Genomic DNA, 222,670 nt, shown 5'->3' with positions numbered 1-222,670 from the left:
GAGCACTCAGGGAAGGTGCAAGGTGTTTCCCTGAAGCCAGTCTCCACCAATCTGCAGAGTGAGAAATGACTGAAACAACGTGTGCTCTGGAAGCATATGCTAGATAGCAAATACCATCTGGGGTATCCAGTTCAGGTCTCATCTCTCCACAGGTTTGGGAGAGCCTCATGCAGTGCCCTGGGGAAGGAACGAACGTGCCAGGGTCCGCTCCTTTCTTGCAGCATAGCTTCTGGCAGTGGCACAGGGCTGGAGAGCTGCTGCTTGACCAGGGGGACCAGTTGGTATTGGTAGCTGGGTTCCAGCCCAGGTACCCTCCTCAGAGCCCTTTTACCACTTCTGATGTTCCAGAGAGTTTTTTTCACTTTTTCTCCTATGTGAGGCTGGGCACTGTGCAAGTGAGCGAGACTGCTCTCCTGTTGGCATCTGCCATTGTCTCTGCAGGCTGACAAATTCTCTCTGTAATGAGTCATCTTCTATATTTAAAACTAAAATTAAAAATTACTTTTAGTTTTCATTTAAAACTTGAGTTGTCTCTGCTCTGGATCAGGGGAAAATTATGTCCCCATACCAGTTATGTGCCCATTTTCTACCCTTCCTGTTTCAATGGTTAAGAAAAGATGGGAGTCAAATAACAACAAATTCTAATTTAGAAGGTGAAATCAGGCCAGATCTGACATGGTATTGTCCTAACAATATGTGCCTCATCCGCTCTTCTATCATCACAGGTGGACTTCACCATTGTAAGGTGATGTTAATGAGCTGTGGTAATACATCTGCTGCCCTCTTCTCCCCTGGGGAAGATTAACTTTGTCTCCTGCTGCTGGGAACGAAGCTATTTAAATGATATAGTTCACAATGCATGAACCTGCCTCACCCCCCTCCCATTCCCAAAGCGGCTCCCAAGGAATTAAAATTCAGATGTAATTGCACATTCTGATTTCTTTTTTTCAGGGGGGAGGACGTTTTCCTCATGAGTGGGTGAACAGAGAAAGATGCGGAGGACAGGGTGAATCTCATTTGTATGTTGAGTGGCATCTCAACTAATGCTAGTCCTCGAAACCTTAACTGTCTGTGGTGAGGAGTTAGCTAGCTGTCCTCTACAAATACCTGCCTTAGGTGAGAGGAACTGCCTTAAGAAGTCCTGTCTTGATCCACAGACTTGAGATAAAGTGACATCTTAAAGTATGTATTAGCCTAGAATATTTGCTGATTTTCTCTACTGTATGCTTTTAAGTAGAGGTTACCACACTACTGTACTAGTGTCAGCAAGCACAGGACTATTCTTTGCTGACACTGACTTGATTCTATTTAATTTAAAAAACCTGCATAACAAAACCCATCAAATCCATCTCCCCAGTTTTCTTACAGGAGCTGACAAACTGATGACAAGGTAAGCTCTGACATAAAACTCAGCAGATCACAGCAAGTCCAGGAGTCACCATATAGGAAATGCTGTATACAATACAGCATTTTATGTATACCACACAGCATTTGCTATTCATGCTTGAGGTCACTGGCAGCCCCAGCACTGGGTTCCTCCTGCACCCACGCTGTTATCAGCAGTGTTAAAGATCTGAGGTTTCAGTACATTTTCTGACTTAATTTTTTTTTGAGGTGTCAATGTGGATAGAGGTGCAAGGTTATAATTTTGTTGACAAGCAGACCTTTGCAAGTGCATCCATCTGAGATATATATCTGGTTTCTCTTTCTTTTTTGATCAGCCCATCAATTCCTGCACCTGAGACCTAGATCTCAGAGCCAAAATCCCTCATTAAACACTGAAAATCTTAGCGACTGGTAAAATGACTCCAAATCTCCAGTGGAGAAAATGAGGCCAGAATTTAGTCCCCTTCCCATTGAAAGCTGGCATGACTGCTGAGCAGAAGCATACATCAAGGACGATGCCTGACTTATCCTCCGTGCCCTCCTGAAGGCTCTCCTCTGTAATGTGGGTTGCCATGGTGAGCCCGAGTGCTCAGGGACATCTTTGGCCAAGCGCTAGTGGAAAGCTCCCAGCGCTAATAAGGTTGATGTGGTCCTCTTTGGGAAAACGCGAGGGTAACAGATTGATGTGGTCTGACCTTGCTGTGATGGGTGCAATTGGAAAGGGACAGAACAAACTCAGAAGTTGTTCAGCTGTTGATTCAGAAGTGTTTGTTTACAGCCAAGGAAAACAGAAAAGTTAAATTAAAAAGTTGTCTCTGGAAGTGCTCTGGTGGTTTAAAAAAAAAAAAAAAAAAAAAAAAAAGCAATCTCTTCAGCATTGTTTTTGTACAAGGTATTCAGTGTCCAAGGTATATTCAGTTATCTCCCTAGCTGTCAAAACAATTTTCTCCTTTTTGTATGCATTTTCCTCTTGTTTTTCTTTAAAATTCACGTTTACTTTCCTCTTCATTAGGAACTGTACCTTAGGCTCCTCTTGGGCAGCCACAGCCTCATGTAGATCATACTTATGGCTGGTAAAGACCAAGAAATTCTCCATGCAGTTTATTTTGCCCATGTTAGCTTATGTGTCCTTTGTTGTACTGATGGCTCTCTGCCTCTCTCAGTGTGTATTGAACACATAAAGGCAGAGCAGTAGCATCCACCTGTTAGCACTTCAACCTTGCTCTATTGTGGCAGAGCTTCATGTCCTGCCTGTTCCTAGATCACCATGAACAATGAAGTCCCAGGTCCCTGCTGGTTTCAGGTCTCTTCCTCTGGATTCTGCCTTCCAGTCTTGCATGGATTGCAATGCCCAGGTAAGGTTTAGTATATACACCATAGCTCTCACACAGTGGGGAAACTGAGTCCTCTGAAATGTTGGCTGGCAAGGAGGTGTGGGTTAGCTCCAACAAGCAGCTAAGTACCATGAAGCTGCTCGCTCACTTCCCCCCAGTGGGATGGGGGAGAGAATTGGTAGGGTAGAGGTGAGAAAACCCATAGGTTGAGTTAAAAAGTTTACTAGGTAAAGTAAAAGCTGCATGCGCAAGCAAAGCAAAACAAGGAATTTGTTCACTACTTCCCATTGGCAGGTAGATCTTCAGCCACTTCCAGAAAAGCAGAGTTCCATCATGCCTAACAATTACTTGGAAAGGCAAAATGTCATCACTCTGAACACTGTCTCCCTCTTCTTTTCCCCAGTTGTTATTGCTGAACATGACACCATATGGGGCAGTGTGAAAAACAAAGAAGGCCTTGATGCTGTGCAAGCACTGCTGATCAATAGCTAAAATGTTGTTTAGTTATCAGCACTGTTTTGGTCACAAATCCACAGCACCATATGTGATGCACTGAAGAAAATTAACTCCATCCCAGCCCAAACCAGTACACACAGAAATAATATTTATGTTTGTAGTGCTATTTATAGGTGATCATTCATACTTCTATTACCATCACCCAGCACAAATCATCAAAGTGGTCCATTGCATCCTAAAGTTGTATACCTGTGGTTTCCTGTACTAGACAAGCAATGAGATTGCTCCATTGGCTGCTGCCTCTTCCAAAACTAGTTGATGACAATATCATTAGACATTCTGCTTGATCTGAAAATTTAGTGTAGGCACTTTGAACTTAACAAGGCCACATCTTCCTACATTGATTGTTCTGAAGGGTCATAAGAGGTAAAGAAGCAGGTAGGTCCAGATTTGGTAACTAAAAAGGCCATTTTGGCTAACATTGCTTTTCTCAGCAGTGTAGGAGGCTTTGCTGATACAATAAAGCAAACTAGCCAGGAGGCATTTAGCCTGGTCTGGTAGGAAGCATAAATTACCCTGAAAGCTCTAGGCAGACAGAGTTGTTATAAGGTCATGCAATCTTGAATCTGCCTGCCATCAGGGGAAATTCATAAGGGCTTTCTGGAAACAAAGTTCATATTGTACATCCCTTCTCAGAGCCAGACAGGTATTTATGCCTTTGCAGCCCCATCCACACTGTTGGTAATGGGTGGCAGGTGATGGCTGGTGCCCCATGGGTGAGGAGCAGGGAGCGGGCAGTAGCTCAGCAAATGCACTCCCAATCCAGCTGCGTTCCTAACAGAGCCCTTGCTGGCAAGTGAGCAGCGTTGCTCTGTCATGAGCACACAGACAGCATACTGCGAGTTTCCCCGAGTACCAGATGGAGGCTTGAGCTGGTGTCAATCAAGTGTTTTCAGTTGGAATACTTGGAAGTTGAGCCCGGGCCATTTTACTGCCAGTTGGTTACTGACAAAAGAGCTAAACAAACATCAGGGAAACAGAAGAGAAAATTATGGTAATTACACAGCTTTTGAGAGCTCCTCACAAAATATAATATTCTATAAAAGCCATGATGCAGGGAGGTGACTCTCTGGGAAAGCACCACTGTAGATGGCAAAGTTCATTAAAAGAATTAAAATAGTTTAATTTCTGCTTAGGCAGCATTTTCTGTGTTTGGTGTTGAAATCATTCCATTAAACTGTTTCTTTTTGGCAAAAGGCTTTGTTTGCTAAATGTGAAAGCTACCCAGCTTATCCTGTATACATTCCACAACCGCCATCCCCAAAAGCCAACACAATAACAGGCAGTATGGCCCGAGGAGCCTAAGAGCCCCCTCTACCAGAGAAACCAGTTGGCTGATGGCCTCAGTCCCCCTACACTTCACCGACACTTTGATTCCATCAGCTGTAACGCAGCTGACATACTTAGCTCACACACATGCATGTATATAGGTATCTAGGTTTGTATCTGTATAAATCTCTCACCAAGTCCCAAATCCCCAAAGGACTATGTGGTCAAAGCCAACAAATCCACTGGCTTCCAGCTTATCTACAGGGCTATGTATGAATGTGGGAGAGAATACTAGAACAGCCTGACTGAATGCCATGCTAAAGGATGGGGAAACTGTTTTTTGGAGCTGTAAAGGCTCCCTTATTTTCCCTCCAACCAAAAGTCAATAAAAGCAGTTTTTTTCTGCATTGAGGACATCTCCTAGAGGACTACGTCACATGCTTTCTCTGTTGCATAGGATATAGGATACGCCAGATCATGATTGCTTCATCTGTCACTGGGATATCATGAAATACCACATTAGTGCTGCACAATGCATGCTAACCCACTTCCAGATGGTGCACGATGGTCAGAGGATAACGGTTTGAGCTCTCTTTGGCTGGCCTTGGTGATGCTCCTGCATTCACGTGGCAAATCTGCAATTTGTTTCTTCATGGAAGAGCTGCAGTGAAAAAGGAGACCAAGGCAGGCTGCCAGCCCAAGGAGATGCCAGCATGGCCAGAACTCAGTTGCCAACTGAGTGTAAGTGATCCCAGCTGCAAAATACACTGGAAATCTCCTATGGCACCAAATGCTCAACAAACAACAAGGCTGGATTCAGAAATGCTGTACAGGGCTAAAGGGACCAAGAGGGAGCCCTCAGGGATGATGTACTTTGGCCTCAAAGTACATTGTGATCATGCAAGCTGTTAAATCTTCATTTTAAAGTAGCTCCCAGAGATAGAAAATTCCATTTCCTCTTTGAAATATTTTCTTTGCTACCAGTAAGATGGAGCCAGACTAGTTAGATTTTCCTGTTGACAGTCTGTGCCTTTTCCTGCATTGCTTAAAGCACAAATACTTCATCTTAAATGTTTGCTCCTAAAAATGGTGCATGTCTATACAAGTGGAAAGCAGGTGACTAAATGTTCTAGGACATGTGGCATGGTGACAGTGTAAACCAGACGCTGTAATCCCCAATTTGCTTATCCTCATGGGTATTTAATATAAGCAATTTGAGATCCTGAAATGTGCCAGCTGTAAGCATGAGTCCCTTACGGCTCTAAAATGCGGATTTATGATGCTTTTGTGTTTTCTTCCTGTATTATACCACCCAGGTGTATAAATGCTGTCCTTGCTGGCTGCTCTTTCAGTATGCTGATATTGTTAACCTGTTTGCTCTTTGGCTGAAGATAAACCACAGCAGACAAGTATGATTATACGTATGTGTTTGGATTCCTGAGCACGTGAAATTGGTGATAAATTGCACCCAGCCTGCACAGAGGCACAGCTACAGCACAGCACGGCACATCCATTTCACAGCAGGCTTGAGGGTGCCAAAATCCTGCCTCCCACAGGGACGAGACCAAAACCATCCTGCAGCTCTGCACCTCTCAAACCTTCTGGAGAAATCAGGGGTCAAAACTGCACGTTGAGAAAATATCTTGGTTAGAAAAGGAGAAATAAAATGGTGCTAAAAACATGATGCTCTGGTTTTCAGCTAGTTACAGGAAAACCTGTCCTTCCTGAACCTGCTTGATCTCAGAGTCAGTGTTGTAGTTACTACTTTGTTTTAACGTTATTGTTATTTAACTGCATATTAACTAAACACATCTGATTATTCCAGTTAGTTAACTATATGTTTCTTATAGACGGTGGATTTATTGTCAGCTGCTGCTAGTCCTGACTTATTGGTGGTTCCCTTTTGCTCTGGCTAAGAAATGAAAATTGGCATTTACTGCTGTATTTGTGGGTACTCTCAAGCTTGCTTGCTACATCTTAGTGTTGAATATATTTAATGAAGGTCTTCAAAATGAGAAGAATTTTAGGATAATTAAAAACTGCAGAGTAATGAAATTTATCAATGCAATCACAAACATTTGGATCAGACTGGCTAGACAGAGAGTAATGCTTGCACAGGGCTGTGTATGCCACCCAGTGTATGAAACTTGTACTTGGCATGAAAGTCAACATCTGAGCATTTGAGTCCTTTCTGAAGCATCAATATAATATTCTGAAGGTCAAATATTGGAAAATAAGCAGCAATCTTGCAAATCATGAGAATGCATGCTAAATATTGTGGTTGAGGATTTTTGAAAATAGTTTCAGCTAAGATTTTTAAAATAAAGCAGAACAAAAATGTTGAGTTTGCCCCTTGTCTCTAGTAAATGAGTCCTTAGAATACAAAAGATTAAAAGAACCCTAAAAAGCTTGTGGTAGTTAATAGTGTGCAGGTAGGATACCACAAAACCAATCACCCACAGTCATAGTAACTTATCAGGCTGAGAAAAGTGCCGTCTTGGCAAGGTAAGAAATTAAAATAAATTGTGCAAAGTAGTTTCAAATCTTTTAAGCTGCCATACCAGTTCCAGTATCCCACACATCTCTTCCCCATCAGCCTTTCACTGCCCTCAGACACTTCACTCCCATACTTCTCCTGGCTGTCCATTTATTACATATTTGCCATAGAAATTTATACTGAAATACCAGTTTTTGAGGGGCTGGGGACTGAGTTTCACCCCTGTCCTGCAGTGACCCAGTAGCCCCCATAGGTACTTCCCAGGAGGCTGGCTGCCAAGTATTTTGTGGAGGCAAACCTGCTTGGTATCTCCCTCCTGGAAGTTTTCTTCTGGTCAGCAGTGTAAAGAAAAGCCCTGCTAGCATCATTCCAGCTGGCACATAATTTATGTATCAGCTGAACAGAGTCTTAATGCTCAAAGTGCCTTTTAGGTGTATTTTGAGATATGTGGGCAGGGAAGAGGAGCTCCCTTCTCCAGGCTTTTGCATCCTGAAATGGTAACAGCGGCAAGTCCACTCCATTGTACATGCGGCAGCCTGTGTGAGGGTGGTGTGCTGATAGCTTAGACTGTTATTAAAGTCAAGCTCCCAGAACACTTCAGCTGCTAGATCTGACCCAATTTTCTTTTAAGAAACAGCAGAAGGGACACTCTGAAGACATGGTTGCATTAGGCCTGCCATTTACTTACTGGCTATGTGGGGAGATCTGCCTACCTCTGAAATCTTCCTGGTGGATATTTATAAGTGAATGCCAGTAGTGGGACACAAGCAATGGCAAGGGTTTTTAGAGAGTGTCTGAACATCCTGCTTCATCCTTCAAGATAGTTTGTGCCCCTCACACAGTCTCTGTTCTGCAGCAGGCTCCTTCCTTAGAATTACTCCTTCCTAAGTATTACTCCTTCCTTAGGACTATACACAATGGTATGAACATACCCATAGCTCTGTGACCTGTCTTTACCACAAGCCTTGGGATTGAGCTGTGTGCCTTCCAGCACACATATGAGAGCATCTCAGCTTTCACCTTTTAAAAATTTACTGCGGTTGTGAAGACATGAAAGTATGTTGCAAGAACAGTCTGTAGATTTAAATCTGAAAATACATATCATGACTTCATCATGAAAGGAATAGGTTGGTTCATTTTGATTTTTGTTAATGAGACAGCTTGGAAGCAGCCACATTTCCAGCTTTGCAGTAGCTGGGTGGGAAAGCCTCTGCTGCCAGAGGGATGTCAGATGAACAGTGAGGCTTGTAAATCTTTCATGTTTTCTCTAAGTGGTTGCCTTTCTGTGGCAAATGCCATTCTGAATTCTGTTTTCTTTCAGTGAGAAACAACTGACTATTGTCTTTTCCTTGCTGGCATCTTATTTTACTTTTTTTTTTTTTTTTTTTTTTTTTTTTTTTTTTTTGATCAGCAGCTCTGTTTATAGCATTCATTGTACTGCATGTAGTACATGAAGTGTACTACTTCTACTACTACTTCTACTACTACTACTTCTACTACTACTTCTGAGCCAGACAAAGACAATTATTAAAGAGAATACAGAGCATGAAGCCTATTTCTCTTGGCACTGCTGTCAAAATTGAGTGACTTTATTTTATTCTCTTTGATGTACTGATTGAAACATGAAATTGTGTTAGTACTTGGCTCTCTCTTGCCTGTTTAATAGGGTTCATTTGTCCATTCAGGCAGGTGATGGCTCATATAAAATCGTAGAATCATTAAGGTTGGAAAAGACATCCAGGATCATGCAGTCCAACTGCCCCCCTATATTAGCCACTAAAACATGTTCCTAAGTACCACATCCAACCTCTCCTTTCCTCAAACACCCCTAGGGACAGTGACTCCACCACCTCCCTGGTCAACCCGTATCTAATGCTGAATCCTCTCTTGCTTCATACAAGTTCCTCCTTTGTCAAAGTGAGCTTTTTTACCCTTGGAAATTATTTTTAGAACTGAAGTAAAGTGGTGCAGAACAATGAAAAAGCTGATTAAGCTAATTAAATACTATGATTAGATTAATGTGTTAGCCTGAGTGCAGGAGACCATCATGACTGTGACATCTTGACTCTTGCACAGCTTCTGGGTCCCATTTTTCAAATTGCTGAGTTCGTTTTGTGCTAAATAATCCGTTTAACACTGACGTGGACATGAGAAGCTGCCTGGGCATGTTATGTTCACTACAAGAGGGTCAAGAGCTTATGCCAAGGGACAAAGAGGTGTACCAGAGGTATAAATAGGAAAGAAGGTGACTGACTTTCTAGCTGGACCCCTTCAGCTACAGAGCGTGAAAGCTTCTTAGGACATTACAGTGGAGTATCTGCTGGTTTAGCCTCTGCCAGGGCTGGGAAGCTGGCAGGGGACACACATCTGCCCCCTCCTCTGAGTTGAAATGAAGCAGAAAGTTGAGGTCATTATTTTGAAAATTACCCAACTAGCCAAGAAGACCTCAGTTGGCCTGTCCCCACAGCTGGGACACATCATCAAGATTTCCAGAGCCCTGCCAAGGGGAAGTTGCCCTGGGTGGCTCAGGGAGAGCTGCTTTCTCTGCAGCTGGGCTCAGCGGGCGTATGATGGGGGCACAGACCCTGGTGGGAGGAGATAGCATCAGGTCAACCCTACAGTCTATTCTGCTGCCTGAAAGGATGACCACTGACCACACTGTGTCAGCAGCTAACAGCAAAGACTGCACAGAGGTGATTTCATGGTCCACATTTGTACTTTTGAAGTGAAAGTGCTCCTGTATGTTTTCAGCTACAGCTGGGAAAAAGCTGTGCCCTTTGCTGGGCTTGCAGAGATCTGGTGGCTTCCAGAACAGCACTAAAAGGCTAAGCACACAAAAGGGCACCACCAATTTCTATTTGCTGTGGACATCAAAGCAACTGGCTGTGTCCATCAAGGCTCCAAAGCCAGCTTCTGTGAAATTTCAGCAGTGTGAAATAACAGTGTGTGTAACAGCAGTATTTGCTTTAGGAACACAGCCTGCCCCAGAACTGCACATCCCAGCTACCTCAGCACTGCTCTTCCCTGGCCTATGTCCCTGAATGCAGAGATGGAGTTTCTAAGTAATGTTTTGTCACCAAAGGTCACCTTGACTGCATTAAACTGAAGATGATGGGTTATTTCTAAAAATGTCTGTGCACATACAGATGCTTGTGATGCTTGGAGCTGATCTGGGTGCAGCTTTGCCTTACCCTGTACTTACATCTATTACTTTTAGAAAGTTATTTTGCTTTCTCAGTGACTGATTTTGAGGTGGATTGTCTTCGTTTCCACGATGACTATCATCAACTGTTTGTGTACTGCTGTATCCCATTTCCAACACAGGACTCAATTATATTTATGAAAACGAGTGTGTCAGAAAGTGCCAGCAAATTATACCAAAGAAATCTCAAGACAGTTTCACAAGTCATCATTATCATCATATGAGGTCAGGAGAAAACTGGTTTGTTTAGTGACACATTGTTTGATTTAGCAGCTGTGTGACTCACATCAAATTGAAGATTTGTTGCTACATTGAATGCTTAATTGCAAAGACAAGCCGCTCTGTTACTTCATAGATAGTGTGTAGGCTGGGACAAGCAGATGCCAAAATCATGAGGACGATTAGTGAAGTTTAAATTATAAAGCCTGAATTGAAAGCTGTGACTAAATACAGACTGTCCTTCATTAATCACTATTTATGCTTTTCCTTCTGGGTTTCATTCTTCATTTTGACAGAAGCAACCCTATAGGGCTGTGAAACACTTCTGTAAGGATCTGAAGCAGAGCTAAATACTGGTGTCCAATATGAATCTTGTTTACAGGAATCCTCTGTTTGCAGGCACCACTTATTAACATCAATGTATTTTCCCAGGTACAGAAGGAATTGGAATTTGAGGCTTATCTGAGATGTCTGAGATGTGTCTGAGATGGGATGACAGCACTCACACCTATCCTAGCACCTGCTGGCCCTGTGCTTGTTCAAAAGGCAATGTATGGAAGCCTCGTGTAAACTCTTCCATGTAATTACCAGTGCTCACTTGCTTACTTGCCCGTCTCGGTGCAAACAAGAGTGTGTTGGCTGTGTGCCTGGTGTGAGCACAGGCTCAGTGGTGGCAGAGGGTCAGTGGGGCCCAAGGACAGCAGTGCAGAGCAGTGAATGCAGCTGGAGCCCCTCTCCCTGGGGCTGTAAGAGTCACTTTTGTGTCCAAGCAGCCAGTTGTAAAAATGTTGGCACTGGCGCTACTGGTTTCCTGACTGAGGAACCTTAACCCGGTGCTCAGGTATGCCTCAGGACCTTGGAGAGGAGGCATTGTACATGGAGCTTTCTCTGAGTAGAGAATCAACTGTGTGCATCCAGTTTTTACCTGAAAAATCCTCACTTTTCCTTGCTGGAAACTCCTTTGCTCATGTCACCAGCAGATGGTGCAGTCTCTAGCACCATCAGCTGCTCAAGGCATAAAAAAGCTTCCTTTTCCCTTCATGCACACACAAATACACGTTTAATTACTCCCAAAACTGCAATGTGTTTGATAACTCCTGCTCATCCAAGCAGTGCCCTGCTCACCAGCGTCATTTTCTGTGCCCATGCTCGGGGCACGACATCCAGCACATGGCAGCGGCTCCCTCACACCGGCCTCCTCAGGGGGCAGCAAGAAAACCTGTCCTGTATGCAGCTGATGTGGCTGCTGGTGCTGCCCACTTGGGTTATAGTGTGTTTGGTGGCTTGGAAGTGCCCTCTGGGCCTTCCCCATCCCAGTGGGCTGGGTACGAGCTCATAACTGCTGTGGTTTTCCAGGGAGCTGGGTCAGGTCTGCCTGGTGCCTTAAGGCCAAGCATACATTTGCTGGGGGGGAAGCTAAAGGTTGTCTTTGCACTGGGTGAGCACACAATGAAAGCTATGAGCAGAAACAATCAATAGAAGAAACCACAAAAGCTGTTGGCTGAAATTTCACAATTCCTTGCGGTAACAACAAATCCAAATGTGCATGCAGGCAGTCATCTTTTCCCACTGAACGACGAAAATGAAATCATGACCTCTGTGTCTATGGAGGTAAAGAAGCAAAGCAACAACTGATTGGGTTGATTCAGAAATCACAGTTTGGGGGGCAAGAGATTCACAAAGAAATGGTTTTTGGCTTACTTTTTTTTTTTTTTTTTCCATCATCTGACAGAGCGGTACAACTGCACCAGCTGAATCATCACTCACAGGGGGGCAATGCATGGGTGGAAGCCTTCCCACCGTGCTGCGAAAGCAGTCTGCACCCAGTTGTTCCTGTGGAATAACAATGCTGGCCGTGGGGCCTGCTCTCCCTTGCAAGCAGATGAGGCTGCTGCCTCTTAAGCTCTTTGCTGATACTGCCCCTCAGCCCGCAGGATTACCTTATCAGCAGCAAACAGATGGAGTGTATCAGGGCCATGCCAGTCATCCCACACCTGTTGATCCTGCACAGCAGCCAAAAAATTAATTGCTTTAGAAATGTAAAAGCCAAAGCCTGAAATCATGAAAAAAAAAAAAAAAAAAAAAAAAAAAAAAAAAAAGATAAAAGGGAAAAAGCGGTGAGGGCTGGGAGCTTTTTGCCTGATATTGGTATCAGTGTCAGCATATTTTGGAGGATGACTTATGCGGCATCTGATGCAGTTTGCAAACGCAAGAGAGGTGGAGACCCCAGAGAGCAGATATTCTTGGCAAGAATTACCTATTTAGCAGCTACCAGTCAAGTTTAATTTGCATACATTTAACTCGCGGAGATAAGAGCAAATGCAAAAAGCTTTCTGAAAGGATGCTGCACTGTGATGCTGTTATCTCGCTGCTCGGGCTGTCACTGCCTCCCCAAAGTGCTTCCAGCATGACTGGGGTGCCCCAGCACGTGGCATGGGGTGGGCTGTGCTGTTCTCCGAGCCTCCCTGTGCCATGGAACATGAATGAAAAATGTTTTCCAGCTCCTTGCCATGGTGATCTCCAAGTGCCTGAGCCATGAGCATGAGTTAGGCCACTCTCCTCAGCCACCAGAGGGACACATGCCATGAAAGAGCTCAGAAAGCAAGCAGACATAATTTTCCCACGCAGGCCTACCCCATCTTCTATAAATCACCAGTCACATTTTGGGTAATGGGAATAAAGGCAGCAAATCAGGGGAAAAAATACTTATAAAGGTCCATTTGCAGAAATGGACATTTTTAGCCTTGCGTGCTGCTCAGAGCAGTCCCAGGAGGGAGTGATGTTACTCAGGTCCATGGACCTGTGGAGTCTGGTGCAAGCACCCCAGCACTGGAAGAGGCAGAGGTCTGTAATTTCATCCTTCCCCACACCTGACAGCATCCCTCTGAGCACTCTCTGTTTTTTTGCCCACAGCTGATGGGCAGCTTTGCCCTGGCTGGGCAGGCAGCACAGCAGCCTCTTACCATTTGGAAAAGCCCAGGCAGGTGACTAGGGTGGGCTGGGAGGTGTGGTGGAGTGTGCTTGGCTGCCCATGGGCTGAAGAGAACACTGGCAGGCACAAACCTACCGACAGCAAAGAAATAAGAGCCAGAAGATGCAAATGGGGTGTCTGTGCATGTACCAGGGAGGCAAGTTTCATTCCTCCATCCCTGTAGGTATCAATAGCCCAAAGACTCAGGCAATGGTAGAGGTTTCTGCTGGGGAAAAATGTGGAAATGGGCTGTCATGTCCCTGAGGAGCCCTGCTCCAGGTGGTTGCTCCTAGAAGCCTTCCTTTGGGAAACTCATTCTGATTCCCTGAAACTAACTGGGTGATTCACACACTTGACTGTGCCATGTTAAATGACGGTTGTCCCATACCAGTCCTTCTACAACCTTTATTTGTGGGTACAAAATGAAAAGAGCACTGCTAAAAATAGCAGGGACTGAAGAGTGTTTCTATTCATTATGCACAGCTAGCATTATTCCACTTAGTGGTTTTGCCATCATTTTTAATTGAAATCGGCAAATCTCTCAGGCCATGTGTTCATGACTTTTAGTCCCAAATTTGTTAACTTCCTGTGGGAATAATTACATTTTAATTCTCCAGATCCACCTCTTCTTTTAGTTCTCTCCCATGAAGTGATTCAGGCAACTATGGGAAATTTCTTGTTCTCCTTATTTATGCTGTTCAGACTTGCTTGACTTCTGAAGAGGACCTGGACTTGTCACTGTGCCTCTGTACAGAGCTCCACCTCTGCCAGTTCATGACATGGACCATTCGTGTTGGGTTGGGTAACTAACACCCAACTGGATTTTATGTACCTGATAGCAAAAGGAAATATTTTCTTAAACATAGGCTGCAGCACTGGTAAGTAAGTGGTGATGGAAACCTTGCTGGGCATGGGAATGTGACTGCCCATGCTACTGAAATATCAGATCAGCTCTTGGTCTGTTTTCTGTAGGGCATACTGAGGGCTCTCTCAAACCATTCCCCATCCTGGAAGGTGTAGTAATCTGGCTAGAAGATGTTTAATAGCAGAGAGAGGTTTATTTTGGAAAGATCTAGACACTGCTTCCAAGAAAACCCTGCTGCAGAGGTCCCAGCATCAAGTAAAATGGGTGGGATTCATCTCATCTGATTTTCTGCCCTTCAGTTGGTCACCCAAGGCTCCTGCAGGGTCAGTGGGGAGAAACCGCAGCCTGCAAGACTTCACCTATCTGAGCCATGTGCTACAATTTTCATTAAGGTGGGATGAATCACTTTCCTGGAATTGCCTGTTCCTCTCTACTGACTTTAAAGAGAGTGACGTGTATTCATTTAGCCAGCTGAATAACACCTCAAGCTACTTGAAAGGGAACACACACACACACACACACACACACAAAAAAAAAAAAAAAAAAAAAAGGCTTTGGGACTGCAGAAAGAAGCCTTTTATGGAAAAGATGCCTGAAAAGTACCCATAACTGCAATCACTGCAAAACATCCATCAGAAATGAGTGTGGGAGGCAGGGGGTTTGCCCGGTCTTTCTGTAATTTCCATCCTTGTGCAGAACAGTTGTGCGGAAGGGGATATAAATACGTCTACGTTTGTTTACTCAGCGTCAGCTGTCAAAGGGCTGTCAGCAAGATTTTGTCTTCCACGAAGCAACAGTGACATCCAGCGGTGCTGCGGGAGCCGCCGGGGGAAGGCAGAGCCCTCCCCGGGACACCTCCCGGCACGGCCACCCGCAGCCTGCCGGCATCAACGAGCCTGGGGAAAAAGAGGGGAAAAAAAATGCATTTTCTTCTGAGCATGTAGTGGGAGCACATGCATTTCAGAGGTTTTGCGAGTGCACATGCATTGGGAAAAAAAAAAAAAAAAAATCAGCCTGTTTTCTAAAAAGTAACATCTGCACGTCAATCAGTCTATTTCCATGTAAAGAAATTCATGGTATAAAAATGATTCCTAAGCAATTAAATACTTAATTTCACTCACTGTAAGGCATAAATAAAATTGCCTTTTTCTTTTACTTTTTCCCCCATTTTCTGTTTTGTATGCTGACTTATACCTGTCTCAAAAAAATAAAAAAATAAAAAATAAAATCCTTTGACATTTTCCCTAATCTCTTCCAATTTCCACTTGCCTTTGTCTATCATTTAGTTTTGCATTGACTCACTTTATTTTTCTTTTCTACATCTGACCTGTTCCCTGGAATCGGCTGTCAAAGGGTGCCTGTCTCAGAAGCTCTTGGTTTGGCTCCCTTATTGCTTTGCATTGATTTTCTTCGCAGGACTTCATTTTAATCCAATTTACAGTGCTGGTAATCTGGGTCTCTTCTTTCAGTCACCTTTAGGTTCCAACCCATTTGCTTCCCACTGACAACTGACCGACTTTCTCTGCTGAAATCGCCGTGCTTGCTGTCTCTCCGCTGGGCTGTTCCCTTTCTGGCTGCCTCTTGCTGGCGGCTGGAAGCGAGGGGCTGGGAGATCGGCGGCACCAGCAGAGTAGGGGGGACAGGGTCTGCCTCCAATCCCCCTCCCCAGGAACAGGGGCAGTGGTCGGGCTCCATCAACACACCTGAAGAAGCACAAACTAACAGGGTGATGCCAGCACACAGTGGTTAAAAAGGTTTTAAACCGCCCTCATCTCACCCTTCAAACAGAGGTAGTGAGCGCTCTGCTTTCTGAAGTGATATGGTCGAAAGGGCTTGCCTTTGTCAGGCGTGAAGCTACTGTGAGATGGGAATGCTCTTCTTTCCAGGGTATCTCTGAGAGGTATCTATAGATATGTGATGATCTTCTCTCTCTCTCTCTCTTTTTCTTTTTTTTTAATTGTCTTACTACTTTTCTTTTCTTGCATGATTCACATGTCCCTTTTTTTTTTTTCTTTGAAATGTAAATGAAAAAGCTGCTTCATCAGATCTATATAGAATGTTCTTGAATCTAATATGATAAGAAAATCAGAATATAATCATATGGTGTGTTTTTTTGTTGGTGGTAGTGTTTGCTTGTTTTTTAATGGGGGGGGGGTGGGGGAGAGAGGAGGCAGACACACTGTTACTTGACTAGAATTTCTCTCAGAAATGTTTAGCTCTGTAATATTTAATTAAAGATGGAAAAAAGATCCTTCCATTCATTTTCTGATAAAAAATAAATTTCTTCCATTTCTTCTGTAGGACTCGTGGACACACTCTTAAAAATGCAGTAAGTAGCTGTGCTTAATGGGGAAGGAGCAGCACGCTGCAGTATTTTCTGCTGCTGACACTGAACCACAACAACATCAGCTCTGCATCTATCAGGGACCATTACACTGCTCTTTCCCTAGTGTACATCCCTCTTTTGTCCACTTGCCAACTGGCTTAACCTTTCATCAACAAATAATTTTCACTTAATGAGAATTTACTCTGGAGTGCATTTTCCCTCAGGAGCACAGGTTCCCCCTTTGTCCAGCAGGAGCCTCGCCATGCAGGTCGTAGCAGTTATTGGGGCTCGATGAGCCTCAGTGCAGGTATTGATTTGTCTCAGGCTGCTGTCTAGACCACTATTTGCATTGAGCCATTACACACACAGGTACACAAAGATCTGCCTTCATTTTTCAGTGGCTGCTTGCTTCCTATATTGGGGCATGGACAGGCTCATGGAGCCTGGTCTGCTGGGTGCAGCCTCTGAAGCTGTGCCACTGCTAACACATGGGGACGCAGCCAGCTGGGGAAAGGAGAGGGCTGTAATGGGCTGTCACATCCCACAGGCTGTGAAGGCTTATTTTTAGATCAGTGCATCAGGCTCATGTTTGAGTGGTGGGAACTTGCTCACAGCTGCTCCTTTTTGAAGAGACTTTCGGCAGATCTGTGTGGCCTGCTATGGGGATGTGGTGCCCAGAAGGCAGGAGAGGGAAGGATGCCTGAGCACTGCAGGAGGAAAGGAGGGTAGGGCAAGGGGGGTCCTGAAGACATCAGGGATAGAAATGACATATGTTTATGACCAGTCACCTGGCCATAAACATGGGCAGGGCTGAAAAGCCCAAGTAGCTCTAATAAGAAAAAGTCACTTAAATCTACAGTGACTAAGAAAAGGAGGATGGTCAAGCAAGGGAATGTTGTTTACTGAATGAGACCTTAAGGGATCAAAGCTCTCCTCTGCCCTGCTCCTTCCCTCTCTTTACAATCATTCAGTCCTGTGGTATTTCTTCCTCTTGCTCATGGCAGCAGGAGGGGCCTGGTATAAGCTTCCATACAAAGGATTTGCTCTTCTGCCACCCTCCCATAAGCACTCAAACATCGTGGCATTGCTTTCCTTATCAGATTTTTTTTCTTTTTAATTAAAAAATATTAAACAAATAAACAACCAACCAACCAACCTTACTTGTGAATCCAACATTGTGAATTCAACATCAAGGTGTTTTTTTGTTTGGTTAGGTTTTGTTTTTTTTTTTTTTTGACATAACCATTTTCTATTCTGCTTAGGTCAATCTTCAATTGCCCTTCTTAATTAATTCTGAAAGAGGTGAACAATTCTGTAGCTCTGGGAAGCCTTTTTTTTTTTTTTTTTCCAGATCATGTAACTTTACTGAAGTGCTTGATGAGCTTAATTTTGAAGCTCCCAATACCTTCTTAATTTGGCTTTAATTTTCAGAGATTTGCCTTTTATAAAGTTATTCATCCATGTTGTTAACATGCAAGCTTTTTATGGGGAATTTCTAAGGAATTAATTCATTTAAATAATTCAGATGCTCTCTATATGGTTGAAGTTAGCCATCTGCACTGAAGGACAACCCCACCGTGCAATTCTACTTCACCTCACTCCTGATATTTTTGAGTGGCAGGCATTTTCTTGCATAGCCAGAAATAAGCATTAGTGCCAATCCTCCTAAGATTGCTCAAGGGATGACACTTGGAATGACAGAGGAGGCATGAGCTGTTCTGGTTTGAGTTTTAATGGGCAAGATCTTCATGCTTCTGACTTTTTTACAGTCACGTTGGAATTAATGCTTCCCTCTTGAGGGAAACGTTTCTGGGAAAACAGCTGCATGTCCCCTGTCATGCTGAGTGCTCCTAGAGATGAAAGTTCCTTGCAGTAGAGCACTGCTTGTTCTTCAATTCATGTTGGTTTTTCTTAAGAAAATCCCACAGTCATCTGAGGATTTCAAATGCTGGAAAATCATTAAAAAATCTTCAAGATGCCATATAATTTTTTTATTTTTTTTTCTACATGGGCCCGATTGTTGCTGCACTACTAGTACTTGCTCAGGTTTTGGCAAATGAAAAGTCCCACCAGAGTCTTTGAGATGAACTTTTGATCTATAATGACACAAAAACAGTTGAAGGAGTTTTCATGAGCAATGTTCTATTATTGTCTTGCACCTCTGCATTGTTACCCACTATGTTGCTGATTTAATGTGTAAACCTTTTCACTAGAACCATACTTTATGTCTGAGGAGAAAGCTGCCTTGCATGCAGGCCTAGCCAGAACCTCTGAAGTATCAGCTTGCAAACAGAAAATAGATTAATTTTCTTTAAAAAACTTATCAGAAAAAAAAAAAATAATAATCTCAAATTAATCTCACTTCTTAGCTGTCTCTATTATTATGCTAGAGATGGGTTTCACATGCTTAAGAGTGTTGTTCCATCGATTCAATATTTATGTCTTCAGTTTTTTAAGGGCATTAGTTTTATTTGCACTGTCTGCATTTGGCTTCCTCTTTTAAAGAGCACAAATAAAAATGAACAGCAAAATCATTATCTTGTCTGGCAGTAGATGAAAGAAGGCGTTCTCTAGAGTAATTTTAAAATCATTAGGTTGTAAGGTTCATTTTAACAAGGTGTGTTAAAGCAGCAATAAAGTCATGCTTTATCTCCTGCTCACCATTGTTGTGGTTGCCACTGGAGTCCTAGGCTGCATGGGACTTTGAGTGAAACCAGAGCAAAACAGCCCAGAAATAGGCCCCCAGGCAACCCCTTCAGACAGCAGACAGAGCCAGCCGTCCTCCTCCATGGCCCTCTATATGGAGCTGGAGGACCAGTGCAGTGAGGTATGCTGGTCTCAAGCTCCAGCACCTTACTCCACGGGGATACAGAAGTCAGGACAAGTTGGCCAAACCCCCACTAAAATTCTGGGGACTTGGTCCCCAAATTACATTCCTAAAGCAAAGGCTAAATCTACTGCACACTTACCCTAGAAATACTGAGCTGCCAGATACACTTCCTCTTCTCTGCTGTGATCCACTTATCGAGTTATGACATTAAATATAATTAGCCACGCTGTTGCATTTGCAATCAATTTAAAATTAGCAACCTTGGTTTGTTTGGTTCTTTGTTTTCAGTAAAACTAACCCAGGGTGTGAAAGTACCTAAAGATTGAGAAATAAATTAAGAGATTTATAGTTCAAGTCAGGCAACCTCCTTAAGGATTTGGGGACTGTTCTGAAGATATCTGTTCTCAGTCACAACCAGCCCTTGAACCCACTAGCACTTCCACACATGAAGTCAGCAGCTTTCATTTTCAGAAATGAGTGGTGATCATTGAATATTAATTGTAAGGAATTGCTTTCTTGACTCTGCACCCCCAGTATGGTGCTTGAATTCGGTCCTTAGAAATGCAGATTTGGTTAATGCAGGCCAATGTGCATGTGTTTTTCAGATTCAATCTTTAGCATATATTTTGTGCCTTACATTTCATAAACTATTTGCAAAGCACAGAGATAGGAATGTGAGTAAAATATGCAACTGAAGCAGAAGAAGCTGTCTTGGCAACCAACCCTGAATGAATGAAGCCCTTTCAAATAAGTTAATTCAATATATGTCATTTGTATGCTCATTCCCTTGAATATTTTAATTTGAAGGGAAATATCTGGGGAAGACTTGTCCCTCGTTGACACAGCAAGAAAGGGAGTGATTTCGTGACCCTTGAAAACATGGGTCCATTGAAATCATCCAGTTCCCCAGGGAACTGGATGGGAACAGAGCTGGCGTTTCACTCCTCTCACGTCAGTGCTGCTCATATAGGCGCACCACTCAGTTACCATCAGAGCTCCTCTTGCAGCACGTTTCCCATCATGTGCTGGTGAAGATGTTTTTTCTTAAGTCCAAGAATCTATAACAAGTAATGTGTTAATGAAATGTCTCAAAAAGAAAAAATATACTCAGTTATTTTTATATTGTAATAAGGATAATGAATCTGCAAGTTTCCCTTTGATTTCTCTGCTTCATACATTTCAAGATCTTGAATTGTCATCTTCTATCAACATACTATAATTTCCATGCTGGAATGCAAATTTGCCATGAACTACAGAATGTGGATGAGAGAATAAACGTGTGTCCTCTATCTTAGCACAGTGCTCTGGATTTCCTTTCTTATTACATGTGTGATAGACGCTGTACAAACAGATGGATGGTAAGGGAAAATCCTGTCCAGTCTTGGTTCAAGACCCAACTAAACAAATAAAGCAAAGAAGGAATGGCAGTATGGAAATAATAGCTCTTTGTATTTTCAGTCTATGGCCTGGAGTTTGGAAATTCAGGTACTTTTATGTGTGGTGTAAATTAGGAGCCTCATCACCCCAGGATCCTTCAGTCCTCCTAAAGAAATAAGCACCCTTTGGAGCACTTTTGATCCTATTGCTCCAAGAAAAAAAAAAAACAGGTTAAGTTTGTATCTCTAGATCCAGGATGTGGTTAATTATTTAAAAACATCAAAATTTGATTTTTTTTTTCTCTCTGTCAAAGTACTTTTGACTAAACCTATAATTTTTTACTGGCTTCCCTGCTCTAGTAAAACAGTGTGCTCTCATTAACTGATGGGAAGGTCTACCACTGCTGTCTTCTTATAAATCTAGTTCCTTTTAATCAAAGAAGGAAGCTTTGTATTGTATCAGACAGCTTATAAAGTGGCTTTTACTGGGCTGAGCCACTTATTTGTAAGCCTCCCTATTAGGGAGCTGCAGATAAGCCATTCCTGAACTGAGCAAGGGCTGAGGGCTGCAGACCAGACACTGGTGTGGCTCTGCAGCAGTGTCCCAAAGGTGACAGATGTAAAATCTGGAAAGCACTCAAACCACACTGCCATCCACCCAATGCGTTTCTTCTCTATAACTCCCTTCTTTTACTGAAAAATATTGAAATACTTCAATTAGAGGCAGACGGGAGAGCTCCTTTGTTTTCCAGCACCCTTTTAATCTTGCGGCAGGATTAAAATGCTTTTCGGTTTAATGCTAATCATATGCCCTCTGATTTTAGAGTGGCCTGGAGTTCCTCTAAATTGTCAGCATGACGTGATGAGGTTGCTTCTGAGAGGATTAGAGAACTGTGCATGTCATTTAAGGTCAAAAAGGCCTCCCATTCCTTTTCAAAATACCAAATTTTCTTAAAAATTTGTTTTCCACGCCAGTGCAAGTATATGTGTAACACTGAAAATGAAGTTATCCTTAGTCCACTTCAGAGGATGGCCTGGTAAGGGACTTACCCAGTGCGTGATCGGCAGTGACTGCCTCAAGCTCCTACTTCCAGAGGGGTGTCCTGAGGTGCCCCCAGCCCTCAGCTCCTGAGTTCAAGGCCCTTGGCAGCCTGGTCCCACAGCAAGGATCCTGCATGGGCTGGGTGCAGCTGCAGCAGGGCTGGAGATGCTTTGCAGCATTACTCTGCCACTGCCCTGAGCTATGGCACAGCAGTTAATGGGAGAACCCAAACTCCTTAACCCTTCTTTCCCCTCTTTCCTTAAACTCCATGCTCTCCAGATGGTTCTTTCTTCAGTTTAAGCTGACATTTTAGCATTTTTTTGTCACAAGCATTAACTGTGATAACAATTTGGCTGCAGTGAACCCTTGTGCAAAAAAATCCTGTAATACTTGAAGGCTTTCCCAGTCCATTAAGCAGCAGATTGACCTCTTCAGTGGTATTCATCTGACCACGAATCTACTTACTGAATGGGTCCTGTCACTCTCCATGTCCCCTCTTAATTGCATCACATTTTCACCTCCTAACCACCCAATGTTTCTGCTTGCTCCTGCCCTGCCAGTTGTGTCCTCAGTTTCCAGTCCTTGTTTGCCTCCCAGCTGTGTTTGAGCAAAAGGAATGGAACATGATTTGGTCTGTTAGTTTCTTACCAGACTTCCTCTCTGTCTTCCACTGCTGTTCTTTGCAGTATTACTATTTCCTTTACCCCATGTGTCCCTCATACAAGGACCATGGGACAGCTGTGTTTGGACTTGATGACCTTATTGGTCTTTCTCAACATAAATGATTCTATGATCCTATAGGTCTTGGGTCTCAGATTGCCCCAGCATGGATTAAACTCTCATTAATGGTCAAAACATCTGTCTGATATTTTTGCATAGTGAAAAGAGCTATCACAATTATGTAGCCTGCCAAATTCTGAGGCATGGTGGTAAGGGGCAGAAAGACTCAGTCACTTTGAAGAATTAAATGACTTTCTTATAAATTAACCATTGACAGTTTTCTTTTCAATTGATTTATCAAAGTTTTGCTGTATCTCATCCTAACCCTCTTTTATGTTTATGTGCAGATTTTCAGTTCCTGCAAGAGCGTGATGCAGGCCATTTGAAGGTTTGGGGTCCTTATCAAGAGAATACATGTAGATTGGCAACCTGGGTCAAAAAAAATAAATAAATAATAATTGTAGTGGGAAATACATACAATAAATTAATTTTTTATTGCATTCAAATGATTTTGGGGAAGGAATTTTCTATGCTAGCTTAAACTCCTTCTCCCTTTCTTCCTGCTTCCTCTCACCTCTCCCACATACTTGGGTGGTTCTTGCTGATATTTGTACTACTTCCTTACAGCAATATATATATTTTCAAATCTCTGTGTGCTTTAAGTTTGTTTCAAGAGTAAAAGATAAAATAGTGAAAATAATCTGACTCATCTCAGTACTATCTGAGCTGTTCTCCACCTTCAAATAGCTATTCTTCTTAGGGATATTAGCTTTATTTTTAAAACATTTCATTAAGTTGCTTGATTTGCAAATCAGTTACTTAATATTCAAATCTTGTCTAAGGGAATACATTCCATATAATATCAGCTTAAAAAAAAATTGACTTGGGAAATAGAGGCTTATAGAGTAGTATAGAGAAGGTGAAAACTAAGTGACTGTTTCTCACCATGCAGAAACTTAAAGGGCATTAAATGACATTTCCAGCAAGTCTAAAAGAATGAAGCATTTGACATAAAGTGCTTAATTAAACTGTGGAACTCAGTTGCTGCCACAAAATGCCAAATGTGAATGTCCATGCAGTGCTGGGCACTGGGGATAAGATAATGAGCTGCTCTGAGCTTTTATCTGGCTCAGCCTGTTGGTTCTCACACTCTCAGATTCTTGGTATATTTCTTACTCTGCATCTAGAAAATTTAGAATTTCATCTAGTTTCAGAATACTAGATAACAATTAAGTCCATGCTAAAACATTAATGTAGTGGGGATTCTTACCATATATCCTAAAGGCTTAACTCCCTCACCCCCTGGGCCAGGGCTCACATGGTTTGGGAGGACTCCCCAGCCCTGTCCTCCTGCAATGTATCTATCAGTGCATGGAACAGATGCACCATTCTGTTTCACAGCCTTCAAGGAGACTGATCCCATTCAGAAGGTAGTGGCTTTTTGAAAATAAGAGAACAGAATTTGAATAGACATGACAAGCTGTGACACACTGACATTTTGGCAGGGAAAAATGTTTCATTTCTGTGCCAGTCCTTTATTGTCCTCTCAGGTAAACACATTTCCTGCCAAGGAGATCTGCTGTTAACATGTACACAGATATGCAAATCCTCAGCATTGTGTTTCAGGGAAGGCAATAAATAAGAGGCAGTTTCGACACAAAACATCTAAACATGGCCAGACTTCAGCTCCATGTCTCCTTCTCTCTTTTTGACAAAGAAGAATATAACTGGGTTGCTTGGAAAGTTCTACCTGAAAGTTGCTGGCAACAAATTGCTGCATCCATCCATCCATCACCATGAGCAAACCAAAAGTTCAATGAGGGTAGGGTTGTGCAGTCCTTGGGCATGGCTCAGCACTGAACTGCAGCTTGGCGCTGCTCCTCTCCAGTCTCTGCTCTCCAGGGATAGGGATGTCCTTACAACTGACAACAATGGCCGGCACTTTTTGGAAGAACTTGAATGCTATTAAATAAATGCTGCCCATTCTTGGGAGTCCTCTATCAAAGGCATCTCAGAAGGCTCTGTAATGTATTGCATAACCTATGTCTTGTTTTTCTTTTGTGAGCTGTGCACCTCTGGGTTAGCTAAACTGAGGATGGATATCTTGACCTGAACTCAGTGGTTAAACCAGGTTAGCAAATATGCATGGCATTCTCTGTAAAAAGAGGGACATTATGTCATTTGGTGACTTGTTTTAAGAAAAAGAGAAGTTTGATCTAAATCTTCCAGACCTTGTGCTCTGATGACCTACTTTCTTTGGAGTTAGATTGTTCTGTGATCCTCCTTCCTAATTACAACAGAGATTAAAAATGTATTGATATATATTTTGGATCTATAGCTTATTTGTGCATGTGTGGTTTTTTTGTTTGTTTATTTGTTTGTTTTGTTTTGTTTTGTGTTTTTTTTTTCAAGTTTGGAAGTGCATTTGAGATCGGTGAGGTGAGGATATGTTCACAGGCTGATGCACCACAGTCACTGCCCATGCTTGTCCATGTTTTCGGTACCCATTTTTACAGCAAGTGGGCAGAATCTCCTGTAGAGAAGGTCAGAAGACATATGTAGATGTTCCATAGCATTTCTCCAACTCTTCAGCATTTAGGACTGAATCTGTACTAATAAATAGCACTAAGGTAGCTCTGTGGTGACGCTTTCTGTGGTAGCCCTGTACTGGCCTCCGTCTTTTCAGGTCCAGTGGCTTTACCTCTTGCAATGCCAGGTTGTGGCGATGGTTGCCAAAAGTGGACACACAGTTGCCCGGACATCCTGAAGGATCTGTGACACTGGTGAAGATACAGTCCCCCTGAGTGGTCACTGTGATGTTATTAGTTAAACCAGCTTTCTTGGGCTGGTGTGGTATTTCACAATCATGCAGCTTCACACATTAGCTCCTTTGCTACTTCTGCTGGAGTTTTTCATTTCCTCCCTCCCTGCATGGAGATCAGCCCCTTTTAATTAGAAATAAAGGCAAAGGAGGTCAGCACGGAAAATCTCCACCCTTTAAGAGGAGCAGAAGGAGCTGATAATCAGCTGCCATGTGCATGAACACTCTGCAAGGGCTTTTCTCAGACTCAGCACGCAAAATGAAATTCACGCTGTAATCAGCGTGACTCTCTCTAGCTCCTAAAAAAGGGCAAATAGACTTAAACATCCAAATTAAAGCATGGAGCTGAATGGGCCATAAAATACAGTATCTACAAAACCAGTCTTCTTTGAACAGTGCTCTTCACCTTGCACTGAATGTAGCCCCTGTGTAGTAATAGTTGTGGGGAGAAAAGGAAGAAAACGAAAGACATCTGTGCAAAATAAATATTGCTTTGCTTCTGTTTTAAGCACAAAATATCTCCAAGCTCATCAGGGTTTGTAATAGAGGGGTATTATTTTTTGTAAATGAAAATGTCAGAAGTCCAATGTACAGGTTTGTGAATTTAATAGAAATTGTCTCTGTTGTAAAGCATGCTTTATATTCCAGTCACGATGCATCAGCAGTTTATTCTGGAGTTCATTCTGAGGAGGTAATGACTAGGAAAATGACAAAGAAAACTGTTACTGACCATTAGTGAGCAATCACTCTGTCATATTACCAAGATAATTTAGATAAATGTGGGGTTTAGCTGTCTCCAAGGGAGACAGGATGCTGATATCTTAGATAGTGCAGCTTTTTAAAGCTTTTCCATTTGATGAATATATATTTTTGCCTCAAAGATACAGAACAGTTCCCCATATCTTCCTGATGGAAATAGTAATAGCTCATTTCAGTGCTGTCATTTTTGCCCAGTTGTTTAGAGGATGAAGCCACAGAGTTTTGCAGCAAATATGGAAAGATCTGTTTGGAAACATAAGGTATTTAATAAATGAATGTAGAACATGCCATGTTTTTCTTCAATTGGATTCCATTATTTTAGCAGCTGCTAATTATGCAGTGTTGATATTTAGAGAAAGAGTAACAGATTTATCTGTTCCATCTGGATAATCAGGCTTTTAGAGCATGTCCTTCTACCAACATTGGACTTAACACTTCCTGTGTTTTTTGTTGTTCTTGTTGTTTTTCTTTTCTTTTTTTCCTGAGGCCATAGCAGGTTAAATTAAAAGGTGCACAATTACAGTTGAGAAGTTGAAATAACTAAACAATTTTGTTCTGGTTTATAAAAGCAGTATCACTGCAGTCATTGTTAGCATGAAGTGGCTTACAAGAAGCTGGATCTGCTTGGTGTTAAGGTGTGAATTCACAACATACAGGCTTACAAGATCCACCTGCCAACACTAGACTTAAGCATCTTCTATAATATGGGCTTTTATATGTTGTACATCATATCCCACATTCTCCTCCAAAAAAGTGAGAGACATAGCTTTGCTGGAAGGTTTTGCAGCAGTCGGATGATTGTCCAGATCTAAAACCAGGTATCCAGGTACAGGGTACACAATATCTCTGTATATTTGTGAACACCCCTAGAATGGGTGCACATCTGGTCATCTTACTTGGCAGGAGCCACTCAGCTGTCATTCAACAACCTGAGTTTTCATCTTTAGATTGACTCTACTTTCTTGAGCATTACCAAAGTGTAATTACCAAAGTGGTGAGATCCATCTGAAACAAGATATCCTGAATGAGAACCACAGAGGTGCAAGTCACCCTGCCTCACCACTAAGGCTGTCGACACTCCAGGCACAATTTTTGCCTTGCATGTCCAGTTTCAGTAATCACCTAGGGATCCAACTAAGCAAAAGGAGGACTATTACACTCCCAAGAACTGATGTAGTGATGATAGGATTAGACCTTGTTACTCCTGATATTATGTTAATTTTTGCAGTACAGAGTGATGTTTTTGCCTCAATTTAAGTGAATTAGATAGTCAATATATAATAGAAATGAATATATTAGATGGCCAAAATGAAGCAAACAGTTGGGGTGTGGGGGAGCTGAAAGGACAAAACTAGTGTTTGGGGGCTTGTCTGACAGGCAGGTTGGTGATCCAGGCTACTGCATCCTGGATTTTGATGGGATAGAAATGATACCTGGACAGTCTATCTGGATTTATTTGGGATGTAGAATAAACTGCCATAGGATTTCTGTGGGGCTGTGAGACTGTGGGGCCCCACCAGAACTGGCAGCACTAACTGCAGCACCTCCACACACACACTCCCCTTGGAGCAGGTTGCTTTCTACCTCTGAAAACTCTTAACTTTTGCAAAGCTAGGTCATGCTTTCTGGACCTATGGAGTCAGCACTGCTGAGTGAGAACAGATACAAACACCCCAACCAAACATATGCAGCAAAACAGAAAACTCATTTGGGGCACTTGGGTGCAAGCAATTCCTCTCCCTACCAACCCTGCCTGGGGCAAGGGGTCACTCTGTCTGCAGGTAAAAAGAGCCAGTGCAAGCATTATTAATAAAGACTAGATTTTCACAATTAATTAATTGTTTATATAGTTTACCCCACTGATTTGCTCTGTTGATTTATTTTACTCATGTGCTTTACTCATGTGTTGTTTTTTATTTATTTACTAGTTTGTTTTGTTTTTCCTTCCATCCTGGTCTTTAAGGCAGCACAAGTCATCTAATTGAAGATGCGACCACACACTTATTTCCATAGCAACAGGCTCTTCTAAGTCTTGATTAGGGTTTCTTGGCACTGCTATTTTCTCAATGCCTAGTTTATGAAGGAGAAAGCTTCAGTCAAAACCTTTAAAGAAGACGTATATAGAGAAAACAACTAGTAAAGGAAGATACTTATTTTATGATACTTATTTTATTTTACTTGTCAGAATTTATTAGGATACATTTCTGTAGGGTTCTTGAACCTATAAAAATTGTGAGATGAGATTTAAGCTAAATATATCACATGGTGTGTATCGCCAAAAGATGAGCAAAAATAGCAGCCCTGGGAGAACTGTTGTTTCTTATTCATATCTAAAACACACATGTTCCCTGAAACGGCTTGTTGTAACACCTCTTTTCTTTTTGTACAACAGATTTTCCCAGTGTGGAAGTTCCTCTTGATGTCAGATTGCATTATTACCAGTGTTGCACTTTAACTGCTGAACAAAGAGAGGTTGTAGCTCCTGAAGTTGTCACTTAACAGATACTGAATTTTGTTTGTTTTCTTTCTTCCCTTAACACAGCTCTACTTTTCTGAACTTTTCAGTGCTGTGTTGAACTCACTGAAAGTGCAGTTCCTGTAGGGGAAAGTGAAAGGATATATACTTGTTATGCAGTCAGAGAACCTGGACTAAAGATGCTGATGAACTCAAATAATCCCTCTAATGCTATGTAAAGGTTTCAAGAGCTTTCTGATTAATCTCAATCAATCCTAAGAAATAACAGAAGAACAACAAAGTCCCAGCATACTTTCTGTAAACAGTAGCATAAAGGCCAGCAATGATTTAATTTGGTCATTTTATATGAGCAAAAAAATTGTATTTATCCTAGCTGGCAAATTAATATGAGCACAGTCATCTTCTGGCCTCTAATCAATTCCATGCTGGCCATACAGATTCAGGGGTCTGGGTCATTTATAACATCTCCGTTTTGACTCCTTTGCCAGCCTAAACAGTGCAGGCTTACTCTAAAATCCCCTGGTTTTTTCACTATGATCACAGGTCAAAATGTTCAAGCCTACCACAGATGGGCAAAACATATAGAAATGCATGGAAAAGTGTTGCTCAGACACCAGCAAGATATTAAATACCATGGGATCCACTACTGCATTGTAAAAGGTTTGTCAGTTTGGATTTGTTCTCTATTCCTTTCTTAATAACTCCTAATGTTTGGCGTATATATTTTTAACTCTGAGATGATAGTTTTAATGGTATACTTATAGCACAAGCATTTCAGGCAGTTCAAACTCTTTATGCTTTGCATTTGTATGTATCTACATACAACTTCATTTCCTTTATTTTTTTTTTTCCCAGCTCCTCAGTACTTGCAGGGCTCTTCCGCTGCTCTTTACAAGCAGCCCTTGTCCTTTTCTCCCTGAATAACTCTGAGTCACCAGCAGGCCATGCCACCTCTCTGCTCTCCCATTTTCAGATCATCTGTGACCGTGCTGCAACACTCAAACCCCACTGGTAACCACATCTATTGCTAACACTGATTACTTATTCTTATCCTCTTTTTCCTGTCTTTTATCCAATTAGTTTATTCAGGCCAGGGCCGTCTCTCTTCCTTTCTGGCAGCAAAACTAGGTGAAAAGCCCCTTGATAAGGGAATTTGTCAAGTAACTTTTGGAAATCTAAGTACATGACACCAGCTGGAGCTCTCAGACACTGGTTTGCTGACTCCTTCAAATGAAGGGCAGTAAGTTAACAAAGAACAACTTGTTTAATTAAAAGCTGTCTTGGTTATTCTTATCCTAACACAATTACGTCTCCTCCGATATATCATTTGCTAATTCTATTCTTCATGGCAGTGTCTAATAGTGTGAGCATTACAGGTGGCAGAGCTACTGGTCAATAGCTCTGTGGCTCATTCTGGACCCTTTTTATTTATTGTTATTCTTTTTAAAATTAGCATCACATTGGTCTTCTAGCCCATTAGTACTAGTCTGATTTTAAGTGGTAGGCTGCTCACTCCACTTGGTAGCTCATCCATTTCATTCTTGAGCATCTGGCTGGAAATCATCTGGTCAAGCAAGTTGTTGCGAATTGATTTGCTCCAAATCCTTATTTGCTCCATAACTTTTGCCATTGGCCCTTCAGGTTGGACAAATCCTCTGGTGAGTCTGTTCCTGGGAAGGAACTGATCCAAATTCCTCCTTAGTGAACAGGGAAACAACTTTTATTTTCACAGTCCTGTTATCTAACAGCAGCTTACATTGATTTTATATCTTATGTGCTTTACATGTATGTATTTATTTTTTCTCCCTCAGTACCCTCACTTCTTGTTGTATTTGGTACTGGATTCCTGACCAGCACCTGGAGCACAGCCTGTACATGGCTCATGCTGCCCAGTACCCCTGAAGGTAGAACAGCCTGAGCAGTACCAGTGCTTGCGTTTCACATCTTCTCACATCTTGAAGTAATTAAAATATTTTTTCTTTCATGCACAGTATAAATACACTCCCTCACACTCCATTGTTCTTTGTAACAATTTGATGTGGTACTTAATGAATATAGTAAATGTCATTTGGAAAAAGAGAAACAGTGTGAGGAAAGTGGTACAAATCCTCCTGTCCCCCTTAGAACAGAGGAGAAAATGGTCCAACAATTCGGTACATCTGCTGATACCACACATGAATAAGTCAGTTTGGCAGAACATTTTGGGGATGGAAAAACCATTCAGAAACTGTGAAGTGCCAAAAGTGAGGTTGTGTCACTCATGTGTCCCCTGGGCAGGAAAAGGGAAAATACAGACCACGATGCCAAAGCTGCCAGTCAAATAGCTTTACAGGATGCTATGTTTGCCTGAAGCCATGATGCTCTTTCACAGGCTAAGGAGATTTTAAAATTGCTGTTCCCACAATGCCATCATTCAGGGTGTGGGTCCCTGATCATTTGCAAGGATGCAAACTGTTCTTCTGACAGGTGTAGGTGAATTTCTTGCCTGCAGCTGGGGGGAGATGAAAGCCAGTCTTACAAGACAAAAACTAGATTTTATTTTTTTTTAATATATTTTCACAATGAAAATTATTCGGTATTAATTGTAATAACACAAATTATTACTACAGTAAATATTACAGTACAATACTTTTTTTTTTTCTGTCAGTGCACCTCCCCCCACAAAATCTCAATTTTCCAAAAAGCGGAGAGAAAAAAAAAAAAAAAAAAAAAACAGCTTTCTGCTGTCATTTTCTAACATTCTGCAGCCAGTTGCTGGAGGACACCATTACATGCCAGCCTTTGTTTGAGCAGGGGTTTCAGTATGCTGTAGCAAGGGGCTGTACGCTTGATGTAGTCAATCTGGGGATAGAAAATCCACCTAAGATATATGAAGCAAAAGGATCTGTGGGAAGTACAAGTTCCCGTCCTTGTTGGATCTCACATAAAAGGTCACAGCAAGACAAAATGGTCACTTTCAGATAAAGTCTAATTAATAATATCAGCAAACAGTTTCTTTGATTGAAGATAACTTCAGAGGAAGTACGTGATGTTATGAAAGTGAGTTCCAAATATAGTTGCAAGATAACCTTTACTGCACTGCCTTTATGGCTATCAATTAAGATACAGATTCCCATGAGATTTAACCTGTCAGTTATAATAGCTTTGTAAATCTTAATGTTCTTCCACATGTAGTTGGAGAGGTAAATTCATGGCATGGAAAGAGGACATATTTTTCCCTTCAAATACCTGGTACTCCACAGCCATGCCTGGTACAAATACATATAAATTCTTACATACTCTCTGTATGTATATGATGCATAAGTATGAAAGTAAGTTATTTGAGACCTTTTATTTCTTGTAAACATGTTGCATCTCAAATGTTCTATGTTGAAATAGGCAATTAATTTCCTTATTTTGGGAATGTGGCTTCAACATTGATCACATTTTCCTTCAGCCACTATTGATAAAAATCAAATAATTCAGTATAAACTAGACAGACATGAATTCCTGAAGTTCAGTCAGCTGGAAACAAGACAGACAAATGAATAAAGAAATAGATATCACTATTTGCTTATGTTTAGTCTCAGGCAGCGGAGTCATGAGCCAACAAATGATTATTTTCATAGTTATACTCAGGGCCCAGCAAGTTTTTGAGGTTTTTGGTCTCTAATTTCCTTTGGTTTGCCTAAGGCATTTCAACTGCTATAGGCTAAGCGTGTTGATCAGGCTAGCCTACATCTACATTGGTCAGAGCTGCTTTTGTCAACTGAAGTCATTCACAAGCATGTAGGGTGAAAGAGTGGTACATCCTGAGATGTCTTTGTAATTTTTCTATCTCACACCGCCCCAGGGAGTCACCATCAGTTTTTCCAAGTTAACAAAAGATAATCCTAAAAAGTACCTCACTGACAAAGTTTGAGGAAAATTCAGCATCCTATAGAATATGTTATTGACAAGACAAACACAATGTAACATGCTTAGATGCATTGTTTTGTTCTCCAATAGATTTCTTTTTATATTGCACTACAGTAACCTGTATGGTACTACACATCCCCTTGATGCTTAATGCATCAGTTACATGCAAGTAACTAACTTTGCTTTTGAAATACTGATGGAACATTCTTTCTGCAAGAGCTGTGCCTTGGACATGGCACAGCATTGATTACAGCAAGAAATATTATTTAAGCATAATCGAACATGCTTTAGGTTTGGTGAGTTGCTGAACATCATAACCATAAATTCTATGTAAACGTTTCTCCAAAATAATTCAGATACCTCAGGTAAATGCTGTCACTGTTATTACAGAGCCTTTTATATACATGCAGGCTTAACAGATTTATTAAGTCTTCTTCCCTAAAATGTCCTCAGTCTGCTGTAGATGACAGGTATAAACTCAGAAGACTGACACCGCACCCCACCCCCCAAATGCCAAGCAAATATTAAAAAATTGCAGTGCATTTTACAAACACATCAGTCACTCATTTCTCAACACATCAGTTGCTCGTCTCCCAAGGCTGCAGTTTTCTGAGCTGAGTGAGTCATTGCAGCCTATCTTACTTCCAGTTCTCTGTGTCCTCTGTCAGGTTCAGGATTGTGGTGAAGTGTCAAATTGTGAATAAGCATGGCAGCTTTTCTCCTTCCTCCTCCAAAAAATCAGCTGGTTTAGTCCCAAAAGAAAAAGAGTATCAAGAGACGTCCTGGTGCTGGCCACTAGACCTCTCAGGAGGCAATAGTGAAATGAGGGTTAGTGAGGTTTTGGTTGTTGGTGGTGATGGATATATATATATTTTTTGGTGGTTTTATTTTATTTTATTTTATTTTATTTTATTTTATTTTATTTTATTTTATTTTATTTTATTTTATTTTATTTTATTTTATTTTATTTTATTTTTTACATTTTTCTTGCTATCCTCAGGCCCCAGGTGCTTTCACTTGGGTGCCTGATTTTCAGAGTATTCCCTCCCATTGTAAGAACTTAATTTCTACTAAAACAAAATCTCAGCAAATGATGTCATGCCTCTGCTTCCATAGGATACCCCGATTTAGCAAAACGTTCACACCAAAGTATCCTACTAGTCATAAAGCTTGTCCCCTTCAGTGGAAGAAATGTAAAGAGTTGATGGGACATGTTTAAGAATAAAACAGGGTACAAATCTATCTGTTCAGTGTCATATTTGATTCTTGTATCCTGATCTCTCAGATGACATTGATGACTTTGCATCCAGCAATTTAGTATCAATCTTTCTGACATTCTGGGGTCTTCATAGATATATAGATCTTGATGCTTTAATTTATTAGACTGACATTTTATTCTGCTATTAAACAAGAAGAAAAAGAAGAGTTGAATGCCAGGGTTCATCAGAGCAGTCATTTCTGATTCAGCCATTGACTATCTGGAGCATAAATAGGGTTATTTAATGTAGGAGCAAGATGTATTGCTTTTAGTTTTGCATTTAGGGAACAGATCATTCACTTCTCATTGCCTTTAATTTTACCATAGGGAAAAACTTAATGTGACTTATGAATAAAATCATTATAATCATGATTATTGAGCAAAATGGGAAAAAAAGTTTGCCAGGAACTGAGCAATTTCTGTTCCTTGGCTTCATGTTCTATTTACTGAATAACAATGTCATTTGGAAAACAAATGAAGACTAATATTAGTGTTGCTAAAGAGAAGACGAGAACTGCTAATGGGCAACATTTTCTCTAGGTTGTTAGAAATAATGTTCCATATGTTTCAGCATTTCTAGTTTTGATGATGTAAATATTTTTCTTCGTACATAAGTGATTTTAACCATATGTCCTGAAGATCCAAAACTATACTTCTGTCATTTGAATAGCCAGATTCTGCTACCTTGTCAAGGCTGATTAAACCCAGTCCATATTAAAGTGTTACACTATTGGCCACAGGAATCGTGAATTGTGATGTTTCCTGTTTCTTGAGGACCCAGAGCAGATGACTGTCATAAGTAAGGTTTTTCCTTGACTGGGACATTTCAAAGCCATGGTAGCAGCCATGTGTCCACATCATCGCTGTGGTTCTGATCAGAAGAGCACAGTTTAAGCAAACCATCACCATTTATCACACGGAGTAGTCTGAGAGCATGCAAATTGGTTTCTTTTTGGGTGAAGCTGAGCAGACTCTGTGGGCACACTTTGGGTGCTCCCGTCAGCTCTGGGTGTTTGGAGGTGGCCCAAGACAGCCCCCAGCTGCAGGCAGCGTGGACAGCTGGTCCTCAGCACCAACTGCTTCACTCTGCAAGAATGCTGCTGCTGTGCCTCTTTTCCTGCTATCACAGACCTGGTTATGCACTCATGCCTTGTGTCAGGAAGAATGATGTCGGATGAGCAAGTGGCAGCCCTGTATTAGATGTGGTTGGTAACCGATGGCTGTTATGGGATTGACAAATCAGTATATATAATGTAAGGGCAGAAGGAGGCTGCTCCGCTCACTTGTGTGTGACTGTAGCTATTCCAAAGGACAAAGATTGCTGTGGGGACACTGTGGTGCCACATCCCTGTCCCACCACAGCCCTGTCCAGTTCCTGCCAGCAGCCCCCAGCCCTGGCTGCATGGCTCACCCAGGGGCCATTGCTGTAACTCCAGCCTTTGCTGCCCCTGCCACACACAACACGTGAGGTTTTGGGGGAGGAAGTAGAAAGCCTGAAGAGAAAGCTCCTTTCCCAGGGCACTGCAGGAAGAAAGAAGGCAATGCATATCTCCACAGGTGATGAGATGGTTTCCTGGTTTGTTTGCCAGTGGGGCATGCCTGTGCCACCAGCTGGCTGGATGCCCAGAGTAAAGCAACGTGAGTAGTCAAGAATGTGGTTTCTAGGTACTGCCACCATGCTTTGACACATGTAGCCACAGACTTGTCTCTCACTCTTTGAGCCAGGGACTGCCTGTGTGAGGAGCTGCTCACACGTAATTAATCGCTCTGGACATTCGCAGCAGCATCCACACCTATCTCTAGCATAAAGCAGATGCCAGTTGTAAACTTAAGAAATAATGAAAAGAAAGAAAACAAGAAGTTAGCCAATTATGATGTGTCACACTCTTTTTTATTTAAAAAAAAAAAAAAAGTTTCTAAAAGTCTTTTTTTTTTTTTTTTTTTTTTTTCCCCAGGGACGAGTGGGGAAAATGCCTTTCTTCTGCATGCTTAAAAAATTTGTATCCAGCTAATGTGAAATTTAATAATCTCACCCAGGGCAATTACTCGAATTCTAATAACACATGTAAATATAGTAAAGATTAAAATCCTCCTGTCAATAAAGAGCTTGAATCTTTAAAAGTTCACACTAAACCAGAGGGAATGTCTCCTGACAAAGGCCCTTCAAATAAGCAGGATGTCGTGACTGAGGCTTTGCAGTAAAAGGCTCTGCCAAGAAGCAAATGGCTGCTCTGCTGTTCCCCCTCCATCCTCCCAGGCACACAGTAATGTCAATGAGCTGAAGGGCTTGCGTGGCTATCACTGGTTGTATGTCCTCATCTCAGTTCTGCGGGCACATCTGGCAGTGTCACGCTCTGCTAACACTGAGCAGTAGCATATAAACGGGTGAAAAACAAATGGAGAATATTATTAACCAACAAGAAACTCCATCAGTCATGTTAAGATAGTTTTAAAGTAATAGCTCTTGCCATTTTAATTAGAAGAAAATACATGCCATTATTAGCATGTAGCAGAAAGCTGCAAATCCGTCATCACCAGGAATATGCTATGCCTATTGATTTTATATAAATTCAGTGAATGAAGTTGTTAGTCTGAACTGTTTTAACAAGACATAACCCCATTTTTGTAAGGTATTTGCTTCCAAGAGGTGTCTTTAAACCTTTTCACACATTTGGAGAATGTGGGATATTTTACTTTCTTTAGTTCACGTGTGTGTCACTAAAACTAAATATATGTATTTTTACAAACAGCATAATTGCTGGACAAGGGCTCTGTGAAACCATCCAGTATATAGCATCCATTTTATCTCTTTTATCACCCTAGCCTATTCATAGCAGAAGCTTTGCAAAATGCAAAGCTCATAAGCCTCTGTGTCCAGTAGCTGCTGCCTGATTGCATTGTCTCTAGAACATACACGTGCAAGGAGGGTTTTCCATGAAAGTAAGTTTCCTACCAAGTCCAATATAAGATTAGTGCCACTTAGATGCTAGCAAAGCAGAAACTGTGCAGTTTCATTGGGATTGATAAATTTAAACTTTATGAACAGTTGTATTTTAGTAAATGCTAACTAAGCTATTTAAGGAGAATTTTGTCAGTGTCAAGGTTTTGGTTGGGACAGAGTTAATTTTCTATATAGACACTCACACAATGCTCTCGTTTGGATTTTTTGATGAAAATCATGGTAACCACACATGGGTGTTCAGCTGCTGCCGAGCAGTGCTCTCACAGAGCCAAGGCCTCTCCAGTTTCTCATGTTGCCCGGCCAGTGAGGAGCTGGGGGTGTGCCAGGAGGGGACACAGCCGGGACAGGTGACCCAGGCTGCCCAAAGGGATGTCCCACACCATGCGGTGACATGCTTGACAGTAACAGCTGGGGGAAAGGAGGAAGAATGGGAGGCACATTTGGGGTGGTGGTGTTTGTCTTCCCAAGGAACTGCAACACATAAAGGGCCCAGCTCTGCTGGGAGCAGCTGACACTTGCCTGCCTGTGGGAGCAGCAACTGGATTCCTTCTGCTCTGCTCGTGTGCGGCTTTTGCTTTACCAGGTGAACTGTCCTTGTCTCAACCCATGATTCTGATTCTCTATATCTAGTCTGAAGTGGCTGTTTCACTACTAAAGAGAATAACACAGAAGTATAATGACTACTTCTAGTAAGGTACAATTGACACTTTTTACCCTTAAAGTATTGGCAAAGATTAACTAAATCATCTCCGGAACTTCCAATCACGCATAGCCAAAGTAATTTCAAAAGTTTCCCAGACATTCAAGCCAGAATTTTCTTGTATTTTGGCAAGACTTCAAGATCTCTGCAAGCAGCTCAGACAGATTTTTAGTAAATGCTATACCAAGGCAAGGGATTCAGCTGCTTTTCCTAAACCGTCAGTGGTACAATATTCTGAAGCAATGGTATTCTGGCTGTATTCTGGAGCAATGAGGGCAATGAGATATGGATCACACATTTGTGTTTCATTTCTTTGTTTTCAACTATATATTTTTAATGTAATCTGAAATGGAGAAAGCCTTTTGCAAAAAATGGAGCCATTCAGTTCCCAAAGTGCTCCCAAATTGCTCAGCTGTATCCCACAGTGGCTCCAAGTTTGGAGGGGCGAGAAGGACTATGTGCAAGCAGCTCATGTCTAGGAAGGTATTTGCACTGAGCTGGAGTGACCCATTTCCCATGAAATGAGAAAGGACAGACAGCACATTACCCAGAGAGGCTGAAGCATGGGATAATTCTGGGAAATTCCCCCAAAATCTGGAGATATTTTAAATCAGAGGCCAAATGCAGGTGCCTTGTGCAGTGGCTGTGATACCTCGACAGCAAGTGAGGTATCACTTCTCTATAGCTAGCCGTGAAACCAAGGTAAACACCTTTTCACTCAGAGATGTACCTATTTAACAGCATCATTCAAGAGACTAAATTTCTGCAGTGTGAATGCAGCTAAGCCTGTTCAAGCATGCTGAAAAGGGGACTGCCCTGTGCCAGTGTACCTGCACCAGATGTTAGACCCACACCCTTACTGGGAGTTTGGCCTGTCCTGAAAAAATTACATCTGCCTGGCTGCTAGATCTTGTCTCTGGTTCACAGTGAAATCACCTTGTATGGGCACATACTGAAAAGAAAAAAAAAAGAAAAAAAAAAAAAAAAAAAAAAAAAAGGAAGAGCAGCCGGCCAGAGCAGCAGAAGGAAGGTGTGACATCCTGCTTGGTGATTAGGAGAATGAATGCGTGGTGGAGGTAGGGTCTGATGCTCCTCTCTGTGCAGATTCAGGACTGGAACATCTCTCAGGAGACTGTTGCCTAAAGTATTTATCACTACGGAAGGAGTCATGGCAGGAAACAATTCTTACAGATTTTTTTAACATTTACATCTCTTTGAGCCCACACATAAATGGAGTGAGAATGATGCTCTCACCTACTGAACCATAAACCATTTTCACTCATTTGGTCTTTGTCTCAGTGAATCTTCAAGTATTTTAAACAGCAAGGAGGACAAAAGCACCTTTCTCAAGGATAATTACATAATGCACCTGCATCAGAAGTGGGACTCATATTTAATTGGTTTAAAGAAGAAAAAGAAGGCAGTGGCAAACAATGGAATTATAAATCTATTATTTGGGATCATTCTCTGACAATAAATCAATGACTGCATCCCTTAGTTCCATTTTCAGCCTCTCTAAACTTCTTGGTACCCCTTAATTGGTTTGATTCTCCTATTGATTTCTACAGCTTGCAGGGGTCAGAAGGGTTACCAAGCTGTCTCTCTCCTTAGCCCATTCAGTGTTCACACCCACTATATAATAAGCCTCCTGGTTTTAAAATGTTAACTTACTCTCTTTCAATATTTGAAAGAAGGCACCAAAATCAGCACTGATTATATAAGGAACCCCTTGTCTGTAAAAAAGCTAGATTTTAACCTAGCTTTTAGTATTGCAAAATACTGGAGGACTCTATTAGAGGCATTTGGGCATGGCTGAGTTTTACTTACACATTTCAATATTTATGTCTGGAGGAGAGAAGAAGAAAAAAAAAGGGGGGTAGGAGGGGAAATAGAACAATTATTCAGTACTTAGTTGCCTGAATTTCGGATGACAGTAGATATATGATGGTGTCCCTCCCCTCCATCATTGCCGTCACCCACAAGGGTTGCTGATAGACATTAGGAGGTTCTCTCAACTATAGCAGTGCTAATGGATGCCATTTTAACGCTGTCCATCACAACAAATTATAATAATTTACAGCTCATCCATGGAGAAGTAGGGACAAAGCAGAGATTAGTAATCGAAATAGTGCAGTGGCAATTAAAACACTTGTGGTTAGCAGCTGCTGTAAATTGTTTGAAATCGGTATTTACATAAACAAGGGCTTTCCTGTAAGGAAAGGGGCCTGTGTGCTGTGCAGGTTTTGTTGTGTTCATTTCTGGTTTCTAGGTATCCACAAATGGAGACTTTCAGCTGCATGATAATATTTACTGCTTCTTCCCATGAAGATCTGCTTTATAGTGTTTGCATGACTGGGTCTCCCCGTATAACAAAGGAACTAAACTACCCTGGGGAATAAACTGCATTTAAAACTTGTAATTCAAGTACAGACATTCAATTTCTCATACACTTTTTGAAAAGTCTTCCTTAGGTATTCTGAGATTCATTCTGATATTGTCTCCTAAAGAAATCTGTTTGGCCTTCAGACCTTCAAGGTAATTCCTGCCTGAAGGATAGGATTTGTCTGAAATCCCCCTGTATCAAATTGCCTTCCATCCCTGAGGACAAGCAGAGGGCTAGCCTTGCCAGATAAGGGCTTATCACTGGCAGATTTCCTTTTCTGATTGCTCTTGGTATTTTCAATACATAAATAAATAAAAAAATAAAAAAAAAAAAAAAAAAAAAAAAAAAAAAAACAAAGAGAGAATAAATATTATTTTAAGTATGTCTTTACCTACTACTAATTAATCAGTTTCCTTGCCAGTTCCATACCCAGTATTCTCAAGAAAGATCTGAGTACCAAGAGTGGGGCCAGGGCTGGGAGCTGGGCAGCTGGAGGTGCCAGGCACTGGGAGATGGACAAGACAGTGGGAAGAGGAAGGGTGATATGGTCTGTGGAGGAAGGGATGTTTCGGCACCTGGGTACCAGTGTGAGGGTGCCATGGCAGGGCAGGTGTGTTTGAGAGGCATGCCATGCGAGACAAGGTAGGCAGGGGAAGCTGATATGGGTTCCTCCATCTAGTGGATGTGACAATTTGAGGAGAAGAGGATGTTTCTAGGAAAAGCAGAGAGTAGTATTAGAGAACATATTAATTCACTTCATAAAGACATCCTCACCCCCTTTACCCGCTCTGCATTAACCATATTCTTATAACATATATCCTACGTAGGATGGCTTTACTACTGCTCTGTAGTAGACTGAGAAAGACTGAGAAACAAATATAAATTTCTTGACAAAAGCCAGTTTTCAGTGCCTGCTGACATTGAAAGACAAGGCAAGACAATGCACTAATAATATATCTTTACTTCTTTTTTCTATAGGAAAATTCTGCATCGGAAGCAAACCAGAGAACTTTCATATAAGGGAAAGAAGAAACGAGAGAAGGAAGCTATGAACTGAACACTGCCAATTAAGTTATCAGATACAACTACGTAGACCAGTAACATATTAGAAATACTTTTGGTTACCTTTTGTAGAGCAATGACTGTGACTTGACTGCTCTCTGTAAGTATCTGGAGAGAATGAAGCCTCCTCGGAGCGCAAGGTTCATTTTTTTCAGTAAATTAAGGCATTTAATCTAAATGTCATATTACAGACAGGCAATAAAATCTACCAGGGAGAAATTAAAACTGAACAATGCAACTCGATAAAGCGTGTATCTTTCATGTTATTTTGCAGTTAATGATTCAAAATAATACATTAGAAATGTACTACTTTCTCTATCATTTGCATTTTTAAGATTGCATGTTTTTCTTAAAAAAAAAAAAAATCTCTTGAAGGAAAGTTTACAACTATGTTGTACAGGATGTCATAACCAAAGGAACACAATGGTCCCTCTCTGCCTTTAAAATGCATAATTCTATTACCAATTTGCCATCTAGCCAGAAATATCAATTTGTTGGAAACTTCTTCACAGTTGCCTGGGGGATTCTGACACATACCTTTCATCCATTTTAATTCCCTTGGACAACTTTGCAAAGCTTGACTAATATATTTTTTTCTTGAAATGCTTATCTTCTGAGCCACACATCATTTGGTTTGATCTCTAGGCTGGCAATGACTGCACTATGGAAAATATACAACAACAGTTACTATTATGGATTTCCATATCACAGTCTGCCTTGTGTGGAATGGTCTCATATTGTATCCAAGTTGGAACGGACCCACAAGGATCATCGAGTCCAACTGCTGGGTCCCCAAAGGACCACCAAAAAATAAAAAAATAAAAAAAAATCAGAGAATGTGTCTGAGAGAATTGCCCAAACTCTTCCTGAATTCTGCAAGCTCGGTGCCGTGACCACTGCCCTGGGCAGCCTGTCCCTGTGCCCGACCACCCTCTGGGTGCAGAACCTTTCCCTAACCCCCAGCCTGACCCTCCCCCCTGTCCCAGCTCCATGCCATCCCCTCAGGTCCTGTCGCTGTCCCCAGAGGGCAGAGCTCAGCTTGTGAGGGAGCTGCAGGCCGCCATAAGGCCTCCCCTCAGCCTGCTCTGCTCTGGGCTGAGCAAACCCAGGGCCCTCAGCCACTCCTTGCCCTCCAGATCCTTTGCCATCTTTGTGGCCCTCCTTTGGACACTCCCTAAATCTTTCTTTTGCTGTGGCACCAAAAACTGCACATAGTTCTTGAGGTGAGGCTGCACCAGCGCAGAGCAGAGTGGGACAATCTCTTCCCTCACCCATCTAGCAATACCGTGCTTGATGCACCCCAGTGTACAGCTGGCCCTCCTGGCTGCCAGGGCACACCGCTGGCTCATGTTCAGCTTGCTGTTGATCAAAACCCCCAGACCCCTTCCTACAGGGCTGCTTTCTAGCATCTGTCCCCCAGTCTGTACATATAACCAGGGTTGCCCCTTCCCAGGTGCAGAGTACTACACCGCTGCCAACAGCTTTCCACTGTTGCTCACACAGCAACCTGAAGCATCATCAGACAGGTGTAATAGCTCTGTTTCCCTGTTGCAAGAGCAGCTCTTTTTCCATCCTCACAGCTTGTGACAGAGGGAGTCCACTGTCCTGATATGGTCTTTTCATTTGATTTTCTTTTCCTGTTCAGTGATATACCAGACTTATGTGATAAAGTGTCAAAGTCATTGCTCTGTGCTTTTTGATTCCTTATCATTGATTAATGGTTCTCATAGACTTTTGCCTTTTTCTTCTTTTTTCTTTTTCTTTTTCTTTTTTTTCCCCATTCTTTGTATTTTCTGATTCATTCAGATGTGTGTGATAAAGACTCAAAAATGTCAGCATTGCTCTACATCTATTACTTTCCCAAAGATCTTGCTTTCATGCTGGATCTCTATTTGTCCCTTTCAGAGATCCTGGACTTGGGTTGTCTCTCTTACTGATGCCTTGCATTATGTTGGCCATAATTTCTGTAGCTAAAAAGTTTAAATCCTAGCATTCCCAAATCAAAGACAAAGCAATGTCTCCTTATAGCTGACAGCATTTAGGTTTGGTAAATCTCAGCAGGCAAAAGTTCTCAATAACTTTGGTACTGAAATGCATAAATCCTCACTGCATTTATATCCTGATGATCTACTGGTATTTATGGTTTCATCACTAAAAGATATGAGGGCTGATTGGAGATATCTCAGACTTTAGTCAAGTGTACAATACCTGCACCTCGGTCACTGGTAGCTTATGGCAGCTGCTTTTCTAACTGGCTTTGTGCATTGTGTCTACCAGCCTTATAGTTTTCTCTGTCCATTTCCTCCGTTTTATGGATGGAAGCTGAAAGTTCCTTCTTCTCAGTTATGGTCTCCTCCATTTTGTGACTTCCCTCTGCTGCCAGTTTTGCTCATTCAGACCTACTCTGTACCATCACCATAACAGCAGCTTTTACTGTGCCTGTGAGGCAGTGTCTGATTGTCCCACTTCTGAGACCTCAAAGCAAGTTGGGCACCAGACAGATGGGACATAAGATCTCCCAGGCCTCCCCAGCCCCTTGCTGGCCTTCTCACAAGTGTTCTGAATGAGCATATGCCCAGGGTTATCCCTGCCTACAGCAGCCCCAGACTGCTGCTATAACCACAAATCAATGCAGCCTTGCTGCTGTCCTTTTTATCAAACTAGTGTAATGCTTGCTTGATGTTGTGTGATGGCAGCTGGGACCAGTGCTGGGGTGAGTTTTGTTCATTATCTTCATCAATCACAGTGAAATCTCCAGGTTTGCAGATGGTACCAAGCTTTAACAGAAAATAATAAAATTTAAACCGTGCCAGATGCTGGTGAGTGGAACTGACAGGTCCAAGACAGGAAGACCTTGGATCTTCAGGTGCTCTGAAATCATTGACTCAATGTGCAGAAGTAAGCATAAAAGCTGACAAAATGTGCATCATCAGGAATTATATGGAGTAAAAGACAGAGTTTTACTGCTAGGTTGTTGGTGGATATGAGGAAAAGTGTTTCTAGTTTTCTGTTAGTTCTCACAGTTCTAGTCCACTAGTGATAGGTGGTGAATTTTATTAACTTGCCTATGCTGAGTCTATTTTGCTGTGATGATAATTGGTGAGTGATCTCCCTGTCCTTACCTCAACTCTTGAACCCTTTTATCAAATTTTCTCCCCTATTTTTTTTTCCTTTGAAGTGGGGAATTGAAAGAGCAGTTGTGGTGGAGTTCAGCTGCATAGGCGGGTAAAACCGCCACATTCCTCTTTTTTTTTTTTTTTTTTTTTAAAACAGCCAGGGCCTGTCTGGCACAGCTAGAGCATGGTCTCATTTAGCAGACCTTCTGGATTCAGCCTAATTCTTGCCAAGCAACTCCAGTATCTCTGCACTGTACTTCCCAAGGCCTCACCTCTGTTTATTCATATTTTCTATAATGAAGAGTTAAGAGTACAAAAATTTCCCCTGAGGTTAATGTTCCAGTTTCTGTGAGGCTGAGATCTGGCAGATTCTGTTTAATGTAAAAAGAAACAAATAAAATAGTGAAAGATTTTGCTCTGTCTTTATCACTTTAAAGCAGTAGAAACATTAAAGAATGGAGAAGTAAATCTCAAGGTCAAAAACACTATCGTCATTATATGGACAATGTTATATTCATTCACAATGTTTCTAGCAAGAATGTGCTTGACATAATACTGCAGGAGTGATGTAGATGTTCTTAATACCCTTGGAAATCAAGCCCTGCACTGCTTGGAACAGCATCAGGTATCCTACTGTCAGATCCCCTGTACAGGATGGAGTCAGGAACCTCATCAGAGTCAGGACATGTCTCAGGAAGCAGAGCTGGATTATTTCACTAGGAGCGATGTGCCAAAGCCTTTCAGAAGTCATGCTGGAAGAATGATATAAGATTTATTATTATTATTATTATTATTATTATTATTATTATTATTATTATTATTATTATTATTATTATTATTATTATTATTATTATTATTTTTAATAGTCTGGGGAAGGCATTCTGAGCCCAGATGGCTAAGGGAAAAGAAATGACCTTGTGTAATAAAGTCCAAGGTTTTGGTATTTAGACACATGTGGCTTCAGGAAGGAAGATCTCAATTCCGATTTTGCTCTTGGAGGTTCCAGACTTTCTCCTATATCTCAAAAGGTACATTTTTAAACCTGTTGGAAAACAAAACAACCAACAAGAAAAAACAATTTACACAGTAGCATGGGACAAGAGCCTAAAGGACAAAAAAAAAAAAGTGAATTGAATGTTTCTGATCTGGAAGTAAATTGACACAGGCAGGAAGACTGCTGTCTGCCATATCTACACAAGAGAAAGCAAAGAACAACATTTAATCAGAGGACAGATACCTTGATTCTTCTATATAATGTCCCCAGGGATCATTTGTGGTACTTGGAATTACCTATTCATTTACAGACCACAATACAACAGCTGTGATATGTAACTGTCGCTTTTATGTTTCCCAAGTGCCAATCAGGGAAATCTTGGGATTCACAGGACTCTGGGGAATAACCACTTCTCATACTGTGAGACAGAGTGGATTGATTGTAACTTGATTTCTTCTCTGTTTCTGTCACTGCAGCTGAAGATTAGATAGGGAAATCTGAAATTCATGATTGAGCAGTGCCCTAAAGTTCAAAAAAGCCAAAAATGCAAAATCACTGGCACTGCTTCTGCTTAAACCCAGGCAGACTGCCAGTTCCTACAGAAAAGGAGATTAAGAGATGTAAGAATTACCAAGTTCAAAGGTAGAATTCAACCACAAAGCACTGAGCCCAATTCACTGCATGTGGGTAGGTCCTGTGGGAAAAAAGGGGAGTCAACTAGCTCAAGGAAAAGACATTGTACAAAACCAACACAGGTTTCTGCCTAAACTTTTCTGTGCTTGGTTCAGTGTACTTCAGTAACTGTTCCCAGGCTCAGCAGCAGTATGAAATGCCTGCATGTTTCCTTCCAATGAATAGAGATGCTCATTTAGCTGAAGGGTTTAAGAAGGTGGTGTCATCCCAAAAACACATTCACCATCTGATTCAAAGCACTGAACTGCTTTGTCTGCCCAAAGCAGCAAATATATATATATATATATAATAACATATATATAATGTAGCACCTTTCTGCATTATGTGGGAAAGATAATGTTTTCATTTATGCCATTTTACTTGTCATTTTGGCCCCTCCTTTCTCCCTGAAATGGCTCTAGCTGTCCATTCCTGGCTGTCCCCGTTCTCCTTTTTGAGCAGGCTTTATACTGCCCATCTTTACCAGGTTTGGATTTTTCCTCCTCGATGCCAGCTACTTTTATCCCAGTACAGATGACCTCAAACCATGGCATGTGTCCATTGTTCAGCCAGGGACTGGCCTGAAGGAAGAGCTAGCCCATGCAGAAGAGGCAGTCACTGTTCCCATTGGATGTGGTCCCAGCTGAACTGAGGTGGAAGGCCTGACCTGCCTGGATTTTGAGGAGATACATCAATCAGAGGAGCTCATACTTCAAAATTAGATTGTAACTCATGTTCAAGAGCTCAATGCATCCACCACATCTGTGTTTTGAGCAGGGCATAGATGACTTGAGGGCAAAGAATTTCCCTGAGCCTAGCATGACAAGACCACTTGATTGTGATTAATATGAAAGGGCTGAGATGCCTCAGGAAACAAGAGAATTAAAAACACACTGGCCTGGGGAAATGTCATTTCACCAGGAGGAGGGGACACACAGGCTTTTTTCAAGTCTTCACCTATGCAGTAGTATCAGAAAAAAATATATATATATTTACACAGTTCTAATACTAACATTTGATTTGTAACCGCAACTCCAAGAGCAGAAATAATCCACTTCTGAGTCTGAAGTTCTCTGTGAATATTCACATCATGGCATTTCCAATAATATGCTTCTGATCTGTTCTTCCAATCCTTTTCATTTCAATGACAAAATTACAGTATTTTCCCTAGTAGAGCATGAAAGAAAATACCAAAATATTAGTATATATTTCCATGATTGTATATGTGGCCAAGACATTTTCTTGCTACTTTAGCAAAAGTCATTGTATGTAGCAAAACAGCCTACACACCGTATAACTGCAAATGGTTTGAAATTACATGCTTGTACTGTATTCATATTTCAAAAAATATGCATTCATTTCATTGTATCATTCTCAACATCATTTTTTGTTGTTGTGTCCCATCTCCTAACTAAGAGAAAGCCAAGTGATGACACAGTAACATGAAGCAAAAAATGTTTCACGGATTTAACAAATTGTGATAAAGTTTTAAAATGTTTAATAATTACTTTCTGGAATAAAAGTTACCATGCAAGTTTTCAAAACCAAGCTTCCTGTGTTTGATTAACGTAAAAGCGTTAATACTGATTTCTGTTATTTTAGTAGAAAATTGATATTCTTGGTCTACTAATTAATTCAGTAACCAACTAATATCAAATATTAGCAACTCTAATTGCTAATTAGTTGCTAACTCTAGCAACTAATTCCTTTCTTGCAGGGTTTATGAAATGGCCTGATGGCTCGATGACCTGATATGATTCTCTGCCTCACATTGGGCTGACTGCAAAATGAAAGAGTATTGCTGGACGAGTCAGTAAAGTACCTAATCCTGAACTCCCTTTTCAGCAATTCTTTAATATCATTGGTGCTTGAAGTGACTGTGCACTGATGAACAGAGGTAGGACAAAATGCACTTGGATATTTAGGGAAGTGGTATCAAATATATATATTTTTTCATTTATTTAGTTACTTGCTTATATACACATACATTTATAGAAATGTTGGGATGAATCATTACTTAACACTTCCATTTTAGTAGATTTGCTTCTAAAATGAAGTGGAGAGAAGGATGTAGCAATTGCACTCCTTCCTTGTTGGCTCTTGTGAATCCTAACTTGCCACTGCAGGTCAGAGAGAAAATACCACACAATGTACCACAAAGAACATTGAATATTCCCTCCTGACTCCATTGGTGCTGCAGGAGAAGTGATGGGATGTGTGACAATAACAAGGCATCATAGGCAGTCGCTTCCTTCTCACAAAGAACACATGACATCACTAGAGGAGACCCTTGTCCTAATACTGAATGGTGCTTCCTAGAATCATTTCTGCCTTGCCCAGCCTGCCTTCCTGTAGCAGCATTTAAGGAACAGTACACAAGTCTGTGTTGCTGTTAATCACCTTTGGCTGGCCAGAAGACTGCAGACCTTACAGCATTCATCCATGACTCTGTCTCTGCCAGGTTTGTCTAGGTAGTGTAACTATTTTAAGTCGTTTGCTGAGCAGCGCTGCTGATGGAGGGAACATCAAATGCCTTGTTGCAAGATTACCTCAAATAGGTATGATTTTTTCTTTCATTTATTTGTTTTGTATACTTATACTACAAAGAACAATTAATTTCCTTTCTACATAGAAAAGTGAGGTAGTGAGATCTGGTATTTCATTATTTCTGTGCTATCTCTGCCTTTCAGTGCTAATCAACTGCCTTTCAGTGCTAATCAACAGCATAGAATAACAAACAAACAAATACCTACATAGATGAGCATGAGTTTGCATACATTCCATTGAGTTATAGACAAAAAGAGCTTATGACTAACTAATATGCTTTATGGTAAGAACGTTTGCTGATTCCAGCATACACTGGAAATGTACGCTCGGTGTACTCAGAAGCTTAGAAATGAGTCACTTCTTTTAGAAGAGGAAATAAGCACCCAGCAATTGTCAGGCTAACAAGCTGTTCTGATTTTCTTTTACTTGTGAAGACTCTTCCAGGCAGGCCTGGAAAAGATTTGAAGCCATCCAAGTAAGGTGTGCAAAGACAGAGGCATTAACAAGGTTTAACTTACTGTCCTCCCAGGATGAGTCTTTCCATATCTCCATGTCTGCAGAATCTAGCTGTTCTTCAAGACTCTTCTTTCCAGCAGGTCTTGACCCCTTCAGCTCTCCTAACCCCCACAAACCTTTGAAAGGAACCCCTGGAAATGGCACAAAGCTCCTGAGGACACAAGCTGACCCAAATGGGTAGAAAGAAGGCTATTCCCCACGTTCCTTGCTCCCACCCAACACCTATGCACAGGGATGGTGCAGGCAACAGAGTCAGGGAGGTGCAAGCAGACTGGTGGCTGTGACTATTACATTTTAAACCTTTCCCTTTCCCAGGGGAACTGAACCCCAGCACCAGCACTGATTTCCTGAGCTTTTGCTGGTGTTGCCCTCTGCTGGGCCAGCGTGAGCTCGGCTCCCATAGCCATCCTGCGGGCATCAACTAAATGACAAAATCACTGTTACCAACACTGTTGCCTGTTACCTCCCTCTCTGCCTCGATGGTTCCTCTCTGAAAAGTGACTACTAATGGTAACAGTGATTTTGAAATCAGGACTGTCTTTCTCTGCAGGAGAGACTCTTTAGGTCTTTGCTCTTCTCTCTGCCAGTCCCACCTTACAATAACAAGGACGGGCACACATTCAGAAACTCCAGCTTGAAAGGGAGAATGGATGGCAGAGCTCTTTTAAGGTGCTTCACTGGTTATCATGTGTTTGTATGGAACATACAGGTGCCATTGAAGACTTTGCATAAATAACAATGCTATTATTTATGAACTGTGTGGCATGCTGGATCTCCAGACCTGTCTGCACAGGCTGTGACTCTATCAGGTAACATAAATATAGGCAGGCTGGGTTAGGGATTGAGAGGAGGACATCTGGATCCTGAAGAGAGGCAGCAGATAGCGTTCTTCCTTCTGAGTCCGTCTGATGTTAAATCTCAGAATGGTTTAGGAATATTAGGTTATGGTCCCCTTAGTTTTATTAAACAAGATGTCTGGGCTCTCTCCATGCACCTGGGAGAGCACAGGAAAATCCCAAGTAAACTCTAGCTTTGCTGGTCTATGATTTCCTACTACATATACATTTGCCATAATAAAGGATTAATAGGCTTGACTCTTGCTCCCTCCCCCCCCTCCACCTTTTTATTAATATTTATGTATGTCCTATTGTTGTGAAGTGCCCTCTGCAATTTCAGCTGCCCATCATAAAGCTCTGTGTATCTTGGTGTGAACTGTAAGAGGTGGGGTGTATTACTAATCAGCTGCCAGCAATTACAGTAGCAAACTATTTCATACATAGCTAAAGTGATTTTTCTTGCACATATGTTTCTGGCAGCGTGCAACTCATCTGCAACATTTAGACTTGACTCATCTGCAACATTTAGGCTTTTAAAGTATTTCACAAACGTCAATTGCAACTATCAGCTCATTCAATACTTCCCTTCAAAAAATGTTGCAGGTGGCTAGGAGTAATTTCTTGGAATCCAAGACACATGCTAGCTTATGATCATTACAGTTTTCCTGCCTGTTTTGCATCATTTGCCACGTGTTAGCTGTAACCGGTCCCTAATGCAGGGCATTTTACCGGAGTGGTTTAGTGCATACAGCTTCACAGCTAAGTGCCTTGGGACACTTCTCAAATGTTTGTGCAGTGGGCAATCTGATAGAGCTGATCAGACTGTTTGCAGTTCTGTTTTGTTTTGTTATTGACTAGAATTTCAAGCTGAGTCTTAATAGGGGAAAATTAGTGACTGAACAAGTGTGTACACTCCCCCAGATATGAACCACAAAACTCCAGGTAGCCAAGCAATGTCCAAACCAACCCAGTGACTTCTGATTTTGAAGGACAACCTGCCTAAAAATCATAAAACATCTGTATTTATATATGCAGATATTAGTTGGAAAACTGCATCTCTTACTCATAGGAGAATTATTGTCTTATTTACAAGCAGTAGTTAAAAAGAAGTTTTGATTGTCTTACCAAATTTCTTAAGGCTGCAGACTTTTGATTTCAGGGTGAGATCAGAGCAGACTGAAGTAATGCTTCAAAGAAAGGTACTTAGAGGAAGGGCAGAGCTAAAAGACCCCTCTGGACGTCTTTCTTTCATATCGTAACACTACTAATGACAAGCTAAGTATGACAGGAACCAAGGGACAGATTGGTCTCCTATATGTGATCGTTTATCCTTATGCCCAATTACCATACCCTTTCACATAGCCTCTTCTCATAAATTACTTTCTGCAAGATTTGCAGGACAAAGCCTGTTGAGAATTTGATTCCAAAATGAAGGAATTAGGATTTGGTGAGACAGATTCAGCATGCTGTATGCAGACCTTTTATTGATGTATTTATCTTGATTCTTCAAGCCCAGAAACCTGAATAAGTGTTTTAGCAGTGTGTTAACAACTCACATTTATCTTGGCTCATAAAAATGCAGCCAGAAGAAATACAGAAAACAATTTTCTTTAAGGAGGAGAAGCATTTACAGGTTAGATTTGTTCAGTGGGTATTTAATGCAAGCAGAAAAGACGATTCAGCAAGACAGGAGTGAGATAAAACCTGTTTTGGTTCCTCTTGGATAAAGAGACATGCTAGCAGTGGTCAGACCTTTGAAAACATACTAATTAATTGTTGGATAGCTGTTTTTTTGGCTTTTTCTGATCTTTGATTATCCCAGAGAGCCCTGGCTTGCTCAAAGCACCCCATGGTACTCTTGTACAGTGGAGTATTTCTTCTTAGGGAACCACTATGTCTGATTTTTCCTGAACAGAAGGTACTGCTTTGGCTCATGATATCCAAAGTTATAAACCACCTCCTAGCACCTACAGTATATGTAAATGTGTGTGCATTTAAATGCGAAGTTTGATTAAAAGAAAAAAAAAAGTGTATTTTTATGTTTGGTAAGTTAAAATAATAATATATGGAATCCTGCCTGAAGAGGAGGCACAATGCACATAGAAGTGCTGGTAAACTCTCAAGTTTTGTTTGTTAGCTATTTAGGTAGAGGGATGTGGGAATGGACACCACCTGTGTCTGGGTGGAACTGGCTCTAACATAGGGCAGTTCCTGGGCTCTGCTCACAGAGGTCTGCTCTGCAGCTCCTCTACTACCAAAACCTTGCCATGTAAACTCAATACATCTGCTTATGTAGGTAAGAGACTGTTCCATATTTTTATTTAAAGTCTATTAGTAGTGTGGCCATTCATTGACTTGTGATGCATTAACACAGATCTTCAAAATTAAAAAAAAAAAAAAAAAAAAGTCTGAAAATCATTTACCCTGTCCTCTAAGAATTCAACAGCACAGAGTGAAAGCATGAAAGCGGGTACACTGAGCATATTAGGTACTTACACTAGATCTCAAGTTCAGTTTTAAGCGTTTTTTTTTTATTATTATTATTATTATTCACAAACTGGAAAGCCCAAAGAGCTCAATCTGCCACTCAGGTGCCTGTTTCACAGCCATAGACTAGCTGCTGAGTCTGCACTACTCTTGTGAGCATCCAGGCATTGCCAGATAGGATCAGGCAGCTGAGCAGCTATTTTCTGTTTCTTCCATAGGCCCAGTCTGTAGCATAGGAGCAGCTCTCCCTCTTCTCTCCAAAGCCCAGCTTTCTTTCCCATTTGCATCAGGATGTCTGATAGGACATCAGCCCCATAGCAGTCCTTGCTCTCAGTCTCCTGATTATTTCCTGGCTCTTTTTAAATACCCCAGGGCCTACTCTCTCTCTCGCTTAAAAAGCAGGGGAAAGTTTGACCTTTTGCCTGTGAGTTTGTGGGCAAACAATTTCAATTAAAAAATACAATATGTATTTATGAAAGTGCTCAATATATGGATCACTTGAATTTGTTGGTCTGCTTTGATTGCTGAATATTCTTTACAGCTGCAGTTTTGACTTTCTGCAGTCCTATATGAGGGTAGGCTTAGATATATGTTTTCAGCTGAGGTAGCAAAGGATATTGTTGTAATGAGGAGGCCTGGCCGTTACATGGTGTTCATTGATCTGAAAAGCCATGCTGAGTGAGCACGCGGTGGTTCAGGCTCCATCACAGCATTGTCTGTGGTGTGTGATTGCCCCAAACCATGTGATTGGCTTAGCTTTTACTCATAATAATTTCTGGTAATTCAAACAGAGATGTAAGTGTGTTTGGATGATTCTTATACACATTGCATTCTGTATTTATTCTGGATTTGATTCATGGACATCCTCACCTCCAGCAGCTACATCTCTCAGCTGCTCATACACACGTGCCGTGAATGTTCCAGGCTCAAAGCTCTGGGCCATCTCCCTGGCTGCAACACTGTGCTGCCTTTGGGACTCCCAAGCATGACATTTTTCACACAGAATATCACCATTTCCATTAGTTTTGTTTTGGTATTCTTAAGTGGAGAAGCTGCTACTTCCTTTTAGTCCAGTGTTGACCAGAGCTCTCCACAGGATATTGTTGAAGATAGCTGTGGCCATGGGGCCTGACAGGGCAGGGGTTGAACTTCGGCCAAGTGCATCTTCCCATGCTTTGCTGTTTTCAACCTAGCTGACTCACTTCATACTCAAGAAAGAGTGCCAAAACCAGGGCAGCAGGATAAACTGGGAGGTTGGTCTCACAGGGAAGTTTAGGCCCAAGGCTAATGTGGTAGAGCTGATTTATCTGAGATTACATTCTGCAGTTTGAAAGAAATGATCTTAGCAGCTCATACTGACAGAGTGCAGCTCTGAGGCTGAAGTTAGGAAGCAAAGTTTCTTACCTAAATTGTGCTCAAGATCCTGACCTTCTATAGGGCACAGATTAAAAAGTGAGATAATAAATTGCAGAACTTCAAGCCTGAGTGACAGATGAAGCACTTAGCTGAAGCCTCTAGCTAGCTGCAAATGCCTTTATTTTCTGTACACTTGAAACAAACTTAGGCCTTTAAAAGGGAAAGTTATTAAGGCAAACCTGACATGTAGCTAAACTGCAGACATGGTATTGAATCCACAGACATGAGGAGCCTTTTTTTTTTAGTTGAAAAAATGACTGTGGGGCATCAGATAAGCTTCAGCTGGAAAGGAAGCCGTTGCTGGGTAGCTTTATGTAGCCAAAATCAAGAGGTGCCGTTTTGGATCTTTCAAACCAAGAAAGTAGTCAATTAATTTTTGCCCCAGAAGCTGCCTTGCTCCTGGCTCTACAATGGGAGAGCACAGCAGAATTATGGTAAGACACAAAACCCCTGACATTTTAGTTTGCCAGAAAGAGAAAGATTAAGGTCTAGCAAAAAAACCAACCAAACAAAAAAAACCCTGCATGACAGATGCTGCTTGAATTACTGAACTGCTAGCTGGATGACAACTGGAAACAAATAGTATTTATTGGCAAGAAGCTATGAAATGACACTTTAAAACCAGAAATAGCCGAAGAGTAACTTCTGTGCTGTAAATAAGCATGCACGTGTTATGATGGGAATCATAACTTTAATCATACTTTAAATAAAGAGTAAACAAGTAAATATAAAAAAAATACTTGTTTTACCAAAGCAAATGTAATCAATGTTTTTTCTTGATTTTTTTTTTTTTTTAATACTGTCTTTTTTCAGTTCTGCCCTTGCAACGTGTATTTCAGGCTATATGTTTGTGTTACTCATTCCCACATTTTCTTAGAAGCTGGAATAATGCTGTTGTAATTTACCAATGTGATTCTACAAAGGAAAATTCCAGCAGAGGTAGAAGAGAGGGGATACACAGCAGTATCTTTATACCTGTACTGATTTTAGACTGCATGGTACTAGCAAGCTGAAAGTATTATTCTACTGGTTGTTGGTGTTGTTGCATAGTCCAGGTATCTGTAATGACTCAAACATTGACAATATTTTTTTCTGCAACTGAAAAGATCTATTCTCTCATCTTAGATGAGAGATAGGCTTGTCACATTCCTATTAGCATTAGTAGGAGCTACTTGCTAAAATGTTTTGATAATTATGAGCCAGGTCACTCATTAGCAATGCAGACCTAATGCTGCACAGGAGACAGTTGTATGCTGCCTACAGACCTGTGTGAAATGTATAAAGATGGTGCTATGCACAGTGTCTTGTGTTGGACTCTTTGCAAGTTAACCTCTTGAAGAACTGATTGTAAAGGTACCTTGGCATTGAGGAGTACTTCCTAAAATAATGAGTCTAAAATTTTGTCTTCCACATTTTTGTCCTAGTTCTATTGGTTCTAAATCTAGAAAAATGAAAATATGGAAAAATAGTAAATATGGAGGAAATAGTAAATAAAAATGTTCTGTTACCACTTTAGTGAAACGTTCCTCTTTGAGAAAAAGGCATATTTTGTTCAATAGAGCACAAAAGCACAGGCCCTGATTCTGTTAGGAGTCTGTGAGGTGCTGGTGAGGAAATCCAAAACAAGCAACCTGAACTATAACAAGCCTGAGCTTCTGGCCCAGGGTGAGAAATGTGAAAGAGACTCAGAGAAGACTGACAGAATTTGGAAGGAATTTATCAAGCAGTTCCCATGTGAAATTTAAGAAAGCCCCACAGATGGGGCTTTCCTGGAAATCACATGAATCACTTTGATTTCTCCAAAGCTTTAAAGGCTGGAGATCAGACATAATTTTGATTTGTCACTGCTTCTTTTACTGTAGGCACTTTGGTATGTGTTAGGAGGCTTCACCCGTAGGTGCTTCTGCATTGAAGTTTTTACAGACTGTCACATTATCCACTTTCCAAACTAAACAGATGTGGTTTAGTTCTCAGTTTTCCTTAGAATGAATTACACATATCTCATCTCAGATGATACAGCTTCCTCTCTGTGAAAGAAAGCACAAGGACTTCAAATAAAATAAAACAAAGAGTGTGACTGCAGTTTGATTTGAACCTTTCAATCCTGAATCACATGATAAAATTGGGATTGAACCTCAGCACTTGGTGAAACAATCTTTAAAGATTGGGAGTATATCACTAAAGTAGTGAAGACAGAGCTGTCAATTTCTAAAAGAGTTGAAGAGAGATAATGCATATACTCAGAAGAGGCAGGACTCTGGTTTATTGCTGTAACTGATCAAAACTCCCCTGCTTCTCTGACAAATCCATCCTAGTAGGCCTGCACAGGAAGACTCAGGTCAAGAAACTCATGAACCTCCAAGCTTCAATACAGGCTTTCCAATAGACAGGCTCTATAATGATGGTATAAACTAGAACTACTTGTTGGTTTGTTTTTTTTTTGGTTTGGTTTGGTTTTGTGTGCGTTTTTTATTGCCGTTGTTGTTTTGTTTTTTAAAAAATATTAACTCAACATTGTTTCATTCTGAAATGTTCTTTTTCAGAAAAACACAAGGGTTTTTAGAGCAGCCACTACCTTAGTGAACAAAGGCCTCTGTCTCTATGTGAATAAATATGACCCTTTGTCTTAGTTAACTGCACCTGGCATCAGAGCAAACCTTGTAAGATGGTACTGCCATCTTCATGAATAAAGAACATTTGATTTATTTATTAGTTTGAAAGTGAGAAGATTCTTGGAATTTGCTGTGAAGCCAAAAGACTTTCTATTGTATCACTTGTTCTTCCAATTTGTATTAATGAAGCTGCAGAGAGAAAGAAACTAAGAGTTAGAGTCTTTCATGAGTTATTTCCTCAGTTATTTTCCAAGCTGCCTAAGTGATCAGACTAAGTGATGGAGCCCTCTATATTCATATTCCTTAGCTAGTAGCTTACAACCTAAGTCACTCCAGGTTGTCACCTAGGTCCTAGGACATAGTCCTATGTAACATATGGCTAGCAAATGAAAATTTCAGGTTACGTATGTGACAAACCTCATCAGTGTCAGCTAGAAAGTGATTGAAAAGTTATTTCCTACCTTTTTTTCTAGTCACTATAAAGAAACAGAGGGGTAAGAAAAAAGCAAATACTCATCTCATGTACATTGTTGTTTATCATTTTGTCCATGAGGGTGTACAGTTTAATGGTAAGGTAGGACATTCACACAAATAATCCATCCGAGAGGCTCTATATGGAAGGCCTGCATCAGTGAACAATACTTTGCCATTCTGAAAGATGAGTTTTTTTGTTTTGGTTTGGTTTGTTTTTTCCCCCATCATATCAGAAACTGTAGACCTCCTGCATGCTGATGAAATACTTTTTATAGTCCCATGGGCCTAGCTGTTCAATAAATTAAGAGGAGGAAATCCAAGACTTGTTATCTCTTCTCTCTAACACTACCTGAATTAATTGGCAAATTGTTCTCTGTTGCATAACAGGTGCAAAACACATCATATCCTGCACTTTGCTCCTTCTGAGACAGGTAGATGAGGTGCCCTGTTGCGTTCTGTGCAGAGGGTCTTATATATTAGATTTCAAAATTGAAATCTTGCCTACTGTGTGTGAGCATGGAGATCTCTTCTGCCTAGTGCAATGTCTGGCAACAGGTTGATGATGATGTGTGTAGGCTGTGACACATTCAGAAATCCTATGAATAAAAAATGCCCCAAACTGTAAAGTATTGCTCCTTAATGTCATCATGTAGCTAAATGGGCAGCACATGACATAACTGCATTTCATTCAGTGATTTGTAACATCTTGTTTCTCAAGAGTCAGTCTCTAGCCCATTCCCAACCTGTCCAAATCGACACTGTCACCTTGAATGAGATCAGAATAAGGAATGTAAATCCTAATGGGTGCATCTGATCATCAGATACCCAAATCTGCTCCTCAACTAGAAAAAAGTACCATACTGAACTCCCTCATTCAAAGACAAATATAGTAACTAGCTGTTTGTTCCTTGCATGCAGTAGTGTTCTGAACAATAAGCCAAATGAGATTTCACATAATGCATTGTGGAGCTCCTTCTCAAGTCAGACAGGTACTTGTAGCAGAGAATCAGGCTCACTGTCCTTTGAACACTCACAAACAGAGCAGTCAGGAGGTTTGCACTGCATGGCAAGATACAGAAAAATATTTTGAATCTGTCCTAACCTGCAGTCCATTTATAAAAACTATTTTCTTTTCATATTTGCAGAAAGTTTGTAGGCAATTTTCTGCTTGCTGCACACAGATCCTTTGATTCAAGCAGAACTGAAGGTATAAATCCGAGCTCAATTGTCAGATGTAAGCAGGGGAGGACGTGGGTGGCCCTGCTCTTTGATGTGTGTTTGTGGTGAGTGCTGGCCTCCCCCCGCTGTTCTGATTTCTCTTTCCCTCTGTGTCCTGTGGTGTCTGCTAAGTAAGGCAGTTGCCGTAATCAAAGCTAGAACCTCAGGACACAAAACCGTCTCCAGGAAAACAGCCTCTCCTGAACTAGGAGAGGTGATTGAGGATGGCAGTGCACACAAGATAGCAGCAGCAGCCCTGACCTCCATATGGCTTGGCAAAACAATCAAAAATTGCATTGTTGCCTCAATTGTATGTGAAAGCAATGATTAACTAGGGTGATTTAGCAAAAAGGGAACAAAGTAGACACCCTCAGCTTGTGCTGAGGATGTTCTCCCAAGACGAATGTGGCAGGCAACAACAGGACAGGAAAGGGCACAAGTGGCAGCAGTGGGAAGATGGGATTTCAGCATCTATGAACCAGACCTGTGGGCTATCCACTGCAGCACCTGATCTAGAGCAGCGAGCAATTATAGCTTCAACAAAGGAAGGTACACAAAGTATTGTAATAAGTAAAGATAGGATAGTCCAACCCAATATAAAATACCTCAGCCCAACTTTTAATTGGGCAGTGGCTTAACATCTGAAATGAGAATTTATCTGGTCTTTCCATACAGTGTGCACGTGGGTTCACAGTTGTGTGAGGTTAGGTGAGGGAGGTGGAAATAGCATTAGTTATTATAAATGATTATTTACTGCACATAGCTTACAGGAAGAGAACATTATTATGGTTGCAAAGCGAAGAACAGTCATTAGGACCAGCTGTGCTTAAGACTGCCATAGCACGAGGCCAGGTCATCTCAGGAAAAGCTGTTCTCAGCGCCCAGCTTCAGAGCAACAGATGCAATAGCCCTACCTCTACTTCCAGCAATGCATTTCTACCACCACTTTCTCAACTCTGGAGTCACAGTGGTGTGATGTGAAAGTTCAAAGTCCAGTTCAGTCAGGGATCTGCAAGGGAAAACCCATCACCTACATGAAGCTCATAATTTAAGGTGGATTGAAATTACATTTTACTTTAAAAGATCAGACTCTTCCTTGGTATTACATGTAGCAGCTGTAAAGGCTGCAAACTTTGAGCAGCAAAATTTATTCTACGGAACCTTTAACTCTGAACACCTTCATAAAGATGTTTTCATCTCTAAGACTGGAAACTTCCAGTTTTGGGCACATATAGATCCATTATTGCTCCTCTAGTTTTTGTTTAGCAATCCTTTAAAAAAAAAAAAAAAAATTAAAGGCAAACTAAAGATCTAATTCTGGCACTGAATAGCAGCTAGACACAGTAACTGCTGGACCATTATACTAATTGCAACTTAAATGTTTTAAAGAACAGCCAGATAAGTTTACCTCAGCTTTGCAAAGGTATATTATTTAACAAACACACACAGTATAGTCTTCTTTGCCATCTATATAATGTAATGGAGGAAACAGGATTTTTTTTTTTTTTGACTGTTGGTTTTGTGTTTTTGATTGTTGGCTTTCTGATTTAATTTAAATTTTGTTTATTGAAATCTGCAGGCCTTATCCAATCATTTTCTTTCTTGAGAACAATGTGCATTCCCATGTTGTTATGACAAAAAGTGATGGTTACATGGAATATAACGTAATGAAAATTTGGCCCTAAAGAAAATGTCACTGCAGAAATGCTGGAAACACTCTCCAGAAGCAGAGAAGAATTGCTTCAGTTACAGAATCATAGAATTATTAAGGTTGGAAAAGATCTACAATATCATCTGCTCCAACCATTCCCCTAGCTCCAATGTGACCCACTAAACCATGTCCCTAAGCACCACGTCCAACCTTTCCTTGGACACCCCCAGGGACGGTGATGCCACCACCTCCCTCGGCAACCCATTCCAATGCCTGACTACTCTTTCTGAGAAGGAATTTCTCCTGATTTCCAACCTAAATCTCCCCTGGTGCAACTTGAGGCCATTCCCTCTAGTCCTATCACTGGTTATCTGTGAGAAGAGGCCAACCCCCAGCTCCCCACAGCTTCCTTTGAGGGAGCTGTAGAGAGCAATAAGGTCTCCCCTGAGCCTCCTCTTCCCCAGACTAAACACCTCCAGTTCCCTCAGCCACTCCTCACAGGACTTGTGCTCCAGGCCCTTCACCAGCTTTGTAGCCCTTCTCTGGACACGCTCCAGGGCCTCAATGTCCAAATCATTCCTGCAGTTCCTGCTCTCAGCTGAGATGACAAGGCCTTCTGGTTGTTCAGGAAGTGGAAGTGTTGGAAATGCTGCATACAGTTAACTGGTAGAGCACTAGGACACAAACACAGCTAAAACAAAACAAAACAAAATAGGAATCAGGATGGCACAGTGCTTTCTACCTTTTTTTTTTTTTTTTCCCCCCCTATATCTGCATTTTTTTCCAAAATAAATAGGATTTTTGCAAATGTGTTTACAATCAACCAGAAAAGAGAAATCAGAAAGAGAGCAAATTGCAAAGCAGGAAATAGGAGCTGCAAATGTTTGTGTTCCATTCGTATAATTAGGCATGGGCCCCTTCAAAATGTAATCATGTTTGTGTCACTGTTTACTACACCCCCTAACAGGATTAAAAAGAAAAAGAAGACAAATCCAAATCCTCTGAAGGCTATCTTTGGAACATCCTCAGAGATTAATGACAGACTCACAAAGAGAAAACTGTTTATATGCATCATTTGTGATGTGCCTCTGGATTAAGAAGCTGAGGAATTCCTAATAGTACCTCAGAATAATGTAGAAAAACTTCAAAACAAACTTTTCAGGTTATTCTTAGATTATGTTGTTGTTCTTCATTCGGGACTGGTGTGATACAACCAAGAAAGTCTCTTTCTTATAGTGCCTGAAAATTGTCAAAGGTTTATTTATTTATTTGTTATGTATTTGTTATTTTGTAAATGTTTGGGACCAACATGGTGTGGATTTGTGGTGTAAGTCTAGCAATGTGCTTGTTACCTTTGGCACCCCAGAGAGGAAGATCTAGATTGACAGAAAGTTCCTGCTACATCCAAAAATGTGTAAAATGGGGGAAAAAATTAGTAAAACAAAGAATGTTTGAGACTTTCTGTGCATCCACTGGAAGTATCTACTATATTATGTATAATTTGAGTACTTCCATCCTCAAATTTGCAAACCTCACAAGTCAGAACCCTTCAAAATCATGGTGTTGGCTTTAAAAACTATGATATTAAAAATGAAGACATGCAAAAGAAAACTCATGAAATTTTTCATGCTATCTTTCTTTTCTATCTTATTCCTGAACATTCAGATTATGTTTTCCAGGTTTCTTACATATTATGAGGATCAGAAGCTTATTTTTTCCAAATGGAAACCTCAATGCCTGCTTAATCCACAGATTAAAGAACTGGTTTCCTGTGACTCTTGCCAAAGCTACAGGAACTGATTCAGTCTTGAGGAAATCTGGCCTTTTGTAAGAAATCTAACTTTGAGTGTTGTGATGGGTATTGCTGTGAATTTTGAACATACAGAATTTTCTGTCACTAGATGATGCTAATTGAAATAAAAAATCATATCAGGTAGAAGAGGAGTGGGCAAGGGATTTGGAGATCTACTGCTTATGTGGATCCCAAGTGGAACTTCCTGTACATGTGCTCTGGCTACTGGTCAAAACTGAATTTCTCTCCTTTACACACATATGAAAATGATACCATGCTATGGAGTTAGAAAAGAAGTCACATTTGCTCAGTACTGAGCCTCATTTTATAATCCAATATGAAAAAATATTTATTCACTCCATTAATATAAATGGTTAAATGGTAGCACATGGTACACGACAAACTCAAGAGACTGAATTTTAGATGCTGTACAGGTATATATTAAGTAGGAGCCTCTATTCTGAAGAACCTTACAGTTTTAGGTCTTATTTTAATTTGTGGGAAAAGTATAAATAATCTTCTAAGAAGATCGTGCTCTTTTTGTTTTTTTGTTTTTTAGCTAAAGGTCTATTCAACTCTCCTGTAAGTACATACCAGAACAGCTCAGAAGATGTATATACCAAACACTAATTTAATTGCTTGAGTTATCAGTACATCGATGTTGACTTATACTTCATTATTTTCCTGTCCTATTTATGTAGCAAAGTGTGTTTTTGTTTAATACTGCAAATGATGATATTTGTTTCATGGATATTTTCTTAATCTCAGGCTGCTGATTACCTTGATCCTCAGGGGCTATGGAGAAGGACAGCTGTAAGGAAATACAGTTTCATATTATATATTTTTGTTTACTCGGATTGTGCATAACATGGGTGCTGCTAAACCAGGATATAAAGGATAGAACTTGGATGTCTGAGCACTGAGGCCCATTGTACAACTGATTCAAAAATATTTTGCAAAAATTATAAAACACCAAGCCTAAAATCTCTAAGCAGTTAATATGGGAACTGCTGTATTAACAACACAACCCACATGACCACTATTACCACATGACTGGTGCTTATTGCCTAGTTTAGTTTTTTAATCCTGTAATTTTCAAGCCAGCTTTATGACTCTGAGGAATCTGTTGTTTGCACACTTGGAAATGGCAGTATTATAACTGCAAATCCTAACTTTTTACTGTTTCCAAGATCGGCATTTCACATTACATGCAGATATCCAGAAAGAAGCAATCCTCAAATGTCCTGCTTTCTTCTTACTAGCTCACATCACCATACGTAATCAAAATCCTTTAAGGTTATTTTGGTGATCAGTGAGCTCCAAGGAAGGGATAAGTGTACTCAGTAAGTAACTGCTGATATTAGAAGCCATTTTGTAGCATAAATCCTCTCTGCAGTTATCACTTGTCCTCTTTATCTCCTGTGATTTCAGAACAAGTATGGAAGGTTTTATATTCCAAAATTTCCAATACCTTTTTCATGATATTTGATTTATAAAAAATAAAAATAAAATTAAGAGCATTTTTGAAAATGAGTTTCAGATATGAGTTTAAATTGGATTTGACTTAGAACATTCTTAGATCAAAAACAGTATCTGCAAAATGCTAAAACTTTGTTACTTCAAACCCTGAGCAATAGAACGAGCTGTGAAATTTCAGCAAAATACTTTACATATGTTTTTTTTGCATTCCCCACCACCTCCAGTGGACGTGGATCAATAAATGTGAGTTAAGCTATTACCATTCAAAGGCAATATGTCTGTGCTAGGCATGCAGCTCCTGGATCTAATGACAGAGGCTGATACAGGGAAATTTCAGTGAGGAACTGTCAGTTTCCTAAATCACTTCTACTCTTCAGCAATGCCTGCTTTTTGATTACTCTAACATTTACCTGTGCTTGTTTATATTGTGGGGATAGTTTTGGAGTGACAAATTTGAAAATTCTTTTGATTGCAGTTTTAATTGGATTCATTAATTACCACTGAGCTTTTAATTATTTTAATTATTTTCCTGTTTGCCAAATCTTCTGTATTACAAATGCAGTTAAAAAAGCTGTAAACTTAAATAAACACAGGCATTTTTCCACTAGGAACCAGGCTAACTCACAGGATGCATAAGAGCTGTTACATAGTCACAACTTTTCATCTTTGCTGATCTGGGTTGGATGAGAAAGGTTTTGTATCCTATTAACAATCTCCTGAGATAACCAGCCCTTCAAATGTGATTACAAGGATCACGCATCTTAAGACCTTCAAAAGAGGTTACAGAGCTCTTTTGATAAACTACAGAAAATATCTGGAAAGCTTAGGGTTACTTCAGAGAAAATTATGCATTCAATAATAACTGACACTTTTGGGCATGCTTGGTAATTCACTGTTGTGGTTGGTATTTATGATCAAAGGGATAATAAGCAATATATAGACAGACAATGTAGTGGTTTTCCTAGAGGACATTTACTCAGGTGTCACAAGAAGTATTGTTTCTCTGTAATAAACACCAAAAGGGGAGGAGTTCCTCATATTTACTCCAGACTGTGCTCAGTTAAGCAGCCAGAGAGGTCAAAAAGCAGTTCCCCAGAGAGGTAAGTTCTTTAATTCTTGTAATGGCAGTCTCTCGTCTGCTAGCTAAACATGCTTGTTTATTTTCTTAAATTATCGTTTATGTATCTGCTGCTCTTTTTGTGTGTCACTTGTTATTTGCATATGTATGTAATTAGGCATCAAAAGACCTCCTCAGGGGTAGAACAGTATTAGAGGCTCAGTTATAAAGAAAAGAAAATAGATGGAAAGAGGGAACATGCTTTAAGTCACACAAGCCTTCCACGGCTGAGCTCTGCCCAGAACTCGGAGCCCAACGGCAGGAGGACCTCCTTTTGCAGGTGGTCCACAGTGCCCAGCATAGCATCCTGTATGCATTCCAGCATGTGTAGCAAGGGCTTTTTTTAAACTTGTCCTTGTGTAACAAGAAACCTTTCTCTCTCTCTTCATTAGAAGCTTCTAGGAGCCTGAAAGTCTGAGTTAACAGTTCTGAATTTAGAAAGGTCCACTTTACTAAATTATGCTTTTGGTCCGTTGTATTACAACAAATTGTAAGACGTAGTCTGTAAGCAACTGTTTAGTGTGATGCGCTCTGAAAGGGCATCTGTTCATATTGTTTTTACATTGTTCTCAAGCTAATTTAAAAATGGATTTCAGACTTACACCTGCAATATTTCTTATGCAGTTGCAAACTATGTTGAAAGACAAGGAGAGTCTGAAACCAAGCTAACTATGATGTATTAAAAAGATAGCGTAGTATGGGTGCTTTCTCACAGCATTAAACACAACTTAATGTCACACTGAGTACAGCTGGAGATTATCACATTTAATCTATCTTCCAATACATAATTAGATATTGCCAGTATACAATACAATACTTGCCCTTCATTATTTAAAATTTATTTCATGGGACAGAGACCACATACCCATATTCACTCGGTACTCTGAAGACTCATCCAGAAGTCTTAGAGAAAAGCAAATACATAAATTATGGGGAAAAAGACGGGTAAAAACCAAGGCATATTGAGATGAAGAAAGAAGAACTATAAAGGGAAAGGAGAAATGTCAATGGGTTGCATGACACTGAGCATCACTTAATCGATTCATGCCTATGTTTTCAAGTACAAACAATGGCTGCTCCACATGTACGTTGTCATTCACTAAGAGCTGAAACTCCCTGTTTGTTTGGACTGTGTCTACCTGTATAGGCCTCAGAGGTTGTTTGTGACTTTTACTGGTTTAAACTAGCACTCTTTCTGCAGCAATGGGCTGCCATTATTTATATTTAGGATCATCAGATGAAATATACACTAGTTTGGGGAAGTTTCACAGAACACTTCACCTGAGCAGTTAGTCAGTGCAGAAGACCAAAATGTGTGCGACACTTCAGTCAGAATGGACTTGGTTATCTAAGTCATTTGATGCATTTTTGAATTTTAGGCCCTTTTGTCAGAAGAGGGAATGTTCATAGGGAATTTCAAGTTTTCATAGCTAGGAGAAAGTAACATCAGCGCATGGATATTGAGAAGCAGACAAGGCTTACTATGAGCAATTTTTGTTTTTAGCCAGCATTGTTAGAAGTGGAAGAAGATGTATGAATTGATCACTGAAGTTATTTTCTTTTCTGGCTCCTAAAGCTGTGTTTAAGCACTTCTCAGCTCCTAGCTCCAGACCTCTGGATGCATAGAGAGGTGTGAGCATGCACCATCCTTTCTTTTGTGCCTGGGTTTCCATTGAGAGGATTTTGGCTTTATTCACTTATTGATTTATTGGTGCACTCAGATCAAGCTTCTGCATGATGAGAGGATTAGACAGTCCTGCATGTGACCTGCCATCCCACCAGACACACAGCTCAAAAGCAGTGGGTGCTAGCTACTCACAATCACAACTAAAATAAATGAGAGCATTGCTTGGGAGGGGAAGAAGAGTCGGAAAAAAAGGCTTTGTATAAATGCTGTTCACGTAGTAATCCTAAAAGATATGGATGTTTTTACAACTGAGGCCCTACTCTGCTTGTGATTCCAACCCCAATCAGTAAAACGACATTATAAAACCAGGAAATTCACATTGTATTTTTATAGCCTTAACTGAGGGAGGAGGTAAGTTTGTGGAGGGATTGAGCAGCCAGCAATGAAAGGCATTAATAAAGACAATGGCACCTTAAACTTTCCCTCATAAATTTCTGCCTGCATAATGCTGAACACAGGCTAAAAATTATATTATTTTTTATGCAATATAGTAAAGAAGAAGTAGTGCTTTGATGAAGGCAGTTAAGGACCACTCCTCTTGTCCTTACAGATATGTCTCGTGGTTGGTTAGCTCTGGGGTTTAAGAATACAGATGTTTCTGTTGATGGTTTTCCTAGAGTAAGGAATTTATAAGGTTGTTTTTTCATGTGGCTTCTTTGATGTCTGGGATGGGATGAGCAGCCTTTCCCATAACGGATGTATTCATGTGGAAAGGCCATCCATGAACTACATTGTCTCTGCTTTGCTTTCATGAAAGACTGAGAAGCTTGATAGCTCTGAAACAACTTCACCACTGTCAGAACTATCTGAAAACAACCAACCAGTTAAAATTTTATTAGAAAAATGGAAGGAGATAAATTAATTATGACAGCACAAGTCTCCTATGGAGTCACGTATTCCCTAGTGCTAATATAAAGGGAAGTAGAAGACAGCCTGCTGAGCTGGTGAGTTTGGCTTCTTTGCAGTGGATGTTGCAGGGGTTCTCCAAAGAAAATAAGCACAGCATAATTAAAGACTGCCTCATAAGAGCTGTACTGATAAAATTTCAGTCATTTCCTAACTTTCAAGTGCTTGGTCTAGCAACTTCATGCTGCTCTCACTTATGAATGCAGCACTGCTATTGTGTATTCACCTCTGTGCAACAGTTGATAAGATGTACCTAGTGCACACACCTGACCTCAGTTATTTTAGTGGACCACTAAAGCCATTACGTTCACACCGGACAGCAAGACTGTCAACAGACCCAGTACTGGAATTTTCAGTGCACTCATACCAAATCTGCAAACTTTATCGACGTTTTGTGGCTGTCAGGTGCAGCCCGTTAAGTAGATCAGGCTGTGACCCCAACGTGGACGCGGGCCAGCCCCACTCGGGGCGACCCCTGTGAGGGGAGCCGAGCCGAGCCGAGCCGCCCCTGCGCCCCCCGCCTCTCCCTGCCCGGGGCGGGCCGAGCCTCCCCGGCTTTGCCTGCGGGGATTACCGGGGCAAACCGCTCATCCGCCGCTGACCCCGCAGCGGGGCCGGGGCGGCCAGAAGGAGAGCGAAGCCGAGGCAGGGCCGGCGGAGGCGGCGCGGCCCCAGCCCCCTCAGCGGGGCTGGCTCGGCGGGGAACGGAGGCTTCGCTGCGGGTAACCCCAGCCCCTCGGCTCGGGAGCGGCGGGCGGAGAGCAGCGGGGGCACGGGGCTGCCGGGGAACTGGGCTGCGGCACCGCCGCCCTACACGACCTCGGGCAGGGGAGGGCCCCGGGGCGGGTCCATAGGTCGGTGTATGTGTGGAGGTGTGCGCTGCTTTGCCGCTGTTAGGAGTTTTGGGGAAATAGTGAGCGTGATCACGCCGTATTTTTTTTATTATTATTATTTTTTTTTTACGGCCTTATAAAGTTTTACTGCTTTAAAAGAGGAAAATTAAGTGGTGCTTTAGCTCCGGAAGCTGAGCTCTCTGCTAATATATTAATATATTGATCGAGTGTGGAGTCATTGAAAAACTGTTCTCTTCTGGAGCTGCAAAATGAACTGGGCGCGATTCAGCTCGTGGATCGCCAGTGTCAGCTCATTACTTCTGGTGGCACAAGGTCCAAAAACAATCTGGTAATGACACTGTTCCCCCTTCTGTTATTAATCTTGTCTTCATAGTTGTAATGCCCCTGGATAAACATATTCTGTTGGATGACAATTGCCATGAAAATCTTTAGCTCTCATTCCTTTTCAAAATAACAGCTTTTAAAATTGACTTCATAATACAATCATTAAATTTAGCACTTTGTTTCCCTGTTCTTTTCAAACCCACTTTTGTAACTGGTGGTTGGTTTCAAAATGCTGGAAACCTTTACAGCCTGCCTGTTTGAGCTCTGAAGGATTGTCACCCAGTGGGCAGCCCTAGGCAGGAAGGTAGAATTGAGTGCTTATAGCCCATGTTGATTTTACATCCTGTTGCTTCAAAAAACCTCTTCTGATGGACCTTCCTGAGAACTGTAAGCCTCAGCACACAGTTGGACCATTACTGTCAGCGGTAGCAGGAGAATGGAGGAAAAACAATGTGGAACATGATGGAGATGTCTTCCAGCAGCACTCTTTGAGAGCATTCAGAGAGTGAAGAGGTGGAGCCACCTGCGAGCAGGGCTGGCCAGTTCAGTCTGCTGCAAGCCAAATGTCAAGATCAGCTGAATAATAATCAGCAGATGAAATGTCAGTGTGGACACCCAATATGCATTTATCAATAGGAGATCAGGTACCAATACCACCCAGAGCTGTTCCTCTGTTGTGTGTAGAAGTTTTACCAAGGTCAAGGAGTACAGAGGCATCAAGTTTCTCTGAAGGCTGTCTTGTTTAGATGGGAAAAGGTGTTGCTGGATAACAGTCAGAAGAGGAAAAAGTGTTTATTAGAAACAGAAGGAGCAGTTACTTGGCTTTTCAGAGAATGAGCACTAAAAGGTGCCCCCTGAAGTGCATCAAATTCTTCCTTGAGCATCCCTAAGATTAACATGTATACTTTGAATTGTGCTCAGGAAATACATTGCCTGAGATTAAGCTTAATTTATCATCCTCCTTGTCTCCAGATTCTGTAAAGTAACCATTCATTTCTGCATTTACATTAATTTGTTGTTCAGTTGTTGGGTTCAAAGTTTGCTTGATTCTGTGCATCATCAAACAATGTCTAAGACTGGCAGCTTTCAGGTGATGAGACATGGCTGGCTTGCAGCTTCCCTGACTGTAACATAGAGCTGATAATCTTATCAGTTCTCTTCGTTTCCAGCAGTTAAGTAGGATAGGATTCATCTTGCCTAACATCTACATCTGGAACTAGATAACTGGGTTTCTCCTGTAGTCAACGAAGATGTAGTCAGCATAATCAATGGAATCTGGAGAGTGAATCTTCTTATGCTGAGGTAGATGCCAACCTCATCTGGTGAATCGTTTTTTGATTGTTTTGGCTGGGTCTCAAATGAGGTTATAGTATCTACTTTAGGTTCCAACAGGTTTATTGTACACATACCAAGTTAGGTAAATCCCAGCTATCCTGTTGTACTTGTGTGAGCACAAAACAGTGAAAGAAGTGGACTTATAGAGAATGTTGCTGATTTGTATTCCTCATCTACTGTAGCTGGGGCTAATGACTGCTGCAAAGTATCTAGCTTTCTTATCTGTAAGAACAAAGATAAAAAGCCTCTCATCACAAATGTGTCACATCTCAGTATGATGTTTTTAGATATCACTCAGTTGAAAAGACGGATGTTACATTTATTTTTCCAAATAATGAATAACTAAAAACAACACTTTTATCTCTAAATAGTAGAGTAAAAACTGTGATGAAAAACTTTTGAATATAGTTCTGTGCTCTCATAGGCTGCATTATTCTGGACAACAGGCGTAATGTCTGAAAAAGTAAACCTGATCTCATACACCCTGAATTGATTTGAAGGTGATAGTTGATCTTAAATTTTCATTATGGAAATGAATTTAAAGTTGAGATCTTACTGTCAGCCTTCTCTAGGCTTAATGTGATTTATAGGGCTTTTATTTGGTCAAAACCACAAAGTGATGGTATGGCCTAACTAAAGCAGCAGTCAAAGCTTTCTTGCTACTACTGCAGTGTCTGTAAATAGCTTGCTGTTTGTTGTTGGGTTGTTATTCCCTCTGGAAAGTTTCTTGTAGGTGGCAAAGACAATTGTTCAGTTCTGAAAAAACACAAGGAGTTGTATAGAGCAGAAAGTAGTAAGCAAACTGGTGCACAGTCAAAGAGAACAATGTGGGTAGATATATGGATAGTACAAAACTTAGGTAATAATGCAAAAAATTGTAAAGGTCTTTAGTTTCAAAATTAAGTTAGTGTTAAGTGTACTCAGTTTTTGACAAATGAGGTAAAAAAAAAAAAAAAAAGCTCACATTAAGCTTAGATTTGTATTGGTTTTATCATTAGCAAAATTGGAAACCAAGTATCTTTCTGAATTAAGTGGAGAAGGTATTGGACTTTCAGGAGCAAAATGTACTCTTTGAATGTTGGATGAGATAGTAGGCTGTGTAAGTGGTTCATTACAGCTAGGTTTATACTAGTTCAGGATCTGAGCTGCAATCTACGTTCATGGATGAACAGTCAAATTCCTTGGATATTTATCCAGAAAATATTAGGTGTTGTTTTGATGAATGGCATATGCACCTTCTCATGCACTTGGATCATCTGAGGAATACCATGCAGCAACCATTAACTTTCTTATTAAAAATGTATTGTCAGTGTATGCACAAACTCATGAACCAAGAGAAAATGTTGTGTGAAGTTATCATGCTATTGCATCAAGTATTTCAAGGCCCCACTGTGTGTGGTGCTCAGTACCAGACCAAAAACTTTATAAAGTAAATATCAAATTAATGCATCAGGTGGAGAAAAGGTGAAGTGGGAAGATTCATTTTCTTTGATGTAACAAGCCTTAGCAGCCTGTACATGAACACTGCCTGGCATTTCTTCTCTCTCTCTCTTTGTGAGTGTGTGTGGTTGTTTTGCTTTTTAAAATAATTTTCTAGCATCTGGTAGGCAAGAGATTTGAATTTCAGATTCAGAGTGCTGTGAAGACTGCAAGTATCACCTCTGCGTGGGGAAACAGACCCGATGGGCAACGTAAGCTAGTGTTGTTTGCTCCTGACATCTACATCCTGTGAGAAATGTGAATCTGTTTGGCAGATTACAGGATAGGGTCACCGTATGTGCAGGAGCTGTCTGGTTAAACACATGCAGTGCTTGCAATGGGAGAGGGGAGTGATGTGGACAAATAAAATGAGAGATCAAAGACTATTTCAGTAGCTGTGTTTTCAACTGAATCTCTGAGGTTGTGGTTCTAATTTTCAAGACCACTAAACAGAAGATTTTGGTAGCCTGGAGACAAGATGCTGGTGGGAAACTTAAGGTTGGCTTCATTCTAGTCACAAATGAATAGATACCTGCTTTATTAATCATCTGGGCTCCCTTTATGGAGAGGGATGAGAAGAGGAGCCCCACTTGTTTTATCAGCTTCTTATTGAGCAAATTGATATGCTTTCATCTAAGTGAGATGGAGATCCAGTCAGAAACTGTTTGGGGGATGGAGGAAAGAAGTTGCAAACTTTCATGGTCTTAAACAGTGACAAACTTATGAGGGCTGAAATACAGATTATTTTTTTAATAGTAAAAATATTGGGCTGAGTTGTAGCATTCTTTATGAAATTCAGGCTCTGTTGTGCTTTCAGCTCAGGTTGCAGAAGCAAAAACTATTGCTTATTCCCACTTGACACCGTCATCTGTAATGCTCTGTGGCCTTGACCATAAAGCCCTCGGTAGTGTAATTGGTAAGTGTCTCAAGTTTCAGGTGTGATGAATGTGCTCCACTGAATTTCCATTGCAGTGATCTGATGGCCTACAGGAGACACACTGCGTTCTTCATGGGGCTGCTACTTCCCCTTCTCTCTCCAAACCAGCTAGATATTGAAAATGATGGAGAATTCAGTGATCTGCATGCATCGATACCAAGTGGGGCATTTCTGGGTGTCTCTAACTTGTTGCCTGAGGTCTGCTGAGTAGAGTGTGTATGTCTGATATCATCTACAAAGCTAAAAATCATATAAAGCTGGCTTATCTGAAAAAAATCTCTCCCAATTTATTGTTACAACTGTGATCACTGACACCACATCCCACCCTTATCAAAACAAACAAAAAGCCCACAAGCAATCAAAAAAAATATATTGCCTTCTTATCCAGGACTTCCCCAAACTATTGTTTTTCTTTCTGAAAGCCCTAAATTTAGTAATTTTTTGAGCACACCAGAGGTATTTTAAGGAGTTTTTATAGAGGTTTGAGGGTACATTCCTAGCTCAGAAGCTTGAATCAAGCCATAGGCTGTTTTTAAAGAAAATTTTTAATAGTGAGGGGTATGATAAATTACCCAGTTATTGGAGCAACCAGACGTATTCCAGAGACAGTCCTATTTATTGCTGAAATATGAGGTTATATCATTATCAGCTGTCTCAACTTCACTGAGATGCAATAAAACATTGTTCATAGCTCAGAACAGAACACTTGAAATCATTCGGTTTAATATATTGCTAATAACAGAATTGGAAGCTAAACAATTTATCTGCAGAGGCTTGTTCTTAAACATGGTGGAAGTGAGGAAATATGTTCAATATAACTTATTCAAGTCGTGATTTTGAAGCTGCAAATCAAGACAAAGGATTAGAGTAAATCTTTCAGGAACAGTAGCTTTAAATTATTCAACTAAGCATGGCAGCTATTGAATGTGTTATTGGTAAGTATGTGGTGATTTCAGACACAAAAAAGTGTAACTGGTCTGCTTTGCAGAGGAAAAAGTAAGTATATGACAGTGTTTGTAGCACTGATTTCTGGTAGCCAATAACACCTGCAGGAGCATGTTTCCTCAGTCCTTTCACAGTTCTCCTTGCACTAGTCTCTGCAGACAAATGTGCAAGTGATCCAGGGAGTAAATTAATTTCAGCTGCATTCTGTTAATCTGTAGGAAATTAATGGAACCTGAGAAGCTGGCTGAAGCAGCTGTTTTTGATGGGTGTTTCTTAGAATATACTCTTTGCTGTGAAACCTCTGCATGGCAGGGTGGACCTTTGATTAAGGATGTATGTTGAGGTTCAGGGTATTAGAGTTCCCTGTGTGGGTCTGGCATGGGATATGTATTGGAATCTTTGAATCCCTCCTTCATCTTTGGTACTCATTTTTGAAAGGAAAGAAATTTTTTCTTTTAGAACTTCTGCATATCTCCTATAAGTTGCTTGGGTCAGGGATGTTTGCTGCATGTCCTTGCAGTGTGAGACCTAGCAGGACCTAGATTTGGGTGGAAAACTTCTGTAGAAAATATATTAGAGTATGTCTACATGTAAAATGATTTGGGCATCTTGGTTTTATGAAGGTGGCCATTGATTGCTCTCCACCTTTTTTTCTAGAAAATCATCCATTATGTATTGAGTAAATCTTTAAGCAAACAGCTGGCTTCTGTTCTAAAAACTTAGGCTCAGACAGAAATTTCATCATTGCCATGTCTCCCAAAACAAAAGTTTGGGATTATGAATCCAATCTCACTGTCATCCCCCAAATAAATTGTTTATCATCTTGTGTAGTCACAATTAAGAGCTATCTATAAAGCATTTACATGTACCTATAGAGTGGTCTTTTGTATTTGTTTATTTGCTTCTTTGTTTTTAAGAAAATATAAACATTATGTTTTTATTTGAGCGCTGTTCTATAGGTAAAAGGGAGGGGGGGGGGGGGGGAAGAAATCCTTGACCAAAATGTTATAAATTGTTTGTGTTCACTTTCTGGGAAAGAGGAGGCCTTTCCTGGAAACAGTAAAGCTCTCGAGGCATGGATAAATAGTAGGCACGAGGTGGAAAGGTAATGCAATCAGTCTCCTGACTGGGTTGTGCTCATAGGAATCCAAGCGGGAGAGGTGGACAGGAGGAAAGAGGAGATTTTGAATCTGTAATAGGAGTTTGGGGATTTATGTATTAAGTCTCCACGTCTTGATCTCCTGCCATTGCTTTGACCTTAACTTGGATTTGTGTTAAGGGAGATTTGATTATGACAGGTGAAACTGGTTCATTTTGCTCCTACAGGCGTTGAAGTCAAGGTGATGGGCCATGGTCACAGTGCTCAGTGGGCAACAGACTTCTGTGGGTTTCTTGATGCTAAGAGGGTATTACTCTGCTGTGCGAGCTGGTGTACAAGCTGGTAATAGTCACGTGTGTATTTAAAAATAAGAAAAAAAGGGGAGAAGAAAACCTTGTTTTCTCAGTGATGAGTGAGTTAATTAACCAAAAGCAGAGCAATGGGAAGAATTCTGAACCTCAAGTTCCCCAGGAGAGCTAGAAAACTTGTCTGAATATGTACAATGTACCAATGTGCATATTGAATAATTTAAAGAGCTGATACAACAAATGTTTGTGTAGCAGTCCATTTCAGCTGCTTCTAAGAGGTGTACATACTGCATCTATAGTGTGGTTATATGAATAAACAGATGAATAAAGAAAGTATGATGAGTATGCTGGAAGCCAAAAATGAAGCTGAAATTGAAGGTATTCTGTATGTTATCAGAAAAGCGCAGTATAATGCTATTTCTGTAACTGGCATATCATGATATAAATTGCTTTGCGTATGGATGTATGCTGTTGAAAATGAAAAATCCCAAAATAATTAAATTGATACAGTACTCTTAAACCAGGCTACAAAACTTAAAAAATGAATATATGGAAGTGACTCTCCAAAGCTCACTTATTTGTCATGCCCTTAATAAGGGTTTGAGGCTGCGCTGTTGTCTGCCCCTTTCATTTTTCAGTCTTGGCTCTGCACTTTGGAATACAAGAACATAATTTTTTAACACCCCTCTACCAGGTTTTTGCCTGTTCTTAAAAAATGGTAAAGGTGGGTGTTTCTGGTTTGTTTGTGTCTTGTTTTTTAACACTGTAGGTGCTGGATAGTTGGTATAAAAGCATGTGCTAGTGAGTTGTATCCATCACTGACCAGGGCATAGGTGCAGGGTTTCCTGTACAGTATGTAAAATAGGTGCATTAGTGAAAGTACACCAGTAAACACGTTTTCCATGACTGAATGCTTACTTGTCAGAAGACCATAATATTGTAAAAAGATCTACCACTTCAATCTGCTTGGCTCAATTCTATATAAAAATTCAAATGCTGATAATAGGATTCCTCTGGATTTTATGTAACAGTAGTCTCTGAGCTTGGCTCCCATTGCCCTGCCCCTTTAAAAAAAATAATAATAATAAAAATAAAAATCCCAGAGTTGCATTTTAGTTCCATTATGGGAAAGCTTCTACTCACTTCACTCAAGCCAGAAATTAAGGGAAATTCAAATAATCATTTGTACTAATTTGATACTGTGTTGACCATGTTAAGTACCTATATTAAGTGCAAACTTATTCTTTGTTATGCTTTCCTACACTACATGGAAGCAAAAAACAAACAAACAAAAACAAACAAACAAAAAAAAAACACATCATTTTTAGTGTTAGAGATTGGAATACATATTTGTTTTCATATATGTAGGAAACCAATTGTGAATAATCATTTGTTCACTGAATGCTGAAATTTTTAATTTTTCCTAGGAGCCATCATTTGAGATGCTTCCGTTGACTGGGAAAACAATCATATTTGATAGCTTTCCTGACCCCTCAGATACCTGGGAAATAATTGAGACTATTGGCAAAGGAACATATGGAAAAGTTTTCAAGGTATTAAATAAGAAAAATGGCAGCAAAGCAGCAGTCAAAATCTTGGATCCTGTTCATGTAAGCTACTTAAATTACTGTTGTTTGTACTTATTTAATTGTAACTGAATGCATTATGTATTATTTTTTCTTTTTCTTAAAATCTCAGTAGGTCATTTACATTAGAATCAATAGCTCCAACCTGCCAAGTAAAATATATTTTCTAGCTATCACTGCATTTTTTCAGTATCATGAGTGATCTCGGAAGTGGTCGCATATGGTAGAAGTCAGAAATAGACCTAAACTCTATTCTACTTTTGGTTCCGCCTTGCTTATCTTTTATTTTCAACTATAGACCTGCTTATTTTCCTTTTAAATACATGTACCAGCGTCCTAGTTTCTTATATTTTTAATGTTGTTCCTTTTTTGACATGCTAGCCAGTAAGGAAGCTATGCATTTTTAAGTGTCTTAAATGTCCCTTCAAGCATCTATTTTGAGTATGTGCTTTTAGCTGGGTTAAGTGCTATGAGTGACACTTTAAAAATAAAACAACATACTTTCTTTTTGTTATTATTGGTTCTGAATTTTCAGAATGTGCCAAAACACTTAGAGATCCATCTTTTCAAATGGAAAATACAAAGGCAGTAACTCCTACACACAAAGCACCAGGTGATGGGGATGTGGAATTATGTAGTAGAGGGCTTTTGTACTCAAAAACTGACAGTTGTTGGGAGGCAGATTAATGCTCAAAGAGTAAGGAAGAATGTTAGTTTGGTTCATAAGGTGAACTCCATTGACTTCGGTGATGGCTACGTGTGGTGTGAGATTGTTCTTGAGAACAGTAACCTGCTAAGCATAGACAAGGAGCTATTCCTTTTTTTGAAGTGGCCCCTTTGAGCTCACCTTTTGCACTCTCAGCACAGTGTTACAATTTCTGTTGGGCTCATAGGTCTTGTGGAGCAGATGCTGCTGTGTGTGAGCATAAGCTGGACTCATGGACTGCATAGCAGCAAGGACACTGTAGTGGCAAGAGGAGGTGTTTCCAGTCTGGCTCTGTGACCCTGCTACAATCATATGCTTTGATGTGAGGCATGTGCTTCCAATGCACAATTCTCTGGGCAGCTGGAAAAAAGCACACTGTGTTGTGTGAACCACTGTGTGTCACACCATGTCTCATTATGTTCCCGTGGCCTTTATGTCCACAAAATGTGAAAACATTCTGTCTTGCATTTTATTTGCTGTTTCCTGTTACTCTGTTTTTCATTTCAGTATACTTTCAAAACAACAAAAGGAGGCTAACCTCAATGCAGTATCACATACCTTTCCCGAAGTAAATGTGGTTTGCAGCTGAGCAATAAGGCTCTTGGTGAATTCAGATGCCTTGGAAACTGTTTGGACTCTATTGCTTTCTGTAAACTAAGTTTGCACGTTTACAATGAATAGAGGACTTTCTTGCAGTTGGTGTTCATATAATGCCAGTATGTCAGGAAATGTTTCTGCTTTAATCTGTTTTACAAGTGTTCAGGAATGGTTCTTAACAGGCAACTGGTTCTGAAGGACTCGGGTCAAGTTTCAACATTCTGTACATTTTAGAGGCTATAAGAAAAGGGTAGAAGATAAATACAGAGAGAAAGAAGAGGAAGTAAAGATGATGCTAAAAGAAAGAGAAACAGATTAAATAGGAGATAAAGAAGTAGCATATGAAGAAGCCAGAAGAAATAAAAACAGTGGATACAGAAGAAAGAAAAAAATATTAAGGTATAACAGATTCCCAATTTTAATGAAATAGTTTACTTAAAAGTCCTTTTTTTTTTTTTTTTTTTTCTTGATTCTTTGTAAAAGCATGCAGTTTAAAATTTTCTTCTTGGTCAGTTGAGACTCTTAAACTTCTGTTCATCTCAGCTGCTGAAAACCCTGTAAGTTGTCACCCAGAATTTCCATGAACTGAGAATATTGAACTGGAAGCACTGAAAATTTTCTTTTTCAGCATACCCCAATATTATTCAAAAAAGGCATCTACTTATATTAAAATTCTAGTTTTGTTTTAAAACTAGATTTTTCTTCTGACAAATATTCACATGGATTTTTTTTATTGCCTATATTAAAGGTGTTTTTTTCAGTGCACAAACAAGTGAGCCAAGGATACTGATATGTAGTGGAAAGTCAATAATTCAGTCAACATCAGAGCACAAGACTTGAATTCTTAACTGAACATATTCTCCTTTTCTTTCTGACACCATTCTTCTTTTCCCCCTCCTATTCACAGGAGTTCTAAAGTAGCAGCTGTATCTCCATGTTGGTAATAAAATGGCAATCCCATATTAGAAATAGAGTGAAAGTTATAAAACCAGACCTTTTTGTTTAAACTGAAAGTATTATTAATGGCTGCAGAGGGAGCCATTGCAATGATGAAAAAGGTAGTTTATATGTTTTCTTTGAATTTTACTATTTTTTTCTTTAAAGATGGTTTCAGAAATGAGCAACGTGTAAGAGGTGGACTGAAGAATAGAGCAGAAACATGCTTTTACATTACTTAATTCAATCTGGAAATACCAATTTAAGAAACTACATTATCAGGGGTGATACAAAACTGAAATAAGCATTTCACATTAAATCTCTTTAGGCCTTTTAGATTCTTTATGTTAAATAACACCTCAGATTTTTGCAACTGAAACAAGAAAGCGAAGGTGTTGAAATGACTATGTATGAAGATGGAACTGAAAACATCTTAGTCTTGTCCTTAGGGCTATAAGTAAGCACCATTGTACTTTAAGACTCTTAGCCAAGATACCTTATATCTAAGTTCACGTGAAAATATTCCGTCTACTGTTTCTGGAAGAGGCTCTCCCTTTAGCTATGTTTTATGCAGGTAAATATATTAAATTCAACCAAATATATCAAGTTGTCTTTTTTCATAAAATGCAAAGGAAGATTTTTTTTAGTATGTATAGAATAAATATTCTATTCATTTCATATCCCTCTTTTCATTTCTCCTCATATTGGTAAAAATTTCAAAATCTGAGTACCCCTCAGGAGACAGAAATATCTATTACATCACAGTGGGACAGTGGATAATTCTCTTCCAATTTCCCCAAGGCAGCTAGGGTTATTGTATGCTTTGTGTGTATTTTGGTTTTGACTTGATTTCTTTTCAGTTTGTCCTTTTGTTTTTACCAGATGCTCTCTCTCTCTCTCATTCCCTCTTATCTTTGTCTCTTTCCATTTTTGTCCTTCTGTTCCCTCCAGTACCTTGGTTGGTTGTTCCTTCCTTCTTGTTATTTTTTTGGCTCTGTTCTGCGTTGTGCTTGTGGGAAAATTCACTTATAGTGAATTCCTTCTTTTTTGACATAGAGGAAAACTTCCGCTGTTTTTTCCTCCTCTCCCCTGCTCTACCCTGCTTCCTTCTCTCTCCCCCTCCCCAAAAAAAAATAAAAATAAAAATAAAATCTCTAAAGCTCTTTTTTGTAAGAAGACTTATTCACATAAGCTCAATGTGAAATTTTAACAACCCAATTCCTGAAGATACTGGTGACAAGGGAAGTTCTTTGAGGTCAGTCCAAAAAAAAAAATAGCCCAAGCTAACGTGAGGAGCTTTACTTGGATTTAGTGTTGGAGAGACCTGCATAGGAAACAGGTGTCCTCTTAGGCACAGGTGTCTTATGTTGTGAAAAAAAAAATAGGATTATCATTCATTAGGACTACAAAGCAACCCTTTTCACCCCTGTAGTCACTTCCATTCGGTGGTGGTGAGGCATGTGATAAAGGTTTTCAGCACTGAGTAGGTGCCTTTCATTGGTATGAAATCCATTCATATGGATAGTGCACTTCATGAGTAGCCTCCCTCTACAAGTGATTTGTCTATTTATTTTTTTTTTTGTCTGTAAATAGCAAATTGTATTAAAAGCACTTTAAATTTGGTAACAGGTTTGCTATCCATGCTTTTTCAAGATCTAAAAAATGCAGGGAAAATGACTACAGCTATTCTGCCTCTACATGGCAGAACATGACCTAGATGGACTGAATGTTTTCTCAGTATGATGAAAACAGTCTAAAAACATCCCTCAATGAGCTCTTTTAGTGCATAGGTGAAAGGGGTTACCTGACTTGTCTGGTGCCCACAGTTGCTAGCATCTGTACGTGTATTTGGCCTGAAGAGCCTTGCACAGTTCCTGGTGCATGTGATGACAATCAGTTGTCAAGTCTTGCCTCCAAATGGACTTGCCTCATTATGTAAGAAACATGAGGTCTGTTTAAAAAACAAACAAAACAATAAAACATACTGACCAAAATGCCAGTATTCAGCTTAGTGGAAAAACTGGAGAAATCATGGATATCACCAATTTCTATGATAGCAGAAAATGAGAAGAATTCACAGATGATTCCAGAAAGTGGAATGATAAATGAGTAAGATGTGGCTGCAGTCATACTTGTTTGTGAACAGAGTGGTAGCAAGGTAGTTCCAGCTGCACCTTCTCTGGCTGGAGATAGCCTTGAGACTGGAGAAGTAACTGTTGACTTCCCAAGGCATCTGCATGCAGTTCCCAAAAACTCATCAGTCTGCAGCTATACACTTGTGGATTGCACAGGCTTCAACTTGAAATGTTCTTTGCCCATTCTTCTGAGAGCTCCTCTGCCATACCCTGTGCATTTGTTAGTTGAAATAGGCAGAAGACCAAGGAAAAGAAAACACGACTTTCATTAAGTAAACAAAACCAAGCTTTGTAGCTCTGCAAATGGCACATTAATACTTGGATTTATTTGTTTTATTATTTTTTTTCTCTTTGCATTATTTCAAACTAGATTTGAATAGCCTGAGAACTTTTTTTTTTTTTTTAATTGCTTTTATTATTTATTAACTCCTATGTATTTCTCATTTGTGATCCCAGGATATTGATGAAGAAATTGAAGCTGAATACAACATTTTGAAAGCTCTCTCTGATCATCCCAATGTAGTCAAATTCTATGGCATGTACTATAAGAAAGATGTGAAAAACGGAGACCAGCTTTGGCTTGTTCTTGAGGTAAATAATTTGGAAAAAAAAAAATCTTCAAGTCAGCATTCTTATGTTGAGTATGAACACAATGAATGAGATGCAAGTTTTCTGTTTGATGGCTTCCTTCGGAGTGGTTGCATGTGAAGTGATAAATACTGTTTAGTTTTGTCAGTGTTTTGAATTAATGTTCTGATCTGATTTCAGTATTCTTGTTAGGTGTTTTATACGGCTAATACTGTGCCTTCAGAATTAGGATGTAAATGCTAATAGGACTTGATAGGATTTGCCACTTTAGATCTTTCTTTGAGAAAAAGTGTGTCATGGGAATCTTCCTTCTGTAGTATTTGTTTAAATATGACTAAGATATGATATAACAGGTAAAGGAACTGCTATGGTGATTTTTTTCAAAAATAAATGGTAGAAATGAGTTATGTTTTTTTTATGCACATAAATATACAAATAAGACAAATGAACAAGGGTAGAAGCCTGTTCTACTTGCCAAATACTGTTGAAAGCAACAGGATTTCCCCAAATGGCATGAGAGCAAGGTAAGACCTGTAATTTATGTATTTCAGTCTTTAATTTTGACTAATCTAGAAGCAAAGAACTTGATTACTACTATTTTCGTAGGTTTCCTATAATCTGTTCTGCAAAAACTTCCTTGATGATGTTTGATCGTTGTTTGATAAGGTTGAGATTGAAGAATTAGTTGTGTTTTATAATGCCAGCTACACAAATGTAATCCTTCTGCCAAATATCTCAGATAAGTGTTATCTAATCCTGAAAACAAGTTCTAAAAACAAACAAACAAAAAAACTTCTAAAGCTTTTCCAAATTCTGAATTGCATTGGGAATATGTTTTAGGATAGTTTGCACTGGAATTGATAATAAATTGTTAGGTTAGACTGACATCAAAAGATGTCAGCCTTTTGTGTAGTAAGCATCTTTGTAAAATCTAACTTCTGTTGTGTCTGCTGGGCATTTGAGACTCCATCTGTGAAACTTCTGGCCTGTAAAGGATGAGTGCCAAAGAGCTAGGATAGAACAGACTGTGAGGAACAGTCAAGAGTTTATATTTTAACTTATATATTTTGCTTGGAGTTATTTTATTGATGTGAAGAACACAAGCTACATATAGCATACAAGTTTTATATTTACTCTTCACATGCTATGCTGCACATGTGCAAGTGCCACTGTGGGTTGGGTGGAATAGTCTTGGATGCTTTCTGTCGCTGCACATGCAGATCCATGAGTACAAAGAATTTCAGTTGGTGTGTGTATGTGTACGTATACATGAGTAGAAAAATAAATTTCTAGCAGTGACTTTAGTGAATCTATACTTCTAATACAAAGATCTGTGAAAGAAACCTGTTATGGCATAGGTTCCTCCGGTGTATCACCTTCCTTTCAGCTTGTATGCAGCTTTACAGGGCCATTGCAGATTGTTTTTTCACAGTAGCTATATAGGTGTCTTAAAATTTATGAGTGTTTTTTTTTTTATATAGTTATTTTGTTTTGTGTGTTGTTTGTTGGTATTGGTTTTGGTTTTGTTTGTTTTTGTTTAACTAATATCTGTATAAATTCATAACGGCAGCAATTAGTTTTTACTTTAGTTTATAGAGACTTATTGCTTTGGAGTCTGTTGTGTTTTGTGGTTTTTTTTTTTGGTTTGGTTTGGATTTGTGGTGTGGTTTTTTGTTTGTTTGTTTTTGTTTGTTTGCTGGTTTTGGAGTATTTGACTCTATGTAGATGTGATGAAATATTTTTTTTCCTGAAGAGGGAAATCCTCAGTTCTCAAAGGCACGTCCCACACTACATAACAATAAGCTCATCTGGGAAGATAGTTTTCAGAATTCTTTTTTCTTAATTCTGTTTTAGACATTATTTACATGAATTGTACTGTGAAATTCTTATACATTTCTAGTATAACAGTCATGTAAAACTATCACTGTTGCATGTGAATGCAACAGAGTATGGCTGTTCCTGTGCCCATATTTGTCTTAATGGGATGAAGGTCCATCTAGCCTGTATCCTGTGTCTGACTGGGGTCAGCTGTAGATATCTGTGGAATACTATGGGACAAAGCAAATCAGTAACATGTTAACATGCTTATGAAGCATGGGAGAATTCTGTAAAATGCTCTCCTAGCAGTTCAGCAACTGAGAGAGAGTTTAGAGATTTTTCTGAACCAGAAGTGGTACCTCTGTTATGAGAGGAAGGTAACTGTAGAGAAAGGTGATTACATATAGGCATCTGTATGGCCATTTCTGAGGCTCAAATAACTAGCCTAATCCTTCTGCCAAGGATTAAATAGTTCTGGTATGGTTAAATGGAAATGAGGTAGTACAGCAATGTGCAAAACCACTGTGATCATGGACATCGGATTGATCACCATGAAATTCATCTGAAGACTACAGTATGATGATTTTTGATGTACCCTATAGTTCTGTGTTGCTGTTTTATATTGGACTTGATCATGTTTGGTTTTGGGGGAGGAAGAAGTTACTAACTGGATTTGTACTAAGCTATGGCAAGTGGCTGTGAGGTCCAGTTTTGAAGCCAGAACTGGCCAAGTAGCCAAAAAGATTGCCTGTAGTGTTGTAAAGGATTCTTGTGAGTTTTTTTTAGTCCCAAATATCTGAATTATCATAAAATTGTCATGTTAGTTGTAAGTTATTAGATATTCTGGACACTGAAAATGACCTTGGATGGGTTTATGATGAGGTTATTCATGTCTTGGTGTAAAATAGTCCACCCCACTTTTTATCTCTGTTTTCCAGGATTAATCTATCCTTACTTGACTTGTTACCTATTGAACCTGTACTCTCAAATTCCAGGACAAGATAGCTGTACATTCAATTTTTATCTAAAATTACCATTTTTATTTGCTGCTCCCTGTAAGGCCGTTTGGTGAAGATCTCAACAATGAGGCACTGGATTCACAATTCAGGTTGAAGATACTTCTGAATAGAAATCATTAAAACAGATGACTATCAAGAATTATTTACCTACAATTAAATGGTATTAGAATCTGACCTATTGGTTTAGGTCATCTGACGGTTTGTATCTGTAGGTGACAAAACCAGTTGCTTCAAAATGATGGGAAAGATCTGTTGCAGGGTAAACATAACATTTTTTCCTAATCTCTTCACTTATGAATTGCCTAATAGCATGTATCTTTATAGAAAATATTTTTCTAATTTGAAGTGAAATTCCTAGTTTTCTATTGAATATTTGAGTTTCATTTTCTTTGTTGTATTGTTCTGTCTCTGTGCTGATGTGTGGATTACCTAAATGATCTTGTAAAGCATTTTGAAGTTGCAGTGCTGTGAGCTGGAAATGTGCTTCTGGGAGAGCAGGAGCTATTGCTCATTTAAAAAAAAAAAATGTTAAAAGAAACAATTAAAAAACAATTACTTTCTTGATGTAATAAAGTATCAAGAGAGATGTAGTCAATCTCATGCTTTGATTTAGCCTTTAAGTGTAAGTCTAATCAGTTAAAAAACTTGCATAACGATTACATGGAAAAATAAAGTTGAACAACCTTTTCTCATAACACTTTTTCTGTATTTGACATTCTAGTAGTGTATTTGTAGGAAAATAAAGTTACCAAATAGTGTTTATCTTAATATGAGGACCTAAATTTGAGACTGGTATAGAATAAGAATTAAGTAAATAAACTAAAAGAAAGCAATACAAGAGCTTTTTATGTAATTAAGTTACTTTATTACAAAAAATAAATTAAAAAAAAACTTGCTCAATTCACTGTTTTTAAGGAAACCACCTACAGGAATGAATGTTAAGTAAAAAATACATCTATATGGTATAACAGTAGTTTTGACTAAGTTCAGTAATGCCTTTCTTTCTGTAGGCTGCACTTAGGCTGAACATCTGCCCCTGTGTGGATGCTGTTCGAATCATATTTATTATAAAGAATACTGCTAGAGAGGATTCTTGCCAGGATTTTTTTTTATTTTTTTTTAAGCCTTGTCATGTGTTTCCAGAGATGTAGGCAGAAGAAATTGGCCTATTGAGTCTGTGTTGAAAAGAAACCACTTAAGTATTATACTTGGGATGAATCAGCCTAGCAGTTTTGTGTCAGCAGGCATCAGCATGATGGCACGGCTAAGGCAGAGTGTGCTATAACCCATTTGTTTCAGCTGTGGCTGTTAATTAGGAAGAGAATAGATCTAAGGTAATTGGAAATTAGCTGATGGAAGATGGAGCAGAGAGGCACATCATATTGGATCTTACAGGTAAAGTGTGCAGGTTAAGGGCAGGTGGGGAGAACAAGTATCACAGCCCTTGCCTGAAACATGCTGCAAAGAACTACCAAGACTGAAGGCTGAAAGTACAACAGCAAGGTAAATAGGAGGTATTATACAGCTTTTACTGTTGTCAGCCCGAGGCTAAGGATCATAATGCAACTTATTTTTATAGTTCATTTCCTACACAGATCGGGTAGAACTTTAAGAATCATCTCAATCTGTCTCCAAAAGACACACAGTTATGCTTGTCATATTTGGGATATGCTTGGGTTTCTGAGTCACATAAGTGATCTAGTTTGTTTTATCATTCTCAATATCTTTTTGTGCTTAGGAAATAGGAAAAACATCCATTATTTTTATTTTTATAGTAAGATATTTCTGTTTTGTTTTGAGTTAGAACAGCCTGGTAGAGGAAGACATTCAGATGGAGCAACTTCCCATCCAAACATTCAATTTTGTAATATCAAAATATTTTGTAGGAACCTCTGGAGTTCTTGTTCTAGTGTGATCTTTGGCAGGGAAATCATGTGAAAATGTAGAACGGTTTGTGCTTGGAATCTGCTTCTCTAAAAACAGTTAGCCTTTTCTATTCCCTCAACCTTTTAAGGTGGGAAAATAAAAGCATAAAAAATGATTGCTGGAGATGGAGGAAATTGCCAAGAAGTTATAGAAATAAATACCTTTGTGCTGAACTTCAAGAAGACTGTCAAAGCATCTTTTTTAGGTGTTTCAGTCTTCCATGTGTGTATGTGAACATTTTAAGAATATTTGCAGTGCCCTACTGAGTTAGACCAATGGTCCATGTAGCACAGCGTGAGTCTGTCCAATTTCTGCAGTCCATTTCCCTCATGCTGTCCAGCAAACGGGTTGTATTAAGTGTCCCTGCCTATTCTGTTTATTGTCCGTATATGCTCACACTAAACCTGATGATATACTGTCATGCTCTGCAGTTTCCTCCTAGAGCATGCAATTTTAATTTTGTCATTATTACATAATTATTACTGTGTATAATATTCCACATACTAGAAAACACTGTTCTCAATGCTATGAAAGCATTTCCAAAACAAAATATTTTTGAATTTATGGTAAGAAGTTTTGAACCCTGTTCATTTGAGAAGGAAAATATGTTAAACTTTCCATTTGACTGCATGCTCTGTTTTCTGACCAGCTCTAATATTAAAAAGTACCTTCACAAACAATACTTGAGAAGTGCAACAGCACTTGAGGTAGTGCAATCTGTATGGGTATCAATTATGCACATTCCAGATTGAAATCAACCTGATTAATTTTTGTTCTCATGTAGAACCTTTTCTTGTTTCAGTGTAATCTTTAGTGGAGTAATCATGTGAAAATGTAGAATAGCTTGTGCTTTGTAACCTGCTTCTCTGAAGTGACATTAGCCTTCTCCACTCCTTCAACCTTTTAAGGTGGGAAAATAAAAGGATTAAAGAAATAGAGAAACAAAACGATAATTTGTATCATTCTACATTGTTACATGACAATTGGTAGACTTTTTTGATCTTCTATGTGTTTCTTGATGTTAATTGAACCTGCTGATCAGATGCTGATAACTCAAAAGAATTACAGAAGGATTATTGCTATCCAGTTGGCAGCTGTATTTGCAGATTTAAAATCTGCATGAAGTAATTCAAAACTGTTACTTTGATCTTTTAAAGTTAACTTGAGAAGGAAACTTTTAAAATGTATAAATATTTAAATTATCTTTTTAAGTCCATGGGACACTTCTATTTGTGTTTCTTTTTCTAAGGAAGAACAGAATCATTAAACCCAGTAAATAGAACCCCTAAGAGCCTGAATTAAACTGAACACAGAAAATTGTAGTGCTCCAGTTCATATGGCAGTCTTTTCCCAACCACAGACCAGTACAAATCCATTGTGTGGATACCATTTAACCTCTACTCTAACAATTGTCTAAGTAGTCTCATATGGAAAAAAATGAATAAAATGCCAGCATACCAAACTGACAGCCTGCTGTACCAGGGTAACAGGTCCATTGCAACTAGATTGTTCCTAGTGGCTTGCCTGAGCTACAATCTAGCTAAAATGCTAGTAACTGTGAGAAAACCTATCTAACGAAACATGACTCTCAAAGGAAATCTGTATGGTAAGCAGAGAGCAGCAAGCCTGGGGAGAAGAATTTCCACTCGTGAATTTGCCAAGAGTTGGAGAGTCCAGCAGGATGTGTAAAATATCAGTTACTTTCTCCATTCCAATACTAAAAATCAGTTTTCGTTGCAGGGGGGGCTACATCAAAGTTTAAAACAAGAAATGGACTTTGAAATGGAGAACCAAGGGGATAACAGAAGTCAGTTGTGATCTCAAGCATCTGCAAGCATTTGTCAGCATTGCAGCAGAGTTATTAAGAAGGATTTGAAGGATAGTGGTGAGGTTTTCTTTTTGTTTTGGCTGCTCCTTCAAAGCAGAAAAGAAAGCATGCCACGTTGACAATTAGCCAGTGATGGATACCAGCATTGTAAAGATAGGAGTAGATGTGCTACTACCTAAGGAAAGGTATTAGGACTGCCATGGGTCTTGACAGTAAAAGCAGCTAGCTCATGTCTGGTGTAAGTGAGAAGTGGCAGCCAGCATGAGGATTTGAGGGAAGAATGCATGGTCAAAGGTGGCTAGTTAGGGGTAAGCAGTCTCCAAGACCTTCAAGAAAGTATTGCAATAACTCCTGGATAAAGAAATGAAAGATGAGCAGTATACCTGCTGCTATGCATGTGGCCTTGAGTGAATTTCTGTGCTGTTGCACTCTTGCATTTGGAAAGAGGAGTTTAGCAAATCAGATGCTTCCAAATGTTTGCAAATGCTGACTGTAGTCCCAGACAGAGCCCTAGTATTCATGAAATATGTATAAATTTTCCTCACAGATCCATAAATGAACAGTGACAGCATGATTTACATACGTGTCAGACTGAGAAAAATGAGAGTAATTAATGGCCAAATCTAGTGTGGCTAATAATTTTGGATCCTTCACTGACCTACTTTACATGGAAGTCTCTCATGTTGCCTTTTAGACACCATGTTTAATTCTAATATATGGTGAAACTCACTGAAGTGTGTCCTTATTCAAAATAAAAAACAAATCCTCTGTTTTGTCATATACTGTCCTGTGTGTGGAGTAAGGTTATGCATCTAAAGAAGTGAATCCCAGCAGGTCTAGGTACTGCATTGCATTGGGGAAGGGAGCTGTTTTGTAACTAGAGAGCGAGGTACTGAGTGCATAGAAATCACAGAATCATTAAGCTTGGAAAGCACCTCCTGAATCATCTAGTCCAACTGTCCCCCTACCACCAATATTGCCCACTAAACCATGTCCCTAAAATTCAAGGTTGCAGTGAGGTTTGCTACAAAAGAGAAGCAACCACCATCCAAAGCAAGATCGGTGTATCAGTGTGTGTATGTGTTGGCTGAAATTGCCAGAAGCACAGTAAGAACTTCTAGGATCAGGACAACTGTAACAATGTCATGAAACTCAGGTCTCTTTCCTACCTTGAGATACATGTACATTAAGAAGGATAGAGACATATCATTCAAGTATTTCTGTCACTGTTGTATGGCTTAACGTGGATGAGACTTCAGCTGTTTGATGGAGGGCAGACCGGGTGGTGTAAAACTTGAAGAGACAAGAAACTGGAAAAGAAACTGTCTACTTTTACGCTCGCCTGAAATTTTGCAGTGGGTAACAGTGTATTTACTTCTGACTCACTAATTGTGATTTTATGAGCTCTTTAGGGGTATTAATAAGCTCTGTGCTAGGTAAGCAGATCAATATGTTTTAAAAGCTGTTTATCTGAATAATCCTTGACCAGGAATGCAATGCCTTTACCTCAGTCCTATATCCTGCCCTAGTCTGAAAGGGCATGGGGACCTGTCATAGGTTTGGAGCAAGGGAAGGGTGTGATTCGTGAAGCTGCTGAACTTCATCAGGTGAAGATTTTGTCTTAAAATAACAATACTTGTAAGGAACAGGTAGGAATATGGAAACTGGAGGCCTCTGTGAGTATTACACCACATCTGGAGTGACTCAGGAGTCTGAGGGAATGCACAGAAAGGTGCTGGTGGTCTCATTTTGGCTTTCAAAGAGATGAGCCTATCTAGCAACAATAAAGACATTACTGTATAGAATACTTCTCTTTTATGTTAAATAGTGGATCTTCTGATTTGTACAGAGGCGTAATTTATTTGGGATTTTCCTTTTGAGAGCTTGCAGTATGTCTTTGTTAGATACCACAGTTGCTGTACACAGAGGTGTTACTATCCGAGACAATAAAGGCAGGTTTATGGAGGTGTGAAAACGTGGTGGAGTTTTGAAAACACACTGGATGGAAGTTGGTCTGTCTAATAAAATGCTATAATAGCAGGTATGCTTTTTTTTTTTTTTTTTTTTTAGATGGGAGATTTAGTTTAAAACAATCATCTTTCAGAAAGTAAGCGTAGTGGAAAATAAAGTTCTTTTTTCAGTGGGGGAGTGTTGGAGGGGAAGGGAGTTGTGATTTGTCTAACATCAGGTATTTCCAAATGACACATATAGAAGAAAAATTAAACAATTGAAAATTGCTTTTTCATATTATTCAATGTGGATCATTTTTCAGCAATGTCTGTGGTTATAATTGCTCCACTCTGACCAACATTGAATAATTTGATCCATTACACATCTGAATCAGCCTTGATTTCTCCATTTCTAATGTGTACCTCTTTGCTTCCCAATTATAGCAATTTTTCACTCTTGAATTATATCCCATTTTCCCAAGATCAAAGTTGTATGGCTACAACTATTATTTTGTGCTTCAAAGTTTTAGTAAATACTGGTATTTTTTTTCTGCAAGATGAGTATTTTATATTACATTGTGGTTTGCAGGGTCCACATCTTTTAGGCAGCCATTGAGCATATATTACGGCCCACATTGCTGAAGAATATAGAAAATGCAAAAAGCTTGGTATGATAAATCTCTAACAACTTTGCCACCAGAAGGGGAGACAGAGAAAAAGGAAATTTTTATTATTCCACTATGTAGTTAAGTAGCATGTGAATACTATGCTCTCTATTCTAATATTTAACATTACTTTGCCTTCTATATTTTTTATTACAACTTTATTAAAGATATGAGGTTATTTTTAATCAGAAATGAATTTGTGCAGCTATAGGTTAAATCCTACATCAGCAAGCTTTCTTTAGCTTTAGCTGGGGATAGCATCAATCAAAAGAATTCTTGGGGTGGGGTTTTTCTCTTTTTGATTTAGACACCTGAAGGTTAAATGCTTAAATTCAAATGGGATATTTTTGCTGTCTTTGTTCTCAGTTTATACATGTATGTTGGGTTCCTTTATAAAAGGTGTGTCTGGAGCAAGTGGACTTGTCTGCAGGGAGGGAGATTCTTCCTCCTTGTTCTTTGTCAGGCAGAGAGGTTGGAGGCTGCAAAATTTGGGAGAAGAGCACTACAGCAATGAACCAGAAGCTGCAACGTGCAGGAAGCAGACAGGTGTCAGCACTGCCAAAAAGAAAATTTTCCTGGTGTCCAGAAAGTCAGTTTGTTGCAGCTCAGAAAGATGTTGGCTTAGCTGGAGTCAGACCCTGAAAGCAAAGACCTGTCTTGCATGCACGCTGTGAGGAGGGGGAGGTCGATTTACAGAGCACTTTGATTTCAACTGTTTGAGCTAATCTCTCTGAGTTAAGTATTCTAGTAGCTCATTTAAAACAAAACGAAACACTTCTGATTTCAGAGTCCTTTTGGTTCTTACAAAATTTTCTGTATGTTTTGGTATGTACCTCTCAATATTCTTGCAGGTTTAGGATCCCGTCACAGTTACTGAGTCACCATAGCTGCTTTTGCAGTCACCAGAGAGAGGCAGGGAACTCCAGAGAGTGGTTAAATTGACCTGTCCTGCACTCTGCTGAGTGGAGAGGAATTGCCTTTAGGATAAGTCTGTTTCAGCTTTACTCCTTTTGTAAAAAGAGCCTGGAGACAAGGCCCATTGTTTCGATCCGTGCTTTCCCAGCCATGCTTTCAGACTCAATAGGGATGATTTTGATTGCAGTCATTTAAATTACAGTGAATTATACTAAATTATTGTCTTCATCTAAGAACACAGACATAAAATGAATTATGTGTAGTGTGGACATGATAGTGCTTGGAACTACTGTCTGAACCTTGATTCATATAGAAATGAGGCTACAAAAGAGGAAGATGCTTTGAAACATTTTGTAATTGGTAAGGACTGAACAAGGGCAACGTGCTTCTGAGCAGGCAATAGAAGCTGTGAAGTGCTTGCTGTTACTCAGCCCACCTTACTGCTAGGCTTCTTGTGTTTTCCGGAGCCTTAGCTAAGCTTGCAGCAGACAGTAGAAATGTTTCTTTTGATGTTACTGATCTCTAACTTAGGCTCCTATTTTTCTCCCTACCTAAATGAGTGTTTTTGCATTCTGAAAGTTATTTTTACCATTGCTCCTTATGTAAAATAATAAATGAAAATAAACTGTTGATTTGCACTAAGGTTTTTGTATCAAAATGTTCCATCTTGGTAAACTGTCTCTTGTGCTTGTTCAGAAAGTCCTGGACTCTTTACTGACCAGTGTCTTTTGGTTTTGTAGTAGCTAGGTCTGATTTTGCAAAATGATCCTTGAACGGAAATGTAGTGGGAAATAAGTTTCTTGTATACACTAAGGCCCTAGAGTTATCTTTGGATGACTTTATACAGTCCAAAAGTACAAACAGGCTTTGGAAACCATCACTAAAATAAGAAGCTTCCCTTTTGGTGTTTCCACAGCTCAAAAAATATTATCATAAAATGCTGCATTTTAAAAGCTGCAAGCTTTTGTATGTAGGGAAAAACAATATCGGCATAGATGTGATCTTTTCTATTTTGGCCACAGAGTGAGGTGGAGACTTCTGTGTTCTGACTGAGAAAAAGAAGAGACTGAAGGACACTGTTTCTTGAGAAGGAACAGGCAAACTTTTCCTCTGGGTGCTTGTGTTGTCACTGCATGAACTTGACAAGGAAAATGAGAAGTTAAAAGCCAAACTGAAAGCGGAGATATCAGAAGCAACAAACAAACAGCCGTGAGGCAGTGACTAACAGCCCTGAAGGTGCTAGATGATGTAAAAGAGCAAAACTACAAATAGCACATGGACTGTGATCACTGAAGCTAAATAACAACTCAGGAAAGATGTCTTTCAGAGACATGTCTCGTTCATGCTAAATTGAAAGCAATCAGCTTTACCTAAAAGCCAAGAGCATTGGTATAGTTTCTTTTGATTATAGGTTGTCTTGTACTATTGTTAGAAAAAAAATAGGAGTCACAATGCACATCTTTCCTCTGTTTGATGTGGAATTAAAAATATGCTGTACAGTCAAGAGCTGCATGTTGAACCACTTGGCCCATCGAAGAAACTGATGTGGTTCTCCAAGTCAAGGACCCATGGTATCTGTGGTTGGTATGAGACGTCAGTGGAAAGTGTTCTTTGGCTGTAGACAGCTGTAGAGACATGACACTGTGCAGGCAAAGAACAGGAATTAATCTGGTCACAACTGACTGTGACAGCCAGTGTGGTGAGAAATGGAGTCCATCAAGTTCTTGGAGACAGAAGGCAAAGGAAATGACTCTGGAAATGGCCATATGAGGTTGGTTCTGCTCTAAATGACAAGTTCTGTTTTGAAAAGTTGAAGATGGAAGGATATTTGAGTGTAAGAGATCCCAAGATAATTGCATTCATTTTCCTGAGGAAAGGAAGGTTGGTGGAGCAGTGGAGTAGGAGTAATTGGCCTTCAAAAAGATTGCTTCACCTAGCTTGGAAAACTGGTAGGTAACTGTGCTTAGCGAAATAGCATAAAAAATGTAGGAAAGTGGGATAGTTGGGCAGGTACTGAAAGAAACAGGATAACTGGTGTTGTAAGGGGAAAGCAATAGATGGCATCATGCCTTTTGTAAGGATTTGTTGTGTTTCCATGTGACATCCTTGTGAGGAAAACATTTATGTGAAGTTTCTGCAACTTCCACAATAAAAAAATCTAATTTTTGTAAAACTTTACTCAAAGAACAGTGGTAAGTAATTCACTTTCAGGCAGGGAAAACCACAAGTGGGCATCAGCTTTTGGCCTGTTTCTGTTCATTAATAACCTAGGTGAGGAAACAAATTCTGCATAAAAAGTCCAAAATGGACACCTAGCTGAATTACAGACACGTTGGAGAATAGCTTCGTATTCCCTGTTGTGACACACTGAGGAACTTCTTGGAATCACGGTATAAATGCAGTAGACACATGTAAAGTACTGCTCCCTATAGGAGGAAGAAGTGGGATATGTCTGACTAGGCCATGGGATTGCAGAAATGGGATCTGCAAAGTGCAGATGTTTCTCTCTCTTTTGTTTTCTCTCCAGTTTTTCCCAGCTGAGACTCCCAAAGGAATACCATATTCAGTCTTGTGCAAAATATTTCACAAACATCAGTGGCAAATTGTACACAGTCTGTGTTTAGAAAAAGTATATTATGTCAAAAGGTTATAGCAACTAACTTTTTTTTCAGCCCACAAAAGAGGAAAATAGCATGTCATGCTATTATATAGCATATATAACATCTTCTATAGTCAGAGAAGATGTTAAATAGAGAAAAACAACCATTTATTTTTAAAAGCTATAGGGAAGGGTAAAAGTAAAGCAGTTTTATTGTCAGCAAGGAATATTTGGGTTGGATGGTAGGAAATATGCCCTGACTACAGGGCAAGTGAAACCCACCAGCTGCTTAAATGGGAATCTTCCTCACTGGGAGATTTTTAGGAGTAGGTTAGTCCAGGTGTCTGTCAAGAACCACTTGAAGGTACTAGATCTCTACACAATGAAAATACAGTGGGTTAAATTACTTTTCATTCCTGTTTATACATGTTTCTGTAGTTTTGTGACCAAAAAGCAGCAGCAGATCAGATCTTTTTTTTTCTTAAGAAAGCCAGGACCAAAAGGAAGGTACAGCCAGCTCAGGGGCTGGCAGCACTGTCATACTGCCTGCTCAGGGAAACAGCTGAAATGTATTGATCTATCAAAGAATAGGAGAGAAAAAAAAAACTAGTGCCTGAGATGCTTCTAGGATTCTTGTGTGTGAAGACATAAAGCAAGATGGGACAAAGCTACTTTTTCATAACTATTACTTGTGTATGCCTCAAGTTGTGCATGTGTGAGGTGTTACCCAACCAATTCTGTCCATGCAGCCTGTAAGGATGGGGCAAGTAGTAACTGTAGTAGTTGTTACTATAGCTGTTCGAATCCAAGCTGCTGAAATAAGATGAAAGTGCCTTGACAACTGCAGGATGCAAGCAAATTTCACCTGACAGCTCAGCACAGATGCATAAATTAGGAGCAGCTGGATGATTAAAGGCTGTAATAGTCCTAACAAAAGTGCAACTGATAGTTCTCTTAAAAGTGAAGCTGATGCTTGAATTGTTATTCAGTGGGCTTCAGAAACCAGAAGAGCTGAGCACAGAGAAAAGTATCAGCTGGGTCAGGTGAAGAGTGAGTAAGACCTACTCAGAGAAAAGAACAACTGCACGACTGTGATGTGGTGACAATTTTAACTGACATTTCATGTTAGAATCGTGCTATTTTATCAATCTATTGCAGGAGAGAGCTTTGCATTCTAATAGCTCAATTATAGCAGCACAAGGTTGTGGCAGATGGGTGGGTGGAGGACTGTGTGTCATCCTGGTGTGAGTCTTTGCCTTTTGAGTGCCAGAAAATCATAAGGGAGGAGCTCTTTGTCACCGCTCTAGAAGTCATAAGCACATTTTCAGATGGATCAAGTCTTCTATCAAGTTCTGAGTATGCAAGAATTCCTTAGTCCTTTTCTCCTGTCTGTCTGAATGTCCAGACTAGGGACTGAGTATTTTTAAATCCAAATATTATTAACCATATAAAAATACAGCTTGACAAGCACCTTCAGAGGTTATTGGGTCCATCCCTCTGCTCAAAGATGATTAACTTCAAAGTTACAGTTTTGTACCAGGTCTTTTCCGTCTCTGGTTTTGGTATCTTCAAGGATGTAGATATTGCATTCTTGCTGAGTGATGTCTTCCAGATCTTAAGGACTCTCAGTGGGAAAATGCTTTCATGGTGTCCAGTAGGAATCTACCATCTTGCAGCTGGTAGCTGTTGCCTCTCATCCTTTTGCTGAGTGCCTCTGGGAATCATTTGTCTCTGTCTTCTGCACCTTCTTTTATGTAGTCCAAAGACTTCCATTTACCCCTTCAAGTTGGCACAATGGGTGGCTTGCAACAAAATAATAGCTACCAACACCTCTATTCTCTAGATGATCACTGGAAAGAAGAAAGTTTTTGTTTGTTTGTTTGTTTTTGTTTTGTTTTTTGTTTTGTTTTGTTTTAATGTATTTTTGTTGCCTTCATGATTTGTTGTTGTACAAGCATTGCAGTTAGCTACACTCATACACAGTAACTTTGGTAGGAGGTTGCACAGGTTTTACTGTCGACAATGTACTACTAAGAAGCTGCAGAGATCATAAATGCAAGCTGCAATATTTATCAGCACCTCAGGAAACTTCCAGTCTGGCAGTACTACTAAGTAATATTAATCCAATAATCTCATTGAAGGACTGCATGATTTAAGAAAATGTGATTTTAAAATATTTATTTAAGTTTTTATGGCTCTGTCCAGATTTTAGTCAACATTCCCAAGGATACTTTATCTCCTTGCCTACTCAGATTCCCATTTGCAGCAGTCAGTTTTGGTAAAGAAAAAAAAATCAAAACATAGCAACAACAAAATAGGAGCTTCTACAGGCATGGTCCAGAAGTGCATCAGGCAGTAGTATTGTAGTTTTCTGTAGCCTGTAGTTTTGAGGGGGAAGAGCAGTAACTGGCTTATAATGAGAGACACTTTTGCTATTTTTATGATAAGCTTGTATTGAAAACATATGTAATTTTATGGTCTTAGGAAAAAGAGTCACTGTTTGAACTTCAGTTATAGGGACATGTGGCAGCTTCAACTGCAAAAATAAATAGTAGGAATAAGAAATGAGACCAGAGGCAATGGTTTACCCACAAGGATTTGTGTGGCCTGCAGAAAAATAGAACAAGGTTAATGCTAACCTGTGTCATCTTTGTCGTCATCGTTCCTCCCCTCCCCGCCCCACGCATCTCAGAGCACACAGATACAGTGTCTGCCATAATCTGCTTTTCTAATTGTGGTTTGTATTCTCATAATCCCTTTTCCTTCAGTTAGCTGCTTCCATTCTATTACCTAGCTTTATTTCGCCTCATCCTCCTGTGGCGGTGGTCAGAAAAAATACGAATCATCTGCTATAAGTAGAAGTACATCTTTTAGAGACAGAAGGAGCAAAAGAAAAATTGCCCTGTGCATGCAAGAGCCTCTATCTATGAGATCCTCAGCTGACCTCTACCTAACTGCTGCTCTGCTTGGGATTCACTGTAGATGTGATCGCCCCCGGTGATATGGGTGACTTTTGTTATTCTGCTCAAGACCTGCTCAGCTGAGCTTTTACATACCTACTTTCAGTTTTGGTTTGATGTGAAATTACTGTTTTTAGTACCTTACTTCACCTGGTATTTTATGTAATTTCTATCTAATAATACAGATAGTTATAACAGGTGCTTATATTTTACAAGATTGGTAGAAAAATTAGTTAAAGCAACATGTTAAAGCGAAAATAAACACTGTTTTCCCAGGCGATTAAATTCAGTGTTGGCTTTACTACCTACATATTGAAGAAGGTGATTTCTGGAGTATTGTTCCTTCTCCCATCTACAGAAAGAATATATCACTTCTGTGTTAGTCCTCTTTGCCTCGCACAGAAAGCCTAACAGATATCCAGATCTGTAACCAAAATAGAAGACCAATCTATAAAAAGCAAAATTTTAATGTTAGATTAGATAAGAAAAGTATTTTACAGATTATATTTATGCGATTTATTTCACAGCTGTTTTGCCAGTTCTCAGACAGTGCCCTGCAATGCGAGTGCATTAATTGAACTGGACTTGTCATCATCCATTGGGTATGATTAAATATGTCGCTGATGTGGCAAAGCTAAAACAGCTGAGATTCTGGAAGGTGAATGGCATTGTAGAAAATGTAAGTAGAAAAAGGCAATGGAGAAGGCAGACCAGTATGCCTAAAGACAGTAAATTCAATCCTGCTTCGGAATCTGACCCTGATCCCACAAAGCACTTAATCTCATCATTTACGCACATGAGTTTTTCCCTTCTCTAAGCATACATATTGTCCCACTGAAGTTAGAGGGTGAGACTAAGCAAGTACCAAGACTGCTGCCATACATCTCAGCATTTATCAGACCAGAGCCTTCACTGACCTGACAGGGGGAAATATCTTACCACAGCACTTATTTATTGAATGATATTTGTGTAGGCATTCACGCAGTGCAAGTTCAGTGCAACCCAGGGTTCCTACAGTAGTCAGAAAATTGTTGTTTTGTTTGGGTACAAAGGGATGTAAAGTGTTTTTGCTGTAAGGTGCATGTCTTTTCTGTAGTTGCTGCACAGTAAAGAAAAAAAAAAAGTAGGGGTATATAAGAACAGATTTAAAAAAAAAAAAATCAAATATAAAAGTGTCCAATGTCTGGAGTTCTACCGTTGAAAGATTTTATTGATAAATTATGCCATCATGAATAAGCTACCCTATTTGCAGTCAGAAGGATTTGCAATTTTGTGCTACTTTGATAAAATGTCTTATGTGGGTATTTATTTTGGTATAAAAAGCTACTAGATGTTACAGTGTAAAGCTTAAAGATTATTTCATTGTTTTATTAGAAGCAGCTACTCCTTTAAAGAGGCAATGGCTCTCTAATCAATGAGTTTTTTTAGGCGCTGCAGAGTAGGTATCATTAGGGATAGTTTAAGACTCAAGTACTGATTTCATCTTTGCAGGTACAGAACTGCTACAGACTTAAATTGTTGCTTCTTCCTCCTGAAAATGTTAAGTGGTAAAAGAATAAACATATGAAATGTTGCAGTTCTAAGCTAAATTGCTGGTAATCTTTAGAGCACAAGGTCAAACCTGTGCTTCTTGTGTATACAGAAGCAAAGGGACAGGTCTTGCTGGAGTCTGTCTGCAACTGAGGCAGGAGAAAGTGTAGGTTGTGGCTGTCTGCATCTGAACGAGGAGCTGAGAGGGCTGATTCCACAAGGGCTATAATTTATCCTACATCCATGACCCACCTGGTTTTGGTGATAAACGTGACGTCTCTTTCCACTGTGCTTTCATCGCCATCCATGAAGCCCATCTCTTGTGTATAACGTCCTTCTGCACAACAAATTACATACTGCTTGGCAAAGAAGGTAACTTTTCCCTTGGAAAATATTCCTGTTGGGGGAGTTTCTCTGCCACCTGCCTTCTGATGCCTGAAATCCATTTTACATTGTATGTAGCTTTTGTACCTGAGAATTGATGCTGTAATAATCCGCATTGCTGGTGAGTTGCACATGATGAATATAAGAAGCAATTAGCGTGCCCCACAGAACATGCTTTCACAGCAAATTTATTGCTTTATAAGCTACTTCCATTTCAGTGAAAGGCAATTGCTTATATAGGAAAACAAAAAAATAGACTGCTGTATTTGCATTTGGGCAAGCAGAATTAAATGCAGAAAGTGGTTAAAGGAGTTGGCATAAGTTGCTGTTTTTGTTGTTTGCATTAATGGTAGATGCAAGAACAAATTTGTGGTTTGCCAGTTTAATAAGGAGTTCATGCAAGCACAAATATAAAAACTACTGTAAAATAAAACCAGGTGGCTGCTCCAACATTTCTTAATTCCTTTTTATATTCCAATTTTATTTTGCAGCTGTGCAATGGTGGATCTGTGACTGATCTTGTGAAAGGGTTTCTGAAGAGAGGTGAAAGGATGAATGAACTTATAATTGCTTACATTTTACGTGAAGCTCTGATGGTAAGATAAGCTCTCAGTGAAAAGACAGTCAATATTCAGTAAATGTTTTTTTTCTTTGAATGAAGGTCATGTCCCCATTAACACAGCCTTTATAGCAGTGTTTAGTGAAATCAAGGTAAAGTGTAATGCCATCTATTGACAGATAGAAGCAGGATCACATTCACAATCCCTGGTATTCATGGGGGATTTCAACCCTAATATCTGTTGTGGGGACAGCACAGCAGGACATAGGCAATCCAGGAGGTTCCTGGAATGCATTGACGGTAACTTCCTTTTCCAAGTGAGAGAAGAGACAGTGAGGAGAGGTGACCTCCTCAGCAGTGACCATGAAATGGTGCAGTTTGGGATCCTGAGAGCAGTGAGGAAGGAGCACAGCAAGCTCGCTACCCTGGATTTTGAGAGAGCAGACTTTGGCCTCTTAAGGGATCTGCTTGGTAGAGTACAATGTGACAAAGCCCTGGAGGGAAGAGGGGCCCAATAATGCTGGTTAATATTCAATGATCACCCCCCATTCAAGCTCAGGAACAATGCAATCCAACAAAGAAGAAGTTTGGCAAAAACACCAGGAGGCCTGCATGGGTGAACAGATCACCTGGGAGGGATACAGAGAAACCATCCGAGCAGCTAGGGTTAACAAAGCTAAAGCCCTGCGAGAATTAAATCTGGCCACAAAGATGATCAGAGAGCTGAAGTGCCTCTCCTATGAAGACAGGCTGAGGGAGCTGGGACCGTTCAGCCTGGAGAAGATTCCAGGAAGACCTTATGGCAACCTTCCAGTACTCAAGGAGGTCTACAGGAAACCTGTGAAAGGACTCTTTGTCCCAGAGTGTAGTGATAGGACAAGAAATAATGGTTTTAAACTTAATTAAAAAAAAAAAAAAAAAAAAAAAAAAAAAAAGTAGATTTAGGTTGGAAGTTACAAGAAGATTCTTCACTCAAAGAGTGGTAAGGCCCTGGCCCAGGCTGCCCAGAGAAGCTGTGGAAGCCCCATCCCTGGAGGTGTTCAGGGCCTGGCTGGGGCTTTGGGCAACCTGGTTTGGTGAGAGGTGTCCCTGCCCATGGCAGGAGGGTTGGGACTGGGTGATCTTTAAGATCTCTTCCAGTCCAAGCTATTCTATGATTCTATGTAATTCAGGCAAGGTAAGTTAAGGTAAATTCATCAGTTTGTTTCATTTTTAATGGAATGGAAATTGATTTCTGACTGATTTATTTTCTAAATAACTATAGTTCTGCATGAAAATTGTTTTTATTTTGAGAAATTGCAGAAATATACCCAGAATGCTGTTCAATTTATGTCTGGCTCCAAGATATTTTTTTAATAGCAAAATGATCATTGGTCCTAGTGAATTCAAATGCCTCCACAAGAAAAAAAAAAAACAAAACAGCTGATCAAGTGTCTTTCTTTCTCATTGTCTTTTAATCAGAATTTGACTTCCTGCATTGGAATTGCTGATAGGCTTTAGCAGTTTTCTTTAAGTTTATACTCTAAAGATGTAATAAATAGCATATATTCATAGTTCTTTTTTTCTGCTATTATCTTAAAATTTCTATTTGACAGAAAGTTAAGCAATTAAAAATATCTATTACTCATGGTATGCCAAGAGTTTTTCCTGTAAGAATGACATCTCTGTGGTTTTGGATTATATATATTATATATATTATACATATATATTTGGATTATGTATTTTTTTTTCTCATAATTATCTGCTACTTTTAGTTTCTGCAAATGTAATATAGAGGTCAGAGCTGTTAGTAAAAATATCATGTTTACATCTCACATTCCAGGGACTTCAGCATTTGCATGAAAACAAAACTATCCACCGTGATATTAAAGGAAATAATATCCTTTTGACCACTGAAGGAGGAGTCAAGCTCGTGGATTTTGGTATGTTACATTATTTATATATACGACCAATGTTGTACATTTGAAGCATGGAAAACAGAATAGAGGAAACAAAACAGAAAAGATGAGTTATATTAGCTTTTATTAAGACTTTGAATTCTTTTTTAAAAATCACTTGGATAGCGAGTCAGTTTTGACTGGATAGAAATAAATTATTTACAGACAGTGTTTTTAGAACTTTGGCTTTTCCAGCCATTTTACTAATGCCATTTAAAAAGCATGGGTAAAGAGTAAGTTATAATACATTGTTAGTAAGTGCCAAGTGCTTCAGGGCAGGCATAGTAAGTAAAGTGACAAAACAAGTTAACAGGGCTCAAAATAAGGTTGGTGTTTAGATCCTCGAGGACCATGTGCTGATTCAGTGAGTTTAGAAACTGATAGCCAAAAGCCTTACTTTTAACTGAGAGGACTTAGAACTTAACAGAAATTGTGAAGAATGGGACAGTTCCACCTCAGTCATGTATACTTAATTTGTTTGATTTGAAATGAAACAAGGGATGCCACCTGAATGCAGCAAAAGGACATATATTATGTAGGTAATTCCCACTTTCCAAATCCTGTGAAGAGTAATGGATTAATGTTTGCAAGTCTGAACCTAAAACATTATATAAAAGGCTCTGCTCAAGTCTGTTAGATCTTAAATGATTCTTGAATGCTGTCATCTGGTTTCACCACCAGAAGGCAAGAAGCGGTGACACAGGTAAATGATGCTACCAACTATTTCTCAGACATAACACAGTGGTTTGCCTTAAAAGTTTGACTGTTGTTTTATTTAAGGGGATTATGAATTTTTTTCAGTACTTCTTATTATGAACTGTTATTCTATGGTAGTGCACTGTCTTCGAATGATTTAATTTAATTTATAGGTCACTACTTCATAGTACAGCAGCCCACTGTAAATATCATGATTCCATTCAGAAGATGGAAAATCTTCATTTTCCATTACCCTCCTATCTTGTTAATGAGATTTATTTAATTGATACATAACAATTGTTTAAACTAATCATGGGATTTTAACTCCCATTAATCTAGTGTCTTCCTGCCAGTAGATTGTATTTGTACAAACCTCCTACTTCACACACAAAATCTGCACAACTATTAGGGTTACTAATTCTGAAAATGTAGGTTTTTATGTTCATTGTTATTACTCAGATAAAATTTTCAGTTGCGAAGCCTCAAGATCTCATAAATTATTTGCCATACAGTTACTAGTATTTTCTGATTGTCTGGAAGTTTAATGTGAGGTAAAATCAATGTTTTTGCCCACAGGTTTTTAATGTGTCACAAATGCTATTTTTTAAGGTGCTGAAGGCAATTAGAGCTGTGGAGGATCAATACTTTTGAAAATTAAATCACTTATGCAAATGTCAAAATGTACAAGCTTTAGGGGTGAGGACCTCAATTCTTTGTTTGTCAGTTACTGAAATCTACTGCTAAGTCTGTAATTAAAAAATAATTTTAAAATCTTGTGGGAAAAGAATTGCGATGCTAAAGCATAGAGGAGAATGTGTAATAAACATGCATATGTGCACACACATTTACGTCGGTTGAATAAGGGCCAGTAGTCCTTCTAAAGGAAGCAAAATAAGTTCCTTCTAAAGGAACTGCACCCTACTTTAGGAATAAATAGAAACTTTATCTAGTTTTGTTTGTTTGTTTGTTTGTTTTGTTTGTTTGTTTTTTCCCTAAAGCCAATCTCAAGCCAATAATGAGTATTTTCAAATGGGAAAAACTTATGCAGTCTTTGCAAAACCATCAGGGAAGACCATTCACCCTTCAGGCTGATGTTTAAGGTATTCAGCTGGGATTTGGGAGATTTGTGTCCTCTACTTAAGAGGATTTAAAACCACATTAATCAGATTTCAAGAGTATTTTTTAGCCAGGAATGTGATTTGATTAAAATCTCTCACGTTGACACAGCTACAGACTGTTGCATATAAGCGTTTATTAGATCAGGGACTGAAACTCATTGCCACTTCTTTTTTTTTTTTTTTTTTTTTTAACACTAAATAAACCTGTGGCTTATAATGATACAGGCTACATAATGATATAGATGCATGGACACAATCTCTTTCTACGTCTCCCAGTAGGTACTTAGTGGAAACAACATTTTTTGTTTTAGGTTAACCAATTATTACGTAGGGCGAAACAGACAAAAAACCATGAAACAACACCACAAATAATCACACAGCCCTTTCTAAGCCTGCAGCTTTTCCATTATGTAGAGGGAAATGAAGACAGTGGATTCAGGGCTCCTTTAACCAGGAAAAACTTGACAGCAGAAGTGAGCCCTTCCCAAGATAATTCTGGTTGCACTGTTCTCCTACATGCTGGTTGATGATTAGATGATCCTGAAGAACCCTTTGCTCTCCTCCCTTGATACTGCTTATGCTGGTTTGTATTTAAAGAGGTACATAAAACCCATATCTGAAAAATTGACCTGTGAAGCTTTATGGAGCACAATAAAAAAAAAAAACGCATGTTCTTCATCTGTATGTGTTGAGTGGTCATATTGAACTTGCATTGTTGTGTCACTTTTTTGCTCTGAAGTACTATTAGGAGCTTCTAAGAGTCACAAGTAAAAAACAAACAAACAGTTAACCTTCAATGAAACAAGTCAACTTTGACTTTTCTTTTCTTTGTTCTTTTTCTACTCACTGAACTTTAGTTATGAAATGTACCACCACTGTGAGTCCTTTCTTGTGCAGCAGCACTGACTTTTTAGAAGCTTTATTTTGTGACACAATTCATACACATTGCCTTATGGTTGTTGCGTCCTAGGCATTTATGTATGCTGTGACCATGGTTTCTGAACACTGCACAGTCTGCAATAGATGACCTTCACAATGCTATACAAGGAGTTAGATTACTATAATTTCCAGCTACAGACTGCGGATCCAAAACCCTAAGAGAGACTGAGTTGCCTGATGTAATACAGAAAGTCTATGCAAAAGCTCTCCCAAAATCTTAACAACAAACTTAAAACAGTCTTAACCGTTAGCCTTTCATAGGCATATTGATAGTTGATGAGATAAGAAAGACTTTGAAAGAATACCATGGCATTGCCTCACCCAGATTGTTTTGAAGAGTGAAATTTTTGCTTTCGCTCGAAGGTCTGCTGCAATATTGCTTAATCTGTATAGAACTCATCCCAGTATTATTCTCAGGTCTCATAAACACCTTAATCCCAATAGAGGAATTAATGATCAGAACACGGTAAGTGAGTTTATAGTATCTACATACCAATGCTTCTGGAGATAAATTGCTAATCGAGGAGTTAGCAGATAGGTGTTTTAATTTAAATTGTCCAATCTAGACGTTTGGAATACTGTTACCAGGGAAGCATCCTCTCTCCTCACTTCCATCCAGTGTGATAACTTGGATCAACAGAGATAAACAAAATCATTCTTTTTGACTACACATAATGAGAAGTACCCAAGGGGATCAACACTACAGTTTCAGTCCCTAAATTCATTAAACTTCTAGATACATTACAAAATTTGTATTTTCCTCTGTGAGAAAAGAAGGTTGACTGAAGGCAATTTAACTACCTGAATATATGTGGGAATTAGCTGTTTAGCTGTTCTGGAGGAAAACCTTTAGGGAAGGATGTTACACCTGAGAATCTCAACAATTATGCTTCAAGTTTCCCTCTGCTGTGTCAAAACAAATAATAAATAACTGAACTTTTTTTCAAGTGTAACTGCCATGTTTTCGGTATAGGATAGAGACTTCATAGAAAAATAAACATTAAGATAAAAATAAATGTCCTGCAGCCCTTTAAAGGATGACAGCTATATAGTATTAAATAAAGAGTTGGAGACAGACAAGGTGTGAAGCAAATCCCCTTTTTATAAATATTCTTAATTACATTCACAGCTGCTCACTAGTTTTCCATGAAGGGAATGTTTTTGTTCTCACTTTTTAGAAGTCCTTTGTATATGTTTCTCAGATTTCTGGTTGCTTGCAGTTGATTCTTTATTGTTAAAGAGGCAGTTTAAAAAAAAATAAAATAAAATTACCCACTAAAGATGCAGATAAGCACTTAATAAATTTTTTAGAAACTTCTATGACATAAATCCAAATGAATTAAATCTTAGATAACTTCTGAAAGTCTTGTGACCACTCTATCTGCAGTTTGTTCTGCCTAAATATCTTTCAGTGTCTGACCTTGTTTCATCAGTTTAAAAAGACACTTGCCTGAAGTTACTTGCATGCATAGCATACCTCATCTGTAATGAAAATTCATATATTCATCTGCATCTTACAATGTGTGACCAATTTCATAGAGAGCTGGGTGTATAACATCTGCTTATGCTGACAAATACTTGCTTCTTTGAATAGTCCCTCTCAATTCAACTTCATTTCTTGAAATCAGGATGCTTGAAATTTCTTGAAATCAATCAGGGTTTTTCATGTATTAAATACAGTTATTCTAAGACAGAATTCCCATTCCTTTGGAAATTCTGAAATGTCAAAAAATGTGCTGTTCCAAAATTGAGAGAAAATAAACTTAGCTGTATTATTATTAGTGTTTAATTTTGTTCTGACAAAGACCAGTTTCATTTCCAAAGATTTGATGTATTTCTTAAATCCCCTGCCCTTCCAGTGAGTCTGGGAGTTTGTAAGTCAGAGACTTTCATGCTTATATGTTTTTGAAAGAAGACGATCCTAGAGGTCAGCAAGCTAGACAGGTTGATGATGTGTGGAGAATCACGTGTGAGGAAAGAACCGTTCCTATCCCAAAAGTTTTGAAACATCTAAGTCATGGGGCAAGTGATTTTTTTAGCTAAAAAGAGGAGAGTGTAATACTGATGGAAAATTCCTCTTCAGCTGTGTTTTTGAGGGTTGACCTTGCAGGATGAGAGTCTTGAACAAGAGCAGAAGTAGCTTATACTTCTCTGGGACTGCTGAAGCCTGCTGTCACAGACTAGAAGAATCTCAGGATGAGCAGCTGTTGCCTTGGAAATGGCCAGAAAAGAACATATAAATTGTACTCTACCACTTAGATTTTCAGTACCACTGTTCCTTGCTGAAGATCATGCTTGCCCATGCATCAGATGAAAATTCATACCACGTGTAATTGAAGTTACCCCATGTTGAAGTTACTACCATGAAAGGTCGTTGAAAAAACAGCTGAGAAAGTTGAGGGGAAAAAAAAAAAGACAGAGGTTAAACCTTCTTCTCTGGAATTATTTAAGCCTGTTTCTAACCACAAGAGATCCCATGACTCCCCCAGTTCACCTGGTATTGTCACTGGGAGAAAGGGAATCTCAGAAAGGACTGGTAATATCCATTTTCAGTTTCACTAATGTTATCTAAAAATCTCTATGGAAGTCTGTGGCTGAGCAATACATAGGAAGTTTCCAAGTTTGCTATGGGTAAAGCAGGTTCCAGTGGAAGACATGGAAAGAAGGTAATGCATTCTCACTGCTGCTGGCAGATGGTGGAAAATTACAAACTGTTCTGCACGCAGTTAATAGAATAATGACTTCAAGGGTTTCTTTAGCACTGTGGATAAAGAGATCACAATTTGCATAATTAAAACATGTATTGCAACATTAATAAAGTATATTTATAATGAAGATATTTTTTTTTTGTATTTCAGACATGCTTAGTTCGTATTTTTCTGCTTTTTCTTCAGAAGAAGTTTTGCACTTAAAAGTTGTGCGTGAATATTGTCTTGGCATTCCAAATGCAGTTTCGGATATCCTACTGTGCATGTAGCTGACACGATTTTAGCATGGATGTATAGTAGCCTAACAGATTAGCCTAACAGCAGGTTTAACTGGAGTATGACTCATTGGGGAAAAAGTAGATTAGGAAAGAGAATACTGCATTACTTTTAGACATATTGGAAAGTGGCATTACTTTGATTAATACTTGAACTATTTCTTCTGTGTAGAATGAAAGCTCAGATAAACAGAGGTCAGCTTTTGTGTGAACTATTTCTTCCACATAGTTTGGAAACTGCAGATAAATGGAGGTCAGCTTTGTTTGAAATGTAATAGGGTTTTTATTTTGCCATGGAGAAAATGATCACTCTTCTTTTAAAGCCATTTGAAGTCATCCAAAGTTAAGAGCCAACAAAATCTGAAGTTTACATTTCTGGATGGCTTTCTTACTATTCAAAATTACAATTCTGTGAAACAAGCCAAATGTAGGACATGGACTTTTTGGTAGTGTATTTTTAATGAATTAATTTCTGCTTTAAAATGCATATATAATTTCATTTAGGTAATACTAAATGAAGGTATTCAGTTCATTTCATAATTCAGTTTAGTTCATAAATTAAATTTCTTGGTTATTTCCCATCCCAAAAGAATTTGTAGTAATTCTGTCAGCATTCTCTGTTATGATTCCGTAGTGGTATGCTACTGCTTTTCTTGCAGATTATGAAATATTGATACTGCTTTACTATGATTAGTGATCAGAAACAGCTGGTCACTATAAGTCAGGTTGCATGGGTGTTTTTTTATGTTTTGTTGCATGATATTTATGCCTATTCTGATGTAGAAATATAGCCAAAATCTCTAAAATTCACTGACTATATTAAACAGGTTAAGTGTTTTTGAAGTGTAGATGAGCCAGCATTTGCTATAATGAAAAACCAAGAATAATAAAATCAGCATGTCCAAAATATTAGGGCCAATCTCAAAGTAATTAATAAGCCCATGGTAAGACTTCAGTTTAATAGATCTGCTTAATTACTCACTTCTTCTGGTTTACTGATGCATGAAGGAGGTTTCTGTTGGTCCTGTGGGGAAAGTATCTAAAATCATGGGTCAGAGGTTGGAGAGGGAACCACAGCACTGAGTCTTTCATCGTGACACCTCACCAGCTCTCATGTTCCCTTGCTGTGACACAGTGCTGTGTCACTCAGAGCCCAGTACCTCTCCCTGCCGTGACCACGCTTGGTAGTTTGTTGACTGATCACAGATCAGTCTAGCAAGCCTTGTGTGACACATGGCATTGCAGAGGGACAAAAGGCTTACAGCACTGTACTGCAAATGCTTGCAGTGTGGGTTAGGCTGCATGGATTGCAAGTTGAGAGCCACCTTGTGTGCTCTCATACCATTGGGATAGGTTGGAAAGTCAATTATGAGTGATCGAAGCTGGAGTACTGAGGCATTTTGGGAAAGGTTGCTTTAATCTCTGTCCTTTTTAATATATTATAATGATTTCCAGCTTTGCATGTCCTGCTGACATTGAAGAGGTACGCAGCATGACCTTGAGTAGTTTTCCAAACTTCTGTAGATTGCTTGTCCTAGAGTAGTCAGAATACCCTATTGTGTTTCCTTCTTCTTGCCCTGCATTAGCTATAAATGCTGTATGAATCATTCTGCAAAAAATGAAACAATTAATTAAAATAATTTCATTTGAATGTATTCAAAAATAAAAATCTTTCTGCCTTTAGCTTACTTTAAGCAATGAGTCATAGCAAGACTTGTATTTGCCTTAGTCATTCTAGCATGCATCCATAATAGAGCTGTCTGCTTCACTGGTTCAGATCAAAAACGAGCTATTATTGTGTTGTCATTTCTGCATACCATATAGCATGACACTCACATGTTACTTTTAAAAAGCATTTACTAGACATCTTCTATGATGTCTCAAAAGTTTAAAAAAAAAATAAATAAATAAAAAAAATGAAGAAAGCTTTCTTCATGAGCAGATTGTCAAAGTGCTTTGAACCCAATCAAAGTAGTAATTCCAAATTTTTCACACCAGGGTCAGCAGGGATAAGATGGATTGCATTGACGTGAGCTGTGGAATATTTTCTTTGTTGAATGTTTAATTCTTTGTCAAAGGCTTAGTCTTTACAAACTTATTTTATGGGCCATGGGTGAATGAAAACCTTTGTGCTGTCCAGTAAAAACAAAAATAAATCACGTGGCCAAATACTGTACCCAGAATAAGCTGTTCACTCGGTCTTTTGTGTTTTTTTTCCCTACTAATTCACATAAAGTTGTCACTTTTAAACATTCAAGAAGCTTGACATAGAATGCTGGTGTCAAATGTCACAGAAGAATGAAGAAAAAAAATATCCCTTTCTGGCCAGCAAAGACTTCTTGGTTTTCACCAGGGTCACAAAATACACATCTCTTGAGCCCTTTTCTTAGTCAGCCCAGACTGTTTTGTGTCTGAGTATGGCAAGAATGAAGAAAGCCTTTCTTTTATGAAGAAAGGCTGAGAGACCTGGGTCTGTTCAGCCTGGAGAAGAGAAGACTGAGAGGGGATCTCCTCAGTGTATATAAATATCTGAGGGGTGGGGGACAGAAGGATGTAGCCAACCTCTTCTCAGTGGTTTGTGGGGATAGAACAAGGGGCAATGGCTGCAAGTTAGAGGGCAGGAACTTCCGCGCTGACATGAGAAAGAACTTCTTCATGGTGAGGGTGACGGAGCACTGGAACAGGCTGCCCAGGAAATTTGTGGAGTCTCCTTCCCTGGAGATATTCAAGGCCTGTCTGGATGCCTACCTGGGCAGCCAGCTCTGAGGAACCTGCTTTGGCAGGGGGGTTGGACCCGATGATCTTTCAAGGTCCCTTCCAACCCCTACAGTTCTGTGATTCTGTGAAGAAGGACCATCTGGAAAGTATGCTGCAATGTTCTTTTTTTTTTTTTTTTTTTTTTTAGGTGATTAGGTGAGGTAGTTCTAGAATTCGTTGAAAGTCTCAATTTGAACTGACGTATTTTTGTCCTTAGGTGTTTTAAATATTCTGTCACATCAGCATGGGTATTGCTAGTAACCCAGATAATCTTAGCAGGTAAACTATGTCATTCATATAAGGAGAAAATCTCCTGCGTTTTTTTTGTTTTATTTTTTTCTTCTCCATTCATAGAGCAAAAATCCCTTTTGGGTCTCAAAAGTGGCAGTCAGCTTGAATCCAAATATGTAAGGAAGGCAACATCTAAGAAGGAGGACTTTTCTCACCAGCATACTGCACCAGATTGTGTCTAGCTGCACAAATCCCTAAGGCTCCAGAGAAGACCAGTTCTCCTGATGAAATCCACCTGGCCAATTGTGCATCAGGAAAACAAATGTTCCTGTGCATCTCTTTCAGGAAACCAGCTGAAGCCCTGAAGCATGAGATTTGATTAGAATCATTAGCCTTGTGCTGAATTGAACTGTCAGGAGCATGCGGAGGGCAGCCCATGATCACCTGCTCTATCTAGGGACTTGGAGAACTGGTGCAGTCAGAATTGTAGGCTTAGGGATGTTCAAATATGCCACCACACCATCCTGCCCAGTCTCCTGTAATACAAAAGTCCTCATATTTCTTAAAGAAGCTGTATTAAAACTTTTCATTTATAAAAGATTACTTTTGTCACAGGTGTAGTGAATGTTGTGCTTTTTTTTTTAGGTCACTGATTGCTGTTTTATCATCTGTATGTACCCTATAATGATTCTGTATCTGATTTAGGATTTTCATTTTGTTCTCTATACTTAAAAGTGCCTTTTCTTCATCTTTAATCCATGTGGTGAATTTACTGGGAAAGCCACTGGACTTTGATTTCTTTAGTTCTCTGTGTACATGACCTATATTTTTATATTATATATTCATTGTTTTTTATCCCCCATTTACTCCATGTCTCTTAGTATTATGTTAAACACCATGGATTTTTCAACTCCTATGCAGTTCATGTACATGGTCTTCCTGGATGCTAAGCTTTTGATCTTTCTGGATTTGTAAAGGGCTGTTTGGTTAGCTTTTGGACATGCCCTATTTTAGTTAAAGATTTGCATCTGTAATGTGTGTTTTCCTGAGTGTTTGGGAAGGTCTAGTTTTCCAGTTTCCTTGTCTTCGTAATCTATTTCATCATTAAAACATCACTTGCATTAAGGCAATATATAAAGGCAGGGGATGTGGTTACAAAGGACATGGAAAATGCTGAGGCACTCAGTGTGATCTTTACCACAGTCTTTACTTGTGAAACTTATCTTTGGAAATTCCAGGTCTCTGCCACCAGTGGGAAAGTCTTGAGCAAGGAAAAACCTTTGGTAGAGGAGGATCGGGTTAGTGAGCATTTAAACAAAGTAGATGTACACAAGTCCATGGGACCTGGTGGGATGGACCCGTGAATGCTGAGGGAGCTGGTCAATGCCATTGCAAGGCCACTCTTGATAATCTTTGAAAGATCTTACAAATCAGGGAAAGTTCCTGAAGACTGGAAGAAAGCTATTGTCACTCCTGTCTTCAAGAAGGGCAAGATGGAGGGTTTGGTTCACAGTCCTTTTTAGGAGGAAAAGTCACACAAAGGGGATTCTTTGTTAAGGGAATGGACACTGAAGGCACAAATGAAAGCGGGTTGTGGAAGAAGTAGCCAAATGCAGTGAGATACATAGTGTGTAGGCCCTTTGAGGTGGCTTGTGTGTTTTTATTTACAGATGTAGTGGCTAGAGTGCAAGAAATGCAGTCTCCCTGCTGTGTGCAAAATGTCAATTTAGCAGAATTTGCTGGGGCTCTCAGTTCCCCCATTAACATCAACCAGTACAACGTGCATACTTCTGTCACAGAGCATAATCATAAAACGGTGTTGTACAGCCTCCCAATTTAGATCGGAACAGTGTCTGCTCAGATCGGGTGCAAATATGAGACAAGTCTTTCCTAATAATAGGGAGATCATTTCTGCCCTATTTTTCCTTTGTTGAATGCTAAGGTCATAAGTAGGTGGCTTTACTTTTGGTTTTATTCCAATATGCCAGTTTTTGTAATGAAAAGCTTATCTAATACTCGTTGTGTAAATTTGTTATTTTTCTTTTCTTTTTTTTTTTTAAATTAGTAAACTAATGTCTGAAATAAGCAAGTAAAGTAAAAAGTATACTTTTTCCAAACATATGCACATTACTTTCTTTTGGACATTAGAAAAGATACTGTAGTGTGCATTGATGCTATTAATGCATTTATTTATTAAGCCATTCGTTTTCATAAGATTTACAATTTCTGTGTAATAAAATATTGCTTTGTGATGTATTTTTAAATCTCCATAGAAGAATATCTGACTCCTTTTGCAACAAAGCAGTAGTAAAGGAGATGGAGGAGGAGCAAGATGTTATTGTTAGAAAATGTACAAGTTAAAAAAAGCTGGCCAGCTATATGCTTGACTGGTTACTGAAATGCTAGAAGAAATGTTACTAAGTGTGGAATTACATCATCTTCTCCCCATACAGAGAAAAAGCCCAAGGAAATATCATTTTTCATAAGACCTACACTCCATAATCTGAAATGCCACTTTAGTGCTAAGAGCAATAGGATAAAAACAAACAAACAAAGCCCACCAAAAAAAAAAAAAAAAAAAAAAAAAAAAAAAAAAAGCCTAAATAAAGTAGTACTGAACAATTCAAATTCAATCAGCTTTTTACTGAAGTAAAAAAATGGGGAGGGGGGGAGGGTTCAGAAAGGAAAAAATCCTTCAGTTTATTTAATACTTACAGTTCAGAGAGAATAAATGTGCATAGACAGAGAAGATTGTGCACATTAATGTTCTTTTTATATTTGGCTCCTTATCTCCACTGGAAGTTATGACACTGGAATAATAAAAATTCAGTTAGTTCCTGCCTTTGCCTGCAGATCTAAATCCCAGCTCCTGTTCCAAGACTACAAAAAAAAGAGCTTAGCATAGGAGACTCCCACAACATCTAAAAAGAGACAGTAGCCTCCTTTCCCTCTAAAAGCAAGAGTCACGTAATGATGTCCTTTTGTATCACTACGATGGTGACAGACCCGTGGTGATGTGTGCTTACTCCTTGCTTTCTGAATGATGTGTTTTGCTGGAGGCTGGGAATAGCCAGAGACTCTGTGAGCCAGAAGCCGGACGTCAGACAACTCTTCAATGTAGCAAAAACAAAGCCCCTGCTCAGCTGAGCTTGAGGCAGGGTTGATGGACTTTGGGCTTAACCTCAGATTTTCCTGATTTCCTTGGTGCAAACACTGTTTTGGAATTTCTGCAGGCATGCAGAGAGGAAGAGATTCAATTGTGTCAAGCCTGGAGTAAAATAAAAGGAGGCAGCCCCAAAGGCAACAGTTGTGTTTCTCTCAAAGGAAGAGGCTGACTTAGAAATCAAGATCTTGTTGCCTTATTTTGGGCTGTTATATATGTTTCTGTGTAGACAAATGTAGAAAATTTGTTGACCAGGGCTGAACTTTAAAGCTGAGCTTTAGAGCAAAAAGCAGATCGAGCCCTCTATGGTTTCTTGACTTCCAATTGAAAACAAATAAAACAAACAACAACAAAACAAAAACACGCTTCTATCCAGATAGAGTTTAGTGAGAGTGTTTCCACTGGACAGTTGATGTGAGTTGCTCCTATTATAAAACCATGGGGTTTTCAGGAAAGTAAAGTCAAGCATACTGAAATGAGAAAATGCAACGTGTTAAAACTGGCCAGTGGTGCTCAGTGAAGCTTCACATTTCAGAAAACAAAATGGTACTCACAGAGTGAAACTGAAGATTTTTGTTTTCTGAAAAAGAAAATGAGCTTATGAAGGCAAAATAAATGAGCTTCAATGTCAATCAGAGTAAGGTTGGAAAAATGAGTAGAAAACAGCACCTTTCATCCCATCCTTGATATTGGCACTTCAGAATATGATTTTGGTGGACTTCATAGTCGGCTATGACTCATAAATTAACATAACAGTTCAGGCCTCGCTAGCTGAAGGGCTGGTTTTCTCCACATTGTATTCACCCCTTTGCACACACTAGAGGTATTTCCAACCCTTACGTCCATGCCACTTATATTTAAGGCAGGAAATGGGTGGCAGGCAGATCAGAAGTTCACTGTAGTTCACTAGAATTTCGAATATTTCAGTGTCTCTTTTAATCTAAAACCAAAAAGAATCTTTTGATTTCAGAATTCACTTTCCAACTCATGGCCTGAAATAGTTAATTCCTTAAACTACAGCTCAGGTTGCAAAGCTGATTTGCAGGCATTTGATGGTGCTTTGAGAATGGGGAGACTTCTGTTTTTGTAAGAATTTTGATGTTTCACCATTTTGTTGTTTTTCCTTTATGGTAGAACAGCTAAAAGATGCAGATAAGGATCTATAGTGCTTAACCTGAAATATATAAATAATGAAACCAAGGTCTAGTGTCAGTAATGAGCTTTAAAAGTAAAAAAGAAATAGTGGGATGTAGATTTTTTAACCTCATGAAATGCTTTACTACTCTCCTAAAACAGGATATAGAAAAACAGTAATTAGCCAGTCAAAATATATGGAGTCAGATTGCTAATGAAACTTGCACTTGGGACTAAATCTCAGTCCTGCTGAAGTTGCTGGAATCAAAGGATGTGCAGAACCTGAGCTCTGTACTTTTGAGCGTTTGGCCTATAGCAGAGAACTGGAAAGATAACATTGAAATTCATCTGCAAAGAAGGTCACAGCATGACAAGACAAGTCAAGGATGGTACCATTCAGAAGAATTGTCTTGGATGGAAATAGCAGTTGCTCTGATGATAGCTTCCCTTCGTTCTTCCAGGTGTGTCTGCTCAGCTGACCAGCACTCGTCTCCGCCGGAACACCTCCGTGGGTACCCCGTTCTGGATGGCTCCAGAGGTTAGATTCAAGTTTCAAAACATTTTGTCAGTGGCATTCAAGCTGCCACATTCTGCATTTCTGCTCTGTCTCTATCTTTCTTCCTGACTACTGCACCTTTCAAAAGATATTGCTATTTCTTTTGGTGAAAATGTGTTTTTAAGCTATATTCTTAAATGTTTGCACGGATTAAGTTAAAAGGGTCTTTATTTTGAAATTAAAAAGTTAAAGTGAGGGAGTGAGAAGTTGAATTGTTTACTAAAATGTTAAAGGGGAAAGAGTACTACCCTTAATCCTTTCCAACTTCTCAAACTATGCCAGGGATCTCATCTTCACTTGGAAGGAAGGAGCCTAGGGTGGTACTGCGATATGTTATAACTTATACTTTTAAATTTCTACACCTGGGCAGTTTTTAACACAACCTATTCATAGCTGACAGCAAGAAATGAAAGATGTTATTTTGAATAAATAAGATGCATTGTGCATCTTTGGCAATTTTTCCAGCCTGAAACTGAAAAATATAAATACACATTTTAAGATAAGGCAGGACAAATTTTAGTTATTAATAAGCCTATGTACTTAGTCTCTTTGCGTGCACACAAACACATGTACGCACACATACATATACATCCATTTATAATACATGAAATTACTCTGTCTATATGCATGTATTCTTATAAACATGCTCTATTTATACACATTTGCCTAGACCTGTAGGTAATTCAGCTGGCATTGTGAATGAAACAAAATGTATATGAAATTAAATATATTTGCTGTAATATCTGGTAGCAACTACATTCTTGATAAATTAGTTTCATCTTTAAATTGTCTGAATTGGCTGAATAAGAACCCAAAGGGAAATAATGAAATCAACTCCTGCCTTCCTTCTTGTTTCACTTTATACAGGGAGCAACATAACTTCATTAGTTCTTTTTCAAGAATAATCCACAGATAAGAGGTTTATGTTTGCTGAGTTTCCTTTTTCTTCCCTCAGCCATGGGTGCAATTTTCCACCTTCAACTAAATAAGCTGAGGATTTACACCCTTTTGTCAGATCAGGGGACATCTGACTAGATAACAGGCTGGTGCTCACAAAACACCAACTTTCTGTAGTTTTAACCTTGCTTTTTCAGCAGCAGGGTTTTTTAACTTCCTAAACGTGTGCAGTTCTGATTATTTCACCCACTATCTCCATCCTGTAAGAGATTCCCTCAGCTGTGGGCATGCTGTTAAATTCAGATGTCTGACTTTACAGTGACAGACCAAGTCTTTTCCTCTAACAGGTGATTGCCTGTGAGCAGCAGCTAGATAGCTCCTATGATGCCAGATGTGATGCATGGTCCCTGGGTATTACTGCAATAGAGTTGGGAGATGGAGATCCACCCCTTGCTGATTTGCACCCTATGAGGGCACTCTTCAAAATACCAAGGTAATATCTTGATGTGTTTATTTCTTGCCTGGTTAGGATGAACTTTAGCAGGTACTTTCTTCAAACTTAGACTATTTAAGTATGTACAATTTCTTTACATTGTTTATACTAGAAGGTTAGAAATACTTTGTCCAGATACATTTTCTGAAGGCTCAGATTCAACCATGTGCACCCATTGAGAAGTTCAGAGATGATTTGGCTACGTTTGAGACAAAGGCATAGTTTTTTGCTCTGTGGACTGTTACCCAATGTGCACAAGAAGAAGACTCAGCTGAGTCCCATATTCCCTGTTCACACATATTCTCATTCTGCAGATGTGTTGTGATAGGAACGTAGAGACTTAGTGGGCCAGTGTGGAAAACAGGCCCCACAGCTGTCCTTAAAAGTTATCACATGTCCTTTGAAGCAAGGTGTTCCACCACTCACATAAATGTAGTCCCCTACCTTTCATTAGCTTGTGCTGCTCCTGCCAGCTTCAGTGTTGCTGTCCTCAGGCAGTGTATCTACCAACTTGTTTTGCACTTTCTTTGAAGCTGGAGATAAAAGTACTCAAAGTACCACTTACAGTGTTTCAAACAACATCAGTCTCAAAAGACTATAGGGGATGATCATACAGCAGCTAGTGGACTTTACTCTAACAGCTGAAGTAATACTACAACATTTGAGACCATGTTGCATATATGTGTTTCAAGTCCTTTTCAGCAAAGTCACCTAAATTGGTTTAAATTACCTTCAGTTTTAAGAAATCTTGGCTGACTTGGCACTGAAGCAGAACATGAATGCTCTTCTCACCTCTATTTTCTACTGAAAAAGCAGTAAAAACTTTTGTGGCCGGTAATTTTAGCTAGACCTTAAAAAAAAACATCAAGCTTATACCCTTAGAAATACTGTGAGCCTACCCTTTCTTCCTGGAGCAAATAAAAGACCAACACCTTTTAAACTAGTTAAGAAAAATGTGGAAGTGCTAGAGTTAACATCAAGCAGCACTTGAAGAAAGCAGTTACGATGACTAACCAAAAATAGACAGAAAAGGAGTCACCTCATATGTAGTTGATTCCTTTGGTCCAAGTGACTACACTCAGTAGAAATGGCTTTTCGGAATTGAAGAAGACTGTTAAAACAATCAGAACCACATTAACACCTAGAATAAACAGTTTTAACTCAACAGCCAAGAAAAAAGTATTTATCTACAGTATATCTGTATCTAGTCCTTCAGCTGACTTCTGATTATCTTCTGATGAATCAGAAATAGTTAATAAAGAGTTACCTTCTTCTGACACTTTGTTCAGCAATCTGATTAAATCAGTCCTTCTGGGAAAACTTAAAATAGATTTTCTTTTAAAAATTCTCTTAAGAAAGTATATTGTTTCAGGCTCAAAAAGAGAAACTTGCCATTATAAGTGAATAGTGATTAATGGTTTCTTATTTGCATTTCTGTTTATTGATTAATTGAAAAAATACAGTAATTCTTAGCTACGCTTGGTAGATCATCTCCTTGCTATTTCTTCTTCTTAGTTATGTAAAGCAGGAGAACCACCAAGGTATTGTGTCATCTGCCCATGCTCCTTTTACCAGTGGAAATCAATATCTTTTTTTTAGTGGCCTTCTAAAACTCATTACTCAGCCTGCCTCCACACATTGTTTTTGTCAACTGAGTAGCTTATTAACTTATTGTCACACTGACCTTTGCAGGAATCCTCCTCCAACACTACAGCAGCCTGAACTGTGGTCATCCGAATTCAATGACTTCATTAACAAGTGCGTAACAACTGAGGCCACTGTAACTGAATATGGAATGTGTAAATGTCAGGTGTAAAATATCATTGTACTCTCTGTGGAAATGCGTTGCTGCTAATATTTTTCTTACTCTGCTTCCTTAAATTGTAAAAAGGAGGAAAGTTTTGGGTGGGTGTTCTTTGTAGATAGATATGTAACATTTTTCATGTTAAGCTTTTGCAAAAAAATGAGCTCTAGACTAAGTGTCTCAGATTAGCCTGGACACTTTAGTACATGAATGTAAGAGTTTTACCTAAGGAGTAATCAACATATGCACTCCTAGATTGCAATTGTAGTTTTACTTTGTCTTTCAAATGAGGCTCCAGGTTTGAAATGTGAAATAACATGCTAACACACTTGATATTTATGTTTTTCTTGCAATTTCTTAATTTGAAGAATATTTAGTTTCAAAACGTAGTGATTTAACTTCTTAGCCATATCAATTCTGTGAAAACTTCAAGTTTCCAGTATACATCTGTTATGATTTAGATGGATGTATTTATTATGAAGGTATGAGTGAACTACAGACAGGCACTTCAAAACTTATCAGTGAGCCCTGAATGATCATACATTTTTTCTGTCAGCACAGGTGCTTGACTAAAGATTATGAGAAGCGCCCAACGGTATCTAGTCTTTTGCAGCATGATTTTATTAAGCAAATTGAAGGAAAGGAAAACGTGCTACAAAGACAACTCATGGAATTTATCGATGTTCATCAACAAATGGGAGTCACTGAAAAGGCAAGGTAAAAATAGCTAAAAAGTAGAACAGTTGTGCAGCCTCTATACTTTCACTGTTTCCAAATGGCTAGTGCTCAGAGAAAAAATCACCTCTTATAACTTCAGCTGACTGAAAAATAAGGTGTTTAATTTGGGGGACCCCCTGTAGAGCCAATGCAAAGCAAGGGACATCATGATTCACATGTGGGACGAGACAATCTTTAGAAGTGCTCCCCTTTTTCCTGTGACTCTTAGCAGTCTTAGCAGATTAGCTATCAGAATGCTAAGGTTAGGTGAGATGAATGTTTTGAGTTCTCTCACATTTCCATGGTTAATGTTTTGTCTCAGTATGCTAAAAGTAAGTAATCAAGTTCTTGCAAGAATCAGATGCTACAGACTGAGACCACTAATAGTGGTACCAGGATTTGATTTCCAAATTTAAAAATATTTTATAAAATGCTTATGTCTTATTGAGTAGACGTTTTCTTTCTTCTACTAGCGTTTAGTAGTATCAATTCTGCATAAATCACTTGGCGCCTTGTGGCTTTTACTTCAAACAACTGAAAATGTCTTGGTTCAATATTGCAATTAATTAAAAAAAAAAAATCCACTACACTAACATAGTGTGTCAAATGTGAAATGCAGTAGAAGATTAGTATTGATATACTGCTGGTGTGATGTCTGCTGTGCTTCAAGGTAAATGATGATAGATGTTTTTAAAATGGAACATGAAATCTAAAAGTCATTTTGACATTATGATCTATATGGAAAAAAAATATTACTAAAATCTGCCACATTTACTTTTACACATATTTATAGTAACAATATATAAGACAGTCTTCAGTTCTGATCTTGGAGAATTTTATGATATACTCTGTCATTTGAGGATAATAATAATAATAAATATATTTCTAAATAATTTTTCATGTTCAGGCTTTTTCAGACTCAGTGGAAGTGGATGTGAAATGAGCAGTAGTTTCTCTTTTCTGGCATTTCTATGAAAACCTATGCAATTGACTTTAAATTTAAGTCTCAGACTGGATTTGTATGTTCTGTATGGTGCATACTTGACATTTGCTTAATCCAGAAAGATTCTGAAACTGAAATAAGCTCGTTAGATAGTGCTGAGCACTCAAACAATGCCCCAAACGTAATAAATATTTGTATATTTATAAAACCTGGGACAATTAAATGTGGTAAAATAAATCCAAAACCCTAAGCAATATGAACTTAAATCCTGATTACACTTGTGAGACTCATCCTTTCAATGCCTAAGTAATTTTTGAAAATCAAGCTTCTAAGACAGTTAAGTATTTTGAGCTTTTTTACACATTTTATAAAACTTATGTTTTCTATCAAGTCCTATTCTGTTTGCTTGTTCTTTCTTTTCCCTAAAATTCTTCATTTTTCATCAGTCAAATTACATGAGTTTTCTTTTCCTGTGCAATCCAAGCATAAAGAAAGTGTCCCAATTTGCTTGTGCATAGAGCAGTCAAATGGCAGGGGAACAGAACAATCTGTTGGCACTTCTCTCTCCTTTTTAGACTGTGCTTTTCTAACTGACTACTCTTCATATGAAACAGAGTTTAAGGAAGTATATTGCTATAAATTTCATTTGCATTGATTTAACTAAATCTTTTCCTACCTGAGATCTAGGTACTATGTTTCAAGGTACTATGAAAGACTGCAAGTTAAAGTCACATTTTACAGTCACTGTACATTTAGTCACTTCAGCTTTAATATGTTTATTGAGTACATTTGTAGGAAGATTGCCTTTTGCAAGCAGTGAATGTATAAAAAGATTAACTATCTCCCAGAAACAGCAAGAATACCCATTTTAATATCTATTGTTATCCCTGTATAAGCAAGAACAGCAGTAATTGTTTTCCAGTCACTGCAATTGTAGTAAGTATAACATTTCACTTTAGAAGAAACTAGAATCCCAGGCCTGTAAAGGATGTTAATATAGAACAGCATTTTTTTTCTTCTGTTGAACAGTAAAAGATTGTACAATGATCTCTTAATTCAGTCATTGTACTTTTCTAAAGGTCTTTAAATCCAAATTTGACATATCTTCTGACCTTTAATCTGCACAGAGCAAATGGTGTAAGCAGAAGTCTGTACAGAAGTGTCAAGTGAATCTCATTCAGAGTCAAGACACAGGCTGTGTAGTGACTAGTCACAGGGCTTTGTTTTAAAATCTCCTGGCTTTCTTTTCTTGATTAGTCTGTACTGGGACTGTTTATACACTGCTGTGTTAGGGCCCTACTGTGGAATTCTTGAACTTTCACCAGTTGCTGGCAACTTTCCTTGTAATGCTCCATCCTGATCTCCATCTGTCTCTCTCAGTCCCTAATTTGAAGGCAGAGTTCTCCTGCTGGCTGTCACTGGGAGGCAGGTAGTTAAAGGGACTAAAGAACCCTTCCTTCCACTGAGGGGAGAAATCCTCTTGCTTGTGTAGTGTTATGTAAATGGGCACAGTGTATAAACTCAAGAAATTTGGCTGATTTTTTAGTTCTGTGGTTCTAAGAAACTCGGTAGGGTTGGCTTAAAGTTGAAAGTAAGGAATCCAGTTATTTTCTCAGTATGTGTTTCCTCTCCTCTTCAAATTGCACTTTATTAATACTTTTCTTTTTTAGTTAAAAAAAAAAAAAAAGAGTAAAACACTTGAAAATTAACAGCTGAGGTCCACCCACTGGGTCTTCCCATGTTCACTATTCTTGTTTTCACTCAGTATCTCATCAATCACCCTTCTTGACCAGTGTGCCTAAGTGTAATTTGGCTCTGATTGCCCCCTGCAGTGGCAGTTTGTTGTGGTTGTGATATTGTCTTGTTGCTTGCTAAATGTGTGGTTGGTACAGTTCAGAGAGAAGAGATCACGCTAGGTTACGTCACATTCTCAGAGGGTGTTTTTGTTTGTTTGTTTGTTTGTTTGTTTTTTTGCAGAAGGCCAGATCCTCAGATAAAATATTTGTGTACTATGTCTGCTCAGGACGGGTTTGTAATCTCTAGTCAAGGTGAAGTCACCTTATAGTTATTCCCATTAGCATCATTGTTCCTGAAGTATTTTCTAGCATTTACCATTCTTTGAGTTATTAGGGCATTGCACCAGGCTGTTTTACCAAAGGTGAACCTGGTTTTAGATAATTGTGCTGCATCCTTTCCAAACACCTAGCAAGAGAAACAGATCACAGAAAATAAGACAAATTCTACCATGAAGAAACAGTAACCTCATTTGAGCCTTAACATTCACTTTTGGGCACTGCTTAAGTTTCCCCTTGATTTTAGCCAATCCCTCAATCACATACTTATATTTTTCTAAGTCACATGTATAGCCACTAAAAGTTATAATTACTGATCAAAATAATTATTAGAAATGAGTGCTGCAGCATATACCCAAAAGCTGTTCTAAAAATACACTTCTCACCAGGCCAATTGAGGGGAAAAAAAACTGCATTGTAAAGAGTTTTACTGTGCAACAGAAATAGCTGTCTTTGAAATGGCCTTCAAGAAGTGTCGCATTTACACCTGACAGTCAGGCTTGCAATACTTTCATCTTGAGTTGTTTGGCTCTCTTAATCTTGACTGCTTTTACAATAATCTCTGCAGAAATATGCAATGATTAGTATAACGTGTATTTCCTGGGAATTATGACTCATTCCAGAATGAGCTGTATATGGGAGGGATATGCACTGCACCTAGATTTCAGCAATCAAGTAGACCCCAATTATCTTTATATGCCCTCTAAATAAATGTGGGAAAGAGGCTGGTTCTGCTGCAGAGTGATTCACAGCAAGGACTTTTGGCTGAGCTGAATTACTCTCCTAAGAGTTTGTCCTGCTGTGTTGACCATGTAGGGATGAAAATTCAAAAGTACAGCTAAACAGTTTAACTGTCTATTTAACTTTTTAACTCACTCTGTTTAACTCTTTGGAAACTTCAGGGAGGTAACTTCATAGAAATTCACATACAAGAGCTCAAAGAGGCTTGTCATTTTATTCACCAGTATTAAAAGCAGAGTGCCATATCATTTTCTTCCATGACTTTCCTTGAGTGACTGCCCAGACTAGTGTGTCACTTATTTCTTGGGGGTTCCCTTGCTCTTTCTCTCTTTGACTCATCCTGCCAGTTGAAGCAACTGATAACAACCCTCAAAGCTAAATTGTGCAGGGCAAAATGTAGCGGAGAGTAGAAGGTCGCCACACTAGCTTGAGGAAGGTAGTATGAGGAGCAGAGTAAGACAGCTCACACAGAGTCTAGTACTGACTCGGTCAAATCTGTAGCAGAGTAAGGGATAAAACCTCAGGCTTTGGAGTTTCAGACTAATCCTGGACCACTTCAAGCCACTTCTTCCTCTCCTGTGGTTCAGAATGGGTTTTGTTGTACCAGCAGGGTGTGTATTACTGCAGTGAGGATGCTCTTGTGTAGATAGCTATGCTGTAAACTGCTCTCAGGCAATAAAGAGTTTCTGGCAACACAGGCCTTTGAATAAGCAGATCACCAGTCCTGTGTGCTTCCAGGTAATACCCATCTCCAGAGCAGAATAGGAATGTGGTTCCAGTCTCCTTCCATACAATACAATGGACAGCAGTAATGCCTAAATGGAGAATAATTTAACTCCTGATGCAAAACAGGAGAAGAGAATTCCTCCTGCTTTTAGGAGGCTCCCTTAGAGTAATTCACAGTTGCATCAGTCCACTTGCTCAGCAACTCATTCCTCCTGCAGGTGGGATACCTCACCAGGCATTGCTCATTTTTGAAGCTTCCCCATTGCCCTCTCAGCATAGTTCTGAATGTCAAACATGGGCCCAACTCATGAGGGCAATAAAGAACCGATCCAAAACAGATATTATAGATATCTTATTTACTTTGTTAAGAACACACATTTTTTCCTGAAATTTGCCAGGGATACAGCCATTCATTGAGCCTACTACAAAGGGCCAGTAATCTACATGTTTGCAGGGCATGGTAAACCAGCAAAGACTCTGGCAAACTTTGTACTGAGCCAAACATGACCTATCTGGCTGGACATGGGCCACCTCTGAATCAAAAGTCCTGTAGCTCTGCTTAGCAGCAGTGTGTTCTCAGCAAGATTGCATAAGTCTGAGCACAGCTCCGAGTGGAGCTGGTGCTGTGCAGTCACTTAGACACAGAGGGAGCACAGGTCTGTCTGCAAATCATTGTGCACATGGAGTTGGAGTTTATCAGTACATTCTTCTAAATTCAGATTTTGCATAGATGTAAGACTGTAGTTTTATTTGAGTGTATTTCACCAGATACATCCATTGCAGACATAATTTTGATTTTAAATCTGAATTAACGTTGCTCTTCACAGGCTCTACAGAAACAGAATCACCAGCAATTACAGATCCTATACAGATTTCTCTGTGTTGCTTCTTTTTTGTTTGACACTTGTAATATTTGTAACAGCTGGGAGGTGTACAGCTGTTACTACCTTCCTGTTACAGAAAACTTGATTATTTTTAGTTTCTTCTTTACACCCAGACTAAGGCCAGCCCTTTTCTTGTCACTTCTTAGACTGTAGATGATTCTCCAACCAGTTTCGGCAGAGAGTTCAACAGGGCATCATGAGTCACACTTCCCTTTTCATGGTATTTTTGGAACTATCAGAAATCTCTTAAATGCATTCTGACAATGCGAAGAAGAAAAAGCTGCAGTTCCCTCACTTTGATTTAACTGAATCTTGAAAGACAAGAATGGGGGAATGTGGAGGACACACAGGAACAATGCTGCCTAGACTCATTTTCTTGTTCATGCTGGGTTGATGTTTCTGGTCTTTAGCTGCTTCAATTGCTTGCTGAGCACGGCTGTGAGATCTAATGCCTCCAACAAATACATTCTGATCAGAACAGAGAAAAGTGCTTATTTTGGTTCATAATGTCGATGTGCATGATGGTAATGAAATTTCAGCGTAGATGTCAACAGCACTGATGCAGGGTTTTTTGAGTGGTTGCAGTTTTAGCAAGTGAAGCAGTATAACTGCCCTTGAGGGGTCTGTGTCCTTTGACAACAAAACAGAAAAATATTGTGTTCTGCAAATCTGCTGCTCTGCTGTACTCCGAGAATGGGAAATATAATCTGGTTTAACAAGCACTACTGTTCTCATAATGTCAGATGAAGAGGATTACATGAGAATCGATTTTATGTAATTAAACTCCTCTGGCATAAATAAAAATTGTTTTCTTAAAAGAAAAAAGAAAAAAAAAAAGTTAGGAAAAGAAAAGGCTCCATGAGTACAGCATTCCCCTCTCCCTTCTTGCAGAGCAGTTGTTAACCTCCTACATTAAATGAAAAAGGTAATTGAAACAAATCTTGGGAACTATCACACTCCCACTGGTGCACAGTAACATCTTCCTGTATTCAGTGTTTAAGAAGTCCACCAGAAATGGAAAACATAAGTTAATAGATGTCTTGTTTTGGGTTGTTCTTTGGCGATGGATAAAACAGAACAGCAGAGCTTGACACAGTACTGCAGTTCCCACACCTTTCCCTTGTGCAAGTTGATAAGTCTTTCTCAAAGCCATGGTGATATTAGATGCATCTTCTGGACATAAAATGACCTTCTTGCAGGAACAAAGGAGAAATTGCTTCAGCTGCCCAAACTTAAATTATCAAATGAAGAGGATAAACAAGAGGAAGTATAAATAGAAGAAGCCTGGGTTACAAAGGAAAGAGGTTTCTGTTGAGGGGATAGGATTTTGCCTGCAACTCTGGCTTTGAATGCAGTGATATTCTTTAATGGTAAATGGAAATCAAGCAGTGGCAAGCCATGCAGGGCTGAAGAGTCAATTTAAAGTTTAATATTACCACAGTCTTTTTAATATAACTTGCGGCTACGTAAAACCAAAAGTTGTCTCACGGTGCTATTGCAAGGATACATGTACAGTACTAACAGGACAGCTCTTGCAGTACAGATGGGTTCCAAAGGAAATGGAAGTAAAGACCAGATCCAGAAGACATTTAATTGCTTTACATCAGGTCCATCCCTTTCAATGCTGCTTGCTTGTGTGTTTTCTGCTTCAAGATATTTGAATACATGCAAAATTAGAGCCCAGTTATGGATTCATTGCAGCAAAAGTTGCTTTTGTGTCTCCCAGAGATACACTCTCTTCTTGACTCTCTCTGTTTATTTGCACTGCTTATGTGGAAATAGGCACATGCATTGCATGTCACATGTTGCATGGTAGTAATAAGGCTCTGTTACTGGACTGTGTAGTAGTCCCATTGCTTTTTCACCTCTGTGTAATTCAGCTTCACAATCATCATTACAGCTGAGTCTCCAAACAGTCTTTTTGGCCTGTAGTAAATACTAAAGGAAAGAAAGCATTTGGAAGGGGATTGCTTTCCTGCACAAGTCCAGGGTCCTAATGACAGTATGAGAGTAGTCTGCAAAATATCCAGGAATAAAACTGGCAAAATTTGCCTCCTCTCCTCCATCAGTGCAGTGCAGATTCTGTTTATCCATGTTGTTCATTGTACTTTCTGGACACTGAGCCTCCTACCCACAGCCTTGGGTACTGGGCTGTGATACTGGGACAAAGACCATGAAACTGTGCTGGCTCTTGCAATGAAGTCTGACATGTTAGTGTCTGAATCTTAAGGTTGCAGCATTAGTCATCTGTAGTGGCTGGGAAACTCCTGTCTTTGTGCTACAGACAAAGGAAAGGCTCCAGTGATAGCTGACACCTGCCTGAGAGAGGAGGAAACTGCACTATTACTGGCACCTGGGTAAGGACAGGCCGCTCTTTCACCCTCAGAGAGCGATCATTACAGACAAGAGAAGCTGAAAAAAATGCTAGATGAAGTGCACTCGTGCCTGCACTTCCATCACTCAGATCTTGATTACACTCACAGTTTGGGAGGGCATCATTTGCCCATTTTTTCCAGCCCATCTTCTGGCCTGGCAATCAACAAATAATGCCAACTGGTGCCTGCTTCACTTTCTGCACCTGCAGCCCCGTCAGCAGACAGCCTGCCTGAACTGAACTAGCACCCATGAAGTAGGTGATGTGGATGTCGTCTGTTACCTGCAGTAAATCTTACTGTGAGAGTTCAGAAGATTCTTAGCTTCTGTCAGCATCATGTTTATTCATTCTAGTTTTCAATATCAGTATCATTGCCTCTTTCTCCTGTCCACTGCTACATATATTAAAGGTCTTGTCTGGGTAGAAAACATCTGTCTGCTTTTACTTGTGCCAAATGTCAAAATTAAGGGATTACCCTGACCTTGTCTGGAGTTGAGGTAAAAAGTGATTGTGTTTCATACAACACAGTTCCTCTGCTGTCTCAGTTTACCAAAATATATACTCAAGGGGAGTGAGATCATATCAGGAGATTCAATTTACTTAGTAGTCTTCTGTCATATTGCACATCTTTGATTTTGTTTTTGAACTCTCCTGTTACTTACCCAGTGTCCCTTTCCTGATTTTCCTCCATGTCATAGAGCAAGTATAATTGACATAAATTGTAAATCTATTTATTGCTGTTTTCACTGAGTTTAGCAATGTCTTTTCTTTTGGGTAGACAACAATCCAACTTGGGGGGAATGTTCTTGCAAATTTCTGTAAGACTACATAATTTATTATTATTATTATTATTATTATTATTATTATTATTATTATTATTATTATTATTATTATTATTGAAAGGGAGAAGAAATTTTATTTTAAAATAAACTTTATTGAAGTTTAATCCTGATAAAGAGATTTGAAGTTTTGAAATGCTTCTTTATTGTGTACACTTTCTTTCCTGTGGAGTCCAAGTAAATTATTCTGGGTCAGGATGTATTTCACATATTCCAGTGTTTCTGTAGCACTTTTCTCAACAGTGCGACCATCTCAACCAGGCTTTAGGGCACTGTCATTACTAAGCTAGATATGTTATCATCCTGAATGCTTTTTCTGCATAATTTTTACCACGTTATTTCATCATACACCCCTGTTTTTGTCCTATCCATAATGTTTATGTGGGTCATTTTTCTTTTTAAAGACAAGTGCTAGAGTTTGACTGTTATATCCTTTATAAATATATTATTATTTTTTTATTTTTTTCTGTACTTCATAGCTCCAGTCCTGCATCTGATGTAGGCATATGATCAAGTAGGGGATAGTACAATGAAAAAGTGCTTAATGGTATCAGTTGTGGGATCAGAATAGAAATTTTTAATTCTCAAATACAGATGTGTGTTGTATCAAAGAAAAAAAAAAAAGTCCTGCTTTTCAAACATCCATGTTTTTGAGTTTGGAGCAATGGAAAGGTGGAATATTTTAGCTGAATTGCAGTCAAGATGGTTACAGATGCAAGATCTACTCTGTGTTTCCTTTCATCAAAAAATTGTATGTCTCTCTTTTCTAGGTTTGAACGTATTCATACAAAGAAAGGGAACTACACTAAGTCACTAGTTTCAAACCAAGAAGAGGTAGATGATTTAGCTACCCTGGAGGTACTGGATGAGGTAAGAACATCCTTTTTCATGTTTCCTGAAGAAGTGTAATCAGGTATTAAATCACAGTGATGAGCTTGATATTCAAGTTCATATATACATGTATTACCACATTTCAATGTGTAAGTGTACAATAGCCATTTACTTGCTTATGCCAAACATCTTAAATGAGATTTTCTGTGTCCAGAGTGGTTCTAACTCCATACTAAAACTTTCCCTGCAGTCAAAGCCTCAGACTGAGCAGTATAGTAGCACCATTTGATTGACTCGATCTGTATCACTGGATTTTATTCCAGGAACAAGCACGTTCTCATCTGTTGCTTAGACATCTAGTGTTGTCCTAGCTAACTGTGGCTGTTTCCTAGGCTGGGTTCCCACTGACTTATTTTGGTGTGGAGATGCACTGACATCAATTTATGTCAGCTGAGTCTCTGACCTGTCAATGCTTTCTGTTGAACTTTTGACTTGGTGGTTGATAGGAATCTCACTTGTTTGTCAAAGGTCAGAAGTGACTCCACTATGTTCAGGGAAGCACATGTAAGAAAGGAGGGAAATCTGTTGTGTTTATAGCGTAAGTTTCAAAACCCCAGAGAAGAATCAGGCCACAGCACATTATCTGCAGGTCATAGAGGCCATCAGTAGTTGTAAACAAACTGTCATTTTTCCTTTACCAGGCTGTTCATAGGCTGGTGCATACTATAATTCACATCCTCCTTTCCATAAGATTTCTCTGGTACATTGTATCTTTGTCAGTCCAGAATACTAAATGTGGCTCTTGAGCTGGTAAGTTACCTAAAGTGAACAGCCCATGGAACTTCTTCCATCATCCAAGAGTTTAGTAATAGTAGCTTAATGTTTAGTTAATGTAATTGAGCTAATCCAGGTTTCATCTGCTTCACAAAGCTCAGTTTTAAGCATTTTTGTATTAGGTATAATCATATCCTATCAATACTGCTCTTTGTCTTTGGCAATGAAGTGTATAAAAAGTCTAAGCAAAAGAGAAAACAAAACAAAACAAAAATAAAAAAAAAACCAACAGACAAGCTGAAAGTGTATCCTATCACCTCAGAGGTGAAACATTCTCAAGAAAGTCCTCAGGAAATCACCACCTAAAGGCATCATTTGACTATGTGGTATTTTACACAATCCGATCCAGTTTATAACCTCTTTCATACATGAACAACAGCTTCATAGAACTTCTCAAACCTCCTCAAAAATAACGGAATAAGGTCTTAATATTTTCATATATAACTCAGTATAGTCTCGAGGTTGGTTTGAATTTCTTCAGCCAGATGTATGTTCTGTTTTGATTGGAAATCTAACTAGGCCCTTTACATGCTCAGCTATGTATGTAGACTGTTCAGGGTAAGTTTGTCAATGGAATGGTTATGCCAATAGGGGGGCTTTTTTTTTGTTTTTTTTTTTTTGTTTTTTTTTTCTTGTTTCAGAAAGAATTGTCTTTGCAGGAATAGAGACTGATTGTTAATAATAGGTAGTCAAATCACAGTAGAGACTGGTTGTTAATATAGGTGGATAACTGATTGCTTTCATTAACAGCATCCAAACAGTTGAATAACTGTGTCCTATCCTAACTGGCAGTAATGTTAGGGCAGCTCTAAAGGCAGTTATGAACTCAAGCATAAGGCTTTTGCTCAATGAGTTACATGAAGCTGTAGTGTTAGAAATTAACATGGGATTGTCACATGATAAGCTTTGATTAATGGAATTAAAGCACTAATTATTAACTAATTTTTCTACAGCCATTTGGGGATCTGTAAATGTGTATTGTTCAAAGAGAGATTGAACACAAGAAATTATGAATGCCAGGGTGTTTGAAAGTATCAGAAAGATCACTTCTGATCAAGATCATTTGTATTCCTTACCATTAATGCCTTCCATCTCTTTTCTACTCACTCATTGTAACTACATAAATGTTTTGTACATTTTCCTAATATTCCTAATATTTTTTTTCTTTTTTTTTTCTTTTTTTTTTTCTTTTTTTTTCCTGTGAGTCAATGTTCCTATTCTTTCTCCATCAGAATACAGTAACAGAGCAGTTGCAGAAAGGTTATGCCAAGGATCAAATCTACACATATGTTGGGGACATTCTCATCGCTGTCAATCCATTTCGGAATGTAGACATTTATTCTTCACAGGTGTGAAAATCTAGGTTTGGTTCTTTTTTACTCACACTGATTTCCATTAAAATATGAATGTTCGTGTTAAATATAAAGTAAGACCATTCTTGAGATTTGTTTCAGTTTGCTCTGAAAAACAGAATTAGCAATACAATAGTTCCTTCAACTGCATGTTGACACACGTCCCTATCATGTTGAATTTCAGCATAGAAATGAGAAACTCGAAAAAAAAAAAAATTATCTCAGGTATCTTTATGTCTATAGTGTAGATCATGTCTATATCATATTTTAAGTGTAGATAGCTACATCCAAGCAAGTCACACATTTTAATCACTGAATGGAAATGAGATTTTTAGGTCATTGTTCTTTTAATGACTTTCAATGTTAATTCTAGGATGAAATAGATTAAACGCAAATTCATGAGATTTGTTGACTGGACCACCACTGAGTGTAGAAACTGCCATGGACAGTTAGTTTAGAAGTAGTATTTGTACAGATACGTTCATTAATATGGCTAAATCTTACCCCTTTTGTAGAGGAGAACATTCCTCCTCCTCCAGTTCCTGTGGAGAACTTCTTTACCTAGGTAAATGGTTGGCAGTAGGAGCTGTGGACATTTCCTCCCAAGACAGCTGGGGAAGCCATAGCTATTTTATTGATCATACAGTTCATAAAGCAACAGAGTAAAATTTTAATTTTTGTGAATTTGCCGCCCTGCTATACAAAGTGAACAGACATGAAATCTGGGTAACACAATAATTTGTTGTTAATAATTATCAGTTACTGCAGGTACAGGAACAATCTTCACTTAGGTTTAACCATCAATATCATGCAGAAGAACAAAGAGGATGTAAAGTGTAATTTCATTCTAAATTAAATAAATAAGTAGGTGCTTTATATTTGGCAACCCTAAATTTATTCTAATAATTTGAGTTTTACAGCATAGGGCTGACATCATGCAAAATTGTACTTCATCTTTTTTAGTAGTTCTTATAGTTCTAAATACAGGTTCATGGTATAGCGAGTGCAGTAACAACTCACTCAGAAAGCTTCGCTGCTGGTAACCTCAGCATGGTGTCTACTAATTTGAGAATAGAACTAAACTCCGGTAAGCGCAAAAAGAGATGTTAATGGGACACAGTTAATGTTTTCATTTTTCTTACACTTAGCATTCCAAACTGTATATTGGAGCTAAACGGACTGCCAACCCTCCTCATATTTTTGCTGTTGCTGATATTGGTTATCAGTCCATGGTGACATACAACTCTGATCAGGTAAAGATGAGATAATTTACTTACATCTTCTGCTAGGCTGAGAGATATGTAATGCACTAACACTCATGCTCTTGTTCTCTGCAGTGTATTGTAATTTCTGGAGAAAGTGGAGCCGGCAAGACACAAAGTGCCCACCTTCTAGTTCAACAGCTCACTGTCCTAGGAAAGGTATGTTTTAAAGGGGATGTCTCTAAGGCTTTGATATCTTAGGCCTAATAGAATGACTGAACCTGGTGGCAGGGCACTGGTGGGGGGCCAATACTATAATAGATTTTCCAAAGAACTCCTGTAAGGCCAGACTGGAACCTGGTGCTGATCTGTCTAGCCCTTTTTCTCTCCTGAAGTAGGTCACATGGAAATATTTTCTGCAAGGAAGTGCTCCCTGCAGTGAGGGCTTGTCCTTGTTTAACTGGGTGTCTTTGAATCACCTAAACTGCATTACATGAAGTGATCTATCCTTTCACTTCCAGCCACAACCAGTTTGCTGTCAGTGGGATATAGTCATTCAGGGAACTGACCACTCTAATTGTACAAATAGAATGTCATTTTTGCATTTCCCAAGTGCAAAAACAAGCAAAACAAACTAATCTATTGGTGTGGTGCAGTGCAGCAGTAGGCAGATGGCAGTAGCAGTAGGCAACGATCATACAGACAGAAGGTAGACTAGTCATCTCAGAATGATGGACCACAGAAATGGATAAGCTCTGTTGTCATTATTATGATCATATATATACATATATATGATAGATGATACATATGATTGTGTGTTATCACTTCCAGCCAGACATTAGTTCTGCAGAATGCTGTATTGTGACAGGTTTCACACTATACACCTGCCTTTTTTTTTTCCATACAATTTACATAGGATTGGCTGTTCTGACAATGCGTCTACTTCTTCACAAGTGTAGTGGACAGCCAAGTATGTGTCAGCTTGTGAAAGTCTGGTGTATCAAATGCTAGCTGTATGTGTGTGATGGCACACTCAATTTGAGAAGTAAAGCCTTCATCTACTGATTCCATTGCATTTTGTTGCCTTCTTAAGTTGGCAGACCTATGTTTCTTTGAGATCCATGGTAAGGCAGGGGCCTATGCACCTGATGAGGAAAATTAATTGGTCAGTGTGATTGATGAAAACTCGAAGACTGTTTTTGTCCATACTAGGTGAAATTTTGTTCACTCTGAAATCATTTACATTCCTACTCCTATGAACCCCCTCAATAGAGGTATGCCTACATGTTTAAATTGAGGTTTGTGCTCAGGTGGTCATGTGCGAGCTAGCTTTAATGTCGTTCATACAGTTGCAGTTGGAGTGAGAATGAGGAGGACATGGTTCAACACTTATATAGATATAATCTGTAGTTGCTAGCCTGTACCACAACACCTTCACTGCTGTTGTCACGTACACTAATGAGTCAAGATAACACAGGTGTGAGATGTGCCTAACCTTGTTACAGATACAGTTTGAGCTGTTCATTCACTGTAACAAAGCTGCAAGAAGATCAGATAGGTGGCTGAATAAATGACATATAACACCCCTATTTTGTCATTCTTGTGCAGAAGTTTATACCCAGGCTTGTAGTATTGAAGTAGCCTCCTTGAGATCATGTGCATGAATCTAGGCCTATGTGTAAGGGTTGTTTTGTATTGCGTTCACTCAATGACACAGGAAAAAAGGAGGAACTGTCTTCAGTCCTTCCTTTCTCAGGCCCATATGCAACAGTCTGAAGTACACAAAAGTCACACTTCATGGTGCCAACTAGATGAGGAAAGAAGCATTTAAGAAGGAATGTATTTGAATGATTATCATTAACTTTAAGCAATATCTTTTCGTATCTAGGCTAATAACAGGACTCTACAGGAGAAGATCCTCCAGGTGAATAACCTTGTAGAAGCATTTGGAAATGCAGGCACTATCATCAATGATAACTCCAGCAGATTTGGAAAATACTTGGAAATGAAATTCACTTGTGGTGGCACTGTAGTAGGAGCTCAGATTTCAGAGTACCTCCTTGAAAAATCCAGGGTTGTCCACCAGGCAGTGTAAGTATAAAAATTATATTTGACCTAACTGGGGTTTAGAGAGAAGGCCTACGATACTGAAAATTTTTTCAGGACAAAACACAAAGAAGAATAAGGTACTGTGTAGTTTTCATTGTTATTGTTTTGTGTATTTGTTTTTATATATAAATATATATATATATGTATATGTGTGTGTGTGTCTTTTATATATTTATATACATATAAATGATATATGAATAACTTATAGATCTGTAAGTTAATTGAAAACTACTTCCAGTATTTGTTTCATTATTTCTTGGGTTATTTAAACAAATCCCATAAAGATCCATAAGTGATATATAAACAGAATGTTAGAATAGCTAAAGAATTAAAAGCTTTCTAGTGGTTCTGTTATACATTTCTTTGTGGAAGTTTGAAGTAAATGGTTAGTATTGTACTAAGTACATGACTTCAGTTTAATTCCTCTAAGTTTCTTCTTGTCTCGTAGATATTTTTTCTGAAAAATGTTCATGCATCTAGTAGGCTCTGGCTTATACAGGGTCATAGACCAAATACAGTACAGATCCAACTATATTGTGTGTGTATCTTATAATATAAAATAACAGAAAAACTAAATGTTCTTTGCATTGAATTAAAATCATTGAAATTTATTTCCTGTCCCAATATGTAACGCATTCAGGTAAAAAATATTTGCCAACTCTATTTCTGTCATAACAACAGAAAAGACAGAGTTTGAGACAAGGAATCTTGTCACTGTTGTAAATTTTTCTCCTTACTGATCTTGTCTCATTTCTACTTTTTTTGTAGTTCTGCATGACCTTGTTGTCTGTTGTATATTGTGATATGAAGGACTTCTAAGTCCCACTGGCAATGTTTTAATAAATAATTTAAAGTTAGAGGCAATTTTATGAAATGCTGTTTTCTTTCCCCAGCTGAGCATAGACACAGAAACCACTTTTTCAGAATAAAATTTGCTTTTCCCTAAAATACCACTTTTTTTTTTTTTTCAAAGTGTTATTTATTTATTTATTTATTTTCTGTCACTGCCCGTTGGTATTTATATTTAGCCACATGCTGAGACAGCAAGTCAGCAAACCATTTAGGTGCCTCGAATGCACTTTAGGTATCTGTGTAGTTATCTGAATTCACAGGAGAATGCCACTGAACTTAGCATGAAAACCACTGTAGGAGGTTAATGCTTGAAGCACCAGCTTCCAAGGGTGCCTGAAGCTGTTTGTGTTGAGCAGAGCTTTCCCCGTTGCTGAGCTGTCTGTGTGGCTGGTCCATATGGCCATGCCAGCACAGAGAACTAGAATTCTGGTACCTGCATTGCATGGGCAGTCTGTTCTGCTCTTCTAGGAGAGCATGACACAAATGTGGAGGGAGATCTCGGAATGATTTTTTGCAGAAAGACCATTAATTACCAAAAAAATGGGATACCCAAACTCCAGACCCACTTTAAATCCAGAGATTTTGGATCTGTGTCTCCCACAAAAGAATACGCAAACCATCAGGACATGCTGAGGTTTCACAGAATGTTCCAAGTGTGGCTGTGCAACCCAATGGTCAAGGCACTGAGAGGGAAGATACAAGGATCTGCTCATGCTCCTTGAATCGATTTATTTTTTTTTTCCTACTAATGACAGTCCACAGTAAAATACACCAAAGTTGGCACCAAGCTTGATTTAGGCACCTCTATGCAAGAGCAGTGAACTGGGCTCTGAATCCATGTCACAGAAGCATGTAGTGATACTCCTGAGACACAAGTCTCAGCTCATGCAGAAACCAGAGGTTTGAATACAATTCCTTTTTGCTCTTTCATAATGAGTGACTTGGCCATCTCAGAGGTCAGTGGTGGCTGTGAATTTCCACATAAGCATCGATTTCCTGCTCAGAAAATGCACAGGAATCTTGTCTGCGCAAATAAGCCTTCTGTCCTGGGTTTGGGCACCTAACTTATAGGCAAAACATTCCAAGTCATAAGGTTTTTTACTGAATGTATCCTTATGGGCTTTCTTGGTTCATGGCTAAAGGACTCAAAATATATTGGATTAAGTTAATCAGGAGTATACAGCTCTCCCATGGTCAGAAGAAAAAAAAATGTTAACGAAAGTTAAGCAGCCCATGTGATGTGGGTGGATGAGCAATGTGAACCTCGGTAATAAAGCCTCTTTCAGTCTTATGTCAATTTGTGTGAGCCTTGCCTGTTACTAAAATAACATTTAATAATAGCATAGTATATCATCAGTAAACGTAACGTAGTTAATTTACTAAACAAGTTTGTTCCTTCTATTGTTTCAGAGGAGAGAAAAATTTCCATATTTTTTATTATATTTATGCTGGTCTGGCAGAAAAGAAAAAACTGGCACATTACAAATTGCCAGAATATAGACCTCCCAGGTAATACAGTTTATTTTTACATAAATTGATTACAAAGTTTGGTGGTGTTGAATTATTGTCCTCATTTAAATTCTAACTCTGTATATGTCAACTCTTCCAGATATCTGCAAAATGATCATTTCAGAATAGTGCAAGATTTTATGAACAATAGCTTTTATAAGTCTCAGTTTGAATTAATTGAACAGTGCTTCAAAGTCATAGGTTTTACACTGGAGGTGAGTGCTGATAACCCTTTTAAAATGAATTTTAATGACTTCTTTAAGAAGGAAAAGCTTACAAAAATAATTCAAATAGTCATCCTTGTTATTTTCTTACTTTAGCAGTAGTGTGTTTACATTTAATGATAGTACATGGTCAAATTACTGTTATCTTGCTACATATATATTTTTAAGGTTTCAAGGCACTGATAAGCTAATAAAATGGTGTTAGTCAACAAGACTTTGAAATCAGCTGAGTAATTGGGAAAAAAGGCTTTTGCAATTTAAATGCATATAAAATGTTGTAACTGTTTATTAGCCTATCATTTTAGGGCTGTGAATATGAGCCTCATCTCTGTTTTAAGATGATGTCCATAGTGAGAGTTCTAAAAATTCACTGAGATTATCTGATTTTTGATTAACTTAATAAATTTTCACTACTCCAGTGGCAAATTTGAGTGAAGTTTTTACATCCCTTTAGAGTGAATCTGATCACTGAACATTAACTGAAACCATTCTTTATCATCTCATATCATTGCTCTGCTGGCTATTAAACCCCTCTCATCAGGTTGTTTTTCATGTACTTGTAGTAAAAAACAGGCCTTTGTGTTTATAAAATAGGATGCAAGGAAAGGAAACCCCATTCTGCATCATAGTTGTTTCCTCTTAGAAGAAACGGTGCATCATGGCTGTTGTTTACCACTGATTTTATTAATCACAAATGACAGTAGGAGTATGAGCTGTACAATATCTGTGAAATATAAAACTAGTGCTGCAGAATGGATGCATGTTTTAGTTTCTTTAACAAAACCATATGTTTTAAGGAGCTTTTCACATAAGACTACTGTGTTCATTTGAAAATTTCTATTTTCCCTTAATGTAAGTATTTGAATAGCAAACAGAACATATTTATTCATCTCATCTGTTCATCTATACTCCTTTTGCATTACGCTGCAGTAACAGCAGAGTTCACAGTCTTTCTCCTCTATGTGTTTATTCACAACTGCACTTAGTAATATCACACATCCTTTCACACCTGTACTTCCAGTGTTCCAGAAGCAACCTGGGAGGATATGCACTGTTCAGCACTGATAGCAGTTTTATCGCAACACCAAAGACCTTGATAAGCCCTAATTAATGCCATGTAAAGCAGGAAGTTTGTTCTTGTTCCAACTTCTTTTGTTCACTTTGATAGATGGAAACAATAGTGCTGATCATCCAGAAGTGGAGATTTTCCTTATATATTGAAGTTTCAGTCGCAGCTATGTCACTGGCTGCTCAGGTCTAGCATGCACTTTCACTTCATTAACTTTGTGAGCCACCATGAGCTTAGTCTGTAAAGAACCATATACGTGTAGATTCCCTACAATTTCCAAAGTAGGTTGTGTAGCATAAGCAATCTGTGGTTACGTGTGAGCCCTATATATGACAGCCTGTCTCACATTCTCCACAGGGTGAATTAGCCTTTCTGAGGCTATGTTTGCAAGAGTGAAGGAATACAGAAGTCTTTCTCTATTGAGGTTCTGATATGAGACACAAGGAAACTGCAGGGAACCAGCTCTGGTGCCCATGTAAATCACTTAAGAACTGCCAAGGGAGCACTAATTTGTCTGTTTCTGCAGCAGGTGACAGAGAAGGATGCCAGCAGGGGAGGGATGATTTCCAAATGGCAAAGGTCTGATGAGTACTTGGACTGGGTTTGCATAAAGCTTCTCAAGAGTTCCAAGTGAACTCAGGGTGTCCACACCACCCTCTTTGTGGAGCGATGGCTATTGCCAGAAATCAGAGTGTGTGTGTGCAGAGACAATTTCTTTTCATTGAAGAAAAAGATACTGTAAGACAGTGAGTTCCTTTTCTAAGTTCACTTCATAGTAATGCAGCCTTAAGCTTTGACATTCATCCCAGTGCAGAGAAAGGTCAATATATATATGCATGTTCTGTGTTTCATTAGCAGAAAACATTGTATAGAATATCTTCCTCACTCCAACTAAAACCGAGACCTAAACAACACTTTATTTCTTTTAAATTTGTTTTTAACTGACTGACAGACTTTCATGGTAACTACAGTCATTACTTCCAGTCTTAAAATCAGACTGTTTTGTTTCAGGATGCATGGCAAAATTAATAAAAAAGGCTGGCTGAGATGAACAGTAATCTTGCTATATAAGACAGATCAAGCCAGACTTAAAACACACTGGAAAAGGGCACAGAAATGTCAGTAGCAATATATATTGTACAGTATAATGGCAGAAGTTAAGCTACCCATTTCTTTGAATTTTATGTGCCCCTAAGCTTAAAATGAAAACAATTGCTTAAAACCTACAGAAACTGTGAGGCAATTATCCTGAGCATAATTTTTTTAGAGTGAGATGGTCTAGTTTGTCTTGCTGTCACTGGAATAATTAATTTATTAACTGCTAGATTAACTTCTGACAGTGCCGAAAACAAGATCAAGTCTTTAAGAGCAATTAAAGGTTTTATCTGAGTAAATGATGCCTGATGTGGTACCAGCAAACTTCTGAATATTAGGAAAAAATGCTGTGGAATTACAAAGAGTCTATCATTATAACACACTAATCAAATTTACAAAAGCGCTTCTTGTAAAACTACTATAAAACTTATAAAGCTGCTATTTAAAAAATACACTATTACTGTGTGCCTCAGTATATATAGTATTGCAGATTTCTAGCTTTAAACCTAGCATGCTTTACAGGAACACTTCAACATTTCTAAGCAAAAAGTACTCACAGATCATCGAGTATACTGATAAATGTTCACAGTTCAGGTGAAAATTCACAGCTGAAAAATCACAGTTCAAATCTAAGTGAAACCTGCAATGAAAACGTTATTTCATTAATTGCAAATATGATTTTGTCCTATGTAATTGCTTAAAATATTTACTGTATGCTTGACTTCATTGTCTAGACAAAATTAATTTCAAGGTAGAATACCTATTCAGAACCTACTAAGCCATTTGAAATCTATAATCTATATTTAAATATGGTCCGTACCAAAGTGCTATGGTGTGTACTCAGTTCCTAAGTGACATTTTGAGTGGTAAAGTGCTTTGCTAAATAGCGATGTGAGGTCTCATTCTTCTCCCATTGAAGCTCTTGTTCCAATGACATCGAGAGGAGCTGTCGTAGACCTGTTATTTGGAGTACTCTGTGATTCGAGAAATTTCAATACAGATTTTTTGATATTTTTGTTGATCTAGGTATTACATTTTTAGACAAGGCTGTGCCTGCAGACACAGTGAAGGCTATATATAAATACCCTCTGATTTTCTTCTGTGCAAGAGAATTACGCTTACCACTGTTTTGAGCTTCCCCTACTCCACGTCAATCCTGTTCTGTTGACAGGTGTAGAAGAGAGATTAGGCAATGGTTTGTCTTGCCCTCCCTGGGTGTCTTATGTGTGAAAGACTATGTTGAGTACAGACCAGATAATAATTGCTAAGGAAAGTATTCCTAAAAGAAGGGGTCATGTTGTAGACAGCAATAGAAAGTGATTGTTCTATGTGTAGGAAACACATGGCAGAACAGCATGCCCATCACACAAACCAAAGTGACAAACTTGTCAGGCTATTAAGCATTACATCTTTTTTTAATATACTTTCAGGAACTTGGAAGTGTGTACAGTGTTCTGGCTGCCATTTTAAATGTGGGGAACATTGAATTTTCTGCAGTAGTATCTGAACATATGATCGACAAGAGCAACATTTCCAATCCAGTAGCCCTTGAGAACTGTGAGTTTTTTCTTGATTTAACATTGTATTCCTTTAGCATTTTAGTAGCAAATGTTACTGCAAGAAAGTTATCAGTGAAGACTGTATTCACATGGAAATTTTGCAAGAATAATTAAAAGTTGAAGTTAGATTAATTCCAAGCCCACCTGAATTCAAATGTGGAAAGAAAAATACCCAATTTATGCACCTTATTTGACTAACCAGTTTACTGGCATTCAGGAAACATGACTAATACTGCAGATGCTTGAAAAGAAAATCTTTGGAGTTTTTCCAAGGTTATTTGAACGTTTGATGGAGAACATCATTAACATTTTGAATATCTTTTTTTGTTTTCAGTTTCTTTTTTAGATCCTCATTACTTGTTCCTTCCATGTACATGTTGAACTATAGCTCACTAATTATTTGGAAGGGATATCTTACATTATAGGTTGCAAGAAAGCAGAGGAGAGGAAGAGGCAAAGATTCTCAAGGAAGTTCCTACTCATTACAGCTGGGGAGTAAATGAAGTCTTAATGCTGTATTTTGCACATTTTCCCATCATAGAAAAATATTGTTCAACTGGGAAAGAAGCAACCATTTTTTGGAGCGAAGGACAGCTGCAGATTATAGGGATGGATTATAACTGAGGGCTATTCACACCTCATAGCTTTCATGCTCCTGACATGGTCACCTAGATTCCCTAACATTTCTCCATAGACAGTTTGGAGAAGCAATCTCCTTGAGGGAGCAACTTAGAACACCTAAAGGCCTCTACTTTGAACCATTTACTGACTATAGTGGAAGGTAGGAAGGCTAAATTAGGTACTTACCATTGGCTGGTGTGAACACCCTTGTTTGTCATAGTTTAAGGCTGTGATTTGCCCCTTATTTGGTAAGACATTGTACTTGCAGCCTTGACATGCATATTTTTTCTTCAGAAATCTGCCTCTGAGCTGTGACCTTACTTCCCAGGTGCATCCTTGCTGTGTATTCAGGCAGATGAACTGCAAGAGGCACTTACCTCTCACTGCGTAGTAACTCGAGGAGAAACCATTATTCGTCCCAACACTGTGGAAAAAGCCACTGATGTCAGAGATGCCATGGCCAAAGCACTCTATGGGCGCCTCTTTAGCTGGATAGTCAATCGCATCAACACTCTTCTCAAACCTGACAAACATTTAAGGTAAAAGAAGTCTTTCCAGAATAAAAAGAGATTTTTCTGTAGGAGAAGGATTGTCTAAATTGGAGCACTTAGTGTTCTCATCTACTTTTCTCTGCTACTTTTTTATTTATGACAGCACTATTAAAATACTTTTAATCCTATTTATGCTATGCAGTGACAATACAGTAGGTATGGATAGCACAGGCATCTGGTGTTTTCCTGTTTAACTTTTACTCATTTAACCCTTTGTAAATTATGTGTAATTGTATTGAAATTACATGCTAACTATTTTTTCCCTTATACCATTTACTCCTAACAGTCAGGTTAACTCTTTCATTCATCATTAAGAAGAGATTGGACTGTGAACTTAGGCACATGGTCTGAACTTTTGGGTAGACCTGTGCGGTGTCGAGAGTTGGACTTGATGATCCTTAAGGGTCCCTTCCAACTCAGGATATTCTATGATTCTATGATTCTATGATTCTATGATCTGTTGATTACATAGGTTAAACTCTGCTCTTATTTGCACCCATGTTGTTGCTTATGTTGCAGTTTTTATGAGTGGTTATATGTATATATGAGTAGTTTCCAAACACATTTACTGAGGTTAATGTCCACTCTATCCTTACAGAGTGACATTTAAAACACAGACAAAAAAGATACTGGGAATGAGGATATTATACCTTTTGCAAATTAACTGAAGAAGAAATTATACAGCTTACATTGTAGATTCTGTAGGTCAGGACCCTCTCTGGCTGCTAATAGCAGTGAAAAGGCATGAATTTATAACTACTTGAAATGGAATATCAACAACAAATAGCTTTGCAAATCTGGATTTCATGGATATTATTTTTTTTTTTTGTAACATCAGATTAAAGCCAAGGCTGCAATCCTGAAATCTGTCCAAGCTTTCAAATATTTGGTTACAACAGAACAACACTCAACAGAATTTTAATCAGTAAATAAAAGAATTAAATGCATGATAGATGGGCAGCATTACTAATCTGTGTGCCTCTCTCATGTGCAGAGTCCTTTTCAAATTGAATATTTACTGTGCTGGTGAGGAAGGAGAAAGTTTGACCTAAAATATTCACTGTAGAAAAACAACAAACAAACAACAAACAAAACAAACCAAAACAAACCAAAACAAAAAAAAAGTCTGATTTGTTGCTATGGTAGTAATATATTTTTTATTTGCTATCTTTTTGTAATTAGCTCTGGGAAGGAACTGGAAAGACAAATTGCATCAGTCTGATCACCAGAAATGTAATTTCCAGACAGATAAAATAGTCACAAATATAGGTCAAAATGAGTAAATGTCTTTGGTTCCTCCACTATGAAACAGTGCAATTCATGAGATGCTATTCAATGCAATTCTCAAAGATGCTATTCAAAGTGCTGTTCATTAGTATCTTGAAGCTCCTTCTCCATATCCAATTTCCTACACTTTTTATGGGAAAAAATAAAAAAATAAAAATTATTACAGATAGCCCCTCCAAGGTAGCTATAGATAGAATGTGTTTTTATTTTAATTTAGCTTGGAAAAAATGCTAATGCCAACTATAGGTTGTTATTAAATTATATTGTTATTTTTTGTTTCAACAAGTAATTAGTAGAGGTTTGTTACAATTGCAGAAATTACTACATATTCCTCAAAATGTCTTAGTTAAAATTTCAAACTGAAGTTTTTACTAGTAGTACTTTTCTGAACTTAATTGGTAATTTAAATTCATGTCAAGTTCCAGTACTCAATACTAGAAGTACTTATTAGATGCATAGGAGGTCTAGCTATTCGTTTTTCAGACTTTCATGTTAAAATAAGCAGTTTTAATTGCTATGAATAAGAAATATGAAGAAATATTATCTAATGTCATCAATCTTTAATTTCAAGGTACGATATTGAGTAATGCCTGTTTTATTACAACAGAAACAAAAAGAACTTTGTGTTGTTTCTGCACCATATCAGCTTTCTACAACAGATTGTTAACTAGCGAATATTAGTTTAAAAATAAATTGTAAATCTTCCATACACTTATCAATTGACTTGGTCATTATGTATTTCAGTTTATCTGGTCTTCAAATACAGATATATTTGAATTTATGTGCATTTATTGTATTTCAAATAAAAATGAATTGTTATTTTAAGAAAAATATGGCTTAGCAAAAACTATCCTGTTCAACTGCTGTATAGGTTTTTCCTATTATGTGCTTTCATGGAACAATAATGAAGATAGTCGTTGTAAAATAATTAAGGTACAACAATAAAAAGTTTATTTAACCTTTACAGTGGAAATGATGATGGTTTGAACATTGGAATTCTTGATATCTTTGGCTTTGAGAATTTCAAAAAAAATTCTTTTGAACAACTCTGTATCAACATTGCCAATGAACAAATTCAGTTCTACTTCAATCAACATGTCTTTGCCTGGGAACAGGTATGTCTTGAATATTTTGATAAAGCTTCAGTATTGCTGCACATATGAAAGCTTGTCTCAGGAAATTACACTGTTCCTTCTCCATAGTAGGTCATAAATTGCAGATTATAACAAATGCTTTCTGAGTATGCATTATGTGAAGCACTGTTGGATTGCTATTTGCAAGTAAAATGCCTGCAAAAAATACATTAAACTTGAAATGTACAGTATCTAAGCAACATAGCACAGTGATAATCAGACTGATGCAAATGCTGTGTTATTTTTCTGAGTAATAACATGAGTGATGTAGTGTGTGGTTCCAGAGTAAAAACATAAATGAGTGGTACCATAATTTTTAAATGCAATGTTCATAATAGCTTGCTAATAAACTTAATGAACACTGAAATTCCATTAATAAAAACTGAAAATATCACACTTAATTTGTTCTTGTTCAGGAACTAGATCATATAAGCTAAACCATGATGGATTTAATCTAAATAATTTGATGTGAAACAGAGAAAAGGAACAGAATTTTAACTATAATAGTTTATGAAATTGAAAAGGACAGTAAAAAAAATAAATAAAGATTATCTCAACTTTCTAAATAATTCCATAAAAATCATTTTAAAATCATTATTCAATATTGTTATGTGAAGAAATTACATGTCTGGAGAAAAAATAACAGATATATATCAGAATGCTGAACAGTCAAAAACAGAACAGTCAACATTCACATTTTAGGTGAAATAATACTTTATCTGTTTTATTGAAATTATTGATTTTGTGATCTATAGAGCAAACTCCTCCTGAATACTAATTTTAAGTATTAGAAGAAAAACTGTATTTTGTCAGCTTTAATCACTGCTTGTTTGAAGGTTAGACAGGTAGAAGTTTGGAATGTGTCTAGGTATTCAGGTATGTACATGTGTGTGTTGTCAGTGTAGAGGACTGAAGAGGATTTCAATTTTAATTGGTCACTGTTTTTTTTTTCCTATTCTGAATTGTTTCAGGCAATGCTGTCTTGCACTCTTAGATCTTGTAGTTATTTTATAGATTTGGGGGGGGGGGGGGGGGGGGGGGAGATTTCTCAGTCACAAGTCTTTTCTTGTTTTTAATAAGATCTAAGAGAAAAATTAGCTTAATTACTTAGGTGTTTTCTTTCCAAATTGCATTACTTCACACAGAAAGTGCTCTTGGCTACTGTTGTTTCTAACAGCTTTTCTAACAGCTTGAAACTGAAATAGGACAGACTGATGAATAGTTCATCCCAGGTAAATCCAGGCACTGACCAGGTCCCATGGATTTTCATGTTTTCACTTTGCTCATAAGTTCCTTGACTTGATCGTCTTCCATCATGGGTACATCTTCTTGCTCCCGACTTTCCCTTTGGTCTCAGGAACCTGGAATTGCTGAAGGCAAGAAAGGCAAAGATTAGTGGGGGAAAAAAAAAAAAAAAAAAAAAAAAAAAAAAAAAGGCAATGAAGGTGTCAAGTATCTAAGTATCTCTGCCTTTTTCATGTCACAAGTAAACAGAGGTACGACAAGGCCTAAATCAACTGATCATAGCCTAGTTCTCAATAAACTCATGTCAACCTAATAAGCAATGATTTCATAATTAAGCAAGGCAAATCATTTTTTTTGGCAAGGTAAGCAATAAAAACCAATACTAAATGAATTCATGAGACTAAGTTGTACTTTCAGTGTTGCAGGTAGCATGGTTTTAGCATTGTCAAGGGGTTCTTTCTTGTATCTGAATCTGAAAAGTGATCACAGCTTTGCTTTCCTCAGAGGTGCGGCCTACTAAAATATAGCCTCAGCAGTGATAGGAATAGTATTTTAGAATGTGGTCAAAAATCCTGACCTTTGTTGTTCAGTAAATTCCCCAGGCAGCCTCTCTGAAGCGATTCATTACCATACAAAGGTGCCCTTTAATATGGGCAAATTTCAGGGAGCAGTCACCCACAACCCTTCAAGAAGGAACACCCTCATTGCAGTTGTCTCAAAAGAATGAATGAATGTCATATGTCTTACATAACATCTGTTTACTGGAGTGATATAAGTTGCCCAAAAAACTGAAGTGGAAAAAAAATAATAGTAGTAATAAAAAAGATTAGACATACACAGATACAGTGGATTGTACCATTCCCATTCACTGAGCAGAGAAAAATTGGTCTTGCTGCTCATTTATCATCGCTGTGTCAGTCTTTCTTGCACTGATACAGTAAATAAGAGAAGTCTGGGTAATGCTTAAGAAAGAACAGCCTCTGGTTTTCCTAAGGAAGAGATTATTTTTTCCCATGAGTGACCATAAACTTCTGATTATAGGAGGTTTTCTCCTTTAGCTTTTGTTTGTTTCCTCTTTAACTTTTTTGCACCAAATGATGCTGAAATTTTTCTACAGGAATGAAAGTTACAAAGAGAATTGCTCAGTATTCAAAAATCCATTATACTCAATGTTTGTCTTAGCATTTAATGTCACTGTTATACTCCTAATGTGGTTTTGCTAGTTTTCAATAATCTTTTCAAACTTTTTGGTGTATACCACATATGTCAAAGATGAAGTGAACAAGCAGAAAAAATAAGTTCACAAAGCGATGCTTCTGCTTATTGTAATAAAGTTTCATGTAGGGTATAAATACCTTCCTACTGCGTGCCCACACTTTCCCAGTCCAAAATTATATATGGCCCCACATCAATATTTGCAGAACAAATGCAGAATAATAGAAAATATTTTGTGGTTACAGGGGATACCCAGGACTGCTCTTTAAAATTCCCTGCTACTTAAAATATAGAATAAGTATTTTTTTCTCTTCTAAATGACCTGAAAAGTCAGTGTTTGTTTAAATGGTATTGCAACACCACTGAGGCTACACCTGTAGCCTTGTGGAGTGACAGCAGTCCAGGCTGACAGCAGTCACAGCATCTGCCTCTGCACAAAGCTAATTGTGTAGGGGCAACAGGAATGATAGCTTCTATTCTGCGACGGAAAATAATAATCTGGAATTTGGATTCATGGATGAATATGCAGATTAGAATGAGATAAAATATTTAATTTGTCTTTTTAATATTTAAAATTTATAATGATTTTGTATCTGTTTGGGTGGAAATCAAAACCTTGTGAGAAAACATCATATAATTTTCTTGAATCAAAAAGAATAATTACACATCATAATGAATTTTCCTCTATCATGCAGGTCTAAAGAACTAAGTGGACTGAGGTATAAGCCATTCAGCAGCACCCCGCTCAGACCAACCTTTTTAACTCCTTGGTTCCAGATTTAAGAAAGCACATAAGCTCCATCTCCAGTTTGGTTCCCAATTCACCTTTGGCTTCCTAAACAAAAGTACTTTGTTGGATCTCAGTCTGGCTCAGTGGTACAACTAATACCATGTTGTCAGAGATTGCCCATCACGTGCTTTTTTATGAGCAGAGATCGAGTCTGCCTAGAAACTTCCAAGGGACACTGCTTATATAGCAGCAGGAGGCTCAGGGTATCTGCTAGAGCAGAGCATCTTTGTGGCAGAAGTCAAGTCAAAAATTAAAGGCATTTATTCTTTATTGTTGAGTAAATATTTGTATTTAGGAATAAAACAGTTTAGACCTGAATACAATCTTCTTTCCCTAATTTAAGAGGAAGTCTGAGTATAGCCTAAGCTAGTTTAGATTCCCTGTAGGCCATGGAGACACAGGTAGATCTGTCTCCACTGACTGGGAAGGCAATGTGGGCTCTCAAATTGGTCACATCTTTTATGTATATATTGTTAGGTGGAACGAATCCTGGCATGAGGTTTTGTTAGGTTAATAGTAAGCAAAGGACAAAACAGTAAGCAAAGGACAACTTTTCTGCCTTCAGTCCTGTCCTTCATGGTGTTTCTTTAACATGTAAGCTACTGTACCGATGTAAGTTAATTCTCTGCTAGCTCCCTGATCTGCAGGTAACATTGTCCAGCCAGCCAATTTTCCCATTTCTTTCTCATTTGTGATTCTTCTATGAAAATTAAACAGCATAATGTCAAATATCTAAAATATTTTGGAAAGTGGTAAGGTTATTGTCAGTCAGAAGGATTCTACTTTTTGCATTTTATATATGCAATGTGTGTTTCTTGTTTTGTTTTGTTTTTACATTCATGTAACAATCTTCTACTTAAAGCTGGAAAATGTTTATTTTGAATAACTCTCTGGTGTTCCTATTTAAACCAAAGTGTCATTGTGCTGCATTTTTAGAAAAATTGTATTACATTTCTTTATTAAGCATTAAGATAATTTCCTAATGTATCTAATGATTATTTTGTTATTAAGTGAAACCAGGCTGCACAAGCTAATATTACCTAGTTTTGATCACAGAGAAGTCACCATAAAATACTTAGATAAGATAAGAGCCCAAGTATAAGTGTAACTCAGTCATTCCTTTTGACATCCCATCTATAGGAATACTGTCTAGTGGATTATGCTTTAGAATTTCAATGAGCAGCTGCTATTTTAAGGATCTTTCTTGTCATAAAACATCATGGGAGATTACAGCATCCTGTAGCCGATTCAGCTTATTAATTCAAATAAGATCTATTTCATTACAGTTTCATGATGTGCATCATGAAAGCTTTTCTGCTTGCTGCTTGTATCTTAATAATATGGTTGAAGACCAGCAATTGCATAAGAAAATGTAATATGATATCTCTTAATTCTGAGCCATCTGTCATGCTGGTGCCTGGAAGACTTGGTTATCAGCCATCCTCCAGAAGCCCATGGGAGGTGATGAAGTGAACTCACTCTATATCCTACTGGGCAGATGGTAGCATTACAGAAACTGTCAACGCTCACATCCCATTCAGTTGTCAGGATGCAGGCACTGAAGGCTGAGTGGTCACATACACCAAAGGCATTGAAGGTCAGGCCTTGTGCGTTGGCAGCGCAGGAAGGGGGAGCAGATTTTGCTGCTATGGTGTTGCAGAGCAGCTAATAAAGAGGTCCTTTCAGTTTCAGGGAGAATTCCTCTATCAGTTCTCTTAACTCTTTCACACAAGCATTTGAAGTAGGAAAAAGTCAATCATTAGGTATGTTGTCTACAAGAGGATGTCCTTCTTTGTCAATCATTAGGTGTCGTTGTCTAAGAGAGCTTCTTTGAGGATGTCTGAGTGTCACTGAAACACTCGTTTCTGACAGATTTATCCAGAGCAGTATCATCTGCAATATCTTCCCTTTTCCACCATCATAAGAGTAGTCCTGATAAACCTGAGCAGTTACAGCTGGTTTCATTAATGTAACATCTGTGTGTCCATGGAGCCATAGGCCTCGGTTAAGCTGCCCCTATGCCACTGTTATCTTTGGGAGATAACACAAACTCATTCCTTTCCTGCCTCTAGTTCCTACAGGTATATAATTAACTTCTTACCTATATCAGCGATACATTTATTACTCTTCTGTCTTGTTCTGTGGCTCAGGTCATTGATTAAAATGAGAAGCAAAACTCCACCTGTCCACTGCTGCAGGGGGAAAGTGAATGAAGTTAATGTGATGCACCTGAGATGCAGAGCCTTCATGGGGCTGTAGGAGAGATTCTTACTGTTCACACCCTTGTATAATCATATACACTGAGCCATAATCTATCCTTTGAATTAAGAGCATCCTGACAAATTAGATCAATCTGGATAATAGAAAAGTTTAGGTATATATTCTGTCTTCTCTCTCAAACGGATCAGCAGATCTATTTAGGTCAGTATTTCCAGGACAGTGTTATTGATTTTTTTTTTTTAATTTTACAGTTTCTTTCTGGCTTAGAGATGAAGAGGTATGAAGTCTAATAATGTGTGCTTTTCTGTTGTATATGGCAGTTAACTGCTTTTTGAAACACTCGGTGTGCTGCCTTCTTCACTCATGCTTGACTGCCATTCAGACTCAAGTGAATGACACATAATGAAAGGTCATTGGGGTTAGAGGTCTTTGAACTCATTAATATTAGCCATCATTCATTTTCATGATACTCAATTTACAATGAATTCAGGATAGCACAACTGTGACATTACATCATAAATTAATAAAACACTTCTATAAAGTCCTATCCTTTGGAAGAGAGGTGTTTTTTAAAAATAGATCGAAAGGCTTAATTACATGTTTCATAATGTGGGGAGCAGTCCACACAGGACTGAAGGTAGCCCTGGTTTATATGGGAGCACTGTGCAGTGGGTAACTGCTACTGCATTAGGTAATACAAGCAAACATTGTGGAGGGGTGGCAGTTCCTAGAGCATCCTTCTCTTCATAAATCCACGCCTGTCCTCTGACATGCTGAAGGATTAAAGACAGTCATTCTTCTATTCATCACATATAGTTTAACTGGTTTTCAAGATTTTCAAGAAAAAAAACATTGCAACACACCATGGACATGGCTTTTGTTAATAGGTTACTCTCAGTCTCAATGAGAAGTCAAGGATATTTGCAGTCTTCAGCAAAGAAAAAAAAAAAAAAAAGCTCCTTTATCGTCTTTTAATCATGCTGAATACTTTTCTGCAGTTTCTTAAAAGCAGGAAAAATATTGTAGAGGTCAACCTGAGAAAATTTATTTAATTAAGTTTTAGAAAGTATACACACCATCCTTCTCAAAGTAAGAGCTTTTCCAGGTGTTTGAGGATGGGAGTCAAACAGTTGAGGCTTCTTTGATCTTGAGTCACTTTTGCAAATCTTGGCCACTGTACATCAGATAGATCTAAGCAATAAATTTGGAAAGTAAATATAGCTCCAGATGATTAAGAAATATCTCTTACACTGCAGACCAGGGGAGCAAGTAGAGACTGAAATCTCTATCTGCAAAAACTTTCTGCAAATCTTTCAGTTCTACAAGTCTGGTTTTTTAGCTCTTGCATTATTCGTGGGAAGCATCTTTACCAAATATGCCAGAGGAAGCCCTTAAGTACCCAGAGACTAATTAAAATCTATAGCTTGACAGTGTGATACATTCCAACTGGCATTGGTTCCACTAAAACCTTGATGTCTTTAGCATTTTGGCATACTTATCCATGTAGTTTTAATTTGCTACAATTGACCATTCATGAACTATTTTCTGGAGTGTTCCTGTATACACTGATAAAATGTGCCTTCTTGCCTGTTACAGAATGAGTATTTATATGAAGGTGTTGATGCAAGAGTTATAGAATATGAAGACAACAGACCACTCTTAGATATGTTCCTGCAGAAACCAATGGGTTTATTATCCCTGCTGGATGAGGAAAGTCGATTCCCACAAGCAACAGATCAGACACTTGTAGGTAAGTTTATGGTTTATTTAAAAGTTTTGTAGGATGTCTCCCTGTTACATTTCTGCTTGCCATGTCCAGTTTGGGGTATATGCTAGCTGTGTATTTTCAGTGAGCCCAAACTTTAGTTTCACAGTATATTTCTGGGAGGCATGCGTGCAAGGATGGAAATATCTTTGAAGCTGATTTAAGAAACATGATGAGTATAAATGAACCTAAGCTGCTGGTCCACATTTTTAATTCTTTTGCCTTCAGGAATTTTTAGCTACAGGGCTTAAAAAATAAAGATCAAACTGAGCTAGAGCTCTAGGTTCATATGCCAAGATGTTCAGCCATAAAGTTCAGCTCTGAGATTTTCAACGAACCATATCTGAACAAGAATTTTAGTATCCTTTAAGAATAATGGCTGCAAGCCTGCTTCAGTGTCCTTCGGCAAATTATGTGTCTTATTCTTTCTATTCAGAAATTAAAATTAAAACATCTGAATATGTCGTGATTTGGATCTTGATAAATTCAGTGCTTCTGAGTCTCCAGTACAGAGCCCCCAACCAATTGGTAAATGTTTCCTCACAATTCCCCAATGTGGTAGGAAAGATTACTACATTGTTTCATATATGAAGATCAAAATCTTAGAAAGGTAAATGATTTTCTGACATCACACATTAAAAAAAAAAAAAAAGTAAAAAGAAAATAACTGATTTAAGATGTCCCATATTCTCTACACAGTGCCTTTCATTACAAGAACATTTTTCTTCCTTTTCCCTTAAAAACATCAGTCTGTTTTGTGCCACTGCATTGTCTGAAAAGTTAGACAATATCTTTAAAGGGATCCAGCTTCAGAAGACAATTATTGTACAATAACTCCAGTAAGATAGACTTAACTCCAGTAAGATAAACTACGTGTTTCATTCCAGAAAAATTTGAAGACAATTTGAAGTCAAAGTATTTTTGGAGACCCAAAAGAGTAGATCTAACCTTTGGGATTTATCATTATGCAGGAAAGGTAAGAGACCTAATGATATTGGATGGGGACTGGGGAACTATAGGGCTGGAAGGAAATGGAAGAGGTCAGCTGGGTTGGTTCTCAGCCTTCATCTATTCAGACCTGACATGGAAATGTTGGCAGTGCCATACACTTCAAAAGTAAATTGAACATTTATTTTCCTTCATACACACATACACACAAAATCAATATCAGAGCTGTGTTTTTTCTTAGATGTCACCAAGTAGATGAACTGACTGTACTATAGCAGAACCAAAAAATCACCATTATGTAACACAACTCGGAGCTTCTTGCCCTAATTCCCCTAAGTCTTCTGCTGTGCTTTCTCCCACTGCTTCAGATCAGGCTCCAGCTCCATTCTTTCTCCCTTTTAGCCCAAATCCTAACTCATTCACCCCATCAGCCTTACTTCTTAGACCTGTACTTTGTCATCAGCCAGACAGCGTAGGCCCTGCCTTCTGCTTCATTTGATAAGCAGCATCTTGCCCTCCTCTACTAGATGACTTATTGCATATGCATTTACAACCTCAGGAGGAGTTGCTGATGTGCTGAGGGAAGATGCCACTGGCCAGCTGAACCTTGCCTTGTGGAAGCATGACTCTCTTTTGAGCTCTTTTCAGTTTTATAGATTGGGCATCACTGTCTCACATGGGAAAGTGTGTTATGCCTCTGCAGTACTGGAGCAGTTGGCCTGGAAAGAGGCAACATCCCACCCATTGGCTGATGGAAGATAACTTGCCCCTTGTATGACACAGCCAGCTAGAAAAGACCGGGGGAGACCCCTCTAAACCTCACCTTCAAGCAACTTACATTTCACAAATGTGGCATATGTCACTGCTGAGGAGCAGGGAGCCATCTCTGCCTGTACCATTCCTGATATCAGCCACTGAAGCTGGGGATGCCACCAGCCTTTTCCAGTGTTGAACAACATTTTTCATTAGGAAGTTTCTCCTACCACTGAACTTAAATTTCCATTGCTGTGATTTAAACTCATTACTTTTAATCCCATTTACTGTGAACCTGGAGAATATTTTTTCCTCTTTCTTTACAAGCTTTTATTTTATTTTATTCTATTTTATTTTATTTTACTGTAATTTAAGATTGTCAGTGGGTTATTTTTTTGCTTTCTTTTGAATTTAAACATGCCAGTATCTTCTACCTTTTGTCACCTTTTGGCCAGGTTTTCTTGTTGTTCATTTCATGAGTCCTGGAGGTACATTTGAGTTAGGTATACCATGCCTGCATGTGTGTAGAGAGATTTCAATTGCAGCTTGTGACTTTGAAAGCTGTTTCTATAATTAATACAGAAATCTGTAGGAAGTGTGGCACAATATGAGTGGGACAGAAAGACTGCACAATCATATGGTTAATCCTGTGTGATACGGTTGAAAGCAGGTGCATTGTTAATTATGTGTTTACACCTAAACTGGTGTAAAGGAGTGACACCAGTATGGTTGTCCTCCTGTTGAATCCACATTGGCTAAAACAAACGTTAACACATCTGCATTAGGGAAAAGAAGTGTCTCGGACTTCTTTGGAGCAAGAGATTTGCTTTTAGTGATCTGCACCATAATGGTTCTCAATATTGAAAAGCTACAACTGTCAGTGATCTAAAGAAAGACTGTGAGTGAGAGTAAGCCTTGTGGCAGAAAAACCATTTGTATCTCAGTACATTATAAGCCACATGCCAGAGTACTTAAATTTACAGTTACTTTCCAAAAGCCCATAAGATGCATAAATGCACTTTTTAAACAGGTTCTGTATAATGCGAGTGGATTCCTAGCCAAAAACAGGGATACCCTGCCAGCTGATATCGTGCTGCTACTGCGATCATCTGAAAACAATCTGATACGACAGTTGGTAACCCACCCTCTTACAAAAACAGGTATTGCTACTGTGGTAGTCTTCCTATCCTCCTTCTCTAGCCTTGATGCTGACCACTGCTGGGTTTCATGTGACCATTTATTGATGACATTATACACTTTGTGGCTTAACTTTCCAACCCTAGAATCTATACAGAATGGAGCCCCTGCCGTCTCAAGCTGCAGGGGAGGGACTGGTCTGGTCAAGTGCGAAGGAAGTGGTAGAGGCTTCTTTCAGGGTCCCCTCTTCAGGTTAGGGGCACGGGACAGGGAGTGGAGTGCATCACTTTTGTTGAGGACTGAACAGAAAGGATCAGGTAAGTCACTGGCCTTTTTTGGACAGGGTATATGTAAGTTGCCTGTTTGTCTCAGTGCAATTTTTCTCTAAAGCATTAGAGAACCAAGGTGGGGCTCCTAACATCTACTGCAAAGAGTGAGGAGACACTCCTATTTCCCCAGTCTTAGTTCTTTATTGTATCTAACTGTTGAGGCCCTAGTAGTGAACCCTTCCTCAAGGAGTTTATAAGGGGGTGGAGGAAAGTATATGGCTCTATAGAAATTGCTCCTAAGTTGCACCTCAGATGAACTAGGCCCTTTGCACAGTGTCCTACTTTCCTTTTTAAGGTGATAAGTAAGTCTCCTTACAACCAGAAAATCTAAGTGGCAAATACCATTTGTGTCCTGTCTTTAAATTCTACCACAAAGTTACCCAGTAACTGCTGTTACCTTATGTATATTACAGCCAGGCAGGAGTTATTTGTTACTGTGTAGTACTGCTCCCTGTGTGAGGGCACTGATGCTGTACAATAAGTACTTCACAACATTACTTTTTTGTACAACTACAAGGGAGAACAGGAAAGCTAAATTGGAAGAGCCTAATGGAAATTTCTCTAAAATTTTATCATAGCTTACAGAAACTGAGGTTTTTGCAAAGCCACTATTCTTCACAAAGGTTGTTGTGCTGAAGGAGTGCAAAATTCAGTCCTTAAGGTCTTTTTTAAGCCAGTATTCTTAAAAAAACACTTAACACAGTGTCCTTCCCTGAACATTTTAATGTGTTGATATCTGCTAAGACTTTAAACTATAATTTCTGTGGAGCCAAGGTCAGAGCCCAAATGGTCCCAAGAACTTTTGTAATGTTTTGCAATATAACTCTGAAGGTTATTTCAATCTTGTTAAACATTATCAAACATTGTGTGTAGCCTTTTGAAACTGACATAAACCATCCACATCCAGCCAACTAAAAGCTAGATTTCTGGTCTGTCATTCATCTAGAATCAGTGGAAATATAGAGGTATATCCAGAATCCAAGCCATCCTGCCCTGCCATCTCAGGTGTTTCTCTCAGGATGGGATAAATCTACTCTGAAGGTGCTTCTCTTCATGGAATACAACAGGGATCCTATAGACACCTCACGTCCTGACAGCTAATGTTGGGTATAAGTAATCCTCTCTCTTTCCATCCCATTCTGTGACATTCAGCTAAGCACGGGGTATTTTGGGCACTTGATATCATCACACAATACATTACACATTAGCTGAGCATCCATATAGTTGCAGCTATTTATCCAGATCTTATCCACCTCTTCCTGATAGTAGCTGAGCACAGTGAGATTACAGGCTCTCACAATGTATAGTGAGATGTCAGAGGTATGATGTTATTAGTAGAAGCAATTGCAGCATGCAGCACTGGTTTTATGAACATAAAGTGACATTGTGTAAAGGCCAGAAGCATTTTCATTATTTCTTTAGAAGACCAGATTCTGTATAAACCACTCCTGTGAACCTCTTCCAAATCACTATGATAGGGGTCGTACTTGACTAAGAGTTCCAAGGCTGATGTTTTAAGACAATGTCTATGATAGTAAACAAAACACGACCAGTGACCAGTAGCTAAAACACTGCCACAGGATTGCCCATTTTGAGTAATTGTAAGCATCCCTCCCTGGGACACTTCTGTTCCTTGTCAGCTAGCATTCTCCCAGGAATACCCAGGCACATGTCACAAGAAAGTGTAGGCCAGCAATGATTTCCAGTGAGCTCTGTGGAAGGACACAACCCTATTTTTACCAGTTAGTTAGAAGAGTAGAGAAGTATACAGTTTAGCTCTATAGACTTGAGTCATGCCATGTCACTTGACCTCAGGGCCAGAGAGGGGTGCTAACACATATTTTTAACTAATATATGTGTAGCCTTAGAACTAGGATAATAAAATAACATCCTTAGGGTAAAAGCTCATGGATGCTAGAAGATACACCTTTTTTACCTTCTGCAGCAGTCCGTTTATTTTTTTGCTCTAGTAGGTGACATAAGTGCTGAAGGAGGAAAATTTAGCCCATGTTCCATCATCGTGCAATTTCTTCAGAGCTTATTCCACCCCAACGGTGAAAAGAGAAATGAGGACATGCTCAGAAAAAAAGTCAAGGACCTTTATAATCATATGGTTGCACTTAATAACATGGTTAAGCATACCCTTTAGTTGAGATGAGATCTAAGCATTTTGGTAGGTTGCATTCTTTCATCTTCCCATAGGTAACCTGGCACACAGTAAAAGCAAAACTACAATCAGTTACCAGATGTGGACCCCCCAGAAATCAATCAGTCATACAAAGGTAAGAAAACTGATTTCGTGATTCTGCATTCTGCACTTAACCTTATTTTAAACTAGAAAGGCAATACTGTTGTTGGTACTAAAAGTGAGCAAGTAACCCCTTCGATGGTTTTTTTTCCCTCTCCTGTTTTCTTTTCTGTTTAGCTGGATATCTTTGTGTTGTGCAATTCATATTCCTTCCGTGAGGTAAAAACCTAACATTTCCCTTCTTTCTGGCTATAGTTTTATAACAATTTCAGAAAAGAAAAAAAAAATTACTTCCTAGCTATATTGTAGCAAAAAGAGAAATTAAAATTTTGGTGTGGCGTATAGTCATGTTCCATAGAGTGTGACCACAATAGCAGTGGCACTGGAATAACAAACAGGACCTCAGACATTGTCAGGTTATTTGTAGCAGCTTTTTGTAGCAGTTATCAAATTGTGTCCTCGGTGTGTGAATGTTTGTGTATTGTGTAGCAAAGTAATGTAATGGTGTAACTACTTTGTGCTAGTGATCACGCAGTAACTTTTTCAGTTTTGAGTACTTTTTTTTTACTTGATGATTTTCTCTGAGGGGTTGTTTGTTGAGGCATTGGAAAGGGCATTACATACTCAACAGAGATAAGAAGTGTCTTTTTTTTTTCTTCATCCATATAGAATGAAGCAGGAGATACCGGACATCATCCAAGAGAGACAACCAGTATGAAAACACAGACAGTTGCTTCTTATTTTAGAGTAAGATATCTGATCTTTTAATATTTTTTTTCTAGAGTAGAATGCATATTTATTCTTTTACCTTTTTTAATTCACCTGTTGAGTTAAAGTCAGCAGTGATACATTTAGAGTTCGTGAGCTGCTTAAAGGGCTCAGCAGTCTATGCAGTACAAATATATAAAGAAGATTGTGATGTTTCATCTCTAATTGTACTCAAACACACAGCCACATTTCCATCATGATGATGTAGGATGATTGATACGAATTGTCTTTCACTCGCCTGCTTCTCCCCAAAGGAGTTAAGGGGAAGTTGAATATCAGACATACAGCATTTCCTTAAGAGTTTAAGAAGTAAGAAAGAAAAATTAATTAATTTGGAGCAAGAGCTACAGAGGAAGATCTTGACTCCTCAGAGTCTATTCTGAGTACATTCTTTTGGCTCTTTTATCAGTGCTCTTTATTTTTCCAAGTGCAGGCAGCACTGCTGATCCTGCCATAGAAAAAGCTGTGAAAAGCATTGTTTCTTCCAAAGTCAAGCACAGAGTTGGCCCAAGCCTGAATTTCCAGCTCCTCTTATCTCCCAGCAAAAATGTAAAGGTGGCTCAGGTAATCTTCATGATCTTTAAGAGTTCATTTACATCTATGACAGAGAGCAGTAAGGAGCAGGATCTCTGTTTAGTAGACTTAACTGCACAGCTTTTGGGACTGTCAAGGATAATGCCAGCCCAGGTATTATGGTGATCCAAAGCTGGATGGCATTTTAACGTTCTGGATGGAGAAATGTATTGAATCTACTTCAAAGTTCCTGTCTTTGATTAATTAATTAATTAATGTTGGTAATGCACTGGCATTACCAATAAATCTAGCAACTGAAGCTGTGAAGGGTTCGTTGTATTTGCACTTTCCTGTTACTATTTTCTGTAGTGGAAATCCCTGCTCAGATCATGCTAGCTAATGCTCTCAGATAAAGATTCAGCTTCATCCCTACTGGTTTACTGATATGCAGATATCCAAGGGTGACTGAGAAAAGCATCTGCTATCTCAGGCTGAGTAGAAAAAAATATATATATCCATTAGCCTGCCCTATTTGTTTGTGTTCCATTGTAACATGAGTGATAAATCTAATTAAACACGTTGCTGCTTGGTGAAGCATTTGTCCAAAACGGGATTGCATATTTTAATGGGAAACATATGTCTCTTGATATCTTACACCAGTTTCCTGTATCTAACCTACTGCTGAACTGCATTGCATCCTGGCTGCCTCTTTCTGTTGAGTCAGGCTGAATCCTGAATAATGAGCATCTTCACTTGTGTTTCTATAAGATATTCCCATTAAGAAATTTTATGAAATACAAGTCAAGCTTGTTTACAGCCAGATTCAATTCAGTTGTCATAGGGAGCTACAGACAACATCCCTCTGTAAGCCTGGCACCCTGGTGAGGTAGGAAGAGTGCAACTTTTGAATTGTGATTTTGTGCATTCCTAGTTTTACCCTCCTCAAATGTTTGTTCCTGACAGGGCAGCTGTAGTATCACCATCAGCCCTAATGAACAGGACGTGCTGTATGAGAATAGATTAAGCACCCCTCTTCCAGGATGGCTTTAGGTTCCTCTATCCTACTGAAGGGATGGCAATATTTACTGGCTTAGTGCACTTCTTCCATCAGTCTTCCATCCTTAGATTTACTCCCTGGACAAGTAAAGATCTTCAATTAGATGACAACAGGAAAAACAAACAAACAAACAAACAAAAACAACAAAAAACACATGAAAGTGGGTTGTAATTGCCTAACAAGAGTCCAAGAAAAGGAAAGAAGTATAAGGAGAGTTTTTATCATATATTAGACGAGCTGATGTAGCTGGGAAGCATGGAGAGGCTTCCAGGGACACTGCCCTTTCATCAGGTCTGACAGCCTTTAACAGCTTTTAACAGCCACACTGTCAATAATAAAGCTCAGTAACAGCTGCACAATCCAATGCCAAGCTAACTGATGCAGTTGCCCCAAACACCTATTTGTTCTCTGTCTTCAGTATTAGGCATAAAATGTGCATTCATGTGCTTGTGCATTTCATGAGAATAAGTGGTATGCTTTTAGAAATATTCCTCAATAACACTTCCCTTCTACAGTTATACTCAAGAATTCAGTTATGATCTTGCAAACAATGCTTTGCTTCTGCTAAACATATAGATTGATATGAACTTGGTGTTGCAGACTCAGCCTAACAGCTGCTGTTATATCCACTGGTCTTCAAGGGAGCCTGCAAAAAAAAGAGATAATTTTTTAGAACCATAATTAAAGATAATGCTGCTTCCAAAACCAAAGCAGGTGTTCAGTTATTGGCAGTACCACAAATTTTGCATATACCAAAACTGTAGTTTGTGAGAATGTCCTGGGTGGACTGTGATAACGCCCATTTGGAGTCAGTGTTTCTCTCACGTAGTCTATGCTGATCTTTTCAAAACCAGAACTGTTACACAATTTACTTCATCTATCATTAAAGTACCAGCTTACTGAAATCTAAATGGACTTGCACATGAAATAAATCTGATTATATGAAACAAAATTTCAGCTACATCTGTACCTACATAAAAGTTTTATAATCACCCTGGTATCTTTTTCATTTCTTGCAGTATTCCCTGATGGATTTGTTATCTAAAATGGTCGTTGGCCAGCCTCATTTTGTCAGGTGCATCAAGCCAAACAATGACCGGCAGGCAAACAAGTTTGATAAAGAAAAAGTGCTTGTTCAGCTGCGTTACACAGGAATTCTGGAGACGGCAAGGATTCGAAGACAGGGTTATTCACACCGCATACTCTTTGCTAACTTCATAAAACGGTAACATTGATGTGAACAAGTGCCTTTTTCTCTTCTATCATTGCTGTTCAGTGTTGGCTAAGCATCCGCAATGCATTTGGCATGGTATTTATAGAAAAAATACAGAGACTTTTCCTGTTAGAAAAGAGATTACAGACTGGGTGACAGAGTAACTCAGGCACAAGATCAGTAATCCCTTTTGGATTGGTAGAGAAAGATGATGCATCCCAGAATGATTGTTTCATGCTCCATCTGCATTTGGTTAAATTATTTGCCGTGCTTATAATCTGAAAGTTTTCTTCAAAGATTTTAGGGTTAGAAATATAATGTTTCAAATTAAAATGGAGAATCTGGAGAAAGAGCCTCTGAGAAGCACCACCATTTCTCTAGCTCCTGACGTTCAGCACTGTGCAACATCTGTGTTTGCAGGGGGGTGATAATTTGGAATGGCTAATCTAGGGCTGAGAAGTTCATTAAGTCCATAGTTCTGTTTGAAATATGCTTTCTAAGTATTAGTCATTTGTTAAGAAGAATAACGAACTCACTATTATTTTATAATCCCTTTAACTCTCTTCTTCTGTCGCCTCAAAAAAATACTGAGCACTTAACCTATATTTCTTCTTTACAAATAAAGACATTGAATATTTGCCTCAATCAGAGCTTAGATTTATGGAATGGGGAGTAAAGCTGGGAAGAAGCAAGCAATACAGCCAGAAATGCTTAAAAGGAATGGTGCACTAGAAACAGAAATCTAGCCACAGAGTGCTGCTGGTACATAAGGAGAGGAAAAACAAAGTAATGCTTTTATAGCACAGTATCTGGGAAGAGTATTGCTGGGACTATTACAGTCTTGGAAGAGTGCAGGATGGGAAAAGGTAGTTATCACTGCACCAAGGTATGTTGTGGCTCTTGGTTGCTGCTTTTTATCAAAAACTTTATGGTGAAGGTAAAAGAGAGACAGTCAGTGAGCACAATGGGGAAGCTCTCTAGAGGATGTGCCCCCCATTCTGCCACCATGCTATGCAGGTCTCAAGCACTGGTGATATGGCGCTCACACAGAATATATATATAAGAATTGGTGGTCATAATGCAGAAATAATCATTGTCTCCTTTTTTATAGTCCTCTGAGGACATTGTTACCTTCATCTAAAGTTGGTACAACCCAACTTACTGTATAAACTCTGAGTAACAAGAAAAAAAAAAAAGCGTAACACTGTCAGGAACACACATAATGGTATCCACATTTTTTTTTTTTTGAATTAAAAAATAAATAAATAAAAAATAAACCAAAACAAGACAAGTACAGTTCATTTTGTAATGAAATTACATTCTGGGAAATCCTGGAAAATGCAAGTACTTTCCTACCTACCAGCCAAGTTGGTATGTGTTATGTAATTTTTATGCATGAGCATCCTGACGTCTTTTCTCAGGCAGAGTTAGTTCTGAGAAATTAGTTTGCCAAATTAAATGCTTACATGATATGTCAAAACATCAAATATTATGTTCCAAAAGGATCTACAAAGCTAAATCCAAGAAGGTAACAAGAGCTGGGATGAGTCTCACATGTTAACCATCTAAGCACTTGAAATAAAATAGGAAATCTTCATGACATTTATAGATATGAACTAAGCTAATTTAGGCAGAAAAACATAAGTATTTTTATCTTGCCAATGAAATCGCTTTCACAGACAGTCAGAGCAGCAAAGGACTGGCACACAGCCCCATTTGAGTTGCACACTTTTTAAAACCTTTCAATGTTGACATAGAATTAAACAGCCCTCCAGGGTGTGCAATATGTCACTCATCCACTTTTAATTGAGTTTCTTAGTGCTGCATATAAATCACAGCAATTTTTTTAGTGAGCTGTTTTTTTTTCAGTGCTATGTTTTCTTTCATGCAACTGTTTTTATTATTTAAATGAATGATTTGAATGTATTTGCATATATTGTTCACCGTTAATGGAATAACGAATCATATATTTGTCTTTAGGTATTATCTCATCTGTTACAAAACAAATGATGATCCTCCAGTCAGCCCGGAAACCTGTGCTGCCATCTTGGAAAAAGCTCACCTGGACAATTGGGTTCTTGGAAAAACTAAAGTAATTATATATAAGTATAGATATATATACTGTAAAAGCATTATTGCACTATGTCACTGTTAATTTATTAGGATTGGAGTAGCTCTTGTCTTTCCTGGTACTAAAACAAAAACAAAACAAAAAAACAGCCTTTGTTGAGTACTGTTCCATGATTCCTGGCAGAAATCCCAAACCAGTAGTGTGTTAAAATTCTGATCGACTGTAATGAGGCCACAGTCTGCCTCACCTGTACAAAGCAGTATGTGACAATGACACTGCTTGCATCATTTTTCCAAAAATGTGATAGTAAGGATCAGCTCATATTTCTTCCTTTTAGCAGTCAGACTCACAAGGGGAGGGGAGAAGGTTTTTACCTTCCAGCCAGAGGGTCTGTGCTAGAGTTTGTTGAGCAGTGGGAGAAGACATAGATCTCAGATATGTGAAGTCGGAGGAAGGCTTTTCTTGATATACAAGAAATATGTCTGTTCCCATACTCTTGCCATTGGTTCTAGCTCACCAGTCTTACCAGTGCGCTCAGGAGCCACCCCCCCCTCCCCCCGGCCCTGACACGACGGATCGCAGGAGATCTGCCAGAAAAAAATAAGCTGTCAGACAAATAATGCACCTAGTCTCAGTCTTCCAATGTAACAGAAGTGCGTGGAAAGGAGAGGGGGACAAATGGATCCTAGATGGATCCTAAACTGCACAAAATACAAAAACACCTCAGAGCAGAAGAAACAACTCTTCTTCTTCTGACACTTATTCCTGGATAGGCTGGACAAGCCATGAAGATACATGGCTTCCTCCTCAACCTTTATTTCCCTTTGCTGCCTTAGTGAGGCTAATGGATAACATGTAGTGAAGGGAAGGGTGTTTTGAGATATGAGATCTATATTGTATGTTTACTTAATTAGAGTTAACTTGTGTCTGTACTAGAGTGATCAAAGATCACGGGGAATTCTGTAAAACAAGAGTAATTGGTCTTAATTGCACAAGCTTTATCTACAGATTTTATTTTATACTAATGTATACCAGGAATGTGTTTGTATCCCTCATGCTGGGCTAGTTGTTAAGGATCTATATGAGCTTCATGCTTGATAAAAGCAATTTAGGAAATAAACAATGCCTTACATTTAAACTGGGAAAGCAGAAAGGTTGAAAGTTCTAGATTTGGATCACCTGTATGCAATATACATCAGATTTCTGAGGTTAGTGAAACTGTTAGACTCTTAGGTTTAAAAGAGATTTGTAGTTACAGCCCAAGGTTTTGCACTGGGACTATGAAATGGGGCCACTCTGTCTAAGCTGCATTAACTAGAACTATTGCCTGTCTGCTTACTCTTTTTAAGGTGTTCCTCAAATACTATCACGTGGAGCAGCTGAATTTAATGCGAAAGGAGACAGTTGACATGATTATTTTGATTCAGGCTTATGTCAGAGGGTGGCTGGTGTCAAGGAGATACAAAAAGATAAAGGAACAAAGGGAACAAAGTGCTATTAAAATACAGTCAGGTAATAGCTTTAAAACATTTAATATTTTCCTTAAAGCTAGCATGTGTGTGTAGTTGATAGATGGATGTGCATGCCGGATGTGGATTTTTCTGTTTTCCTGCTGTTACATTTGATAAAATATCTAATACTTCATGATATCTGTTTTTATGGAGAAAAAATTCTTTTAACCAGCTTATGACAATCTTCTTACCAAAGCTACGTTTATCAATGTTGCATTTAAAGGCAGTTTTAACAATGGAAGGACATGATTGCATAAATGATACTGTTAATAATATTCTGACATGCTCTGACAAGGTTGTGCAATATAATAATGAAAATATAAACTGTCCAAGACAATAAGACCAATTATGCCTTTGATGAAGACATCAATTGAAATTTTTAATATATTTCAAACAGCATCTTCTTTTACATTTTGATTCTCTCATGTTTGTATTTATTTCATTCTTAATAATGTTACTCATCAGAAAATATAGTTTTTATGGAGATTCATATTGCTTGTGCTTTTTTGCCATTTTTGGAAAGATAAAGCCTGAAAAAAAAAAATTAATATCTTAATGGAAGCCTATAATTCCTTACAGACTTTTTATTTTTAAAGCCTTTTTGTGTATCTAAATAGATTTTTTTTTCACAACTCTTTTCAGCTTACAGGGGTTTTGTTGCTCGTAAAGAATACACAAAAGCAAAACGTAATCAAAAAATGGAAAAATACATTGTTAGACTTCAAGCAAGTAAGAATTGTTTGCTTTCCTTGTTTTTAATGCGTTATTCAAACACAATATGTTGATCCAGATTCTTTGCTGTTACCTAGCTACACTGATTGACTATGTTCATTTACAGTGCCTGACATATAATTTATCTATTATAAATCTATATGCAGTGGTTGAGGCAGTGGTATTCCACTATGTGTACCTCAAAGCAGCATAGAGGCCCTTTCCACAGCTGGGAGGTGGGCTGGTTAAATGCCATGGCAAGACTTTCACTTCTAGTTTGTTATGCCTAATTATTGCAGCTGGTGCTGTTGAAGCCCTGTATGAGATTATGTGCATATAATGTTTGTGTGCATGCTGTTTGGTTGGGAATAGGTCTTGCTACATATCAGTTATGTTTGAGAAGACTACAACCTGTAATTTCACTCACATCTGATTCTTTTTTTGCCAGGACTCAGTCAGAGCTAGCAAATTATCCTGCCTCTTCTGCAGCAATAATCACCTTGCACCTTGTTGTATACTATATGACATCTCTTTTTCCTTCACATATTTCTGTCTCTCCTGTCCCTGCAGAGATGTCCCAGAGCCAGATGTAGTCTAGGCAGCTCTGGAATCAGTGTCAATACAACTCAGAGGTCCGAACAGGTCCGAAAACAGCTGGCACAAATCTGCACAATACTTTTAGTAATTACAAAGGTAGTTACCCCAAACATAAGTTAATGCTGCCAGTACCCAGGCTATCTAGATGTAAACTTCCTCTGATATGCCTTCATGAGTATATACCAACACTACTGTTGGTTTTAATCATTGTCACAAGCACTTGTTAATTGCATTGAGACAATGTTATAGTGTACTGAAGAGTACTTTGCTGCAGTCACTAGAATTTTATCAGCATAAAAAAGAACCTAAAACCAGAATAAAATTCAGTGATGTGCCAAAAATAATTACCCATCTGAAACTTGTCAATTATTGTAGAATATTTGCAAATGCAAAACTATGAATTTATCACTTTACTCAGTTTGTTGATCTCCCCAGTGTTTCTGCTCATCCACCTTCTTTATCTTGAACGCAGTTTCAATTTTTTTTCAGTGCACAAGAAGCTAAAACAGAAGGAAGTCCATTTTTACTTAACTCTTGGAGTATTTTTTCCTATTTTTAAGTCAGTACAAAACCTCCCTTCCAGTTTGAAAGCAATGCCTAGATAGCTACAACATCAAAACAAAAGCAAACTTCAAAAGTGAACCAGAATAAGTCTAAAAAGACCATATTTGGCTTACATGGCATGTCCACTGATAATGTAACTTGATATAGTTAAAAATATCTCCTTTTGACTTATTTTTATAGGGAAATGGAATGAAAATTTCCCCAAGAAGTCCAAGAAACTCTGACAGTATTCAAAATTCTTTATAATTTGCACTTTTCTAAAGCCCTGCCAGACAGCAACATGAAACCCAAGTGTGCCACTTTGAACAAATATTTGAGTTCCTTTACTCTATGTCCAGTTATCAATATATAATTTATGTCCCTTTCATACAGTGCTTCTTAGACCAATCCACTGCATCTAGTGTAGCCCAAGCTGGTCTAAATTGTGAGTAGGGAACGCTAAAGCAAAAACAAACAAACAAACAAAAAGCTAACATAAAGTTTTATGAATGTGTCAGGACAGATTGTTTATGCTCCTCTCCTGTTCTTAAGTGAGCTTGACCTTCCTCTCCGATCACAACACTCAGCACAGTTGGAATGAGAGTTCCCATATCTACCATCTCCTCAGGGTTGTTAAATCACCTAAATCCTCTATCCCCATAGTCCCGCTATTGCATCTGGAGTTAGAGTTCAACAGAAATATTTTGACAAAACATTTTGTTCATCTTATTTTGCCAAGGATTAGCAGGCTTGTCCAAACCACAGCACTGTGGAGAGTGTGCCAGTTTCCATTAGGAAATGATTTGCAACTTCAAGAATTTTTGAAGCAACATTCTGAATGGGATTCAGTTTCTGATCATGACACCTCAGTATAAATCTCTGAAAGTGACCTAGGTCTCTAAACTCCTCTTAGAGTCAGCAGAGCCTAGAGTTTGAGTAATTTTATTCTAAACAACCAAATGCTCAGAAAATTTGTGACTGTATTGTTACCTAGTGCCATTTGAAATGCCCCAGGTTATCCTGTCTGGCCTCCAGCTTTATTTCATGTGGCACACCCAACTTTCTCACAGCAGAAAGCCCAGTCTGTTTCAACGTGTCTGCCAGCTCCATGTGGATGCTTTAGGCATCGTGGAGCACTTCAGATGGCACTAGATACTCACATGCCAGCAAACATATCAAGCCCCTAGTGACTAGTCATTGACTTTAACAAGAGGTTAGAGACAGCACAATTGCAGACACCTTCATGTACATACCTAAATTTAGTTACCTTCACCTGGAGCTGAATCCCAGTCCTTACAGTACCAACTGGTATAGTGGTGAGGGTGCATATGTGTCTGGTGAGAGACCTATCTTCGAGTCTTTATTTATCCTGATTCACAACATAAACTTAAACATGCCACAAAGTAAAAGTACTGAGTATGCTTGCCAGAGTGTGTCTGGTTATTGTGGAGCTTAGCTCACTTTTCATGCTGAGCTTTCTCATTTTGAATAATGAGTCTTTGCAAAAGGAGCATGAGTGAGGTCTGCTGCAACTGCTGAGCTGTAAAATTTTCAGTTTCTCTCTAATCTGGTGAATGTTCAGCTAAAGAATTAAAGTTCCAAGCCTGTGCCAGAAGAGAGGCTGGTAATCTCTATAGCCTGATTGCCAGGTGTTTCCCAGGGAAATAAAGACCTTGAGTCAAATCAATTGCCTGAATCAGGCAAAGCAGATATGTGGTGCTGAGCACAGTGTTCTAGAGGTACTTCGACAGCACTACGGTTCTGTGTCTTTCAACATCTGCCTTTATTTTTTTCATTCCAATAAAATACTGAGAAAGATCTTGCTTCTGTCCTCATGTAGAATGGCTGCAGCTTTCTGAAATCCCAAAAGGTTTTGTGGGACAGAATCATTCCAGCTGAAAAGTAATCATAATTACCACCCCAGTCTGTATGCTCTTATTTCTCCCTATGTTTTTTGTTTGTTTGTTTGTTTTTTGTTGTTTGTTTTGTTTAATAACATTATCATTTAACTCTCTGAAATATTTGAGATACCCGTTGTTTGTTGCCTAAAGTTGTTTTATATTATAAATTGTATCAGTTGCCAGAGGATACTTACTCAGGAAGAAGAGGAAAGAACTAACTGAGGCAAGGAACAAAGCAGCAACAGTAATTCAGTCTCACTACAGGGGATATAAGGAGAGGAGGAACTTCAAAAGGAGGAGGTAATATTTTCCATCTCTTCTGTCAGTGTGTCCCTTTTTAATAACTAAACTGATAAAAACAGGGATATAATCTAAAAGTGAAGCAAATTATTCTAGAATTATTATTAGAATTATTCTAGATGTAAGTGTATGTATACATTCACTTGGAGTTCTTTCAATGTCAGTAGGCAATTTTCTTGTATTTTCAAGCCCAGGGAATAATGGCACGTTTAGGGGAAAGATAAACAATACTGTGTTTACCTGTAATGTTAATGTAACTTGTAAATGAATCTCTTTCTGGAATTGGATATTTGCAAAAAATGCTCAGACAAGAGCAAGAAACAGGCATCTGCAAGGAACTGCTCTCATCTTAAGTCACTGTCTGATAAGCATAGGTGATGACAAGCAGGAACCTAGAAGACTTGCTCAGATCAGACAGATGAAAGTAAGGGGAGGCAAATCACATTCTAAATACTTCTGCAACATAGCTGTAGTCCTAGTCACTGAAGAGGAGCACTTTGCACATCACCATCTTGTTTTCAGTGACAGCATTTCAGTAGCTGGAGACTACTCCAGAGAGGTAGAAAACAGCTGTGAATGAGTCAACAGTCTTTCTCAAGAGTCAAAGGGGAGGAACAGTGTGGCAGATTTCACCTGGCACTTAAGTTTTATAGACAGTAACAAACACAGTGGAGGGAATTGGTCTTTTAAGTTTGACCTGGACCTGTGCCCAGGATCATAGAAAGAAAACAGTCCAGTGTGATGTGAGGCAGTTTTCTTTCATTAATACATTTAGGATTATGTGTATTTATACACACTGGAGGTGGTACAAATTTTCTGCCTTACATTCTTGTTAAACGTTCAATTAATTCTTTTCTGTTTTATCACCTGCCCTTGTGCAGCAATTTTCTGTGAACAGTTTAACAGGGATATTCCTTTTAACATTAAGAAGTAATAGTCAATAGAAAAACATAGATTGGCTTTCTATCTTCAATTCCAGCTATGCGCATTAAATCTTTCCCATGTTCCAATGCATCAAATTGCCTTTTACTACACAAGCATCACCAAAGGTAGTTGCAAAGTTGTTACTATCCTTCATCTCCTTCAGCTATAATTTCTCGCAAAATTCTATTCCATTCAGGGAATCACTTAGAGAGAACCAAACTGAAAATGCATCAGCCTTTAGTGAAAATAAAAAGGATGAAGAACTTCAAGATAATGAGGAAAGTCCAGCTGGAGTGAAGAGTGCCCTTCCAAAAACAGAAGAAGAAGCAGCTATTATTGTTCAGAGCAATTACAGAGGCTACAGAGCCCGTAAAAAAATAAAGGAACAGTGCAAAAAAATAGGAGAGGAAGAATTATCTGCTGTCGAATACTTTGAAGCACAACTGCAGCCACTTCAAAATATTACACTGGAAGAAGCAGTGAATGAGGAGATTCAAGATGAAGGTGATGCTGTTATTGACAGTGAGTACACCAGGGACAGTGACATAGGGAATGTACAGGAGCAAAAGAAAATGCCTACTAAAGAAGAGACAGTTTCCATGAAGCAGAACCCTGCAGTAGAGCATGCTGGTGAAGGTGAAGACCAGGCATCTTTGGAGGAGTCATCCAGCAAAGCTTCTGTCAAAAGCACAGCTGAGCCTGAACTCCAGCAAGGGCAAACTAACCAAGACACACTCAGTACAGATGGGCAAAATCAAGAATCTGCTGTGGTCCAACCCAAGACCAACGGGAATGTGGAAAGAAACCATGTGAAACATGAAGTGATGATGCCTAGAGAACGTAAAGGAATTATAAGAAAAGAGTCAATAAGAGGCTCACGGAAACAAGCTGAAGCAGAAAAACGAGGTTCAGAAGACAAAGACAAGGCAGCAGTGGTTATTCAGAGCAATTACAGGGGTTACAGAAGGAGAGGACAACTCAGAAAAGAAGGGAAATTACCTTGCAAAAGTCAAGAGAAAACTATAAAGGAGCCAACAGAAGCAGTACACAATCAAAATAATGATCCCCAGACAACAAAAGATAGGGAAAACACTGTTATGGAGGCTGAGGACTCTAAGACACTGAAGGGAGGCTCAGAGAAAGAGCCTTGTGATTTGGCAGCCTTTTCACGGCAGGTAAGAAGCTTATAAGCTAAATTTGTTAAACATAACACGCTGAGCAATGACAGAATGGCAAAGTTATTTTACTGACTTCAGTGGAACAAGTTTTTACTCTCTCGGCTGAGACTGATGTGTTTTTTTTTAACGAGTGTTGCATTAAAAGGCATATTTGGGGCTGCAAGAGAAATACCCTTTTTAGGAAGGAGAGAAAGACGAAGTTAGAAAAATGGGGAAAAATTATGTCAGTATCAACCTAAATGCAGAAGCTCTGGCTTTATTGAAATGTGCATTTACCTAGCAAGGCCCTTAATTCAGCATTTGAAATGTCTCTGTAAATAAAACAGTAAGTTGCTGTGTCAGTGCCAGTGACTTGCACATGTGCAGAGCCATATGCCTGCAGTTGCAGAAGCTGTTCTGCATCCCGACATCAGCAAGACACCATCTGCCCACCTGAGTGAACCAATATGAAGGAGCAGCAGGACTGGGCAGTAGTATGGGGCTTCCTACACTTTTTTGTTTGGTTGGTTTTAAGGAGAGGGATGGGAGGTAAGTGTAGTAGGTGTCTGCACTGTAGTAGCTGGAGAGATATCTTTTAAATTCATTATCAAGCCCACTGTTTTATCCTTGGTTACCTTGGAACATATATGCTTATTTATATAATAATGAGAAATCCTGTGTTATATTTTTTTTAGATATCAAAATTATCTGAAGACTACTTAGCGTTGCAGCAAAAATTAAATGAAATGATATTGTCACATCAGCTGAGACCTGTGATGCTGTCCAAAGATAAGCAAACTAATGACCAACATTCTTCTAATGTTTGTCAGTCAGGTAATGTTGAACCTTACTGTTTAGGCTGAATTTTCATTTGTTAACAGGACTGTCAAGAAACAACTCCTTTTCATGGTTTAAAGGCCAGGGGACTAGAAGAGGAACTAGCTCTGGCTTCTCATGTAACTCAGGCTGTTTATTTCTGTACTAAGCCTCTTATCAGTATATGTCTGAAAACTATTTTCCACAAAAATGTCCAAGCATGACTGGGATTTACACATTTATCATTTTTCTTGGTACTTTGTTTCAGTGCTTCTTAAGATTGGTGAATTGTGAGGCCTAGACACAGCATATCTAGTAATAATTTTATTTGGTAAAAAATACACATTGACTCTTTTTTTATTCATTGTTCCTCAGCAGTATGTGTTACAGATGAAATATGCAGCTGTGTTTTAAAAACAAAATATTTTTAGGTACTATGTCAAACACTTTGCCACAGTTTATCACGTTTATGCTGAGTAAAAGTTTTAGCTACCCAGAAGTTCAAATGAGTCTATCAAAACTTGCAACTCCTCCCCATGTTGGTGGGCATGACTTTAAAATCATAAGCAAATTCGTATTAATAATTAGCATCTGTTTGACTTCCATGCTTAAAAGATATAGAAACATCTGTTCCAGTTAGCATGGGCAGTAGGGCTCCCAAAATGTAACCGTTCTTGGAGCAGGTTAGGTGCAGGGGTACTGATAGGTAGAAGACATGGCATTCAGAGTGTGCCCCACCAGGAGGTCCACAAAGAGCTCAAGCCTTTTCAGTTGGAATGGACATAACGGGTTTTCCTCAGCCTGTTTTTTTGGGCTGCAGGTGCAGAGGAAGACAAGGGCAAACATGGAAGTTGGCTGGGTGGGCCTCCATCACTGCAGGGATGGCTGTGTCAGCCATGCCACTTTGCTGCCTCTGGGGAAGAGCTCTGCTCACCTCTGCACAGCTGGGATCAGATGCAGAGGTGCCCCTGGCTGCCTAGAGCCAATTGTAATACTTGTGTTATAACATTGTGGCTTTGGCTGCCATGTTGCTAAAACATCTTTCAGATCCCATGGCTAAGTGGAAGAGATCCTAAAGGTACTGCACCCCCACTTTGCAGCCCTTTCAAGAGGTCAAGCATCTCAAATGAAGGCTTGGTGTTTAGAAAATCTAAACCTCGAAGTATAAACTGTCTGCTTCTAGATAATCTATGTAGATCAATCTGTTCCCAAAAAATAACAAAAAGAATACAAATGTGAAGCTAAAAACAAAGTTCTGTGATCTTCCATTAAAGGCTGAATAATGTTTGGGTTTGTACTGAGTTCTTTATTAAATATTGCAGGTTTTTTTATGAGGTAGATCTGAGGGATTAAAAATGCGTGCTATCGAAAATAGCTCTCGGTTCTTACACATTCTTCCTCCAGAAGCTGGAGAAGAGAGGTAGATGGAGGAAAGAGAATACAAAAATCCCTGTTTATCCAGTTAAAGGTCTCATTACTTACACCAGTGAACACAGTGAAAGTGTATCAGTATGTTCATGCCATGCGCAGAATAGCACAGTGTCCTCCCTAAGCACTGCTATAAATTTAAGTAGCTCTGCAAGAGGCAAACGAATGTCAGAGCTTGTCACCTGTGCAAGCAACCCTGCTTAAATTGGTTACTAGTCAGCTACTTATCTTCCCTTTGTTTTTGAAAATGTCACACTGTTTTACATCTCTGTGGTGCTATAATACAGTATTTTTCCAATGGTGAAGTGTGTGAAAGTGTTGTTTGTACCTTTTTGAATGTGGAAGTGAAGAGTGTCATACATTTCTTTGAACCAAGTCCCAAGTTTTTAAAACAACAGTGAAACAGTTGTTGAGTGACATAAGGACTTTGGTCTCATTTTGATGAATAGAAAGAAATACGACATTCTTACAAGCTGCTATTATGTTGCTTTAACAAAAGGAAGATTTATTTTCTTATTTTTTTCTCCTGGCAAATGTGTGCATGTGCGATATGACAGCACTTTGCTCTTTTGTGCACCAGGTATAGTCTTTGAGAATGTTTTGATCCTTTTTTTTTTTTTCTCCTCTTTAATTTTCAGGTGCAAAAAGTGACTGTTTGTTAATAATATCTAATTGCCTTTTGCAAAAAATGTCAGCAATGGTAATCATAATCCATGTTTAGACGGAGTTACTCTTTTCAACGTAAATGCATTTAAAACGAAATAGTGGGTACTATTTGACCACAAAGCTACAAATGAATTCAATACAAACAGAAATGTGCTACTAAAGCGCAGGTCTGCTAATGCCCTATTTTGCCCTTATATGTTGTAAATCCTGAGTTGGCCTCTTCTATCTCAAACCAAACTAGCCTTTCCAGCCTGCTTATGGCTCTCCAGCCAGTAACTCATTTAATGCTCTGCTCCAGTAAGTAAAACCACTCCAAAGCCAGCTTTTTTTATACCCATTGTTCCCAATCTTTTTGTATTAGGCTGACCCATGATAAAACAGGCAGTATTATGCCTGGAGCTAGGTCTGGTTCCTTGGCCCTTCTTGCCCAGCTGGTCTGAGTTGGGCAGCTATCGTCCCTGTGTGCTGTGTTCCCTTGTCGTACCTCACACAGGTTGTGGGGCTACTCATGATAAATGTGACAAAGGTGACTTTTGACAAATACTGAACTTTAAAAAAGCAAGAAGGCAAGCCAGGTGGCCTCTAGTCAAACTGTGTCCCTTCCAAGCCATGACATGAAATTTCAGTCTCTGCACCACGGTCAGCCTGACAGAGAACAGCAGCTCAGCCTCGCCTAGGGCACAGCAGGATGGCAGCAGGGGGCTGAGCCTTGATTCCTCACATCCCTGCAGACATATTTATAAATGCTAAGCCTCACTGAAAGACCTTCCTTGCTATGGAACATGAACATTTTTTTTCTACATTCAAACATAATTCACACAACAGGAAAACTGTTTACTTTCCAGCTAAGATCAATCAAAAGAAGATGCTGCAGCAATTCCCAGGTGTGCCTGGGAGCTGGTTGGAGCCTAAGCCTTGCATCACAAACTCAATCACAAAGCTGCATTGTCTTAACTTAAGCAGGTATTTATTATAGCAAATACGATCTACCTGGATGTACAGAATACGTAAGTAAAAGTATGCATATGATCACGTAGGTTGTACTGCCTAAAAAACAGGAGTTACCAGCATCCCGGATTTCTTCCTTTCTGTATTCAGTGTAGTGAGATCACAGACAACTACATAAAATAAAGACATGAGATAATGTGCCACAGACTGCCATGCTAAAGTGAAGCATGTAGACATGGTGAGTGATGCACTGTCTGTTATTAAACAGAGAGGAGCCTTCCTGTCCTCTTGCCTACATTAGGTGTTACAGTACAGTTTATACACATTTACAGAAGGATACACTTTTAGTGTAGGTTTCTCTCTAGGGCCACCTTTGCTGTCCTACCCTTATGAAAGCAGAGGTTGTTTAGCAATTGTTTAAATCATGTAGCATTTGTCTATATCTAATTACTCTGGTGGTTTACACTTATTTACATATCTTCCTCAGCTTCACTGGTTTTATATGTCATTTTACACCTATAACGTGAATTGTTTTTATAGCTTTATGCCTAATAGGAATGCTTGTCTGCCTTCATCAGTGGCTAGGTGGCTACTGTCAGTTTTAGAACTTACCTGCTCCTATAACAGAACTCACCTGCTCCTATAATAAAATATTTTATTATATTGCTGCCCACAGAAGGGAAAGAACTGCGGGATTTCTGGGTGGTGAACTGTGACAAGTGTTCAGATTTTCAAAGTTGTTTATAAAAATACAAATCCTGCAGTTTAAAGAACCTATGAGCCAAAAGGTTAAATGAGTCTTAAATCTACAAGGTTAAATTGTTCGTAAGTGAATTTAAAATGCACAAGGTACACTGCACAAGGTTACTGGAATAAACACTATTCCCCATGGCTCAAATCACCAAGTAGGTTATATTTTCTTGTTAAATACATTCAGCAAACATAATGGCTACATCCCAGGACTGCACCTTTGGACTACAAGTGAGCCTTGGGGTTACAGCAGTGTTAACATAGATACACAAATGGCTGCTATCTAGTTTTTTAAGGTCAAAACCTGAAGGGGTGGGAATATGATCATGATGGGGACAGATTTATTTTTTTTTTACCAGATGAATAATGGTGCTCATCTTTGTAAGTATTAAATGACAGTTCAAGTACAAAATCTCTGGAAGATAATTTTCTATATTTAAAATGAAATTCACTGGGAACAAGGAGCTCCTGTGCAGCTGAGAGCTTATTCAGCTACACAAAGCCGTGAGTCAGGCAGGGTTTTCACCCAGGATTCCTCCTGCTGTAGGATGCTACAACACTGTTTTCACTGAGTACTTGGCAGTCTTTGCAGGAAAAAGGGAGCCCTTCTAGTGCTGGGGGAGCACAGCAGTATTGAGAGGCCAGTCTTTTCCTCAGAGGAACAGAGTGGCCAGCCATGGAGCACTGAGGAGTGAGACTGGATAAATGCAGGGCAGTGAAGTGCTTGTGCTGTTTGGCCATTCTTTGGGAACCAAGCATCCAGGGCACAGACGATTTGTGCTGGGAGCTGGTTAGATCCATTGGCAGAGCATGAGATGAGGGAAGTTGAAAAAGTGGAGCAAAGCCATTTCCCTATAACATCCTCTCCTAAATAACAATCAGCCCTTGCCACCAGACTCTCAGATATGGGAGTATCAGTGTCAGCGAGAGACTGAAACTGAGATTCTTGGTGGGGTGGGCAGGACTTAGGCATGAGAGATCAAACATTGTCATCTCCTGCTGGGTGCAACTAGAAAATTCTCCATCCCCTGCAGTTCCTAGTAATCCCCCTATGTTTTTCTAGTTCACTAAAAGCTTGTGCCCATCAACCATAATTTCTAAATCTTGGCATGGGTGAACATCCTATGAACAAACAATTCCTAAAAATTACTAACCAGAACATTAGAGAATAGTGTTTTTCCTACGTGCATTTCCCAAACTCAATTTACTTTTTTTTTTTTTTGGTACAATTAGCACAACAAAAAGGAATGCACGTAAATGTTGTAAGCGGTAATAGCTGTTAATTTATTGTTGTCATGTCCTGGAATTCCAGTTATTACCTCCACATTTTTTTGATTACTGCCAATCTCCCCAACAAAACCCAGACAATTACTGGTTCTACTGTCTGGTTGTTTTGTGTGTGTGTGTGTTTTGTTCTTTTGTTGTTGTTGTTGTTTCCTGCTTATTTCTTAGACTACCTTTTTACTTCCTGTCCCCATAAGATGTGGAGCAATGCTGAATCAAACAAGTAACATTTCACTTAGGTGGCCTGCAGACAGGTTTATCTGTTTCTCCAGGTGACCTAACAAACAGAGACTTTTCATCACTTAGATGCTTATCGCACTATTTCTGCAGTCTTTGGTATAAGATCTGTTGTAAGTCATATGTTAATTTACATTAGCATCCATGGATGTTGATTCCTCTCGATTGTTGTCTTCCAAGTTTATCATTGTACGTCAGGATGTGCAGATACATTTCAATGTAAAGGGCTGGTGATACTGACTCATCTTTATTCAAGCATTTCTTGCCTGTACTTGAACGTTTCAAATGTGCACTGCTATCTACAGTTTCTGTGGTTTGTGGTGGTGCTCAGGATACGCATACGTTAAATAGGCAGCCACACTGTTCACACATCTTGACTGACCCTTTGCACTGTAACTTGTTCATTCTCTTGGAGAGTGAGCTTAACTTTTGTTAAACTTCCCACCATCACTTGATCAAATGTGATGGTCTGCTTCAGCTTTGGGCAGTAGAGAGATTTAACTTCCTGGGCATGGATTACAACATGACACACGCTCACTGTTAAGTTCAAAAACATTCCTACAGGAGGATTTTAAGCAAAAATAAACAATAAGGTATTTTACTATGGAGAGATCAGGCTTCAAAAGAAACATTTTCTTTGTTATGGTCTATAGAAGCAACATAATTGGCCTATTTAATAAGTGAATGATTTTACTCCTTTCTGCTTCATTGCTTAATGCAGAAAGGTATAGGCCATCTACAAAACAAGCACATCAAACTCACCATTTATCAGGACTGAGTATTTAATTTGCCTTCCACCTTTAACTCTACCAAGTAAGTGATTTCTGGAACTATCAGCAGCTAATAAAAAGTAAATCTTACTTTGTGCAGTGAGTTATCCAATACAACAAACAACTACCACATCAGCTGTATTTCAGTAGCAATGAACACAGACATCTAAGTGTAGAGAGAAATCACAAGTTTACTTTCTGGTGAAACAAAGAAAGGTAAATCCAGCAAGCTACTTTTAACATGCTGTGTAATTTAAAGGAAAAACTCAGAATTGCATTTTCAGTCCTCTGTGTAATTCTAAGAAAGAAAAACAAGATGCCCGGGCTTAGAATACTGGCTGCCCCAGCAGGATACTTCTGTCCCCTTGGTTCTTTTGCATAGCTCATTCATATATAACATGCATGAGCCCAGATAATTAGCTATTTTTTCCTAAAACCCTTATCATTATCAAAATAATTTTATAAAATGTAAGATGAGTCTTCTTTGCAGAGCACATATGCAAGAAGTGTATAACTAATTTCAGATGGAATAATTGTTATGTAGAATATGAGAATGCTTTCATATGTTTGACAGTGATGAATTAAATAATGTAACAGCATACATCATTATAGATTCTTGGGGGACAATAAAAATCTTTAGGTATTATGAGAGTCTTTTCCTTGAGAATTTCTTAGAGCTTCCAATTTGATTTCATTTTCTTTTTCTAGCAGTCAGGATCTTTGATACAATTTTTGTAAATGCACTACATACAAGAGTTTAGGTATTTCTCTTAAATTATGCTGAACTTTATGTGCTTGGTTTTCTATTTTTGTTTTTGGTTCTGTTTGTTTGTTTTAAGGTATTGTTTCCAGTTTAGGCTCCCATTGTGTTTAAAAATACAACAGGGAAGGTTTGCCTCTACTCAGTCACAAATGGAAACTCAGATAACTCCAGGTGGTCCATTTGAAATGCAGCAGGGTACCAACAGCACACATAGAGCACAATCAGGCCTTCCATACCTACTCAAATGAAAGAATGTAATTTATATTTAATACAGGTTAGTGAAACGAATGTATTGCATCTAAATTTCATTGTTTAGCATGAATTATCTGTGCCCTGACTTAGAAAAACACCATCGTTCTCTAAAGTGCAAAATTTTAAAAGGTACTCGTTCATTCATTACATGAGAAGCAGTCTGCATTCTAGATAAGAAACTAAAACAATAAATGTAATCATTATCCAACTACATTTTAAATTAACATTATTCATTCTGGCTCCTCTGTATATCCATGACCTTTACAAGCCTCTATTTATCACACATTAAAAAAAACTTACACAGCTAATTTTGCAGGAGTCAACACTGATGTATTACCGACTGTTTCTCATTTTAAATGATCATGCTACCTCTATAATTAAAAAGATGTCTGATGTATATGGGAGAGGTTTTATTTTTATAGTGTGAAAGAGTTTCTGGTGGCCATGAGAGAACGAAGTACATTCTTCCCTCTAAGACCCAATCATATGTAATTAGCACACCTGGGTTATGGAGTCAAAGTCATTTCATGTGAAAGAGGAGTAGATGAGCAGAATGCATTTCAGTAATTTATTGAACCTAGATCTTTATTCCACCCTCACACTGTCATCATTGATGAGTGCAGAGATGTTTCTTTGACGGACTCTTACATAGCCCACAAGTCAGTGTCAAACCTAGAGCCTGCAGATTACCAGAAGGCAGCAGTTCCATTTTGTTTGAAAATCTTGGTTTTGTTTCCATTAGAATTAATACATTCCTTGTATGTTTGTGGAAAGTTTTTGTAGAAGTAGAGACCATGAGTTGACTACATCTAAACCAGAGGATCTAAACTGGATTGCTCTGGATGCTATGGGCATGGTCATGCTGTGTTGCCCAACGGTATGTCATTTGGCTTGAAAAAGAACAGCCTCATCAGGGGAGAATCTACATCATAATAATATAGAGAAACAACCTTTGAATCAGGTAGAGAAGAGATCTAATGCTGGTCCCCAAATTTGACACCTTAATGGGTGACTCATTACGTAAGTCCATGTGGGTAGTCAGGAATCAAATAAATAAACCCATTCTCCTTTCCAGTCTGGATATGGGAATGCCCAAAACTGTTGCTTTCTTGAGTGACTGCAAGCAGTAAATTGGCTAAATGGATTTTTTTGCTCTCCAGTGAAATTCTCTTTGTGTAAAAACCTCCCATTTCATGAAGAAATAAGCCTTACATTTTTCTTCTTTTCCGTAGTTGCAGCCAAAGTTGAAGACTCTCGCCCAAAGCAGAGACCCCCAAGGAGGCCACGGAAGCCCAAGACATTAAACAATCCAGAAGACTCCACCTACTACACTCTAATACATGTGAGTTTAGCAAGTTTTTGTGGGCTAAAACTGCTAGATAATTCCCACCTAAACATACTCTCTAATTGCCTGATTCCTGTATTCCTTTCTGATACAGCATAAAAGCTGTGCCTTTCTGAAAGGAAGCAAGCCATAAACATCCAATTTCAAACTAGATTTGAAATTATTAAAATTCAGAGTTACCCAGCTTGGGACCCTACATCAGGCCAATTTTTACTTTTGTACCCAACCATATGTACATTCATTATATGCATAAGCAACATTTGCACTTTCAGTACCTAGAGGAAATGCCTACTCTCCGTAGTTTCTTTGTAAGTCATGGGAGAAAAACAGGTTCATTTGGAGAACTATTTTGAGTGTCTAAATTAGTGCTCAATCTTGCAGAGAGAGCAAATATTAAAATAGGCTGTATTAGTATGCACACTGTGACTTCCTTTACAAATGTGTCAGATTGTGATTATGAAGGAATTGGCAAATACAAACAGCTCAGGAGACTAATGGATTTGAGTGCCTCTATATATAGAGGTCCAAGTTCAGATACCAAGGTCTGCTTTCCTTTCTTGACTTCAGTGCCCTTAAATATATAGAAAAAAAAAAAGAAAAAAGAAAAGGAAAAAAGAGAGAGAGAGAGAAAGAGCAAGAAAGTAAGCATAATGAGAGAAAATGTAAAAGCAGCTCAAAAAGCAGTTCCAACAAAAAAAGCAATTAATGTCATTTGCTCGAGGTGCCTGTATCTTAGTGACCTATTTTAGCAGCCGGTGAGAGCCCAGCTAATAAACTAACCGTAGCAATTGCTTCTCCTTTCAACAGAAGGTGTCACAAGGGCCTTTAGGGAGAGTTGTGTCTGGCATACCAAAAAAGACAAATACCGCTATATTTTATTATGAGGGCTTTGAAATAACACAGCTTGGGAACAATGATATTCTGAAAAGAAATGAAATCCTTAAAAATACATTGGCACTTAAGAATGAGATTTGTTTTGTGAAAACAAGATTGGTAAGATAAAGGACTGAAGTGAAAGGCATGACACTGAATTCTGTATTGGGAAATGTCTGAGGAGATGTGTAATTCCAAGGCAAATGCATATTTAGAAAGTTGAGACTATGCAGGCAGGAACACTGTATTTTATGAACACAAATTTGTTACATGGCCATCTCCATAGCAGAAAACGGACATCACATCAGTGCAGACAAAAACTGCAGTGATATTGGGGATTTTTTAACAGCAGTTTTGCAAGGTATTAAATATTATTAACTTTGATTTTAGTTGTATTTTTCGCGAGGGTGCGAAAAAGAGAAGCCTGTCTTCCTGACATGAAATTCACTGGTAGGGGAGAGTCAGAATAAATTTATACTACACTGAAATTTATAAAATGGACCTATCAGTTCTGTTCTTGAACATTGGAAAAGTCATTGACCTCTGACTTAGAATACTGGAGAGTAGTCATTTTTTCCCAGCTTTCATGGCTTTTCTGTCTTACAAAAAATCTTGTGATCAACTGCTATTCACACATTATCAAGCCCAGATTACCCAGATTATGGAATGCACTATGAATGCATTTAAAAAAAAAAAAAAAATCCTTTGTTTATGGTCCCCTTCTGCAAAAACAGGTATTTCTCTCACACCACATTATAGATGTTGATTAGACAGCTTCCGTTCTCACTCATCTTTATGCACATCAAATGAACTAAAGTGGTACACCGGTGTAAATGAAGCCTGACAACAGGCCTTTGTTCATACAAGCCACTAAAAGCTTATTTGGGTGGTTATTACTTTAAATCAGTCTGTCATTTTGAAATTATATGTCTTGCACATCTGCCTGCAGACTGAGGTGCATGTCCACCAGGATTCCTGTTTCTCATGGCCTTACAGTGTTACAATGCATAAATTCTAGTAAGTGTTCACTGGTTTGAGAGAAACATAATCAAGGCCAAAATAATACCAAATTTAAGACCATCTGCACTTAAAAATACTGCTTACGTCGCGCTTTAGATGCTGCAACATAATACTCCTCCTGAGTGTAAGAACAGAAATCTATGAGAGATAAGAAATTACTCACATTCCTTATCAGTCTCCCTCCTCTGCATTTCTGGATGTCTCATATCCTAAAGATGATTTTGCCACCCAGCATACTTTTTATTAAATGGGCCTTTGTCAATTTTATCCTACTAAAACTTGTGACGCTGGATTGGCATTAATGAGAACAGGATTATGCCTTCTCCCTCCGTGTTGCCTGTATACATGGAAATTCTCATGGCATCCAGGTAAACCTGCTTCAGGGAGATAGTGTCGTGAACGTCATTAAAACAGCTACAGATACATGGAAGTTTTACTTTTTATTATTGTTGTTCTAATCGCAATTACTTTAGCTTTTTTTTTTTTCCACAGCATTTCAACACATTCCCAGTGACATGTATAGTCACAGAGTCTGAAAAGAGAATTTGCCAGCACACTTCTCTGTGGCTCAACAAATTAAGTTCTCTGTATTTTCATTAAACAAAAAAATATGCAACACTTTCCTACCTAGCATGTTGATGAGTCATATCTTTGCATAAAATTTCCTTACAGTATTTTTTAAATAATTTTGTGCTTTTTTTTTTAGAAATCAATGCAAGATGAAAAACGGAAACCAAGAAAAGAAAGGTAATTTTTTCATTATTTCACTATTGTCATTTTAATTCTCTAGAAATAGTTCCTAGCTGCACTTCAACTAGGAAAATAAAGCATTAAAAAAGCATGGTGATTTGGTGATTCACAGGAAGGGCATCATATACAAAGTTAAACATGCAATTTTCAGCAACAAAAATCCATTATGGAATTCAGTTGTTCAGTTTTACTGCAGCATGGCCCTTTACCATGGCAACACAAGCACAATAATAAGTTAAGATAAGGTCCACATCAAAGATAGTTCTGACACAGAAAATAATTGAAGGTGCTTAAAATTCCAGTCAAAGTAAATGAGCAACCACTTCTTTTTTTGGTAGCAAAAATACAAAGGCTGTTAATTTTCTCTCCTAAAAATATATGACTGTTTGGAAATAGATGATAAAAATGGAAACAGTAAGATATAACAGTAATACATTAATAACAGGCAAAGAGTAGATATTGAAATGTCAGCCAGAAACCTTTCTTCAGTGTAACTAACCTGTTTTGATAGATTTCTGTAGAAATAAACGAAGCAATACATATGGAATCATAGAATCATATATTCTGCCTTCCTGTATTTTAGATCCTCACGTGTGCTGTAGATGTTGTGCACAGCTTCTGACTTATATCTTAGCTCTTTATTGTTTGTGTTTCTATACATAAGCTTTTTGCTGTTCCCCAGTGACCCTGTGTAATGCTATGTTGGCCTCCTCATAGATGCAAGATACTTGAGCACTGTATGAATGGGCTGTTAGTGCTATCCTTGGCTGAGGTTGCAGAATCAAGCTCCATATCTAAAAACACGTATCTTCAATGAAGCTGACATGATATTACATGCCCATAAGATGTGCTCACTGCATCTAGCATCATTAAACCACAGTTTAAATTGTCCTTGATTGTGCCACTACTTCAAGGGCTCACTTAATATCCAAGTCAGTTCTAAGTTACAGCTCTTCTGATACCATTTGGGTCTTGAAAATAATCCACATCTACAGTCATCTTATGTTTAGCAAACAATCATCATCATCATCATCTAGTGTTTCTTCCATCTGGCCTCAGTTTGGTTTCACTCATCTTAAATCTAGTTAAACAGTTTCATGACTGCATCTACTTTCATGTGCTGACTCTGTATTAGTCAAGCACACCAACAGAAATCAAGGAGTTACTTGATTTCTAAAAAAAAGGCAATTGATTACTAAAAAAAGGCATCTTTATGAAAATATTTGATATCTTCCTAAAGGAAAAATCCAAAATAGGCCAGGTGAACTGTACCATAAAGATACCTCTCTACTGAGTATAGTGGCAAAGCCATGCTCTTTCAGTTATATATGTTTGCTTTATAAACATCTAAAAGTCTTTAGCATTGCAAAATTCTACATATCTGCATCACACAGCAGCCACATTCCAAAGACAGATTTCTTGTGTTTATATATTTTTTTCCTTAGACCCTCAACACATAAACAACCAAAAATGGTATTTGTTTGTGTTACTTTTAATGTTGAATCTAATGTTGAAAAGTCAAGTTGTTAACTTGGAGTATTTATTTATTTACTGACAGTCTGAGCAAAGTGCTAGACTTAGATGTCTATTACCATGAAATTTCATCTCCTGATTCCACCTCAAAGGACAGCAGCTCTATCACAAAAAAGAAGAGACATCCAGCTGAGCGCAGGATTTCAACTTTAAGAGCTACTGAACGGTAAGTCATACAAAGTAATAAAAGGAAAAATAAAGGTTGTATATACTCACTGAGAAAAAATGCATATGCATATATACCTGTCTGCAAATTAAAAATAAATAAATAAAATTACACTTTCACATTAGACATAAATCTATTTTTTAATTCATGGAATCTTGCCAAATTAGCATGGAATATGTGGAGCTGAAAACTTGACAAACAGTAGCATGATTTGTCTTCGGCCTGCCAGTTTTGGCTTCCCAAACTCCAGATGAGATGGACAGAGCTCCTGCTGTAAATCTTTGATCTAAAATTGAATTCAACTATAGCAGAATCTAGGAGTTTATTTCTGACTCAGTCCAGCTTTAAGCAGGTTAGATGTGTGCCGAATTTTCTGCCTGCTTTCTGCGGGTAAGACACCTGCTTGACTGCCTCCTCCTGCTCTCCTGGAGCACCATGTGTGTTTACAGCCTGTGGTGGGCACCACCAAGGTGGACAGTCAGGAAAAAACTCTGAAGGGAAGGTCTGCTCTACCTCTTCTCTTCCCACATAGACTTCATAGAGGGTGACCTCTGCTGGGCAAAGGAAATTCGTATTGTTTCATCAATACACAGGCACACATCGCATATACACAGTTATATATATTTATATATCTCCTTCTGTCTTCATATATATAAGAAAAACCTGGAAATGATCTAAGTAAAAGCCTAAGGAAAACACCAAGTCTAAGATGATTACTGAGATTTGAACACATATCAGCAAAAATGTTTGTAGAGCATTTTGTGCCTGTTACTTATTTCACTTTTTGGCATTTTTCATGTGGCATCTCAATTAGTTTTAGAAAGGTGTTGTGAAGGCATGGAATTAAACCTAATAGTAATATCAGGGAATTACCGCACAGTTCACATCTCTTGGAAAATGTTGCATTTCTGGGGTTGTTAATTACTCCAATCTTTAACCCTTTGTTTAGAAAGCTGCAGAATTGTATGAGGTCTGGTAAGATGAATGAGAATTTTGCCACTGAGCTCACTGAAAGGAAATTCAGACCTTGTGCTGCATGCTGTCTGATTACATCCTAAATAGCCAAAATGGAAAAAAAAAAAAAAAATCAGTGTAACTCTTAAATTTACACTCCTTTTGAGGGCAGATTTATCTTTGTCTTAAATTCAATTGATACACATTTCTGCACTTCAGTATCTCTTGAATGGGGCCACCTGGATGTAAAAACTATGCAGTCAATTAGATCTGGAGAAATGAATCATTGAAAGTTTTTTTGGCTGTCTACCTTTAACACTGGTGTAGGACCAGCGGTGCGGCACAGTTGTAGTATATATTTGTGTAGTTATTTCAGACTAATCTCCTTAATAAATAGCTGAGTTTTATTTTTAATCTTACTTCATGGCAACACCTGGTGTTAGGCCACCATTCCAGCCTGTCAGAGTTGGCTTCCCAAGCTGGCTTGCCATCTGAAAAAAAAAAAATAATAATAATAAGACGAAATGGACACTTACAATGAGCTCAACAGGCAGGTTAAACACAGGCCAGACAAACCTACACCAGCTGAAAAACTGGTTCAAAGCCAGTAGGCAAAAACTGCTGCAAAGCACCCACGTGTTCTCAGTGTTTTTATGTCCTTTTATTATGTCCCCTTCGTAGAAGAACATGTTGTTCTCCTGTGTTCGTCTGCTCTCCGGATAATGTGTTTGTTCTAAGGTGCCTGCTTGATGCAGCACGGGGAGATGAGGCCTTGCAAAGTCGGTTGATTTTTTTTTCTTTTTTTCTTTTTTCCTGTCCTGAGGTGGAGGTTAAGCAGTCGATTAGGAATGTTTGCCAAGGTAAATGTTTTTATTTTAATTTCTGAAACACTTCTGTGCTTAATCTCTAGGTCAAGGGTTGCCGAAAGCCCCCTGGAAGAGAGTAAACCCAAAGATAATCCCTATGACTACAGAAGACTGCTGCGGAAGACCTCGCAGCGCCGGCGCCTTATCCAGCAGTTCTAGCTGCTGCTGCTGCTGTTGCTGCTGCCATTTGGCTTTTATTAGCATAATCTTTTTTATCATTTTATACCATGAGCATCTTTTTTTTTTAATCTGCGATGTTTCAAGTTTACGTGTGTGTTCATGTGAATACGAATTACTGTAGTTTACAGCCCATCACCGTTGCAAAGGGACACTGTCAGTCACGTACCATATACTTTAAAAAATAATTAAAAAACAGGTTTTTCTTCAGATACTACTGCTACATCTTAAAATTACTAAACATAAGCAGCTTAAATCAAGGTTACTTTTCTCAGTGCATATCACTTTCCTTTGTGCATTTCATCAGTCTTACCCAATTAAAATAGATCATTTATTTTACAGTTTCCAAGTTAAGCATTCAAATTTCCATATGCACCTTCAGAAAACCTTAGTTATTTTTTCTAATAAATGGTTTTACATGAATAAAAAATTACAAGAACACCATAGGGGAATTTCTGTTTATTTTAGGTTTACAATGCCTAAATTTGAGGATGAACTGTAATGTGGTGTCCCTGTAATGAAACAAATGAATTGATTAATTGGATAGCATACTATAGCAGTTTATTTCATTATTGACTTAACTGTAAAGCCAGTAGCCAGTTTTAAAGGTCAATATTGTGTGTATAATTTTTATGTTGGAGACATCTATTTATGGGAAGTATATCCAGCCCTGTCCTCTGCCTCTGTGCTTTGTGACTAAACGATGAACTTCTAAATCGTGTTGCTTTGTTCTGCTTTGCATTAGATTTTTTAGGAATCTTAATCTCTGGGGTGCCAAGAAAGAAATAGAAAGACGCTCTCTGGTTGATTGCTGCCTAAATGTAATGATCATTCTTAATCAGTTCCACTAGAAATTAAATAGAAATAAAAGCAATAGCCACTGCGTTCAAAATTTCCCCCGATTCCTTATTCAAAAGACCTTATTTCACAGAAACCACGCAGATAATTGCTGTGCTTCCTTTCAGGATTCATAATTGCACGTTCCCAGCTGCAAAACAAGAGAAGGCAAATTTCATGAAGCCCGTATAAAGGCCTGATCCTGCTCTCTTGCTTAGCTCTCCTGAATATTACAATTAGCAGCAGCAAGTCACAGAGATTGGGTTTTTGTTTTCCCCCACCCAGACACTTGACCTTGCCCCAGGGACAGGTAGCAATTACTTCCCAGTCTCGAAGAAGCTATGAGGCCACGGCACTGGGTTAAACTTTGCTGCAATGTAAAATTTGTGATAAATTGTTTAAATTTTGAAATCTATTTTAAAGTTGCTTTCTCATGTATTATTAAAACCGTAAATAAAAAGGCACAAGGCAGTGTGATGTGGTTGGCTGTGTCTGAATTCCACCCAGAAGTGACGAAATAGGGGACTGGGGAACAACAGGGCGAGGTGGGGAAGACCTCGCAGTGGCCTCTTGCCATGGGAAGCTCAAGTGCCCTTCTCCATCTCCCTAAAGTCGATGCCCTCAGAGATGCCCTCAGCTGTGGCAGCCCCCAGGGCTTGGCTGTGGGCTCTGGGTGACGAGGGCTCGCTGCAGGGCACCATATTGGCCTGGTACAGCCTCCCCTGCCTTCCTCCTGGGATCAGGGCTCAAAATCTGTGGGCTCAACACTTGAAATCTGTGGGAGGAAAAGCAGCCACGGTGGGCACGGCTCCTGCAGCCCCCAGGGGAGCTCCGGGTGCCTCCAAAATCGACGTCGGGGAGGCGAGGGGAGCAGGGCTTCTCCTCCTTCCCCCGGTGCAGCCTCCCCAGGCCGCAGGGAGGCCCGGGGAGCCCTCGGGGCTGCCGACAGCTCCGCCAGGAGAGGGAACACCAGGAGAGGGGAGCAGCGGGGACACCGCCACCCGTAGCCCGGCCCGACGGGGCCCCCGGTGGGGCAGCCCCCTCCCCGCCCTGGCAACGCCCTGCTCGCAGCCCTGCCGATGGGGAGAGGAAAAAGGGGCGCAATTTCTCAGCGCTTTCCATCTCACGCCATAGGGGAAGCCTCCCCCGAAGCTCCAGGGGGGGGTCTCAGAGTCAAATCGGGACGGGTAAATAAAACCTTCCCCTCTTTTGCTCGGCACAGCCCGCTGCGAGGGGGTGGGAGGGGGACACAGCCGCCGTCGGGCTGCTCTCCCCCGTGCCGTCGGTGCCAGCCCCGGGGTGGGGGCTCCGCGGCTTCCCCCCTCGCTGCGAGCCGGGGGGCGGCAGCGGGCGGCGCCTGCGGGTCACGATCGCGGCGGCAGCTCCGCGGCGCGGCCCCGGGGGCGCCCACGGGCGCTGCTCCCACCCACGCGTGCCCGGGGCGCCCCCGCCCCTCCGCCGCCCGGCGCAGCCGCACACATTTTGCACGCACATTTCCACGAGCACACACTCAGCTCACCCTCCCCAGGCACACCCGCTCGGACCGCCGGGGCTTGCAGCTCGCCGCTCCGCTTCCCTTCCCTTCCCATCCCCTGCGCCATGGCCAGCCCCGGCTCCGGCTTCTGGCCCTTCGGGGCCGACGAGGGCTCCGCGGCGGCCGAGAGCCCCGGCACAGGTAGGGGGGCACCGGGCGGCCCCGACGGCGGCCACCGGGGCTCCGAGGTAGGGGGTGGGTGGGGGGTCCCGGGGAAGGAGAGGCGGGTGCCGGGCTCGTCGCCCCCCGTCCCCACGGCTGTCGGCCGCGTTTTGTCTTGCAGCGAGAGCCTGGTGCCAAGCGGCGCAGAAGTTGACAGGAGGCCTGGGGAACAAGCTGTGCGGTAAGGGCAGGGCGGCCCCCGGCGGCAGGGGGGCTGGGGGCGGCCGCGGGATGCGCCCCTCGAGCCGGGGAATTGGAAGGGGGGGGGGGAGAAGACGGGACCGGGGGCTGGGGCCGCGGTGCTGAGCCCGTGTGTGTCCGTGTCGCTGTCAAGCTTTGCTCTACGGGGACGCCGAGAAACCCGTGGAAACCGGCGCCAAGGCAGCCCCCGGGGCAGCGGAGCCGCGGCCGGTCTGCACCTGCGACAAAAAACCCTGCGGCTGCCAGAAAGCCGACGTGAATTACGCCTTCCTGCACTCAACAGGTAACGGAGCTCCCGGGGCGGCGGCGCGGCTCTGAAAAAGACCGAAAAAGTCCCCAAAAAAAAAGGATGCTGCGAGCGGGGAAGTGCCGCGGCCGGGGGGACCCGACGGGGCGAGGAGGCTCCGTGGAGCGCCCAGCCCCGGCCCCGAGCCCCGCCAAACCCGCTAGAAATAAAGAAAAAAAAAAATCCCGAAAAAAAATGAAAATTAAAAAAATAAATTAAAAAAAACAGCATAAAATAAATTAGCCCCCCGGCGTGCTGGAGCCTGCAGGTCGCTTTTTTATACGGGGCAGCGACAGCAGCGACCTTCCCGTTGGAGCGCCTGGGATGCGATTAAGGGTGGCGGCGAGGAGGGAGAAGCAGGCTCGCACCGCTTGACTTCAGCTGGGGGTATTTATTTTTGTCTTTCCCCTTTTCGCTTGTGCTGCAGCCCCCGGGTACCCTCAGCTGCCCCAAGCAGGGCTTTGAGGGCACCGCTCAGCCCCGTTGAGCGGTACCGGGTGCGTGCTGCTGGGCTGCCCGGCATCGCCCCCGAAAAAGGCGTTTGGTCATCAACAAGTTCCCTGCCAAGCCTTACGCTGGGCACTCGCGAGGAAGGTCTTTTATTTTTGCAAGGCAAATGACAGGTTTTCGAGTGCTTCTTGTAACATTTATTTTCCAGTCCTTGTTTTTCCTTTTTTTTTTTTTTTTTTTTTTTTTTTTTTTCTGATCGTTTTCCCTTTTTTTCTTGTTTACCTGCTCTCTTTCATAGTCATAAAAATTGGTCTGAAATATACTGCAGGCAAAAATTGCTGTTTTAGTAGGAAATGAAAATCTAACTAAATCTCTGAAAACGATCCTTAAAATATGATCTTACCAAATTGCTTACTAAATAAAAATAAAATCCACTTTTACTGAACACAGAGAAAAGATTTCCCAGACATAAACGTGAGAAGCCTGTGCCCAGTATCTGTGTGTAAGGTCATAAAACGAAGTTAACTTTTCCTTTCTCCGTTCCCAGACCTTCTGCCAGCATGCAACGGAGAAATAACAACGATGTCTTTCCTCCAAGACGTTGTGGACATTTTACTTCAGTATGTGGTGAAAAGTTTTGATAGATCAACAAAAGTTATTGATTTCCACTACCCAAACGAGCTGCTCCAAGAATATAACTGGGAACTGGCAGACCAGCCACAAACCTTGGAAGAAATTTTATTGAACTGCAGGACAACCCTGAAGTATGCAATTAAAACAGGTAATAGCCGCCCTCCTTTTCTACCCGGTATGGTCTCATCCAGTGATTAAAGGCGTCGTTTCATTTTATCGTGAAGCATCAGAGATGCGAGCAGCCCCTGTATTTTGCCAGCTGCAGGCAGTTTCTATTAGGGACAGGGATCGCTTTCCTAAACGATGTAAAGCCCTCGCAGCCCCGTGGCGGTGGTGGTCGGTGCAGCCTCACACACCCTTTCTAATTTAAAATAATTCCTCCGTGTGTTGGGGCTGTCGAGCGTGGCATTTGTCAGCCACCTTCGCAACTTCCCTCCGTCCTTTTTTGTCCATTTTGCTTGGTAGGGGCTGGGACCGGGTCTGCTCCTCTCAGACATGGCGATGCCGAGCACAGGGGTGGCTGGGGCATCCCTTCAGGGAGGGCACAAGAGACCAGGACCACCCCATTTAGCGGCCAAAATTCCAAAATCTCAATAAGCATCCTATAAGTGCGAGCGCCCAGCGGCCATTTTCCACCTCTCTCCCCTTACCTGCGTGAGGACATAAAACCTGGAAAATTTGGCAGAAGCGTCTGCAGGATTTATATTGTGGTGGGTTGGGTTTTTTTTTTTTCAGACTCAAGGAATAAAAATGATCCCCGAATTGTTTCAATAGCCGGTTTTTGTTCATTTTTCACTGGGGGTGAGTTGATTCCTGCCTGGGCAAGCTGGGGCACGGGGCCTGCCCACGCGTGGGGAAGCCCCAGGTCCCCACCTGGGGCCACCTTAAATAAAACGCCAAGGAGCAGACAAAAAGCACAGCGGCAATTACAGCGGGACTGGGAAATAACGCGGGGTGCTGAGAGCTCTTAGTGGGAATCTGAATTGCTGAGAAATTGCCTAAAAATCAGTGCGTGCCAATTACCGAGAGAGACAAAAGGCTGCTTTGTGAATCGAGGCTGCGGGGAAAACAAAAACCAAGTTTTGTCACCTTTTGGGAACAGACTGATCCCAGTAACCACTGGGGTGGATCTTTGTAATCCTCTTCGTTTAGGGGCGGCAATATCCAGCTGGGTGCTTTTGATATACAAGTCTGGTGCTGTCACAACGTCTGAAAAATACCAGAATAAATAGTTGGGTAAATGATATCCACCGGTACACAGTCGATGAGTCCAGTGATCCTTGTGATGTGTCTGGACAGGGTGTAGGAAACATTTTCCCTGAACGCTGTGAAACATGGGGTCTGTGAATCTGTGAAATCAAAGAATAGGGTTTCTTGAGCAATTTTCGTTAACCTGCTTTGTGAAAGCCTGTTTCACATAACTGAGCTATTTTCTGCATCCAAAAAAGACCCTTCAAAATAGCGTTATCGGTTCCCTTGCCTAAATATGCGAGACTTTCCCTTCTTTGCATTTTTTGTTGTTGTTGTTTTGATGCAAATTGCACTTTCCAGGCTAGAGGAGCAGTGCTGGGGTGGCAGGGCTGGGAGGCACGAAATGTGCCGGATTTCCACTCAACCCCGTTTATTCAGAGTAAAACACTTGAAATGCCCTCAGAGAGGTGAGGTTTCTGGAAAAGAAATCGCATTGCCTCGATTAGCCTTGGGGCCACAGCCAGCACCCCACAGCCTGGCACTGACACCCGGTGGGGATGTGAGGGGCCAGAGGGCCAGGTGCCTGGCTGAGGGGCTGCAGGAGGAAGGCACCCGCTCCTCTCCGCTTTCCCCTGCCATGTCTGTCCATCAGGGATGTGGTGGAAGCGGGTTTGTGAGGGCAGTGTGTGGTGTGGTGTGGTGTGAGCGTGGCCCTGGCCTGTCACAGCCCTGGCCCGTCACCTCACGATTTATCCAGGGGTGCGTGTGAAGGCATTGCATGTGATAAACCTCTCGGTGTGGAGCACAGCTCTCCCACCGCCCCCATGTCCTGTGTGTCTGTCATGGTCACCGCTTTGTTCCTGACGGCCAGGACAAACGAAGCGCCTTTCAGGCAGGAGGCACCCGAGCCCTGATTTTTGAGCCCCTCTCACAAGCTCATCTTGCCCGGAGCCTGCCTGCCAAGCAAAGCCGCAATTTTCCGCAGCTCGCTCACGTACTGGGGTGCCACAGGGATGGAAATCCCCGGCGGCTGGGACTGGGGTCAGGCTGGCGAAGTGGGTTTGTGGCCGTGGCATGCTGAGGATGCGTTGCAGAAGAGCGGGGCACTGAGGGAAGGCGTCTGTGCAAGCAGCAGCTCCTTCTCTGGAGATGTCACTGCAGGGAGGGGACGTTACTACAGGGAGTTGTTACTACAGGGAGAGCGCTGCACCCCCCTCCGTGCTCCAGGGCAAGGCTGTCGCATCCCGCCCCTGTAGCCAGCCCCTTTCGTCCCCAAAGCGTGAGGTGGGCTGTGAGGTTTCCGTGAAGAAACAGGCAGTGACAGCGAGGGTGTCCCCTGGGGCTGGGTGCTGACAGAGAGCTGCTGAGATGCCGCCGTGGCTGCAGATAGGAATTCTCTCGTTCCGCAGCTTTTCAAGGTGGATTTATTTTGTAAACAAGAGTCTTTTTCTGGCCTCTTCGAGTCTTCTAAAAATTCACCAAAGGCTTTCAGCACATAATTCCTTGCTGATTTCTGGCAGAAGTTGGGAGCTAGCTAGGAGCTTGGCTGATGTTGAACCCGAGATACAAATACTGAAATCTCAAAAATAAATAAATAAATAGATAAAACAGAACATCACGGGGGAAATGCAGAGCCCCTGGTGCAGGACGGCTGTGGCTGTGTGTGGCTTTGATGGCAGTAGCAAGGCACACACGTGCCCCAGAGCCACCCACCCAAGGGGAGAGCAGGGGCCAGATCCTGCTCTTGCTGCTGGGTCTCTGGAGGGCTTCGCCCACATGCCCCAGGCGGCACTGGTGGGGGAAGGAGGCAGCTCAGGGCAAAATGCAGCCAAACAGGCCAGAGAGAGCACCGGGTTTGTCACAGATAAAGGATGCAGGGACTGGATTTGGTTCCCCCCCCCCCCAGCCCCTCATCCCTGTGCTCTGCCCCCAGAGCCCAGCCAGTGCCTTTGTGCGCAGGGAGCTGGGATCCGGGAGTGATTCCCTGTGCTGCTCCATGAGCCGCGTGTCTGTGCCTGATAAGGGACCACCGGAGACCAGAGATAAGTTTTCCCTCGGTTCTGGGTCTGCGTTTCCTCAATCATCTTGCTCTATCTTTTGTTTTCTGTGGTGGCAATAACAGAGCCTCGTCTGCGGGTCAGGACAGGTGTTTTTGAGGCAGAAGAGGCTTTCCTTCACGTCAGACAGCATTTAGATAATTGTTAACCTTCCTTAATTTGTACTGGTAATTGTGCCACTTAACAGCAGCTTGCAGGGAACAACTAGAAAAAAGACGAAAAAAAAGGGGGGGAGTTTTAATGGTTTCTGTTCCTTGTTTTAATGTCTCCAGACACATTTTTAAGAAAAATCTCTGACGGGATTTTGGAAAAATATCTGGAGCCAATTAGATTAACCACATAAATGGACAATCAGCCCATTGAGGATATTCTTGTGCATCCTCCTGATGTGGCAGCGATGCTGGTTTTGTTTAAAATCACAATTGCAAGCAGCCAGGCTGTTGTAATTGCAGCTTGGCAGGGAAGAAATGACAAGTACCGCCACCTTCCCTGCCATCTTCCTGCAATCATCAGCCTTTGAGTCATGTGCAGAGCAGTCACCAAAATGTTCCATTTTCTCATTTTGCCCCATCTATTATAATCATTAGCCATTCATCACTGATGTTATATGTACTGGCAAGCTCCTCAGATGGTGTCTCGTGCGTGCCTTTCAAACCTAGCCAGGCACAAACCCATTCGGTGACAACATGTGACACACGACCAGGAGTGAGCCGCTGTTTTTGTGAGGCACCATCAAGCTCATTTTCAAGGCACATTGAAAGAATAATGGGGGATGCCGGAATGCATTATTCTGTGCTCAGTGAAATTACTCAGATTTACTTCATTTGGAATGAGAAAGAAGAGAAATCCTGCCTTTTCCAAAATATATATATATATATTTGCTGTTTGCTTTATTTCATACCTTGAAAGCACTTCCTTCTGTATAGAAATCCTTAGGTAAATACACTGCTCAGCACTGAATAGTTCCAGTCAGTCATCAGCCTTTTGATAACGTTTTCCGTTTTATGCAGGGCATCCTAGATATTTTAATCAACTTTCAACTGGATTGGACATGGTTGGGTTGGCAGCAGACTGGCTGACATCAGCAGCAAACACTAATATGTAAGTAGCAGAATTTTTTCATGATATTAAATATCATTTTACAGTTATACTGTACAGTATTAACTGGTATAGCTGAATGGAAACAGGAATACTTTAATGTTAAGCGTGCTAGAAAAACTGTTGTCTGCTTTTTAAATGATTGCCCTACTTATTTACATGAAGATTTCAACATTGTTCTGTAGACTGTCTTCTATGAAATTCCATCATAGAAATATGATGTCGGCTTTTCTAACCCCTCAAAATGTACAGAAAAATTATTCTAGTGTTTTGCATGCATAAATATGTGAAATGGAAGGTGTGCTAAGAGAACAGTTGCATTAATATGGGGGGGTAGGTATAATTCATACTCAGAGCACTTAGAGCCATTGCTTTCTGTAAAAAGGAGGTGCAGAATTTAAAATGTTTTTGGTATTTTTTGCACTAAGGGGCTAGGAAGCATTTTTGTGCACTTGCTTTATGAACAGCTTTACGAACTGTCTTGTCATCATGAACAGGACTGTTAATGTGCATGCATCTAGATATGCAAATAGGTTTTGGCAAGGCAAAGGTCTGGTTCTGGCCAGCAGCTCTTGAATTCAGGACAAAGCCTTGAGCCTGGAGGAGGTGGGCATGATTTGTTTCACTGAACTGGGTAGAAACAGAGTGTCCAGTGCTCTTGGCATTTTTCCTTTTAGAAATCTGACACGAAATCAGAAGAAGATTATCAGAAGTGTAGTAAAACAGAACTCTACCCAGTGCAAGATAGAGTGTATTGTGGCTATAATGTAATGTAATATTGGTAACAGATGTGTTAGTGTTGTAGCTCAAAGCATTAAATATGGACATTACTACATTTCAGGTTCACCTATGAAATTGCTCCAGTGTTTGTACTTTTGGAATATGTCACACTAAGGAAAATGAGAGAGATGGTTGGCTGGCCAGGGGGCTGTGGCGATGGGATATTTTCACCTGGTACATGATATTTCAAGCTTTCTTTATTTTTCAGACTATGCTATGTGACATCCCCTGTAGTTGGAGATCAAACATCATTAAATATGCATGTTCAAGAGGACACTTGCTAATAACCACCAGTGGCCTCTTTGAGATAAAGTATTGCATGTTTATGAATTTCAGGGATGTGATTATGAGAGTCTGTTTGAGCAAATTGCACTGCATTATAAGCAGCTGTAATGGCACATGGGAAACGTAATCAGAAGAGACATTGCCTTGCAGTTTTGCTTTGCCCCCACTTTCCATGGATTACATGAAACAGAAGGAATATTGTATTAATAACGGAGCAAAGAAACACAACAATGCTGTCCATCACTGCAGGGGGAATTGGAGTGAGGAGGGAAAAATGTAGCATGCCTTTAAGCAAATTGAGTGGATGGGTAGGATCCCACCCATGTTACAGTTTGCATTTAGCTTTCCACATGTGAGCTGGCCTTTGGGGCTCAGTGGGGGTACCTGGGTGGCTCGTTACCCTGAGTTCTTGAAGGCTCAGAAACCTGGTTCCTTCAGGGCACATCAATAAGGCAAAAAATTAGTGTAATTAACTGTGGAGAAATAATTGACTCTTAACACATATTACATTGTTAATTTTTTTTAATCATTCCACTTATTCTTCATTTTTACTTTGTCACCTCCTATCTCACTCTGGAACTTTGTTGCTAAAAATTTTGGCCTATCTGTCTCCCCAGACTGAAATAAATAAATAAATAAATTACATTAGGCAGAGCATCTTGGCATGTCAAAAGAGAACAGACTGATAGTTCGTGGGGAAGGAGGTCTTCTGGAAAAAAATGTTCATTGACCTATTAGAGAGGAAAAGAGCATTTGGACTGTCAAGCCAAAGGAAAGACCTTACAGATAACAGCCTAGGATGTATGAGCCTCCAAGTGCACGAAGGATGAAGTTCATGCTGTGTGGAAGATCAAACAAGACTCATTTGCTGCTGACCTCTGGCATCTGAATGCACATGAAGGAGGTGGTGCAGGAATTTTGGGTTGGTCCTTTCCACAGAGGTGGAGAAAAAGGCTAGGAGAGTTTACATTATTTCTCATTGAGTCCTTATGTAAAAAACAGTGAGAGCAAAAGCTCTGACAGCTTCTACTGTAGTGCTTAGAGGTCCTGACCAGAGCCATGATCTGGAGATCATGATCCATCACGCAGGACAGCATCTAAACATGTATCATGAGCCCAATTCCTAAGACAATGTTTTTTGAAATGTAACACTGATTGGTCACTATCCTGACCTGACAAAGTACATCTGGTATTCAGGTCCTCCGTTTTCAGGTTTCAGCCAGGATAGCCCTGCCAGGCTGGCAAGGGACCTAGTGAGGGAGAGGAGAGCAATAGCAGTGCTGCTCGGCAGGACGGGATGGGCAGAGGCTGGGCACAAATCTGCCCCAATCTGGTACGCTGTGCTTGAGATACATTTCCTGACTGATGCTATCTGCCTCGGGAGGAGAGAGATCCAGGTCTGACGTCTGCAGAGCTAGGATGCTACCTGGCATGACGGATGATGGAGCTGACTTCATTCAGCTGTAATGCCGATGCTCTCAGGAGCAATGTAGCAGTAGGAAGAGAAACAAACACAGGGGGGAAGGGGGGATGTGTCTTCTGTGTTTCTGAGCTTGTTCTCTGAGCTAAAAGTAAAGGCTAATAAATTCATGTCTCTAATTCTTCTTCTCTTCTATCTGACTAAGCAGCGGGTATCCCCAGTTCCCAGCCATGCAAGCCAAAATAGGTCCTGAGGCAGCCAGAGCTGGGGCAGGCAGTTTTGGGGCCACCAGCAACACCAGGACAGGCTTTCTAGCAGGCACATGTATATGTAATGTCTGGTTTGTGGAAAGTTCATGTTTCTAATTCACTCTTTAAAAGGAGCAATACCCAGGGTGCAAGTTCTGCTTTCTTAGACAATAATCAAAATCACTTTATGCTGTCTCCTCTTTTCAAACCATCACAGCTTCCAGTGAAGACAGAGAAAAGGTTCTTGCTCTCTGCATTCTCTGCAATGAAATGTACAGTATCGATACGTGCAAAACATAAAGGCCTGATTAGGATCTCCAAATTTTGTTGGTGTGTTTTGTTGCCTGCAATTAACGGTGGGTGTAAACACAGCTGCAGAATTAAAGGCAGAATGTGGGCTCATTAATAAGTTTAAGGTAAAATGGCTAGGTAATAAATAGTAGGAAAACCTGGAAACCTAACATTTCAGTCTTGATTCTTTTGACACCGAGCCAGTGACTTTGGACAAGATAGGCCAAATTTCTTCAACCTGGACGCCTTAGATCAGTCACCTAAATCATCAACAGTAGCTGCTGCATGACATCTGCATGTTTTAGGGACAGGAACCTGACCATTTCCTCTAAATCTCTCCATTTCTCATTTTGTCATTTGTCAAAAGAGGTGTAGAAGTATTCTCATACCTCTCAAGGTATTTGAGAGAGGAGGAAAAAGCAGCCCCCTGGTCTGTGCTGAGCCCCATACCAGCAGTGCCATTTCTCTGTTCACCTGGATTCACACCAAGGCCCGTGTGGTCAGGGAAAGCCCAGAGCAGGGGTGGCCTCACTGCAAAAGCATAACTAGGACACTGGGTAGAAGTGAAGGGCAATGCACAATTTCTGTGAGCTCTGGAAAGCAATATGTATACTTCCAGCAGGATAAATACAAATCATGCATGAGTCAAAGCTATGTTAAATTTACCAGCACATGTAGTCTGCTGGTATAACATGTTGTAATGTCACTGCTTTCAGCAGAGATATCTTGATGTGTTTAGGGCATGGATTTTATTTTATCTCTCTTTGGCTGTCCAAGCATTGGGTATCTACCCTGGGCCCATTACAGCAGCTCCTGTCTATTCAAGGGAGAGGGGTGGATGCATCTGCAGTGCACAGCATTCCAGCTACTGCTGAGAGCTACCTTAGGATGAGCTGAGCCATCCTCTGGAATTGTCTGCCTCATGCTCTTCACTCTATTTTTAGATGGATGAAAGTTAGGTTGCAGTCAGACCTGTTCACTTAAAAGCCTAAAACCATAATCAGTATACACTTTCTCTTTGTATAAATATATATGCATAAGCATCGATATAGAACCGATCTGTATATATATGCACTATATATACAGGATAAAACTGATGGGTTTTATATATACATGTATGTTTGTGTGTGTGTGGCTGTGTGTGTTCATATGTAAAAGTACCCAGACTCTGCCTCAGGTTCTGCATTATATTCCCATAGTGCTCATGCAGTATCGATGTGTAGTCAAACGCTGCTTGACTGTAGGCACAGAGGCTCAGTAAAAATCTTAGAAAGGAAGAATGAAAAGCATGCTTTTAATGGATGCATTGATAATTTAAATACAGAAACAAAATACTGTAGACCTGTCAGCTGATGCTTGAAATGGGTGTTTTAAGTAAATGTACCTCAGGGATTTTAAGGACAGAGTTAGGGAAATGTGATTTTTTCCCCTCGCTCCCATCAGGACAAATGAAAATAAAAATATATTTTGGAATGACACTTTTTCCTTTCTCTTCCTTCTCCCCCTTCAGTTATCCAGAAGGCAGTATTCATTGGGACACACTGTGTGGGTTTCTTCAGAACCAGGGCATGAAATATCACCCTGCTTTGGGAAGGGAGAGCATGGGTTAGGTCGCTCTTGGAAGCCTCCTACGAAGTTGCCTTGTGGTGGCATGTGTGGAAAGGAATGGGGTTATTGTGTAGGTGGCATATAGAAAGATAAGATTGGGGACTAAAGGAAAAATGATGGGAAAAAAAAAATAGGATAAAAGGAAACTCCAGTCACTTTTTTTGCAGTAGTGCTTTATGCATAAATTGTTACCCAGGTGTAGTAGATCTGTTATTGTACAACCCAGCTGTGAGGGACCTCAGGATGAAGAAACCACATTTCTGCTCTTGGGCAGAAACGTTAACATTAGAGTGAGGAAAACTGTAGCAAGACTTATCATTTGTACTGGAATGGTATTAAAATGCATAGAAAAAGTAACAGTGTATTACTGTGGACTCCAGGTGGTGCCATATCTAACATGTATGCTATGTTGATTGCACGTTTCAAGATGTTCCCAGAAGTTAAAGAAAAAGGAATGGCAGCTATTCCCAGACTGGTTGCCTTCACATCTGAACATGTATGTGTTTCTGTTTTTTTCCTATCTGGTATACCTGTTTGTATGAATTCATGACAAAGAAAATAGCTAAAAAAGAGTTGGTAGCCAACTGTCTTCATTTCTATTATTCCTTCAGTGGGAATGAAAAAATGGGAAGGGGCTGGCTTCTCGATAAGTGGAGGGATGAGCTGTGGACTTCTCTTTGGCTGGAATCCAGGGACAGAAGGCTCTATAAACCATTGCCCTTCTTTTTATTCTGCCTTGGGTCTCTACCAACACTGATGTGGATGGGAAGGACCACAGCAAGCAGTGAGAGCTCAGCATCGGGCTTCTGATTATCTGGTGTTTGGGTCCTAGAATCATAGAATGGCTTGGGTTGGAAGGGACCTTAAAGATTATCGCACTCCAACCCCCCTGCCATAGGCAGGGATGCCACCCACTCGATCGGGTTGCCCAAGGCCCCATCCAGCCTGGCCTTGAACACATCCAGGGATGGGGCATCCACAGCTTCTCTGGGCAGCCTGGGCCGGTTCCTCAACATTCTTACAGTGAAGGATTTCCTCCTAATGTCTAGTCTGAATCTGTCCAGTGACCCGGATCCCTTGGGGACAGCAGATCCCCATGCCTCAGAGTACTTCTAGCTGACCCGACCCTGCTGTTCCTTCGCAAGAGGGTGATAACACATGTGAAGACAGTTGTATTAGAGTGCTCTGTGTAGAACCAGCAGCTGTGGCATGCTGTGGGGCACTGGGCTTTGCTGTGGGTCTGTCTCTGAGTGAGGCCGTCAGCATACCAGGGTTCGCTGCAGGCACCAAGAACTGGTTGTGCTGAATGGGGGTTTCTGAGGTGAAGGGAGGTGGGTGTCAGGGGACCGGAGTGCCCATGTGGGAGAAATGTGGGTTTTTGCTTGTATAATAACCATGTTTTCTGTCATGCTAAGTCATGTTTCTGTGTGTATTGTGGGGATTATTTGGACTTTAGGGCCATTTAAAACTCCTTGCAGCTTATAATGGAGAATGTGCGTGCAGGATGAAGCGGGGGGGAAAAGGGTTGTACTCAGTAAGGGCTGTGAACTGTCTTCAGGCTTCATGGTCCATTTCTAAATTTCTTTTCAGCAAGGTGGGCTTGGCCACCAGGACTCTTTGATGACTGAGCTCAGCAGGACACCATCCATGCTGGGTGACTACATCTGCCTGGCTGCCTTTTTTGACTTATCAGAGAGTGTGTTTCCAGTCTGTGCAATTGAGAAGAGCTCAGTGTCCTAACAACTGATCAGAAATACTTGGGAGGCAATCCCTCCAAGCATGCCTTTCATGGCATTAGGATGAGATACAATACAGAACGGCAGGCTCCACGTTGCAGAATAATTGCCCCCAAAGCAGTCGGACAAAAAATATTCTATGAGTATGTAGCAACTCTCCAAAGTTCGCTGCACAGCTAGAGATCCATTATTCATATGAAAGTTACAAACCTAATAAGTATTGCAAATAAGGTTCAGCATGATTATTTAAAATAACAAATCCTATTAATCATTAGAGAATTTCATTGTATTCATAGCATTGGGATATTAAACAATGAGCCAAATTGTGCTATCAGTCTCAAAATAATGAAATGAGCTTTAATAATTGTGTTTTCATGCCAAGGAAGAAGCAGCTCCCTTAGCAAATTAAACATTCCAAAGTCAAATATACCAGTGAATCCACAGGCTAGCATCTGAAATGTTACATTTTAGAAGTAGCCTGAAATTGCAGTTTTGTCCTTTCCTCAAGCAAGTTTTTATAAAGTATGTAATAGCACATCTTCTAGGGAAGATGAGAAACCAAGCTAAGTGAAGGCAGGAACATTTAACTCTTAATTACCCAGCAGGCAGGGATCAAGGTTTAACCTTCAAAATAGTAGAGACTGTTAAAGGAATTGCAGAAGTCTATACAAAACAATCCGTTTTTAGTTAGAAAATGTCATGCAGAACATGAATAGACAGTAAGATACAAGAATGGCATTTGTATCATTTATCATGTCATGCTGATCTTCTGCTTCCTTTCAAATTCCCCAGTCTGATTCTACTTTCTCCCTGCCACAGTTGGATGCTGTTGTACGATGATGACCACAGAACAAGCAGTCTTTAAATGGCATACTGTCGTTTCCCCATGATCTGCACATAGCATGATAGTAAACAAAGCTTAAAGTCACTGTATCTGCTTAGAAACATTGAGATTTTTTTCTTGAGATTTTTCAGTCGGAAGCAAAGATTCCAGTATCAGCAGTTTTCAGACAAGAATATCAGCATCAAGGACCAGACTCTATTTTAATTTCTGCCAATCTAGAGTTTCCGTTATTATAAATGAGTGAAGTTACTCCACAGTTGCCACCAATATTACAGGAATCAGAATCCAGCCTCAGTCTGATGCCATGATGGTTTCAGCTGCCAGTGGAGAAGAAGGGAAGGGAGAAGTAATTTGCAGCTCCTCAGTAATTCCCTTCCTAATTTAGGAATCATCATGTGCCTAAATTAGGAGCCTCACTCCCTGCACAATCAATCAGTGAAGAGAGGCATCTCTGGGGTGAAACTCAGAGCATCCAAATTAGGAACGTAAATGTTGCTTAATTTAGATATTCTAAATCACCTTCAGGAGGGGTTCACCTACTTCTGTGCATTAACCATACAGAGACACCCATCTCCTGATATACACAACCTACATTGGGTGCCTAAAGTAGGTTATGTGACTACTCCAACCCTGCACCTGCCTGATAAGCAGCTTTTCCCCAGGCTGTTCAGTAGGACTGTGCCATCTCTTACACTCTGATTCTGTTCATTTCTGTTTCACCAGGGACAGTGAAGTACATTATAACTGCTTAGGCTGGGCTTGGCTCGGGTATAATTGCAGTGAGGTACACTTGCACTCAGAACTTAATTTAGTCCTCTGTGTTCACCATTTCATCATCAGTCATTCTTGATTCTGCACTGGTGCAGGAGCAGAGTGATGTCCTTCAAGGCAGCTGTTCTGGACTGCTTGTGACGCAGGAGACCTTGTCTCAGATGGGTAAAAGTGATGGATGCCAGTTGTAGAAACCTATTTTAGTCTATCGTTCCACACACAATGAAAAATCTAAGGTTAAGGCCTCCTCCTATGTCCCCGTTGCATCAGCTTTAGGTTGGTGTGAGTGTTCAGATGAGCATGTCCTTTTTTTTGCCTTCTCAGAATATTTTAATTGATCCATTTGTCTACAAGGCAAGTGCTATTGCATTTTAACCACTCCAACTAGCACTCTCCTAGACAGCATCTGGCAGTAACTGGGAATAGCATGGATCAGAACATCCCTGGAAGGTGAAAAGGACAAAGTCACTGTACTCTGAGGAGAAAAGGGCTGTGGAGAGGAAAAGTTTAGATGCAGAGAACTAGCCAGATTCCCATTACAAAGCAGTCCTTGGTCCTTTTATCCGGTTAGAAAGCCAGCAGGGCATGGAGAGGCTCTTGCTTCCTCTGGCATCCCCCATTGGCATGGCTTTTGGGGTGAAGAGGCTCCTGCCTGCGGCTTCACTGGCAATACAACTCCAGCAGCCACTGGCTGTGGTGGGAGGATCTGGTGACCACTCAGGTATAAGAAGTCAGACCTGTAGACAGACAGACATAGCCACAGGGACCTCATCATCTGGGGGAGAGCTGGGAGCAGTGGCTTGACCATGGTGGTAGGGTAGCACCCTTGCATGGACAGTGCGTGTAGCATCCCCACAGCGATCAGATTAGTGGAGGCAGTTTGTGATAAATAGCTGCTTCAGCTTCTTGCACGCTGATTTCCCTTCGTGGACAAGGCCCATTACATACAGGGAGTATAGAAAACTACACTAGTAGCTGCAGGAGAAGGATATTTTTTGTCTGAACAGTTGCTGAAATCTAGCACAGAGATTGCTGGCTATAAGACAGAAGGAAATGAAAATTGACTTCTGTCCCAAAGCAGACAGTTTGACAGACCTCCCTTTCATACAGACTTCAAAAGAGTCTGATTTTGTTTCACTGTAGATAGGAAAGCCAATCTCTTTGTCCCAGCATTGCTGTGACACATGATGTTGCTCTCTAGCCAGGTTCCTTGGAGGCAACCTTCAAAGCAATCCAAGTGCGGCCAGTGTGTCAGGGCTTCCAGGGAAGGTTTGAGAGGCCTGGAGAGCCCATTTTCCATTTGGTGGCATCAATTATGAACCCATAAGATACACTTCTAAGCGCATAGAGTAAGTAGGGAGTGGTATTGTTTCCTCACAAGGAAATTAAAAATCAAACTTGAGGATTCAGGCATTCTTCCTTTGCATTCCCTAATATTCAATAACTAGAAAGGTTTTGATTATTTTATTATTATTATTATTATTATTTATTGGTATTCAAAGCCAGAGGGAAACAGTAAAAAAGCTGGTGTTACTTGAGGAGCAACTTAATTCAAGTAACTCCATTCAAATCAAAGTAAAACTGTTCTCCAGAAAAAACAACAGTCTGGAGCAGCCTATTTCAAAGCAGGTATTAGTCGTGTAGGTCTTACCCTTCTTCTGGTCAGTATTTCTTGACTTTTACATTCCCACAAAACCCTTGTGAGCTCAGTGCAACGTTTCTTGTCCACAGGTAGCACTATAAAACTATCAGCACTGGAAAAAAGCAAGTTGTGAGTCTTGCTGGATTAGTAAAGGACTATTGAGTGACATCTTTCAAATATGCAAAAGGTCAGAGTATTAGAATGTTGTGCAGAAACATTAATATATTAATTTCTTTCCTGATGTTAGCAACTAAGTTTAAAAATTGAATAGCAGTAGCTAAAGGAAACAATAGCAAACATATATCATAATGGTGTATTTAAAATGTGGGACACGGTACACTTTTTTTGTAGGCAACTGAAGGAAAATCTATAGCTTACAACGAGACTTTAGAGGTAGGATTTATGTCACTTAACTTTAATCACCGAAAGTGTAAACATTTAATCTGAGTTAGTCTATGCACTTTTTATAGCCAATAAAAAGAGATAGATCTGCAGAAGACAACTCATCCCGGTCTAAAATTGGTGCCAAAGCCTCAGGGATGCAGTGCCTTCTGGAGGTACCACTTCTTCCCCACTACTAAGGGAACCCAAAGAGCTAGCCTAGAACAGGCACACATTTTTAGATGCTTCAAACACAGAGAGAAGACCAGCCTTTGCATTCAGAGATCCTACATTATTTCAAGCCCAAGGGAGGTGGAGAGGAAAGCACATTCACCTCCTCTGCTGGTGGGATGAGGCTGGGGGTCCAGGTCTGCAGGACACCAGAGTGCCATAACCAAACCTGCAGCCCTCAGAGAGGTTTTGGTTCCTGGGTGGCTCAGCTTGCTCAGCATCTGGGATCTTGCTGCTGACAAGCTCCCTCCAAATAGCTTGTGTCACTCAGGATTTTTGTGTGCTGCCATCTGAAAAACCAGCCATGGCTCTGGGGTGTACAGCATGAGGACACTTCTTCGTGACAGCTTCAGCCCTGCCAGATGATGAGCGAATAATTAAGCAAGCTATAAAAATAGAAGCATCTGTATACTAACACACTGTTCATTTAAAATAAAAATGGCATACTTTTCAGCATTGTAGCAAAGTAGCTTCTAGCAATACTAGTTCTTCCTTTTTCCAACAGGCTTATTTCATTACTGCACCTTTAATTACTTTGCAGTGTGTTTTTACTTTACAAAGCTCACTATGAGAAAATGGCTATCAAACTTGCTCCTAACAGCACCTGAAATTTCAGACAAAGGGAAGATTTCCCTGACTCAAGATCACTTTTTTTTTTTTTTTCTTAATTTTTCTGACCATTAATATGCTTTTGTCACTAAGATTGACTAAAACTCTCTTCCTCCTCATTCACCGCTGAACTTCAAATGTATTTGTCTTCAGGGAGAAAAGAAATGCTGGGGATGTATGTGTAGCATTCCAGCCAACCTTTTGCAGCACAAGGGTGCTTGAAGGAGGAAGGAAAACGCGATGACATCCCACTCCCACCCGCACATCCTCCTGTCTCTGACAAGCACAGGACAGGGGAGAAACTGGTCCTGCCTGCTTCTCCTTGCCTGGTCTTTGATTCAGGACTGGCATCAAGCAGTCTGTCCCATCCTCCCTTTGTGGCCCTGACTCTCCCACCATAGGACTTCAGCTCTAACTCCATCATGGCTGTGTAATAAGCAACAGTGTTCAAGCTCACTTCCTCACAGGGCTGAGCAGTCTGTAACCCCCATATTCCAGAATGGGCTACATTTAATGTTCTTCTTCCCCCTGAATCTGTCAGACGTTCTGTGTAACCAGGACTATTTCCACAGATCTTTCTTTCTCTTACACCTGCATATTTTTCTATGTCTGCTTTTGGTTGTGCATACACCCAAATTTTCAGCATTGTCCCAGGAGCACTGAAACAAAGTTCAATAATTGTCATCATTAGTAAAGCCTTTTTGTTCTTAAAACTAATTTTTTTTTTCACATTAAGTTTCATCCTGGCTCTTTTATAGCCATTCAGGCAGCTGGAGTGATTCCTCCAACGTTACCCTGAGACACAAAAATGTAACCGCATACATATATCTGTGCCTGTGTACAGAGACTGAGCAATTTCATATTCAAAGTTTGTTTAGAAATTATAATTGCATTACCCTTCCATCCACAAACTTGTGTATTTCTTCCCAATTTATCTCTAAACCTGTTTTGGTTCCTGACCACTGAATTCCCTTCAGCATGTAAAAAGCCTTCAGGCATCTGAGATATCAGCAGTACATTCATTTTATTCCCAGTGCTCTATTAGCAGTGCCATGAGACTTCTCAGCAAGGCAGCTGAGCTTGGCCATGTTCCAATGGATGCCTTTGAGCACATGGGCTTAATTTTCTTCCTCATAGTAAACCATTCAAATCCATATTTCCTTTTTTAAGGCACTTTGAATAGTTCTATTTTCTATTAGGAAAATGAATTACAGCAATAAATCTATTTTAACTAGTATGGAATAAGGAGCAACCTTAACAAGAGTAGTCAGGGCTGCTAATGAAAATTACCCGAGTCATTTTTAAAGCACAGTGATTTTTTTTACTTAATAAGTTGAAGGCATGTTGCAGTTCTACTCTTCTTCCTCTCTGTCTTAAAGTTGATGTAGATTTGACATTAATTTCTCAAAGTTTTCATAATCATATGGAGCTTTTAAGCATGTTGTGAAGTCCTTTTGACTTCAAAGCCTTTAGGTAAAGCAGATGCAACCGTCGAGCCCAGCTTTTTCCATACAATTGCACTGTAGTTGAAGCCTTCTGAGCTAACACTACTGTAGTACAAAGAATAATTTCCTTTTTTTTTTTTTTCCTGATGTTTGATAATCTGTAGTTAAAATGGCTTTGGACAATATCATTACAGTTCTATTTGAGTTAATAGAAAATATGATTCTTGGTGGTATAATTTGATACAAAACGATTTCATTATCGTAATCACTAGGGTTTTAGTTACAATTATAGACCAACAGGAGTTAAGTCCTATGATCTAGAGAAAATTAGGCTGACTTGCACGCCTGAATATAGTTTCCACTTTTCATCTTGTACATACAGATTAACTAATAGTCTTACTAATATAATAGCCCAGTCCTGATTTTAAGCTGCAATAGCTCTGTTTATTAATGGGAGTTATTACTAGCTTTCACTGGCATGAGATCACAATTAAGATCCCTCTCTTAAATTCTCTCTGTATGTTATTTGGCCAGAAGTTATATAGCAGAAGCTCGTCACTCTTGATGCCACAAACCAAATGAATTCTCTAGGGGAGAAGTTTTTATTTCAGAGAATCAAGTACATTGCTGAATATGTACCAGCAATAGGCAGTGCAAGTACGCATCAAGGACAAAATTTGGATCCATCACCAGCCACAACTGTGTATTTAATTCTCTAGGAGTAAGTCTAGATCAGAGTGGTTGCTGTTTCTCTAATCAACTGTAGTGACCCCTTATGAAGCCTGAAATTACAGTGATCAGTTTCAAAAAAGTCTATGACTAGAATTACTGCCTGTGTGGAACATCTTGCTGAAGGGCTTGCAAGACTGTAGTGTTTTATACTAAATTGGATAAGAAATAGTAATAAAACCAATAAATAATAATAAAATGTATTTTTTCAGAGTCACTTTTCTGTGAAGAAAGGAGCTGCAGCCTTGGGTATTGGTACAGATAGTGTGATTCTGATTAGATGTGATGAAAGGTAAGTAAAGATGCCGAATGCTACTCCTTTTATCAGTGCATAGAAGAGGATCATCAGGTACTCAGCTCAGAGAGAGCATATAGGATACAGTCAACAGTTAATATAACTCACTGTAGGGCTGTCATCTTCAGCAGTGTTACGCTGATTTATCCCACTCAAGGAGCTGGCTCTGTCTGTAAGCATCTGTATGAATCAGTTTTTCGAGTTCATCAAAAATCTTAAAGTTCCTTCCTCAAGGATTTCTGATATTCTTTTTTTTTCCTGAAGTGAAACAAAAAGTCAAACGAGCAATCATTCTTTATACATTCTCTTAAGAAGCCATGAAGGTTTTGATGAAAATGTAGCATTTAAATACTGTCACATTTTGAACCAACAAAAGGAGCTGAAATGAGTTTTTTAAAGGAGTGAAAACTTGAGGAGCCTTTGCTAATGTAATTCTATCACCTCATGCCCTCACCATCCTTCTCAGCTGTACTACAAGTCACCGGAAAAGTGGGATGTACAGTCTGTTCAGTGAAGGGTCTTCCCAGCGTTGTGGGCAGCATAGGCCAACCAGGGAATGGCCCCTGGAAAGGAGTAGACCAGCAAGCTACCTACGGTTCCCATAGGTACTATAAAATTGGTTGTAAATAACTTCTTAGCTCACTCACGTAAAAGGTTTCAATTCTCTTTGAAAACCCATTTCGTGAAAGTAAAGGAATGTTAACAAAATCAACATGATTTGCTGAAGATTTCCAATTTAAGGGAAAGCACATTTTCTACAGGACAAAAAATAATTGAAAGTATTTATCAATTCTACTGAGAATCTTTTCAGTAAAGTATACTCTTACTATGAGTCCCAAATATCATTGTTGCAAGGTACTAAATTATTTATGGCTCTAGCTTAAATTGAAGGTTTTACTGCAGTTAAAATGCTCTACTCCCACTGTAAAAGGAGAGCACCAACTAAGCAATTTACAGTGCTAATCATAGTGCCTGCACATTGACTTGTGGACTTATTATCTCTTTATTAACAAAAGACTGAACACACCTTGCAGAGGAATTAATGACAACCTCCATACAACCAACACACATCAAAGTAAATCTCTAATTGTTTCTACTCACTAAAGACAGACTTGAATAAATGAAGTCATGCCTTCCTTTTCTTCTTGTGCAAATTCATTGTGATGTTTTTTTATGAAGACCACAATGTTTATCCAACCCATCCTGAAATAAGCACTAGGATTATTGTATTTCTCACCAAATCCCAGGAAGTGACACCACGACAGAGCAGGCTGTTGGTGCAGGATGTGGGCTGATGAAGTTGTAGACCTTTATGAGGGTGAAGAAGCACCATGAGATTTTTTTTGACATTTCTACAAGACCAAACATCCTTCTTGGTGGCTCCTCTCTTCCCCGTCTTGTTCCAGACCCACCAAGTTTGCCTGGTTTTGCTGTATAATGCGACTATGTAAAGGTGTGGTAAATTTCAGCCATGAAAACATGCAGAAAATTGTGTTCTTGCTCATGTCCTAGACTAGGCAACTGTATATTTCCATTGCCTCTTTCATCACCACACACATGTATTGATAGTAATAGCATATTACCTGCAGGTTTGACATCAGAACACTTGTCTGATACGGCAGCAGTGAAGGCTGTATGCAGACATGGGTACGATGAGAAGACTTCGACACCAGCAGTCTCCATCCTCAGCGTCCTTTTGCTGCTGAGTCCCTTCAGCCTTCCCCAGTAGCCCTCCTGCTTCTAATGCTGCCTAGAACATCTCATATAACCCCCGTACTATGTTATTTGGGTGAAGTTTGTATAAAGACTTAATTTGAAGTACTTCAACACTGAAGTACTTCAGTACTTCAAAGCCTATTATTTTTCAGTGCATTTTAAGACTTTCAGGTCATCTGCGCTCAGGTGACAGCACAAGAAAATGCCGTGCAATGTTGTTGGCCGTTTCCTAGATTTGGAGCAGGGGGTTGTGTGGGACTAGACTAAAAGCCTACTGCTAGCTTCTTGGTAAAATTTGGCATTGCTTGGACATTGCACTCACCTGACCATGAGTTCCTGCACATGTTCAGTATGATCAGGAGCTAGCTGATCACTTACCTTGGTACAAATTTTGGCAGTGAAGGGGTCTGCCCAGCTTTGTGTTTTCTTCTGTGCACATCCTTAATAAACTCGAAACCATTAAAGACCAATATCTAAACTATGTTTATAGGAGGAATTCAGAACCTTCCCATGGCATGCTTTTTTTTCCCTTTATTCCCATAACAGACCCAGAAGTAGTTTTTGAAAATGAGACAATTACTGCTTTTGTCTGAATCTGTACAGGTAATTGAGGGAACTCAGTATGAGTTCAGTACTTTTTATACTTTGAACTTGTATTAGAAAATCAGGGCTAATTTTTAGAGTAGAGCTTTTCTAGTTTCAATTGTTCTTTCAGTGTTTTGAGTAAGTAAACTGAAGGACAGATTGTGCAAAAAATCCAGCAGTGCAAAACCATTTCTACTGAAACAGTTACTGATGTATTGTGGGGTGTGTAAGGATTAAAACTTGTCAATCTTAGTATCTTATTATGAAAAAATAATAATATTTTGTTTTATTTACATCCATCCAGATACTGTGAAAGCACCATTTTTTAATGCAAAAGTAAAACTAAAACTCATAGTTTTATTTGTTTCCTAAAACTGGTATTTCAAGCTCTAGCAGAAGTTTTTCATTTTTATTTAGAGCAACAGGAAATCAGCCATTTAATGAAAGAAAAAATACATCTAGCTGTACTAAGAAATGAGGAAGCCCTTCAGTGTATATATATTTTAATCTAAATGGACAACACTTAAACCCAGTGAAGAGTTTATTCCTGTAATGTGGGGAGCTGTCATGTTTGTATTGCCATTATGTGTACTCTTTCTTAGCTAGTCTTGCTTGTAGCTAAAGCAAAGAGAAATTTAACCTCAGCATTCAATATTAGCTCTGTTTTACCTTGCACTTAATTCACTTGCAGGATTTCATAAATTAGCCGTTGAGCCTTTTACCACTGAGTCTGAATCTCAGGTAAATGGTTCATGCTAAATGTTTTGGAAATACAGTATACAGCCAGCACGAAGGGCTTAGCAGTGCACTGTGTCTGGACTGGTAGATTCTTCTCATCGCCATGCAGTTCTGCTGGCATTTGCTGTGCCTGCTGAAAGGTACTGTGGTGCTTGGCACCCAGCAAGCATCTTGGGACCCTGGGCTCAGCCCCTGCCTGGGAGCAATTACCAGGGCTGTAATTTAATGCAGTCTTTAATAGGGGGTGGCCCTGAGATAACTTCTCTCAGTAACCATCACTGTGTTGATGCAAACTGGTTGACAGAATAAGCCGGCTGAAAACATAGACTAATGGACAGCGTCTTTCTGAGTTCTTCGATGTTGCATAAGCCATGGGCAAATAAATCACTTTGTTCCTTTTTTGGGGTTTACTGTGAAGTGAAGAAGTAATAGCAAAAGCTAATTTTCAGGATCAAAATTGTAATATAACTTTCTTTTGTCCCAGAGGGAAAATGATCCCATCAGACCTTGAAAGGAGAATTCTGGAAGCCAAACAAAAAGTAAGTTTACTAGCATTTATGCTTTAAAAAAAAAAAAAAAAAAAGTACAGAAGAGAGAAAGAAAAAAAGAAAAAAAATAAAAAGAAAAAAAAAACAACAACAATAACAATAATGTTACAGCGTTTGCTTTCTTGGTAAAATTATATAGGCTTACCCATTAACTTTTGGTGTATTTCTTGGAAATGTGAGCTGGTACTTAGGAAGGTAAGAGTTGCTGAGAAAAAACGTTTAGAGCTACTTCATAATCTTCATAAGCTCTTTGGCTTTTTTATAGGTATTTCTGCATAACATCTCCCTTTTTCATTTTATCAGCCTCTGATGCAATTCCCCAGCTGAATATTAGCAAAAACAAAGAAATCATCTGGGGAATTCACATGTACTTCAATGCACTGAAAATATTTCTCACAGAGTCACCAAATCAATGGGAGGTAAACTCAGATCCACGCACTCTCTAAAGTACACTACTTTTGTATGTGTTCGTTAATAGAAGCTAGAATTAAAACATCAGATTGCAGTACGCAATGGACTTGGCTCTGTTCCTTCAACAATTTTTATCTAAATAGTCATTAGAAACACAGTATTAAAAGCGCAATAACACAAATTTTCATTAAGAGCTCACTTTGTCTAATAAAAGTAATACAGTATATAAAAAACAAGGCAAAATTAGAACAATTAATGAACTGAGAATAAAACACTGGTGAGAGTTGCTGTGTACTCAAGACCTTACAGTGCAAAAGCCAGGTCACAGTGTGTACTCGGTGAAGCACAGGATTTAGCAGCGGGAGTCCAAGAGGTGGTCCCTGGGCTCGATGGAGATTACTGTCTCCTCAGAAGAGCTGTTTCCTCACTGTGAGATATGGGTAAGCCCCATATCTCCCCTGCCCAGTGCCCCCAGGAGACACCCCTGGAGGAGATGCTCCCCCTGACAGGACTGGGCCACTGCATGGTTGGACTCTCTCTAGGATAGTTCTAGCACAGTGCTGGGCACAATCCACCAGAGAGGTTTCTTGCACTGTGGTGCCTTGTGGACGAGGCTTTGTTTTTATGTGACACTGAATAGAGCAAACCTTTTTGTTTCAGGCAGGTGGTACAGAGCAGATCTGTTCTTTTGAGCCCTTACCTGTCTCATGCGTCTTAAATAAATGGAGGGTACTGGTTTGGAAGTTTGCTGCCACCTTAAGGTAGAAACTGTAATATCACTGGCATATAAATTAAGAAAAAAAGCTGTAATATAGCAGGTATGTCCTCTAGGAGACACTTGTGGGCTCGTTGTGGAGGCAGCCATCCCAGCAATGCCAGTTCCAGCGGTGCAAGAAGAGTTTGGGCTGCTGCGGTCTGACTTTGCCAAATGCCTCTGTGCTTTCTTGTAGGGATTTGTTCCTTTCCTAGTGAGTGCCACAGCTGGGACAACAGTGTATGGGGCATTCGATCCACTCATAGCTATTGCAGATATCTGCAAGAAATACAAAATCTGGATGCACGTGGATGTAAGTGTCATCTTATGTGGGGTGGGAGAAAATTACAAGGCGTGTTAGCATGAAATTATTAGTTTGTACAAAAATTTTTTTTTTTTTTTTACTTGGTTCCTGTAATTAAGTCTGTTCTCCAAGCACTGACTTCCCAGTCCTCTGAAAGGCTCAGGACAGGGGGACATTATAGGAGCTGTGACTATGCAGTGCTTCTAGCAACTGGGACACTTAAGATGGGTGGCCTAGTTTGGGAGCTTTTGGCCTTCAGTTTTATCTCTAAGTATCATTAATACAAGAAATCCATAAGAACTATACCGCGCACAGGCTCAGCTTCTGCAGCAGCTGCAAAATAAATGCATAAGAAAAAGGCTGCATTGTTTCTGGAGTAAAGTACCCCAAATTGCTGAACAGATTAATCGAAATGCTAAAAAAAAAAAAAAAAAAAATCAGATTGGCTGCTTTTCTCAGCTTTATCTGGGTTCATGCCAATACGTCTTTTGGAAGGATCATCTTTCAGCCCTAGAATTGGTTTTGTGTCATTTTTGCAAAACCTTTCTCTAAAGAGGATTGGCAATTGAATTTCCATAGGGCTGGGTATCTTGCTTTTGGATTACTCTGTCAGCCAAAATCATCCCAATTCAAAGGAAGAATTCACATTTGCTTAAAATACCTCTCAGTCACATGAAGTGTCTGCTTGTCCCACATCTCTTGTGAGCAAAAGCAAATGGGGGGGAGGCACAGAGGTGAGAAATACAATGAAGACTCACCACAGGAGCTGAGATCCCAGTTTGTTTTGTTATTACTTAGACAGTAGAAGGGAGAAAGCAGCTTGCTCAGGAGCAGCTCTGCACATCATTAATTATGGTGTGGGGCAGCCCCATGCGGCAGTGGCATTGGTGAAGGAGGGGGTAGCTAGTGGTACACGCCAACCAGGGGCTGTGAAATGCTGCTTCTGCACTGCTGGAAGAGAATTGTTAGTACAGGGGATGCCCCAGGCTCCATCTGCCTGGACGTTTTGCCACATCAGCAAGGATAAAAGGGCCCCAAAGTGATGTGAACTCACAGCTGTCATCCTGGAGCAAGGCAGAGGTATCTTCCCATTAAGATGATGTATCTTGCCTTCTAGGGAGCATGGGGCGGCGGGCTGCTGATGTCAAGAAAGCACAAATGGAAGCTAAATGGTGTTGAAAGGTATGATTTATTAACATTAATTAAACACATTTATTAAGTATGTTTTAACAGACTTGTGATTACCATAGCAATGTCTATAAATACAAATAAAAACCAGCCAGTGTTATCTCCAGGATTCAGTTGGAAGAAATTATGCAAACTGTTCTTCCAGTTGAAATAACATTGCTAAGTGCCTTTTGTTCAGTGTTGCAGTGTGGCGGCACTTTGTTTTGCAGTATGAACAGCAGGCATTTCTTTGCATTTTTATTCCTTCCAGCATACAATCTGCAGTCCAGAGTGGTTTCTACAGCATCCTCTGATTCACTATCCAAAATTAATTAGCAATTGAATTTCTCTAAGACATGCACCTTGGAGGGTTTGCATGCTGAGGTCTATGTGTGGATGCACCTGCTTGTTGGACAGGTGCCGTGGCAGTCACCACCCATTCCCCTGCCACTTTTGGAGAGAATGCCCCCCACCCAGCTGTGCTAACGACATCCCCTCAGTAAATCCGTGCCTGGATATACACAGTTGTAGTCGTCAGCCCATCAATATTACAGATACACACAGATGAGTGTAAACAATGGCAAAGCAGTTCAGCATCTGGAAAGACTGCGCTTAAACTTACAAACAACTGCCAGAAACTTTTAGTTGATCTCCTTGCCATAGGATGTTAAGATCAAAGAAAAAACATTTAGGGGTTCTGTGAGCCACAGCTGTCAGGACTCAGAGTATTTGGAGGAAGTTTGTATATGCTTGTCCTGTTTTACCCTGTTCCCAGGCATCTATTTAGGCCACTTGCTAGAGATGGTATTCTGGGCTAGATGGAGTCCTTCTCACATTTGTGTATTTTCTGAAGCTCATGCTGCTTGAGATTAAATTATTACTCCCTCCTGCCTTTTTTATCTCTAAATCAAATTGCCAATTAAAATTACAATCAACTTCCTCATCCTGTTCCTATTCTCATGTATCTCACATGCAAAATTTGGAAAGCAGCCAGTGGTTCTACAAATTTGATATGCTTTAGTTAAGGCTGCCTCCAGCACTCCAAACTTAACATATTTTTCCCAAAAAGGACATATATCCAAATATCCATCGCATTATCTACCCAGCTGCCTGTGAGGATAGGGTTTGAAAAAAGTTTGCCTCCAAATTTGCTGACCAAGTTCTGCTGTCATGAGAAGGTCAGGTTGAGTTTATGCTAGAGAATTTTCCAAGCGGTATGCCTTAGATCCTGAACATCACTGGAGTTCCTCCAGTGTTTGGTAAGCACCACCTCCATGTGGCAGGCAAATTAATGAGATTTGTCATTTCCAGTCCTGTTCCCCTGTTTGATGGACACAGCAGCTCACTTCAGTTTGTCCAGATTTCTAATGTGGGCACCTCTAGAAGAGATTTCCTAGATCTGATTTCTGTGGGCAGTCCTGTTTCATGGTACAACTCAATCATTACAGGTCTGGATAGATGAGAAGTGGAGTTGTGTTTGGTAGGGGAGGAAGGGACAAGAAGGGACCATTAAACGGAGCACTCTTGCTCTGAGTTTTCCCATCCTTCTGGTAACAGGCAGTCCAGAAAAAATACTGTCAAAGGCAGGGGAACTGCAGGGCTATCCTTACGATTCTCTCCAGTCCCTGCACAGCAGATTTCAACAGCACCCTGAAGAATGTGGTGTGCTTCTTGGTGTCTGGTGCAGATAGGTCTGGCCACCACCAGGAGATGCACTCTGGTGCTCCCCTCTCAGAGTCTCAGGCAGGGGTTGACAGCTGCATGAGAAAAGCATGCTTGCAGCTGAGTGAGCGCTCCCATATAGGGTCTGGGCATCCTTCCCGGAGCTGCGCCTGGCCAGTGAATGCACCTCAGTCTGTTTTTAATACTGGCCGAGGACCAAATTCTGCCAGTCTTGAATTTCTCCTGTCATCCATTTGGAAACTCTAAAGGAAAACTTTTCTTTTTTCCGCCTGTGATCCACAGTCAAAAAATCACCTAGGTGCTTGGTGTGCAGTTACTTTGGTGAATGCTTTAAAAAAAACATCTGTGGATGCATGTACATGTAGCTTCTTTTCTTCACTGTTTCTCTCAGTCAGCAATTTCTTCAAGCACATACTGATGGCTGAAGACCAGAAAAACTGATGAAAAACAAATGAAAAGTGGGATATTACTATTTAATTTTTTTTTTTTCTGGATGCAATTGGGATGAATTTGTGACCTTAGGGTAAATTAAATGTTTTAGGCAGATAATTAATATCTGGCTGTTGACAGTACATAATCCCATTGCTCAAGAAAAACTCATACCACTACTGTTACCTAGAAGTCTCTTAAGGAATTTCTGCCTGATTCAGCATAGGCACGGATAAAAATGAAAAAGTATCATATTGAAGGAAATTTGTGGACCTGAATGCATGTTCAGAATTGTTAGCTCTGGTGTTGTAGTCAGATGGCTGTCTCTAAGTTGATTAAAAGCTGCCAAATACTTAAAAGCCAAGCCAAGTGGCCAGATGTTGCCTGTGGAAGACTGTTCCCTATAGATTTTTGTATCAGGCACTTGTGTAGTCCATTTAAATAGCAAAGAAGGAAGCACAGAACTGCTGCAGTGTCCAATGTGCATTTTGGAATTGCTTGCTTTGAAGGAGCGAAAGCAATTTGGTAGGAAATGATAAGGACAAGCATGAATCTATAAAACTGTCTCCAAATCCTATGAAGGAAAACATTACCTGCAAGTGCATCCTGAGTCCTTTAAGCATTTAGATGTCCTTGTTGACTCCTTTATATCAATTTACACCATCAAAACTCAAATCGTTGCACTACACAAAATCACATTCACTGTGCATCCTTGACAGCTTGCCAAATAGGATGCAAATGTATACGTCTATCAGCTAATCATCATATGTAATAATAGTAATTAGCAAATAGCCAGTCAAGCATAACACAAAATTACAACAATAAACAACTGGACAATCTGCCATTCAGCACTTGCCACAGTCCCAAATGTCTCTTCTCCAGCCTGAATTGTGACAGCACCCTGTTTCTTCACAAGATCTGGGCTGACAGCTATTTTTGCAATCTGTGTGTCCTGAGGGCAGGCAGGCACAGGCTCTTCTGTAGAAGGGTGGATCAGTTCTGTGTTTATTACTGTGGTAATTTTGTACCCAGTCCTCCAGTCATGTGAATTACTGCAGCCAACCTAAAATCAAAGAGCTACAAAAACTTACCATCAGCACAGCAACTAGAAAAATCACTTTGGGTCAGGTTTTCCAAGAGAGTTGGAGACTCAGAAGTACTCAGAAGTATGTAAAGAAATTTTCAGAAATATTTGCGTGCATTAATTACTAAAATCTTACTGAAATTGAACTCAGTGAGAGGGAATCTGCTAGTCTGCCAGCTTCCTGTGTTCATTTTTGATCAGCTGTGTGCCTTTAGGAAGTTCATCAGTCAAGTGGGTGTTTTTGAGACCTTTACCTTATGTTTATGAAGTATAAATGACTCCTGAGAAAGTTTAATACTAATTAAATGTAGTGCATAGAGCAATTATCTTGTGATAAGTTGCCAAAATTGTCATCCAAAAACAATCCAGAGCTGGGTCCCTTATGAAGGTATTTCTTTCCCAATCAGCCATGATTTCTTTCAGCTTTGCTTCTTCAGAAAACAAAAAAGAAAAAGGTGCACTTGCTATGTGTTTGTTATTCTGATTATTACTAAATGTCTCCCTGGTTTCACCACAGTTAAATAGTATCTGAGCTTCATTTGGTTTGCTCTCCCAGGGCCAACTCAGTGACCTGGAACCCGCACAAGATGATGGGCGTCCCACTGCAGTGTTCAGCCTTGCTAGTAAGAGAAGAGGTATGCCCCAAAATACTTGCTTCTCCGGTCCCTTCTGACATTCTCTTTCAGACAGTCCCACATGTTTTCTCCGTATGTGTGTCATATTTAACATTTGCTAATGTGATGAAGGTTATAAAAGAAGCTAGGAAATAGACCTCTACTTGTGCACTCAAAGCTGTGAGTGCAAAAGGGAATTAAAGTAGCTGTCAAACAGAAATGATAGATGCAATTGCAATATCTTTACAGAGTTTTGTGGGCTTTGCTTTCAAAATGTCTATAGTTAACTTGTGGGTGTGTAGCTGTGTAGCCCCACTGGCTTCTGTGTAGCATAAAAGGTGGCTGTAGGCAAAATCTCAACCTCTTAGGATGAACGGTGTGGTATAAATGCAGTACGACAATAGTTCCAGAATCTCAGCATCATTACGCTTTCTAGACTTTGATGACAGATATTTCAATCCAGCTCTGATCCACATATCCACTTTGGGGCACATGAAAATAAAAAAGGGAAGACTTAAGGTCTCTTGGAATAAGAAGTAGACATTTCATTCAGTACTAGAACTTGAATTATCCTTCAAGCCTGTAATTTCCATAAAACCATCGGTTACTGGGACAGCTGCTATACAACCACTACTTACTAGACCAGCTATCAAAAAGCTGGTTGCTGTTTTGCTAACAGCTGTACAACAGATTGTATACAAAGTGATTGCACTTAGGAATAGAGAAGCTGACTTTTATTTGCCCTCAGGGTCAGTTCCCTGAAACAAATCCCACCTGATGAAGTCAGTACCATCCTTGACCTCTGGCAAGAACAGATGGCTCAGTTTAAGAGAAAACCAGTTCTCCTCCTCCTCCCCCCACCCTTCATTTTACTGTCTCAGTTTTGAGTTACACATAAAGCTTAGACTTGCTGATAAACAGCCAAGTTTTGTTTCTTATTGGGCTGGAAATTGTAGTTTTAGGCAACAGATATGCAAGGTATATCTTAAACTTGGTTGAGGAGTTCGCAAGAGCCAAAACATGACTCTCTGCTTTTCACTTAAAAAGCTGAAGGAGACCTTATGCTTTCACGGGCCAGGTTCTTCTCCTTGTTGCCTGCTGGCCCTCCCACAAAGCTGACTTTCTGAACTATGTCTTGCAGCCCAGAAATAGCTCTAGCTGGCTGTTTAAAGCCATATGCTCTTTTGCCTGTTCAAAGCTTTCTGTAACACTTAGGCATCTAACCTGAGCTGGGGGCTTCGCAAATATCTTTCTTGGAAAAGAGCTGTGCCTACATAAAAAGAACAAAATCAATGACAGTCAGAATTTTAGACACCAAAGCAACTAGAAAAGTGGTGTGATAATATTTACATTAGTCACCAAATTGGCTTGGTCTGAGTCAACCAGAGGAACGCCTTCCAAGGAAAGGAGGAAAAGGAACCAGATGAAGGAATAAAGAGTGAGATCCAAAAATGAACTTACTCATGATGATGCTAAGAAGCACAAAGTCCAGGCTTCATTTAAAAAACACCTTGGCTGTGGTAGTGTATTACACATTGGTGAGTCAGGTGCCAGAGTGTCCTGGACACTGAACAAGGTGTGAAAGAATTAGAGCACTGAGCAACTAAGTTTGGCTTTGTCCTTTTTTTGATCTTTCTCTTGCGCTTGGACACATATTCCACTGAATTTGGGTGTTTTGTAATTTCTGCTGGGCAGTCACTTGCCCAAAGCAACCCTCAAAAGAGTAGTTGCACTTGGGCTGACAGGAATTTTTTGTGTTTCTGTTTCTATAAGGGGCTGATGCAGAGTTGCAATCAAATGCATGCTTCCTACCTCTTTCAACAAGATAAGCACTACGACCTGTCTTATGACACCGGAGACAAGGCTTTGCAGTGTGGGCGGCATGTTGATGTCTTCAAGCTATGGCTGATGTGGAGGGCAAAGGTAGGACATCCTGCAGTGTACTTGTTTGCATTAAAATAATGCACACCAGGTACTGCTTTCTTTTCTGTGATCATCATTTTAGGAAATACCTGACCTGAATTTCATGTATATAACATGAAAGAAAGAACATTATTATTTTCCTTTTTTTATATACTTTTAACAATTTAGCTTCAAAGCAGCACACATGATTTTGAAACTTGAACTCCATGGCTTTGTATAGCATTTGCTTTATGTAACTGTAGGAGTCTAACAGCATAAATCATATGCTTAAGAATGTTGTTATATACATTTCTGGAAGTAAAAAGATGTTTTATTTTAATGACATTCAGAAATTAAACGTGGCAAATCAAGACTGGAATACCTAGTTTTATTGCATGAAGTAGGTATAGAGTCATCTTTTGAAGTAGAGGAAAACTCATCGAAATCTGTTCTCTAGGAAATCTGAAAACACCAACCCTAATGATTAATTCATCTGTATTTGTAAAATGTTGCTAAATAAGTTCTTCCATATATTTATTCAATCTATTGTGTCAAGTTGCCTCAGGTTTTTTTTTTCAGAGGAGATGACATCACTGTTTTCATTTCCAGAAAGCCTTAAAGATCCTCATGTGCTTCATTAAAACTCTGAAAACAATTCTGAGACAGACACCAAGCATGGCTGGAGGTGTGGGAGTCTATAAAGGGGGATGCAATTTTCAGAGGTTGGAATAGCTGTTGTACTAACTGGGGCCCCTACACAGCAGGTGGTTTTAGCCACATGTCCCTCTTTAGCTCCAGGCCTTTCTCCCAGGGCTATGCTAGTTCTACCCTGTTTTGAAATCTCTGTATACAGAGCTTTTAAGTCAGTTCTGCACTGCCAGAACAGATTTAGCAGGGACGTGCCTCCATTATTCAGAGACATTTCTTCTTTTAAACCCCATATTTCCAATGTCTAATACTGCTTTTTCTCATCTCACACTCCACTTGTAATATAAATGTTACAAAATAGGATGTATGTTTCTTAAGTGGTTTATCTATTCCAGCTGTTTGTTCCCCTTCCTCCCTCTTAAAGCTGGATCCTTTGTGGCATCACAGCTGGTGACTGCAGGAACAATTATGATGTCACAGACAGAGGATTATGACTTCTGCCAGAGAAGAAAAAGCAGGATTTGCTGGAGCTCTTCAAAAACACGGCTTCTGACTTGATGTGGCATCAATTAGAATAAAGGGGGAAAAAACACCAGGGAGGCAGGGCAGTATTTGAACAAAATGTGCATTTCCACAGCATCAAGCTGGTCTCTGTTTTTGTGTTTAACTGAAAATAATTATTCTTGGAAAAAAACCCAGCTCATTACCTCTTGGAGATTAAAGCCCCCTGTTCTAAAAATTGCCCCAGACTCCCCATGCATGGAACTCAGCATCTTCCTGTGGAGACACTCCTCCCTGCCAGCCCAAAATCTTCTCTCCAAAATCTATGGATGAGGCCACCCTTTACCATCAATGTTACCAATATTTTGCTGAGAAACAAGCAGTATCAGGGGCTTATTGTGCATTAGGGGCATCAGTGGCTAGACCTATAGGTGCATGAACTGCACACAGGAAAGCATCCTTCATCTGACAGAATCAGATCCTTAATCTGTCCCACAGACACTTCAGAAAGGACCTGTGCTGGCACTGTGGTGAGTGCTGCGTGGTTCTTTCACTGCTTCTGGTCACAGAACAGAGAGTCATATCATCTTTTTTTTTTTTTCCTTTTTTCTCTAAAGGGAACCACAGGATTTGAAGCACAAATTGATAAGTGCTTGGAACTTGCAGAATACCTATACAACAAAATAAAGAACAGAGAAGGGTATGAAATGGTGTTTGATGGAAAGGTATGTACTGCAACTGTTTTTTTCTTCCCAGTTGGTCAGCAGCACTTGCCTTAGATACCCAGTTGCTACCAACACTTCAAACCAAAGAGCGCATAGCAAAGAACAGTGTCCCTTGTAACAAAACCTGTTGTTGTGCTGATAACTCTCTTTCTTATGGGATCTAGGGACAAGGCAGCTGTGCATAAGTTACCCATTTGTACAGTTTCACCCCACTGAACCTAAACTCTCAGAGCAAAGCAGCACACACACAATTAGAACCAGCTATCAAACAGTAAAAAGAGGCTCTAGTTTCGTAATTCAAGGGTCTGTTAGGAATGTGGATTACATTGCCCCATGTAGCTCTGAAAGATTGTTTGTGCAAAGGGTGTTTATCAGCAGCCTCCAGTGAGCAGTCACAGGGGCCCCACAGGTACCTGGGGACTGTGCGGACTATCCATGTTGTAGTCCCTAAGTACTCCACAGCACAAGGATAAATGTCACCCTTGTGCCTCCAAACAGAGATAACAGACCCATACCCACATGCCACTATGTAATTTATTTCCCACACCTTACACATCATCACTGAATTTGGTCCACTGAATCTCATGACATGTAAAGATACTGACAGCAGTCAGGGCTGCTCTAGCTCATGCGTTTAGCATCTAGCAAAGAGGAATGCGGTAAGGCAGGCAACTGTTGGGAGATTGCAAAAAATACAGAAAATGTCAACTGATTTTGCCTTTCCACTTGGTGCTCCCACATAAGTTGAAGTAGCTAAAGCACTGTGATGGATACATACTAATTCAGGAGCTACCTGAATCAAACGGAGAAGTAATAAATTTCATTAAATGTACAAAAAAATCTTAGACTATCTCATGCACCACCTGTGACTCCTATTTGCAGGGCCAGATTTTACATTATGCTGTCATGTAATAACAGTAAATGACATGGTCCTTGCCTCTAAATTATCTGTAATAGACATTTGCCTTATCTGTATTCCCTTCAGCCTCTTGGGGGGACAGCACCTACAAAATCTAGATGCTTCTCAGTAGGGGATAAATATATTTGCACAGCTGGGTGATGTGTTTCCGCATCTGACATCCTGGGAATAAATTGCCTAAAATTATCCTTTCTGCATTAATAATGATGATGACTCTCAGCGGACTACAGTAATGAAAGCCATTGATTGCTGTCACAATATGATGCATGAGAGGGGGAAAGGCATGAGTTTAATTGCAAGTGAGACATTATGAGCATTTCTTGCAGCATAAACCATTATTATTCTGTGTTTAGCCTCAGCACACAAACGTCTGCTTCTGGTATATACCTCCCAGCTTGCGTAGCATGGAAGACAACGAAGAAAGGATGAGCCGCCTTATGAAGGTAAGAAGCGTTCCCCCAGGATGTTGTGCGGTGAACAGTGAAATCTATACAGGCAGGCAGGCCCCAGAATGAGAATCCAGAGCATGGGGTCAGGTCACTTTGCTATATTCTGGCAAATGACACATCCATCGTCATTTACTGCAGGCTAGCCTGGCACCATCATGCTCTGGTCTCCAGGTTTGGTATTCCTTGGGTTTGCTTCTTCTCTAGAGTGTGTATTCAACTTTGGTTATAGTAAACCACAATTTGTAAACCCAGCAAATGTAATAATTGCTTGGTAATACTATGGCACTCTGGCATATAAAAAGAAGGTGGAAAATGATTGCAACAATTCTTTGAGTATTATGAGCACCAGTTACTGTGTCCAGTTACCTGTCAGCAATACTGAGAAAGTAGAGGGAAAATTCCCCCATGGTTTTAAAAGCTGGGCAAAGAAACCAGATAAACCCAATGCCTTTCCAGTAAGCCATTTACTCTTTAATAGAGGTTAACTTTTTTATCAATATTGGACATTTTCATTTTAATATTTTTTATAGTTCTTCATCCATATAAAAAAAAAAAAACTCTACTCTTAGTTATAATAATAGTAATAATAACATTATTATTGATAATAATAATCTGCTTTTTGTTTTATGCCATTGCAGGTGGCACCAGTGATAAAAGCCAGGATGATGGAGTATGGGACGACCATGGTGAGCTATCAGCCTCTGGGAGACAAAGTGAACTTCTTCCGGATGGTCATCTCAAACCCAGCAGCAACTCATCAGGACATTGATTTCCTGATTGATGAAATAGAGCGCCTGGGACAAGATTTATAATAGGCGGGTGTGAAAGTCTGTTCCTGGACCTCTAAGTAGACAATTAAGTTGTCACAAACTGTGCGAATGTATTTGTAGTTTGTTCCAAAGTAAATCTATTTCTATATTGTGGCGTTGGAGTAGAGTACAGTTTAAAATCAAGAAACATGGCTCCTTTAAAGTCCTTTCCTGAGTTTTAGAATACCTCTTTAATAATTAGCTGCACAAAAAGCTGCATTGAAACAAATAAGGGAGAACAGAAGATACTTAAAATGTTACCCCAAATTTTAACAGTGACTACTTCAAATGAAAAGCAATCAGACTGAGTGATGCAAAATTTGCCCAAAATGGTGACAAAATCAAATTGAGGGAAGGGGGAGGGGGTAGTGAGAAACAGAGTATACAAGCTGTATGTTTAAAAGTGAAAGTATTTTGCCTTTTTCGTAGTATTAGAAAAGAATTTCTAATTTACCTATAGCAACATTTCAAATGTATTTAAATAGGTATAGTTTTACAAAAGGAAAAATATATATATATGAAAAAAAATCCTATTTTGTAAACTATATATTTTTATTTTATATGGGTTATAAAACTGCAAGGACAGAAGCTGAAAATTAACTAGAATTCTTTTCTTTTGATGGAGGTGCCTCAAGTATTTATTACTGCTTAGTTTAAACCATAAGCCCACATACATTCTGAAGAGGTACCCATACCTCATTTCTCCATGTCACATGGATTGTGGATCTCCAGGATTGATTACTGAAAAAAACCTCAAGAGTACTGCAGCTCTTAAAACCACTTAATAAGATCAATTACAGTA

At 39.6% G+C, this 222,670-nt stretch overlaps 2 protein-coding genes across 2 annotated transcripts; both read left to right on the top strand.

Moving 5' to 3' along the window:
• Positions 1-75,114: 75,114 nt before the first annotated feature.
• On the top strand, positions 75,115-184,100 carry MYO3A (myosin IIIA). Its single transcript, XM_032182655.1, has 35 exons — positions 75,115-75,282; positions 80,089-80,223; positions 98,305-98,409; positions 100,195-100,294; positions 113,792-113,868; positions 115,131-115,276; positions 116,969-117,034; positions 117,642-117,797; positions 127,147-127,246; positions 129,274-129,390; positions 130,542-130,646; positions 130,731-130,814; positions 132,484-132,686; positions 134,967-135,065; positions 135,166-135,280; positions 138,884-139,010; positions 139,962-140,172; positions 142,439-142,586; positions 149,671-149,824; positions 150,727-150,815; positions 152,571-152,700; positions 152,824-152,994; positions 155,209-155,288; positions 155,924-156,001; positions 158,612-158,817; positions 160,786-160,897; positions 162,226-162,388; positions 163,030-163,116; positions 166,316-166,439; positions 167,560-168,538; positions 169,216-169,354; positions 177,667-177,776; positions 180,379-180,419; positions 181,981-182,121; positions 183,986-184,100. The coding sequence occupies exons 1-35, from the start codon at positions 75,115-75,117 to the stop codon at positions 184,098-184,100; spliced, it is 5,181 nt and encodes a 1,726-aa protein (XP_032038546.1).
• A 2,454-nt stretch (positions 184,101-186,554) lies between these two features.
• Positions 186,555-222,249, top strand: GAD2 (glutamate decarboxylase 2). Its single transcript, XM_032182080.1, has 16 exons — positions 186,555-186,630; positions 186,773-186,832; positions 186,986-187,135; positions 188,136-188,369; positions 192,480-192,570; positions 193,409-193,521; positions 197,580-197,695; positions 205,800-205,879; positions 209,406-209,460; positions 210,831-210,947; positions 212,056-212,120; positions 215,858-215,936; positions 217,689-217,838; positions 219,584-219,691; positions 220,964-221,053; positions 221,698-222,249. The coding sequence occupies exons 1-16, from the start codon at positions 186,555-186,557 to the stop codon at positions 221,869-221,871; spliced, it is 1,758 nt and encodes a 585-aa protein (XP_032037971.1). The 3' UTR covers positions 221,872-222,249.
• The last annotated feature ends 421 nt before the right edge of the window (positions 222,250-222,670 follow it).

Source organism: Aythya fuligula, chromosome 2, assembly GCF_009819795.1.
Source record: "Aythya fuligula isolate bAytFul2 chromosome 2, bAytFul2.pri, whole genome shotgun sequence".
Taxonomy (NCBI): domain Eukaryota; kingdom Metazoa; phylum Chordata; class Aves; order Anseriformes; family Anatidae; genus Aythya; species Aythya fuligula.
The sequence above is the reverse complement of the archived record's forward strand: the minus strand, read 5'-3'. Positions and strand labels throughout refer to the sequence as shown.

What these genes read in the sequence shown, in the direction of transcription:
- MYO3A (XM_032182655.1), top strand. Translation starts at nt 75,115, where the DNA reads ATGCTTCCGTTGACTGGGAAAACAATCATATTTGATAGCTTTCCTGAC. An exon ending in AGCTCACTGTCCTAGGAAAG is followed by an intron (nt 130,815 to 132,483) that starts GTATGTTTTAAA and finishes TTTCGTATCTAG; the next exon opens with GCTAATAACAGGACTCTACA. An exon ending in CCACCCTCTTACAAAAACAG is followed by an intron (nt 152,701 to 152,823) that starts GTATTGCTACTG and finishes TTCCAACCCTAG; the next exon opens with AATCTATACAGAATGGAGCC.
- GAD2 (XM_032182080.1), top strand. Translation starts at nt 186,555, where the DNA reads ATGGCCAGCCCCGGCTCCGGCTTCTGGCCCTTCGGGGCCGACGAGGGC. An exon ending in GGCCGAGAGCCCCGGCACAG is followed by an intron (nt 186,631 to 186,772) that starts GTAGGGGGGCAC and finishes TTTGTCTTGCAG; the next exon opens with CGAGAGCCTGGTGCCAAGCG. An exon ending in CGATGGGATATTTTCACCTG is followed by an intron (nt 193,522 to 197,579) that starts GTACATGATATT and finishes TGTGGACTCCAG; the next exon opens with GTGGTGCCATATCTAACATG.